This window comes from Bufo gargarizans, chromosome 1 (genome assembly GCF_014858855.1).
Source record: "Bufo gargarizans isolate SCDJY-AF-19 chromosome 1, ASM1485885v1, whole genome shotgun sequence".
Taxonomy (NCBI): Eukaryota; Metazoa; Chordata; class Amphibia; order Anura; family Bufonidae; genus Bufo; species Bufo gargarizans.
Genome location: NC_058080.1, coordinates 632,082,819 through 632,371,176, shown reverse-complemented (window position 1 = coordinate 632,371,176; position 288,358 = coordinate 632,082,819). Strand labels below are relative to the sequence as shown.

Sequence of the window (288,358 nt, the reverse complement as noted above, 5' to 3'; positions counted from 1 at the left end):
GTGCGTGCTGCAGCTGAAACTCCACTATGGCCTGCTGCTGCTCGCACAGTCTGTCCAGCATGTGCAAGGTGGAGTTCCACCTGGTGGGCACGTCGCATATGAGGCGGTGAGCGGGAAGGCCGAAGTTACGCTGTAGCGCAGACAGGCGAGCAGCGGCAGGATGTGAACGCCGGAAGCGCGAACAGACGGCCCGCACTTTATGCAGCAGCTCTGACATGTCGGGGTAGTTGTGAATGAACTTCTGCACCACCAAATTCAGCACATGCGCCAAGCAAGGGATGTGCGTCAAATTGGCTAGTCCCAGAGCTGCAACGAGATTTCGCCCATTATCACACACCACCAGGCCGGGCTTGAGGCTCACCGGCAGCAACCACTCGTCGGTCTGTTGTTCAATACCCCGCCACAACTCCTGTGCGGTGTGGGGCCTGTCCCCCAAACATATGAGTTTCAGAATGGCCTGCTGACGTTTACCCCGGGCTGTGCTGAAGTTGGTGGTGAAGGTGTGTGGCTGACTGGATGAGCAGGTGGAAGAAGAGGAGGAGGAAGCCGAGAAGGAGGAGGTGGCAACAGGAGGCAAAGAATGTTGCCCTGCGATCCTTGGCGGCGGCAGGACGTGCGCCAAACAGCTCTCCGCCTGGGGCCCAGCTGCCACTACATTTACCCAGTGTGCAGTTAGGGAGATATAGCGTCCCTGGCCGTGCTTACTGGTCCACGTATCTGTGGTTAGGTGGACCTTGCTACAGATGGCGTTGCGCAGTGCACACTTGATTTTATCGGATACTTGGTTGTGCAGGGAAGGCACGGCTCTCTTGGAGAAGTAGTGCCGGCTGGGAACAACATACTGTGGGACAGCAAGCGACATGAGCTGTTTGAAGCTGTCTGTGTCCACCAGCCTAAATGACAGCATTTCATAGGCCAGTAGTTTAGAAATGCTGGCATTCAGGGCCAGGGATCGAGGGTGGCTAGGTGGGAATTTACGCTTTCTATCAAATGTTTGTGAGATGGAGAGCTGAACGCTGGCGTGTGACATGGTTGAGACGCTTGGTGACGGAGGTGGTGGTGGTGGTGTTGGTGGTACATCCCCTGTTTGCTGGGCGGCAGGTGCCAACGTTCCTCCAGAGGCGGAGGAAGAGGCCGAGGCGGCAGCAGCAGAATAGGCCGAGGCGGCAGCAGCAGAAGAGGTAGCAGGGGGAGCCTGAGTGACTTCCTTGGTTTTAAGGTGTTTACTCCACTGCAGTTCATGCTTTGCATGCAGGTGCCTGGTCATGCAGGTTGTGCTCAGGTTCAGAACGTTAATGCCTCGCTTCAGGCTCTGATGGCACAGCGTGCAAACCACTCGGGTCTTGTCGTCAGCACATTGTTTGAAGAAGTGCCATGCCAGGGAACTCCTTGAAGCTGCCTTTGGGGTGCTCGGTCCCAGATGGCGGCGGTCAGTAGCAGGCGGAGTCTCTTGGCGGCGGGTGTTCTGCTTTTGCCCACTGCTCCCTCTTTTGCTACGCTGTTGGCTCGGTCTCACCACTGCCTCTTCCTCCGAACTGTGAAAGTCAGTGGCACGACCTTCATTCCATGTGGGGTCTAGGACCTCATCGTCCCCTGCATCGTCTTCCACCCAGTCTTGATCCCTGACCTCCTGTTCAGTCTGCACACTGCAGAAAGACGCAGCAGTTGGCACCTGTGTTTCGTCATCATCAGAGACATGCTGAGGTGGTATTCCCATGTCCTCATCATCAGGAAACATAAGTGGTTGTGCGTCAGTGCATTCTATGTCTTTCACCGCTGGGGAAGGGCTAGGTGGATGCCCTTGGGAAACCCTGCCAGCGGAGTCTTCAAACAGCATAAGAGACTGCTGCATAACTTGAGGCTGAGACAGTTTCCCTGGTATGCATGGGGGTGATGTGACAGACTGATGGGGTTGGTTTTCAGGCGCCATCTGTGCGCTTTCTGCAGAAGACTGGGTGGGAGATAATGTGAACGTGCTGGATCCACTGTCGGCCACCCAATTGACTAATGCCTGTACCTGCTCAGGCCTTACCATCCTTAGAACGGCATTGGGCCCCACCATATATCGCTGTAAATTCTGGCGGCTACTGGGACCTGAGGTAGTTGGTACACTAGGACGTGTGGATGTGGCAGAACGGCCACGTCCTCTCCCAGCACCAGAGGGTCCACTAACACCACCACGACCATGTCCACGTCCGCGTCCCTTACTAGATGTTTTTCTCATTGTTATGGTTCACCACAACAACAAATATATTATTTGGCCCAATGTATTGTATTCAAATTCAGCGGGATATAAATTTGAGGCCTAGTATTTAGGCGCTGGGTGACCGGTATGGATTTAGTGACAGAATTAGACTTGGAAATGCACAGAAGCGTGTGTGTGAAGTTATTCTGAATGACCCAATGTGCACCTTGAATATTATATACCCTTTTTGGGATAGATTTCAAATAGCTCTGATATAGCAGGAACCACTAAATTATGAAATTGCTAAATTGGGAATTGTACTTCAACCCAGAACAAAAAATGTGCTTTGACGGGCACTAAATAACTTTCCCAGCTACAACAGTACAGCGGTAACGAGAGATTTAGAGGGATTTAAATTTGAGGCCTAGTATTTAGGCGCTGGGTGACAGGTATGGGTTTAGTGACAGAATTAGACTTGGAAATACACAGTAGCGGGTGTGTGTGAAGTTATTCTGAATGACCCAATGTGCACCTTCAATATTATATACCCTTTTTGGGATAGATTTCAAATAGCTCTGATATAGCAGGAACCACTAAATTATGAAATTGCTAAATTGGGAATTGTACTTCAACCCAGAACAAAAAATGTGCTTTGACGGACACTAAATATCTTGCCCAGCAACAACAGTACAGCGGTGGGTAACGAGAGATTTAGAGGGATTTAAATTTGAGGCCTAGTATTTAGGCGCTGGGTCACCGGTATGGATTTAGTGACAGAATTAGACTTGGAAATGCACAGAAGCGTGTGTGTGAAGTTATTCTGAATGACCCTATGTGCACCTTCAATATTATATACCCTTTTAGGGATAGATTTCAAATAGCTCTGATATAGCAGAAACCACTAAATTATGAAATTGCTAAATTGGGAATTGTACTTCAACCCAGAACAAAAAATGTGCTTTGACGGACACTAAATATCTTGCCCAGCAACAACAGTACAGCGGTGGGTAACGAGAGATTTAGAGGGATTTAAATTTGAGGCCTAGTATTTAGGCGCTGGGTGACAGGTATGGGTTTAGTGACAGAATTAGACTTGGAAATACACAGTAGCGGGTGTGTGTGAAGTTATTCTGAATGACCCAATGTGCACCTTCAATATTATATACCCTTTTTGGGATAGATTTCAAATAGCTCTGATATAGCAGGAACCACTAAATTATGAAATTGCTAAATTGGGAATTGTACTTCAACCCAGAACAAAAAATGTGCTTTGACGGACACTAAATATCTTGCCCAGCAACAACAGTACAGTGGTGGGTAACGAGAGATTTAGAGGGATTTAAATTTGAGGCCTAGTATTTAGGCGCTGGGTCACCGGTATGGATTTAGTGACAGAATTAGACTTGGAAATGCACAGAAGCGTGTGTGTGAAGTTATTCTGAATGACCCTATGTGCACCTTCAATATTATATACCCTTTTAGGGATAGATTTCAAATAGCTCTGATATAGCAGAAACCACTAAATTATGAAATTGCTAAATTGGGAATTGTACTTCAACCCAGAACAAAAAATGTGCTTTGACGGACACTAAATATCTTGCCCAGCAACAACAGTACAGCGGTGGGTAACGAGAGATTTAGAGGGATTTAAATTTGAGGCCTAGTATTTAGGCGCTGGGTCACCGGTATGGATTTAGTGACAGAATTAGACTTGGAAATGCACAGAAGCGTGTGTGTGAAGTTATTCTGAATGACCCTATGTGCACCTTCAATATTATATACCCTTTTAGGGATAGATTTCAAATAGCTCTGATATAGCAGAAACCACTAAATTATGAAATTGCTAAATTGGGAATTGTACTTCAACCCAGAACAAAAAATGTGCTTTGACGGACACTAAATATCTTGCCCAGCAACAACAGTACAGCGGTGGGTAACGAGAGATTTAGAGGGATTTAAATTTGAGGCCTAGTATTTAGGCGCTGGGTGACAGGTATGGGTTTAGTGACAGAATTAGACTTGGAAATACACAGTAGCGGGTGTGTGTGAAGTTATTCTGAATGACCCAATGTGCACCTTCAATATTATATACCCTTTTGGGATAGATTTCAAATAGCTCTGATATAGCAGGAACCACTAAATTATGAAATTGCTAAATTGGGAATTGTACTTCAACCCAGAACAAAAAATGTGCTTTGACGGACACTAAATATCTTGCCCAGCAACAACAGTACAGCGGTGGGTAACGAGAGATTTAGAGGGATTTAAATTTGAGGCCTAGTATTTAGGCGCTGGGTCACCGGTATGGATTTAGTGACAGAATTAGACTTGGAAATGCACAGAAGCGTGTGTGTGAAGTTATTCTGAATGACCCTATGTGCACCTTCAATATTATATACCCTTTTAGGGATAGATTTCAAATAGCTCTGATATAGCAGAAACCACTAAATTATGAAATTGCTAAATTGGGAATTGTACTTCAACCCAGAACAAAAAATGTGCTTTGACGGACACTAAATATCTTGCCCAGCAACAACAGTACAGCGGTGGGTAACGAGAGATTTAGAGGGATTTAAATTTGAGGCCTAGTATTTAGGCGCTGGGTCACCGGTATGGATTTAGTGACAGAATTAGACTTGGAAATGCACAGAAGCGTGTGTGTGAAGTTATTCTGAATGACCCTATGTGCACCTTCAATATTATATACCCTTTTAGGGATAGATTTCAAATAGCTCTGATATAGCAGAAACCACTAAATTATGAAATTGCTAAATTGGGAATTGTACTTCAACCCAGAACAAAAAATGTGCTTTGACGGACACTAAATATCTTGCCCAGCAACAACAGTACAGTGGTGGGTAACGAGAGATTTAGAGGGATTTAAATTTGAGGCCTAGTATTTAGGCGCTGGGTCACCGGTATGGATTTAGTGACAGAATTAGACTTGGAAATGCACAGAAGCGTGTGTGTGAAGTTATTCTGAATGACCCTATGTGCACCTTCAATATTATATACCCTTTTAGGGATAGATTTCAAATAGCTCTGATATAGCAGAAACCACTAAATTATGAAATTGCTAAATTGGGAATTGTACTTCAACCCAGAACAAAAAATGTGCTTTGACGGACACTAAATATCTTGCCCAGCAACAACAGTACAGCGGTGGGTAACGAGAGATTTAGAGGGATTTAAATTTGAGGCCTAGTATTTAGGCGCTGGGTGACAGGTATGGGTTTAGTGACAGAATTAGACTTGGAAATACACAGTAGCGGGTGTGTGTGAAGTTATTCTGAATGACCCAATGTGCACCTTCAATATTATATACCCTTTTTGGGATAGATTTCAAATAGCTCTGATATAGCAGGAACCACTAAATTATGAAATTGCTAAATTGGGAATTGTATTTCAACCCAGAACAAGAAATGTGCTTGAACGGACACTAAATAACTCGCCCAGCTACAGCACTAGGGACAGATTTAGCTGGATATAAATTTGAGGCCTAGTATTTAGGCGCTGGGTGACCGGTATGGATTTAGTGACAGAATTAGACTGGGATATGGCCAAAAAATGAACAGACTATTGCTGGTTAAATGCACTTGGTGTGACAGCTTCACCCTGATGTAGGCTTTAGCCAAAAAACAACCACACCATTGAGGGTTAAATGCACTTGGTGACAGGCGCAGCTTGCCCCTGATTTTGTATATGGCCAAAAAATGAACAGACTATTGCTGGTTAAATGCACTTGGTGTGACAGCTTCACCCTGATGTAGGCTTTAGCCAAAAAACAACCACACCATTGAGGGTTAAATGCACTTGGTGACAGGCGCAGCTTGCCCCTGATTTTGTATATGGCCAAAAAATGAACAGACTATTGCTGGTTAAATGCACTTGGTGTGACAGCTTCACCCTGATGTAGGCTTTAGCCAAAAAACAACCACACCATTGAGGGTTAAATGCACTTGGTGACAGGCGCAGCTTGCCCCTGATTTTGTATATGGCCAAAAAATGAACAGACTATTGCTGGTTAAATGCACTTGGTGTGACAGCTTCACCCTGATGTAGGCTTTAGCCAAAAAACAACCACACCATTGAGGGTTAAATGCACTTGGTCGCAGCTTGTGCTGGCGCACCACAAGACACAAAATGGCCGCCGATCACCCCAGAAAAATGAGACTGACAAACGGTCTGTGCAGCCTAAAAACAGTGAGCAATTGAGGATCAGCAGCTCAATGATCCACAGCTGCAGATCGATCAGTTAATCAAGTCCTTTGGAGGAGTTAATCTGCCTAATCTCGCCCTACTGTCGCAGCCGCAACCTCTCCCTACGCTAATCAGAGCAGAGTGACGGGCGGCGCTATGTGACTCCAGCTTAAATAGAGGCTGGGTCACATGGTGCTCTGGCCAATCACAGCCATGCCAATAGTAGGCATGGCTGTGATGGCCTCTTGGGGCAAGTAGTATGACGCTTGTTGATTGGCTGCTTTGCAGCCTTTCAAAAAGCGCCAAGAAAGCGTCACAAAAGCGCGAAGAAAGCGACGAACACCGAACCCGAACCCGGACTTTTACGAAAATGTCCGGGTTCGGGTCCGTGTCACGGACACCCCAAAATTCGGTACGAACCCGAACTATACAGTTCGAGTTCGCTCATCCCTACTAGTGAAAACTATTTACTGAAGGTATCATAAGGTATTTGAAGATTCACAAAATTTCCTTCAGTCCAGTGCCCACTGATAAAATAAGATTAGACTTTTATTAGTGCATCTTTAAAATCCAAGCGGCATCCTTCTGCTCATGCATTTCATGCACACAGCTTACTCATAGCATGGCAAGAGAGTGGAGTCAAATTTTTTTTAAAAATCAATTGCCTTCCATAGTATTGTGTTAAAAGGAGCATGTGATCCAATGCATGTGCAAAGGGGTTGTGTCACGAAACATACGTTACATTTTTCAAACCAGCGCTTGGATCTGAATACTTTAGTAATAGCATGTAATTAAAAATGTTGTATAGCCAGTGAGCTATTTAATAAAATGTGCTGGTTCTAGCTTTGTTAGAAAGGTATTGTCATGAACTATATGATGTATGATTTTCATTTTTTCCATCAATCATGGCATAACTCCTCTAATGAGCAATATCCCCGGTTTGTGCAAGAAAATGTAAGCATGGGTTAAAGCAGTAGCAAGAAACTTTGTGCGTGCAACGCATAAAGAGAAGACTGTCGCTTGGATTTTAATGATGCTTTTGGATATAAATGCACTAATTAAAGTCAAGTTTTAATTATTTTTTATCAATGAGTTCTTGACTGACAAGAAATTATGTGGAATATTCCTATATCCTCCATCTTAGGAACAGTTCAAGTTCCCTGACCAAAAGGCCTCATGCACACGGCGTATGTATTTTGCGGTTCGCAAAAAACGAATCCGCAAAAATTATGGATGACGTCCGTGTGCATTCCATATTTTGCAGAACAGCTGGCCCCTAATAGAACAGTACTATCCTTGTCCGTAATGCGGACAATAATAGGACATGTTCTAATTTTTTGCGGAAATAAAATATGGACATACGGAAATGGAATGCACACGAGTACATTCCGTTTTTTTTTTTTCCGGACCCATTGAAATGAATGGCTCCATATACGGTCCACAAAAAACGGAACGGACACGGAAAGAAAATACATTTGTGTGCATGAGCCCTAAGTCACCAGAATTGATTTGCACTATTACTCAAGGGTGAGCTTGATATCTGAGGTTCTGAACAAAAAAAGTTTCACCAAATTGCACCTGTAGGAGCTCTATGGGGCTGCCATAAAAAAAACAAGTGCTCGTACTTGGCTATCTCTGGCTGTCCGAGAGAGTTGAATGACATGCTGGACACTCCTGCTTGTCTGCTTCTCAATTTAAATAGGGAGTACAGCACCCATTCTTGAGACTGGTGAGGCACCATCAGTGGTACCCACAACAATTAGACATTTATTCCCTATGGTGTGGTTAGGGGATACGTTCTCAAAATGGGACAACTGCTTTAAGTGCAAAACTAGCCTAGTTTACTGCAGAGATGTACAATTGCCAAATATAGTACAAAAGCTCTCAAACAAAGAATACAGAAGAGAAGACAATCTAGATCCAAAAGGGTTATAACAATAGCATAGTAAGAAAAATACAGGTAAAGCAAAAGATGAGCAGGATTACAGTAAACTACAGGATATTAACCATTTAAGGACCTATGCCGTATATGTATGGCAGATGTCTGGTCCCTAAACATGGCACCCGCTCGCGGTACATGTATGCGATCAGCCCCTTCAGATGCCGTGGTCAAATGTGACCACGGCATCTGATCAGTCTGGAAGCGGAAGTCGCGCACTTCCGTTCCGATAACAGTGTTCCCCAGCTGAGATTGGGAAACCTGTTACATCGCTGAAATAGCCCGAAGCCTCAAGCAGGCTTCGGAGCCTATTTCAGGAATATATAAATATAGGCCACTAGGTGGCAGCATTGTATTGTCATATTGCAAATTAAGTGTTAAATGATGGCTATATAGCCATCAATAAATACAGTAGGCAATCTAATGATTGCCAGTTATTGTCACCCAAGGTGACTTAAAAAAAGTAAAAAAAAAGTTTTGACAAATATATATATATATATATATACAGACGTGGACAAAATTGTTGGTACCCTTTGGTCAATGAAAGAAAAAGTCACAATGGTCACAGAAATAACTTTAATCTGACAAAAGTAATAATAAATTAAAATTCTATAAATGTTAACCAATGAAAGTCAGACATTGTTTTTCAACCATGCTTCAACAGAATTATGTAAAAAAATAAACTCATGAAACAGGCATGGACAAAAATGATGGTACCCCTAGAAAACACAGAACATAATGTGACCAAAGGGACATGTTAATTCAAGGTGTGTCCACTAATTAGCATCACAGGTGTCTACAACCTTGTAATCAGCCATTGGGCCTATATATATGGCTCCAGGTAATCACTGTGTTGTTTGGTGATATGGTGTGTACCACACTCGACATGGACCAGAGGAAGCAAAGGAAAGAGCTGTCTCAAGAGATCAGAAAGAAAATTATAGACAAGCATGTTAAAGGTAAAGGCTATAAGACCATCTCCAAGCAACTAGATGTTCCTGTGAGTACAGTTGCACATATTATTCATAAGTTTAAGATCCATGGGACTGTAGCCAACCTCCCTGGACGTGGCCGCAGGAGGAAAATTGATGACAAATCTAAGAGACGGATAATCCGAATGGTAACAAAAGAGCCTAGAAAGACTTCTAAAGAGATTCAAGGTGAACTTCATGCTCAAGGAACATCAGTGTCAGATCGCACCATCCGTCGTTGTTTGAGCCAAAGTGGACTACATGGGAGACGACCAAGGAGGACACCATTGTTGAAAACGAATCATAAAAAAGCAAGACTGGAATATGCCAAACTACATGTTGACAAGCCACAAAGCTTCTGGGAGAATGTCCTGTGGACAGATGAGACAAAAATCGAAGTTTTTGCCAAGGCACATCAGCTGTATGTTCACAGACGAAAAAATGAAGCATATCAAGAAAAGAACACTGTCCCTACTGTGAAACATGGAGGAGGCTCTGTTATGTTCTGGGGCTGCTTTGCTGCGTCTGGCACAGGGTGTCTTGAATCTGTGCAGGGTACAATGAAATCTCAAGACTATCAAGGAATTCTAGAGAGAAATGTACTAGCCAGTGTCAGAAAGCTTGGTCTCAGTCGCAGGTCATGGGTCTTGCAACAGGACAATGACCCAAAACACACCGCTAAAAACACCCAAGAATGGCTAAGAGGAAAAAATTGGACTATTCTAAAGTGGCCTTCTATGAGCCCTGACCTCAATCCTATTGAGCATCTTTGGAAGGAGCTGAAACATGCAGTCTGGAAAAGGCACCCTTCAAACCGGACACAACTGGAGCAGTTTGCTCATGAGGAGTGGGCCAAAATACCTGCTGAGAGGTGCAGATGTCTCATTGACAGTTACAGGAAGCGTTTGATTGCAGTGATTGCCTCAAAAGGTTGCGCAACAAAATATTAAGTTAGGGGTACCATCATTTTTGTCCATGCCTGTTTCATGAGTTTATTTTTTTACATAATTCTGTTGAAGCATGGTTGAAAAACAATGTCTGACTTTCATTGGTTAACATTTATAGAATTTTAATTTATTATTACTTTTGTCAGATTAAAGTTATTTCTGTGACCATTGTGACTTTTTCTTTCATTGACCAAAGGGTACCAACAATTTTGTCCACGTCTGTATATAAATACGAAAAATGGCGGCATTGACTGCAGGCAGAGAAGATGGGTGCACGTTCCAGGGGAATCGACCTCTTACCCCAATTAATAGATCCAGAAAAAGGACGGCACTCCGGTCTTGAAAAAGTGAAGTTATTCTTTAATCAACCTTGCGGTACAACGTTTCGGCTCCAATACTGAGCCTTTCTCAAGCACAGGTACAAATCAAGTGACTGCAGTTATATAGGTGAGTTAATTAAATTACAAGTCATGTGATCACGTCCCACCCAAAGGGCGTGTTTAAAACTGACAATTACATAAACATGGTTACATGGAATATAAGTGCAGAAAATAAGGCAAATGTCATCGATTACATATATCTGATAATGGCACAACATAAAACATCAATCAAGTGTGTACATCAGACATTTGCAAACTATAGTGAAAAAAGGAGGGGGGCGGACCCATCGATCACATACTTGAACAAGTACACAGTCGGTGGATGCGTCCAGAGAGTGTGAAACATACCGAGGGAGGAGCTGAGAGACGAACCAGAGGACACATTGAAAAACTAGAAAGTCACAACTATGTAATCGCTGGATCCTGTGCATAACTCACTGTTGTACCGGAGCGGCCTAGCACCAAGAAGGGGGTAGTATCTGCTGTAGGTCGCCGTACGTCATCAAAGGCCGACCTCCGCTTCCACGTCACCACAGCGTCACTGTATCCGGCCTAGGTGTATCACGGCGCATGTCCCGTTCACATCCCATCTCGGGACGCCATCTTGAAATCTGGAAAGATGCCCTTAACCTGTATTTAGACACCCACAGTATGGTACATCAGGGTATAGCAGACCAGACCAGCACGGACAGCCCGGAAACCAGATTGTCCTCATGCCATACCCAGACTGGAGCCCACCAACACCACGATAAACGTTATGTATAGGGGGTTATCCATCACAGGTGTCCGGTCGCTTTCATACCCAAGAGGGTTCTCCAGCTAGTACCCAGGTGTTGCAGGGAGCAAATCTAAACCAGACAGATGATAGAACAACCGTAACACCATAACGGCCCAACTGTGGTGCCCCTGGTGCATACCGGATCCAACAGTGGAAAAATACCCATATAAAAACAAAAAACATCTTTAATAAAAAGAAAAAGAAAAAACGCATAGTTGTTAGAGGTATCATCCTCCTGTATGTGATAATGTGTCAACTTCATCCTCGAGCTCCACCCCTCAATATGATAAGTGCTGGTGATCTGTGAACAAAAAAAGAAAAGAAGAAAGAAGAAAAGAAAAAGAAGAATCAAATTGCTGTTGATCCAACAGTTTTTAAATGAGTACATACTCTGTGTGTACACAAACACACCTAGGCATGATCTACATGCCACAGGGGGCAAGCCACTCATCACAAAACCTCTCCAAAGTTAAATTCTATATTCAATCCATTAGGTCTAAGGCTTTTGAGCCTATGGATCCAGCAGAGTTCCCTATGCTTAAGTAGCTTAGACCTGTCACCGCCACGTCGTGGTGTTGGTGGGCTCCAGTCTGGGTATGGCATGAGGACAATCTGGTTTCCGGGCTGTCCGTGCTGGTCTGGTCTGCTATACCCTGATGTACCATACTGTGGGTGTCTAAATACAGGTTAAGGGCATCTTTCCAGATTTCAAGATGGCGTCCCGAGATGGGATGTGAACGGGACATGCGCCGTGATACACCTAGGCTGGATACAGTGACGCTGTGGTGACGTGGAAGCGGAGGTCGGCCTTTGATGACGTACGGCAACCTACAGCAGATACTACCCCCTTCTTGGTGCTAGGCCGCTCCGGTACAACAGTGAGTTATGCACAGGATCCAGCGATCGCATAGTTGTGACTTTCTAGTTTTTCAATGTGTCCTCTGGTTCGTCTCTCAGCTCCTGCCTCGGTATGTTTCACACTCTCTGGACGCATCCACCGACTGTGTACTTGTTCAAGTATGTGATCGATGGGTCCGCCCCCCTCCTTTTTTCACTATAGTTTGCAAATGTCTGATGTACACACTTGATTGATGTTTTATGTTGTGCCATTATCAGATATATGTAATCGATGACATTTGCCTTATTTTCTGCACTTATATTCCATGTAACCATGTTTATGTAATTGTCAGTTTTAAACACGCCCTTTGGGTGGGACGTGATGTGATCACATGACTTGTAATTTAATTAACTCACCTATATAACTGCAGTCACTTGATTTGTACCTGTGCTTGAGAAAGGCTCAGTATTGGAGCCGAAACGTTGTACCGCAAGGTTGATTAAAGAATAACTTCACTTTTTCAAGACCGGAGTGCCGTCCTTTTTCTGGATCTATATATATATATATATATATATATATATATACACATATATATAAAAAAAATAAAAAGTTCAAATCACCCCTCTTTCCTTAAAATAAAAATATTTAACCAATAAAAAAAAAAAACATCTTGGGCATCGCCATGTGCGAAAATTCCCATACAATTAAAATATAACAATATTAATGGCATACAGCAAATGGCGTAAAGAGAAAAATAAAACAGTCAATTTGGCATTTTTTGTCACTTCAACTACACAATTGTTTTTAAATAAAAAGTGATCAAAAAGTCGCACACACTTCAAACTGGTATCACTGAAAAGAACAGGTCGTCCCGCATAAATGAGCCCTCACACAGCCCCCTACACATCACTACAACAAAAGTTAAAGGGTCCAGAATATGGTTATAAATTTTGTTTTTTTGTATTAAAACGCAAGAAAAATTATGCAAGTGTCGTATTGTTGTAACTTTACTGACCTGGAGAATGAAGATAACAGATACATTTTAACACATACTGTACAGTATAAAAAATATATATATAAAAAAACTTTATCGGAATTGTGTTTTTTCCCTAATTCTACCCCATTTTGAAAGTACAAATTGTCCTGCAAAAAATAAGCCCCCATAAGGCTGTGTGAAAGAAAAAATTAAAAAGGCGGGGAGTGAAAAACAAAAATGCAAAAATTGAAAATCTCAGGGTCCTGAAGGGGTTAAAAGGGTTGTCTTGTGAAAACAACCCATATACGTATGCCCTATTAGGACACATGGATGTCATTGAGGGGCGTTTTCTCTATAACCTAGGTCAGAAATGAGCTCAGAAAAAACAGGTCCTGCTCTAGTAGACATGGCCAATAAAGGCATTACGTGTGTAGTCATTCATCATCATGCAATGTTACATTTTCACTGCAGTGGACACAGCAAGCAAGAGGAAGCTGGGATTTGAGAAGTTGGACCTGTAGTGATCAGCTGCCAGCATCCAGCTAATAAGTGCTTGTCTTCATGAGACAGTCCCTTTAGGCCTCTTTCACACGAGCGTGACGGATTGGCTCCGGATGTGTTCAGTGAAACTCGCACCATTTTGCAAGCAAGTTCAGTCAGTTTTGTCTGCGATTGCGTTCCGTTGTTTAGTCTTTTCCGCGTGGGTGCAATGCGCTTTGATGCGTTTTTCAGAGCGTGATATAAAACTGAAGGTTTACAAACATCTCTTAGCAACCATTAGTGAAAAACACATTGCATCCGCACTTGCTTGCGGATGCAATGCGTTTTTCACTGAAGCGCCATTCACTTCTATGGGGCCAGGACTGCGTGAAAAACGTGGACTATAGAACATGCTGCATTTTTTTTACGCAACGCAGAACTCTTGCATGAAAAAAAAACGCTCACGTACACAGACCCGTTGAAATGAATGGGTCCGGATTCAGTGCGGGAGATATGCGTTCACATCACGCATTGCACCCGCACGGAAAACTCACTCGTGTGAAAGGGTGATGTGAAAAATTGTTGTTTTGGGGGCTGCGTTAAAAAATGCATTGCATCTGCAAGCAAGTGCGGGTGTGATGCGTTTTTCACTGATGGTTGCTAAGAGATGTTGTTTGTAAACTTTCCGTTTTTTATCAGGCGCGTTAAAAACACATCAAAATGCATTGCACCCGCGCGGAGAAAACGTAACAACTGAATGCAATCGCAGACAAATCTGACTGAACTTGCTTGCAAAATAGTGTGAGTTTCACTGAACGCACCCTGAACGCATCCGGACCTAATCCGTCACGCTCGTGTGAAAGGGGCCTTAAAGGGGTTGTGCCATAAACTACTTTCACACGAGCGCGTCCGGATAAGGTCCGGATGCGTTGCAGCAAACCCGCGCGAGAAGGTACCCAATTGCAGTCAGTTTTGACTGCGATTGCGTTCCGTTGTTCAGTTTTTATCGCGCATGTGCAATGTGTTTTGCATGCGCGTGATAAAAAACTGAATGTGGTACCCAGACCCAAACTTCTTCACAGAAGTTCAGGTTTGGGTTCAAGGTTGTGTAGATTGTATTATTTTCCATTATAACATGGTTATAAGGAAAAATAATAGCATTCTGAATACAGATGCATAGTACAATAGGGCTGGAGGGGTTAAAAAAAACCTTAATCCACTTGTTCGCGCAGCCGGCATCTCTTCTGTCTTCTTCTTTGAGGAATGAGACCTTTGATGATGGCACTGCGCTCATCACATGGTCCATCACATGATCTTTTACCATGATGATGGATCATGTGACAGACCATGTGATGAGCGTAGTGACATCATCAAAGGTCCTATTCCTCAAAGAAGAAGACAGAAGAGAGGGCCTAAGGCCCCTTTCACATGAGCGAGTTTTCCGCGTGGGTGCAATGCGTGACGTGAACGCATTGCACCCGCACAGAATCCAGACCCATTCATTTCTATGGGGCTGTGCACATAAGCAGTGATTTTCACGCATCACTTGTGCGTTGTGTGAAAATCACAGCATGTTCAATATTCAGCGTTTTTCATCCAACGCAGGCCCCATAGAATTGAATGGGGCTGCGTGAAAATCGTAAGCATCCGCAAGCAGGTGCGGATGCGGTGCAATTTTCACGCACGGTTGCTAGTAGACTATCGGGATGGGGACCCGATCTTTATTATAGAATGCATAGTACAATAGGGCTGGAGGGGTTAAAAAAAAATATATAATATAACTCACCTTAATCCACTTGAACACACCGCTCGGCTTCTCTTCAGTCTTCTTATTTGCTGTGCAAAGGAAAAGGACCTTTGATGACCTCACTGCGCTCATCATATGGTCCGTCACACGAACCATCACCATGGTAAAAGATCATGTGATGGACCATGTGATGAGCGCAGTGACGTCATCAAAGGTCCTATTCCTCAAAGAAGAAGACAGAAGAGATGCCGGCTGCACGAACAAGTAGATTAAGGTGAGTTAATTTTTTTTTTAACTACATTTTAACCCCTCCAGCCCTATTGTACTATGCATTCTGTCTTCAGAATGATATTATTTTCCCCTATAACCATGTTATAAGGGGATATAATACAATCTACACAACCTTGAACCCAAACCTGAACTTCTGTGAAGAAGTTGGGGTCTGGGTACTGTGACGCTTTGCGATACTAGGAAATCGCAAATGCGCCATATCAACATAGAAATATAGAAACATAGAATGTGTCGGCAGATAAGAACCATTTGGCCCATCTAGTCTGCCCAATATACTGAATACTATGGATAGCCCCTGTCCCTATCTTATTTCACAATCACAAAGACAAAAGAGCCTTCACTAAGAATCTTCTCTTTTCACTAAAGGAGTAATTCACAGAGCAGAGGTGACAAACCTTTCCTGCCCATGCCAAGTTGAGTACCCATCCATCTAGTTCTCTTATGACAGAACCTCATAAACCTGGTCTTTCTGCAGCCATAGTGTCTCCAATACCAGCAGGGGTCTCACACCTTTAGCCTGGGCAGCGAGCTTCAGAAGAAAAGGACAGATCCTTATCACACAGCTGGTTGGTACAGGAAGGAAGATGACCTGAAAGTCCCCTTCAATCCATAAGCTTCATATTTTTCCCATATTTTCCTAATATTTCATGGGTTATGGAAATGTGAAAGGAACCATCTTTTCAGAGATGGTTTTGGTTCTCCTAACCCACCTTCTAGGAAACCCGCGGACAAATCAGAGATTCCCGCTCTGAGATATAAAGGTTCTCGGGCACCCTGTATTATCTTCTAGTCGTATTTGTTATCAGATGATGCGTAAAATTGTACTGATTATCAATATCAACTATATTTCTTGATTGGACTTACGAGATATGGAGAAATTGGCAAAGCAAAGATTCTGCCAGGTTTTCTCCCTTTGGGGCAAAGAACTGCCCCTGTTCCAATTACCCAAGGCTGGACCTGAACGTGTCATAACCACTCCCCGCTTCAGAGTAGGTAAAAACAGTGACACACTCAGGTCCTGCGTCCTTCACCTACCATCTGACGTTGTCTAACATCTCGACCGCCCGCAGGGACACGGGCACCCCACCATCTTGGATTATTATTTCAAAGACTTTGCCTATTACTGGACACTACCACGGTAATTCTGAACTTACAGACATTCTATTCCCTTCCACCTCTTACCTATTTCTATCCAAACTAATCTGTTCAACTGGCCGGTATATTTATCTGTCAGCTTTAATGTATATATTTTTGTGTGTAGTTTTAGAATAAAAACTAACGATTTCATCGTTCCAGTTTTGCCCTTGTTACTTGATGACCTGATCTATGCTAAGAACTCTGTCCTCAGAAGACAGACTACCAAATTGTTTTATTTTTATAAATGTTAATGTACTAGCTAGGTTGCAAATAACCGTTTCGTCCCTTTAGGATTAGCTAGCCGCTGTCTCTTCGCCCCGATTCAATACGAAGAGTGGTGGCAGCAAATTAATTTGATTTCCAGCGTGAAATCAGTAATTTTATTTTTACCGATTGTACATACAATCGTGATTGTATCCTGTCTGGGCCCACCAACCAATCTTAAACGTCTTCTGTGCTCACAGTGGATTCGCCTCCAGAAGTCTCTAGTGGAGACCTGTATTGCAACTGTGGCTTAGTACGACGGGATTGGCGGGTGGTCGTCACAGGTACCACATTCAGTTTTTTATCACGCTCGTGCAAAACGCAGTGCACCCGCGCGATTAAAACTGAACGGAACGCAATCGCAGTCAAAACTGACTGCAATTGCTTACCTACTCGCGCGGGTTTGCCGCAACGCATCAGGACCTTATCCAGACATGCTCGTCTGCAAGGGGCCTAAGGCTACTTTCACACCTGTGTTCAGTGCGGACCCGTCTTGTATATGCACAGACGCATCGATAATGCACAGACGCATCGAGATCCGCACCGATAATGCAAACGCTTGTATCCGTTCAGAACGGATCCGTTTGCATTATTCTTTAAAAATAAAGTCCGAATCCATCCTGACAATAGGGGGAAGGATCAGTTTTCAATTGCACCATATTGTGTCAGCGAAAACGGATCGGTTCCCATTGACTTATATTATAAGTCAGGACGGATCCGTTTGGCTCCGCATCGTCAGGCGGACACCAAAATTCCGCCTCCAGAGCCAAACTGATGCATCCTTATCCATTCAGAATGCATTGGGGCTGGACTGATCCGTTTTGGGCCGCTTGTAAGAGCCCTGAAACGGATCTTACAAGCGGACCCAGAAACGCCAGTGTGAAAATAGCCTAAGGCCTCTTTCACACTACCGTTAACTTTTTCCGTTTTGCTGGCCGTTTTTTGCGTTCCCTATACGGTCCGTATACGGAACCATTCATTTCAATGGCTCCGCAAAAAAACTGAATGTACTCCGTATGTATTCCTTTTACGTGTTTCCGTATCTCCGTTTTGTGCAAAGATAGAACATGTCCTATATTTGGCCGCAAATCACGTTCTGTGGCTCCATTAAAGTTAATGGGTCCGCAAAAAAAAGGAATGCATATGGAAATGCATCCGTATGTCTTCCGTATCCGTTCCATTTTTTGCGGAACCATCTATTGAAAATGTTATGCCCAGCCCAATTTGTTCTATGTAATTACTGTATATGCCATATGGAAAAATAGAACGGAAAAACGGAATGGAAAAACGGAACCGAAACAGAAACACAGTGACTGGAGCGGTGCTCATGCTTGCGCGTTGTGCGCTCCATTCATTTCTATAGGATTACAGAAATTATTCGAGCACGCTCTGTCGGCTATTTTCAGAACTCCCATAGAAGTGACTGGAGAGAACACCGCGCATGCTCTCTCAGAGGTGTGACATGCACGTATCTGATCCTAGCGATATGCCAAGAATGTGTGAGGTGACACAACTCCACTAATGGGCTAAATAAAATAAGAGACCATTTCTTTGCTTGCTTAGTAATTATAATATCCAGATGAACAGAAATACTTCAGGAACAGGATCTCGCCATACACTGTATAACGTGGGTTTGTGTGTACAAATCTGGTTAGACATTAGGGTAAGTAGTTTTGTTTTTTATCAGTATAGACATAAAAAAAAAGCTGCAAGTTGAATTTACACTGCAGGATCAGTTTATAGAAAGAGGAACAAATCAGGCAATTACATGGAAGTGCTTACTGAGGCGTTAGCATTGATTCTTAGGTTAAATCATGCCTCACATAAACATTCCGTTTCAATTTACTACTACTCTGGGATCTAGATTTATCAGTGGATGCTAGAGGTTAGCAATCCTTATCGCCTCTGTGCACATTAGGGACAAAATACATTTTAAAGCAGTAGATTTGCTTCCCGTTTTAATAAGTTGCATTAAGGTTTAATTTAGCACTGAAAGGGGTAAAGTGTCACTGATTTATTTACTGGACAGCGTTCAGAGACAGTGTTATCCGGAGAATCATGAGTAAATGATTCCCTCAGCAACGATTTTGAACTTGCTAGGGGTGACTAACCCAACATCTATTCCTTCACTTTATTTTCAAATAGTATAGATGCTCTCTGAACCCTGAGTAGTGATACAATGGCATCTTTAGATGTCCTCACTGTGGTCTCCTCTCATGCCTTTTGCCTACTTTGTCTGTTAAGGAAATAACTACAAATAAAATAAATCCCGGTCAAATTTAAGGAAATAAATATAAAAAGGGGGGAATTGGGTGTGTGGATACTCCCAATCTCACTCCGAGGTGACCCTGGAAAAGCGCCAATCAATAGGGTGGGAGGGCTGCTGAGACAAAAATAGAAAAAAAGGGGTGTGGGGTGTGGGGGGGTTTAGGGGGGTAGGGCTAAGGAACCATATGCGAGACAATGTGTGGATAATAAAAGGCAATGAAAAAACAAAGGTAAGGCTAGGTCTACACGACGACATTTGTTGCGCGACAAAAAGTCGCGCGACAGATAGGGCGCGACAGTTGTCGCGCGACATTTTGTTGCACTAATGTCGCGCAACAATTTTTATAATGGCAGTCTATGGTGTCGCACTGCAACATGCGACATACTGCGACGCGACAGTCGCAGAAAAATCTATCTTGAATGGATTTTCTGCGACTGTCGCGTCGCAGTCGCAGCATGTCGCATGTTGCAGTGCGACACCATAGACTGCCATTATAAAAATTGTCGCGCGACATTGGTGCAACAAAATGTCGCGCGACAAATGTCGTCGTGTAGACCTAGCCTAAGGATTAAAATCAATGGGTGTGCAAGAAAATAGAAGAACAGAAAAAAAAATATATATATAGATATAAAAAATGAGGCAGCACAGTGGGTTCAATCAGTAGAAAGGTGCACGGCCCAAAGGATAAGCAGTCCTTGTATACAAAATATCAAAAAAAGGCAGCACTCCAAGCTACATATTAATTTTTTTTAAGCCGTGTAAGATAGCCCCAAGTTACAAAGGACTCATCAACCCCAACTGTGTGATTCACAATATCAGCACTGAGTGTATAATCAACTCTTATTATTTACATGGTAATCTGATTATGATCCATCATTGCAGCACTTACCACTGAATGCTGCCCCCTTGCTCCTTTGGGCTGTTTATGTCATGCCATTGATGGGCACTGCTATACACTCTAGTAGTAATGATTATGTGTAATAAATTTTAAAAAATTCAGTCTATATACTATCTAAATTTGGGGATACTATTTCCCAAACCATTGTATCACATTTCCATGGTTATAACATCAAATCCATACTGACCATATTGCACGGTGCTGCTACTAAAGAGATAAATGAAACCTAGAGTGTTCTTGACTTGCAGATGTGATCAGTGCCACATTTTATACTAAAGTATATACCTGTAATACTCTACTTTACTTCCATCTGACTCCTAACTATACCTCTTATTGGAATGGTGATGGTTTTAGAGGATATGTTTTCAATCATGTATTGCAGATTTGTTAGAAATACACGTTGGGGGGGGGGGGGGGGGGGCGTGGCTTGCCCGGCAATGTAAGGAGATGTGTACCTCTGAGCTCCTGAGCAGCACCCAGTAACATCCTGTGCCATCCTGCGTCTGGAACCTCCTATTTGGCCAAACAGAAGTGGAGGAGGGTAGACAAGCACCCTGCAAGTGTTTTCAGGCATGACCCGTACAACAAAGAAGGAGAGGGAGGGATGGGAGGGACCGGGACCAACGCCGGCTAAACAAAATAGCGCTGCTGCCTCTTCCAGTTTTGCAATACTCTATGCTTTACACCTCCAAGCTGCGTGTGGTCACTGGCGGTAATGTCCCCTTGTTTGAATTACCTGAAGACGCTACCTGCTGAATAGATCTGCATGAAAACTCCCTTTGTGACCCCAATGGGACAGGCTGATCAAGGGGACTGATTATCTTGCAATGGACTGTCACTGAAGACATCACAGCGACCGTTGAAGTATAATGATGAGTATTCTGCCTCCTCTGTACTTCACTCTGCTTAAAGGGAACCTGTCACCAGTTTTATGGTGTCCTAACTAAGGGCAACATAAATAAGTGACTGATTCTTTTAGCAAAATGCTGGGTCACTTTCTTTAATTGACCCAGTCAATCTGCCAACAGCTGATAATGACGAGTCATAAATATTCATGAGTTCCTGACTCTCCCCGCCCACCTGCTGTTGAATGACAATTTGTTTCCATATGAATCAGCAGCAGGTGGGCAGGGGAGTGACTATAGCTCTGAATTAAATAAACGCTGGACTCAATGACATCACGCCGGACTGCAAACTGCTCATTAGCATGCGGCATCTTTGTGTGTATATTATGAGGTAACCATCTGTCATACCAGTAAGTGAATACATCTAAGGCACTTTTTAGTAGTTAATGATTGTATATTGTTCCTTTCTTCTCTATGATCTACGGTCCATTAGACAGACACAATGAACAGGGGGCTGTACTAAGTTTTTATTTTTTGTTAGGCTAGCCATCTATATATCTTTGCTGTATGAATAAGATGCCGCTTGTTGTATAAGAATTGTTGCTGCTTGGGACTCTGTTTAGAAGGTTCTCTTATGTTCACAATACACTTTCTCTACTGCACCATATTGTTAAGGTTAGGCCACTGGTGCCGTCATATAAGATCACGGAGGTGATTAACCTGGTATCATTTAGGTTGGAGCTGCCCGAGTCATTCCACATTCACAATGTGTTCCATAAATCTGTACTTAAAAAATATTTTGAACCGGTAGTACCATCGAAAGCCTCGCCTTTGCCGGTTCTTGTTAATGATGCTGTCGAGTATGTGGTGTCTAAAATAGTGGATGTCAGGAATGTGCGTAATTCCTTGCAGTACCGGATTCACTGGAAGGGGTATGGACCTGAAGAGAGATCTTGGGTACTTGCCAGGGAGGTTCATGCTCCTAGACTTGTTCGAAAAATTTCATTTAGAATACCCTGAAAGGCCATTGCCTGAAGTCTTGGGTCCGGTGGCCCCTCGTAAAAGGGGGGGTACTGTAACGGGGTGCTAAAGGCGCACTCGGTGTCCCGTCAGCCGCAGACCTGCTGTTTAGCTTTGGGAGCGAGGATCTGTGTTTGACCTCGTTCCCAGGGCGGCTTTGCTAGCTGGGAGGCTCCCTGCTCCTAGGTCTGCCTTGAGCGCCGAGCTGATCACTCGGTGCTCAACTGGTCAGTCTGTCGGTCATGTGACGCTGGCCACATCACATGACCCTCACTCCCCACTATAAATACAGGCAGTCTGCTGGCCACAGGTTGCCTGTTAATGTAGGTTTCTGGCAGTTGTTGGATACCTGTGTACTTACCTGATCCTGTTCCCTGACGATCTTTTGCCTGCTGCTCCTGTACTTCTTTGGTACTTCTCGACTCTCCTGGTATTTATGACCCCGGCTTCTCCTGACCTTTCTTTGCTTATCCCTCTGTACTGCGTGTTCCTCTTGGTTTTGACCCGGTCCGTACACTATCCGTTATTTATCTTGTCTGACCTTCCCGCACATATCCTAAGTTAGGGACTGCTGTCCAGTTGTCCCCTGTCATCAGGACTCGTGAGGCAAGTAGGCAGGGCCAGGGGTGAGGGTGGAGCGCAGTGGTCACTATCCTCCCCCCTGTGTGTGTGTGTGTGTGTGTGTGTGTGTGTACGTGACCATTACAGTAGACCTGCCAGGGGGTGATAGCAGAATGTTTCTGAGCATTCAAAGAATGCTCTTCCAAGCTAGAATATTAATAGCCAAACACTGGATAGAACAAAACCCACCCACTAAACGGGAATTTGTAAACCGACTTAACAATATTCTGAGATATGAAAGAGGAATATATTTGAAAAGAAGATGCACAGCTAAGTTCATGGCTATCTGGCAGGGATGGTTTGAAGCCCCTGGACTGGTGTCCCGAGCTTTAACAAAAGTTTGTTTAGGGGGTCAATTCTCCGCACTAGGGCAAATGATGTGAGCCTGGAGAACTCCTACTACGGCTCTGATATGTGACCATGGTCATACTCTAAATTCTGGACTAGGCAAGTAATTGTATAGACAGCGGTATACTATACCAGCCAAGCACCGTGATGCAGTGCCTTCTTAACATAAGCTAATGTAGTCGCCTCTCCGCAGAGAAGTTAGGGTGGGTTGGGGGGTGTTATTATTAATGTATGCAGTACCTGTTATGGTACTCTGTAAAAATTGAATAGAAATAATGACAAGTTTTACAATATTTGTATTAATGTAATACTTTATTATGCTTTGACTCTGATTTATGGACCAATGTACAAGAAATACTTTTTCTTTCAATAAAAAATAGACTTGATTAAATAAATAAAAATACACGTTAGGGCACCTTCGACCTAGATATTTAAGTAAAGATCTGAGAATATTTGATTATCACTAGAGCCAGCATAGCAGTAAGTCCATTCTTATAAATGGATTTTATCTGGGAAGTGTGGTATTTGAAGATAATTCAGATCTTACTTCTTTATTTCCAATGAGCCGGCATTGCCCATTAATGCAGATAAGCTCTAAATGATCAAGCACAAAAACAAGCAGCTCTCATATGCCGAGCCAGATAGCTGGAACACACACCTAATTGGCTTCAGTCATTTCAACAAAGTGAGCTGTAAAATGGAGGGCAGGCAATGAAATCTAACTACTTGTTAAATGACTTGGGGCAGATAGGGTTGTAAAAATGATTTATTCCGATGATCTTATCATTGTATTTTAGGCCAATTGAAGTTATGTGACATCATTTACTGGAATTTCTATTTCATACTATTTATTGCTGCAGAGTTAACCATACATCCAATTCAGAGCCCGTGTCATGCCACCTGAATGACTCAGGCATTTTGTCTTCAGCTAATTGTTCTAGCAATATTTTAGCAGAGACCTTTAGGTAAGAAAACTGCAGAGAAGTTTTATAGCTGTCTGATATACAGTGCTGCCCATAATTATTCATACCCCAGGCAAATTTTGATTTAAAGTTACTTTTATTCAACCAGCAAGTAATTTTTTGACGGAAAATGATATAGGTGTCTCCCAAAAGATAAGACTATGTACAAGAGGCATTATTGAGGGGAAGAAAACTTTTCTCAGCTTTTATTTACATTTGAGCAAAAAGTGCCCAGTCCCAAATTATTCATACCCTTCTCAATAATCAATAGAAAAGCCTTTATTGGCTATTACAGCAATCAAACGCTTCCTATAATTGCAGACCAACTTTTTGCATGTCTCCACAGGTATTTTTGCCCATTGATCTTTAGCTATGAGTTCCAAATCTTTCAGGTTGGAGGGTTTTCTTGCCAACACCCTGATCTTTAACTCCCTCCACAGATTCTCAATTGGATTCAAGTCTGGGCTCTGACTGGGCCACTCCAAAACATTAATGTTGTTGTCTGCTAACCATTTCTTCACCACTTTTGCTGTGTGTTTTGTGCCATTGTCATGCTGAAATGTCCACTGGTGCCCAAGGCCAAGTTTCTCTGCAGACTGCCTGATGTTGTCGTTGAGCATCCTCATGTTTTGCTCTTTTTTCATTGTGCCGTTTACTGTGATTAGGTTCCCTGGTCCATTCATTGGCTGAAAAACGCTCCCAAAGCATTAGGTTCCCAAAACCATGTTTGACAGTGGGGATGGTGTTCTTTGGGTTGAAGGCTTCTCCTTTTTTACGCCAAATGAAGGAAACATCATTGTGACCAAACAATTCAATTTTTGTTTCATCTGACCATAAAACAGAAGACCAGAAGCCTTCTTCTTTGTCCAGATGAGCTTTTGCAAAGGCCAAGCAAGCTTTTGTGTGCCTTATCTGGAGAAGTGGTGTCCAACTTGGTCTGCATTGTGCAGTGTCCGTTGGATTGTCTGCCTTGAGACATTGCCACCAGCAGAGCCCAGATTCACCAGGATGGCCTTGGTGGTGATCCTTGGATTCTTTTTCACCCCTCTAACTATCCTCCTGGCCAGCACAGGTGTCACTGGCTTCCGACCATGTCCTCTGAGATTTTCCACAGTGCGGAACGTCTTGTATTTTTTGCTCAAATCTAAATAAAAGCTGAGAAATGTTTCCCCCCACAATAATGCCTCTTGTACATCGTCTTATTATCTTTTGGGAGACACCTATGTCATTTCCCGTCAAAAAATTACTTGCTGGTTGAATAAAAGTAACTTTAAGTAAATATTTGCCTGGGGTATGAATAATTATGGGCAGCACTGTATAACATTTTGAATAGCTGTGGAAGAGTAAGGATCCATTCACCCGTCCGCAAAATGGGTCCACATCCGTTCCGCGGAATGGGTGCAGACCTATTTATTTTCAATGGGACCGGAATGTGCTGTTCGCATCCGCATTTGCAGATCAGCACTTCCGCATCCGTGCTTCCCTTTCCGAAAAAAATAAATAGAACATGTCCTATTCTTGCCCGCAATTGCGGACAAGATTAGGCATTTTCTATCATAGTGCCGGTGATGTGCGGTCCGCAAATTGCAGAATGCACATTGACAGACGTGTGAATGGACCCTAAACTAGCTACAATGCATACATATAATTTTACATACTACATAGATTTGTAACTTTACTCATACCTGGACTTGGAGGGGAGACATGCATATGTAGATATTAAGCACTTGGGGGAGATTTATTATCTCCCTTGCACCAGAAAAGTGGCTTTAAGAAGTCGCAAGCTGTGTGTTTGTGACATTTAAAATGCGACTTTTTGAAAAGAAATCACAAGTTTCTCTTTTTATGCAACCCTTGCCACTTTTCCAAAACGAAACATCGTAAGGGCAGGGAAGGGGCATGGTCAACATCTCTGAGGACATGGTCAAAATTTTGACCAAAATCCAATAGAAATGTTGTGGAAGGACCTGAAATGTGCATTTCATAAAAGGCAACCTACCATCATAACAGAGATGAAGCTGTTTTATATGGAGGAATGGGCTACAATTTCTCCCAGGCCTTAACAACAATTACCTGTAATGTTTTGTTGAAGTTATTGCTGCACAAGGGGGAACTGAAAGAAAAAGTTCACATACTTTAGCCACTGACAGACATCGGATATTGGATAATTTTCCTCAAAAATAGATGACGTAGTCTAATATTTTTCACTCCTTTCATTGATTATTTCATTGATATCTGTATCTACTTTTAGGACTTGTGTGAATATCTGATATAGTTTTAGGTGAAATTTATGCAGAAATATAGAAAATTCAGGACTTTTAAGCACCACTATTATTGAATGTGGTCTTATCTTAGCCTAAAGGTCCCATTACATCAGACAACATAGAAGACAATTATCAGGAATGAACTGTTTGTTCTTACACCACCCTTGCCACTTTTCCAAAACGAAGCATGGTAAGGGCAGGGACAGGGCATGGTCAACACCTGAGACAAATTTATCCTAATGTACACCATTTTCATGGTGCACATGAAGCCAGAAATCTATGACAACTCTGAGCGGTTGAAGATTTCTGTTTAGGCAGACTGACTGGCGGAGGATGCGCCTAATTTATGACGAGGCCTGCACCTTGTCATAATATAGGTGCACCCTCCGGCGGTGCAGAGGATATCAAGACTGGCACAGAAAGCACCAATCTTGATACATATCCTCTTTGGTGACTAACCTTCCCACATCTCTGAGTACCTATAAGGCCACTACAACCCCCTACCTGTTTACCTACAGTCACCACTAGGGGGTAGTTACTGAAAATGGCTTTCTTATTGAGTTCATTTAGAGCTATATATGGCCATATGTGGTAAACTTGCCCTAGTGGTGGCTATAGAGAGTTAAAGATCTGTTTAAAAAAAGAGAACTAACCCCTATTAAAGTGGTTGTTCACCTTCAGGGAAGCCTTTGTGCCAGCTTTCCCCCCCCCCCCCCCACTCCTACGTGGCCGGACCTCCGAAGGAAAGTATACTTATGTGCTACCAGCTGTTGGGTTCCTTCTCTTTCGGTTCCTCACTAGCACTGCCTCGCTTGAGTCTCCACTAGTAAACTTCCAGTTTGACACAGGTCATATGGCTGCTGCAATGACATGTGACATACGGGGGGCAAGTTGGCTGCAGTGGCCACATGACCCATGTCAAACAGGATGTGGGCACTCAGAGACCAAGGCGATACAGCGATGGCAAGAGACCAAAGTGGCAGGGACCCAGCAGCAGGGAGCAGGTAACTATGCTTCTCTTCACAAATCTGGAAGAAAGGCATCCTGAAGATGAACAACCCCTTTAAGCTTCATTATGGAATTTTTTTATATATATTTTTTAAGTTATTATATGGGGATTTATTCAGTAAATACCTACATAGCGGGCTATCATTCCATTCCCAGAAAAAACAAAGCTGAATGGCCAAGAAGTATCCCTTGAAGCAGGGTAGATTAAGTCCTCCCCTCTCCAAGGGTTTATACCAATGCTCTAATTTAAGTCTGACACGTTTCCTCCCCCAGAGTAGATCGTTAATAGTTCTCTCTATTAATTTAAAGAACCTATCCCCGATCCAAACTGGAGAGTTCCTAAAGAGATACAATAGCTGGGGGAGAATCACCATCTTAACTAAAGATATTCTATCGGCCTTGTTATTTTAGACCTCCACTTATTTATCAATGGCATTAGATTCAGCAGGATAAAGTCTGCCACACTTAGGAGAGATTGTAATACCTAAATACTAAAAGGACTCACAGATTTTTTTTACATGGGGAGTGCAGATTTATCTAAGGACATATTATCCAATAACATAAGAGTAGTTTTTCCCCAATTTACATCCAGACCTGAGACTTCTCCAAACTGATCATTTGAATAATATATAACAAGTTAACTTGAGTCTGTTGAATATAAAATAGGATATCATCTGCATATAGTGAAATACGATTTTCCGTTCCTAATACCCCAAACCCTAAAATCCTGGGGTCTTGTCTGACCCTAGCAGCCAGGATCTCAATATAGATATCAAATAGAAGAGGAGAGAGTGGACATCCCTGATGAGTGCCTCTAGTCATACAGAAACTTCTTAACTTCTTGTAAGATTGCCATTTATATTCAATCTTGCAGTGGGAGATGTATACAGAAGTTTAATCATATTAATAAATCTGGGGCTAAAGCCCATCTTAAGAAACACTCTCCAAAGGAATCCCCACTCAACCCTATCAAAGACCTTGGAGGCGTCAATAGACAATATGGAGCGAGAAGACCCTCCGGAAGTCTGCAGATTGGCAAAAAACCGAAGGAGATTGTAATGGGTCCCTTTATTAGGAATAAAGCCATTTTGATCTGGGTGTATAATTGATGTCATAACGCTGGATAAGCACTGCGCCAAAATTTTAGCCAGTAGTTTAACATCTGTGTTAAGGAGAGAAATAGGTCTATATGACCCCAAATCATTGGGGTCTTTACCCTTCTTTAATATCACTGTTATCACAGCCTCTATCATAGTTTCTGGGAGAGCTCCCTCCTTTATTGAATCAAACAATCAGTGTTCTCCACAGATGGGGAAGAATAACCTCCCTATATTTATGGTAAAACTCATACGGGAGTCCATCCAGTCCAGGGGAGGAATTACCTGAACAGGAGTCCATAGCTTTCTCTATCTTCTGAAGAGACAAATCCATCTCCAGATGTTCTTTTTGACCATCTGTAAGCGCTGGGAGGGAAATAGAATCCAAGTATGAGTCCATCATTTCCTCTCTCAGAACACTCTCTGATTTATATAATTCACAGAAGTGATCTATAAATATTTCTATTATTCCCTCCTGGTCTTCAATAATTGTCCCATCCGGGGCACGAATACTGTGAATCTCTTTTTTTTGGTTCCTGACAGGCTATTACCCTGGCCAGCATCTTCCCAGGACGTCCTGCCTCAGAAAAATATTTTTGTCCTCTAAAGAATAACCTCTGTTGCGCTTTATCCAGAAGGAAATCAGAGAAGGCCTGACAGGTCTTCTGCATAGTTTCTCTAGCTTCATCTGTTTTTAACCTAAGAAAGCCAGCCATTCCAGCCGAGGCTGCTTCTCCAGTTCTTTCTCCCTCCTTGAAAAACGCTTAGTTAGATCAGCAATTGTACTAATAAAAATTCCTCTCACAACTGCTTTAAACGCGTCCCAAACAAATTGGGATTTAGATGAAAAGATATTATTATCCCAAAAGGAAACTGTCACGGCCTATGGTGTGTTTTGTGACACTTTCCTTCACTTGGTTGCCCGTGGCAAAGTGTGGTGTTGTGTGCATGTGGTGGCAGTGTCTCAGACCTATGGCTGATCCCCAGGACATGGTTGCCACGCATGCCGTTGCCCGTGACAACAGGTGAAGTGTGTGTTTATGTGTATACTTCCCCTTTAAATGGCCATCTTCCCTTGCCTTGTGTTGGAAGGGTTAACTCCCTTCTGTGTGTGTGATCACCTGGTGTGTCTGAGTGTGGGTGTGGCTACTTTGGGCTATAAAGCCTCTGCTGTTTTCAGTTAGCTGAGGGGTTCTTCAGCCATGGTTGCTGGAGACATCCTCCTGTTATACCATCTGCCAGTGGGGGCCACCCTTATGGTCATAAGTTCACTTATGGTGTTTTGAAGATTGTTTGGTCTCCTTATTATTGCAGCATATGGTTTCCTGGGTTCCCGTGTGATGTCTGGTGTGTGCTGTGTCCTTTGTGTTGTTGTGGACAGCAGTACTTGTACATGGGTTCCAGGTTGTGTGTCTGTGGCAGGTAGGTGTGGTACTAGTCTCACTTACCTGTCATTGCATATGTCTGTTTATGTTCCCCTTTCTTTGTAGCTTGGCCAGTGAGACTCCTGTTCCTCCATGTCTAGGAGGAACAGGTCGTCTTCCCTGCTCCTAGTCCAGGGCCACCCTGAGGGCTAGCAGGAATATCAGGTTCCGGAGTATGAGCCCTCCTACCATCAGGGTCGGCTCATACAGGCTAGGAGACAGGGTCAGAATTAGGGATTGTTAGGAGGTGACCTGCTCCCTGATTCCTGTCCTGGCCATGCTCTGACCGTCCATTTTCTGATACCGCACGGCTGAGGGTTTTCCCCATCCTCAGCCGTGACAGAAACATTCTCCTTTTTTATCTGGTTATGATTGTCAATTATTAATATCCAATGGGGATTCAATCTAAAAGGGGGTTTCAATCTAACATTATTCCTGACCATACATAGCTCTATAAAAAAGGGATGATCAGATACAGATCTAGTCTCGCATTTCATCAGTTTAATACAATTCAAGTATCCCTTGTTTATCAAGGCCAGATCAATTCTCGACATAGAATTTCCAGATTTACTAACACAGGAGTAAACTCTTTTCCCCTTGGATAGGTATTCCCAAACATCCACGAGGCCCACCTCTTGGCAAAACCGAGCCAAGGCTGACCCCTGGGACGGGAATAACCATGTTCCCCTCTAGAAACCCTATCCACCTCAGGGTTCATAACACAATTGAAATCCCCATTGACCACTACCATACATTGAGGCCACTGGTCCACAAAAGCCATTAAGGAGGGCATTATTTGCATAGAGAAAGGACGAAGAATATAAACAAAGGCCAAAATACATAGCTTGCCAACTAACCTACCATAGAGAAAGACATATCTCCTCTGTCTATCAAAGGATGATGCCAAGCATATAAAGTTAATCTGTTTATGAATTAAAACAGCAACTCCTCTGGAGTAGCTGGTATATGCAGAATTGTAGAGCTGGGTGGCCCACCATCCCCCTTAGACATAAGATCGTCTCCTGTGTAAAGTGGGTTTCTACTAGGCTAACTATAACTGGCAAGTGTCTCCGTATCAAATTTAGAACCACCTGCCTTTTTTTCTTCTCCCCAAGACCGCAAACATTCCATGTTAATATTCTTGTAGTCATTATTTAATAAAAAAACTTCCAGTTAGTAGGGTCCCTGGCATCACTCCGCTCCCCACCTCAAAAGAAAAAGGACGCACCATAGCCCACCCTCCCCTATCACTCCCCCCTCCCCCTCCCCCCAACCAGAAATCCCAAATCCCCCTTGATCTGTACCAAAAAGTGACAGAACTCTAATCTAGGACCATCCCTCCCCCACACCCCCCTTAGTCAATAAAAAAAAAACATTTTATTTTATTTTTTCTAAACATTTTAGCCAATCAGTGGCCACATCTGGAGTATATAAAAAAAACACAGTATCATTAAACACAATCCTTAATTTGGCTGGATACAAAAAGGAGTATTTAATATCCTTGCCCTGAGGGCGTTTTTTAACATAAAAAAAGTGTGTCTCTTGTTTTGAACCTCTTTGGAGAAATCAGGAAAAAAAAGAGTTTAGAATCCTTATACAAAATCGGAGGAGAATCCTGTGCTCCCCTGAGGATCATATCTCTATCACAGGCGGCTAACACCTTGATAATTACAGTCCTTGGTGGCCTCCCCAAAGTAGGTTTTCCACCAGGAATTCAATGGGCCCTTTCAATTAGAAATAATGGTGAAAAATGTTCCTTCCCAAAATTATCCAAGATTATGGATAGTAACATTCCTACTAAATCTTTATCATCTGAAGATTCTGGTAGGCTGATAATACGGACATTGCATCTTCTTGACCGATCTTCTAAATCCACCATGTTTTTTTTTTTTCAGGTGATTATAATAATTTTTTTCTAATTCTTTGATTTTATTACGGATCTTTATCAAATCATCTTTTATGATGAAAACGTCTGTCTGTACTGACCCCAATTGAACCGCAATGTTTTGTATCCTCTTTCCTTTATTTTTAACGATAGATAGAATCTCTTCTATTGGGGAGGAGTCATCCATAAGCATCTCCCCGTCGCCGATATGGGGGTCTGCCTCAGGTGCCTCCTCCGATCTATGTTCAGGAGTATTTTTTCTTAGATTAATGTCCTGCCTCCCTTTTGGACCCGACCTGGTACTCAAATTTGGTGATCTCAAAAATTTATCAATTCTGGAGGACTCTATTTGTTTCTGTCCGTTGAACGTCTGTTCTGCTTAGGGGACTTTTTTTTTTTACTCTTTGGTTTCTCCCCTCACCGCCCCTCCTTATTTTTTACTTCTCTATTATCTTCCCTGGTCTTTTTTTTTTTCATTCTTTATTTTTCAGTTGTTTTCACCCTTTTATTATTATTATTATTATTATTATTTTAAATTTTTTATTTTTTGCCCCCTTTCTTTTTCTTTTTTTCTTCCCCTGTCCCAGCATACATTTTACTAGCTCCTCTTTTTTTCTCCTTCTGCTTCCTTCCGGCCCTCAGGCTTCAACAGAAGGAGTTAGTATTATAGTTAATTTGAGAAAAAAAAAAAAAAAATGGCATTAAGACTAAAGTCCAGTGGGGTTGGGAGTAGTTTAGTAGGGTTAGGTGAGGCAGCGAGAGACCAGGAGAAACAAGGAAGACAGCAAAAAGAGGGACCCAGACCAGGGGAAAATAACAGGGGTAGATCTCACCAATCCGGGGTCTTCAAGAGTGTCCCATTAGGATTTTCAGCCCACAGATCAAGTCCAAGGCCCACAGAGCAAGTCCAAGGTACAAAGCAGGACAGCTGCACTCCCAGAAGAATGGGGCTACAGCTGGAGCAGTCAGAAGCAGCTATGTAGCCAGGGTCAGATTCGGACAGGTAGAGTAGCAGGAAAGGCCAGGCACAGGAGTTCAGAACACATCCCATTCACTAAGTGGTCACGGCCGGGAGACACAGAAGACACACGAGAGGAGCACTACCGAACACAGAAGCTGGCACTTCCACCCCCCACACAAGCAAGCCGACAGTCTATATTAGTTCCAGTATAATAATTTCCAATACAGTGGAAGCTCCGCAAAAACCGTCAGGAGAGCGAAGACAGTCAGGCAGCTCACACTGCCACGATCAGATGCGGCGTCCACACATGCTGCAGAGGACATCTGGCGTTGGAGTTGGGGGGGAGAGCGCAACGCTACCACCTCACGTCATCGCGTCCTCCAGGACATTATGGAATTAATTACAGTATAGAATACTAGGCCAATTAGGCTTAAGGGAAATAAAATTCACATTTGGATTTGCAATTTAAAGTATTTACCATACACAACAAAGCTGGTTATACATACTTGATGAGACTGTTGGTTCTAAGTGGGTACTGTCCATGAAGAGAGGGGCACCAGCTTCAATTGGTCTCCATTTCTAATGGGTGGTAATAACCTGTGCAAAACTCCCCCAATGTATGGCATGGCTAGCAAATAAGGAGGTGGGGAAAAATCATGCAACATAATTAAAGACTGCGCCCTTCTATCATTGGAGGCAACACAAGTACCATATTTTTAATATTTGCTATAGTACCCCCCTTATTATTGGTCACCTTGTAAGTGAATAATACCACAATATATAGTACAGTATATTGCTACAACATATTTAATTATTGTCTTTCAGCAAGGAGCATGTTAGTTTCATACATGACTGAATTCTGTCTGCAGATTTTGTGAATATAATGTGACAGTGGAGACATTTTAGGATTCATTTCTGTGGTTTCAGTAACATGTATTTGTTCCACTGGTCTGGTTCGCTTCGCTTGACAACGCTATCATGCTTTAATTTGAAGTGTTGGCAAGTTAAATCAACAATCTGATCATTGACACATAGTATTCAGTGCCACTGATGGTTTAGAATTGTAATAGATTTGAAAAACAGTGGAAGAAAAAATGTAGGTTTATTTGTCATGAAACAAGGGAATGCAATAATTGCTTAGAATAATTTAAAAAAATCAGTAATCTCAAATCCCAGAATCTACAGTAATTGCTCAATTGATTGGGTCAAGCAAGTCTGAGGGTTTCTCTTACCTAATCCTAAGTTCCCATGCTGCTAGTGTTAGAACAATAAAGTGCTCAGAGAGAGTCGGGAGATTTATGTTATGAACCAGCCAAGTTAAGAGGCTCTTAAACCACTGCAAATAAAAATGCCATATGGTATAAATAATACTAATGTCCTATTTTGCTGCCAGGATGGTGCAGTGTCTCAAAAAGTGCCACAGTAAGGAAAAATATATATTTACAAGGAAATATTGCCATAATCAAATAATATATAATATTTCAAGATTTAAATAATTCAAAGAGATCATTCAAATTGTACCTTCTTTTCACTGATTCATAAAGACAAAAAAGACAAAATAATTACTATACATTAAAAACATTTTAACATCTGGCATGATAAAGAATAACTTGGCTATAGTTGGACAGCCCAGTTACTAAGCTCCTACAAAAAGGATGCATAAATCTGGAGCATACACTTAGAAGACGGTTACAAGTGTCCTGGCAAACAATACAGTGGTGCCTAAAAGTTTATGAAATCTTTAGAATTTTTCTTTATTTTTTTTTTGTTAGTCAAAATTCTCACCTTAATCTAATTGAAATGTTGTAGAAGGAACTGAAGTGTGCATTTTTATAAAAGGCTAATAACTTCTTAGTTTTCCCTTATGGTGTCAGGATGCAGTGTTTTACTCATAAATCAAACCTACTAATGTCCCATGGACTAAATTACATCTCTTAATCCTGCACCTACTTATTACTAAAACTTAGCTTTTATTTAATCTTTCTAATATATTTCTAAAGAGTGCTTTTGCAGATCCTGCTCTAGTATCCTAGCTAGGAATGTAACATTGTTACCATTACTGGCTGCGCGCTGCCAGTATAGTTTGTAGGTACAATGTATCCTTTACTTGTTTTGGGATTGTCATGCTATTGCTTTGCTAGAGGCTATGCTGAATTAAAACATATGAGCAACGCTGCCCCCCGACATGTTTCGCTGAGTACCGGCGTCTTCAGGGGTTAGGGCAGAGTGTAAGCGCGCTCTCTGTTCGGCTCTGTTTGCATGTTGTCACTGGAGCGCGTTATTGTCTTAACCAATGAGGCTATACTAGTCAGTGAACTTCCAATCTAATTGGTAGCAGTTACTATCCTTGCCCTCCGCTGTCATCATTTGTTCAACCTATCTTTTCTGATTGGTTCCGATCAATACATGTAATCATTGAGCGCCGCACATGTTTCAAAAACGTAGACTCTTATCTCACCGTCCGTGTCACTGCGCATGTCATGGGAGTTCAAGTTCTTCACTTCCATGTCTTTTCCGCGAACCGCGCATGCGTTGATACTTAGTTACTTGTGCTGTCATTCGTGCCAAGACGCATGTCTCTGGACTTAGTCTCCTTTTGCATTTAGTTTCACTTGCTCGTTGGCGCATCCTATACATTCTGCGCCACAACTTAGTAAAATTCTCTATTCTTCATGCTACTGCGCATGTCTCTGGACTTGAATCTGTTGCACAGACTGATATGTCTATGCCTAAAATTACAGCTTAGTTGCCGGCACTACCATTGGTACCACTACGCATGTATTAGAACTTGATATCTCTCACTGACAAGTCACTATCGTACCATTGTGCATGCATTGAGACTTAGTTGTTCGTACTACTACTCTAGTTGAGGCGCATGTCAGGGGATTTAGTCTCCCTCACTATATAATTATAGTAATCTATATTTGAATGTATTCTTTAAGGGCTTTGTATCTCTTGCTGACAGAGTAGGACTTAGGATCGCGCATGTATTATTAAGCTGTCCTATATCATTATTTACTTTAATTGGATTGATTAGGTTATTAATTACTTCTATGCCACCATATTTACATTATTTTTGCCGAACAATTTCACTGTTTACACTTGGTTTTTATATCATTATAATAAATTCCTTCTTTTCAGTTTATTAAATCATTTTTGTTTTCATTTTTTCTCTTAGGAGGGGGTCAAGCTACAGGAAGGATGAATAGGTGAAATCTTCATTCAGGCCTCTTGGGGATAGACTGTTTAAACGGTAAATCCATTTTGTCTCCTCTTGCTGGAGCCTTCTGTCAATGTCTCCTTTACGTGGTCTTGACTTTATTTTAGTCACTCCCCAGAATTTAAAGTTAGTACTATTTCTTTTATGTTTTTTTCTCATATGTCTGGCCAGGCTCGTACAGTCCTGATCAAAAGTTTAAGACCACTTGAAAAATGGCAAAAAATATATTTAGCATGGCTGGATCCTAACAAGGTTCTAAGTAGAGCTTCAACATGCAACAAGAAGAAATGGGAGTGAGACAAAACATTTTTTGAGCATTCAATTTAATGAAAACTGAAACAGGCTGTTTTTCAGCTGATCAAATGTTTAGGACCACACCTCCAAAAAAAAAAAGGAAACCCCACCAAAACAGAAATCCAACTTCCAAACATGAACTCAGTAATGAGTAGCTCCGCCGTTATTGTTTATCACTTCAAAAATTCATTTCGGCATGCTTGATGCAAGTGTTTCCATGAAATGAGTGGGAACATTACTTCAAGTGGTGAAGACGGCCGCATGAAGGCCATCTACTGTCTGGAACTATTGTCCATTTTTGTAAACTTCCCTTGCCATCCATCCCCAAAGGTTCTCAATTGGATTTAGATCAGGGGAACACGCAGGATGGGCAAAAAAGAGTGATGTTATTCTCCTGGAAGAAGTCCCTTGTCCTGCGGGCATTGTGTACTGTAGCGTTGTCCTGTTGAAAAAAACAGTCCTTACCACACAGACGAGGGCCCTCAGTCAAGAGGAATGCTCTCTGCAACATCTGGACATAGCCAGCGGCCGTTTGACACTTCCTAAAGCTCCATTGTTCCACTGAAGGAAAAAGCACCCCAGACCATTATGGCGCCCCCTGCACTGTGGCGCGTAGAAAACATCTCAGGTGGGATCTGCTTGTCATGCCAGTAATGTTGGAAACCATCAGGACCATCAAGGTTAAAAAAAATTCTCATCAGAGAATAAAACTTTCTTCCACCTTTGAATGTCCCATGTTTGGTGCTCTCTTGCAAAGTCCAAACAAGCAGTTCTGTGGCATTCAAGGAGACAAAGTCTTTGAAGTTTTTTGTTTTGTTTTTGAAGCCCTTCAGTCTCAGATGCCGTCTGATGGTTATGGGGCTGCAGTCAGCACCAGTAATGGCCTTAATTTGGGTCGAGGATCGTCTAGTGTCTTGACGGACAGCCAATTAGATCCTCCGGCTCAGTGCTGATGAAATTTTTTTGAGTCTTCCACTTGACTTTTTTGTTCCATAACCCTCAGTCTTACTGCGTCCCAACTCAGCAGCGATGGCGTGCTGTGAGAGACACTGCTTATGCAGTTCAACATCCCGGCCACGTTAAAGTTTTTTTGCCTTTGCCATCACAACGTGGGGCTACTTGACAGAAAATGACAATGAATCCACATCTTTGCACAGATTTGGCTTTTTAAAGGCATGTGGTCCTAAAATTTGGATCAGCTGAAAAACAGCCTATTTCAGTTTAATCATTATTTTCAATGCGGCCGTCTTCACCACTTGAAGAAATGTTCCCACTCATTTCATAGAAACACTTGCATCAAGCATGCCGAAACGAATTTTTTAAATGATAAACAATAACGACGGAGCTACTCATTACTGAGTTCATGTTTGGAAGTTGGATTTCTGTTTTGGGGGGGGGGGTTAGTTTTTTTTTTTTTGGAGGTGTGGTCCTAAACTTTTGATCAGCTGAAAAACTGCCTGTTTCAGTTTATTCGTTGTTTTCATTAAATTAAATGCTAAAAAAATGTTTTGTCTCACTCTCATTTCTTTTTGTTGCATGTTGAAGCTCTACTTGGAACCTTGTTAAAATCCAACAATGTAAAATATGATTTTTTGCCATTTTTCAAGTGGTCTTAAACTTTTGATCAGGACTGTATCTTCTCCTGTATAGGATGCGCCAGCGAGCAAGTGAAACTAAATGGCAAAAGGAGACTAAGTCCAGTGACATGTGCCTTGGCACGAATGACAGCACAAGTAACTACTGTAAGTATCAACGCATGCGCGGTTCGCGGCAAAGACATGGAAGTGAAGAACTTTAACTCCCATGACATGCACAATGACATGGACAGTGAGATAAGAGTCTAAGTTTTTGAAGCATGCGCGGCGCTCAGTGATTACATGTATTGATCGGAACCAATCAGAAAAGATAGATTGAACAAATGATGACAGCGGAGTGCAAGGATAGTAACTGCTACCAATTAGATTGGAAGTTCACTGACGAGCATACCCCCATTGGTTAAGACAATAACGCGCTCCAGTGACAACATGCAAACAGAGATTATAAATTGAGCCGAACAGAGAGCGCGCTTACACTCTACCCTAAACCCTGAAGACGCCAGTACTCGGCGAAACATGTCGGGAGGCAGCGTTGCTCATATGTTTTAATTCAGCATAGTCTTCTAGCAAAGCAATAGCATGACAATCCCAAAACAAGTAAAGGATACATTGTACCTACAAACTATACTGGCAGCGCGCAGCCAATAATGGTAACAGATTAGATTCCTAGCTACAGTAGGATACTATAGCAGGATCTGCAATAACACTTAGAAGTACAGGCTGAGACTAGCTGGCAATTTTAAAAGCACTCTTTAGAAATATATTAGATAGATTAAATAAAAGCTACGTTTTAGTAATAAGTAGGTGCAGGATTAAGAGATGTAATTTAGTCCATAGAACATTAGTAGGTTTGTTTTATAAAAGGCAACCTATCATCATAACAGAGATTAAACTGATTTGTATGGAGGAATGGACTACTATTTCTCCAAGCTAAGGCTACTTACACACTCGCGTTTGGTGCGGATCCATCATGGATGTGCACAGACGGATCTGTTCAGACAATAAAACCATCTGCATCCGTTCAGAACGGATCCATTTGTATTATATTTAACATAGCAAAGACGGATCCGTCTTGAACACCATTGAAAGTCAATGGAGGACAGATCCGTTTTCTATTGTGCCAGATTGTGTCATAGAAAACGTATCCGTCCCTATTGACTTACATTGTGTGTCAGAATGGATCTGTTTGGCTCTGTTTTGTCGAACGGACAGCAAAACGCAGGACGCGCGTCATTCCCCTTGTGCCGCCGGCGTCCTGTTCCTCTCCGGCAGCTGCAGGAGGCGCCCTCCACACAGAGAGGGTAGCCGCTCGGCGTCTCCACTGCTATGGCAACGGAGGGCGGAGCGCGCCCAGCCGCACGCTTCTTCTATGTGCGGCCGGCGTCCTCTGTTGCCAGGATACCTGTGTGGACTGAGCGCCGAGCTGGACACTTGGTACTCAGTCCTGGCTATCAGTCCTGGGACAGGTCATGTGGCACTGGCCACTTCACATGACCTTAGCCCTTCATTATATAAGCAGGCAACCTGCTGGCCTTTATATAGGCTCTTGATACTCTGCTCCACTGCACTTGAATTTGACCGACGGCTAGTTATTTGACCATGCTCCTGCTTCTCCCTTGTACTCTGATGCGACCTCCAGGTTTGACCTCTGGCTTGTTATTGGTATTGTCTTTGCATCTCCCTCGTAGTTTGACGTGACCTCTCGTTGTGACCTTTGCTCCTGTTGCCGCACACCGCCCATTTCCTGTCTTTGCTTTTCTCTGTCCCTCCCGCACTTACTCAAGTTAGGGATCGCTGCCCAGTTGCGCTCCATCACCTAGGACGGGTAAGTGCAAGTAGGCAGGGACAGAGGTGTGGGTGGCAGACTAGTGGGTGCACGCTCTCCCTCTCTCCTTCCGGGGTGGTGTGACAAAATCACAGGCCATTACATTCACTATGGACCCTCTGCAAGGCCTTTACCGACCACGTGCAGAGTCTGGTGCAAATAGTTCAGTAGCTTGGGGAAAGATTACAGGCCCAGGAATCTGCTCGGACCTTCCCACTTGCTGTCCCGACTGCGCCGCAGGTTGAGCCTCATGTGAAATTGCCTGACTGTTTTTCTGGTGATCGCAAGTGTTTTTTGGCCTTTAAAGAGAGCTGCAAGTTGTACTTTTGATTGCGTCCCCACTCATCAGGTTCCGACTCGCAGAGGGTGGGGATAAGCGTTTGACTTGCCCCTGGACTCTCCTTGTATTCGATCCGTCGAGGCATTTTTCCAGGCGCTGGGGGTTCTGTACGACCTACCTGATAGAGCTTCTGTAGCCAAGTCCCATCTCAAGTCCCTCACTCAGGGTGACAGACCAGTTGAGGACTACTGTACCCAGTTCCGTAAGTGGTGCGTACCCTCTGGCTGGAATGAACCGGCGCTCAAACGTCAGTTCAGGTCAGGCCTCACAGAGAATCTCAAGGATATGATTGTGGGTTACCCCTGTCCAGAAACCTTAGAGGAGACCATGACCCTAGCCATTAGATTGGACAGACGTGTCAGGGAGAGACAGCGGGAACATATTTTCTTTCCCCAGGGACCCTCCATATCTGAACCCGCACCTGTGGGACCTAGCCAGGAGTCTCACTTGGGCAAGCCTATGCAGCTGGGTATGACTCGAAGAGAACAACGCCAACTACAGGGTGCTTGTTTCTACTGTGGTGACTCGGAACATTGGGTTCGTCAATGTCCAAAGATCCCTCCCTCAGGAAGACCACCCAAGTTTGAGGGATCCAAAAGCAAGGTACTCCTGGAGGTGGTAAGAAAGAAGTTGTTATTACTAGGGATGAGCGAACTCGAACTGTATAGTTCGGGTTCGTACCGAATTTTGGGGTGTCCGTGACACGGACCCGAACCCGGACATTTTCGTAAAAGTCCGGGTTCGGGTTCGGTGTTCGTCGCTTTCTTCGCGCTTTTGTGACGCTTTCTTGGCGCTTTTTGAAAGGCTGCAAAGCAGCCAATCAACAAGCGTCATACTACTTGCCCCAAGAGGCCATCACAGCCATGCCTACTATTGGCATGGCTGTGATTGGCCAGAGCACCATGTGACCCAGCCTCTATTTAAGCTGGAGTCACATAGCGCCGCCCGTCACTCTGCTCTGATTAGCGTAGGGAGAGGTTGCGGCTGCGACAGTAGGGCGAGATTAGGCAGATTAACTCCTCCAAAGGACTTGATTAACTGATCGATCTGCAGCTGTGGATCATTGAGCTGCTGATCCTCAATTGCTCACTGTTTTTAGGCTGCACAGACCGTTTGTCAGTCACATTTTTCTGGGGTGATCGGCGGCCATTTTGTGTCTTGTGGTGCGCCAGCACAAGCTGCGACCAAGTGCATTTAACCCTCAATGGTGTGGTTGTTTTTTGGCTAAAGCCTACATCAGGGTGAAGCTGTCACACCAAGTGCATTTAACCAGCAATAGTCTGTTCATTTTTTGGCCATATACAAAATCAGGGGCAAGCTGCGCCTGTCACCAAGTGCATTTAACCCTCAATGGTGTGGTTGTTTTTTGGCTAAAGCCTACATCAGGGTGAAGCTGTCACACCAAGTGCATTTAACCAGCAATAGTCTGTTCATTTTTTGGCCATATACAAAATCAGGGGCAAGCTGCGCCTGTCACCAAGTGCATTTAACCCTCAATGGTGTGGTTGTTTTTTGGCTAAAGCCTACATCAGGGTGAAGCTGTCACACCAAGTGCATTTAACCAGCAATAGTCTGTTCATTTTTTGGCCATATACTAAATCAGGGGCAAGCTGCGCCTGTCACCAAGTGCATTTAACCCTCAATGGTGTGGATGTTTTTTGGCTAAAGCCTACATCAGGGTGAAGCTGTCACACCAAGTGCATTTAACCAGCAATAGTCTGTTTATTTTTTGGCCATATCCCAGTCTAATTCTGTCACTAAATCCATACCGGTCACCCAGCGCCTAAATACTAGGCCTCAAATTTATATCCAGCTAAATCTGTCCCTAGTGCTGTAGCTGGGCGAGTTATTTAGTGTCCGTTCAAGCACATTTCTTGTTCTGGGTTGAAATACAATTCCCAATTTAGCAATTTCATAATTTAGTGGTTTCTGCTATATCAGAGCTATTTGAAATCTATCCCTAAAAGGGTATATAATATTCAAGGTGCACATTGGGTCATTCAGAATAACTTCACACACACCCGCTACTGTGTATTTCCAAGTCTAATTCTGTCACTAAACCCATACCTGTCACGCAGCGCCTAAATACTAGGCCTCAAATTTATATCCAGCTAAATCTGTCCCTAGTGCTGTAGCTGGGCGAGTTATTTAGTGTCCGTTCAAGCACATTTCTTGTTCTGGGTTGAAATACAATTCCCAATTTAGCAATTTCATAATTTAGTGGTTTCTGCTATATCAGAGCTATTTGAAATCTATCCCTAAAAGGGTATATAATATTCAAGGTGCACATTGGGTCATTCAGAATAACTTCACACACACCCGCTACTGTGTATTTCCAAGTCTAATTCTGGCACTAAACCCATACCTGTCACCCAGCGCCTAAATACTAGGCCTCAAATTTATATCCCGCTAAATCTGTCCTTAGTGCTGTAGCTGGGCGAGTTATTTAGTGTCCGTTCAAGCACATTTCTTGTTCTGGGTTGAAATACAATTCCCAATTTAGCAATTTCATAATTTAGTGGTTTCTGCTATATCAGAGCTATTTGAAATCTATCCCTAAAAGGGTATATAATATTCAAGGTGCACATTGGGTCATTCAGAATAACTTCACACACACCCGCTACTGTGTATTTCCAAGTCTAATTCTGGCACTAAACCCATACCTGTCACCCAGCGCCTAAATACTAGGCCTCAAATTTATATCCCGCTAAATCTGTCCTTAGTGCTGTAGCTGGGCGAGTTATTTAGTGTCCGTTCAAGCACATTTCTTGTTCTGGGTTGAAATACAATTCCCAATTTAGCAATTTCATAATTTAGTGGTTTCTGCTATATCAGAGCTATTTGAAATCTATCCCTAAAAGGGTATATAATATTCAAGGTGCACATTGGGTCATTCAGAATAACTTCACACACACCCGCTACTGTGTATTTCCAAGTCTAATTCTGGCACTAAACCCATACCTGTCACCCAGCGCCTAAATACTAGGCCTCAAATTTATATCCCGCTAAATCTGTCCTTAGTGCTGTAGCTGGGCGAGTTATTTAGTGTCCGTTCAAGCACATTTCTTGTTCTGGGTTGAAATACAATTCCCAATTTAGCAATTTCATAATTTAGTGGTTTCTGCTATATCAGAGCTATTTGAAATCTATCCCTAAAAGGGTATATAATATTCAAGGTGCACATTGGGTCATTCAGAATAACTTCACACACACCCGCTACTGTGTATTTCCAAGTCTAATTCTGGCACTAAACCCATACCTGTCACCCAGCGCCTAAATACTAGGCCTCAAATTTATATCCCGCTAAATCTGTCCTTAGTGCTGTAGCTGGGCGAGTTATTTAGTGTCCGTTCAAGCACATTTCTTGTTCTGGGTTGAAATACAATTCCCAATTTAGCAATTTCATAATTTAGTGGTTTCTGCTATATCAGAGCTATTTGAAATCTATCCCTAAAAGGGTATATAATATTCAAGGTGCACATTGGGTCATTCAGAATAACTTCACACACACCCGCTACTGTGTATTTCTAAGTCTAATTCTGTCACTAAACCCATACCTGTCACCCAGCGCCTAAATACTAGGCCTCAAATTTATATCCTGCTAAATCTCTCGTTAACGCTGTCCTGTTGTGGCTGGGAAAGTTATTTAGTGTCCGTCAAAGCACATTTTTTGTTCTGGGTTTAAATACAATTCCCAATTTAACAATTTCATAATTTAGTGGTTTCTGCTATATCAGAGCTATTTGAAATCTATCCCTAAAAGGGTATATAATATTCAAGGTGCACATTGGGTCATTCAGAATAACTTCACACACACCCGCTACTGTGTATTTCCAAGTCTAATTCTGTCACTAAACCCATACCTGTCACCCAGCGCCTAAATACTAGGCCTCAAATTTATATCCTGCTAAATCTCTCGTTAACGCTGTCCTGTTGTGGCTGGGAAAGTTATTTAGTGTCCGTCAAAGCACATTTTTTGTTCTGGGTTGAAATACAATTCCCAATTTAGCAATTTCATAATTTAGTGGTTTCTGCTATATCAGAGCTATTTGAAATCTATCCCTAAAAGGGTATATAATATTCAAGGTGCACATTGGGTCATTCAGAATAACTTCACACACACGCTTCTGTGCATTTCCAAGTCTAATTCTGTCACTAAATCCATACCGGTCACCCAGCGCCTAAATACTAGGCCTCAAATTTATATCCCGCTGAATTTGAATACAATACATTGGGCCAAATAATATATTTGTTGTTGTGGTGAACCATAACAATGAGAAAAACATCTAGTAAGGGACGCGGACGTGGACATGGTCGTGGTGGTGTTAGTGGACCCTCTGGTGCTGGGAGAGGACGTGGCCGTTCTGCCACATCCACACGTCCTAGTGTACCAACTACCTCAGGTCCCAGTAGCCGCCAGAATTTACAGCGATATATGGTGGGGCCCAATGCCGTTCTAAGGATGGTAAGGCCTGAGCAGGTACAGGCATTAGTCAATTGGGTGGCCGACAGTGGATCCAGCACGTTCACATTATCTCCCACCCAGTCTTCTGCAGAAAGCGCACAGATGGCGCCTGAAAACCAACCCCATCAGTCTGTCACATCACCCCCATGCATACCAGGGAAACTGTCTCAGCCTCAAGTTATGCAGCAGTCTCTTATGCTGTTTGAAGACTCCGCTGGCAGGGTTTCCCAAGGGCATCCACCTAGCCCTTCCCCAGCGGTGAAAGACATAGAATGCACTGACGCACAACCACTTATGTTTCCTGATGATGAGGACATGGGAATACCACCTCAGCATGTCTCTGATGATGACGAAACACAGGTGCCAACTGCTGCGTCTTTCTGCAGTGTGCAGACTGAACAGGAGGTCAGGGATCAAGACTGGGTGGAAGACGATGCAGGGGACGATGAGGTCCTAGACCCCACATGGAATGAAGGTCGTGCCACTGACTTTCACAGTTTGGAGGAAGAGGCAGTGGTGAGACCGAGCCAACAGCGTAGCAAAAGAGGGAGCAGTGGGCAAAAGCAGAACACCCGCCGCCAAGAGACTCCGCCTGCTACTGACCGCCGCCATCTGGGACCGAGCACCCCAAAGGCAGCTTCAAGGAGTTCCCTGGCATGGCACTTCTTCAAACAATGTGCTGACGACAAGACCCGAGTGGTTTGCACGCTGTGCCATCAGAGCCTGAAGCGAGGCATTAACGTTCTGAACCTGAGCACAACCTGCATGACCAGGCACCTGCATGCAAAGCATGAACTGCAATGGAGTAAACACCTTAAAACCAAGGAAGTAACTCAGGCTCCCCCTGCTACCTCTTCTGCTGCTGCCGCCTCGGCCTCTTCTGCTGCTGCCGCCTCGGCCTCTTCCTCCGCCTCTGGAGGAACGTTGGCACCTGCCGCCCAGCAAACAGGGGATGTACCACCAACACCACCACCACCACCTCCGTCACCAAGCGTCTCAACCATGTCACACGCCAGCGTTCAGCTCTCCATCTCACAAACATTTGATAGAAAGCGTAAATTCCCACCTAGCCACCCTCGATCCCTGGCCCTGAATGCCAGCATTTCTAAACTACTGGCCTATGAAATGCTGTCATTTAGGCTGGTGGACACAGACAGCTTCAAACAGCTCATGTCGCTTGCTGTCCCACAGTATGTTGTTCCCAGCCGGCACTACTTCTCCAAGAGAGCCGTGCCTTCCCTGCACAACCAAGTATCCGATAAAATCAAGTGTGCACTGCGCAACGCCATCTGTGGCAAGGTCCACCTAACCACAGATACGTGGACCAGTAAGCACGGCCAGGGACGCTATATCTCCCTAACTGCACACTGGGTAAATGTAGTGGCAGCTGGGCCCCAGGCGGAGAGCTGTTTGGCGCACGTCCTTCCGCCGCCAAGGATCGCAGGGCAACATTCTTTGCCTCCTGTTGCCACCTCCTCCTTCTCGGCTTCCTCCTCCTCTTCTTCCACCTGCTCATCCAGTCAGCCACACACCTTCACCACCAACTTCAGCACAGCCCGGGGTAAACGTCAGCAGGCCATTCTGAAACTCATATGTTTGGGGGACAGGCCCCACACCGCACAGGAGTTGTGGCGGGGTATAGAACAACAGACCGACGAGTGGTTGCTGCCGGTGAGCCTCAAGCCCGGCCTGGTGGTGTGTGATAATGGGCGAAATCTCGTTGCAGCTCTGGGACTAGCCAATTTGACGCACATCCCTTGCTTGGCGCATGTGCTGAATTTGGTGGTGCAGAAGTTCATTCACAACTACCCCGACATGTCAGAGCTGCTGCATAAAGTGCGGGCCGTCTGTTCGCGCTTCCGGCGTTCACATCCTGCTGCTGCTCGCCTGTCTGCGCTACAGCGTAACTTCGGCCTTCCCGCTCACCGCCTCATATGCGACGTGCCCACCAGGTGGAACTCCACCTTGCACATGCTGGACAGACTGTGCGAGCAGCAGCAGGCCATAGTGGAGTTTCAGCTGCAGCACGCACGGGTCAGTCGCACTACAGAACAGCACCACTTCACCACCAATGACTGGGCCTCCATGCGAGACCTGTGTGCCCTGTTGCGCTGTTTCGAGTACTCCACCAACATGGCCAGTGGCGATGACACCGTTATCAGCGTTACAATACCACTTCTATGTCTCCTTGAGAAAACACTTAGGGCGATGATGGAAGAGGAGGTGGCCCAGGAGGAGGAGGAGGAGGAGGAGGAAGAGGGGTCATTTTTATCACTTTCAGGCCAGTCTCTTCGAAGTGACTCAGAGGGAGGTTTTTGGCAACAGCAGAGGCCAGGTACAAATGTGGCCAGCCAGGGCCCACTACTGGAGGACGAGGAGGACGAGGATGAGGAGGAGGTGGAGGAGGATGAGGATGAAGCATGGTCACAGCGGGGTGGCACCCAACGCAGCTCGGGTCCATCACTGGTGCGTGGCTGGGGGGAAAGGCAGGACGATGACGATACGCCTCCCACAGAGGACAGCTTGTCCTTATCCCTGGGCAGCCTGGCACACATGAGCGACTACATGCTGCAGTGCCTGCGCAACGACAGCAGAGTTGCCCACATTTTAACCTGTGCGGACTACTGGGTTGCCACCCTGCTGGATCCACGCTACAAAGACAATGTGCCCACCTTACTTCCTGCACTGGAGCGTGATAGGAAGATGCGCGAGTACAAGCGCACGTTGGTAGACGCGCTACTGAGAGCATTCCCAAATGTCACAGGGGAACAAGTGGAAGCCCAAGGCCAAGGCAGAGGAGGAGCAAGAGGTCGCCAAGGCAGCTGTGTCACGGCCAGCTCCTCTGAGGGCAGGGTTAGCATGGCAGAGATGTGGAAAACTTTTGTCAACACGCCACAGCTAACTGCACCACCACCTGATACGCAACGTGTTAGCAGGAGGCAACATTTCACTAACATGGTGGAACAGTACGTGTGCACACCCCTCCACGTACTGACTGATGGTTCGGCCCCATTCAACTTCTGGGTCTCTAAATTGTCCACGTGGCCAGAGCTAGCCTTTTATGCCTTGGAGGTGCTGGCCTGCCCGGCAGCCAGCGTTTTGTCTGAACGTGTATTCAGCACGGCAGGGGGCGTCATTACAGACAAACGCAGCCGCCTGTCTACAGCCAATGTGGACAAGCTGACGTTCATAAAAATGAACCAGGCATGGATCCCACAGGACCTGTCCGTCCCTTGTCCAGATTAGACATTAACTACCTCCCCATAACCATATATTATTGGACTCCAGGGCACTTCCTCATTCAATCCTATTTTTATTTTCATTTTACCATTATATTGCGATGCTACCCAAAGTTGAATGAACCTCTCCTCTGCCTGTGTGCTAGGCCTAAATATATGCCAATGGACTGTTGCAGTGGTGGCTGACATGAAGCCTGATTCTCTGCTATGACATGCAGACTAATTCTCTGCTGACATGAAGCCAGATTGTCTGTTACGGGACCTCCCTCCTCTGCCTGGGTGCTGGGCCTAAATTTATGACAATGGACTGTTGCAGTGGTGGCTGACGTGAAGCCTCATTCTCTGCTATGACATGCAGACTGATTCTCTGCTGACATGAAGCCAGATTGTCTGTTACGGGACCTCTCTCCTCTGCCTGTGTGCTAGGCCTAAATATATGCCAATGGACTGTTGCAGTGGTGGCTGACGTGAAGCCTGATTCTCTGCTATGACATGCAGACTGATTCTCTGCTGACATGAAGCCAGATCCTCTGTTACGGGACCTCTCTCCTCTGCCTGTGTGTGTGCTGGGCCTAAATATATGCCAATGGACTGTTGCAGTGGTGGCTGACGTGAAGCCTCATTCTCTGCTATGACATGCAGACTAATTCTCTGCTGACATGAAGACAGATTCTCTGTTACGGGACCTCCCTCCTCTGCCTGGGTGCTGGGCCTAAATATATGCCAATGGACTGTTGCAGTGGTGGGTGACGTGAAGCCTCATTCTCTGCTATGACATGCAGACTAATTCTCTGCTGACATGAAGACAGATTGTCTGTTACGGGACCTCTCTCCTCTGCCTGTGTGTGTGCTGGGCCTAAATATATGCCAATGGACTGTTGCAGTGGTGGCTGACGTGAAGCCTCATTCTCTGCTATGACATGCAGACTAATTCTCTGCTGACATGAAGACAGATTCTCTGTTACGGGACCTCTCTCCTCTGCCTGTGTGTGTGCTGGGCCTAAATATATGCCAATGGACTGTTGCAGTGGTGGCTGACGTGAAGCCTCATTCTCTGCTATGACATGCAGACTAATTCTCTGCTGACATGAAGACAGATTCTCTGTTACGGGACCTCCCTCCTCTGCCTGGGTGCTGGGCCTAAATATATGCCAATGGACTGTTGCAGTGGTGGGTGACGTGAAGCCTGATTCTCTGCTATGACATGCAGACTAATTCTCTGCTGACATGAAGACAGATTCTCTGTTACGGGACCTCTCTCCTCTGCCTGTGTGTGTGCTGGGCCTAAATATATGCCAATGGACTGTTGCAGTGGTGGCTGACGTGAAGCCTCATTCTCTGCTATGACATGCAGACTAATTCTCTGCTGACATGAAGACAGATTCTCTGTTACGGGACCTCCCTCCTCTGCCTGGGTGCTGGGCCTAAATATATGCCAATGGACTGTTGCAGTGGTGGCTGACGTGAAGCCTCATTCTCTGCTATGACATGCAGACTGATTCTCTGCTGACATGAAGCCAGATCGTCTGTTACGGGACCTCTCTGCTCTGCCTGTGTGCTAGGCCTAAATATATGCCAATGGACTGTTGCAGTGGTGGGTGACGTGAAGCCTCATTCTCTGCTATGACATGCAGACTGATTCTCTGCTGTCATGAAGCCAGATTGTCTGTTACGGGACCTCTCTGCTCTGCCTGTGTGCTAGGCCTAAATATATGCCAATGGACTGTTGCAGTGGTGGGTGACGTGAAGCCTCATTCTCTGCTATGACATGCAGACTAATTCTCTGCTGACATGAAGACAGATTCTCTGTTACGGGACCTCCCTCCTCTGCCTGGGTGCTGGGCCTAAATATATGCCAATGGACTGTTGCAGTGGTGGGTGACGTGAAGCCTCATTCTCTGCTATGACATGCAGACTAATTCTCTGCTGACATGAAGCCAGATTGTCTGTTACGGGACCTCTCTCCTCTGCCTGTGTGTGTGCTGGGCCTAAATATATGCCAATGGACTGTTGCAGTGGTGGCTGACGTGAAGCCTCATTCTCTGCTATGAAATGCAGACTAATTCTCTGCTGACATGAAGACAGATTCTCTGTTACGGGACCTCCCTCCTCTGCCTGGGTGCTGGGCCTAAATATATGCCAATGGACTGTTGCAGTGGTGGGTGACGTGAAGCCTGATTCTCTGCTATGACATGCAGACTAATTCTCTGCTGACATGAAGACAGATTCTCTGTTACGGGACCTCTCTCCTCTGCCTGTGTGTGTGCTGGGCCTAAATATATGCCAATGGACTGTTGCAGTGGTGGCTGACGTGAAGCCTCATTCTCTGCTATGATATGCAGACTAATTCTCTGCTGACATGAAGCCAGATTGTCTGTTACGGGACCTCTCTCCTCTGCCTGGGTGCTGGGCCTAAATTTATGACAATGGACTGTTGCAGTGGTGGCTGACGTGAAGCCTGATTCTCTGCTATGACATGCAGACTGATTCTCTGCTGACATGAAGCCAGATCCTCTGTTACGGGACCTCTCTCCTCTGCCTGTGTGTGTGCTGGGCCTAAATATATGCCAATGGACTGTTGCAGTGGTGGCTGACGTGAAGCCTCATTCTCTGCTATGACATGCAGACTGATTCTCTGCTGACATGAAGCCAGATTCTCTGTTACGGGACCTCTCTCCTCTGCCTGTGTGTGTGCTGGGCCTAAATATATGCCAATGGACTGTTGCAGTGGTGGCTGACGTGAAGCCTCATTCTCTGCTATGACATGCAGACTAATTCTCTGCTGACATGAAGACAGATTCTCTGTTACGGGACCTCCCTCCTCTGCCTGGGTGCTGGGCCTAAATATATGCCAATGGACTGTTGCAGTGGTGGCTGACGTGAAGCCTCATTCTCTGCTATGACATGCAGACTAATTCTCTGCTGACATGAAGACAGATTCTCTGTTACGGGACCTCTCTCCTCTGCCTGGGTGCCGGGGCCTAAATATCTGAGAATGGACTGTTCCAGTGGTGGGTGACGGGAAGCCAGATTCTCTGCTATGGAACCTCTCTCCAATTGATTTTGGTTAATTTTTATTTATTTAATTTTTAATTTAATTCATTTCCCTATCCACATTTGTTTGCAGGGGATTTACCTACATGTTGCTGCCTTTTGCAGCCCTCTAGCTCTTTCCTGGGCTGTTTTACAGCCTTTTTAGTGCCGAAAAGTTCGGGTCCCCATTGACTTCAATGGGGTTCGGGTTCGGGACGAAGTTCGGATCGGGTTCGGATCCCGAACCCGAACATTTCCGGGATGTTCGGCCGAACTTCTCGAACCCGAACATCCAGGTGTTCGCTCAACTCTAGTTATTACCTATTTCTGTTTTAGGTAGAGATTTTATTGATTCCGGTTCTGCCTTTAGTTTTATTGATCTCAGGTTCGCGGGTCAGGTGGGAATTCCAGTCTTGAATTTGCCCACTCCCATCAATATTGTGGCCATTGACTTCACTCCCTTGTTCGGAGGAACCGTCAAATTGTGCACTCCCAAATTAACCTTGTCTGTCGGGGTATGTCATTCAGAAAGGTGTTCGTTCTTTGGTCTTGAGAATTTGCCTGTGGAGATGGTGTTAGGGATGCCCTGGTTGAAGCTCCACAACCCGGTCATTAACTGGACCACGGGAGACTTAAAAAGGTGGGGTCCCAATTGTAGCTCCTGTCTAACCCTTGTCCAGGCAGGGGTTTCTTCTGATGTAATGTCAATTCCTCCTTATTTGGAAGAGGTCCGAGATAGACCCTATGACTGCACCATTTAATTAGAGGCTGGGTCTAAGTTCCCCAAGGGGCGTATTAACAACCTTTCTGGCCCCGAACGCAACGCCATGAAGGAATATTTAAAGGAGAGTTTAAAAAAAGGACATATTAGGCCTTCCACCTCCCCCCATGGGTGCAGGGTTCTTTTTTGTCAAAAAGAAAGATGGCGGTCTCAGGCCCTGTATCGATTACAGAAAATTGAACAAGATCACCATTAGGAATCTGTATTCTATCCCGTTGATACCTGACTTGTTCAACCAGGTTTTGGGGGATTCCTGGTTTTCCAAGCTTGACTTGAAATGGGCTTATAATCTTATACGCATTAAAGAGGGAGATAAATGGAAAACTGCCTTCAACACCCCAGTGGGGCACTTTGAGTATTTAGTCATGCCTTTCGGCCTTAGCAACGCCCTGGCAGTTTTCCAAAACTTCATGAATAATATTTTCAGGGAGCTTATTGGTAGATTTGCTATTGTTTACCTTAACGATATCTTGATTTTTCTCTCCTGATTGGAGATCCCATGTCTCCCATCTTAAACAAGTGCTTGGTATCCTCAGAGAGAATCAATTGTCGGTCAAACTTGAAAAATGCGTGTTTGGAGCACAGGAAATTTTGTATTTAGGGTATATCCTTACTCCACACTCATTTAAAATGGATCCTAAGAAGGTTCAGGCTATTCAAGACTGGTTGAGACCATCCTTTGTTGACCCTTCTCGACTGCTGTATGCTCCTGTCGCCGCACGCCACCCATTGCCTGTCTTTGCTTTTCTCTGTCCCTCCCGCACTTACTCAAGTTAGGGATTGCCGCCCAGTTGCACTCCGTCGCCTAGGACGGGTAAGTGCAAGTAGGCAGGGACAGGGGCGTGGGTGGCAGCCTAGTGGGTGCCCGCTTTCCCTCTCTCCTTCCGGAGCGGCGTGACAATGAGACTCTCAGGTCTTCTAGGACTCCAATTTTTCTCACTTCTTCTTCTCACTTTTTTTTCAATTTTTCTCTCTCTCTCTCTATACTCTGCCTTTTAATCTCTTTAAAGCAATGCAAGCAATAGAAAATAGTGACACTAACATACATAGCTATAGGTAAATACCAGGGTTGATGGTGTTAGCAAACAGCTTGTTTAAAAACACACTGCGTCATCACATTTGTTATGCTTTTTAATAAGAGAAACATTCCAGAAATTGACTCTTATTGGGGCAGTGTCACGGAAGGTGTACAGGAAACAAGACAATGCAAAATGAATATATGACTCACTGGATCCAAAACTAAGGAACAAAAGGGAGACCCCTGCATCAGACCTGGCTCTCTCCCTGTCTGCTCAGCCTATGCGAAAATCCCAATGGTGGATGATCGCATATCCACGTACCTCGACTATATACCACCTGAACACCCTACAATAGTGAGGGGACACGACCACCGGCCCCCTACACTAGACACGGAGGGAGTCAGGGTCACCTGGGATCCAGCAAACAGAAAATCACAAATAAATGTACAGCACTTATCTTGTAGAAGGCAGGAAAATAGGATCAGCATGCACACACACTCCAGGAAGTTGTATAAGCCGCCCACTAATGCATTATGGGGAGGAATTTAAAGGGATGCAATCAGTCCAACTACATGACAGCTGAGAGAGGCTAACGAGATGAGGAACTGAAATTCAAAACAAAGAAAACTCAAGGAGGAGGTTCTGAAAGGCTTCTGTCAGAGCTTCTCAGCTGTCTGGTAGTGACAGGCAGATGGTTTTTAAACACACACAGTTATATTGGATACCTTAATGAGGGGAGAATGCCTGCCCATATTTATATGCATACAAGTGTTAATTGTCAGAAGAAACAATGGCATGTTCTGCACAAGCCTGAAAAATCACCCATTTTATTTGGGAGCAGCAGCATTACAGAGTGGATTTGGAAAGTGTAAGGTCTAAGTTGTGTAGGGTAATAGCAGCAGGAGTAGCAGCACAGCATGGAACAGACAAGAGAGTAGGGTGTGTGGGTGACTGTGTTGGGGTAGTATAGTAGTAGTAGAGGTGGTTGGGTAGGGGTAATGGTAGTGGCAATAGGTAGAGTAGCAGGTACAGTGGTAAAGGCAGCAGCAGCCATAAAGAAACAGAACATGATGGTAGGCAGGCAGATAGTTGCATGATGAAATAGCCACCATCAGCAATGGCAATGCAGCGCTTTACACATATGATACGAGGGAGGGGAAGTGGATGCAAAGATCTGCCTTTCCAGCTGGGAGATGCTTGCATAGAGCATCCAAGATTGGCTTAGGTCTGGAAAATTTTGAATTAGAAAATAAACCAGCATCTAAGAATCCATAAATCTGTGATTTTATCAAGAAAAATCATACATAGTAACATAGTTTATAAGGCTGAAAAAAGACATCTGTCCATCTAGTTCAGCCTGTTATTCTTTCTACATAAAGTTTGCTTTTAGATGTATTATTTTAATTATATTACTGACATGAAGCTTATCCTATACTATTATAGACTGATACAGGTGAATTACATATGCAGGAGTGTATTTTAAGACTTGAAACACTGTACCAAAAGTCATGAGTAAGGACATGGAAGATGCCCAAAACGCATAGGCATTGTTTGGATTTTTTTTGCAACTTAAGTATAGATTTTCTAGAATAAAGCCATGATTTATGGATTCTGAGATCCACTGGACTATTTTCTACTTTAGTTTTCCACATCCAGAAGCAGAGTCTATGCAACACAGATCTTGGGAGCACAAGGAAGAGTGAGCTGGTTACAAACTTTTTTTTATCCCTGATATATTTTGAGCCAGCACCTACAGTATCAGTGGCATCACCAGTTTATGAGCTGAACAAAATAAAAGTAGATCTAGCCCTGGCAGTTTTTGGAGGTTTTTGCCACATGCTTTTCCTCTTATTTCGTCTTTTATTAGTCTCAGAGGCCACCACCCTCCTTTTCTGATGTCACCTCCTTCTCAGCACCCTGATCCATCTCCTAGGCCTTGTCCAAGACACATTCATCATCATAGTCCTCACCCTCCCCTCCACTTTTATCAGACTGTATGTAGTTATGGGCTCCTTGACCCCCCTCCTGATTTCCTACTCTGTATTTGCCCCAAGGACCACTGTCGCCAGGGCTACCACTGCCCCTACCACCACCACCGTAACTATAAGTGCCACTACCACCAAGACAGCTATGCATGGGCCCTCCACCTTCCCATGAAACTCCTCCTCATGTCAGTCCAAATACTGTTTTCACACAAGTCTTCAAAAGAAATACTCTGTGTCTTCCATAGCATGTGGGGTTTTGTTCCAAGAGGAAAAAAAGAAGCCATCCCACTAGGAAGGGGCAGTGAAGACAGAAATTATGTTAGTGAAAGGCTTTTCTGGGACAGCAAGGAGGAGGAACAGGAGGAATGCTTTGACCCCTGGTTCCAAGGCACAGTATCAGACTGAAGTGGCATCAACATTATCCTGCTGTGACTGAGAGGTGGAGTGAGCCATCCAGACCACAATGTCATTGTCACAGCCTATGGTGTGCATTGTGACACTTTTCTTCACTTGCGCTTGCCCGTGGCAACGTGTGGTGTTGTGTACATGTGGTGGCAGTGTCTCAGCCTTCTGGCTGACATGGTTGCCACGCATGTCGTTGCCGGCGGTAACAGGTGCAGTGTGATGTTGTTTGTACACTTCCCCTTTAAGTGGCTTTCTTCCCTTGCCTGGTGTTGGAAGGGTTAACTTCCTTCCTAGTGTGTGAACACTGGGTGTGTCTGTGTGTGGTTGTGGCTACTTGGGCTATTTAGCTTCCGCTAGATGCCTGTATCTGAGGGGTACTCAAGCCATGTGTTATGCTGGAGTCATCCTTCTGGTCATATACCATCTATCCAGTGAGGGCCACCCTTGTGGTCATAAGTTTATGTATGATGCTATGAAGATGTTTCTATGGTCTCTTTGTGTTTATTGCAGCTATGGTTTCCTAGGTTCCTGTGTGATGTACGGTATGTGCTGTGTCCGTTTGTGTTGTTGTGGACAGCAGCACTTGTACTTGGGTTCCAGGCTGTGTGTCTGTGGCAGGTAGGTGTGGTACTTGTTTCACTTACCTGCCATTGCCATATGCTGTACATGTTCCCCTTTCCTTGCAGCTTGGCCATTGAGACTCCTGTTCGTCCGTGTCTAGGAGGAACAGGTTGTCTTACCCTGCTCCTAGTCTAGGGCTAGTACGGACCCTAGGTTCATCCTCATCTTCATCCTGCCATCTGTTTTCCCTGTCAAATTTCACAGTAAAATGGCTCTGCCACAGTTTTTTATGTTATTCGTCCAAATCTTTGGATTCTTTTAGCAATAGAATTTATGTTAAATTCATTTTGTTAAATGAATCTGATTTGCTTAGAATAGATTTGCTCATCTCTAGATACGAATTAATTGATACAACTATGCTGATCTTTAATTTTGCAGTTATTAAAATGTCTAGGCCCGGAAAGCACTTAGATGGAGATTAATCATCTCCCTGCGCCTCTTTTTTGGAGTAGAAAAATCAGCAAACCTTGTGTTTGAAACTTTTTAAGTGCTACTTTCGACAAATTTTGTTGCAAGTGCCACTTTTACGCCGCCCTCGACACTTACTAAAAAGGGGTATGGTGAGGATGGGGAGCAGGCAGGCACAGTAGGTCAGCCACATTTATCTTCATTTGTGCCTGTTTTTATACACAAATGATGACAGAAATCTATGGCAGCTCCGAGCCTTTGTCTCTTGCTTAATGATATTGTATGTATTAAATATTTAGGCACCGTATGCATCACTTATCTTACTGCTGTCTGCACTTTCTATCATGTCCCCATGTAACACTTATTTTTCACTATATACTGCATGCATTTCTTTATTTTATTTCAGAGCTGTATGACACGATTTATCTGGGCATTCTTCGCACGGCTTGTCTGGAAATTGCATGATGTTATCAATCTACGCATTGTATGCACTTTCTATTCAATATATAAAATAATTTATGCGCTACCGTTGCGATTACATCAAGCTTCTGGTATACTAGTTTTTTTTACACCTACAGTTTAACAATATCCAAATACAGTGATAGCCAGGATGCCCACAAACAGAAGTACATTAGTTAACACTGAAGAGAAACTGAAAACTAAACTTAAAGGTGTATTCCAGTTTCATGATTTTACTGAACCATCCTCAGGAGTCATCAATATCAAAACATTGGGTGGGCCCCCTGCCAATCAGCTGTTTCAAGGGCAGGCGCAGCTACCAGCAGCTCCTGAACAGTCATAACTGGGCCTCTGCCCTTGCTCCGCTAATCAGAGCAGCGGAGCAGGAAGGAAACTGTTTGGCCCTGTCAATCTAGCAGCAGGTGGGTGCTTCTTTACCTGTGGGGACAGTCCCTCATGGGTGAAGAAGTCCTGCTGACAAGACGAATTGATTTGTTAGAATCAATTTGCTCATATCTAATTATATAAATCTATCTATAGTACACTTAGTATACTTGTTCAATAACTGTATCTCCAAACTTTCACAATTCAGTAATTCAATTGATATATCACAAAAGTAAACCGGTTTGCAAGATGCACGATTTATGACCAACAGATAATAGAATTCTTACGATTTCCAAACCGGTTCATTAATTCCGTTTCTACCAAGAGATACGGAACTTGGTGATCTGTTACTCTAGATAGAGCAAATTTACAGCTGTAGCTTTCACTCAGGCATTGTCTAGTTTTTTATTCCTGCAATAAATGGAAGAATATAAACACGTCTCTGGGAATCGTGAGTAAGTCTGGCCATTTTGATTTAACCTGAATGTTATGTAGGCTTCAATTGTCTATTTTCTACTGTTTAACTCTGCTTTTTCTGCTTTATTACATATGACCTACAGATTTGTCAAAGGAAATCAGCGTTTTACAAGCTGTGACATATTCGCTTCCCCCCTGATAATTCAATAAATGCACACAGAAACTGATTGTATTTCTATATAAAAAGAATAATGTGGCCAATACATCTTGTGGCATGGTACTGGCAGTATATTGTATATGTCACTTTAAGATTTGTATCAGTGTAATGGTAATTCATAGAACAAAAAAATCCGGTCTAATAAAACCCACAAGGCAAGATATTTTCAGTAGATACAACATATAAGGCGCCAAAATGTTCTTCACTGTTTTGAAAGAGCATTTGCACTATGACATAATTATGCATTATTGTAATCCTCATTCGTATAGAATTGTAACCTAAAAGGGTTATCTGGTTTAAAAAAAAAATATTCAAATATCATATTAGGAATTCAGAATTAAAGAGGCTGTCTGACATTTCAAAACCTCACCAAAGCTCCTAAATGTGGTAAGATAATAAAAGATTGCATACTCACTGCTTAATCCCCCCATCTCCGCTCCTGTCCTCACCTCCAGTCTGTGTTTACCGACTGTGGCAGTGATACAGTTGTATACAGCATATGACGGCTGCAGCCAATCACTGGTCTCATTGGTATATAGCCCACGACTGCTGAAACCAATTGTTGGCTGCAGTGGTCACATGCCGTATACGGCTATGTCATCAGTGCAGCCTGTAATGACCGTCCGAAGGTGAGGACTGTAAAAGTAGTGCTGGAAACTGTGAAAGATAAAATGGAGAGTGTACAGATTCTTTGATATATTAACATATTTGGGGTCTTTGGGAGCTTTTGGGAAAAAAAAATAAAAATAAATCAGACAATGCTGTTAACAGATGGTGATCCATATTACAGGACACTTATCTATTAGCCAGAGAACAGAAGAGGTTCTGGCATGTCTGTGCATTAATGGGCACTATTCTTGATTTCCGCTGCGATGGCGCTGCTGCCACAGATTGTGGTTGATTACTGTGGTTCCTTCCAGCAGGACATCCTATGATCAGCTTAAGTCATGGGACCCTTTATTCATACCGTATGTACAATCCCTTTTTGTTTCGACACTTGAATGGGGCAGAGGTACAATACTAATGCACACAGGTGGCACGGTTTCTGGAAACACACAAGACCTTTTTTCTAGGCTTAAACAATTCATTTATAAGGGTTGTGCCACTAATATGAATGTATCCCGCCTAAAAGATAACACTGTTGTATCACTTTCCCTAAATATCATTTATCAAAACTGCTTTATTCTAAAGTTATTAGCCTACCATAGTACCCTGTGGCAAAGCAGTTTCAATTAGAGTTGCTGTTGGTTACGTCCTGTAGTGGAACATTGAACTAACAGGACGCACATGCTCAGAGTGCTTCTTTTCCTTCCCCTCAATAACCATTCCTTTATGTGCAGTGTAATTTACAGTACGTCAGTTACAATGTTATGAATGGATGGATAGACAGACAGATAGATAACAGATAGATAGACAGATAATCATATTAATGAATTCTGCTGTAACAAATGGTGGACATTAGCACAAGGTGTGTTATAAATCAAGTTACACATAATAGGAAATTAACTGGTAAGGCAGAGTTCACACTTCAGTTATTTGATCAGTTATTTCCATCAGTTATTGTGAGCCAAAACCGTACTGAAGCGTACTCAGAGTTAAGGTATAATAGAAAGATTTGCACCTGTTCTGTGTTTGTGACCCGCTCCTGGTTTTGGCTCACAATTAGAGATAAGTTAATCGAAGTTCATGAAGTGGAATTCGATACGAATCCAAATTTCCTCTCGCTTCGTGGTAACAAATCAAATTTTTTCCTAAAGTGGCTGCTGCACATTTTATGACATGGAGCAAAGAACTCTGGGCAAGAGGGGTCACCCACAATGCCATGCATGCAGCCAATCAGCAGCCAGCCAGCCCTGTGAGGTCACAGCAGTACAAATACCCTCAGCCATTTTGGATTCTGCTATTTTCCAGTGTACTTGGTGCAGGGAGAGATGTTAGTAGGCGCTGGGGACAGTGCTAAGAAAGACTTCATTGTGCTGAAAAAATGATTTACAGGTTCAGGGAAAGATTATTCAAGGTGTAGGGAAAGCATAGGGGGGCATCATCTACACTATCAAAGGAGAACAGGGTGCAATAGGGGAGTGTACAGCCTGGGTAATAGGAGCAATCCTATTACACCTTGCTGCATTTATTAGGGATCCAAATTGCTATTATACTGCTGCTTTTAGGTTTGCACTAGATACCTCTGTAATTCCAGCAAACCTTGTTTGTTATTGGGGTGCAAGTGCTGTATTTATAGGAAATATACGTACGTCATATTAACCGCTTTGCGCTGCAATTAAATTGTTCTACAGTTTCTTTTGGGGAGTATTAGTGTACAAAAAAGGACGTCTTATTTGCCGTTCTGAGTTGCAGTTACATTGTACTACACACTTTTTTGGGGGTGTTTATTAGTCTAAAAAGTACCTATCATTTGCTGTTCTGTGGTGCAGTTACTTTGTACTGCAGCCTTTTTTGGGGTGTATAAGTGTAAAAAAAATAAAACATATGCTTCATTTGCCCTTCTGCGGTGCTGTTACATTGTACTACACACTTTTTTGGGGGTGTTTTAATAGTATAAAAAGTGCGTATTATTTGCCGCTCTTTCGTCAAGTTACAGTGTTCTACAGCTTTTTTGGGGTGTATTAATTTCCTTTTAAGAGTGACAAGTGACAGGCCCTTCAAAGGGAATGGGCGGTGGCCAAAATGTTTCTGTGGCAGGCAGCAGAAGAAGGGGGGGGGGGGGTGGCAGCAGGAGTCGCAGCAAGAAGCTTGAGCTCCCGGTGTCATCTAGCGGTCGTGTCTTAAAGGGGTTGTCCGGGTTCAGAGCTGGACCCGGACATACCCTTATTTTAACCCCGGCAGCCCCCCTGAGCCTAGCATCGGAGCATCTCATGCTCTGATGCGCTCCAGTGCCCTGCGCTGATCGTGCAGGGCATGGGCTCTTTTGTTTTCAATAACACACTGCCGGGCGGTAACTTCCGCCCAGCGGTGTGTTCGGTGGCGTCACCGGCTCTGAGGGGCGGGCTTTAGCTCTGCCCTAGCCGTTTTACTGGCTAGGGCAGAGCCAAATCCTGCCCATCAGTGCCGGTGACGTCACCGGGGTTCCTGTCAGCCCCATAGAGAGCCCCGGTACGTTACCGGAACTCTGAAAAATGCCTTTGCCCTGTGCAATTTAGCGCAGGGCAAAGGAGAGCATCGGAGCATGAACTGCTCCGATGCTCATGTCAGGGGGGCTGCCTGGGTGAAAATGGAGGGATGTCCAGGTTCAGCTCTGAACCTGGACAACCCCTTTAACCAGCAACCCAGCAGTCCTTGAATGGTTGACTCGGTCTTCTACTTCATCGCAAGTGACATCAGACACCACCAGCCAAGAGTCTGTGGGTTCTTCAGACACAACGCTTAGATGGCATGGCCCCGGAGCATGCCCTTTGTCCTTTTCTGTTCCCTCTGCCATAGAAGTATTATATGCCGTAGGCTCTGCTCAACTTTTCAGTGAGGACAAGCTACTAGAGGACAGTCAGCAGCTACTGCCCAGCCAAGATCTGGAGGAGAGATCCGCCGCTTCCTCCAGTAGGCAGGCAAGTAGTGATGAGGAGACGCGTGGGAGCTGATGTTGCGAGCAGTCAGGCTCCTGGCCCTGAGACCATTGAGTGGGACATCAGTGACATGCAGACAGTAATGGATGATGATGTAGCCGATCGTACTTGGGAGTCGGGTGAAGAAGGGGCTTCATCATCATCAGGAGAAGAGGGTTACAGCTTGCGTGTGAGGCAGCGGCTTAGCTAGCAAGGTGGTAGCGGTGGGAGGTCGGGAGCAAAACATACCCGGGGTAGACCGCCCACTTCGCAGGAGCCTACCTGCCTGGGAAGTAGCAGGGGTTCATGGAGGCAGTTGTAGCAGGCATTCAGTACGGAGTGTTGGGGGGAATATGTCATACTCGGTGGTGTGGCAGTTTTTTGTTAAGCCGCCAGAGGAGGTGAACATGGCCATTTGCCGAATTTGTGGGCAGAAGGTTAAGCATGGGCAGGGTGCCCAATGTTGGCACCACGCCATGCATCAGCACATACAGAGTCACCATAAAGTGGCCTGGGAGAATTGTGGCTCTGATGTGGTGGTCCAGCCTGCCGCGGCAACCTCTGCATCACCCAGTGGCACGCACCCAATTTCATGCAGTCAAGGCTCCACCATCTCAGCTGAAGGGAGCTGTCTGTTCTTCCCATCGTCTGCTGCTCCTGATGCTCCTGCTGCTCTTCCTAGTCAGTCATTCCATCAGCAATCGATCACTGAAGCGATTGCCAAGAGACAACAGTATGCAAGCACTTATCCAACGGCGCAGAAGCTGAATGTGCTCTTGGCCAAGTTGCTTTTCAGAGAACCTTTCAGAGAACTGATTGCTTGTGCTGAGCCGAGGTGGAGAGTCCAAAGCCATAATTTCTTTGCCAACAAGGCAGTACCAGCCCTGCACACATACGTAGAACAAAGGTGGGCAAGTCCCTGAGCCTGTCAGTGTCTGCCAAAGTACATGGCAGCACCGACGTGTGGAGCTGTAACTACGGTCAATGACAATATATGTCCATTACAGCCCACTGGGTAAATGTGGCTCCTGCCCAGCAACTTGGCTAGGTTATGCCGCTTCCGCCTCCACGTTCTCACGCCGTTGGTCCTGCAACAATGTTCGCCTCTGCCTCCTCATCCTCCACCGTGTACTCAGCCTCTACTGCAGGGACAATTCACAGTTCCCCACCAGCATACCACATGTGCAGGGCACGGCGGTGTCACGCTGTTCTGCACCTCGTTTGCCTAGGCGAACGGAGTCACACAGGGGAGGAACTGCTCTGCGTCCTTCATCAACAACTCCTCAACAACTCAAAATCAGAACCATGGTGACTGACAACAGGAAGAACATGGTGTGGGCGCTACATCAAGGAGGGCTGAGCCATGCGCGCTGCATGGCGCACTTGTTCAATCTGGTTGTAAAGTGGTTCCTGAAGTTTTCACCCCATCTCCAAGACATCATGAAAATGGCAAGGAAACTTTGCATGCAATTCAGCCACTTGCACACCGCAAAGCACACCCTCCCTGAGCTGCAGAACGGCCATAAACGGACAGAGGTACTTCCCTGTGTAACTTTGATGTTAGCCAGTGGCAGCTCATGCTCAGTTGGCCGCTGCCTATGTGTGCCATCACCCATCGTCACGCAGGTCTGACCGGGAGCTGCTGAAGTGGGGTGGGGGGGCAGGAGCAGTACCAGTTCCATCAGCAGCAACCTAAGTCTAGAGTCGCTGATTAACAGTTTTCTTCACTTGCCTACTGAAGAAACTACTCACCAGCAGCAGGTAGACATAGAGCAGAACCTGAACCAGCAGGTTGTGGCATACTTGGAGTGCACACTGCCACCCCACATCGAGATGGTTCTCATCCTTGGGAGATACCTTTTTGCATATCTTTTTCCCAAGGAGCATTGCCAATAAGTTTCCATACCATGGAGTACTTCCAGTAAGTTTCCCTACAGGTCTTTTCTCTATAAGGGGATTCAGCGCGGTGCCTAGGTGTTATCTTGAAGTTGAACAAAGAAGAAAGTTGAGGGACACATTTGTATCCTTTAATTTACACTAGTTATGGCAATCTGTAGTGCAATGTCCTTCAACATGTGGCTCTCCAGCCATCGCAAAACTACTGTGAGCCATGAGATTTATTAGCTCAGTCCCTTACAAAAAATCTAATAGTCATTAGGGAGCTTCTAACTGCAGAGGTTGCACATATGGTACCACATGTCAACACCAGTGTAGTTGGAAGCCATTTACAGAGTTCTCAATGTATTGTAAGTATAATAGTTTTCTAATAGTAAAATGTATCACTAAATAGACTTTATATAATTTAACATCAGGGCGTTCTATACATCAGGCAAAAATACTTGGGGGTTCTATACAGCACTCAAACCCCTTTGCACATACATTTTGTCACTAGATCTTAGTCACAAGCTGCAGTCAAACAAATCTCCACCATGTCACTGTCTGCTATATCTATAAATGGTTAATTCTCCATCTCCAAACTCCTTTAGAAAAATATCTGCCAGGTATTTCAGAGGCTGCACTTCCATGACCTGACCTCATTATCACAGTTTACATCACTCTGAATAATGAAAGTAACATACAGTAAAAATGAGCTTTTCATAGTGAATTATCTGATTTGGTTTGAATGATGAGATGGGTCAAAATTACAAGATATTTTAAATGAGCTTCACAAATGTTTGTAAGGATTACAACATAACTTATAAATATTAAATGAGCCACATGCATTTTTCACAATATAAATGCAGTCATTTCCTAGGTAAGCCCTTTATAAATTAAATATCTGGTTGACGGCAGAAGCTGTGATCATTTTGTAGAACATGGTGGTAAAGCACTGAACACATTGAAAGAAAAGGCTGCAGAGAATCCACTACAGGCAGTGGACCGAACAGAACAACAACAAAAAACAATAATTATTAACATGATAGTTTGTGAATTATTTTATCATGATACACCTTATATGCTACAGATGTAGCACAGCTGAGCTTGTAATCGCAGCAACGCTAATTATTTTTATGTGACATTATACTGCACTAAAGTACCTATGCAGTGCTGAGCGAAGAATCTAAAGTGGAATCCGGTCTGAGGTTTTTGCAATTAATCCAAATTCCCTCGTGCTTCATGGTAAGCAGAGATGAGCAAAGTACTCAAAAAAACCTTCTTGCTTAAAGATCTGGCCATCTTGCTTGAAGATCCAGCGCAAAATCTCGCATGGCGCGTGATGACATCATCACATCGGCTAGCGTGGTGATGTCATACATCACAGTGCACGATATTTAGAGCAGAATCTTCAAGCAAGATGGCTGCAGCGGCCTCTTTGCACTCAAATAGATGAGGTAAGTATGATTTTTTTTTACCACCATTTCAGGGGAAATCGATTTGTTACCACGGAGCATAACGAAATCCAGGTTTGTAGCAAATTAAATTTTTCATGAAATTTGGATTGAAGTCCACTTTGTGAACTTCGATTCACTCAGCACATGTTAAAAAGTGAAAGTAAGAAGCCCGGGAACACAAGATCACCCATAATGCTGTGATGTCACAATACTGTCACAATCCCATACTGTCTCACCATTGTCTTGTGAGCCAAGCATAGGGAGAGACATGGCAAGCACTCATGCGCTAGGGACAGTGTTGCTGAAAACGATTAATAGAAGAATATTGGAGAAGGGAAAGTGCAGGGAGAATTATTCTGCATCAGTTTTAATTATTTATTCCTACATTTACTTATTCCTAAATTACATCCGTAAACTAAGATATGTAATTTAATGCCAATAAGATGGAAGCCTTTATTATTCCACTGCCAGCGTGCCAACCAATGCAATTCAGTCTGCACTCCTTAGGGAGGCCAGAACTTAATGATGATCATCCTCATCTTTTGCTGGCTTTACTTCTTCCAAATCATCCTTCAAAGTCTCCATGTCCTAGAAAAGTCAGAGAGAGGAGGAGTTGAATGTTCCTGATGACATATTCTCATCGATATTAGATGATGTGGAAAAGGAGGAAAAGCAGATGGAAGAAGAAGGGCTCCCACCTGTAGGACATAAGAGCGCTGGGGTTGGGGAAGTGGGTATGCCAGAGCTGATTAATATTCTGTGTTTACAAATTGAATTTTTCAAAACTTAGCTCATCTCTATGCCTATGGTCTTGCAATGTGTGAAAAATCCTTTATCAAAAGTCAGATTGGCTTGTCGAAGCACTGGTGTACAAAGATCTCATAGGGCCCCATAGCCAATCTTAGTATGGACCCCATGCATCCCATCCAATTTGCCAGTATACGTTCTTCAAACACTCTCATTTAGGCCTCTTTCACACGACCGTTTTTTTTTTCCGTTTTGCGGGCCGTTTTTTGCGGTCCGTATACGGTCCGTATACGGAACCATTCATTTCAATGGTTCCGCAAAAAAAACTGAATGTACTCCGTGTGCATTCCGTTTCCGTATTTCCGTTTTTCCGTTCCGTTTAAAGATAGAACATGTCCTATATTTGGCCGCAAATCACGTTCCGTGGCTCCATTAAAGTCTATGGGTCCGCAAAAAAACGGAATGCATACGGAAATGCATCCGTATGTCTTCCGTATCCGTTCCGTTTTTTGCGGAACCATCTATTGAAAATGTTATGCCCAGCCCAATTTTTAATATGAAATTACTGTATACTGTATTTGCCATACGGAAAAACGGAACGGAACAACGGAACGGAAACGGAACCACAACGGAAGCAAAAAACGGAACAACGGATCCGTGAAAAACGGACCGCAAAACACTGAAATGGACATACTGTCGTGTGAAAGAGGCCTTAATGTGGAACACAAAGCGAGACCTCCCAGATTTTCGACAAATTGAAAATTGTTTTTAAGTGTACAAATGTTTTTATTGAAAAAGCATAAGAAAAAAGTTGTCCTCCATCTATGTTAGAAAAAAGTGGAACAGGGGCTTCATAAATATAGCGCTTGTTCTGAACATACATGTGGTGTTCTGCTGTTCTAGTCTTTAAGGTCCTCTCTTGACCCCTACAGGTCAAGGTACTTTATTATACCCCTTCTTTCATGGCATTCAGTGCATGTGCAGGGAAATAAAGTACAGTACACTGGCCCGACTTCGCCTGCGCACTGCTCATGTACCAAATGTTGCTAGAGCTGTTGACGTATGACAAATTGTGGGGCGTCAATCAAGCCAGGAGGGGGTATATTAAAGAAGTGGTCCACGTGACTCTTCAGAAGAGCGGCACCTTCCCAATGACTGAAGTTAAGGATATATTTATAGACCTTTTTCCCTACATAATAAGGCCTCATGCACATGACCGTTTTTGTGGTCCACATCCGAGCCACATTTTATGCGGCTCGGGTGCAGACCAATTCACTTCAATAGGGCTTTAAAAGATGTGGACAGCACTCCGTGTGCTGTCCGCATCCGTTGCACCGTTCCGTGGCCCCACAAAAAAAAATATAGCGTGTCATATTCTTGTCCAATTTGCGGACAAGAATAGGCATTTCTGCAATGGGCCGCCCGTTCTATTCCGCAAATTGCGGAAGGCACACGGGCAGCTTTCGTTTTTTGCGAATCCGCGGTTTGCGGACCGCAAAAAATGGCACAGTCGTGTGCATGTAGCCTAAGGCATAGGTGGAGGTTTAGGGGTGGAAAATCTTGTAACTGGTTCCCTTTAATAATATACTTGATACGGTTCCTGATATAATAGAAGCAAGGTGTCACGTGACTGAATATTGGAAACATCATTCCTGATATGATCGTTATTAAAGTTATTTTTTGGTTTAATTAATGATGTCATTAGATCATGTCTATGGATGGTGACTGCTAGGATGCACAACCATAAATCTTGTTTTACAATGTTTAATAGCTTGGACTCGAAAAGCACTTGTCAGAAGGATCAACCCTGTTAAACCAGAAAAAAACTAGTGCCTGGTGCTTGCGAAAACTGAGAAGATTTTTATTATTTATGCAAATGAGGGCTTCAGTACATTGAGCAGTATGGCCAGGGCTGGAAAGCTGAGGTGCACTAAGTTGCTAGGCCCTACCCCTCAGTGCACTAGAGCTCTTATTTGCATAAGGCAACCAATTTTTATAAGAAAGGTATAATTTCAATCAGCAGGATTAACCGTACAAGGCAGTGTGTCTGGTTGAATAGAGTTGATCCTGCTGACAGGTGTTCTTTGATATATAAGCCATTCTAAGGCTTGGTTCACACTGTGCTAGTACCTTGGCTTTTATTTAATACCAAACTGTCAGTAAATCCTCATTTACACGTCAGTGTTCCACGGACATGTGCTGTACGTGTTCTCCACTGACAGCACACGCCCCAATTCATTTTAATGTGTGTATTCACACATCCATGTTCTAGCACAGTCTGTGGGTCAGTGTTTTTAGCACGGATGCCTGCTCTATTTTGTCCGTGTTCATAGAACCATCACACCCATTATGGTGTATGGTTCCGGGAAAACCACGTATGCAACACGGATGCCATCCATGTTTCACGGATCCTTATGAAGAGAGAATTTGAAAATTATTTTTCAGCTGTGCAGGGCCAGTGAAACACGGATGGCACACAGACAGTAAAAAACAGACACACACAGACCCAACACGGATCCGTCAAGGACATTTTCACGGACGCATCACTGACCACCTTCTCACGGATTTAAGCACGGACACGGGTGTGTGAATGAGGCTTAATGCTGAATGCAATTCTGGCTGATCCTGGCAGACCCTGCTGACTTTTCAAGAATATCAATACAATCTGAACTATTTCTCCCATCCAAAATGATGAAAAGGCTGAAAGAAACCACAACGGGCCCCTAAACGCAAGTGTGAACATGCCCTTTAGCAACGCACAATGACACAATCTAAATGAACAGACGGCTTGCACAGGCCTCATTGATTTACTCTCCTAACACATTTTAAGAGGATTTATAATGCCTTACTTTATATAGTTCTACAGTCAATTATTCAGAGCAGTACAAACAGTTACACTTCTATTGTATCACTTAATAAGAAGCGGCACCTTGGGATTTTTTAATGCGCTCATTTCTTAATATGCACAAACAAAACGACTACAGTCTTTATATGCTCTTTATATGCAGGATAATAATGATTTTTCTGAATTAATCAGTTTGCAAAGTTTGTTATTAGGATATAGAGGGTTGTCAGAAGTCCACATGGAGGAAAACATTCAGGCAAAATTTATCACCGCTTTTACACCCAAAAATGTCACAAAGTTGCAAAATTTTGCTAGCAAAATCATTTGTTTTTTAAACGCTGCTCACGTGCCACTTTTATGAGGAAGGGCTTAGAATGGGGCTGACATATGTGCTATAATTTAAACCTGATACTGGTGTAACTTATAGAGCAAATCTAGGCGTGGATCAGGAGTGATGCAGGTGCCGGGGAGCGGGGTAAGTATAATCTATATGGGGGCCCAGGCATTGGGGGCATGTTTTATAGTTTGGATAACCCCTTTAAGAGGCCTGCACTTTTAAATACATTTGGGGCATCCCACTCCAAAGGACTTCATATTAAGACTGGCACAGGAAACGCTAGTTTTAATCATATATACCTTTTTTGATTGATAGACAGATTGCCCCTTGTCACTCAAAACGACTAAACCACACTACACACCCTGCAGTGCAGGATAATCATTGGTATAAGGCCTATTGCACACGACCGTATGGCTTTTTCAGTGTTTTGCGGTCCGTTTTTCATGGATTCGTTGTTCCGTTTTTTGTTTCCGTTGTGTTTCCGTTTCTGGTCCGTTTTTCCGTTCCGTTTTTCCGTATGGCATATACAGTATACAGTAATTATATAGATAAAATTGGGCTGGGCATAACATTTTCAATAGATGGTTCAGGAAAAAACGGAACGGAAACGGAAGACATACGGATGCATTTCCGTATGTGTTCCGTTTTTTTTGCGGATCCATTGACTTGAATGGAGCCACGGACTGTGATTTGCGGGCAATAATAGGACATGTTCTATGTTAAAACGGAACGGAAAAACGGAAATACGGAAACGGAATGCATACGGAGTACATTCCGTTTTTTTTGCGGAACCATTGAAATGAATGGTTCCGTATACGGACCGTATACGGAACGCAAAAAACGGCCAGTAAACGGGAAAAAAAAACGGCCGTGTGCAATAGGCCTAAGGGCAATTATTTTACCAGTAAATCTTCATTTCCAATGATCAAAACTGATTGCTTTTAGCATGACCGTTGTACTGTAACAATTATTGCACTTCCGTATTGTACTTTATTTAGCTGGTAAAATTTTACAGATACAATTTGCATATACTTATAAAAAAATGCAGAAATCAATAAACATTTTTTTAAAATTTGATATTTTTCCCCTTTTTTGAACTCACGTACTTTATATACATAAATACTGTTCAATATTGTTATCAAATGTATTTCCATATCTTTACTTTATTTTGGCTGTACTTTTGAAAAACTTTCATGTGTTTTTTTAAATTTAGGAGACGTACAATTTGAACATTAATTACAAATTTTTGAAGCATAAATTTCTTTCCTGCACCATGCCAAGTATACAGAGGCTTATAGGTACCAGAAGAGTAGAAACCCCCCTAAAAGCGACTAAATTTAGAAACCTTCACCCTTTGAGTTAGGCTACATGCACACGACCGTGGTGTGTTTTGCGGTCTGCAAATTGAGGATCCGCAAAACACGGATGGCGTCCGTGCGCGTTCCGAAATTTGTGGAACGGCACGGACAGCCTTTAATATAACTGCCTATTCTTGTCCGCAAAGCGCGGACAAGAATAGGACATGTTATATTTTTTTTGCAGGGCCACGGAACGGAGCAACGGATGCGGACAGCACACGGAGTGCTGTCCGCATCTTTTGCAGCCCCATTGAAGTGAATGGGTCCGCCTCCGAGCCGCCAAAACTGCGACTCAGATGCGGCCCAAAACAACGGCCGTGTGCATGAGGCCTTATTCATTGGGAGTGTCATCAGTATTTTGATCCCGCGTTGTTGTTTTTTTTTTGCAGGTATTAATGTTAAGCGAAAGTGAGAAGATTCAAATAAAAAAATAATATTTACACAAAAGTTTCAGTTTACCCCTTAAAGGGCTTCTGTCAGCCCACTAAACCGTTTTTTTTTTTTTTTGTTAATAATCGCTATACTGCGAGCTCCCTATACATAAGCTAAATATTAATTTTGGTTCAGTAGAATTTGTTAAAAACCTATTTTTATAATATGTAAATTACCTTTCTACCAGCAAGTAGGGCGGCTACTTGCTGGTAGCAGCCGCATCCTCCGATCCTAATGACACCCCCTCCGCAGTGTGATTGACAGGGCAAGGGAACGGAATCGTTCTCTGCTGGCTCTGTTTGAATTCCAAATCTCGCGCCTGCGCGTACCTGTCTTTAATCGGCGCAGGCGGCCGCTCCATCCTCAATGCGCCTGCGCCGATGACGTCACATCTACACCCGGCGCAGGCGCATTGAGGATGGAGCGGCTGCCTCTCAGTGCACCTGCGCCGATTAAAGACAGGTACGGCGCAGGCGCGAGATTTGGAATTCAAACAGGGCCAGCAGAGAACGATTCCCACCTAGGCTGCAAAAAAGTGTCACACATCTGGTATCGCCGTACTCAGGAGAAGTTGGGGAATGTGTTTTGGGGTGTCATTTTACATATACCCATGCTGGGTGAGAGAAATATCTTGGCAAAAGACAACTTTTCCCATTTTTTTTATACAAAGTTGGCATTTGACCAAGATATTTATCTCACCCAGCATGTAAAATGACACCCCAAAACACATTCCCCAACTTCTCCTTAGTACGGCGATACCACAGGTGTGACACTTTTTTGCAGCCTAGATGCGCAAAGCGGCCCAAATTCCTTTTAGGAGGGCATTTTTAGACATTTGGATCCCAGACTTCTTCTCACGCTTTCGGGCCCCTAAAATGCCAGGGCAGTATAAATACCCCACATGTGACCCCATTTTGGAAAGAAGACACCCCAAGGTATTCAATGAGGGGCATGGCGAGTTCATAGAATGTTTTTTTTTTTTTGGCACAAGTTAGCGGAAATTGATTTTTTTTGTATTTTCTCACAAAGTCTCCCTTTCCGCTAACTTGGGACAAAAATTTCAATCTTTCATGGACTCAATATGCCCCTCACGGAATACCTTGGGGTGTCTTCTTTCTGAAATGGGGTCACATGTGGGGTATTTATACTGCCCTGGCATTTTAGGGGCCCTAAAGCGTGAGAAGTCTGGAATATAAATGTCTAAAAAATTTACGCATTTGGATTCCGTGAGGGGTATGGTGAGTTCATGTGAGATTTTATTTTTTTACACTGGTTAGTGGAATATGAGACTTTGTAAGAAAAAACAAACAAACAAACAAAAAATTTCCGCTAACTTGGGCCCAAAAAATGTCTGAATGGAGCCTTACAGGGGGGTGATCAATGACAGGAGGGTGATCAATGACAGGGGGTGATCAGGGAATCTATATGGGTGATTACCCCCCCTGTCATTGATCACCCCCCAGTAAGGCTCCATTCAGACGTCCGTATGTGTTTTGCGGATCCGATCCATGTATCCGTGGATCCGTAAAAATCATACGGACGTCTGAATGGAGCCTTACAGGGGGGTGATCAATGACAGGGGGGTGATCAGGGAGTCTATATGGGGTGATCATGGGTTCATAAGGGGTTAATAAGTGACACGGGGGGGTGTAGTGTGGTGTAGTGGTGTTTTGTGGTACTTTACACAGCTACCTGTGTCCTCTGGTGGTCGATCCAAACAAAAGGGACCACCAGAGGACCAGGTAGCAGGTATATTAGGCGCTGTTATCAAAACAGCGTCTAATATACCTGTTAGGGGTTAAAAAAATCACATCTCCAGCCTGCCAGCGAACGATCGCCGCTGGCAGGCTGGAGATCCACTCGCTTACCTTCCGATCCTGTGAACGCGTGCGCCTGTGTGCGCGCGTTCACAGGAAATCACGGCTCTCGCGAGATGACGCATATATGCGTGACTCTGCGCAGAGCTGCCACCTCCGGAACGCGAATCTGCGTTAGGCAGTCCAGAGGTGGTTCAGGACTCAGTCCTATTTCACCTTAAGGACTTGACCATTTTTTGCAAATCTGACCAGTGTCACTTTAAGTGCTGATAACTTTAAAACGCTTTTACTTACCCAGGTAGTTCTGAGACAGTTTTTTCGTCACATATTGTACTTAATGACACTGCTAAAATTGGGTCAAAAAAGCTAATTGTTTTCCATAAAAAACTACCAAATTTACCAAAAATGTGGAAAAATTTGCAAATTTCAAACTTTCAATTTCTCTACTTCTATAATACATAGTAATACCTCCAAAAATAGTTATTACTTTACATTCCCCAAATGTCTACTTCATGTTTGGATCAATTTGGGAATGATATTTTATTTTTTGGGGCTGTTTCAAGGCTTAGAAGTTTAGAAGCAAATCTTGGAATTTTTCTGAAATTTTCAAAAATCCAATTTTTAGGGACCAGTTCAGGTCTGAAGTCACTATGCGAGGCTTACATAATAGAAACTACCCAAAAATTACCCCATTCTATAAACTACACCCCTCAAGGAATTCAAAACTGATTTTACAAACTTTGTTAACCCTTTAGGTGTTCCACAAGAATTAATGGAAAATAGAGATACAATTTCAAAATTTCACTTTTTTGGCAGATTTTCCATTTTAATAATTTTTTTTCCAGTTACAAAGCAATGGTTAACAGCCAAAGCAAACTTAATATTTATGGCACTGATTCTGTAATTTACAGAAACACCCCATATGTGGTCGTAAACTACTGTACGGGCACACGGCAGGGCGCAGAAGGAAAGGAATGCCATACGATTTTTGGAAGGCAGATTTTGCTGGACTGTTTTTTTTTTACACCATGTCCCATTTGAAGCCCCCCTGAAGCACCCCTAGAGTAGAAACTCCCCAAAAATTGCTGCATTTTAGAAACTTTGGGATAGGGTGGCAGTATTGTAGGTACTAGTTTAGGGTACATATGATTTTTGGTTGCTCTATATTACACTTTTTGTGAGGCAAGATAACAAGAAATAGCTGTTTTGGCACCGTTTTTATTTTTTGTTATTTACAAAATTCATCTGACAGGTTAGATCATGCGATATTTTTATAGACCAGGTTGTTACGGATGCGGCGATACCTAATATGTATACTTTTTTTTATTTATGTAAGTTTTACACAATAATATCATTTTAGAAACAAAAAATAATAATGTTTTAGTGTCTCCATATTCTGAGAGCCATAGTTTTTTCAGTTTTTTGGCGATTATCTTAAGCAGGTCTCATTTTCACATAACGCAGGCCCCATAGATGACAGTTTGATTGGCAACTTTTGGGGTGCATATGACTTTTTGATCGCTTGTAGAGTTGAGCGAACACCTGGATGTTCGGGTTCGAGAAGTTCGGCCGAACATCCCGGAAATGTTCGGGTTCGGGATCCGAACCCGATCCGAACTTCGTCCCGAACCCGAACCCCATTGAAGTCAATGGGGACCCGAACTTTTCGGCACTAAAACGGCTGTAAAACAGCCCAGGAAAGGGCTAGAGGGCTGCAAAAGGCAGCAACATGTAGGTAAATCCCCTGCAAACAAATGTGGATAGGGAAATTAATTAAAATAAAAATTAAATAAATAAAAATTAACCAAAATCAATTGGAGAGAGGTTCCATAGCAGAGAATCTGGCTTCCCGTCACCCACCACTGGAACAGTCCATTCTCAGATATTTAGGCCCCGGCACCCAGGCAGAGGAAAGAGGTCCCGTAACAGACAATCTGGCTTCATGTCAGCAGAGAATCAGTCTTCATGTCATAGCAGAGAATCAGGCTTCACGTCACCCACCACTGTAAGAGTCCATTTTCATAAATTTAGGCCCAGCACCCAGGCAGAGGAGAGAGGTCCCGTAACAGACAATCTGGCTTCATGTCAGCAGAGAATCAGTCTTCATATCATAGCAGAGAATCAGGCTTCACGTCACCCACCACTGTAACAGGCCATTTTCATAAATTTAGGCCCAGCACCCAGGCAGAGGAGAGAGGTCCCGTAACAGACAATCTGGCTTCATGTCAGGAGAGAATCAGTCTTCATGTCATAGCAGAGAATCAGGCTTCACGTCACCCACCACTGCAACAGTCCATTTTCATAAATTTAGGCCCAGCACCCAGGCAGAGGAGAGAGGTCCCGTAACAGACAATCTGGCTTCATGTCAGCAGAGAATTAGTCTGCATGTCATAGCAGAGAATCAGGCTTCACGTCAGCCACCAATGCAACAGTCCATTGTCAGATATTTAGGCCCAGCACCCAGGCAGAGGAGAGAGGTCCCGTAACAGAGGATCTGGCTTCATGTCACCAGAGAATCAGTCTGCATGTCATAGCAGAGAATCAGGCTTCACGTCACCCACCACTGCAACAGTCCATTTTCATAAATTTAGGCCCAGCACCCAGGCAGAGGAGAGAGGTCCCGTAACAGAGGATCTGGCTTCATGTCACCAGAGAATCAGTCTGCATGTCATAGCAGAGAATCAGGCTTCACGTCAGCCACCACTGCAACAATCCATTGGCATATATTTAGGCCTAGCACACAGGCAGAGGAGAGAGGTCCCGTAACAGACAATCTGGCTTCATGTCAGCAGAGAATCAGTCTTCATATCATAGCAGAGAATCAGGCTTCACGTCAGCCACCAATGCAACAGTCCATTGTCAGATATTTAGGCCCAGCACCCAGGCAGAGGAGAGAGGTCCCGTAACAGAGGATCTGGCTTCATGTCAGCAGAGAATCAGTCTTCATGTCATAGCAGAGAATCAGGCTTCACGTCACCCACCACTGTAAGAGTCCATTTTCATAAATTTAGGCCCAGCACCCAGGCAGAGGAGAGAGGTCCCGTAACAGACAATCTGGCTTCATGTCAGCAGAGAATTAGTCTGCATGTCATAGCAGAGAATCAGGCTTCACGTCAGCCACCACTGCAACAGTCCATTGTCATAAATTCAGGCCCAGCACCCAGGCAGAGGAGAGAGGTCCCGTAACAGACAATCTGGCTTCATGTCAGCAGAGAATCAGTCTGCATGTCATAGCAGAGAATGAGGCTTCACGTCAGCCACCACTGCAACAGTCCATTTTCATAAATTTAGGCCCAGCACCCAGGCAGAGGAGAGAGGTCCCGTAACAGAGGATCTGGCTTCATGTCAGCAGAGAATCAGTCTGCATGTCATAGCAGAGAATCAGGCTTCACGTCAGCCACCACTGCAACAGTCCATTGTCATAAATTTAGGCCCAGCACCCAGGCAGAGGAGAGAGGTCCCGTAACAGACAATCTGGCTTCATGTCAGCAGAGAATTAGTCTGCATGTCATAGCAGAGAATCAGGCTTCACGTCAGCCACCACTGCAACAATCCATTGGCATATATTTAGGCCTAGCACACAGGCAGAGGAGAGAGGTCCCGTAACAGACAATCTGGCTTCATGTCAGCAGAGAATCAGTCTTCATATCATAGCAGAGAATCAGGCTTCACGTCAGCCACCAATGCAACAGTCCATTGTCAGATATTTAGGCCCAGCACCCAGGCAGAGGAGAGAGGTCCCGTAACAGACAATCTGGCTTCATGTCAGCAGAGAATCAGTCTGCATGTCATAGCAGAGAATGAGGCTTCACGTCACCCACCACTGCAACAGTCCATTTTCATAAATTTAGGCCCAGCACCCAGGCAGAGGAGAGAGGTCCCGCAACAGAGGATCTGGCTTCATGTCAGCAGAGAATCAGTCTGCATGTCATAGCAGAGAATCAGGCTTCACGTCAGCCACCACTGCAACAGTCCATTGTCATAAATTCAGGCCCAGCACCCAGGCAGAGGAGAGAGGTCCCGTAACAGACAATCTGGCTTCATGTCACCAGAGAATCAGTCTGCATGTCATAGCAGAGAATGAGGCTTCACGTCAGCCACCACTGCAACAATCCATTGGCATATATTTAGGCCTAGCACACAGGCAGAGGAGAGGTTCATTCAACTTTGGGTAGCCTTGCAATATAATGGTAAAATGAAAATAAAAATAGGATTGAATGAGGAAGTGCCCTGGAGTCCAATAATATATGGTTATGGGGAGGTAGTTAATGTCTAATCTGGACAAGGGACGGACAGGTCCTGTGGGATCCATGCCTGGTTCATTTTTATGAACGTCAGCTTGTCCACATTGGCTGTAGACAGGCGGCTGCGTTTGTCTGTAATGACGCCCCCTGCCGTGCTGAATACACGTTCAGACAAAACGCTGGCTGCCGGGCAGGCCAGCACCTCCAAGGCATAAAAGGCTAGCTCTGGCCACGTGGACAATTTAGAGACCCAGAAGTTGAATGGGGCCGAACCATCAGTCAGTACGTGGAGGGGTGTGCACACGTACTGTTCCACCATGTTAGTGAAATGTTGCCTCCTGCTAACACGTTGCGTATCAGGTGGTGGTGCAGTTAGCTGTGGCGTGTTGACAAAAGTTTTCCACATCTCTGCCATGCTAACCCTGCCCTCAGAGGAGCTGGCCGTGACACAGCTGCCTTGGCGACCTCTTGCTCCTCCTCTGCCTTGGCCTTGGGCTTCCACTTGTTCCCCTGTGACATTTGGGAATGCTCTCAGTAGCGCGTCTACCAACGTGCGCTTGTACTCGCGCATCTTCCTATCACGCTCCAGTGCAGGAAGTAAGGTGGGCACATTGTCTTTGTAGCGTGGATCCAGCAGGGTGGCAACCCAGTAGTCCGCACAGGTTAAAATGTGGGCAACTCTGCTGTCGTTGCGCAGGCACTGCAGCATGTAGTCGCTCATGTGTGCCAGGCTGCCCAGGGGTAAGGACAAGCTGTCCTCTGTGGGAGGCGTATCGTCATCGTCCTGCCTTTCCCCCCAGCCACGCACCAGTGATGGACCCGAGCTGCGTTGGGTGCCACCCCGCTGTGACCATGCTTCATCCTCATCCTCCTCCACCTCCTCCTCATCCTCGTCCTCCTCGTCCTCCAGTAGTGGGCCCTGGCTGGCCACATTTGTACCTGGCCTCTGCTGTTGCCAAAAACCTCCCTCTGAGTCACTTCGAAGAGACTGGCCTGAAAGTGCTAAAAATGACCCCTCTTCCTCCTCCTCCTCCTCCTCCTCCTGGGCCACCTCCTCTTCCATCATCGCCCTAAGTGTTTTCTCAAGGAGACATAGAAGTGGTATTGTAACGCTGATAACGGTGTCATCGCCACTGGCCATGTTGGTGGAGTACTCGAAACAGCGCAACAGGGCACACAGGTCTCGCATGGAGGCCCAGTCATTGGTGGTGAAGTGGTGCTGTTCTGTAGTGCGACTGACCCGTGCGTGCTGCAGCTGAAACTCCACTATGGCCTGCTGCTGCTCGCACAGTCTGTCCAGCATGTGCAAGGTGGAGTTCCACCTGGTGGGCACGTCGCATATGAGGCGGTGAGCGGGAAGGCCGAAGTTACGCTGTAGCGCAGACAGGCGAGCAGCGGCAGGATGTGAACGCCGGAAGCGCGAACAGACGGCCCGCACTTTATGCAGCAGCTCTGACATGTCGGGGTAGTTGTGAATGAACTTCTGCACCACCAAATTCAGCACATGCGCCAAGCAAGGGATGTGCGTCAAATTGGCTAGTCCCAGAGCTGCAACGAGATTTCGCCCATTATCACACACCACCAGGCCGGGCTTGAGGCTCACCGGCAGCAACCACTCGTCGGTCTGTTGTTCAATACCCCGCCACAACTCCTGTGCGGTGTGGGGCCTGTCCCCCAAACATATGAGTTTCAGAATGGCCTGCTGACGTTTACCCCGGGCTGTGCTGAAGTTGGTGGTGAAGGTGTGTGGCTGACTGGATGAGCAGGTGGAAGAAGAGGAGGAGGAAGCCGAGAAGGAGGAGGTGGCAACAGGAGGCAAAGAATGTTGCCCTGCGATCCTTGGCGGCGGAAGGACGTGCGCCAAACAGCTCTCCGCCTGGGGCCCAGCTGCCACTACATTTACCCAGTGTGCAGTTAGGGAGATATAGCGTCCCTGGCCGTGCTTACTGGTCCACGTATCTGTGGTTAGGTGGACCTTGCTACAGATGGCGTTGCGCAGTGCACACTTGATTTTATCGGATACTTGGTTGTGCAGGGAAGGCACGGCTCTCTTGGAGAAGTAGTGCCGGCTGGGAACAACATACTGTGGGACAGCAAGCGACATGAGCTGTTTGAAGCTGTCTGTGTCCACCAGCCTAAATGACAGCATTTCATAGGCCAGTAGTTTAGAAATGCTGGCATTCAGGGCCAGGGATCGAGGGTGGCTAGGTGGGAATTTACGCTTTCTATCAAATGTTTGTGAGATGGAGAGCTGAACGCTGGCGTGTGACATGGTTGAGACGCTTGGTGACGGAGGTGGTGGTGGTGGTGTTGGTGGTACATCCCCTGTTTGCTGGGCGGCAGGTGCCAACGTTCCTCCAGAGGCGGAGGAAGAGGCCGAGGCGGCAGCAGCAGAATAGGCCGAGGCGGCAGCAGCAGAAGAGGTAGCAGGGGGAGCCTGAGTGACTTCCTTGGTTTTAAGGTGTTTACTCCACTGCAGTTCATGCTTTGCATGCAGGTGCCTGGTCATGCAGGTTGTGCTCAGGTTCAGAACGTTAATGCCTCGCTTCAGGCTCTGATGGCACAGCGTGCAAACCACTCGGGTCTTGTCGTCAGCACATTGTTTGAAGAAGTGCCATGCCAGGGAACTCCTTGAAGCTGCCTTTGGGGTGCTCGGTCCCAGATGGCGGCGGTCAGTAGCAGGCGGAGTCTCTTGGCGGCGGGTGTTCTGCTTTTGCCCACTGCTCCCTCTTTTGCTACGCTGTTGGCTCGGTCTCACCACTGCCTCTTCCTCCGAACTGTGAAAGTCAGTGGCACGACCTTCATTCCATGTGGGGTCTAGGACCTCATCGTCCCCTGCATCGTCTTCCACCCAGTCTTGATCCCTGACCTCCTGTTCAGTCTGCACACTGCAGAAAGACGCAGCAGTTGGCACCTGTGTTTCGTCATCATCAGAGACATGCTGAGGTGGTATTCCCATGTCCTCATCATCAGGAAACATAAGTGGTTGTGCGTCAGTGCATTCTATGTCTTTCACCGCTGGGGAAGGGCTAGGTGGATGCCCTTGGGAAACCCTGCCAGCGGAGTCTTCAAACAGCATAAGAGACTGCTGCATAACTTGAGGCTGAGACAGTTTCCCTGGTATGCATGGGGGTGATGTGACAGACTGATGGGGTTGGTTTTCAGGCGCCATCTGTGCGCTTTCTGCAGAAGACTGGGTGGGAGATAATGTGAACGTGCTGGATCCACTGTCGGCCACCCAATTGACTAATGCCTGTACCTGCTCAGGCCTTACCATCCTTAGAACGGCATTGGGCCCCACCATATATCGCTGTAAATTCTGGCGGCTACTGGGACCTGAGGTAGTTGGTACACTAGGACGTGTGGATGTGGCAGAACGGCCACGTCCTCTCCCAGCACCAGAGGGTCCACTAACACCACCACGACCATGTCCACGTCCGCGTCCCTTACTAGATGTTTTTCTCATTGTTATGGTTCACCACAACAACAAATATATTATTTGGCCCAATGTATTGTATTCAAATTCAGCGGGATATAAATTTGAGGCCTAGTATTTAGGCGCTGGGTGACCGGTATGGATTTAGTGACAGAATTAGACTTGGAAATGCACAGAAGCGTGTGTGTGAAGTTATTCTGAATGACCCTATGTGCACCTTGAATATTATATACCCTTTTTGGGATAGATTTCAAATAGCTCTGATATAGCAGGAACCACTAAATTATGAAATTGCTAAATTGGGAATTGTATTTCAACCCAGAACAAAAAATGTGCTTTGACGGACACTAAATATCTTGCCCAGCAACAACAGTACAGCGGTAACGAGAGATTTAGCAGGATATAAATTTGAGGCCTAGTATTTAGGCGCTGGGTGACAGGTATGGGTTTAGTGACAGAATTAGACTTGGAAATACACAGTAGCGGGTGTGTGTGAAGTTATTCTGAATGACCCAATGTGCACCTTGAATATTATATACCCTTTTAGGGATAGATTTCAAATAGCTCTGATATAGCAGAAACCACTAAATTATGAAATTGCTAAATTGGGAATTGTATTTCAACCCAGAACAAAAAATGTGCTTTGACGGACACTAAATATCTTGCCCAGCAACAACAGTACAGCGGTAACGAGAGATTTAGCAGGATATAAATTTGAGGCCTAGTATTTAGGCGCTGGGTGACAGGTATGGGTTTAGTGACAGAATTAGACTTGGAAATACACAGTAGCGGGTGTGTGTGAAGTTATTCTGAATGACCCAATGTGCACCTTGAATATTATATACCCTTTTAGGGATAGATTTCAAATAGCTCTGATATAGCAGAAACCACTAAATTATGAAATTGCTAAATTGGGAATTGTACTTTCAACCCAGAACAAAAAATGTGCTTTGACGGACACTAAATAACTTTCCCAGCTACAACAGGACAGCGGTAACGAGAGATTTAGCAGGATATAAATTTGAGGCCTAGTATTTAGGCGCTGGGTGACAGGTATGGGTTTAGTGACAGAATTAGACTTGGAAATACACAGTAGCGGGTGTGTGTGAAGTTATTCTGAATGACCCTATGTGCACCTTGAATATTATATACCCTTTTAGGGATAGATTTCAAATAGCTCTGATATAGCAGAAACCACTAAATTATGAAATTGCTAAATTGGGAATTGTATTTCAACCCAGAACAAAAAATGTGCTTTGACGGACACTAAATAACTTTCCCAGCTACAACAGGACAGCGGTAACGAGAGATTTAGCAGGATATAAATTTGAGGCCTAGTATTTAGGCGCTGGGTGACAGGTATGGGTTTAGTGACAGAATTAGACTTGAAAATACACAGTAGCGGGTGTGTGTGAAGTTATTCTGAATGACCCAATGTGCACCTTGAATATTATATACCCTTTTAGGGATAGATTTCAAATAGCTCTGATATAGCAGAAACCACTAAATTATGAAATTGCTAAATTGGGAATTGTACTTCAACCCAGAACAAAAAATGTGCTTTGACGGACACTAAATATCTTTCCCAGCAACAACAGTACAGCGGTAACGAGAGATTTAGCAGGATATAAATTTGAGGCCTAGTATTTAGGCGCTGGGTGACAGGTATGGGTTTAGTGACAGAATTAGACTTGGAAATACACAGTAGCGGGTGTGTGTGAAGTTATTCTGAATGACCCAATGTGCACCTTGAATATTATATACCCTTTTAGGGATAGATTTCAAATAGCTCTGATATAGCAGAAACCACTAAATTATGAAATTGCTAAATTGGGAATTGTACTTCAACCCAGAACAAAAAATGTGCTTTGACGGACACTAAATAACTTTCCCAGCTACAACAGGACAGCGGTAACGAGAGATTTAGCGGGATATAAATTTGAGGCCTAGTATTTAGGCGCTGGGTGACAGGTATGGGTTTAGTGACAGAATTAGACTTGGAAATACACAGTAGCGGGTGTGTGTGAAGTTATTCTGAATGACCCTATGTGCACCTTGAATATGATATACCCTTTTAGGGATAGATTTCAAATAGCTCTGATATAGCAGAAACCACTAAATTATGAAATTGCTAAATTGGGAATTGTATTTCAACCCAGAACGAAAAAATGTGCTTTGACGGACACTAAATAACTTTCCCAGCTACAACAGGACAGCGGTAACGAGAGATTTAGCAGGATATAAATTTGAGGCCTAGTATTTAGGCGCTGGGTGACAGGTATGGGTTTAGTGACAGAATTAGACTTGAAAATACACAGTAGCGGGTGTGTGTGAAGTTATTCTGAATGACCCAATGTGCACCTTGAATATTATATACCCTTTTAGGGATAGATTTCAAATAGCTCTGATATAGCAGAAACCACTAAATTATGAAATTGCTAAATTGGGAATTGTACTTCAACCCAGAACAAAAAATGTGCTTTGACGGACACTAAATAACTTTCCCAGCTACAACAGGACAGCGGTAACGAGAGATTTAGCAGGATATAAATTTGAGGCCTAGTATTTAGGCGCTGGGTGACAGGTATGGGTTTAGTGACAGAATTAGACTTGGAAATACACAGTAGCGGGTGTGTGTGAAGTTATTCTGAATGACCCTATGTGCACCTTCAATATGATATACCCTTTTAGGGATAGATTTCAAATAGCTCTGATATAGCAGAAACCACTAAATTATGAAATTGCTAAATTGGGAATTGTATTTCAACCCAGAACAAAAAATGTGCTTTGACGGACACTAAATAACTTTCCCAGCTACAACAGGACAGCGGTAACGAGAGATTTAGCAGGATATAAATTTGAGGCCTAGTATTTAGGCGCTGGGTGACAGGTATGGGTTTAGTGACAGAATTAGACTTGAAATACACAGTAGCGGGTGTGTGTGAAGTTATTCTGAATGACCCAATGTGCACCTTGAATATTATATACCCTTTTAGGGATAGATTTCAAATAGCTCTGATATAGCAGAAACCACTAAATTATGAAATTGCTAAATTGGGAATTGTACTTCAACCCAGAACAAAAAATGTGCTTTGACGGACACTAAATAACTTTCCCAGCTACAACAGGACAGCGGTAACGAGAGATTTAGCAGGATATAAATTTGAGGCCTAGTATTTAGGCGCTGGGTGACAGGTATGGGTTTAGTGACAGAATTAGACTTGAAAATACACAGTAGCGGGTGTGTGTGAAGTTATTCTGAATGACCCAATGTGCACCTTGAATATTATATACCCTTTTAGGGATAGATTTCAAATAGCTCTGATATAGCAGAAACCACTAAATTATGAAATTGCTAAATTGGGAATTGTACTTCAACCCAGAACAAAAAATGTGCTTTGACGGACACTAAATAACTTTCCCAGCTACAACAGGACAGCGGTAACGAGAGATTTAGCAGGATATAAATTTGAGGCCTAGTATTTAGGCGCTGGGTGACAGGTATGGGTTTAGTGACAGAATTAGACTTGAAAATACACAGTAGCGGGTGTGTGTGAAGTTATTCTGAATGACCCAATGTGCACCTTGAATATTATATACCCTTTTAGGGATAGATTTCAAATAGCTCTGATATAGCAGAAACCACTAAATTATGAAATTGCTAAATTGGGAATTGTACTTCAACCCAGAACAAAAAATGTGCTTTGACGGACACTAAATAACTTTCCCAGCTACAACAGGACAGCGGTAACGAGAGATTTAGCGGGATATAAATTTGAGGCCTAGTATTTAGGCGCTGGGTGACCGGTATGGATTTAGTGACAGAATTAGACTGGGATATGGCCAAAAAATAACCACACTATTGCTGGTTAAATGCACTTGGTGACGGGCGCAGCTTGCCCCTGATGTAGTATATGGCCAAAAAATGAACAGACTATTGCTGGTTAAATGCACTTGGTGTCACAGCTTGACCAACCACACTACTGAGGGTTAAATGCACTTGGTGACGGGCGCAGCTTGCCCCTGATGTAGTATATGGCCAAAAAATAAACAGACTATTGCTGGTTAAATGCACTTGGTGTGACAGCTTCACCCTGATGTAGGCTTTAGCCAGAAAACAACCACACCATTGAGGGTTAAATGCACTTGGTGACAGGCGCAGCTTGCCCCTGATTTTGTATATGGCCAAAAAATGAACAGACTATTGCTGGTTAAATGCACTTGGTGTGACAGCTTCACCCTGATGTAGGCTTTAGCCAAAAAACAACCACACCATTGAGGGTTAAATGCACTTGGTGACAGGCGCAGCTTGCCCCTGATTTTGTATATGGCCAAAAAATGAACAGACTATTGCTGGTTAAATGCACTTGGTGTGACAGCTTCACCCTGATGTAGGCTTTAGCCAAAAAACAACCACACCATTGAGGGTTAAATGCACTAGGTGACAGGCGCAGCTTGCCCCTGATTTTGTATATGGCCAAAAAATGAACAGACTATTGCTGGTTAAATGCACTTGGTGTGACAGCTTCACCCTGATGTAGGCTTTAGCCAAAAAACAACCACACCATTGAGGGTTAAATGCACTTGGTGACAGGCGCAGCTTGCCCCTGATTTTGTATATGGCCAAAAAATGAACAGACTATTGCTGGTTAAATGCACTTGGTGTGACAGCTTCACCCTGATGTAGGCTTTAGCCAAAAAACAACCACACCATTGAGGGTTAAATGCACTTGGTCGCAGCTTGTGCTGGCGCACCACAAGACACAAAATGGCCGCCGATCACCCCAGAAAAATGTGACTGACAAACGGTCTGGGCAGCCTAAAAACAGTGAGCAATTGAGGATCAGCAGCTCAATGATCCACAGCTGCAGATCGATCAGTTAATCAAGTCCTTTGGAGGAGTTAATCTGCCTAATCTCGCCCTACTGTCGCAGCCGCAACCTCTCCCTACGCTAATCAGAGCAGAGTGACGGGCGGCGCTATGTGACTCCAGCTTAAATAGAGGCTGGGTCACATGGTGCTCTGGCCAATCACAGCCATGCCAATAGTAGGCATGGCTGTGATGGCCTCTTGGGGCAAGTAGTATGACGCTTGTTGATTGGCTGCTTTGCAGCCTTTCAAAAAGCGCCAAGAAAGCGTCACAAAAGCGCCAAGAAAGCGACGAACACCGAACCCGAACCCGGACTTTTACGAAAATGTCCGGGTTCGGGTCCGTGTCACGGACACCCCAAAATTCGGTACGAACCCGAACTATACAGTTCGAGTTCGCTCATCCCTAATCGCTTGCTATTACACTTTTTGTGATGTAAGGTGACAAAAAATTGTTTATTTAGCACAGTTTTTATTTTTTATTTTTTACGGTGTTCATCTGAGGGGTTAGTTCAGGTGATATTTTTATAGAGCAGGTCGATATGAATGCGGCGATACCAAATATGTATACTTTTTTTTATTTATGTACGTTTTACACAATAACAGCTTTAAAAAAAAAAATATTATGTTTTAGTGTCTCCATATTCTGAGCCATAGTTTTTTTATTTTTTTTGGGCGATTGTCTCAGGTAGGTGCTCATTTTTTGCGGGATGAGGTGATAGTTAGATTGGTACTATTTTGGTGGGCAAACGCTTTTTTGATCGATTGCTGTACTTTTTGTGATGTAAGGTGACAAAAAATGGTTCATTTAGCACAGTTTTTATTTTTTACGGTGTTCATCTGAGGGGTTAGGTCATGTGATATGTTTATCGAGCCGGTCGACAGGCGGCATCCGTGTTTTGCAGATCCGCAATTCGCAGATCGCAAAACACAGCACGAACCCTTAGGCCCCTTTCACACGGGCGAGTATTCTGCACGGATGCGATGCGTGAGTTGAACGCATTGCACCCGCACTGAATCCCGACCCATTCATTTCTATGGGGCTGTTCACATGGGTGGTAATTTTTACGCATCACTTGTGCGTTGCGTGAAAATCGCAGCAGGCTCTATATTCTGCGTTTTTCACATAACGCAGGCCATCATAGAAATGAATGGGGTTGCGTGAAAATTGCAAGCATCCGCAAGCAAGTACAGATGCGGTGCGATTTTCACGCACGGTTGCTAGGAGACGATCGGGATGGAGAACCGATCATTATTATTTTCCCTTATAACATCCATTCTGAATACAGAATGCATAGTACAATAGCGCTGGAGGGGAAAAAAAAAAATAAGCAGGAAGGGGGGAGAGGAGCACTATGGAGGCATTCACTGGGGGCACTATATAGGGGTATTTTATACTGGCACATTATGGGGGACATTAGCTCAACTGGGGGCATAAGGGGGTATTTTTTGCAGTCACATTATAAGGAGAATTATTTCTACTGGGGGGGCATTATGGTGGGTTTTATTACTCCCCCATGGTATGACCCCCTCGTAGCAGCACCAGCCTCTCTCTGCTCTGCTATTCCTCTGCCCCTTCTCCAAATCCTTATTATGAAATCTTTCTCATTAGGATAAAACACAACATCAGCTCCGCCGAGCCCCCGGTCAAGTGTTGAAGTGGCGTCCGAGATCCCCAAGGGCCAAGCCAAGTAATTGTAAGTGTTCATGTGAAATATGTTTATGTTATATATGTACACTCCTGTGAGAGGCGGGGAGGGAGATCTGTGGATGACACTGTTATAGGGAGGGAGATCTGTGGATGACACTGTTATGGAGGGGGAAATGGGGATGACACTGTCATGGGGTGGATCTGTGGATGACACATATAGCATAAGATGCTATATACGGTATGTAGCATCCACAGATTTCCCCCCATAGCAGTGTCATCCACATCCTTATAACCATGTTATAAGGGAAAATAATAATGATCAGGTCTCCATGCCGATCGTCTCCTAGCAACCGTGAGTTGAGTGAAAATTGCACCGCATCCGCACTTGCTTGTGGATGCTTGCGATTTTCACGCAACGCATAAAAATGAATAAGTCGGGATTCAGTGCGGGTGCAATGCGTTCAACTCACGCATCGCATCCGCGCGGAATACTCGCCCGTGTGAAAGGGGCCTAACAGTGAAACATGCTTAACATGCTTAACCCCGCCCATAAGTAGGGGTCCAGGGGAAGTCCGGCTGTTCCCAGGAGTGGGGTTTTGGCTGTCCCGATGTTACCATCCTAAACGTTAAGTATGAATGCATGTTATATTTCACTATTCATTTTCATGTAACATCTCGTTTGTCCACGGCATCTGAAGGGTTAAAAGTCTGCTGGATGCAGGCATTAGTCCCGGATGCCTGCTGGTTAAAACAGCAGGCACCCGGCTATGGCTCTTTGCAATAAATGGCCAACACCATACATGCATGGCACTGGTCAGAAAGAGGTTAAGAAAAGCCCAAATCACTGGACTATCTAACATGCGTTTATACTTGTGTGACCAGGAGCAGACGGATGGTTCTGCATTATATTCTCATTTCCCAATGTGTTTTACCAACGGGAAAGTCTTGACCAGCTGACGGATGTTAGAAAACCAGCATGCACAAAAGCTGAGCAGGGGCATACATAAAAATCATGGGGCCCCATAGCAAAACTCAGAATTGCCCTCCCCCAATAAAAAAGTACAATTATTAAAGCTGATTAGTGAGGGTGCGGGGTGTTGCAGTGATATTGATGAAGAAAATCGGAATAAAGGCTCATGCACATGACTGTATGTATTTTGAGTGTAGCATCTGTGTTTTTTATGGGGGGGGGAACGGGCAACCATTGTAACCATGCCTATTCTTGTCCGCAAAACAGTGCGGGACTATGCAACAGACATCAGACATATGGATGCACAGAGCAGTCAGCATTAAAATAAATGGGTCCGCATTCTATCTGCAAAAAAAAGGAACAGACATGGAAACAAAATACATTCGTGTGCATGAGCCCTAATTGAGAAAAGTTTATTTAGTGGATATTTTAGCTTTTTTATCATTTCTTTATTTCGTTAAAATTGTACGTGTATTATATATTATGTTTGCAATGTTCAAACGGTGTAAATGGTGTAATTGTAACTAGCTTCAGCCCTGACAGTTGAAGCAGTGTGTTATACCAAAAGCTGATGGCACAGGCTCAATTTTTGACCCTTCACCATCACAATGCTGTACATGTACATAGCAGAGCAGGAAAATAAAATATACAGTGCTGCCCATAAGTATTCATACCCCTGGCAAATTTTGACTTAAAGTTACTTTTATTCAACCAGCAAGTAATTTCTTGACGGGAAATGACATAGGTGTCTCCCAAAAGATAATAAGACGACTTGCAAGAGGCATTATTGTGGGGGGAAAAAAACATTTCTCAGCTTTTATTTACATTTGAGCAAAAAGTGTCCAGTCCAAAATTATTCATACCCTTCTCAATAATCAATAGAAAAGCCTTTATTGGCTATTACAGCAATCAAACGCTTCCTATAATTGCAGACCAGCCTTTTGCATGTCTCCACAGGTATTTTTACCCATTCATCTTTAGCAATGAGCTCCAAATCTTTCAGGTTGGAGGGTCTTCTTGCCATTACCCTGATCTTTAGCTCCCGCCACAGATTCTCAATTGGATTCAAGTCTGGACTCTGTCTAGGACACTCCAAAACGTTAATGCTGTTGTCTGCTAACCATTTCTTCACCACTTTTGCTGTGTGTTTTGGGTCATTGTCATGCTAAAATGTCCACTGGTGCCCAAGGCCAAGTTTCTCTGCAGACTGCCTGATGTTGTCGTTGAGAATCCTCATGTATTGTTCTTTTTTCATGGTGCCGTTTACTGTGATTAGGTTCCCTGGTCTATTCATTGGCTGAAAAACACCCCCAAAGCATTAGGTTCCCACCACCATGTTTGACAGTGGGGATGGTGTTCTTTGGGTTGAAGGCTTCTCCTTTTTTACACCAAATGAAGGAAACATCATTGTGACCAAACAATTCAATTTTTGTTTCATCTGACCATAACACAGAAGACCAGAAGTCTTTTTCTTTGTCCAGATGAGCTGTTGCAAAGGCCAAGCGAGCTTTTGTGTGCCTTATCTGGAGAAGTGGAACCCAGCAGTGTGCAGTGTCCGTTGAATTGTCTGCCTTGAGACATTGCCATCAGCAGAGCCCATATTCACCAGGATGGCCTTGGTGGTGATGGATTCTTTTTCACCTCTCTAACTATCCTCCTGGCCAGCACAGGAGTCACTTTTGGCTTCCGACCACGTCCTCTGAGATTTTCCACAGTGCAGAACTTCTTGTATTTTTTGCTCAAATGTAAATAAAGGCTGAGAAATGTTTTTTTTACCCATAATAATGCCTCTTATACATTGTCTTATTATCTTTTGGGAGACACCTATGTCATTTCCCTTTAAAAAATTACTTGCTGGTTGAATAAAAGTAACTTTAGGTCAAAATTTGCCAGGGGTATGCATAATTATGGGCAGCCCTGTATATATATATTGTGGGGTTTCGCTCTGGTAGATAGGGTAAGCGGGTGCAGTACAGAGGCAAAATATAAGTTATTAACTCAAAACGTCAGTGTTTATTCACACTTGAGGCAATTGCACAAAACAGCATGTAACTTTGCAGTCTTGGTGTTAATTCACACACAATGGAAAGTTCACATAACACAAGTCACCTTGCTGGCAGTTCTGCCTCCAGTAGTCCACAGCAGGCTTTAGGGGGCCTATTTCCCCAGGATAGCGGCTCTCAGCCCTCCAGCACGGCACAAAGCCTCAGATCCCAAAAACAGAGACATTTCTGCTGAGCCCAGCTGCCTATTTAAGGACAGCCAGGTGCTGCCAAAACCCGGACCTGCACTAAAACCCTGGTCCGGTATTTGACCCCACCTGGCTGGAAACCAGCCCAGCCGCACGTGCTGGGAGGAAAATACCTGCCTTGCCAGACACAACCCCTCACTGTGTTCAACCCTGAGGGTGTGGACACACGCCAGACAATGCACCCGGGACAGGGCGTTTCCCTGCAACCGGCCTGCTCTGTGTTCTACCGAGAACTTAAAGTTATGCAGAGACAAAAACCATCTGGGGACCCGGGGGGAGTGGTAGGTCACAAGGCAGAACTTTCTCCCCAACAAATAGTAGCGGAGAGACTCGAGTGCCCATTTGATAGCCAGGCACTCTCTCTCCACTGAACTGTACCTGGTTTCAGCTGGGGTGAGCTTGCGACTAGGAAGACAACGGGATGGTCCTCCCTGTTGACTTCCTGAGGCAGTACCGCACCGAGGCCTACTTCGGAGGCATCCGTTTGTACCACAAACTCCCTCTTGAAGTCGGGCGTCACCAAAACCGGTGACCCACACAGGGCCGACTTCAAAGCCTCTTACGCCACTGAGGTCCCCTTATACCAGGGATGTCAAACTCGTGGCCCTCCAGCTGTTGCAAAACTACAACTCCCATCATGCCTGGGCATACTACAGCTATCAGGGAATGATGGGAGTTGTAGTTTTGCAACATCTGGAGGGCCATGAGTTTGACATCCATGCCTTATACCATCCCTCCCTAAGATGTAATAAAGGTTGTGTTTTAATGGAGATCTGTCTATGAAAGTTAAGATTTTTAAACCAGAAAATAAATCTTACTTTAGGCCCTACCCCTTTCTGCTTAGCTCCATCCCCTTGTTGAGGACGAAACCCTACATGCACCAAATTGCAACACTTTTTAGACACAGACACATTAGTAAATCTGGGCCTGTGTAAAACCACCCCAAATCTAGTGAAATGCTGTTTTGGATGCTAATATTGTTTCTTAATACAGAGAAAAAGAAGGCAAGTTCTGGAGCGCTGTCTTCCAAACGGACAATTCTTAAAAATCCATCTGATGAAGGAGGCAAAACACTTCAGAAACGTGTTATACATGCCGATTTTAATAAATTTTTAATAAATCTCAGTTTGGAAGACAGCTCTGTGGACCATGCCTTCTTTTTCTCTGGATTAATCTTCTGGCTTCTGTGTGGTGTGACGGGTGAGGTGGAAGCCCCTGTGACAGGGTGCCTTCACACGCTGCACCTTTTGTGGCAAAATTTTCCGCAACTGAAAATCATTCTATTCATTTGAATGTAGTGGCGAGCACATGGATTTCTGCAGCCTTAGGCCTTATGCACACGACTGTATGTGTTTTGCAGTCCGCAAATTGCGGATTCGCAAAAAAAGCGGATGACGTCCGTATGTCTTCCTTTTTTTTTTGCGGATCCGTTATTTTTGCGGATCCATTGTAATTCCTATTCTTGTCCGTAAACTAGAAAAAAATAGGGCATGCACTATTTTTTTTGCGGGGCTACGGAACAGACATATGGATGCGGACAGCACACGGTGTGCTGTCCGCATTTTTTGCTGACTCTTTGAAATTAATGGGTCTGCATCCTATCCGCAAAAAAAACGGAATGGACAAGAAAACAAAATACGTTCATGTGCATTAAAGGGGTTTTCTCAACACAGCGTTTCATACTTACCTGGTCCCGGCGCGCCGTCCACTTCCTGGTTTCGGCACTCGGCAGGGGGCGGGCTCCATCTTCATTGATGTCTTCTCTCGGCCGGGCCGCGCGCTGTACTGAACGCGCACTCCGAGTCCGCGCATGCGCCCTGGTGACTTCTTCCTGGCCATTATAGTATGCTTGCCAGAAAGAAGTCACCAGGGCGCATGCGCGGACTCGGTGTGCGCGTTCAGTACAGCAAGTGGCCGGCCGGGAGAAGAAAAGTCGTCTGCGCACGTGCGGCCACCGCGATTCATGAGAAGAGCGGTGGCCGTAACCAGGGGAGACGGAAGACAACAGTCAGGTAAGTATATTTTTATTTTTTTCTAAGGGGTGGGGATTTGTTAAAATATATTTAGAAAAATGATCACTGTTAAATCATTAACAGATTTAACAGTGATCATTAACCCCTTAAGGACCAGGCTCATTTTCACCTTAAGGACCAGGCCATTTTTTGCAAATCCGACCAGTGTCACTTTAAGTGCTCATAACTTTAAAATGCTTTGACTTACCCAGGCCGTTCTGAGATTGTTTTTTCGTCACATATTGTACTTCATGACACTGCTAAAATTGGGTCAAAAAAGTTATTTTTTGCATAAAAAAATAAAATTTTTACCAAAAATTTTGAAAAATTAGCTAATTTCAAAGTTTCAGTTTCTCTACTTCTGTAATACATAGTAATACCCCCAAAAATTGTGATGACTTTACATTCCCCATATGTCTACTTCATGTTTGTAGCATTTTGGGAATGATATTTTATTTTTTGGGGATGTTACAAGGCTTAGAAGTTTAGAAGCAAATTTTGAAATTTTTCAGGTTTGAAGTCATATTGTGAGGCTTAGATAATAGAAACCTCCCAAAAATGGGTTTATTAACCCTTTAGGTCTCCCACAAGAGTTAATGGCAGCTGGAGAAACAATTTAGAAATTTCTATTTTTGAGAAAATTTTCCAATATAATCAATTTTTTCCAGGAGTAAAACAAGGGTTAACTGCCAAACAACACTCAAAATAGGTTGCCCTGATTCTGTAGTTTGCAGAAACACCCCATATGTGGTCGTAAACTACTGTTTGGCCGAACGGTAGCACATAGAAGGAGGGGAACACCATATGGGTTTTGGAAGGCAGATTTTGCAGGACTGGTTTTGTTTATACCATGTCCCATTTGAAGCCCCCTGTTGCACCCCTAGAATAGAAATTTCAAAAAAGTGACTCCATCTAAGAAAGTAGACCCCTCAAGGTATTCAAAACTGGGTTTACAAACTTTGTTAACCCTTTAGGTGTTCCACAAGAGTTAATGGCAGATGAAGAAACAATTTTGAAATTTCAATTTTTGGGAAAATTTTCTAATATAATCAATTTTTTCCAGGAGTAAAACAAGGGTTAACTGCCAAACAACACTCAAAATGGGTTGCCCTGATTCTGTAGTTTGCAAAAACACCCCATATGTGGTCGTAAACTACTGTTTGGCCGAACGGTAGCACATAGAAGGAGGGGAACGCCATATGGGTTTTGGAAGGCAGATTTTGCAGGACTGGTTTTGTTTATACCATGTCCCATTTGAAGCCCCCTGTTGCACCCCTAGAATAGAAATTTCAAAAAAGTGACTCCATCTAAGAAAGTACACCCCTCAAGGTATTCAAAACTGGGATTACAAACTTTGTTAACCCTTTAGGTATTTCACAAGAGTTAATGGCAGATGGAGAAACAATTTTGAAATGTCTATTTTTTGGAAATTTTTCCAATATAATCAATTTTTTCCAGGAGTAAAACAAGGGTTAACTGCCAAACAACACTCAAAATGGGTTGCCCTGATTCTGTAGTTTGCAGAAACACCCCATATGTGGTCGTAAACTACTATTTGGCTAAACGGCAGGACGTAGAAGAAGGGGAACGTCATATGGTTTTTGGAAGGCAGATTTTGCTGTACTGGTTTATTTACACCATGTACCCTTTCAAGCCCCCTGATGCACCCCTAGAGTAGAAACTCCATAAAAGTGACCCCATCTAGGAAACTACGGAATAAGGTGGTTGTTGTTTTGGGACTATTTTTGGGGTAAATTTGATTTTTGGTTGCTCTATATAACTCTTTTTTGAGGCAATGTAACAAAAAAATTACATTCTAAAATTGTTTCTACATTCGCTATTTAGTTTTGTGGAACACCTAAAGGGTTAACATAGTTTGTAAAGTAACTTTTGAATACCTTGAGGGGTGTAGTTTCTTAGATGGGGTAACTTTTTTGGAGTTTCTAGTCTAGGCTACATCAGGGGGGGCTTCTAATGGGACATGGTGTAAAAAAACAAAAAATGTCCATCAAAATCTGCCTTCCAGAAACCGTATGGAGTTCCCTTCGTTCTATGCCCTGCCGTGCGGCTATATAGCCATTTACGACCACATATGGGGTGTTTCTGCAAACTACAGAATCGGGGCAATAAATATTTAGTTTTGTTTGGCTGTTAACCCTTGCTTTATTACCGGCAAAATGGATTCAAATTGAAATTTTGCCCAAAAATGGGTTTTTTGGCACAGTTTTTATTTTATATTTTTAACACCGTTCATCCGAGGCGTTTGGTCAAAGGTTATTTTTATAGCGACGACTTTTACGCACGCGACGATGCCCAATATGTATGGCTCTCAGACTTTGGAGACACTAAGCAGGCATCCTAAAACTGCGGCCCTCCAGATGTTGTAAAACTACAATTCCCACTATGCCCTGCTGATGGCTGTAGGTTGTCTGGGCATGCTGGGAGTTATAGTTTTACAACATCTGGAGGGCCGCAGTTTGAGGATGCCTGCACTAAAACTAATATTTTTTGGGGAAAGAAAAATTGTTTCTGTGTCTCCAAAGTCTGAGAGCCATAGTGTTTTATGTTCTCTAGTGAACTGTTGGGGATTATACAAATTTAGTACTCCATGGAAGTGTGATACTCCCTGAAGCAATCGATAATGCAGAGGCCCGGATGATCGGGGCACGTGTTTCCCATTGAGTAGTGGTGTCCTTCCGTATCCCCCTCTTGTGACACACTCTGCACTTTTTTTGGGTTCGTCCCTTCTTTCCGGTATGGGGGACCACACCTGGAAAGTGTTGGCCAGGGACGATCCGGGAGCCTCCAGTTCCCGAGGTACTCCGGCCTGCTCTTTCCCTGTCCGAAAAGATCAGGTCCTTGAGGACTGCCTCATAGAATTGGAGGAATGTCCCTGTGCTGCCAGTGCTTCGGGATAGTACAAAAGAGTTGTACATGGCAACCTGCACCAAGTAGACCGCAATTTTTTTGTACCATGCCCGGGTTTTGCGCATGGCGTTATATGGCGTGAGGACTTGATCAGAGAGATCAACTCCTCCCATATACCGATTGTAGTCGACGATACAATCGGGCTTGAGGACCGTTGCCGTGGTACCTCGCACAGAGACTGGGGTGGTGCGGTTACCGTGGATTGTGGACAGCATAAGGACATCCCTCTTGTCCTTATACCTGACCAGCAACAGGTTTCCACTGGTAAAAGGGCACGGGTCTCACCCCTGGGGATAGGTACCTGGAGGGGGTGGGCAGGGAGGCCGCGTTGATTTTTCCGCACGGTCCCACAAGCGAACGTGGATCTGGCGGCAAGGGACCTGAACAAGGGAATGCTGGTATAAAAGTTATCCACGTACAAGTGGTAACCCTTATCCAGCAGTGGGTACATAAGGTCCCACACGAGTTTCCCGCTAACATCCAGGGTGGGGGGACATTCTGGGGGTTGAATACGGGAATCTCGCCCCTCATACACACAAAATTTGTAAGTGTACCCTGAGGTACTCTCACAAATTTTGTATAGCTTCACGCCATACCTCGCCCGCTTTGTGGGAATATATTGGCGTAAACTGAGTCTCCCCTTGAACGCAACGAGAGACTCATCAACCGCAACCTCCCTTCCAGGTACGTAGGCCTGCTGAAATGTTGCACCAAAGTGATCGATGACCGGCCGTATCTTATACAGCCGGTCATAGGCAGGATCACCTCGGGGTGGACATGCTGCATTACGAGGCCCCAAAATGTCCTCATTTCGGCTGCACTGACCGGCGTCCAGCCACCGGGTCTAGCCAAAACTGAGCCTGGGTTTTGAGCGACGAACTGTTGGGCGTACAGATTCGTCTGCTCCACCATCAAATTCACCAGTGGGTTACTGAAAAAAAAACTAAAATAGTCTATTTCAGTAAATCCCACTGTGGGAATCTGGATTCCAGGATTGCCAGCGAAATCAGGAATCTTAGGCTCAAAGTCCACTGGGGGACACCAGCTAAGTTCATCGGCAGGGGGCTCCGGTGGACTTATTTGGTGGGCCGGGAAACCAGTACGAACCCCAGGGCGGCTCGTACTAGGGTGGGCCACAGGATCCCTAGCATGTGGGGCCCCTGGCTCTGCCTGGCGGCGTCTCCGCCGCCTTGGTGGCTCATCGTCATCCGATGATGATGAGGAGGATGCGGATGATAAAAGGAATGTGGGGTCATCCTCATCCTCACTGGGGCTCTCGGAGTCTGAGGCAATCTGGGCGTATGCCTCCTCGGCCGAGAACATCCGGCGGGCCATGGGTGTGTGTGCGTGTAGGTGTGCGTGTGTGGAAAACTTTATTATATGTGCGTGTGTGTGGGGGCAACGGGTGTTCGCGTGCAAAAAAAGGCAAAAAAAAGGCAAAAAAAAAGGGCAAGTGTTAGGAAAAAAAAAAGTTAAAACTTGCTGATCAGCGGTACAACGCTGATCAGCGGTGGGGCGGGCAATGCGCTAACAGTGGACGGACGCTAAAAAGTGCCGGTCAGTCAGCGCACGCAGAAAAAAAAAAGTGGTGGTGAGGGGGGGGGGGGCAAGTGGCAGGGGGGGGGTCTGGGTTAGTGTTAGATGGATAGATGGAGGTTTGGAATAAAAGTACTTTTTTTTTTTTCCTAACTAACTTTTCCCTTCTTTCCCTGCCTAACGGTGCCTCTCCCTCACTGACCCTAACCTACCTGGGTGGCGATGGGTGCAGGAGGGTGATGGATGCCGATTAGGGGGACACAGGAGCTGGTGCTGGACGATGCTGCACGGTCAGGGTGCTGGACAGGAAGAGGAGGAGAGAGAGGAGCGCAGGAAGTTTGAATCTCGCGCCTTTCTCCCCTGCACCAATCAGCACCCTGGACAGCAGTGTTCAGCACCAGGGCCAGCACCGCCTCCTCAGATCCTCGGACTGCGATTGGTGGTGTATAATTACGCCACCGATCGCAGTCTTTTTCCGGTTCATCGGGTCACAGGACACCCGAATGGACCGGAAACGCAGAAAACCGCAGGTCTGAATTGACCTGCGGTTTTCTGCGATCGCCGATACGGGGGGGTCAAATGACCCTCCCCCTGCGTTGTTACGGGATGCCGGCTGAATGATTTCAGCCGGCGTCCCGTTCCGATTAACCCCCGCGGCGCCGGAATGCCGATTTTAAGTCAGGACGTACCGGTACGTCCTGTGTCCTTAACTCGGGAAATAGGGCGTACCGGTACGTCCTATGTCCTTAAGGGGTTAAGATGATAATGCCCCTTTAAGCCTTATTCAAGTGAATACAACATATTTTCATACACGGAAAATTCTGCAACATGTGAAGGCCCCATACACTCATCATTAGAGATGAGCGAACTTCTGTTTTAAGTTCGGCGTCTAAAGTTCGGGGGCGGGTTAGCGGAGAATCCCGATCTGGAACCGGATATGGATTCCGACTTCCGTTGTGGTCCGTGGTAGCGGAATCAATAATCGGCCATTATTGATTCCGCTACCACGGACCACAACGGAAGTCGGAATCCATATCCGGTTCCAGATCGGGATTCTCCGGTAACCCGCCCCCGAACTTTAGACGCCGAACTTAAAACAGAAGTTCGCTCATCTCTACTCATCATGTCTAATTACTGAGTTGTGCCGACTCTGGTGAGTGTCTTTCTATCCAGCATAGCGGCCTATCTGAATGGTTTACTCTCTGTGTTTTTTATGTTTTAATAAATTTTCTTAGGCGGAGATCATACATTGGGCCTTACAAACTATGTTACTATGAGCTATAATGAGTGTTCAGGAAGTTAAAGATAAGGAGCCGTCAGCTGAGCTGCCTGACGGAACAGTGAAAATTCAGATCCTGCTACTAGAGCGTCTCAGCCCACTAAAGAGAAAAGGGATACAAATTTTTAATCAAGACCAATTGAAAAAAATAGTACAAAAAGAGTACAATGCAATAATAATATAAAATGCCCCCCAAAGGTGTACATAGCTTTAACTGGGAATCTCAGGAACCCAATACCCGCTGTGTACTCCGCCTTGTATTTGCTGGGCCCTACACTAAACCTTTTCACATATGAGATCTGATTATGTATTGCCATAGCACTGTTATACTCCATTATAGCATTATCTTGTCTGCATTCACCCTGCCTATGTTTTATGGTACTAAAAAGTGTAAGCTTTATGAAAGTTCTGAGGTAAAGTAGTGATTATGAGGAAGCCACTTTTTTAATCCCTTCATAAATCCCATAGAAAAAAAAAATGACTACAGCCTCTCCCCAAAACCGAAATGTCTGACTACAGAGAACAGGCTGCAGGCAAACACACAGCGAACTCAACGCAGAACAAATCCAGGCAGCGCAGTGGCGGTATGACGTCATCGCGTACAGCTGTCAGTCGCCTAGCAACCACGCAGCGTGCGCCCCCAGACCAGGAAGTAGCGGTGCAGGAGCACAGAGTCGTGTTCCCGTGTTGGGCCCGCGGCATTGTGTGGTGGTAGTGGCTGTCCTCTCCTCCGGGCGGCGGGGAGGAGCAGGAGCTGGAGGATGAGTGCCGGTAATACAATATGGCCGCCGGGCCGGGTGACATGCGTCCTGTGTGTGCTGTTTACTCTGTGCTATGTGTCCGACGTACAGAGCTCTCCGAGCCCTACATTGGCCCCAACGGGTGTCAGCGGCGCGCAACCTCCTGTAGCCGCAAATGAGAGTAGTTCTAACACTGCCAAGGACGATCTGTCCACTACTGTGGCCGCTCCTGCCGCCCCCAAGCCCCAGACCCAGAGGGCCCTGGCAGTCCTGGTGGTGGTGAGCGCTGCCGTCATCATCTACTTCGTCATCAGGACAATCAGGTGAGTGTGAGACGTCATATATATATATGTGCAGTGACGTCATCACTGTGTATTAGGTCATGTGGGATTTGTGATCATACTAAACTATGACATCACAGCTTTCAGCTTCACTACTTCAAGTTTGGATTGGACAGGATTCACGAAGTGCAGAGAATGGAAGCCTATACAAACTCCTGCCATTGTACTTCTGGGATACAGTTGGTTAACACGTCTGTGGGTGCGCCGGGCGCGGAATAAAAAGATCCCATTTTCAGTTGATGGACTGTCCTCTTACACAGTGGGGCAGATGTACTCCTCCTAAGGCCTCTTGCACACACACGTTTTTTTTTTCCGTTTTTTTGCCTTCCGTATACATATTCTCCGTATGCCTTCCGTTTCCATATTTCATTTTTTTTCTTTTTGTTCCATTCAAAGGTAGAACATGTCCCATTATTGACCACATAACGGACAAAGATAGTACTGTTCTATCAGGGGCCAGCTGTTCCGTTCCTCAAAAAAACTATGAACACGAACATTGTCCATATTTTTTGCGGATCCGTTTTTTTGCGGACCGCAAAATACTGAAAAACCTTACAGTCGTGTGCAAGAGGCCTAAGCCAGGGTTTATGTAGCGCTCCGCTGGCTTTTACATCGACTATTCAAACCACAGCGGGTATATTTACTTAGGGTACTTTCACATTAGCGGCAGGGAGTCCGGCAGGTGAACAGCCTGTCAGATCCGTCCTGCCACTAGTTCACATGTGCCCCCGGACTGCCGCTCTGTCCTCATTGACTATAATGGGGGTGGAGTTCCGGCGGCACGGCACCGCACGGCGAGAGGCAGCCGGACTAAAAATAAGACATGCAGTTTATTCCGGCTGCCTTCTGCCGCCAAGACCCTGCCCCTGCCCCCATTATAGTCAATGGGGACGGAGCGGCAGTCCGGGGGCACACGTGAACTAGCGGCAGTACGGATCCGACAGGCTGTTCACCTGCCGAACTCCCTGCCGCCAGTGTGAAACTAGCCTTACGTGAGGGAAACGGAGTCCGTAGGATTCATCTTTGGACTGTCTTAGACTTGCTTTCCATTCGTTTCTGGACCGAGTATCTTAGTAGAGTATACAGTTCTGTCCACTAAAGCTGAAAAGAAAGCAGGTTAAGCAGACAACAAAGATGAATTCTGGGCACTCTTTTCCTTATTTAAAGGGGTTCTCCATGAAGGATTTGAAATGGTCGCCAACATCCTGTCCTAGAAGTAGCAGGACTGGTTGCCACCAGTTGCATAGCTGCCTAGACGGATGGGGGACGCTGCTCTACTATAGATGGAAATGATGTGATGTGTCCTATGATATGTCATCATGGCTGATCAGCCTGACAGGTACACTCACCAATATGTTATATATCCAAGTGCCAGAGCATAAAGGGGGAGATTTATCAAGCTGGTGTATAGTAGAAGTGGCTTAGTTGCCCATATCAACCAATCAGATTCCACCTTTCATTTTTCACTACTCCCTTTGGGAAATGAAAGGTAGGATCTGATTGGTTGCTATGGGCAACTAAGTCACTTCTACTTTACATCAGTTTGATAAATCTCCCCCAAAGGGTAGTGAGGCTCGGTCCCCTCACTCCCCCAGGCAGATCTGCACTTGGAGGCAACAAGTCACCCCTTACATTCTAGGACAGGTTGCTGTGACATACATTGGAATGCCCAACGGTAAGCCCAGCAGGGGGCTAAACACAGTGTGAGCGCAGCCTTAAAGGGGTATTCCCATCATATACAATGAGGCATATCGCTAGCTTATGCTCCCATTGTCTGATGGGTGCTGGTCCCACCTCTGGGACCTGCACCTACAAGGAGAACGGAGCAGGAAGTGCTGTGACTGGAGGACCCCGTGTTTCCCTGGGTCCGTCCACCACCAAGCGCTGCTCCCATACAAGTGAATGGGAGTGCACTGCGCACATGCAACCCCTGCTCCCATTCTTTTCTATGAGGCAAACGGAAATGGCTGAGCCAGCGCTTGGCTATTTTTGGCTGCCCCATTGAAATGAATGGTTAGTGGCTGCGCATTGGCAGTGTGCTTTCCATTTGTTTCCCTGATCTGTTCTTGTTGTAGGTGCAGGTTCCAGAGGTGGGGCCCGCACCTATCAGACAACGGGGACATATCTAGCGATATGCCCCCATTGTATGTTATAGTAAAACCCCTTTAAAGGAGTTGTCAAGTGTATTGATGATAGCCTATCCTCAGGCGGTCAATATAAGATTGCCAGAGATCTGACACCCCACATTCCCAGCAATCAGCTGTTTGGGAGTAGCCCTGGCACTACACAGCTCAGCCCATTGGGTATTGACGCAGTTGTTTACGCTGATCAGGTGAATGGGAGCGTCCCTACAGTAACCAGCAGTGTCCATCACACAATGGACACCAGTCTGACCTATTTTGAGGGGAGTTTACACCCTCAGGCGTATAAACCCCAGTTTTTATTTATTTATTTATTTTTCTGTTATGGCGTTTACCGCATAGATTTTTTTTATATATTTTAATATTATATATATATATATATATTTTTTTTTTTATAACTATTTCCCTCTCCTTAGGGGCTAGAACCTGGGATCTTTAATCCCCTGTCCTATTCACCCTAATAGAGCTGATCGCAGCTCCCTGTCATAGAGGCCAGGTGCCAGCTATGTGATTCTGCACCGGGACCTGCCTCCTGTGTCTGTATTAAAGGGGTTGTCCGGGATCACAGTCTTTTTACCTAACATTAGTATTCACTGTTAAATGTATGTGTAAGGTCCCCCTGAAGGTTCCCAGTTTTTTTTTCACTCCTCCGGATCCCGAAGCTGCGCTCGGTATTGTTTACATTGCAGCGCTCCCTCTATGTCATTTCCTGCCGCACTGGGTTATAGGTCCCGCAAGGCAGTGCTACTCTGTAGATTGATGTCTCAATCCCAACCATGGGCGGCGTGCCTACAGGACATGGGCGGCGTGCCTACAGGACATGGGCGGCGTGCCTACAGGACATGGGCGGCGTGCCTACAGGACATGGGCGGCGTGCCTACAGGACATGGGCGGCGTGCCTACAGGACATGGGCGGCGTGCCTACAGGACATGGGCGGCGTGCCTACAGGACATGGGCGGCGTGCCTACAGGACATGGGCGGCGTGCCTACAGGACATGGGAGGCGTGCCTACAGGACATGGGAGGCGTGCCTACAGGACATGGGAGGCGTGCCTACAGGACATGGGGGGCGTGCCTACAGCAGTTGAATATGCAGAATCCATGCGGCCCCATTGAGTGTACATTCAGATGAGAGGCGTGCACTATGCTAAACATCAGCTTTCCCTGCCTCCTAATCGACCTCCTTCAGCCCAGAATAACGCCCCTCTGTGCCCGGTGATGTAACCGGCACAGAGGGGTGTTCTCTAGCGATGCCAGTTCCCTCCTACAAAACGGCCTCCTTGAGCCCTCCGGAACGCCAATCTGTGCTGGTGACGTCACCGGGCTCTTTGCTAAGCGGAAGACTAGGCTTGGCACACCAGTAAGGAGCCCGGTACGTCACCAGCTGAACAAAAAATAACACTTCCGGTCCGCAAATCCAGTCTAAGGAATGCAGGCATCAGAATAAAGAAATAAGGTAGAACCCACATATATATGTAGGCTGTTAGTGAAGAGCAGCCTATTTACTAATAATCACCGAACCCGGACAACCTCTTTAAACGTTAATTATCATTGGTGGCACAGTCCCTCCCCTCCTCCACCCCTCTCTCTCCTCATTGGCAGCGGCGGCACAGGGGGGAGAGAGAGAGAGTGACCTCTTCTCCATTCTGCTGCTGAGCGCAGCATGCTCCATTTTCTCTGATACTAGGCTGCGAATCGGTATCGATAATTCGATACACGGTGCAACCCTAGGTCCAACCACTAGAGCCCCTGCCACTCACCAGTATGGGGGCCTGTGTGAGTGGTGTGTTGGTCGTGTATCCGTGCTCCTGCTCCATTCACTGCTGTGGGTCTACTGGAGGTAGCCGAGCACTTGTATTTGGCTGTCTCTGGCAGTCCCATAGAGTTGCATGGGTGTCTGCTGCTTCATTTAAGCAGGTCATCATGGACTCTCATTGTTGTGACCTGCGGGCTACCCAGTTGTCTTATCCATGCCGATCAAACACTTATCCCCTATCCTGGGGTTCAGCAACCTCTTGCACTGCAGCTTTTGTGAAACTACAACTCTTAGCATGCTCCATGCACTTCTATGGGTGTTCCAAGAAAAGCTAAGCAAGTGTGCCTGTTGGGAGTCGTAGTTGCACCAGAGGTTGCTGATCCCAGCCCTATCTGTTGGATAGGGGATACGCTGTAGCATATTCGCCCTTTCTGATGCCTATTAAAACCTTTGACCCAGATAAACTAATGAGTCTGCACCAAAAATGTGGTGAAATTTGGCACATCTAGGGTATCAGTACTTTTTTCTGGCATGCTCGGCAAGGGTTGGGGCTTAACGCAAAGTAGGCAGAGCTTTGTGTTAAAGGGGCAGGGTCTAAGATGCGCCAACATTTCTATGCAATTCTCACTTACAGTCTCAAAGTAAGCCAACCAATAGTTGGTATAGAGTTGGAGAAAAGTGTCATCCAGCCTGAGCCCCGGTGATAAATCTGGGGCAGGTCCAGACAGTCTGTCTAAGCTCACGCCATCTATAGGATTAGTAAATACACTACAAAAATCCCCTCAAACTTCTATGTCTTGCTACTGGGCTGCTCCTGAGAAAGATGAAGGGTTGAGGCCTCTAGATTGTGATGACCCCTTTTGCTCCCCATATAATCAAGCCTTGCATAGACGAGAACTGCAGCCAGATACATCCATGTGTGATCACCACAGAAGACGGGGACCTTCGGGAAGCTTTCTAACTTCAGGAGAAATTCACGTGGCAGAATGCGATCTAATTCCACTATTATGTATAGACAGGTTTTTGCAATAAATTTTTTATAGAAGTATAAAGTTATACGGCCGCTCTTTCCCTGCCTTGAGTTATCACATTGCAAGGTTGTGGATTCGGGCTCGTCAAGAAATGCATCCTAGAATTGAAGAAGAAGAAGTAGTAATAGTGATGTGCAGCTTGTGTTCAGAGCCTCGTGTGATTGCCGGGCAGATCAGTCTTCTCGTGTTGTCAGCGTGGGGGTTAATGCTGACTGCAATAATAGAGCCCGATCCCGGCAGAAGCATCTACAGTGTCATAATTATGCATAATCTGTATATTACAATGGACAATCTGCCACCTTCTATTACCATACAATTGCTTTCCAGCATATGCATTATGCTCCATGAAATCCAATGAATAATTTGGAATGACCTCATGTCCCTTGTAGCCAGGCGCTCGCATCAAACGCGGTTTACCGTTCTCATCATCGCCGTCTGCCTATTAATGAAATATTTAGTAATCAGCAGGAGCGGGGAGTGAGCTCAGAAGAAAATTCTGTAGTGTCTGTGCCTAGGGAAGGCGACAACAACCTCCAGCATTCCAGCTGTTATGAAACTACAGCTCCCAACATGCTCTGTTCAAAAACAGCTGAGCAAGTGTGCATGCTGGAAACAGCTGGAGGTTGCTGACCCCGGACCTAGGAAACAGTGCGCCTTATCTATCAAAGCGGCGTGACATGAGCTCCGCTTAATGGTGGTTGTTAGGCCAGTTTTTCAGTCATAGAAAAGTAGATTTTAGGCTTCATGCACACGACCGTATCCGTTTTTGCGCTCCGCAAGTCGCGGATACTGGCCTTGTGCATCTGGCATTTTTCCTTCCGCAGATTCCGTAGTAGGTTACAAAAGCCTATTCTTGTCCGCAAAACGGACACAAATAGGACGTGTTCTATCTTTTTTGCAGGGCTGCGGAACGGACATATGACTTTTGCCGCCCTATTGAAATGAATGAGTTGGCATCCGATCCACAATGCAGATTGGATGCAGACCAAAACTACGGTGGTGTGCATGGAGCCTTAGGCCAAGTTCACACCGCTTTCAGCCCCCGCAGGGCTTTTCACTTGGTGTGTACAGTGCGTTTGAATGCAAGTATCAAACAGAGTCTAAAGAGAGCGAAGCGCAGTGTGACCACTGAAATGAAAGCGCTCTGGTTGCCTGTGGTTCTGTTAGGCCGTTGTGATAAATAGGGCCCATTACTCCCTATCTATGGACACCAGTATCGCCTCGTAGTTTATTCATTGCTGTAAATACTTGTCTGTGCTTCCGTCAATAAGGCTCTGTTCACACATCTGTTAGATGTTTAATCACATTGCATGCAGTGCTATTCTGACTCAAAATGAAAGACAGTGGCAGAACCTGCCAGACCCCTTTATAAGTCATTGGGGTCCACGTCCACCAGGAACCATCGGTGGCTGTCGTGTTACTGATCCAGCACTCCATTTTTGTCATCCTTTTACTCCTTTGATGAAACGGCAATTATAAAGAGCTTAAATGAAAAATAGAGGAAAAAGCGGCACTCACCGAATCTTCACAAAACGTAGCTTTATTGTAGTCATGAGTAAGCTAAATTGTTTTCTGCCCGAAACGCGTAGACTTTGCATTCTGTACTTGGATGTTTTTACATTGAATACTGAATAGCGTGCTTTGGGATTACCTTTAAGACGGGCTATACAAACCTCTTTTCTTCACAGTAGCTCTATTGTAGGTTAAAACGCAGCAGATGCGGGTCACAAATGCAGCAAATTCAGGCACCCAAACTGTCACAGAATTTTCCTCAGGACAACCGACATCTCAACTGATCAGCTGATTGAGACAGCCGGCCGGTGAGCGTGGCAGTGCTTGGTATCGCAGCTTAGTCCCATTCACTTGGAATAGGACTGAGCTTCACCTAGGCCACGTGACTGATGAACGTGACCTCACTGCCCTAGGAAGCGGCCGCAGTCTCTTCAAACAGCTGTCATAACGACATATCAAATAGTTTAATAGGTGGGGGTCATCCGCTCCGATCCCCACCGATTGCTAGAATGAGATGGGAGAAGGGATCACCATGACTGTCTCCTCACTGTAGAAGGCTGAAATGAGACGGGTCATAGACTTTGTATTGAGCCCATCTCCTGCAGCTCTATGTGAGCACTGCTCTCTCCTTGTTCTAGCGATTAGTAGAGGTCTCAACACCCAGATTTCCGCTGAACGTATCCTTTGATATGTCGCCATGAGTTCAGTGAGATAAAGGCAAATCCAGCCAGCGTTGCTGCGGGGAGGAGTGGAGCTCCGCGCGAACAAAAGTGAAAGTAAATCCCGGCAACTGCTTGAATATGCTGAATCTTCTTTGTTTTATTTTATATAGACCAAAAGGTAACAACGCGTTTCGGCACACTGCCTTTTTCAAAGGCAGTGTGCCGAAACGCGTTATCTGTTTATATATAAAATAAAAAGAAGATTCGGCATATTCAAGCAGTTGCCGGGATTTACTTTCGCTATGAGTTCAGTGACACTTTAACAGAACATGTGATGGAGCCTAAAGCATTTCCACCAGTTTGGACTTTGAATGTTATTAAAGGAAACCTGTCACCTCCAAAAATCATCCCAAGCCGCCAGCAGTACCTGACAGTAGCCAGCAGCGTGTTTCCGACAATAATTATCGCAGTTATCTTGACTCGAAGCAAGAACACCGCTGCCCCCTTGACTTCAACCATGACTAGAGAAGCGCGCCGGGCAGGGGATAAAATAACTTTTTCTGAGCTTTAGCCGCATCGGCCTTTAGGAAGAAAATTATCGTCGGAAACACGCTGCTGGCGGCTTGGGATGGTTTTTGGAGGTGACAGTTTCCCTTTTAAAATATTATTTGCACCCTTTGGAGTATCGGGATTAGGACATGAAAAATAGTATTCCCGTCCTTCAGTGTACGTTTTCCCATTGACAACTGGATTTGCGGATGCTCATTTTCTCAGTGATCTGACTAATGGTCACGGTGAACACAGCAGTTGTTCTCGCAGAAAGATCAGTAAGGATTGCTTGACAATTTAGTAGTTTTGAGCATATTAAGAGAGTGATCATATTTCCAGGGGTCAGGTATTAATCGAAGATTTATTGTTCAGAACATTAGGAAGGAGCAGGTATGGTTATGACGCAGGAGGCAAGATCAGTGAACTGTTTTACGTAAATGAAACATAATTGCGATATAAAGAGATCAGAAGCAATTATGGGTCTGACTTGAAATATCATTCATGACCCTTTACGTGTTTAATGAATAGTTCTGTACTGGTGGAAATTAGATGAATAATTTCTGTGTAAGAAGACAGGAAATGATGTACTAACGAAATGCAAATGATAAATGTGGGATACTATTGTGGTAAATAGCAGGGCTTTATTGTCGTGTATTCAGGGGGGTTAGCACAGCTTATGTCCCACCCAGCAAAATAAAAGTAGGAAGAGAGAGAACCAGGGAAAAAGGGGAGGGGGATTGGCAACTTTTGATCATTCTGATCAGAAACCTGCTATTTCACCCCTGCATGCCAGTGAGATTTCTGAGGACCTCGGAAGAAGACTTTTTGATGCTTTTCAGGCTGGAAAAGGTTTCAAAACCATCTCTAAAGAGTTAGGACACCAACCCACAGAGTATGTCCCCGATGTCTGATAGGTGTTGGTCACACCTCTGGGACCCGCACCTACACTGAGTATGAAGCCTGGAAAGTTATGGAGGGGCGCATGCGCAGACGCCCTCCGTTCATTTCTATGGGGCTGTCACGAATAGGCGAGCCAGCACCATAGAAATGAATGGCCGTGCAGGCGCGAGGAGAGCGCTTGTTGTTGGCTGGACCCCGGAAAACCCATGGTCCTCCAGCCACCACCTTCTCCGCTCTGTTCTCGGTGTAGTGGCGAGTCCCAGATTCGGGACCTGCACCTATCAGACAATGGGGGCATATCCTAGCCATATGCCCCTATTGTCTCAGATGGGAATACCCCTTTAAAGGTACATTTACGACTTTTGGTAAATTTTTCACTATTGCACAGTACAGCGATATATCGTTTTTACTAGATGGCCAATACTGATTTCATTTTTGTACATTTAGTTCTTCTGAATGTAACATTTGTTATGTATATCATCTATTTATACTATAAACCATTACAGGACACGAAGAAAAAATAAGAAAACTAGAAAATATGGAGTATTGGATACAAATATAGGCAATATGGAGCTAACTCCCTTAGAACAAGAGGAAGAAGATGACGACACTTTGTTTGATGCCAATCAGTCTCGAAGGTGAGCATTTGTAATTTGTAGGGCGAAGATGCCATTTCTTCTGTTATGTCCAGTTCAGATTCATTGGCCATGATATTTCTCCGCTTACTCCCCCCTGGTACCTGTAAAAGTGTTTACTGTTCTTTTATTACAAGTAATGGTGGCCACCATCCTCTTCACCTCCAGTTAGCTAATACTTGTGTATTATACTTGAGGTGGATGCATATGAATAAGAAGATAAACTTATTTCATTCACTGCCTAACAGATGGTTGTAATAAACATTTGATATCATGTATGCACCTTCTTGTAAAGAATAATTAGCTATGGCTTTCTGCACATTGCCTTCGTCGCTTCCGATGTGCGACTTATCCAGCTGTATGCCATGCAATATTATACAATCAAGGCATCCATCAAAGCCATAGATTTTGATTTATTTCCCTGCAGAAGTAATATGAATAGAGCATAAGAAGGGATGCACACCAAAATCTGCATGCGTTTCTGCTGATTTTGACATGGAATTGCTCCTGATCTCTGCAAAGGGTGAAATCCGCACAACCAATTGACATGCTGTAGAAGATGTTAAAATCCGCGCTGCAGGTCAATTTTCATGCAGAAAATGTCAGCACCATGTAGACGAGATTTTGAAAATCTCATCTAGTTAGCTGGTACTATACTACACTGTAGATTTTCCACATGTAAATCTATGTGTAATGTGCACCGTTTGCATGTGACCTTAGGCTATTTTCACACTGGCGTTTTGGTTTCCGTTTGTGAGATCCGTTCAGGGCTCTCACAAGCGGTCCAAAACGGATCAGTTTTGCTCTAATGCATTCTGAATGGAAAAGGATCCATTCAGAATGCATCAGTTTGCCTCCGTTCCGCCTCCATTCCGCTCTGGAGGCAGACACCAAAACGCTGCTTGCAGCATTTTGGTGTCCGCCTGATGAAACTGAGACAAACGGACCCGTCCTGACACACAATGTAAGTCAATGGGGACGGATCCGTTTTCACTGACACAATATGGCACAATAGAAAACGGATCCGTCCCCCATTGACTTTCAATGGTGTTTAAGACAGATCCGTTTTGACCATGTTACAGATAATGCAAACGGATCTGTTCTGAACAGAAGCATGCGGTTGTATTATCTGAACGGAAGCGTTTGTGCAGATCCATGACGGATCCGCACCAAACGTGAGTGTGAAAGTAGCCTAAGGGTCGCCTGCAGAGATCCACATTAAATGAAGGGGACCGGCACTCTGCAAATTCTGAAGGAATTTTTCTTCATTGCCAAGCTACAATACTAGTAGTGACTAACAGGGATCAGTCCACTTACGCATTTCAGACTCCTTTTGGTCTTTATTCATAGCTGGAGTGAGGAAAGTAAGTACATCTACCAGAGAAGTCACAGCTGGTACTCCACACACCTACAAAGAATACCAACTGGCAGGATAAGAGGCTGAACTGGATGTCAGCCTTATACACTGTTACTATGTTACCATTAATTATTAACATGAAGAGACGTTTAAAGGGCACCTTTTAGCAGATTTATACCTGTAAATGAAGTTTTAATATATGCAAATGAGCATCTAGGAGCAACTTGGGCGTTGCCATTACACCTAGAGGCTCTGCTCTCTCTGCAACTGCTAAACCCTCTAGGTGTAACAGCAACTCCTTTGTTGCTCCTTGAGGCTCATTTGCATATATTATAACTTTATTTTTCTCAGCAATACAGGCACATATGAACATGGGACCAACACAGATGCCTTCTGCTGCCAAGCGCACATGTAACTGGGTACAAATCTGCTGACATCCCCCCCCCCCCCCCCTTTTAAGACCAGACACTTTCATCTTTTTTATAGTACCTTAGGCTACTTTCATACTTGCGGCAGTGTGATCCGGCGGGCAGTTTTGTTGTCGGAACTGCCTGCCGGATCCGCCAATCTGGATGTGACTGAAAGCATTTGTGAGACGCATCCGGATGCGGATCCGTCTCACAAATGCTTTGCAAGAACGGATCCGTCTCTCCGCTTGTCATGCGGACTGATGGATCTGTCTTGTATCTTTTTTCAAATTTTTACAAGTCTGCGCATGCATTAGTATTGTGGGTATTAGTGCCTTCAAAATACCGGAAGGACGGATCCGGCACTAATACATTCCTATGTGGAAAAATACCAGATCCGGCATTCAGGTAAGTCTTCAGTTTTTTTCGCCGGAGATAAAACCGTAGCATGCTACGGTTTTCTCTTTTGCCTGATCAGTCAAAAAGACTGAACTGAAGACATCCTGATGCATCCTGAACGGATTTCTCTCCATTCAGAATGCATGGGGATATGCCTGATCAGTTCTTTTCCGATATAGAGCCCCTAGGACGGAACTCGGTGCTGGAAAAGAAAAACGTACCCTTAGGCCTCTTTCACACTTGTGTTGTCCGGATCCGGCGTACACTCCACTTGCCGTAATTACACGCCGAATCTGGAAAAACGCAAGTGAACTGAAAGCATTTGAAGACTGATCCGTCTTCAAAATGCTTTCAGTGTTACTATGGCAGCCAGGACGCTATTAAAGTCCTGGGTGCCATAGTAGGAGCGGGGGAGCGGTATACTTACAGTCCGTGCGGCTCCCGGGGCGCTCCAGAATGACGTCAGAGCACCCCATTCGCATGGATGACGTGCCATGCGATCACGTCATCCATGCGCGTGGGGCGCCCTGACGTCACTCTGGAGCGCCCCGGGAGCCACACGGACGGTAAGTATGCTGTTCCCCCGCTCCCCACTACACTTTACCATGGCTGCCAGGACTTTAGCGTCCCGGCAGCCATGGTAACCATTCAGAAAAAGCTAAACGTCGGATCCGGCAATGCGCCGAAACGACGTTTAGCTTAAGGCCGGATCCGGATTAATGCCTTTCAATGGGCATTAATTCCGTATCCGGCCTTGCGGCAAGTGTTCAGGATTTTGGGCCGGAGCAAAAAGCGCAGCATGCTGCGGTATTTTCTCCGGCCAAAAAACGTTCCGTTCCGGAACTGAAGACATCCTGATGCATCCTGAACGGATTTCACTCCATTCAGAATGCATTAGGATAAAACTGATCAGGATTCTTCCGGCATAGAGTCCCGACGACGGAACTCTATGCCGGAAGAAAAGAACGCAAGTGTGAAAGAGCCCTTAGCCAGTAAAAACTGTGATGTTGAATACTTTTGTGTTAATAAATACAAAGTGATATTGTACCTTTTTATTGGCTAAACAGCAAAAATCATATTGCACATTTTCAGAGCACAGAACCTCCTTCAGGCAAAAGAAGACTGAGCAATAAGCAGTGGTTTTGTTATAAGTGAACAAGGTCAGTGGAGAGGACGAGTATGTAGATTAGGGATTGGGGGCCAGACGGAGGGAGGTGAGATTTTTGTCCATGTAGTGGTGCAAAAATCCAGAGGTTACATTTAGTTCTTGGCTCAATGATAAGAATGTAGTCTTCAGTTTAAATTCCGTATCATTCTTAATGTTCCCTTGGAGAACCTTTAAATTGTCCATGGGAAACTTTGTTTCGTTCAGGACACTGCATGGAAGCTATAGGAGGAACATGTTCTGGGGTGGGAGCTGCCTGTGGTCTGTATTTATTAATAATTTAGAGATTTTTTTTTTACTGTCTCTCACATCTGTGATCGGGATACATTTATGGGCATTACCTATTTGCACCAAAGTTTTTGGATTTGTCTTTGTTGAGCAGTATCTTCTCTGTATATGTAATGTTACCGTGTAATTGAGGGTACTTTCACACTTGCGTTAAAGTTTTCCGGTATTGAGTTCCATCACAGGGGCTCAATACTGGAAAAAAACGCTTCAGTTTTATCCTAATGCATTATAAATGGAGAGCAATTCGTTCAGTATGCATCCGTTCAGTTCAGTCACTCTTACAGTGTTTGGCCGGGGAAAATACCGGTAATGCAGTATTTTCTTCGGCCACAGTTCTGGAACACTTGCCAGAATGCCGGATCCGGCATTCATTTCCATTTAAAATGTATTAATTCTGGATCCGGTACCAAGTGTCCCGGAAAACCGAATCCGGTTTCCTGGTCTGCGCATGGGAAGAACTTAAAAAATGTGAAAAAAATTAATAAAATACTGGATCTGTTTTTTCCGGATGACACCAGAGAGACGGATCCGGTGTTTCAATGATTTTGTCAGACGGATCCGGATCCAGAAACAAATGCTATCCGTTTGCATACGGATTTCCGGATCCAACAACGCAAGTATGAAAGTACCCCTACTGACTACACAGGTTTCTTTTTTTGTAAGTGACTGCCACAATTTTAAATGTATTTGTGGTGTGTATTTTTGATAGTTGGTTACATTGTGTGGTTTTGCACACCACTATGCTTACCACTAGCCCAGTCTTTGTAGCTTGTTTCACACTTGCATCACACTGATCCGGCAGGCTGTTTCCTCACCAGAGACGGCCTTTCGGATCCTTCCTTGCCGTGAATGGGGCCGGACTGAATGCTGGGAAGGACGGATCCGACGGGCTGCTCCCGGCCAGAACAGCCTGCTGGATCTGTTTCACGCAAGTGTGAGACAAGCCTAAGTTAAGTTTATTGATTGGATAGGTCTGAATATTTTATAAAGGCACCTTCATTTCCGAATGCAGAAATAAGAGTTGTCTTGTCTTAGTGACGATTAGTAATCCCGTTCCACCGTTTGTTGCAGCACTCTTTGTTTTTCAGAAATCTAATCTGTAAAGTGCTGTGAAAAGAAGGCAGCTTTCTAGATCTAATGGAGCCTGTTTTTTATCGTGCCATAGGGCATGTTGTGTACTCCGTGGACTAACAGATGGTTTATGCAGATAATGTAAATCTTGGAATACAGTTTGATTTGTGTTGTAGAGTAATTTACAATATAGTGCGTTTAAATGGCCTTAAAATGCATGTAAATTAGAAGAACTTTCTCAAATCTATCAGGAATGGTGTACACAGGTGTATAAAAATCCATCTGCGTGATAAATGGTGACAACTACCTGAAACTAGTGTCAGTTCTGGATTATGGGTTGTAGAAACACAACATCACAATTATAGCTGTACATATGTTGAACATTTGAGACTGCTAAATGCTCAGAATAATGTCTCTCTCTCTATTTTTTTTATTTTTTTTTTAAAGCCTTGGTTTTCCATATATTATTAGCATGGCTCATGGGTTCTGCTGCTATTCACATAGCTTCTTCAAGTCACAAGGCTCCCGCTAGTTCCCTCGTGGCACCGAACCATGGGAACCGATCAGTGGAGGATGTATATGGTTGTTTTTCCTGATAAAAATTACGCAGCAAATCGCTCTGTTGTCCGTGCCAACCACTGCTCTAAGTGAGAGCCGCTGCTGTCATCCAGTTTAGGAGTTATTCTTTGCTAAATATACCTAATTTGGAAAGGGGTTGCCAAAATCCTTGGAACCATCTTAATTGCACCTCCTAAATAATACAAAAAAAACTGGCTGATATTAAAGGAACCATTTCACGAACAGCATTTATCATCTATCAGCAGGATAGGTGATAAATATCAGATCACTGCTGGTCTGACTGCTGGGACCCCCCAGCAAATCCCAAGGACAAGGGTGACTAAGTGCCCTGTTGTAGCGGTAGTTCGCTTGTTGGTCCAGTACTTCATTCATTTCTTTGGGACTGACAGAGGGCTCCTCTGGGTAGGTGATCAATGATGTTTGTAGGATAAACCCTTTAAATATTGCAGTATGTCTGCCGTATTCTCTAATAAAGCAGACCTCCACCCCACCTTCTTCATTTAGGCTCCTTCCATCACAGATTTCATCAAGACAACCGACTGTAAGTCAATCAAGTTGTGTGTTGCGGCCTCCATTAAAAGCAGAAGTCACGACCTGATGTGAATAGAGCCTTACCACATTATGTGGTTTAGCTCCTTTCTAGTTTCATGGCCGTTGTGCATATGCTGTAATGGAGCTCTGCTCTCCATACAAAGGTTTAACATTCAGTATTGAAGTATAAAGCATGAAGGAAAGACAAAGCCATTTCCTGTGTTTTCTATTGCAAGAAATTAAGGATTTCAGACTCTCATTAGATCATTCTGTTGATTAAAAACCACAAGGGGCTGTAAACGGGCAAATCAAACCTTAGATCTCATTTTTAAAGGGTTTTTTGAGCAGTCAGGCATTTGTGACCTCAACATAGGTCAGCATTATTAGATAGGTAGAGTTTGGTCTTCTGGCACCCCCCTTCATCAGCTGTTTGAAGAGACTACAGTGCTGTGGACTATTCATGGCATACCAAGCAGATTGTACATTGTATAGCGGTTTTACATGGTTTTGCTGCACAATCTCATTCACATGAAAAGGACTGAACTGCACAAAGGTCATGTGACTGATGGATGTGTGGTCACTGGCCAAGGAAGAGGCCAGAAGTGCTCGCCTGACCACCATAGTCTCTTCCAACAGCTGATCAGCAGGGATTCCAGGAGTCGGACCCCCACAAATTAGATACTGATGTCCTGTGCTGAATGTAAAAGCCCTTTAAATGGGGCTTTAAAAGGGTTAACCGCTTTAAGAAAATGTTAAGGCTAGTTTCACACTAGCATTTGAGAGCTGTGGCAGGCTGTTCCAGCAGGGAACAGCCTGTCGGAGCTGTCTAAATCTGGCGCTGTTGGATGCTGCCTAAATGCCCGCCATCTCTATTAACTATAATGGGGACCAGCGGTAACTTGGCAGACACAGAGGATCGGCCAGACGAATAACAATGTGTGCAGCGGTTTTAGTCTGGCTGGTTCTCTGCATATTTTCAAGATTGCGGCTGGATCTCCGCTGGTCCCCATTATAGTCCCCATTATAGTTAATTGGGCTGGCGGGCATTCAGGTAGTGCCCCCCAATACTGTATCCACAGCCTTCTGGAGCTCTCAAACGCTAAGTTATTACGTTATTTTAATAAACGTACCTCTATATCATTAGCTATCTGTTGCTTTTGTTCTTTGAGAAGCCACGTCATCTTACTATGACAGTGGTATCTTCTGACTACATATTGCGCCCTTCCATAATATGGTCACAGATGGAGGAGCATTTGACCAGACACCTCACTCTGCATCCTCCATTGTGTCCTGGAAGCTGCTGTTTTACAACACCTATTGACTAATGCATGCCCTAAAGCAGGGATGCTCAACCTGCGGCCCTCCCTCCAGCTGTTGTAAAATTACAACTCCTGTAGGCTGTCCAGCCATGCTGGGAGTTGTAGTTCGCTGTAGGCCCGTAGGTTGGGCATCACTGCCCTAAAGAGAGCTTCTGTGAATTTGTGAAAATGGGGCTCGGATTTAGCAGAAGATCAGTGAAGTATATGGCAGGTTTGCTACATTAAGATCAGCCTCCTTGTAAATTGTATGTGAAGCGGGAGGTGCACTTCCATTATTTACTCATTCCTTTCATTATCTCCCTTCGAATGCATAATTTAATGTCACTGTCAGTGTGAGACCAAGGCTTGTGACAAAGGGAGTTATGATTTGTTAGATGTGATTTAATCGCGTGGCAGGATTGATGTCTGACACTTTTTTTCTTCTGTGAAGGCAACGACTCTACAAGAGGAGGAGAGAAGTGATGACATTTCTCATGTGCAGGAGATTGACTAATGTTTCCACTGTTTGCTTTTTGTTCTTTCTTTTGCTCTAGATAAGATGATGCCTTTTTGTACGCTGTTGTTGACGAGGAGAAGCCGATCTGCTTGAAGAAAGAGAACACATTTGCATACTGTTTTTGTGTTGAACAATATCATTGCTTATTTTGTACATAACTTATAGCAATATGCAATACGTCCCATGTTCTTTAAAACACTAGTATTCTTACTGAAGAGCTGGTTGTTATTTGCCTCATTACAGTGGTACATTTTTATTTCTTTTTTTTCTTGTTGTTGTCAAATTTTGTAACACTTTGTTATGTTATTTATATTCCCATGTGGAAGATGTATTATTTTACAGATAATTGGTAAATAATGCATTTTTTTGTAAATAGTGTCAATAAAAAGGTTAAACGCTAGTCAAATGTCATTCTCCTTGTATAAATGAGACTTGCTGACTCGTAAAGTTGGCCAATTTACATGTGCAAGAAGCAATATATAGTGTTTGGACTGTGACCATGACAAGGGGACATCCACTACAACTACAGGAAAGAAGGCTGCTACACAAACATAGAAGAGGATTCTTTACAGTAAGTAAGACTATGGAACTCTCTGCCCGAGGAGGTGGTGATGCTGAATTCACTTAGAGTTCAAGAGGGGCCTGGATGTATTTTGAAGTGTAATAATATTACAGGTTATAGTTACTAGGGAGGGATTGTAGATGCAGGGAGTTAGGCCTCTTGCACACGGCCATTGCCCTGCCGTGGCCATATTGCAGCCTGCATACGGCGGGTCCGCAATACACGGGGCACAAGCTATGTGCATTCCACTTCACTTTTATGGGTCTGCAAATCCGGAAGCGCGGAACGGAACCCCACGGAAGCACTACGGAATGCTTCTTTGGGGTTCCGTTCTGCAAAAAAAAAAAATCTAGTTCTATCTTTTGAGGAACAGACGGATCGCGGACCTCTTTTAAGTGAATGGGTCCGCGATCCGCATGCTTCTGCCCTACGGTCGGTGCCCGTGCATTGCGGAACACATTGCGGTCGTGTGCAAGAGGCCTTATTCTAATTGCCTGATTGGAGTCGGGAAGGAATTTTACCCCCAAAATGAGGAAGATTGGCTTCTACCTCGTGTGTGTGTTTTTTTTTTTTTGTTTTGTTTTTTGCCTTCCTCTGGATCAACTTTGCCCAATAATAGGCTGAAATGGATGGATGGATGTCTTTTTTAAGTCTCATAAACTATGTGGCCCTGATTTATCATACCTTCACTCCAGGATTTTGGTGTTAAAAAAAAAAAAGAAAAGTCGCAAAATAGGGCTTTTTGCATGCACTTGCACAAAATTTTGCAACTTTTTGCATTTTATACCACTCACCAGTTTTGTAATATGGGTGGAAAAGTAGGTGTGGTAAGCTATGTTAATGAGTTTCACTCCAGAATTATCATTTTTTCTTTTATAGTTCCAAAAGTCTCAATCTCACTCCAGAAGGAGGGTGGAGTAGGAAAACTGGAGTAGCTTCTCTAGACAGAAGTGTTAGGCTACTTTCACACTAGCATTTTAGTTTTCCAGTATTGAGATCCGTCATAAGGGGTCAATATCGGGGGGGGGGGGGGGGGGGGGGGGAACACGTCAGTTTTGTCCCAATTCATTGTCAATAGTGACAAAACTGAACTTAACAGAAAGGTCCAAAAATGCATTTTGTTTCGTTTAATTGCGTTCCCATACCAGAGAGCAAACTGCAACATGTAATTTGCTTTACGTCCTGGGATCCGTTTTCTCTGCCACGAATCCGTCCTCCATTGACTTTCAATGCTGCTTTGCTGCAGCATGTAAACAAAGCATGGATAACAGAACTATGCAAAGGTGTAAGTATTTTATTTTTATATTCTTTTCATTACTCGGATAACCCCTTAAGGACTTAGAACGTACCGGTACGCCATGTTTGCCGAGTCTGTAAGGACTCAGGACGTACTGGTACGTCCTAAGTTTAAAAGTACATTGCGGCACGGTGGGGGTACAAAAAGTACAAAAGCAAGCAATCAAAAAGGCATTTTCCCACCAAAATAGTACCTATCTAACCATCACCTCATCCCACAAAAAGGGGCTCAATCTCCCAAAAAATAAAAAAAAACTATGGCTCAGAATATGGAGACACTAAAACATAATTTTTTTTGTTTTCAAAAAGCTGTTATTGTGTAAAACTTACATAAATAAAAAAAAGTATACATATTTGGTATTGCCGCGTTCGTATCGACCGGCTCTATAAAAATATCACATGGCCTAACCCCCTCAGATGAACACCGTAAAAAATGTTAAATAAAAACTGTGCTAAATAAACTATTTTTTGTCACCTTACATCACAAAAAGTGTAATAGCAAGCGATCAAAAAGTCACCCCAAAATAGTGCCAATCAAACCGTCATCTCATCTTGCAAAAAATGAGACCCTACCTAACATAATCGCCCCAAAACTGAAAAAACTATGGCTCTCAGACTATGGAAACACTAAAACATGATTTTTTTTGCTTAAAAAAAGAAATCATTGTGCAAAACTTACATAAATAAAAAAAATGTATACATATTTGGTATCGCCGCATCCGTGACAACCTGGTCTATAAAAATATCACATGATCTAACCTGTCAGATTAATGTTGTAAATAAAAACTGTGCCAATACAGCTATTTCTTGTTATCTTGCCTCACATAAAGTGTAAAATAGAGCAACCAAAAACCATATGTACCCTAAACTAGTACCAACAATACTGCCACCCTATCCTGTAGTTTCTAAAATGGGGCCACTTTTTTGAGTTTCTACTCTAGGGGTGCATCAGGAGGGCTTCGAATGGTGTAAAAGAAAACAGTCCAGCAAAATCTGCCTTCCAAAAACTGTATGGCATTCCTTTCCTTCTGTGCCCTGCTGTGTGCCGGTACAGCTGTTTAGAGTTTGGTTTGGCTGTTAACCCTTGCTTTGGATTAAAATTGAAAATTTGCCCAAATTTTTTTTAATTGTATCTCTATTTTCCATTAATTCTTGTGGCACACCTAAAGGGTTAACAACGTTTGTAAAATCTGTTTTGAATACCTTGAGGGGGTTAGTTTATAGCATGGGGTCATTTTTGGCTGGTTTCTATTATGTAAGCCTCGCATAGTGACTTCAGACCTGAACTGGTCCCTATAAATTTGCTTCTAAACATATCATTCCCAAAATGATCCAAACATGAAGTAGACCTATGGGGAATGTAAAGTAATAACTATTTTTGGAGGTATTACTATGTATTATAGAAGTAGAGAAATTGAAACTTGGAAAATTGAAATTTTTTACAAATTTTTGGTAAATTTGGTATTTTTTTAATATATATATATATATATATATATATATATATATATATATATATTTTTTTTTATATTTATTTTTTTACTTCATTTTAGCAGTGTCATTAAGTACAATATGTGACGAAAAAACTATCTCAGAATGCCCTGGATAAGTTAAAGCGTTTTAAAGTTATCAGCACTTAAAGTGACACTGGTCAGATTTGCAAAAAAATGGCCAAGTCCTTAAGGTGAAATAGGGCCGAGTCCTTAAGGGGTTAAATGTGATGCTGGGTGCTAACATTTTGCCATGTTCTTGGAGTAAAACTAAGGCAATAATAGGTGGTATAAACTTAGATCTGGCCACCTATAGGCTGTCTAGTCTTTGTTACTATATTAGATTAGATTTTTATCTGCAGCAACCTATTGCTGCACACCGCCAGATCCCCATCGACTATAACATCTGATGGGGATCTGGCTGCTTTTCGGCATAAATGCAAGCATTTAGACAAATACCACTGCAGCTGGATGCCCGTTGGATCACATTATAGTCAATGGGGATCTGGCGGTGTGCCTCAGTATCTGACTATGCAGGATACAGTAACTTTGGTAGTCTGTTACTCTACCGGTTGCGCAGATGTGAACTTACCGTTATCTGCTATGTATTTCCTTATTGCTCCAACAATGCCAGATGTGTCCCAGTATGCCTGTCCATGCAACACTAATACATTACTAGTCAGTCAGAGTTAGATACCATCTAAGCAGATATTACATTTTTACATGCAGGAACGTAAGGTAGAATAACTAGAACCTAGTGACATGCATTTCAACTTAGTTGGCTTGTGTATTTCCAGGTTGATGCTATCATGCAAAGTCAATTTATATGCCTGTATAGTCAGCCTGCAAGTAGAGCCTGGGACCTGTAATACACATACACATTGTATCCATTTGCTGTTACAAACAATACTGCAGAATTTGTTAACACCCCATTTCACTATTTCATTAGAACATATAACATCTACAAGGCATGTTTAAAAGGTCAAACATTAACTTATAGGATAGCTACTTTATATCTGGCAGCCTTAGAGGCTCATCTTTCTTTTCCTTTTTGGAAAGAAAGCCACTTAGCATACCTGGCCTACAAGACTCCTTACACATACTAGGTGCTTTTCACAAGGAGCAATAGTACCTCTGAATCCTGATAAAGGAATCTCACCCAATTAAGCCAGATCTGTATGCTCTGCACTGATCACCACAAAACGGCTGTCTGCAGATTAGGTACTGGCTTAGCTGTTATTTTATTTATTTTTTTAGCGCTTTAGACGGCTTCACATTTTAGAAGCCTTTCTTTTTTTTTTTTTTTTTTTTTTTTTAATTATTCCAAAACCCACTTTTTAAAGAACCAATTCATTTAAGAAGTCACTTTGAAGGGTTTAATAACCAGAAACGGGCCAACTGACCCAAGAAAACCCCAACAAAGTGCACATCCACAAATGTAAAAAGATATCATTTTATTAGACCATAAAGACACACAAACAGCTTTAAAAATTGTATATCCAATAGACAAAGTTCTGGTATAAAATAAAACCACACACACAAACGGCTCCCACCGAAGTCCACAGATAAGGACACAATGTAACAAGTCCAGGTTAAACAATAACAATGGTGCCAAAAAACGTAAAGGTCAGATCACAATCTGCAGTACAATAATAATGTGGCATCAAGACACATAATACCTGTATAATGTACAGCAAGTAAACCTGGAACTACATAGGTGGGCCTGTGACAGGCAAGTAGTGCACACGCGTATCGAGGCGGTAGCGTCTGGCTTCCTCTGGGGTAACTGTTTGTGTGTCCCAGGGTGCATTATATATCATTATAATTATTAGATAATAGTTAATCAGTACTTAACGTAAATCACCTACAGAGAGAAAAAAAAAAAACGCGCGCCTGACATGCCTTCGGCATCACAAAGCGCACAGCAAGTGCGCCGACAGTCACTGTAGATATGTGGCGAGTCATGTGATAATCGAGTCACATGATACAAAGGAGAGCCTCCCCTGAAAGTGGAAGGCACTATGCGTGCCACAGGCAGCGCGGTCACATGGGAGACTGGATAGTGCCGCAATATCTGCAAGTCTAAGAAGGAAAAAAAAAACGTTGACACAAAGCACGAACACATTACCATCAAGACATACAACACATGTTGCAATGTTGGCACATATAATTAACCATGTTTACATATAATAGCAACAAGAGGGAGACATATAGATGAATAAATATATAGATAATACATGCGGAGTGTATGTGCATGCAAGACATTTTTTTTGTATATACACAAAGTGCAACGTCCAACACTACAATAAATAAAAAATAAATATAACTATACATAATTATATTGGATCACACAACCATGATTAACAATCTTGTTGGTCTGGAACCAAGATGTTGCATGTTTACTGTTGTGTTTGGGGTCGTTGTCTTGTTGGAACACCCATTTCAAGGGCATTTCCTCTTCAGCATAAGGCAGCATGACCTCTTCAAGTATTCTGATGTATTCAAACTGATCCATGATCCCTGGTATGCGATAAATAGGCCCAACACCGTAGTATGAGAAATATCCCCATATCATGATGTTTGCGCCACCATGCTTCACTGTCTTCACGGTGTACTGTGGCTTGAAATCGGTGTTTGGGGGTCATCTGACAAACTGTCTCCGGCCACTAGACCCAAAAATAACTATCTTACTTTTATCAGTCCACAAAATGTTGCGCCATTTCTCTTTAGGCCAGTCAATGTGCTCTTTGGCAAATTGTAACCTCTTCAGCACATGTCTTTTTTTCAACAGTAGGACTTTGCGGGGGCTTCTTGGAGATTGCTCGGCTTCACATAGGCATCCTCTAATTGTAACAGTACTCACAGGTAACTTTAGACCTTCTTTGATCTTCCTGAAGCTGATTTGATCTTCCCTGCTTCTTGCTTGTGGGCCAATGAGTCATTGGCCCACAAGCAACTTTTTTTTCTTCAACCTGTACAATTGTTACACTTCAGCATACTCCTCCCTGACAAGTGTCCCCCGTCACCATGGGAACAACTGGGGGTTAGAATATACCATTGGATCTGAGTTTTCACGATCTCACGGAGATTGTGAAAACTCAGATCCTTGCTTATCGAATATAATGCTATATATTCCTTTTTGACCCACGCCAGTATTGATTGCGTAATATTTGAATATTACGCGATCATTACATTGCTGATTTTTCGAGTAAAAACAATGAATATAACGAATATTCAAATTTGCGAATATTCAACAAATATTCTATAAAATATTCGCAATATATACCATTTTAAAGCATTTGCGATCATTTTAGCTGAGCAGCCTATCATTTTCTGCACTTTTTAATATGTTTTCCCATCTCCAATCAACTTTTTAATCAAGGTACGCTGTTCTTCTGAACAATGTCTGAAACAACCTAAATTCCTCAGAGAGAAATGCACTGTAACTAACCAGCATGTACAACATTTGCTGCCTTCCTTCCTTAAAAAAGGGCAATAATTGCCAACGTTTTTTCAAAGAATGAATGACCTCACTAATTGAACTCCACACTGCTATTATTTTGAACATTCCCCTTTCAATTAGTGATTCAATTGCACAGAATCAGCAGCATGCATGCATACTGATGGTCTGTTGGATTTCTATTACTCTACTACACCTGCTAGTAAATTATTTGCCATGTAGAAAGCATTTCTACCAAAAACAGTGATTGATCAGGTTAGTGATGTCTGACTGCTTTTATTTTGAACACAACTGTATAAGGGGATTAAAGGTGTAATCACAGTCTTAAGTGCAGGTTTCAGAACCTCTTTTCAGTGGGTGTAGAACAGTCTATAACCTTGTCTTGTGGGAAGAACTTTGACACTGGGATCTACTACCCTCACTGGTTTACAGATCGTTGTACACAGTTATAATACCTGCTGGTTGGTTGGTTGTTTTACTGCATCAAGTCTTGAGCAAGCACCTTTGCAGTCCACCTCTATGCAACAGTAGTCTGAGCAGAAAGGTCTTTTTCAACATTATGACATCATTTCATAACACATTATGAAACATACAAAAGCCAGATGTTGTTATAGTGACATGCACCCAGGGGCAGATTGGACATAGACCTTACAGTGACTTTTCCCGGTGGGCTGATGCTCAGGGGGCCTCCTGAGCCCTCCTCACAGCCGGCCTGTGGAAGTTTTTGGGGATGTATTATGTGCTGCTGGCAGCAGTATTTTGTGATGGACTGTGGTATTTGGCTCTGTTGGCGTGATACACTGCCTGTCTAAAAAAATAAAAAATAAAATCGCCACCCAAAAAAAAGTCACACACTCTTAATATTTAGTTGGACCGACTTTTGCTTTGATTACGGCACACATTCGCTGTGGCATTGCTTCAATAAGCTTCTGCAATATCACAAGATTTATTTCCATTAAGTGTTGCATTAATTTTTCACCAAGATCTTGCATGGTAGAGGTAGAGGTAGGTCTGACTGCTGCACAAAGCCTTCTCCTTCTCCAGCACATCCCAAAGATTTTCAATGGGGTTAAGGTCTGGACTCTGTGGTGGCCAATCCATGTGTGAAAATGATGTCTCATGTTCCCTGAACCACTCCTTCACAATTTGAGCCCGATGAATCCTAGCATTGTCATCTTGGAATATGCCTGTGCCATCGAGGAAAAAAAAATCCATTGATAGAATAACCTGGTCATTCAGAATGTTCAGGTAGTCAGCTGACCTCATTTATGGAACACATACTGTTGCTGAACCTAGACCTGACCAACTGCAGCAACCCCAGATCATAGCACTGCCCCCACAGGCTTGTACAGTAGACACTAGGCATGATGGGTGCATCACTTCATCTGCCTCTCTTCTTACCCTGATGCGCCCATCACTCTGGAACAGGGTAAATCTGGACTCATCAGACCACATCACCTTCTTCCATTTCTCCAGAGTCCAATCTTTATGCTCCCTAGCAAATTGAAGCCTTTTTTTCTGGTTTGCCTCACTGATTAGTGGTTTTCTTACGGCTAATACTGTTCAGTCCCAATCACTTGAGTTCCCTTCGCATTGTGCATGTGGAAATGCTCTAACTTTCACTATTAAACATATCCCTGAGTTCTACTGTTGTTTTTCTTCGATTTGATTTCACCAAACGTTTAAGTGATCGCCAATCACGATCATTCAGGATTTTTCCCCGCCACATTTCTTCCTTGAATTCGATGGGTCCCCACTATCCTTCCAGTTTTTAATAATGCGTTGCACAGTTCTTAACCCAATTTTAGTAGTCTCTGCAATCTCCTTAGATGTTTTCTCTGTTTGATGCATGCCAATGATTTGACCCTTCTCAAACAGACTAACATCTTTTCCACGACCACAAGATGTGTCTTTCGACATGGTTGTTTTCGAAATGAGAAGCAACTCATTGCACCAGTTGGGGTTAAATAACTTGTTGCCAGCTGAAAGATAATCGCCCATGCATTATCCAATCATTTGGTAAATCCAGGTGGCGACTTTTTTTTTGGATAGGCAGTGTATAATGTGCCACAATATGGTATTGCTGGCTCTGCCTTCCATCAATTTGGACCCAACTACAAAACGGGGCCACTTTTAGAATTTTTTCAAGGGCCACTTTAAGTTCCCAATCGGATCCCTGCATGTACCCCAATAGGGTGTCCAGGTGTACATGCAATAGTGGTATACCTTAGTCAGGAGATGGCTATCCCTGAGAAGACCCTTAAAAATCAGGGGGAAAGCACTGTTACACCCTAACTATCTACACATAGCACCTGCCCCGAAAGGGGCAACCCCATTTGGAACCTGCCCATATACTTGGCCAACATGCTCCTGACGTGACACATTTCTTCCACTCTTTGCCACCGGACTCTTCAGGGGATATAAGTCTTTTAAATGCCACAGCAGACATGATCTGGTTTCTGGTAAGCATCCCCAAGACCTAGGGGTATTTAATTGCACAGTTGGACACCCATTCCCACTGGTGGGTGTACTGTCAGGTGCAGTGCAGACCGCTTCTAACCACTGTGGAACCAGCAACTGTTTCCCAATTGGTCATTTAAATTTTGTGTTAAGCCAGTGAAGTTTGGCTTACAGCCAGCTTCACCAGTCTCTGATTTATATCCCCTGAAGAGTCCGGTGGCAAAGAGTGGACAGAAACGGGTCACGTCGGGAGGGTGTTCTCAGGGACTAAGTTTAGGGATTTGGCCAAGTATAGGAGCCAGTTCCGGACGGGTCACCCCTTTCAGGGCAGGTGCTCTGTGTAGATAGGGTGTAACAGTACTTTCCCTCTGTTTTTAGGGTCTTCTCAGGGATAGCTATCTCCTGACTAAGCTACGCCACTATTAATTTGAGACCTCTGGCCATTAATTAGTTATTAGCATTGGGGTGCATGTCACTATAATAACATCTTGATTTTGTATGTTTCGTAATGTGGTGTTTTGCGTTTTTTTTTTTTTTTTTTTTTTAAATAGACCATTATTAAATGTTAAAGGGAACCTGTCACCGGGATTTTGTGTATAGAGCTGAGGACATAGGCTGCTAGATCACCGCTAGCACATCCGCAATATCCAGTCCCCATAGCTCTGTGTGCTTTTATTGTGTAAAAAAAAAAAAAGATTTGCTATATATGCAAATTAACCTGAGATGAGTCAGGGACAGGACTCATCTCAGGTTAATTTGCATATGTATCAAATCGTTTTTTTACACAATAAAAGCACACAGAGCTATAGGGACTGGATATTGCGGCTGTGCTAGCAGTGATCTAGCAGCCCATGTCCTCAGCTCTATACACAAAATCCTGGTGACAGGTTTCCTTTAAGTTTAAAATTATTAACCCCTCCACCCGATTATTTTGAGGTTTTGTTATATCTTAGTTGGGAATGTAATCAGGTGCCACGATATAGTGGATCACTTGCACTTTTCTTATCAAAACAGAACTGCCCTACACTTTGAGAATGGTACAGTGACAGGCTCATACTAATTGAATAACATCATTAATCCAGTTTTTGAGCCTCTGCATGAACAACACAGGCTTAATTTCATCTTCATGGATGACAATGCGCCAGCTTATTGAGGTCACATTGTTAGGGAACGTCTGCTGGAGACTGGGGTACCTCAAATGGAGTGGCCTGAATCCCATTTAAAACCTATAGGATCAGCTGAGTCATCGTGTAGAGGCAGGTAACTCTGTACCCAAGAACCTCAATGACTTGAGGGCTGCTCTTCAAGAAGAGTGGGATGCTTGGGGGAGAGACGCAACGACGTGACGTCACGCCCTCCTCCTTCCCCTGACCTGCCTCCCATGATTCTGCTACCGCTCACATAGCGTTTCTCTGCTGTATCCTATCTCCAGGTCGTGTATTGTGATTCCCCCTATGGAATGGTGATAGAGAAGGAGAGGACGCTTTTGATCAACGCGCGTCTATCCTGCTCTTTCCTGACTACCTTTTTGCCCCCATAGACACGCTCTCCCCCCCCCCCACCCCTTGCAATCCTGGAAAGAAATTATGGAAAATTCTAAGATCCCCTCCTCTCCATGAAGGCTTCTCCATGTTGGTGAGACTTTTGCTGTTGATTGTTTTTTTGTTAGTTTTTTTCTCCCCTTGTTTGTTGTCCTTCTGCCCTTCCTTGATGTTTTATTTTTGACAAGAACAGGTAAGGAGAGAGAAGGGAGAAAGAACTGAGAGGAGATTAGTAATTTTGAGCGCGAATATTCGAAAAGCAAATTTTTATCGCAAATATCGGCACTTCGAGAATTTGCAAATATTTAGAATATAGTGCTATATATTTGTAATGACGAATATTTAGTTTTTTGTTAGTTTTTTTAACACAGTACACATCAGGTGATCATCCCTCCCTTCTTCTAGCTTGTGGGGCCATGAGAAGGCTTTGTCACAGCTTAGCAACATCTCTAGCAACCAATAGAAAAGTTGCCTACCCCACGCCGGTATTTTGCGCGCGTTACGCAAATAATACATTGCCGATTTTCTCAATCAAGAATATAATCTTGAATTCCCAAATATATGACAAATATTCCACAAAATGTTTGGGAAATATCGTGAATTCGAATATCGCCCCTGCCGCTCATTACTAGAGATTAGGGGAAAGATAAGAGGGGGAAAAAAAGAAATAAAAAGATTAAAGAGGAAAGAAAAAAAAAAGGGAAAAAGAAAAACCAGACAAGACCTGAAGCTGGTTTCTCTTTAAATAAAAAATAACTAACTAAGAACTACTTGAAATTAAACACAACGTTAAGATAAGGAGGAGAGATGGGGAGGTGAGAGAGAGAGAAAGGGAAAAAAAAGGATAAGAAAAGAAAAAGGAAGTGAAGGAAAAGAAAAAGAGGAAAGGAAAAAGAAGGGGAAAAAAAACTGACAAAAATGGTCCCTAAGCAAAATAGGTGGTCAATAGATATTTCTAAAACTACTGAGAGATTCCCCAAAAATTGATCAGTTCCTGAAATCCCCAAATGTAAGCACATGAACAGAACAAAAAGGAAATCAATATGTAACATTAAAAAATAATATTGCTGGACTTACACTGGAGGAGGCGGCCGATGACTATTTTCAGGATGGAGATGGGTAGAGAGTGGAAGAAGGTGACACTTCATTGGTGGGTCCCTCTACTTTAGAAGAGATCCTGCATACGGTCAAAAACAATGGAAAGGGGATACAAGATGTTGCCTGGCAGTTGGGGGTAGTCCAGTCGGACGTGTCCTTAAAGAGGACCTTTCATGCGATTTTATTAAGGGAGATATATACCTGTACTTGTGGGGTACCCACCGTTGATGCTGCCAGCCTGCTTGATTTTTTAAAATATGCCTCCTATGTCCCGCCGGATTTCTCCCGCTCAGTATGCTAATACTGAGCATCTGAGTAATGAGGAGACTGAGTCTTTCTCCGTGGGCGTCTCCTTCTTCCTGGCTGTAGCGCTGTCCATTCGCAGCGCAGAGCGTCACAACCAGGGAGATGGTTAAAAAATTGCTGGCTCCCTCCCCTTTGTTTGAATCCACGGTCACTGCGTCTGTGCCGTGCAATTTACTGTCCCACCCGATATGAGTGCTATTTTCTATAGTTCTCTCTTCTCATCAGTTTAATCCCTGTTACGTCCCCAATCTGGGGTCCATTTATTAAATAGATTTTTCGAACGGGGAGATGGTTAAAAAATTGCTGGCTCCCTCCCCTTTGTTTGAATCCACGCCACGGTCACTGCGTCTGCGCCGTGCAATTTACTGTCCCACCCAATATGAGTGGTATTTCCTGTAGTTCTCTCTTCTCATCAGTTTAATCCCTGTTACGTCCCCAATCTGGGGTCCATTTTTTTAAATAGATTTTTCGAACGGGGAGATGGTTAAAAAATTGCTGGCTCCCTCCCCTTTGTTTGAATCCATGCCACGGTCACTGCGTCTGCGCCGTGCAATTTTCTGTCACACCCGATATGAGTGCTATTTTCTGTAGTACTATTCTCATCAGTTTAATTCCTGTTATGTCCCATATCAGGGTGGGATTGCCTTTTGTGAAAAAAATTTTAGGCCGGGTATCTTCGACTGCCTTCACAGTGACAGACCAAACTCTGATACACCAAACTAAAAACCCAAGAGCAGAATATAAAATCAGTGATACAGTCCTAACCTCAGTATCTGAGGAAAGGGATTTCGGGATCATTATTTCAGAAGACTTAAAGGTAGGCAGACAATGTCATAGAGCAGCAGGAAATTCTAGCAGAATGCTTGGGTGTATAGGGAGAGGCATTACCAGTAGAAAGAGGGAGGTGCTCATGCCGCTCTACAGAGCACTAGTGAGACCTCATTTGGAGTATTGTGCTCAGTACTGGAGACCATATCTCCAGAAGGATATTGATACTTTGGAGAGAGTTCAGAGAAGAGCTACTAAACTGGTACATGGATTGCAGGATAAAACTTACCAGGAAAGATTAAAGGACCTTAACATGTATAGCTTGGAAGAAAGACGAGACAGAGGGGATATGATAGAAACTTTTAAATACATAAAGGGAATCAACAAGGTAAAAGAGGAGAGACTATTTAAAAAAAGAAAAACTGCTACAAGAGGACATAGTTTTAAATTAGAGGGGCAAATGTTTAAAAGTAATATCAGGAAGTATTACTTTACTGAGAGAGTAGTGGATGTATGGAATAGCCTTCCTGCAGAAGTGGTAGCTGCAAATACAGTGGAGGAGTTTAAGCATGCATGGGATAGACATAAGGCCATCCTTCATATAAGATAGGACCAGGGGCTATCCATAGTATTCAGTATATTGGGCAGACTAGATGGGCCAAATGGTTCTTATCTGCTGACACATTCTATGTTTCTACGTTAAAAAAAAAGATAAATAAAAAAAATTTCTATGAAAAAACATCCAGCCGTCCCGATCGCTTTTGGTCTGATCATAATGAAGCAACAGCCTTATCATCTGGGGTGTGGCAACATTGCCAACACACTCATAAATGTGATGATCGCTTCATTGTGATACGCAAGCCCCTTCACCACAACAAGGTAACGATCACGAAAGGGGAATTGACACTATGTGCCTTTTTTTTGTTTTGTTTTGTTTTTGCAGCCACAGTGCAGCACCAGAGGCCAGAAAAATTAGGCATGTACACATGCCTAAAAAACAATGTTATTGTTGCAGCCGCTGTTGTAGCAGCAGATGGAAAAATTTATATTTTCAAGGCAGAAAGGTGACTAAAACATTGCGGCTTGAACCCTTGTTGGTGGCGGATAGCAAACTGGGATAGCTCAGGCCACAGGTCAAGCCTGCACACCCAGTAGTCAAGGGGTTCATCGCTCCTCAGAGTGTCGATATCTGCAGTTAAGGCGAGGTAGTCTGCTACCTGTCGGTCGAGTCGTTCTCTAAGGCTGGATCCCGAAGGGCTGTGGCGATGTGTAGGACTGAAAAAGCTCTGCATGTCCGCCATCAACAACACATCTGTAAAGCGTCCTGTCCTTGCCGTCGTGGTATGAGGAGGATTACTTTCACCTCTTCCCCAGTTAGATTCCCGTTGTGCTGTGACATCCCCCTTATAAGCTGTGTAAAGCATATTTTTTAGTTTGGTTTTGAACTGCGGCATCCTTTCTGACTTTCGGTAATTTGGTAACATTTCCGCCACTTTCTGCTTATACCCGGGGTCTAGTAGCGTGGCCACCCTGTACAGGTTGTTCTCCTTCATCCTTTTTATACGAGGGTCCCTCAACAGACATGACAGCATGAAATACCCCATTTGCACACGGTTGGATGCCGAGCTACTCATTTCCCGTTCCTTCTCCTCACTGATGTCATTGACGGTCTGTTCTTCCCCCCAGCCACGTACAAGACCACGGGTCCCAGATAGGTGACAGGTTATTTATTTATTTTTTTCCTAACTAACGTTTCCCTTCTTTCCCTGCCTAACGGTGCATCTCCCTCACTGACCCTAACCTACCTGGATGGCTATGGGTGCAGGAGGGTGATGGATGCCGATTTTAGGGGGACGCAGGAGCTGGTGCTGGACAGGAAGAGGAGGGGAGAGAGGAGCGCAGGAAGCTTGAATCTCACGCCTCTCTCCCCTGCACCAATCAGCACCCTGGACAGCAGTGTTCAGCACCAGGGCCAGCACCGCCTCTCCAAATCTTCGTACTGCGATTGGTGGTGTGTAATCACGCCACCGATCGCAGTCTTTTTCCGGTTCATTGGGTCACAGGACAACTAAATGGACCAGAAACGCAGAAAACCGCAGGTCTGAATTGACCTGTGGTTTTCTGCGATCGCCGATACGGGGGGGTCAAATGACCCCCCCCCCCCTGCGTTGTTACGGGATGCCGACTGAATGATCTCAGCCGGTATCCCGTTCCGATTAACCCCTGCGGCGCCGGAATACCGATTTAAGGACTCGGGAAATAGGGCGTACCAGTACGCCCTGCGTCCTTAAGGGGTTAAAGCTTACTGGGATACAATTCAGAATTTTATCACTCAAAAATTGAGGGTATTCATTCCGTTTGCACCTGAATGCTGGATATTGAATGACTTAACCAGGGTAAATTGCCATAAGGATAAAAAATTATGCTTCTAGCCAGACTGTTGATTGTTCGAGTTTGGATCTCACAAAATATTCCTATGTTCAATGAATGGTTGTACCTGGTCAATAAAGTTAAAAGATATCAGAAGGTTCTATATAAACAAAGAAACTCTGAGGATAAATGGTCCAAGATATGGGGAGGTTGCAACTGGTAGCTCTCTTTATTACGCCCCCACACACTTTTTATGTAAAAAGAGACACATCTCAAGAGAGGGGAGGGTAGGTGGGTTGATCGGGATGGGAAAGGAAAGGGATAAGAAAGAAAAGGAAAATGAGGAATAAGAATTATGATGTTATTGATTAAATATGTATTTGTTTTTGTTTTGGTGTTTCCTAAATAAAAATGCCTCAGCAGACAATAAATTGACTTGTGAACAGCATGAGACGTTGCCGTCAAGCTGTAATTGATGCTCAAGGCCACGTGACAAGTTATTGAGACATTGACCTTTTTTCTGGGGGTATACCCACAACTTTTGTTTGCTTTTGTTATTTTTTGTGAGTAGTATATTTCTAACATCTTCATATTAGTGCTAGCCACACATCTATTGGCACACACTAGGTACAATTCTTATTCATCATTAGAGATGTCGCAAACATAACATTTTCAGTTCACGAACAACGTGGTTTAAAACATCTAGTGTGTGTATACAATCAGGTATGATGTTGTATCGATCAGGTAGTGTAAGGGTTACAAAAAAACACAAAAATCTCTGTATAGGAAATTTGTCCCCTTCAAGCGCTGCACACCCTAGGACAATGTGGGAAAAAGTCCGTTGAATGAGGTAATAAGGAAAAAGGATTGCGCTGCAAGAGAAGATTCTTTAGATGTTTCTTTTCTCTTTTCTTTTCTTACAATCGGAAAAATCTTCAGTTAGATGGACCACAATCAATAATAAATTCTCAACGGTTGCATGGAAACCTAAAAGTAGCAACAAAAAAACGCACTATGGTGTAGTATGTACTGAACACCTATCGCCACAGGTGCATGCGATATACTCACAAAACTCGCTCGTGATGCGCATAGAAAAAGACCGGTGCGTCTTCAACCAAGGAGCTCTAGTTGTAAAGCAGGCAGGGAACAGGAGCCGTAGTTTCGTGGTATCACCCGTCTCACACTTCCATAGGACTCAAAGAGGAAGGAAGGTGCAGAAATGATGAAGTACGTACGAGTGGTTGTAGATAAAAATGGTTTATTGTACTTACAAAAATACAAAGATAAAATCGTGTTTAAGAACAGTCTTAGTTGCCCGACCTGGGTTTTGCCATAATGCTTCGTCTGGGGCGTTGATTGCTAATTGGGAACTGCAGGATTTAAAATCACAAGGATACCTCCCTTCTCATCTACGTCATGGTGACCTATGAACCTTTTTTGCACATTTCATAATACTCCATAAAATAAGAGGGGGAAAAAAAGAAACCATATAGTTCCAGCCACACATGTAATTAACTAAATCGGACATTCTCATAAAAACTTTCTAACAGAGATATATAGTGTGTCAGTTACAGAGCCTCTAACTCCTCCTATTTATTCAAATACTAACTCCTACCTTTATACCTAGACTATGCAGGCATTGACATCACATTCTATGTTTAACCCCTGAGGTTGAATCGTGTTTAACAAATGCATCCACTCTACCTCCCTCCTATTTAAAATCGCAACAAAATCTCCTCCACGTACGGGGGTATGGACTATCTCGATCCCAGTAAAACGCAAGCCCCTAGGATTTTTGGGGTGATGGATTTTGAAATGTAAAGAGACGCTATGCGTCTCGAGTCCCTTTTTTATATTGCAAATATGCTCCTGAACTCGGGTTTTAAGGCTGCGTGTGGTCCTACCCACATATTGGAGGCCACAAGGGCACTCCAATAGATAGATAACACCCACATTGTTGCAGGAAATGTTGCCTCTTATTTTAAAAGTTTCTCAATTTCTTTTATTGGATTGGATGGTGTCCACAAACATAGCTCGATCCTTTTGTATGCGGTTTCTGCAGTGTATGCAGAAACTGCACCATGTGAATTTTTATTAGTGACTATACGTTTTTTATTAGTCGCAAAGCTGGCACTGTGGACTAATCTATTAGTCAAATTGCTTGCTTTTTTAAAGACTACAGGGGGTTTGTCTGGAATCTCCTTACTAAGGACAGGATCATTCTTTAATATATGCCAATTTTTATTAATAATATTTTTAATATGGCCCACTTTGGAATTGTACTGGGTCAAAAAGCTAAACCTAAAATAATTTTTTTCCTGATCTGTCTTTTTCTTTACCGTGAGCTTGTTACCATCACGTTGATCTTCTATCTCTTTTCTGCAATGGTCCAAAAGTTCTTCCTCATACCCTTTTTCTAAAAATCTCAGGGATAGACGACGTATCCTTAATATTGTTAGGCAAACAAAGCAGGAAAGGGAGGTGGATGTTATTATCCATCTTGGGACAAATGATCTGGCTTGCAATGAGGTTTCAAAGGTGAAGGAAGCTTTTCACACACTTGGTAATGATATACGGGAGGTTTCATCAACTGTTTCATTCTCTGCAGTTTTGCCTGTGCATAACATTCAGCATGACAGCAAGATGTGCATTGAGGAATTCAATGTATGGCTTGGTGAATGGTGTCTGAACCAAGGGTTTGGCTTTGTGTCTCATGTTAGCTCTCGTTGGAATGGAAAAGAACTGTATAAGAAAGATGATTTGCATCTTTCTCTCAAGGGAACGGATGTCCTCAGTGAACAGTTCAAAGTATTTGCTAAGGAGCATTTAAACTAGGAAAGGGTGGCAAAAGAGTGATAATCCAGCAGTCTGACTGCCCCCGGAACAATGCCAGAAGATGCCAGTAGCACATAGGTTAAGAAATGACAAGCTCAGAGTCTTGTCTACAAATGCTCGCAGTTTAGGGAATAAGATCAATGACATGGCATCTGAGAATATAGATTTAGTGGCTGTTACTGAGACATGGATCAAAGGGAGTAATAACTGGGATATAACAATACCAGGGTTCTCTCTATATAGAAAAGACAGAAAAGGCAAGAAAGGGGGAGGGGTGGCCCTGTATGTGAAAGATAGCATAAAATCTAATTTAATACAATTTAGCGAGACCAATTTAGAGTCAGTTTGGGTTACCTTGCAGCTTGATAATCATAAGGTAACTCGTGTAGGTGTGATATATTGTTGTGCTTTTTCCATAAGTGTAAACAGTTATATCTACTTATTTTAGTTATAATGGGTATTCATTGCCTTTAGGAGCAATGTTGATTTATATTTACTGTTTTGTATGAAGTTTCATGTAGGCCAAAGTAAGTCCATGAGAAGATTACTGTGCTGTTCAAAAGCTAGTGTTATTGTAACAATATATTATACATTTAGAAAGTTAGACGATACACCGCACCTGCAGATTCTGAGGCTTCATTGTTTTTCCTATCTGAACATGAATTCCACAGTGTGAGAATTGTCTAGATGTTCCTCAAAGTATACATTCATGTATCAAAGTTTGTCCCTCGGCCCTGGGACAAGGCCTCCGGATGTCAGAGGTGTGAAGTACTGAAAATATCAGGCATGTATGAGTTAACCCTTAATGGTATGATGCTTATTGCTTATACAACAGTGCCACCTAGATATAAGCAGTTAATACTAAATCAGTAGCAAAAGTGCATTCTGGGTAGTATTATGACATAATGCTCCTTATCAATGCACACACCCATCTAACAATGATTGGAAAGTTCCAAACTAGGAGGATGTTGTTTGATAAGTTTTGGGTTAAGAAACCAGATACCAGAAAAAAAAAAAAAAGGAAGAAAAGGAAAGAAGGAGAGAGAAAAAAAAAAAATACATTTGAATTATAGATCTCTGGAGAATCTTTTGGATTATCGGGAAAAAATCTTGAGAGCTGGCTGCCCCAAGTCTCTGCACATCACTTGACCCTTGGGTAATGTATATTTTGTTTTATGTAGTAAAATTAATTGGCTTGATACTTAGCCAGATACCCGCTCATTTGCGGACGTGTAACGTTAGTAGCTACATCAGTATTTTCTCTGATTTCAGTTACGATGCATATAACTGAATAAAGGGGAGAATATTGGAGAAACTCTCTGTTGGGAATCTTTGTGTTCCCTAGTTTGATATCAAGCCAATCATTTATAAGTTTTGTTGCAATACTACCATTATCTGATAGATTGGTCATCATTTTTGGGCGGAGCAAGGGCTCGTATCTGTCATCTTGATTGAGTTTTCCGCATAATCCATTGATTGTATATCTCTCACAAATTTGTATTGCATAATATTCTTCTGTTGGTTGAGTAGTGTTTTGTTGGTATCATATAGTGGTGAATTCTGGGTACTGCATATCATTGTATATTATTGAAATTTATGTTGATTCATTTTGTATTTTAAACTATTGTATAATAAATCATTTATATTTTTGCATAGACGCTTGTACCCTGTTTTACTGATTGCACAAAATAATCAGGTTCTCGATTGAACTCTTTTTGAGATGTTTATGTACATCTCTCGGGTCAATATCGTTTGCAAAATTTTTCTTTTGATCCGTTCATTTTTTTATTTATATAAAGCATTTGCTATATATGCCCGACAATATAGACCACCTAGCCAAGTCAAAGAATTAGATGATCTACTAGTTGAGGAAATAGCTAAAATGACATTGAAAGGGGAAGTTATCATTATGGGAGACTTTAATCTTCCTGATGTAAACTGGAAAACCAAAATAGCTAGTTCTGCCAGGAGTACAGATATTCTAAATTCCCTACTGGGATTATCTCTACAGCAAGTAGTTGAGGAGCCAACCTGGAAGGAGGCCATTTTAGATTTAGTATTCACTAAAGGGAATTTGGTATCTGATATTACTGTGGGGGAAAGCTTGGGATCCAGTAATCACCATTCAGTGTGGTTTACTATATAAGTACAGTGAGTCATACCACACAAAAACAACAGTTTGAGATTTTAGAAAAACTGACTTTTCTAAAATTAGATTAGTGGTATACTAGTCCCTATCAGATTGCAACAGTTTCAATGGAGTCCAGGAGAAATGGGACTACTTAAAAGTGGCACTATTGAAGGCAACAGATAATTGCATTAGGTTTGTCAGTAAAAGCAAAAAAAGGAAGAGACCACTGTCGTACTCAGCAGAAGTGGCCAAAATCATTAAAAACTAAAAAATTGCATTTAGTAATTATAAAAAGGATGACAGGCAAATTTATAAGATTAGGCAGAGAGAGGCCAAACAAGTTATAAGAGCTTCTAAAGCACAGGCAGAAGAGAAATTAGCTCAGTCAGTGAAAAAGGCCATAAGACATTCTTCAGATACATAAATGAAAAAAAGAAACTAAAACAAGGAATTACCAAATTAAAAACAAAAGAAGGAAGGTATATGGAAGAAGATAAAGAACTAGCTGACTGCCTCGATGAATACTTCTGTTTAGTTTTTACAAAGGAAAATGAAGAAAAAGGACCTCAGTTAGGAAGGAAGACTAATAAATCTTTTGGTGCATGTGTCTTTACAGAGGAAGAGGTTCTAAGTCAGCTGTCAGCTGACAGATTTATTTAAATCACTGGTAACAGGAGTTGTCCCAGAAGATTGGAAATTAGTAAATGTTGTGCCCATTCACAAGAAAGGTAGTAATGAGGAATCGGGCAACTATAGGCCAGTAAGCCTGACATCAATAGTGGGGAAATTAATGGAACCATACTTAAGGAGAGGATTGTGGAACATATAAAATCCCATGGATTGAAAAATGAAAAACAGCATGGGTTTACTTCATGGAGATCATGTCAAACTAATCTTATAGATTTTTTTGATTGGGTGACTAAAATAATAGATGGCGGAGGTGCAGTAGACATCGCTTATCTAGACTTTTGTAAGGCTTTTGATACTGTCACACAGAAGGCTTATCAATAAATTGCAGTCTTTGTGCTTGGACTCCCATGTTGTTGAATGGATTAGGCAGTTGCTGAGGGACAGACAACAGAGGGTTGTATTCAATGGAGTATATTCAGACCATGGTCTTGTTACCAGTGGGGTACCTCAGGGATATGTTCTGGGACCCATATTGTTTAATATCTTTATCAGCGAAATTGCAGAAGGCCTTGATGGTAAGTTGTGTCTTTTTGCTGATGACACACAGATTTGTAACAGGGTTGATATTCCTGGAGGGATACACCAAATGGAAAAGGATTTATGAAAACTAGAGGAATGGTCAAAAATCTGGCAACTAAAATGTAATGTTGATAAGTGCAAGATAATGCACCTGGCACATAAAAACCCAAGAGCAGAATATAAAATCAGTGATACAGTCCTAACCTCAGTATCTGAGGAAAGGGACTTAGAGGTCATTATTTCAGAAGACTTAAAGGTAGGCAGACAATGTCATTTAGAGCAGCAGGAAATGCTAGCAGAATGCTTGGGTGTATAGGGAGAGGAATTACCAGTAGAAAGAGGGAGGTGCTTATGACGCTCTACAGAGCACTAGCGAGACCTAATTTGGAGTATTGTGCACAGTACTGGAGACCATATCTCCAGAAGGATATTGATACTTTGGAGAGAGTACAGAAAAGAGCTACTAAACTGGTACATGGATTGCAGGATAAAACTTACCAGGAAAGATTAAAGGACCTTAACATGTATAGCTTGGAAGAAAGACGGCGGACCAACTTGCCCCCTTGAGACTGGTAAAGAAATCAGGGAAAAAAGCACCGTGGTATACGAGAGAACTAAAAATAGTGAAAATAGAATGCAACAGACTAGAGAGGGCATGGAGGAAAAATCCGATAGAAGAATCACAGCTAAAATATAAGACCCAACTGACGATTTACCACAAAGCAATCTTTAAGGCCAAACAAGATCATTTTGCTAGTGAGATCGAAAACACTGCTCAAAAGCCTAAAAAGATCTTTCAGATCATTTTCGATCTGGCTAACCCCGATGGCCTCAAAACCACCATCCCCGAATCCCAAGACCTCTGCAACGACATCTCAAAATTTTTTAAACAAAAAGTCGACGATATCCAAAACGACATCCTGCTAGCTCAACAGGCAACTGTCCCCCCCATAGAGAACAACGTGACAAACCCTACTCACACCTTCACCCTATGCCCATTAAAACTTAAAGACCTAACAAAAAGCATGAAAAACACGTCCAAAGCAACTTATCCCCTCTCCAATATCCAAACTAAATCTCTTATTGAATGCACGACCACCATTGCCCCGTTAATTCTAACAATTATAAATGACTTCTTTCTCAGTGGCAACGTCCCTGAGACTCTCAAGTTAGGAATCATAACTCCCCTCCTCAAGAAACCAGGAGCAGACATAAATATAATGGCCAACTTCAGACCGATTACCAACATCCACCTAATAGCTAAAATCATGGAGACAGCAGTGGCAAGCCAACTCCAGCTGCACGTAGAAAAGCATCGACTTCTAGATGAACACCAGTCGGGCTTTAGGCCAACACACAGCACGGAATCAGCCCTGGTCAGCATATGGGATGAAGCCCTAGGGGTCGCAGACGAGGGAGGGGGGACCTGGTTGGTCCTCATAGACATGTCGGCAGCTTTTGACACTATCAGTCATCCCATCCTCCTAAATAGATTAAAAGCTGACATCGGAGTAGATAGCCACGGACTTACCTGGTTTGACTCCTTTCTGAAAAACAGAACTCAGAGAGTCAAACTGGGCTCATTCTTTTCCCCAGTCGAGAAGGTGGAGTGGGGAGTCCCTCAGGGATCTCCCCTCTCGCCATTACTCTTTAACATATATGTCCGACCTCTGCTCGCTATTCTGAAGGAGTATAACATCAGCTATGAGTCTTATGCGGACGATACACAGATCCTTTTGAGAGTATCGAAATCCGCTGATGACTACAAGCTCACGCAAGAAGGACTAAATAAGGCCAGGAACTGGCTAGCACATAACCACCTCAAGCTCAACCCGACCAAGATTGAGCTTATTGCACTACATAAAACACCTGAGGCTGCCGTCCCGTCTATCTTTGGGGAAAACGTTGCCATCGCCACACAAGGAAAGAGTCTGGGGATAATCTTGGATCAAGAAATGAGCCTCCGTCCCCAGATTAAAGAAGTAATACGGAAAGCAAACTTCGCCCTATTCCTTCTAAAAAAAGCCCTACCGTTTCTCTCCAACACATGCAGACAGGTCATGGTGGGAGCTCTAGTCAACTCCCACCTGGACTATGGTAATAAAATGTATGCGGGGCTGCCAGAGAAAGATCTGGGAGCTCTGCAACACTGTCAAAACAGAGCCATCCGGCTCATCAAGATACTAGACTGGACAGATTCTGTCACAAAAGCATGCAGGGAACTCCACTGGCTCCCAGTGAAAGAGAGAGTGCAGTTTAAGCTGTGCTGCTTAACACACAAAGCTCTCTACAAAACAGATCTCATCTACCTGCAAAAAAAGATAACACGTCACCATCCTCCTAGAGAACTGAGATCCACCTCAGCCTCCCTTCTGTCGGTGCCAAGAACCCGCCTCAAGACAAGGGGGGACAGACGTTTCTCAGTATTGGCCCCCAAGATCTGGAACTCCCTCCCAGAACACATTAGAACAACATCAAATTACCTGGAATTTAGGAAGTTGGTTAAGACCTGGCTTTTTGTGTAGGATGACGTAGGGGCCCACCAATATAGCCGTCAACAAGCGCTTCGATCGGATTGAGTTCCTCTAGAGCGCTTAGTAACATAACATAACATAACATAACAAAGACGAGACAGAGGGGATATGATGGAAACTTTTAAATAGTGTTGATCACGAATATTCGAATTGCAAATTTTAATCGTGAATATCGGCACTTCGAGAATTCGCGAATATTTCGAATATCGCAAAATATATTCGTAATTGCGAATATTCGATTTTTGGGAAAATACCAGTCCATGCGAATTTTTATGCGAAAATTTAAATGCGAATTTTCGCAATCAAGAAAATAATGCCTGGAGATCATGAATTCGCAAATTTTCGAATATATGGCGAATATTCGCGAAATATTGCGAATTTGAATATTGCCCCTGCCGCTCATCACTATTTTTAAATACATAAAGGGAATCAATAAGGTAAAAGAGGAGAGAATATTTAAAAGAAGAAAAACTGCTACAAGAGGGCATAGTTTTAAATTAGAGGGGTAAAGGTTTAACCACCTCAGGACCGCCGTACGCAGGATTGCGTCCTGCCGGCGGTCCTGCTCTTCTGGGTGGACGCATATACGCGTCCTCCCGCGAGAGCCGAGATTTCCTGTGAACGCGCGCGCGCTCACAGGAACGGAAGGTAAGCGAGTGGATCTCCAGCCTGCCAGCGGCGATCGCTCGCTGGCAGGCTGGAGATCCGAATTTTTTAACCCCTAACAGGTATATTAGACGCTGTTTTCATAACAGCGTCTAATATACCTCCTACCTGGTCCTCTGGTGGTCCCTTTTGTTAGGATCGACCACCAGAGGACTCAGGTAGGTCAGTACAGTAGCACCAAACACCACACTACACTACACCCCCCCCCCCCGTCACTTATTAACCCCTTATAAACCCCTGATCACCCATGATCACCCCATATAAACTCCCTGATCACCCCCCTGTCATTGATCACCGCCCTGTCATTGATCACCCCCCTGTCAGGCTCCGTTCAGACGTCCGTATGATTTTTACGGATCCACGGATACATGGATCGGATCCGCAAAAAGCATACGGACGTCTGAATGGAGCCTTACAGGGGGGTGATCAATGACAGGCGGGTGATCACCCATATACACTCCCTGATCACCCCCTGTCATTGATCACCCCCCTGTCATTGATCACCCCCCTGTAAGGCTCCATTCAGACGTCCGCATGATTTTTACGGATCCATGGATACATGGATCGGATCCACAAAACACATGCGGACGTCTGAATGGAGCCTTACAGGGGGGGTGATCAGTGACAGGGGGGTGATCACCCTGATCACCCCCTGTCATTGATAACCCCCCTGTAAGGCTCCATTCAGACGTCCGCATGCGTTTTGTGGATCCGATCCATGTATCCATGGATCCGTAAAAAATCATGCGGATGTCTGAATGGAGCCTTACAGGGGGGGTGATCAGTGACAGGGGGGTGATCACCCTGATCACCCCCTGTCATTGATAACCCCCCTGTAAGGCTCCATTCAGACGTCCGCATGCGTTTTGTGGATCCGATCCATGTATCCATGGATCCGTAAAAAATCATGCGGATGTCTGAATGGAGCCTTACAGGAGGGGTGATCATTGACAGGGGGGTGATCACCCTGATCACCCCCTGTCATTGATAACCCCCCTGTAAGGCTCCATTCAGACGTCCGCATGCGTTTTGTGGATCCGATCCATGTATCCATGGATCCGTAAAAAATCATGCAGATGTCTGAATGGAGCCTTACAGGAGGGGTGATCATTGACAGGGGGGTGATCACCCTGATCAGCCTGATCACCCCCTGTCATTGATAACCCCCCTGTAAGGCTCCATTCAGACGTCCGCATGCGTTTTGTGGATCCGATCCATGTATCCATGGATCCGTAAAAATCATGCGGATGTCTGAATGGAGCCTTACAGGGGGGGTGATCAGTGACAGGGGGGTGATCAGGGAGTCTATATGGGTGATAACCCCCCTGTCATTGATCACCCCCCTGTCATTGATCACCCCCCCCTGGTAAGGCTCCATTCAGACATTTTTTTTGGCACAAGTTAGCGGAAATTTTTTGTTTGTTTTTGTTTTTTCTTACAAAGTCTCATATTCTACTAACTTGTGTCAAAAAATAAAATCTCACATGGACGCACCATACCCCTCACGGAATCCAAATGTGTAAACATTTTTAGACATTTATATTCCAGACTTCTTCTCACGGTTTAGGGCCCCTAAAAAGCCAGGGCAGTATAAATACCCCACATGTGACCCCATTTCGGAAAGAAGACACCCCAAGGTATTCCGTGAGGGGCATATTGAGTCCATGAAAGATTGAAATTTTTGTCCTAAGTTAGCGGAAAGTGAGACTTTGTGAGAAAAAAACAAAAAAAAAATCAATATCCGCTAACTTATGCAAAAAAAAAAAAATTCTAGGAACTCGCCATGCCCCTCATTGAATACCTTGGGGTGTCTTCTTTCCAAAGTGGGGTCACATGTGGGGTATTTATACTGCCCTGGCTTTTTAGGGGCCCGAAAGTGTGAGAAGAAGTCTGGGATCCAAATGTCTAAAAATGCCCTCCTAAAAGGAATTTGGGCCCCTTTGCGCATCTAGGCTGCAAAAAAGTGTCACACATCTGGTATCGCCGTACTCAGGAGAAGTTGGGGAATGTGTTTTGGGGTGTCATTTTACATATACCCATGCTGGGTGAGAAAAATATCTTGGTCAAATGCCAACTTTGTTTAAAAAAATGGGAAAAGTTGTCTTTTGCCAAGATATTTCTCTCACCCAGCATGGGTATATGTAAAATGACCCCCCAAAACACATTGCCCAACTTCTCCTGAGTACGGCGATACCACATGTGTGACACTTTTTTGCAGCCAAGGTGGGCAAAGGGGCACCTTTCGGATTTCGCAGGCCATTTTTTACACATTTTGATTGCAAGGTACTTCTTACACATTTGGGCCCCTAAATTGCCAGGGCAGTATAACTACGCCACAAGTGACCCCATTTTGGAAAGAAGACACCCCAAGGTATTCCGTGAGGGGCACGGCGAGTTCCTAGAATTTTTTATTTTTTGTCACAAGTTAGTGGAAAATGATGATTTTTTTTTTCTCTTTTTTCCTTACAAAGTCTCAGATTCCACTAACTTGCGACAAAAAATAAAAAATTCTAGGAACTCGCCATGCCCCTCACAGAATACCTTGGGGTGTCTTCTTTCCAAAATGGGGTCACTTGTGGGGTAGTTATACTGCCCTGGCAATTTAGGGGCCCAAATGTGTGAGAAGAACTTTGCAATCAAAATGTGTAAAAAATGCCCTGCAAAATCCGAAAGGTGCACTTTGGAATATGTGCCCCTTTGCCCACCTTGGCAGCAAAAAAGTGTGACACATCTGGTATCGCCGTACTCAGGAGAAGTTGGGCAATGTGTTTTGGGGTGTCATTTTACATATACCCATGCTGGGTGAGAAAAATATCTTGGTCAAATGCCAACTTTGTATAAAAAAATGGGAAAAGTTGTCTTTTGCCAAGATATTTCTCTCACCCAGCATGGGTATATGTAAAATGACACCCCAAAACACATTCCCCAACTTCTCCTGAGTACGGAGATACCAGATGTGTGACACTTTTTTGATGCCAAGGTGGGCAAAGGGGCACATATTCCAAAGTGCACCTTTCGGATTTCACCGGTCATTTTTTACAGATTTTGATTGCAAAGTACTTCTCACACATTTGGGCCCCTAAATTGCCAGGGCAGTATAACTACGCCACAAGTGACCCCATTTTGGAAAGAAGACACCCCAAGGTATTCCGTGAGGGGCATGGCGAGTTCCTAGAATTTTTTATTTTTTGTCGCAAGTTAGTGGAATATGAGACTTTGTAAGGAAAAAAGAGAAAAAAAACAAATCATCATTTTCCGCTAACTTGTGACAAAAAATAAAAAATTCTAGGAACTCGCCATGCCCCTCACGGAATACCTTGGGGTGTCTTCTTTCCAAAATCGGGTCACTTGTGGGGTAGTTATACTGCCCTGGCAATTTAGGGGCCCAAATGTGTGAGAAGTACCTTGCAATCAAAATGTGTAAAAAATGGCCTGCAAAATCTGAAAGGTGCACTTTGGAATATGTGCCCCTTTGCCCACCTTGGCAGCAAAAAAGTGTGACACATCTAGTATCGCCGTACTCAGGAGAAGTTGGGGAATGTGTTTTGGGGTGTCATTTTACATATACCCATGCTGGATGAGAGAAATATCTTGGCAAAAGACAACTTTTCCCATTTTTTTATACAAAGTTGGCATTTGACCAAGATATTTTTCTCACCCAGCATGGGTATATGTAAAATGACACCACAAAACACATTCCCCAACTTCTCCTGAGTACGGCGATACCAGATGTGTCACACTTTTTTGCTGCCAAGGTGGGCAAAGGGGCACATATTCCAAAGTGCACCTTTTGGATTTCACCGGTCATTTTTTACACATTTTGATTGCAAAGTTCTTCTCACACATTTGGGCCCCTAAATTGCCAGGGCAGTATAACTACCCCACAAGTGACCCCATTTTGGAAAGAAGACACCCCAAGGTATTCTGTGAGGGGCATGGTGAGTTCCTAGAATTTTTTATTTTTTGTCGCAAGTTAGTGGAATATGAGACTTTGTAAGAAAAAATAAAAAAAATAAAATCATCATCATTTTCCGCTAACTTGTGACAAAAAATAAAAAGTTCTATGAACTCACTATGCCCATCAGCGAATACCTTAGGGTGTCTACTTTCCGAAATGGGGTCATTTGTGGGGGTTTTCTACTGTTTGGGCATTGTAGAACCTCAGGAATCATGACAGGTGCTCAGAATGTCAGAGCTGTTTCAAAAAGCGGAAATTCACATTTTTGTACCATAGTTTGTAAATGCTATAACTTTTACCCAAACCATTTTTTTTTTGCCCAAACATTTTTTTTTTATCAAAGACATGTAGAACAATAAATTTGGTGAAAAATTTATATATGGATGTCGTTTTTTTTTGCAAAATTTTACAGCTGAAAGTGAAAAATGTCATTTTTTTGCAAAACAATCATTACATTTTGATTAATAACAAAAAAAGTAAAAATGTCAGCAGCAATAAAATACCACCAAATGAAAGCTCCATTAGTGAGAAGAAAAGGAGGTAAAATTCATTTGGGTGGTAAGTTGCATGACCGAGCGATAAACGGTGAAAGGAGTGTAGTGCCGAAGTGTAAAAAGTGCTCTGGTCATGAAGGGGGTTTCACCTAGCGGGGCTGAAGTGGTTAAAAGTAATATCAGGAAGTATTACTTTACTGAGAGAGTAGTGGATGCATGGAATAGCCTTCCTGCAGAAGTGGTAGCGGCAAATACAGTGAAGGAGTTTAAGCATGCATGGGATAGGCATAAGGCCATCCTTCATATAAGATAGGGCCAGGGGCTATCCATAGTATTTAGTATATTGGGCAGACTAGATGGGCCAAATGGTTCTTATCTGCCGACACATTCTATGTTTCTATGTTACTGGAGGTGACCAGTGTTAACCTGACAGGGCAGTTCATATGATATTTTTATAGAGCCTGTCGTTATGAATGGTCAACCAATATTAACCGGACAGAATAAATATCAAATAATTCAAAAAAACAGACCCGCAAGGAGTCATAATAATCACCAAAAAATGAAACTGACTTTCGTATATATGAAAATCCAAAAGACTTTATTATAAATATATATGAACAATACATACATGCATAATAAAAGAAGGCTGCACAAGGCAGGACACACAGATGAGGAGCAGGACCCAAGGAGAGGCCGGGAGATCAGTGCACGAAAATAACAACAGGGAAAAAAGAATGCTAGCTAAAAAAGCATACCTCAAACCCTTTTCTCCAGTAAAGAAGCCAGGTTTACTGCAAAACGGCGTTGGGTCAGGAGTCGGCCGAGAGATCTTTGCACCACTCAGGGTATGTTTAACCTTGTCCATGTACTCTAACCTCAATTTCTACAGTTGCTTCCTTTGTACTTTGTTTGGGGTGTTGCTGTCATGAGGTTTTGAAGTATGCTTTTTTAGCTATCATTCTTTTTTCCCTGTTGTTATTTTCGTGCACTGATCTTCCGGCCTCTCCTTGGGTCCTGCTCCTCATCTGTGTGTCCTGCCTTGTGCTGCCTTCTTTTATCATGCATGTATGTATTGTTCATATATATTTATAATAAAGTATTTTGGATTTTCATATATACGAAAGTCAGTTTAATTTTTTTGTGATTATTTTCTGTCGTTATGAATGCAGCAATATCTAATATGCCTATTTTTTTTTTTCCCACTATGGGACTTCAACTTTTGATGGTATGATTCTTTTTACAATGTGTTACAATATGTAGTGTATTGTAATGCATTGGAACTTTCAGTATTACATTGAAGGTTGCCTGTGAGACCCAGCCTGGGGGCTGGTCCTCATAAGTCTTGGTTGCCGAGGAACCTATAGGGTCAGAGAGGGATTCTCTTCTTTGGGCAAACCCCTTATATGCAGCTGTGGCATCTAAGAGGTTAATACACTGGCATCAGAGTTTTCACCAATGCCAGCTGATACAGCAGTTGCCCAGCTATTAGAAACACCAGGGTCCCTGCCGCTGATCGAGCAAGCACAGCCCCTCTGCCCGCCTGATCAGCTCGCCATACTAATATGGCACGTGTCAGGCACTCACTTCCCGATGTGCCATACATGTACAGCACATGTAGGAAGAGTGATAAAAGGGGAAACGTTGACTTATAGGATAAGCAACCTTATATCTGGTGCTATTAGAGAATCCGCTTTCTCTTCTTTTTGGCAACAGATCTAATTTTCTTACAGCTTTCCTTCTTGAAGAGATACATTGCACTAGTAAAAAGCTCTCAAGAAGCCTTTCTGGGACATGGACTTGTATGAATAATAGATTCTTGTAAATGCTGAGAAATACTGAGAAATATGCTTATGCTCAGTACGTAGTAGCTAACTAATAACAGGAATCTGTGCAGTATGTAATGTCATTATGTGGTACCTCTTACTGTCAATGTAATGGAACACATCTCACTATAAGGGCTCATTCAGATGTTTTTTTGCGGTCTGTAAAAATGCAGATTTTTTTGCGGACAGTTCATGGTTCCGTATGTCTTCCATTTTTTACGGATCCGCATAAAAACGGAAGGTGACTATTATATTTTTTGAATAAAGATTTTATAAGTGATATGATTTAAAAAAAGTTATAAATTTGGGTCACATGATCACATAGATGCCATTTTCTCTGGCTTTGAGAAAGCTGGTAGCTTTGTGAGAGACTTGTGCTTGGTTGGCATCTGTTTCGCACATTTTTTCTTTGCATTTATCATGTCTAATATGAGCAAGGTTCTCTTGTGCTATCTCCTTTTCGAACGGCTGTCAGCTATGCTGTCTGAAGAACCGGGGAAGCGGCAGAGGCATTGGGTTCATCCCATAGACTCCCGGAGACTCAGGAAGGGCCATGCTTTATACACTGACTTGCATCAGAGCCCAGACAAATTTCAGGGTTACTGCCATATGTCAGTGTCCAAATTTTATAAATAGCTTCAGTCTCTACGTTCGGGCTTTACTTTCCAGGACACGAACATGAGATGCAGCATATCTCCTGAAGAAAGGCTGCTGGTCACGTTGAGGTACCGTATTTTTTGCTTTAAAATACACACTTTTCCCCCCCTAAAGTGTGAGGGGGGGGGAAGTCAGTGAGTCTTATAAAGCGAACCTGCCCAGAAACATGGCTGCAGTACAGGCAGGCTGAGTGAATACGGGTGCAGCGCAAGGAGTAAGAAGCAAGCGCAGGCACTGCACCACACATATAAAGAGGCTGCACCGCTCAAATTTGGCAGCAACGCTCACCACCAGTGCTGACTTTTCTGAGGGCAAGTTAACATTCATGACCGATCATCTCGCCACTATGCTTCTTGCTACATGTTGTGAGTAGCTCAGCTCTGCTCTTCAGTGGCAGGCAGGCTGACGGCACATTGCTGGCTGATAACCAGGAGCGCACCACCAGCAAGTGAGGCAGCGCTCTCTCGGAGAAGTGTGGGGCAGGCGGCAGCCATTAAAGCTGAATGCCGCCAGCCTGAATGTCTTGTCCTCTGCAGCCAGGATCACGCTCCAAGGCAGAGGAGGAGCGATTCTCCCTCTCCTCTCTAGTGCCACCCTGCATGTTAAGCTGATGTTGGTAAGCGCCGGCTAACTGCTGCTCGGCTGCTACAACCAATCGGCTTCAACCAATCAGTCTCCCGCCCGGCCACTCGCTGCTGACATAGGATAAGAGGAAGAAGGAGGGAGGGAGTGTTACTGACCCTCTGATCCCCAAACAGCAGTGCTATCTCTTGGGACTCCTGGACTGTCTACACCTGAAGTTCCTCAGTAAGTGACAGCCAGGATATGAAGCTCAGGAGCCTAAATATGAATGAAATAAGACTATTAAGCATCTCATTCATAGGAATACACCCATGTACTGCACTATATGGGTGCATTCCTATGGATGAGAGAGGTTATAGTCACATTAAATATGAACACTGTCCAGGGATTATACTGTAATTGGCCTAAGTGTTTATATTAAATGTGACCATAACCCCCTTCATCCATAGGAATACATCCATCAGTTTTACCCTAATGCATTCTGAATGGAAAAGGATCCGCTCAGAATGCACCAGTTTGCCTCCGTTCAGTCTCCATTCCGCTCTTGAGGCAGGCGGTTTTGGTGTCCGCCTGACGATATGGCGGATCCATCCTGACACACAATTGAAGTCAATGGGGACGGATCCGTCTGTAATGGCTCTGTCTGAGGCAGATCCGTTTCAATTTGTTTTGATCAACTAAGCATGCTCTATAAATGTCCCCTCCCCCAGCAGTCATATCGGCCATCTTGGATGAACTTCACAATAAAATGTATAGAAAGTTCTTTCTTTCTTACTTTCTTTCTTTCTTTCATCTATCTTTACTGGCTGGTATGGGGGAAGATTATGGCACTGGGGGAGCTTAGGCAGATGGCACAAAGGTGGGGCTGATGGCATGGGCGGGGGGGGGGAGAGGCACTGTTGGGGGGTCATGGAATAGGGGGCAGATTATTGCACTGGGGGTGGATATGGCACTGAATGGGGCCAGATGGCAGAGAGGTGTGGCTGATGGCAGGGGGGGGGGGGGAAAGAGGCACTGTTGGGGGGGTCATGGAATAGGGGGCAGATTATTGCACTGGGGGGAGATGGCACTGAATGGGGCAAATGGCAGAGAGGTCTGGCTGATGGCAGGGTTGGGAAAGAGGCACTGTTGGGGGTCATGGAATAAGAATAGGGGGTAGATTATTGCACTGGGGGGGGAGATGGCACTGAATGAGGGCAGATGGCAGAGAGGTGTGGCTAATGGCAGGGTGGGGAAAGAGGCACTGTTGGGGGGTCATGGAATAGGGGGCAGATTATTGCACAGAATGGGGGCAGATGGCAGAGAGGTGTGGCTGATGGCAGGGGGGTGAAAGAGGCATGTGGGCATATTATGGCACGGGGGGTTGAGTTGATGGTACTGGTGGGGGCAGATGGCACTGAGGTGGGCATATGGCACTGGGGGGCTGTTGGCATGTGGGCAAATTATGGTATGGGGGGAGTTTATAGCACTGGGAGGGGGCAGATCGTACTGGTGGGGGTAGATCACAATGTGGGGTGGCCGATGGCACTGAGTGGGGCATTAAAAAGAAAATCATGAGAACTATTTTTTTAAATTTTTTTTGCATCTTCACAAAAAAAAAAATTATAAAAGAATTTCTGTGGTGGCCAAGCCCAAAGCTATTCTAATCAAAAGTAAGTTCTTCAGACAAATGCGATATCTCTGTCAATGTTGGTGTAAACATGTTCATACAGTATAGCGTGGTAAATCTAGATTTGCTTTTGGATTATGTCTCATACAGATGTCTGATGGCTCAGAATCAAATACAAGAAGGCCACCCAGAAGGCGCTGTAGAATTCAACAAGCGTTAAGTACAAGCGACAATTGGATTTTGTAATACAATTAGATTCATTGCAATAATCAGTATGTGTTTTTTTTTATCTAGTCTTCATCATCAACCTGCTCACCTGCTGCAGCACCCTCACCTGCTGGGGATGGCTCACCTTGGGCCTCGGCGTTACCAAGGGGAGGTGGACAAAGCACGGACCAGGGCCAGCAGGTAAGTGTATTTCTATATATTCTGTTTAAAAAAATATAATTATGTTTTAATTTTTTTTTTAAATGGTTTTAGGAACCTTTACCTAGAGCCGCCAGGCAGGATACCCCAGTCTCCTCCAGAGTTCGTGGGAGAGCCCGTGGCGGTCGGGGACGTGTAAGTATCGAATATGTAGTTTTAATTTGCATTTGTTTTTGGTACTTTCTATAATTTATCTTTTTCTGCCAGGGTTCCAGAGTCTCCACCGGGGAAGATATTGAGTTTGTTGTCCCTCACATCGATGACGAACTCCTTATCCAACTGGTGGAGGCGCGTCCCGCTTTATGAGACCACACTGACCGCCACCATGCCAACCATCATCACACTGAGTGGCTCTGGAGGGAGATCAGTGAGTCCTTATTCACTGACTGGAGGGGTTTCTCACTGCAGCGACTCAGAAACAATGTGGTAAGTACAGCAATATATATTTTTACCCTATGTATAATGTTAACCTAACAGTATGCTAATATTATTTTAATATCATTTATTTATTTTTGTTCACAAGGTTATCAATCCGGGACCGCTTAAAGGAGGTTCAGGATCCAGAGCAACCTCAAGGCCACCATATATGTATAGTGCGGCCTTGGGGTTCCTACAACGGACACTTGCACTAAGAAGGTATTTTTATTTAGTTTTTTTCCTGAAAATAAATATAAAACACTTTTGATTTCCTCTCCCTCTGAGTGCAAGGGTCTGTCTGAGACAGAGGAGAGTTTGGCGCCTCTGTTTCTGGCAGCCCCCTACGGTCGGAGGGACAACTATTCTCTCCCTCTGACTACAAGGAGGTGTCTGAGACAGAGGGACGTTTGGCCCCTCTGTTTCTGGCTGCCCCCTAGAGTAGGAGATAGGCATAACTTAGAACCATGATGCAGTAATTCAAGGACTTTTTTTTTTTTTCTCCACAGAACTGCCAGCAGCACTCGGGCGCCTGGCCCAGCTCTTGAAGCGGACCCGGAACCTGCCGCCACCCCCAGCCCTCCTGTCTATCATGCCCCTGTTCAGGACAATCCTGGTCCCCTACTGGGTCCCGCCTTTCAACATACGCTCTCTAATTGGAGACAAAGTGTGAGAGCGATGTTGACTAGTAGGTGATCCGGTAGGAGCCATCATGAGGATTATGGGAACCTTGTAGAGATAGTTTCTGATGCTCTAGAAAGTTTTGCCGATTAAATGAGGCGAAGGTTAGATGACTTGGCACATTGCATCAACTCAGCCCTCACCATCATTGTATGCTAACCTTAATCCCCAGGATGGACCAAATGACACCCAAGCAGGTGCATGATTTAAAAAATTTGGTGGAGAACTGGTCGTGGGAAATCCCCCCCCCCCCCCGTCCCACACCTACCCCACATCCCACTCCACATCCCACTCCTTTCAGCCATCCCTTTTCCAGAAACCATCCCATTCCCGCCATCCATCTCTTTCCCAACCACCATCCCATTCCCACCCTCCCGAACATGTGTTTAATCTTCCTTTTTTCTTCTTCCATGCCTTCTCCTCCTCACTATGTCACTCCCACTTCTTTCCAAACTCTCTCTTCGACACATGCTCAGAAACATTCCAGTTCCGACCCGTCCTCTCTCCACACCTCTCAAATCCCACCTGCATCTTTTCCTGCGGCCCGTAGTTTTTATCCCGCCATCGAAGACAGGGGGGCTAGCGCTGCCAGCCAAAGAGTATCCACCCTGCGACGGTCCACTGCCCCTCCACGTTTTGAAAATGTATCATTTATTTATTTATTTTGTTAATATTTATTTTCCATTAAAAAAAATGTTTGTGATAATATTTTAAAATAAATATGTTTACTGTACTTCAGTGTGTGTGTGCTTTTTATTTTCTGGTACAGGCTATCCTCCACTTTGGCCACTCCAGCTGTTGGGAAACTAGAACTCCCAGCAACACACAACTTTGCGTCTATTATAACGCTCATAGAATTAATTATAGGTTTCTAGGAGTTTTATTTTCTGACCGCCTTTAGTGCCAAAGGTGGCTGAACCGTTGATGTTGCACGATCAATAACGGGCTTTCTTATAGCTACTTATTGATCATATTCCTGCTGATTGGCACATGAACAAGCAAATGCTTGTTTATCAGTCAATCTTGTGCAAATTCGCATGAGCCCTTGTGGGAGTCACGGTACATGTGAATCAGCCTCATCAACAATTAATTTACTAGACAGTGCCAAATTTTAATTTCACTCTTTAGTACAGATGAAGCTGTCACATAAACTAGCGTCACTACCACAAGGTACATGACAAGGGACATGATGCTGTTAAAGGTATTGTCCGGGTTCAGAGCTGAAGCCGGACCTGCACCCAGCCAACCACACGGATGTTAACAACGGAGCAGTTCAAGCTCCAATGCTCTCCCTTGCCATGTGCAGAACAAGGCTAAGTGGAAGATTCTGCCAAACAGTGTGTTTGTTGACGTCACTATCTCTAATGGGCAAGCTTTAGCGATGTCCTAGCCGTTTTACAGGCTATGGCCCAATAGTGCTGGTGATGCCACGGGACTCACTAATGGGCGCAATCCTCCACCTGGCAGCGCTATGGAGACCCCAGTACGTCAACGAATCTCCATAAAATGTCTATGTCCTGCAAGATTCAGTGGGGTAGTTGGGTTCAAAATATGGCTATGTCCGGGTTCAGCTCTGAATCCGGATAACCCCTTTAACAAGCATTATTTCTCATAACAAGGCAGATTGTGTGATGTAGTCAAATAAAATATATCAGCAGTGTAGCAGAACCATTCTTGGGGCCAAGTAAAAAAGAAAGAGAAAAGGTGTATAAAAAAAAAATACAATTTTTATTTAATATAAGAGAAAACAGTTGAAACAATTAAACAACATTATCCTGCCAACTCACTATGCCCACTTCAGAAACAAAGAAATCAGCAAAATTGTCCCTCATTCGGGCGACGGCAAGGGTTGATCGATATGACAAATGTTGCAGCCTGGTGAGTTTGCAATCAACCTCTTGCGGGTCCAGGCGCAGTGGTTCCTCTGATAAAATATAGTTATGTAGAACTGCACAAGACTTGACTATATCATCTATGGTTTCCACTTTCAGATTAATGGCTTTGGTGAGAATACGCCATTTGGCAACTAAAATGCCAAAGGCACACTGCACCAGTCGTCTAGCTCGTGTCAGTCTGTAGTTAAACATGCGCTTTGTAGTGTTCAAGTCACGGCTAGAGTAGAACTTGATTAGGTTCTCGCACATTTGGAACGCCTCGTCCCCTACTACCACAAATGGTATTGGAGGTCCATCAGTACCTGGCAAAGGTCTCGGAGGTGGCAATCCAAATTCCTTTGAATACAGGAGGCGTCCCATAGCTGAGTTTTTGAAAGCCATTGAGTCATTTGTCTGTCCATAAGCTGCAATGTCAACGGCGGCAAATCGATAATCAGCATCTGCAATGGCCATTAAGATAATTGAGAAATATTTTTTGCAGTTAAAAAATTCTGAGCCACTTCCGGAAGGTTTTACAATCCGTATATGTTTGCCATCCACAGATCCGACACAATTAGGGAATTGGCAGGTTTCCACTGTTCTGTAGTTGGATGTGGGATGTAATCCTCGTACAATACCTCCCACAAGGCACGACAAGTATCGCAGACTATCGTCGAAATTCCCATCCGATATTGATAATGCAGCGATGACAGACTTTCTCCCGTAGCAAGAAACCTGTGAAAAAAAAGAATAAAATATAAGTAAAAAAAACAAAACAGATCCGCTAAACGGAAGCCAAAACGTAACAAACGGACCTGCTTTACAGATGGATCCGTTTGGACAGATCCGTTAAAAGTGGTCTGTTTGCATCCGTTTTCCAATTCTGAGACGGATCCGTTTTAAACGAATCCGTGAAACGCGAGTGTGAAAGTAGCCTTAGCAGCAAAGAGATGCAGCGCCCTGTGAGAGTGCTTCGTTTTATCTATCAGTAGGGGTGTATGTATGAGTCCCCGAACCCCACTAATCAAAACATTTCATGTCATTATTGCAGCACGCCAGACCTGCAGGGTATTGCGATTGTGAGGTCACGGTTTATGGGCAAGCAAGGGTTACTCACAGTTCTGTAGGGAAACTCTGGGCAGGCGTACAGCAGTGAAGGAGAGGCTGGCACAGGAGACCTCTGGGGCACTCTCTGTATTTAGGGACCAGACCTGATGGTGGATGAGGTGCCCTGGATGTTGCAGGTGTTTAATGTGCCTTAAGGTTCGTGACGCCAGTGCCTGCGACGATGGCACACCGGTTTATAGTTGCAATAAGTGAGGAACACAAGTTGAGGTGAACCAAACTTTTCTTTTACTAGCAACAGTTCAACTTTGTACAGTTGGTGGTCAATACAGTTCCATATAGCAGGTTCACTTCACAAGCAGGCTCTCACAATAATGGCAGGTATACTGATTCTCAGAGGATAAAACAATAACACACTCAGATCAGGCTGTACCTTCTCCTCAGAAAAAATGTACACTGTTCCTTAGAACTCCTGTCTGGTTTTATCCCAAGGCCCGGATGCCCTAATGCTGGCTTTATCCTTGGTAGAAATCTTCCTCCCGTATTTATCCTTGCTTTACATTAATGATTCTTCTGCCCTTCAGCTTACTTGTTTTAGCTGGGAACACTGGCTCTGCTTGGCTTGTGGGAACTGCAAGTTTCTCCCAGGAGGCACACTCTTCTCATGGGGTGACTCTTCTGAGCTAACTTTGGCTTTTTATCCTCAGGCAGGCTAGGATCCTTCCACTAGCCTCCTGGTAGCAACTAGAAGCCTGGACTGTCTAGCTGCATGTCAAGAGGAGGCCCTCAGCATATCTCTGGCTGGTGCCTTCTCACTTCTGTCTCCACAGACTCCTGACTACAGACTAACTCCTCCCTGTCTGGGCCTGAACATTTATACTAGGGGCTCTCTATCTCCCTCTAGTGTCTAGGATGCTACACTACACCCTAATAGGCCTGCTGCACACATCACAGGGGGAACAATACACATAAATACATATAGAAAATACTTTAAAATGGACAGTTAAATATACTGCCACTGTCCCTTAGGAGTAGGAGGACAACGTGGCCCAATTGACCCTTGTGTAGTGCCCACCTTTACCTAGTGGGACACTACACTATGACATATCCAAATTTTTATTTTTTTTCAAAGTAAATGTATACTTTTACTCTGATGGGGAAAGAAAATAGTATTTTTTTTTCCCCTTTAAAGGGAATGTGTCATCAGAAAATCACCTATTGTCTAAATCAAGTGTAAAGGGTATGTCTAACTTCAGTAAGTGGCATTTATCATGTAGAGAAAGTTAATAGAAGGCTGTTACTAATGTATTGTTATTAGCCATATTGCTTCCTTTGCTGGATTTATTTTTTTATCACATTATACACTGCTCGTTTCCATGGTTACAGACCACCCTGCAATCCATCAAAAAAGCACCAGCCTATGTGCGCTCCTATGGTTTCTGCCACCAGAGAGACTGACATTTTTCCCTATAGTGTGCAAGCACGGCCGATGATGGATTGCAGAGTGGTCTGTAACCATGGAAACAAGCAGTGTATAATGTAATGGAAAAATGAATCCAGACAGCAATGGAAGCAATATGGATAATAATAATATATTAGTAAGTGCCTTGTATTAGCGTTCTCTGTATGATAAATGCTAAAGTGAGACAACTCCTTTAATGTTAAAGGCAACCTGTCACATTTATACACAATCATAGAGGGAAGGCTGTCAATCACTGATAGGACCGCCTCCTTGACTTCAAGGCCTGGAATGAGCAGATATTTAATACGGGCCATTTCTTGCATTCCGTATACGGTACGTATAAGGAACCATTAATTTCAATGGACCTAAAAAAAAACGGAATGTACTCCGTATGCATTCCGTTTCCATATTTCTGTTTTTACGTTCCGTTGAAAGATAGAACATGTTCTATTATTGCCTGCAAATCACGTTCCGTGGCTTTATTCAAGTCAAAGGGTCCGGAAAATGTGGTGGTGAAACCCTCTGATAAAGGGGGCAACATTGTCTTAATGAAACAGGAATATTACATCGACATGGTAAATAGATTATTAAGGGATGGGAAAACATATAAAAAATTTGAACTAAATCCCACAGAGAAATTTAAAAAAGAACTTGAGACCCTTCTGAAAAATGCCAAAAAAGAGAACCTGATTTCGAAAGAAGAATTTAAAATGTTGTTCAATCCATACCCTACAATAGCAACCTTTTATGCCTTACCTAAGGTACACAAGAAAAGAGACCCTTTACCTGGCAGACCGATAGTCTCCGGAAACGACAATCTGTGTGAAGGCATCAGTACATACGTGGACATAATGATCAGACCATTCGTTGCAAGCCTCCCATCCTACATTAAAGATACATTAGATATGGTCAGAAAATTGAAAGATATCGAAGTAAGCCCCAACACCTTAATAGCGAGCCTCGATGTCGAGGCGCTATACACAAGCATAAGTCACGAGTTAGGAATAGAAGCAGTCTGAAAATATCTATACACTAAGGGGACTCACTTTCACAATCACAATGAGCTTGTAATAGAAATGTTACAATTTCTTCTCACTCAAAATTATTTTATTTTTGACGGCACTTATTATTTACAGACACACGGGACTGCAATGGGCACGGTTTGTGCACCAAGTTTTGCAAATTTATTTTTAGGGTGGTGGGAAGACCAGCACGTTTTCACAGAAGCCAATACCAAATACACGGATTCAATATTATTTTGGGGGAGATTTATAGATGATATTTTAATTTTCTGGGAGGGGACAAAAACAGAATTTATTCAATTCACGGAGGAACTAAATACCAACAGTCTAGGCCTAAAATTTACCATGGAGATCCAGGAGCACAGCATTGTTTTTTTAGATTTAAAAATTATGATGGATGAGAGAGGCAAGATACAAACAGAGATATATAGGAAATCTACATCAACTAACAGCTTCCTACATTGGCAGAGCTTCCATCCAGAACCATTAAAGAAGGGAATCCCCATAGGACAATATCTTAGGGCAAGACTGAACTGTACTGACATTGAGGCCTTCACTAGAGAAAGTGAAATTCTATATTCTAGATTCAGAACAAGAGGCTACCCGAAGAAAGTGTTGCACCAGGCATACAATAGAGCAAAAAGTACAGATAGAGATGACCTTCTGAAGGAAAAAAGGAGAAATACTGATAAGATGATCAGATGCATAGGAACATTTGATGTTCAGAATAGACAGGTGTACAATATCCTGAAAAAACATTGGCATGTCTTAAAATCAGACAGGGACTTGGTACAGATACTTCCAAAAAATCCAAGTATCACATACAGACGTGGAACAAATCTGAAGGAAATGTTGGTGAAAAGCCACTTTCAAAAAACTATCAGTAAAAAAGAAACTTGGCTGAGAACGAAAGGCTCATACCCGTGCGGAGCATGTAGCTTCTGCAAATATATGGTACCCAAGAAGGAATTTGTAAATCCTGTGGATGGTAAGGTTTACCAGATTAGGGAATACATAAATTGCAGAAGCACGGGTATTGTATATGGAATACAATGTGAGTGCAATAAGCTATATGTAGGAAAAACCATCCAAGAATTCAGAAGAAGGATTTCAAAACATTTTAGTGTCCTAAATACAACGGAAGAAACACCTTTATCCAGACATTTGCAGAGATTCCATAAGGGCCAAACCATAGGCCTAAAGATATGGGGGATACAGAAAATAAAGGCAAACCCTAGACAAGGGAGCATAGATAAAAAACTCCAACAAGAGGAGACTAGGTGGATATACCGCCTCCATGCATTAGCACCGAATGGCCTAAATGAAGGATTCACCTTTTCCCCTTTTCTATAATTTTGGAGATAACGGCAAGACGATACTCAACAAACAAAAGTGAAAAAAGATGAATAAGAAAAGAAAAAAGAAAAAAATCAAACAAGGAACTCTAATGGAGATTATTGTGTGAGGCCCCCAAAAGCTAAAACAATAAATACAATATAAAGAACTATAAATGGCAAAAATCATATTTAGTCATTGGAAACAGAATCAATAATAAAGTGGACAGAGAAATGTCATCTATCCAATCGGGCAGTAAAAACAACAATAACAAATGAGGTACTGACCTACAATACTTGATCTAGGTGGAGATTCCAGAGAGGAAGATATCCGGGGAAATGAGGAGAAGGAACCTATAGGAGAAATAACAGTGAAATAATTATAAGCAGACATTACAGTATGAATGAGAGGAAACAACAAGAATGAAACTGGGAAAAGGGGGGATAAAAAGAAAAGAAAAAAAGAGAGAAAGAGAAAAAAAGAGATAAAATAATAAAATATTAAATAATAAATAATGAAAATACAAAGATATAAAATAATAAAACAATTAAAAACTTATTAAAAACACAAAAAACAATAATAATAAAAATAATATATAAAAAAAACAGAGAGAAAAAGATAAAAGATAAAAAATATGAAAAAGAATAAAAGAAAAGAAAACATTAAAAATAACAAAAAATAAAAATAGGATCAAGATGTTTGATAATCCAATAGGGATGAAATAATAAAGGAAATACAATATGAAAATATTTATAGGACATATGAAGAATATAATTTTCTCTTTTTAAATAACAACAAGGAGTGATACAAATATGTCATATATGTATCAAAAAATAAGTTAAGTTCTCCTCCCTCTTCCTAAGAATTAACATAGGAAAGAAATTAATTTGAAAATAATAAATCAATAAACAATGAATAATATGGATGAAAGGAATAAAGCCTCCCTAAAAGTACAAAAGAATAAATGAGATACTCCCCCTGAAGTGGGAAAAATGTAGGTAATGTCAAAATTAGTTCCTCCTCATGTTCTCCTTCCCTCCCCCCCCCCCCCATCACCCACCTTCTCCCATATAAAATGATAAAGTCCGGGCGCAGGCGCAAGTAAGGTAGTCGGGGATAGAAACCGATCGAGACGTTGAAAATTTCCAAGTCCTAGCGCATGCGCGAAGTAAGAATGTAACGCGAACCGCAAGAGTAAGTATACGTCATTACAGGAGGACCCGGGACGCAGAGCAGAGACGTCACGGGTAGGCGACGCTGAGTCATCAAAGGTGGACTGATGACGTCAACGTAGGATACCGGCAATAAACAACGATTGGCCGCAAGGGGTGTCAATCAAGTTGAATCTCGCAGCGATTGGCCGGATGACACTCGCCCACACAATGAGAAGGCATAAAGCCTCGGAATAGCCTCCCACATGTACGGCATACATATTAGGACATCGTCAGACATCATCCACAATTCCATCCTCCGTCAGGCAAAACTCCATCAGCCCTCAGACATCAGACAAAACTCCGTCCTCCGTCAGGCAAAACTCCATCAGACATCAGACAAAACTCCGTCCTCCGTCAGAGAAAACTCCATCAGCCCTCAGACATCAGACAAAACTCCGTTCTCCGTCACCCAAAACTCCATCAGACCTCAGACATCAGACAAAACTCCGTCCTCCATCAGGCAAAACTCCATCAGACCTCAGACATCAGACAAAACTCCGTCCTCCGTCACCCAAAACTCCATCAGACCTCAGACATCAGACAAAACTCCGTCCTCCGTCACCCAAAACTCCATCAGACCTCAGACATCAGACAAAACTCCGTCCTCCATCAGGCAAAACTCCATCAGACCTCAGACATCAGACAAAACTCCGTCCTCCGTCACCCAAAACTCCATCAGACCTCAGACATCAGACAAAACTCCGTCCTCCGTCACCCAAAACTCCATCAGACCTCAGACATCAGACAAAACTCCTGTCCTCCATCAGGCAAAACTCCATGAGACCTCAGACATCAGACAAAACTCCGTCCTCCGTCACCCAAAACTCCATCAGACCTCAGACATCAGACAAAACTCCGTCCTCCGTCACCCAAAACTCCATCAGACCTCAGACATCAGACAAAACTCCGTCCTCCGTCAGGCAAAACTCCATCAGACCTCAGACATCAGCTAAAACTCTGTCCTCCCTCAGACATCAGCCAAAACTCCGTCCTCCCTAACTCAAAATACGCCCTACTACACACACTCTTCACCTGACAGAGCTGCTAGCTGCTGGAGAAGCAAAGGACCTGTGATGACGTCATGACCATGTGACGAGTCACGTGTGTGGGAGGGGTCAGATGTGCACAGCAGCTGGTAGAGTGTACAGAACAGTAGCCATCAAATAGAGCTCTGTACTAGAGATGTGTGTGTAACCTGCATGTAGCAGTGCTGTGTACTGTGTTACAGAGATGTATGTGTAACCTGCATGTAGCAGAGCTGTGTACTGTGTTACAGAGATGTATGTGTAACCTGCAGGTAGCAGATCTGTATGTGTAACCTGCAGGTAGCAGAGCTGTGTACTGTGTAGCAGATCTGTATGTGTAACCTGCAGGTAGCAGAGCTGTGTACTGTGTTACAGAGATGTACGTGTAACCTGCAGGTAGCAGAGCTGTGTACTGTGTAGCAGATCTGTATGTGTAACCTGCATGTAGCAGAGCTGTGTACTGTGTAGCAGAGCTGTATGTGTAACCTGCATGTAGCAGAGCTGTGAACTGTGTAGCAGAGCTGTATGTGTAACCTGCATGTAGCAGAGCTGTGAACTGTGTAGCAAAGCTGTATGTGTAACCTGCATGTAGCAGAGCTGTGTACTGTGTTACAGGAATGTATGTGCAACCTGCAGGTAGCAGTGCTGTGTACTGTGTAGCAGAGCTGTCCGTGTAACCTGCATGTAGCAGTGCTGTGTACTGTGTAGCAGAGCTGTATGTGTAACCTGCATGTAGCAGAGCTGTGTACTGTGTTACAGGGATGTATGTGCAACCTGCAGGTAGCAGTGCTGTGTACTGTGTAGCAGAGATGTGTACTGTGTTACAGAGATGTGTGTGTAACCTGCATGTAGCAGAGCTGTGTACTGTGTATATAGAGCAGTGTGTGTAACAGCATGTAGCAGAGCTGTGTACTGTGTTACAGAGATGTGTGTGTAACCTGCATGTAGAAGTGCTGTGTACTGTGTAGCAGAGCTGTATGTGTAACCTGCATGTAGCAGAGCTGTGTACTGTGTTACAGGGATGTATGTGCAACCTGCAGGTAGCAGAGCTGTGTACTGTGTTACAGAGATGTGTGTGTAACCTGGGAACTATAAAAAAGTGTAAAAAAACCCCATAAATATTCAGATCACCCCCCTTTTCCCAAAATTAAAATAAAAGACACATCATGGGTTTCGCAATGTGTAAAAACGCCCATTGTATAAAAATATATTCCCCATACGGCAAACAGCAAAACAGAAAAAAAAAAAGAGTCCAAATGTCCGATTCGCCGTTTTTGGTCACTTCATTTGCTACAAAAATGTAAATAAAAAGTGATCAAAAAGTCTTAAACACCCCAGAATGGTATCAGTAAAAAGTTTAGATTGCCCCGCAAAAAATGAGCCCCGACCCAGCTCCGTACACATAATTACAAAAAAGTTATGGGGCTCAAAATATGGCGACAAAAAAAATCTGATATTTTAAATTTTTTATCACTATTAAAACGCAAGAAAAACTATACATATAAGGTATTGCCGGATTCGATCTGACCTGTAGAATAAAAGTACGGTAACCAGTCAATTTTATCGCACATCGAATGTCGTAAATAAAAATCACGTAAAACTGTGGTGGAATTGCTTTTTTTTTTTCAACAGGAAGAATGGGCAGTTTTACCATCTGAGAAAATAAAGAGCCTCATTCACAACTACCACAAAAGACTTCAAGCTGTTATTGATGTTAAAGGGGGCAATACATGGTATTAATAACTGGGGTGTGTAAACTTCTGACCAGGGTCATTTGGGGAGTTTGTGTTGTGATTATGATTTATAAAGAGTAAACACCATAAATGGCTTCAGCCGACCACTAACCATGAGCGAGAGAAAAGTGTCCGTGTTATCATTCATATTCTCTGAACAATGGTTAAAGGGGTATCCTCATCTTAATGATCACTGTTAAATCTGTTAATGATTTGACAGTGATAATTTTTCTAAATACATTTTATTACCCAATTCCCATCCTTTTTTAGAAAATAAGTCCCCTCTTACCTGATGTTGTCTTTGGTGTCCCCTGGTCACGGCCACCTCTCCTGTCGAATCCAGCCAGGCCACGCTTGCGCAGAAGACGGAAAATTCTCTCCCGGCTGGGCCGCGCAATGTCTTGAACGCGCATGCAGCCGCGCATGCGCCATGATGACCTCTTCCTGGCCAGTATAGTACAGAGCCGCGAATGCGCACGCCGACTCTGTACTATACAGGCCAGGAATAAGTCACCATGGCACATGCGCGGCGCTGTGCGCGTTCAGGACATTGCGCGGCCCAGCTGGGAGAGAATTTTCCGTCTTCTGCGCAAGCGTGGCCTGGCTGGATTCGACAGGAGAGGTAGACCGTGACCAGGGGAGACCAAAGACAACATCAGGGAGAAGAATACAGGAAGTGAACGTCACGCTCAAGGAAGGCAAGTATGAAAAAGGGAAGATGAAAATACCCCTTTAAGAAATCATAAATTCTGCAAGGGTATGTAAACTTATCAGCACAACTGTAAGTAGCTCTGTGATATAAATCTGTGGAATATGGGAAGCACAAGAGGATGTGCACCTTAAATCCCATCTTTGTAAGGCCTCTTGCACATGGCCGCTGTGTGACTGTGGTCGTATTGTGGACCACATACTGCGGTTCCGCAATACACAGGGCACCAGCCGTGTGCATCCCGCATCCGTGATGTCGACCCATTCACTTGAACGGAACAGAAACACGGATCGGATCCCCACAGAAGCATTACAGAGTGCTTCCGTGGTGTTTCTGGCCATCCCTCCGCACAGCAAAAAAGTAGAACATATTCACGGACCCATTCAAGTTGAATGGGTCTGGATCTGTCCCGGCCGCTGCACGCACGTTGCCCGTGCATTGGGGATTGCAAATTGCTGTCCCCAATGCACGGAATGGACCAACAACGTTCATGTGCAAGAGGCCTAACACTTGTGATCTGTGTGAAGCGGCATATATGCATTCATGTTGCATGTATTTATTAATTAGGGCTACCAATTCTGAGTAACTCGGAGTGACAGGAGATTTACAGAATCAGATTTTTTTTTTTTTGTCGTCATATTTTGAGCTCTATAACTTTTTGGGAATTATGTGTACAGAGCTGGATGGGGGCTCATTTTTTGCGGGGCAATCTAAACTTTTTACTGATACCATTCTGGGGTGTTTAAGACTTTTTGATCACTTTTTATTTACATTTTTGTAGCAAATGAAGCGACCAAAAACGGTGAATCGGACATTTGGACTCTTTTTTTTCTTCTGTTTTGCCGTTTGCCGTATGGGGAATATATTTTTATACAATGGGTGTTTTTACACATTGCGACACCCATGATGTGTATTTTTTTTGTTCTTTTATTTTCATTTTGGGAAAAGGGGGGTGATCTGAATTTTTATGTTTTATTTTACACTTTTTTATAGTTCCCAGGTTACACACACATCTCTGTTACACAGTAAAAAGCTCTGCTACATGCGGTTACACACACATCTCTGTAACACAGTACACAGCACTGCTACATGCAGGTTGCACATACATCCCTGTAACACAGTACACAGCCTGCTACATGCAGGTTACACATACATCTCCGCTACACAGCACACAGCTCTGATACATGCAGATTACACATACAGCTCTGCTACACAGTACACAGCTCTGCTACATTCAGGTTACAAATACAGCTCTGCTACACAGTACACAGCACTGCTACATGCAGGTTACACATACAGCTCTGCTACACAGTACACAGCTCTGCTACATGCAGGTTACACATACAGCTCTGCTACACAGTACACAGCTCTGCTACATGCAGGTTACACATACAGCACTGCTACACAGTACACAGCTCTGCTACGTGCAGGTTACACATACAGCTCTGCTACACAGTACACAGCTCTGCTACATGCAGGTTACACATACAGCTCTGCTACACAGTACACAGCTCTGCTACCTGCAGGTTACACATACATCTCTGTAACACAGTACACAGCTCTGCTACATGCAGGTTACACATACAGCTCTGCTACACAGTACACAGCACTGCTACATGCAGGTTACACATACAGCTCTGCGACACAGTACTCAGCTCTGCTACATGCAGGTTACACATACAGATCTGCTACACAGTACACAGCTCTGCTACATGCAGGTTACACATACAGCTCTGCTACACAGTACACAGCTCTGCTACATGCAGGTTACACATACAGCTCTGCTACATGCAGGTTACACATACAGCACTGCTACACAGTACACAGCTCTGCTACATACAGGTTACACATACAGCTCTGCTACACAGTACACAGCTCTGCTACATACAGGTTACACATACAGATCTGCTACACAGTACACAGCTCTGCTACCTGCAGGTTACACATACATCTCTGTAACACAGTACACAGCTCTGCTACATGCAGGTTACACATACAGCTCTGCTACACAGTACACAGCACTGCTACATGCAGGTTACACATACAGCTCTGCTACACAGTACACAGCACTGCTACATGCAGGTTACACATACAGCACTGCTACACAGTACACAGCTCTGCTACATGCAGGTTATACATACAGCTCTGCTACACAGTACACAGCTCTGCTACATGCAGGTTACACATACAGCTCTGCTACACAGTACACAGCACTGCTACCTGCAGGTTACACATACAGATCTGCTACACAGTACACAGCTCTGCTACCTGCAGGTTATACATACATCTCTGTAACACAGTACACAGCTCTGCTACATGCAGGTTTCACATACAGATCTACTACACAGTACACAGCTCTGCTACCTGCAGGTTACACATACAGATCTGCTACACAGTACACAGCTCTGCTACCTGCAGGTTACACATACAGATCTGCTACCTGCAGGTTACACATACATCTCTGTAACACAGTACACAGCTCTGCTACATGCAGGTTACACATACAGATCTGCAACACAGTACACAGCTCTGCTACCTGCAGGTTACACATACAGATCTGCTACACAGTACACAGCTCTGCTACCTGCAGGTTACACATACAGATCTGCTACCTGCAGGTTACACATACATCTCTGTAACACAGTACACAGCTCTGCTACATGCAGGTTACACATACATCTCTGTAACACAGTACAAAGCTCTGCTACATGCAGGTTACACATACATCTCTGTAACACAGTACACAGCTCTGCTACCTGCAGGTTACACATACAGATCTGCTACACAGTACACAGCTCTGCTACCTGCAGGTTACACATACAGATCTGCTACCTGCAGGTTACACATACATCTCTGTAACACAGTACACAGCTCTGCTACATTCAGGTTACACATACATCTCTGTAACACAGTACACAGCTCTGCTACATGCAGGTTACACACACATCTCTAGTACAGAGCTCTATTTGATGGCTACTGTTCTGTACACTCTACCAGCTGCTGTGCACATCTGACCCCTCCCACACACGTGACTCGTCACATGGTCATGACGTCATCACAGGTCCTTTGCCTCTCCAGCAGCTAGCAGCTTCGTCAGGTGAAGAGTGTGTGTAGTAGGGCGTATTTTGAGTTAGGGAGGACGGAGTTTTGGCTCATGTCTGAGGGAGGACAGAGTTTTGTCTGATGTCTGAGGTCTGATGGAGTTTCGGGTGACGGAGGACGGAGTTTTGTCTGATGTCTGAGGTCTGATGGAGTTCTGCCTGACGGAGGACAGAGTTTTGTCTGATGTCTGAGGTCTGATGGAGTTTTGGGTGACGGAGGACAGAGTTTTAGCTGATGTCTGAGGTCTGATGGAGTTTTGCCTGATGGAGGACGGAGTTTTGTCTGATGTCTGAGGTCTGATGGAGTTTTGCCTGACGGAGGACGGAGTTTTGTCTGATGTCTGAGGTCTGATGGAGTTTTGCCTGATGGAGGACGGAGTTTTGTCTGATGTCTGAGGTCTGATGGAGTTTTGCCTGATGGAGGACAGAGTTTTGTCTGATGTCTGAGGTCTGATGGAGTTTTGCCTGATGGTGGACGGAGTTTTGTGTGATGTCTGAGGTCTGATGGAGTTTTGGGTGACGGAGGACGGAGTTTTGTCTGATGTCTGATGGAGTTTTGCCTGACGGAGGACGGAGTTTTGTCTGATGTCTGAGGGCTGATTGAGTTTTGCCTGACGGAGGATGGAGTTTTGTCTGATGTCTGAGGTCTGATGGAGTTTTGCCTGATGGAGGACGGAGTTTTGTCTGATGTCTGAGGTCTGATGGAGTTTTGCCTGATGGAGGACAGAGTTTTGTCTGATGTCTGAGGTCTGATGGAGTTTTGCCTGATGGTGGACGGAGTTTTGTGTGATGTCTGAGGTCTGATGGAGTTTTGGGTGACGGAGGACGGAGTTTTGTCTGATGTCTGATGGAGTTTTGCCTGACGGAGGACGGAGTTTTGTCTGATGTCTGAGGGCTGATTGAGTTTTGCCTGACGGAGGATGGAGTTGTGGATGATGTCTGACGATGTCCTAATATGTATGCCGTACACATGTTGTTGCCTGCACGCCATCCCCTGAAGAAGCCGTTTGTACGGCGAAACATGTAGGGATGCAGGAGTAACATAGATTTTAGTTCAGAATTGGAGAGAAGGGAACCCCAACAGGGGAGATAGTACATACAGCAAAATAACAGCTGGGATACAAAATAGTCTGACAGAAAGGAGTAGGACACATGAAAAGAAGGGGGACAGCCCTGAGAAGATATCAGGCACCCCAATAGGGAATAAGTCCATATGTCAGTATTATACACAATTCCCATCTCTCCAACTCTTGAGGAATTTTAAATTTAGAGTGGAAACAAATATTTTAAAATTAACTATTAAAATGTATGTTTTATGAAAATAATTAGTCAGTGAGGTGATAAAAAGCCACACTTCGGTCCCAGTGACCACTGAATTGCATATATAAAGAAATATAGTGTGACCACCTCCTGAAGGACCCAAAAGTCTGTTGAATAAATGATTGAATAGGGCTAAAACGCCCAATGCCTACTGGGTTCTGAGTAAATGCCGTAGAAATCAATAAAGAAATAACAATCCAGGGAATCCTAATCTGAAAGAACCCCAAGACAGTCTGGTATCCAAGACCCTGATATCTGTTAATGAGGTATGGCAGGCTTCCTCTCTAATCATCCAAACAGTCAGCAATTTCTATCAGAGGCCAATATAGTTTTTTCCAGTGATAATCTCCCCCTGAATAGCCTAGACATCTCCCAAGCATTTAAAGAAATAAATAAAACCTATAAGAGATATATTAGATCCTTATGGGAGATAACAAGTCTAGAAACGTATCTCCAACAAAAAATTGTATATAGAGGGATGCGCATTCGCATTGTTCCGAATGCGCATCAGGAAGACACGGAATTCATTAAGGGGTGGGAAGACTTGATAACAGAGAACTCGTTACGCATGCAAGCCTATATATGCGAATACGAGAAGAAATTACTCACTAAATTGGCATTACAACTTGAAAAGGAGATAGCTGACATTCAGATATTCCGAAACCAAATTGAGTTTGGGAATTTAGAAAATCAACTACAGAAAAATATAGAGAATTTACAAACAGAGATTAAAGAGAGGAAACATAAAAAATACCTAAGAGATAAAAGGGATTTTGACACCGGTCATATATATAACAGCAATAAAAACAATAGTACTCCCTTTTTTCCCAGAAGTACAGATCAAAGAGATTATACAGATATATCTGAGACTGACAACTCCGAATCTGAAGGAGGTGGAAAATACCCAAGAACAGGAGTTAAAAAAAGGAACAAACATTATAAAGGCTCGTACCAACAGAGAAATTATTCACAATATTCTGCAGGGAATAAAGGGCCGAATCAGAGTCGACCATGGCAGGGTCATCCACAGGTCAATCCAACATCTACTACACAAGGAACAAATGTACAATCTATTTCACCTTCTACATCTACTATCTCTGTGCCGTCATTAACACAAGGAATACAGGGGGCGACCCCGCAAAATGTGACACAGGGGGGAACCAGTACAACACCTTCTTTTTTAGTGCCAGGTGTGCAATTGAGAGATCGAGACAAGTGGGGGTACAGCCAGCAACAGAGAATATAGAAGGAATCACAAGTATGCAAATTATCAACTTAGCAGAGATTGATCTAGAACCCCACCACATATCCTTACTGAATAAGGGTCTCTCATTCACACCTACACCAGGTTTTGATTGTTTTACCTGGGTCAAAGATATCAATTTATTTGCCAGAAAACTGGCACTACACAAAGAATTTAAAGAAAAAGAAAAACAAGACCCAGGTAAAAAAGAAAGGGAAGCCCTTGTAGTTCTGGAAGAACTATTCAGAGAAAGTAGTGGAGAAAGCCTAATAGGTCAAGCACCATTCACAGATCTACATCCGAAATCAAGATATACACCCCCCTTCTCAGGGTATGCAAGTGTTGAGACATTTGTCAACCTTGTAACGAAAGATCTCAAGACAATAAAAACGAAAAAAAGTGAGGTAAGGAACAACCTTAGCTCAGAAGAGAAGGTAGCTTTAACCGATCTGATAGAAAGAGAAAATGTGGTGGTGAAACCCTCTGATAAAGGGGGCAACATTGTCTTAATGAAACAGGAATATTACATCGACATGGTAAATAGATTATTAAGGGATGGGAAAACATATAAAAAATTAGAACTAAATCCCACAGAGAAATTTAAAAAAGAACTTGAGACCCTTCTGAAAAATGCCAAAAAAGAGAACCTGATTTCGAAAGAAGAATTTAAAATGTTGTTCAATCCATACCCTACAATAGCAACCTTTTATGCCTTACCTAAGGTACACAAGAAAAGAGACCCTTTACCTGGCAGACCGATAGTCTCCGGAAACGACAATCTGTGTGAAGGCATCAGTACATACGTGGACATAATGATCAGACCATTCGTTGCAAGCCTCCCATCCTACATTAAAGATACATTAGATATGGTCAGAAAATTGAAAGATATCGAAGTAAGCCCCAACACCTTAATAGCGAGCCTCGATGTCGAGGCGCTATACACAAGCATAAGTCACGAGTTAGGAATAGAAGCAGTCCGAAAATATCTATACACTAAGGGGACTCACTTTCACAATCACAATGAGCTTGTAATAGAAATGTTACAATTTCTTCTCACTCACAATTATTTTATTTTTGACGGCACTTATTATTTACAGACACACGGGACTGCAATGGGCACGGTTTGTGCACCAAGTTTTGCAAATTTATTTTTAGGGTGGTGGGAAGACCAGCACGTTTTCACAGAAGCCAATACCAAATACACGGATTCAATATTATTTTGGGGGAGATTTATAGATGATATTTTAATTTTCTGGGAGGGGACAAAAACAGAATTTATTCAATTCACGGAGGAACTAAATACCAACAGTCTAGGCCTAAAATTTACCATGGAGATCCAGGAGCACAGCATTGGTTTTTTAGATTTAAAAATTATGATGGATGAGAGAGGCAAGATACAAACAGAGATATATAGGAAATCTACATCAACGAACAGCTTCCTACATTGGCAGAGCTTCCATCCAGAACCATTAAAGAAGGGAATCCCCATAGGACAATATCTTAGGGCAAGACTGAACTGTACTGACATTGAGGCCTTCACTAGAGAAAGTGAAATTCTATATTCTAGATTTAGAACAAGAGGCTACCCGAAGAAAGTGTTGCACCAGGCATACAATAGAGCAAAAAGTACAGATAGAGATGACCTTCTGAAGGAAAAAAGGAGAAATACTGATAAGATGATCAGATGCATAGGAACATTTGATGTTCAGAATAGACAGGTGTACAATATCCTGAAAAAACATTGGCATGTCTTAAAATCAGACAGGGACTTGGTACAGATACTTCCAAAAAATCCAAGTATCACATACAGACGTGGAACAAATCTGAAGGAAATGTTGGTGAAAAGCCACTTTCAAAAAACTATCAGTAAAAAAGAAACTTGGCTGAGAACGAAAGGCTCATACCCGTGCGGAGCATGTAGCTTCTGCAAATATATGGTACCCAAGAAGGAATTTGTAAATCCTGTGGATGGTAAGGTTTACCAGATTAGGGAATACATAAATTGCAGAAGCACGGGTATTGTATATGGAATACAATGTGAGTGCAATAAGCTATATGTAGGAAAAACCATCCAAGAATTCAGAAGAAGGATTTCAAAACATTTTAGTGTCCTAAATACAACGGAAGAAACACCTTTATCCAGACATTTGCAGAGATTCCATAAGGGCCAAACCATAGGCCTAAAGATATGGGGGATACAGAAAATAAAGGCAAACCCTAGACAAGGGAGCATAGATAAAAAACTCCAGCAAGAGGAGACTAGGTGGATATACCGCCTCCATGCATTAGCACCGAATGGCCTAAATGAAGGATTCACCTTTTCCCCTTTTCTATAATTTTGGAGATAACGGCAAGACGATACTCAACAAACAAAAGTGAAAAAAGATGAATAAGAAAAGAAAAAAGAAAAAAATCAAACAAGGAACTCTAAGGCCTAGTTCACACGACCGTATGGCTTTTGATGTTTTTTGCGGTCCGTTTTTCACGGATCCGTTGTTCCGTTTTTAAGTTCCGTTGTGTTTCCGTTTCCTTTCCGTTTTTCCGTTCCGTTTTTCCGTATGGCATATACAGTATACAGTAATTACATAGAAAAAATTGGGCTGGGCATAACATTTTCAATAGATGATTCAGAAAAAACGGAACGGAAACGGAAGACATACGGATGCATTTCCGTATGTGTTCCGTTTTTTTTGCGGACCCATTGACTTGAATGGAGCCACGACCTGTGATTTACGGCCAAATATAGGACAAGCTCTATCTTTCAACGGAACGGAAAAACGGAAATACGGAAACGGAATGCATACGGAACACATTCAGTTTTTTTTGCGGAACCATTGAAATGAATGGTTCCGTATACGGACCGTATACGGAACACAAAAAAACGGCCCGTACACCCGCAAAAAAAACGTTCGTGTGAACTAGGCCTAACGTTTTTTTTGCGGGTGTACGGGCCGTTTTTTTGTGGTCCGTATACGGTCCGTATACGGAACCATTCATTTCAATGGTTCCGCAAAAAAAACGGAATGTGTTCCGTATGCCTTCCGTTTCCGTTTTTCCGTTTTTCCGTTCCGTTGAAAGATAGAGCTTGTCCTATATTTGGCCGTAAATCACGGGTCGTGGCTCCATTCAAGTCAATGGATCCGCAAAAAAAACGGAACACATACGGAAATGCATCCGTATGTCTTCCGTTTCCGTTCCGTTTTTTCTGAACCATCTATTGAAAATGTTATGGCCAGCCCAATTTTTCCTATGTAATTACTGTAAACTGTACATGGCTTACGGAAAAACGGAACGGAACAACGGAACGGAAACGGAAACACAACGGAACTCAAAAACGGAACAACGGATCTGTGAAAAACGGACCGCAAAAAACTATAAAAGCCATGCGTTCGTGTGAACTAGGCCTAATGGAGATTATTGTGTGAGGCCCCCAAAAGCTAAAACAATAAATACAATATAAAGAACTATAAATGGCAAAAATCATATTTAGTCATTGGAAACAGAATCAATAATAAAGTGGACAGAGAAATGTCATCTATCCAATCGGGCGGTAAAAACAACAATAACAAATGAGGTACTGACCTACAATCCTTGATCTAGGTGGAGATTCCAGAGAGGAAGATATCCGGGGAAATGAGGAGAAGGAACCTATAGGAGAAATAACAGTGAAATAATTATAAGCAGACATTACAGTATGAATGAGAGGAAACAACAAGAATGAAACTGGGAAAAGGGGGGATAAAAAGAAAAGAAAAAAAGAGAAAAAAAGAGAGAAAGAGAAAAAAAGAGATAAAATAATAAAATATTAAATAATAAATAATGAAAATACAAAGATATAAAATAATAAAACAATTAAAAACTTATTAAAAACACAAAAAACAACAATAATAATAAAAATAATATATAAAAAAAACAGAGAGAAAAAGATAAAAAATATGAAAAAGAATAAAAGAAAAGAAAACATTAAAAATAACAAAAATAAAAAAATAAAAAATATAAAAAAATAAAAATAGGATCAAGATGTTTGATAATCCAATAGGGATGAAATAATAAAGGAAATACAATATGAAAATATTTATAGGACATATAAAGAATATAATTTTCTCTATTTAAATAACAACAAGGAGTGATACAAATATGTCATATATGTATCAAAAAATAAGTTAAGTTCTCCTCCCTCTTCCTAAGAATTAACATAGGAAAGAAATTAATTTGAAAATAATAAATCAATAAACAATGAATAATATGGATGAAAGGAATAAAGCCTCCCTAAAAGTACAAAAGAATAAATGAGATACTCCCCCTGAAGTGGGAAAAATGTAGGTAATGTCAAAATTAGTTCCTCCTCATGTTCTCCTTCCCTTCACCCCCCCCCATCACCCACCTTCTCCCATATAAAATGATAAAGTCCGGGCGCAGGCGCAAGTAAGGTAGTCGGGGATAGAAACCGATCGAGACGTTGAAAATTTCCAAGTCCTAGCGCATGCGCGAAGTAAGAATGTAACGCGAACCGCAAGAGTAAGTATACGTCATTACAGGAGGACCCGGGACGCAGAGCAGAGACGTCACGGGTAGGCGACGCTGAGTCATCAAAGGTGGACTGATGACGTCAACGTAGGATACCGGCAATAAACAACGATTGGCCGCAAGGGGTGTCAATCAAGTTGAATCTCGCAGCGATTGGCCGGATGACACTCGCCCACACAATGAGAAGGCATAAAGCCTCGGAATAGCCTCCCACATGTTGTTGCCTGCACGCCATCCCCTGAAGAAGCCGTTTGTACGGCGAAACATGTAGGGATGCAGGAGTAACATAGATTTTAGTTCAGAATTGGAGAGAAGGGAACCCCAACAGGGGAGATAGTACATACAGCAAAATAACAGCTGGGATGCAAAATAGTCTGACAGAAAGGAGTAGGACACATGAAAAGAAGGGGGACAGCCCTGAGAAGATATCAGGCACCCCAATAGGGAATAAGTCCATATGTCAGTATTATACACAATTCCCATCTCTCCAACTCTTGAGGAATTTTAAATTTAGAGTGGAAACAAATATTTTAAAATTAACTATTAAAATGTATGTTTTATGAAAATAATTAGTCAGTGAGGTGATAAAAAGCCACACTTCGGTCCCAGTGACCACTGAATTGCATATATAAAGAAATATAGTGTGACCACCTCCTGAAGGACCCAAAAGTCTGTTGAACAAAAAAAACACGGAACACATATATAAATGCATCCGTATGTCTTCCGTATCTGTTCCGTTTTTTGCGGATCCATCTATTAAAAATTTTATGCCCAGCACAATTTTTTCTATGTAATTATTGTATACTGTTCAGAAGAAAAGCAACACAGTCGGCACTGCACCGTGCGGTTCCTTATAGCTTCTGACCGGATTCACACTTGCCATGGCTGCACACTTGATATAATGGTGGTGCTTTGCTATTGAAAGTATTGATTTCAATCATAAAAATAAGATGATGAAGAAAGCGGCACTCACCATTTGTTGTATTATTAGTAGCAAACTACTACTACGTGTGAAAGAGGCCTTATACTGAATCTTTTCCCACAAACTAAATATCAGTCTGCTCAGCTTCTCCTGCTCTATAACCTGCTGTTGGCAGATTACTCTGCATTTTCATGGTGACAGGTTCCATTTGACGTGATTTTTTTTTTTTTCATGTCCCTATCTAAACAAATCCTAACATCATGCAGTTTTCACACTGACCACTAGGCTTAAAATATATCAAGACTTCCTGTTCTAGCAGCCATTTGGGCCATAGATGCAATACATAGGCGCTGACCTTATTGACTCCTATAAGGCCTCTTTCACACGAGCGTGACAGATTAGGTCCGGGTGCGTTCAGGGTGCGTTCAGTGAAACTCACACCATTTTGCAAGTAAGTTCAGTCAGTTTTGTCTGCGATTGCGTTCAGTTGTTCAGTTTTTTCTGCGCTGGTGCAATGCGTTTTGATGCGTTTTTTACGCGTGTGATAAAAAACTGAAGGTTTACAAACAACATCTCTTAGCAACCATCAGTGAAAAACGCATCGCACCCGCACTTGCTTGCGGATGCAATGTGTTTTTCATGCAGCCCCATTCACTTCTATGGGGCCAGAATATAGAACATGCTGCAATTTTCACGCAACGCAGAACTGATGCGTGAAAAACAACGCTCATGTACACAGACCCATTGAAATGAATGGGTCAGGATTCAGTGCGGGTGCTATGCGTTCACGTCACGCATTGCACCTGCACGGAAAACTTTCTCGTGTGAAAGGGGCCTAACAGATTTTTCTAGGCATGCTCTGTGAGAGGTCAGGAGGGAGAAGATAAGCTGTGATATTTATTTTTGAATGGTGGATGGTACAAAGGTGATATCTGTCAATGTAATTTGGTCATGATAATGTCATAGCTACTGGAAAGTTACCTGTACAGAACAAGAAGTCTCAACACATTATTAGGCCACTGTGAAAACTTTATGAGTTTAGATTTTTTTAAAATATAATGACATGAAAAATTAAAATAAAAATAAAAAAACTAACATAAAAACATCTGACACATCACCTTTAAAGCCCACAAGACATCCTCACAATATGCTCAGCCTAGTAGGCATATAGTTATAGCGGACTGTCACCACCAGACATCTGAGAAGCTCTGACAGACGTCATTCAGAACCTCCTCCTTGAGCTTCCTTTTGTTTTGCTTTCATTTTCTCATCTCGTTAGCCTCTCTCAGCTGTCATGTAGTTGCACTGATTGCATCCCTTTAAATCCCTTCCCATACTGCATCACTTTGCGGTTTATATTCCTTCCTGGAGTGTGTGCATGCTGATCCTACTACTGAGTCTTCTACAGATAAGTTTTGTTCGTTCATTTGTGTTTTCCTGTTTGCTGGATCCCAGGTGACCCTGACTCCCTTCGTATCTAGTGTAGGGAGCCGGTGGTCGTGTCCCCTCACTATTATTGGGTGTTCAGGGGTTATACAGTCGAGGTACGAGGATATGCGATCATCTACCATTGGGATTTTCGCATAGGCTGAGCAGTTAGGGAGAGAGCCAGGTCTGATGCAGGGCTCTCCCTTTTGTTCCTTAGTTTTGGATCCAGTCAGTCGGATCTTCATTTTGTGTCTTCTAGTTTTCTGTACACCTTCCGTGACATTATAAACCGCCAAAAGCGATTTAAGCAGGAATCCGGTTTCAACCTTGATTGACCGCATGCAGGGTCTTTCACTGGAGGTAGAAGATCTCCGGAAAACTGTCTCTCAGTTTGAGGTGACCATTTCTGCTTGCGTTCATGGAATTTGTTCTGAGCCTAAAATCTCGCTTCCGGATACGTTTTCGGGGGGTAGTGAGAATTTTGTTCGTTTTAGAGAGGCTTGCAAACTCCATTTTCGCCTACTTCCCCATTCCTCTGGTGATGAGGAGCGGAGGGTGGGGATCATCATATCGCTGCTCAGGGATAACGCTCAGTCCTGGGCCTTTATGCTGCCGGTGGGGGCACGGCCCCTCTGCTCAGTGGATGAATTTTTTTTAGCCCTGGGTCAGATATATGATGAGCCGGATCGTATTGCTTTGGCTGAGTCTAGACTACGTCTTTTATGCCAGGGTAAACAGTCCGCAGAGATATACTGTTCAGAATTTCGGAGATGGGCAGCTGATACTGGTTGGAATGATGCTGCACTCCGAAGTCAATTTTGCCATAGTCTTTCAGAGGGATTGAAAGATGCATTTGCCTTTCATGAGAGACCTACCTCCTTGGACTCTGCCATGTCTCAGGCCGTTTGTATTGACAGGCGTCTTAGAGAGAGAGGAGAGATCACTCCTTCCTGTCATACTCAGTCAAAGGACAGTGCGGCGGTCTCATTCAGTGCACAGGGGTCTCAGTCGCTCTCAATCCCTTCTGAGCAAGAGCCCATGCAGCTGGGTTTGATTGCCTCTGACAATAGAAGATTCAGCCCTCATGGGAAGGATTGTTTCTGTTGTGGGGGTATAAATCATTTGGCAAATGTTTGTCCCTCTAGGAGATTCAGGCAGTTTTTTGAGAGTAATAAAGTAACAAAAAGAAAAAAATCCTCTAAAAACGTTACATCTGTTACTATTTGCAAGGTTGATGCGGAAATTGAAGGTTTTCTGTATGCTTGTAGTTCCCGTTTTGTCCTACCTGCCAGGGTGGCGCTAGAGAGCAAGAACATTTTTTGTGAGATTTTTGTAGATAGTGGAGCAGCTGTCAATCTCATTGATAGTCAATTTGCTATATCTCATGGTTTCCAGGTATGCACTTTGGAAAAGGTTATACCTGTTTTTGCTATTGATTTCGTTCCACTTTCTCAGAAATCGTTAAAGGGCATAGTTCACAATATCCATTTGATTGTGAGTGATACTCATGTTGAGGATGTTTCATGTTTCGTCCTAAGCGGGTTGCCTACTCCTCTAGTGTTGGGGCTACCCTGGCTCACTAAACATAACCCCACCATTGATTGGCAAGCGAGGCAAATAAATGGTTGGAGTGACTTTTGCAGAGAGAATTGCCTCACAACATCTGTTTCTGAGGTTTCTACCAAGACTGTACCATCTTTTCTCTCTGAATTTTCGGATGTGTTTTCGGAGAGTGGTGTTCAGGACTTGCCCCCTCACAGGGAGTACGATTGCCCTATTAATCTCACCCCAGGCGCCATGCTGCCTAAATCTCGTTTATACAATCTCTCCCAACCTGAAAGGGTCACTATGCGTGCTTATATCTCTGAGAGTCTGAGAAAGGGACACATTCGACCCTCGAAGTCACCTGTTGCTGCTGGCTTTTTCTTTGTTAAGAAAAAAGATGGTTCTTTAAGACCATGTCTGGATTTCAGGGAGCTGAACAGTATCACAATTCGTGACCCTTATCCGCTTCCTCTGATCCCGGTCCTATTTAACCAGATTGTTGGGGCTAAAGTTTTTTCCAAGTTGGATCTAAGAGGGGCATACAACCTGGTAAGGGTCAGAGAAGGAGACGAATGGAAGACGGCCTTCAATACCCCTGAGGGCCATTTTGAGAATTTGGTTATGCCTTTTGGTTTGATGAATGCTCCAGCCGTCTTTCAGCATTTTGTGAACAGCATTTTTTATCATTTAATGGGGAAATTTGTATGAGTGTATCTAGATGACATTTTGATTTTTTCTCCTGATTTCAAAACTCATAAGGAACACTTACGTCAGGTCTTGCTCATCCTGCGGGAGAATAAATTGTACGCTAAACTGGAAAAATGTATGTTTGCGGTTCCAGAAATTCAATTTCTGGGGTTTCTTCTCTCCGCTTCTGGTTTTCGCATGGACCCCGAGAAGGTCCGCGCTGTGCTTGAGTGGGAGCTTCCTGAGAATCAGAAGGCGCTGATGCGTTTTTTGGGTTTTGCCGATTATTACAGGAAGTTTATTTTGAATTATTCCTCTGTTGTTAAACCACTCACTGATATGACTAGAAAGGGGGTAGATTTTTCCTCCTGGTCGGTAGAGGCGCGTAAGGCCTTTTCTAATATCAAGGAGAGTTTTGCTTCCGCTCCCATCTTGGTACAACCTGATATTTCTCTACCCTTCATAGTTGAGGTTGATGCTTCTGAGGTGGGTGTGGGTGCGGTCTTGTCTCAGGGTCCCTCTCCTGCCAAATGGCGACCGTGTGTCTTTTTCTCGAAGAAACTCTCCTCCGCAGAGAAAAATTACGATGTGGGAGATAGGGAGTTGTTGGCCATCAAGTTGGCTTTTGAGGAGTGGCGCCATTGGCTAGAGGGAGCCAGACACCCTATTACCGTGTTTACCGACCATAAAAATCTGGCCTACTTGGAGTCAGCCAAGCGTCTGAACCCGAGACAGGCCAGATGGTCTTTGTTCTTTTCAAGGTTTAATTTTGTTGTCACGTTCCACCCTGGGGTTAAGAATGTGAAGGCGGATGCCCTGTCACGTTGTTTTCCGGGGGGTGGGAATTTTGAAGACCCGGGTCCCATTTTGGCTGAAGGTGTGGTGGTCTCTGCTCTTTATCCTGAATTGGAGGCAGAGGTTCAGGTAGCCCAGTCAGAGGCTCCTGATCTTTGTCCTCCTGGGAGGTTGTTTGTGCCTCTCGCTTTAAGACACAAGATTTTTAAGGAACACCACGATACTGTCCTTGCTGGGCACCCGGGGGCAAGAGCCACAGTGGATCTCATTGCTCAGAGATTCTGGTGGCCGGCGCTTCGTAAGTCGGTTGAGGGTTTTGTGGCAGCCTGCGAGACCTGCGCTCGTGCCAAAGTTCCTCATTCACGGCCATCAGGTCCTCTCCTTCCATTACCCATTCCTTCCCGTCCTTGGACACATCTGACCTGCCTCGTTCCTCGGGGAAGACTGTCATTCTGGTGGTGGTGGACCGTTTTAGCAAAATGGTGCATTTCATTCCTTTTCCTGGCTTGCCCAATGCTAAGACGCTGGCGCAGGCATTTATTGATCACATTGTCAAATTGAATGGTATCCCTTCAGACATAGTCTCTGATAGGGGCACACAGTTTGTTTCCAGATTCTGGAAGGCTTTCTGTTCTCGCTTGGGGGTTCGGTTCTCATTCTCTTCTGCTTTCCACCCGCAGTTGAATGGTCAGACAGAGCGCGTCAATCAGAATCTGGAGACATATCTGCGCTGTTTTGTGGCGGAGAATCAGGAGGATTGGTGTTCTTTTTTGTCCCTTGCGAGTTTGCTTTAAATAACCGTCGTCAGGAGTCCTCTGATAAGTCACCATTTTTTGGTGCATATGGGTTTCATCCGCAGTTTGGGACATTCTCTGGAGAGGGGTCTTCTGGTTTACCTGATGAGGACAGATTCTTCTCGTCTTTGTCATCTATTTGGCAAAAGATTCAGGATAATCTAAAGAGCATGAGTGAGAGATATATGCGTGTGGCGGATAAGAGACGTGTGCCTGGTCCTGACCTGGATGTTGGTGATCTGGTGTGGTTGTCTACTAAGAATATCAAATTGAAGGTTCCCTCCTGGAAGTTGGGTCCTAAGTTTATTGGGCCTTACAAAATCTTGTCTGTCATCAATCCTGTCGCCTACCGTCTTGATCTTCCTCAGACTTGGAAGATCCATAATGTTTTTCATAAGTCCTTATTAAAACCTTATGTCCAACCCATTGTACCCTCGTCTTTGCCTCCTCCTCCGATTGTGGTTGATGGTAATCTTGAATTTCAGGTCTCTAGGATTGTGGATTCTCGTGTTGTCCGCGGTTCTCTCCAGTACCTCGTTCATTGGGAGGGTTATGGTCCTGAGGAGAGGATGTGGGTCCCAGTGATGGACATTAAGGCCACTCATGTCATCAGGGCTTTCCATAGGTCCCATCCTGAGAAGGTGGGCTCTGAGTGTCCGGAGTCCACTCATAGAAGGAGGGGTACTGTCACCACCAGACATCTGAGAAGCTCTGACAGATGTCCTTCAGAACCTCCTCCTTGAACTTCCTTTTGTTTTGCTTTCATTTTCTCATCTCGTTAGCCTCTCTCAGCTGTCATGTATTTGCACTGATTGCATCCCTTTAAATCCCTTCCCATACTGCATCACTTTGCGGTTTATATTCCTTCCTGGAGTGTGTGCATGCTGATCCTACTACTGAGTCTTCTACAGATAAGTTTTGTTCGTTCATTTGTGTTTTCCTGTTTGCTGTATCCCAGGTGACCCTGACTCCCTCCGTATCTAGTGTAGGGAGCCAGTGGTCGTGTCCCCTCACTATTATAGGGTGTTCAGGGGTTATACAGTCAAGGTACGAGGATATGCGATCATCTACCATTGGGATTTTCGCATAGGCTGAGCAGTTAGGGAGAGAGCCAGGTCTGATGCAGGGCTCTCCCTTTTGTTCCTTAGTTTTGGATCCAGTCAGTTGGATCTTCATTTTGTGTCTTCTAGTTTTCTGTACACCTTCCGTGACACAGACCCAGGGACATTTGTCATCTGCAATTGCATTGTGGGGGCGCGGTTGGGATGACAGAGAAAGCCCCACCTTCTGTCTAACCAACCCAGATGCTACAGTCTCTATTGACTGCCACATATTCTGTAAGTACAGTAGTTAAGCAGCTGGTACCGGCGTTATCTCCTATATCTGTCTATATAGACAAAACAGCTTGCAAGTGTGTGTTTCCAATATAGCTGCCCCAGGGACATTGTTAATAATAAAAAATTAAAAGGCTACATTTAAAAACAAACATATTGGCCTACCTTTTCTAAGCCATTTATGCCAAAATTTGGTAGAAAGTGGGCCAAGAAAAACACGCATATGATATTGTACAATTTTTTGCAAAATTTCTGAAGCTTCTCACAATTTACCATATTCAAAAAGCATTTAAAATATTTGGTGTATTTGCTCAAACAATCTTCTTTATTTAGACTGTGGTAAGATTAAAAAACTAAGTGTGGACCATTATTTCATTCCTACAAGCTTACATCTAATTAATGAAACAAAAGACATTGGGGCAGATTTACTAATAGTAGTGCACTTTGCACTGTCTAAGAATCTGCATCTCCGTGCTAATAGCAGACAAATTTACTATTCTGGGGCATAGACCCTTATAAATTTAGATTTTTGTTAATCCTGCACCAGATTTATGCCAGAATTTTGGTTGTGCACCAAAAAATTGTCTGTACACCCAAAAAACTAAGGGGTTCATTTACTAAGACCAGTGTTTTAGACCCCTATATCTGGCGATGGATCCGCCGAAGTTATGAAGAGGCGCCGGCCTCTCCATAACTTTGGCGCATCCAGCCCCAGCTTCCTAGCTGTCTTACATTTAAACTATTTTCTACACCTAAAACAGATGTAGAAAAGGATCAATGAGACGGGTCCACTTCCTCACCCACGCCCCGCCCACTTTTTTTTTATCTGGCGTGAGCGAGGAAAAGTTGCAGATTGCGGCACAACTAACCGCTACGCCTCAATCTACACTAGAAATATGCCTAATATAGGTGTATTTCTGGATCAAAAATAACTACGTTTACACCACCTATAAGTTAGCATTAGTTTTACTCCAAAAATGCGCCAAAATGTTAGCACTTTTTATTGGTGCATGGAAGTACATTTGGATCAGTTGGTAAATGTGCCAAAAAAATTGTTACATTTTTAATAGTAAATCTGCCCCAGTCTGTTTCTACCAAATTATACAGTGTAATACATATGTCTGTGAGATTAGAGCAACTTTTCTGCAAGTCTGCAGAGCACATACCCACTGTAGATTATCTTTAGGTTTCAGGTATCAGAAACTTTTATGCTTGTCAGTACACTAGAAAATGAATTGGCTGACAAGTCCCAGTAACATTTTTTTTGCTGTGGTTTCATGTATTTATTGGCACCCTGTAGGTGATGTGTATGTTACGGTGAACCTGTAAATAACCTAAGATAAATTGCCCACTTGCTCTTATTCCAGTTCTGTAATGCAATAATGAAAGAACAGCTTGCATGTTCTGTAAAGAAGACGAGACTGATTGGATTACTTTGGGCCCAGAAATATCATAAATTTGTATTACTGTCAAGGAAAATTTGTATTTCCGTTTCCATTCTTTCACAAAACATAAAAATATGTATTTCCCATCATAGGGGCTCCCAATATTTGGCGGTTTTCTAATAGGTATTTCACTTTTTTTGGTAATTCATGTTCATGTTATTTCTATTCAAATGAATCACTTTTCCTGTTTGTTATGCATAAGAAAAATATGAATATACCTAAGACTTTGTGAAATAAAACTGCCCTCATCAGATCTGACATTAGCTATATTTATTTTACCAAAGGTCTGTCAGGAATCAAGGAAAAACTACATTTAATCTGAATATTTTGTACTATGTCAGTTTTGGATGAATTTTAATCAGAAATTAATTTGGCATTTTATGGATGTATTTGTGACATGTATTTTCATTTCATTTAGATGACAGAACTGGAGGATGCCGCTTGTTTTCATAAATCTCCATATAAATGTTTAAGCTATTCCACATCAGTGGATTGCATTATACTTCAAGATGTTCTATAGCAGAGATCAGCAACGTGTTGATGGCCAGTAGGTCCCAAAAGGATTTCCAGATCTTTGTCACTTTCAGATCTATTCTCATTTTTAGGGCTTAGATAAAGTTGAAAACTGCAGCAGAGCCAAGAAGCGACATCCCCTCTTGCATTTATCACTGTACTGGTAGTGTCAGCATGCCATCCTGTGCAGCACAACTATGTGCACCTGAATTTTCCCCTGGTTCCATGGTGCACATTCATCCTATGGTCACAGGTTCCAAGATCTGGGACCATACAGACCCTTCAATTGGTGAGAGAGTTCATGTCTGAGAGTTCTGTGAGCATATGACTTTGAAGAAAGTCATAAAGTAGATGTAGTACAGTTGACTGTTCTGAGAGATCTAGAGCTGAGACTTACAGTCAGGTCCATAAATATTGGGACATCGACACAATTCTAACATTTTTGGCTCTTTACACCACCACAATGGATTTGAAATGAAACGAACAAGATGTGCTTTAACTGCAGACTGTCAGCTTTAATTTGAGGGTATTTACATCCAAATCAGGTGAATGGTGTCTGAATTACAACAGTTTGCATATGTGCCTCACACTTGTTAAAGAACCAAAAGTAATGGGACAAGTGGCTTCTCAGCTGTTCCATGGCCAGGTGTGTGATATTCCCTCATTATCCCAATTACAATGAGCAGATAAAAGATCCAGAGTTAATTGAAGGGTGAAATCTGCTCTTTTTTCTGCAACAATAAATGCATGTAATACATGTGTTTTTGTTGCATATTTGTGCATATTTGTGCATATTTTGCTGCAGAAATGCAGCAAAAATGGCTGTGGATTTTTCTGCTGGATCTTCAGTTACTTATAAAGCTAGCCTAAAGGTGTTGTCCAGTTACTTACATTTTAAAAGATGCTCAGATTGGGGTAAAATAATAAAACTCCTATTCTCACGCTTCCTTGGTTCCAATCTCTGGTTACTGGCTGCAGTGGTCACATACAGGAAGTCACAATATGATCACTGCAGGACATAACAGAGACTGTGAGCATCGGAGCAGCAGTGCTGTTGCTTCCTGCAAATGTTTTAAAAGTCTTGGACAACCCCTTTTATTAGGAATCTGTCAGCTCCAAAACACCCCCAAAACTAGAGTAATCGGAGTATAGTGTAAGCAATGCTAAATCTGGTTATGACTAGAGATTAGCAAATCGAAGTTGACGAAAATTTGCACCAAATCCGAGTTTCCTGATGCATCAGACTAGATCATCCATGGTGCCACATCAACACTATGACAAAAGAGACCTACCGTTCAGCTGGTACGGGTATTGCCCCCCACCTCTGTGGTCTCCTCATGCTGCTGCAACCTCAACACTATGTCACTGGGCCACTTTTTGGTCTTCTCATGCTCCTGCTACCTCAACACTATGTTACTGGGATACTCTGTGGTCTCCTCATGCTGCTGCCACTTCACCACCCTGCGGTCTCCTCATGCTGCTGCCACCTCAATACTATGTCACTACGCCACTCTGTGGTCTCCTCATGCTGCTGCCACATCACTACTCTGTGGTCTCCTCATGCTGCTGCCAAATCACTACTCTGTGGTCTCCTCATGCTGCTGCTGCTACCTCAACACTATGTCAATGGGCCACTCTGTAGTCTCCTCATGCTGTTGCCACATCACTAATCTGTGGTCTCCTCATGCTGCTGCCACTTCACCATTCTGTGGTCTCCTCATGCTGCTGCTACCTCAACACTATATCCCTGGGCCACCCTGTGGTCTCCTCATGCTGCTGCCACCTCAACACTATGTCAATGGGCCACTCTGTTGTCTCCTCATGCTGCTGCCACATTACTACTCTGTGGTCTCCTCATGCTCAGAATTGGTTTATGATTTGGTAGCCAAAAGCAGGAGTGGGTAAAAAACACAGAACACATGCAAATATTCCATTCATGTGTCATCTCTGTTTTGAATCCACTCCTGTTTTTTTTGGCTTTAGCAATACTGATGGATTACTGACGAAATGCTGAGTGAAGGCAGATGCTCAACAGAAAGGATCAGTTTTTTGGGGGGTTATTGTTCTGACGGATCAGAGGAAGGGCAAAATAATCAGTGACGTCAACACAAACTTACTGCTAACACCCTCTCCACTCTTTCAGAACAGGTTCTGTAGACTTCTATGTGGAATCAGCTGGCGATGGTCTAAAAGGAGTGCGCTTCTTCTTAAAGCTAATATTGACCTGTAAGGCTCAGTTCACACTTGAGTTATTTGGTCAGTTTTGGCCCCATAACTGCGCAAATAAGTGAAGTGTGCATTGATTCTAAGAGAGACTCCTGTCATCTGCGTGCCATACTGACTCACAGTATTGTTTCACTACCACAGCTGACTCCCTATGCGTGTTACTGCAAGGCACAGTAATCTACACCACTATACAGGCTCTCTGCAGCAAGGAAATAGCAGTTTTTAACGTGATTCGACAAAAATAAATTTGGATCTAATATTTTTGGAAAATTCGGCGAACCAGCCAAATAAAATGTTTGAGAAATTCTCTCATGTCTAGTTATGACATTCCGACACTGATCTGACAAACCAGCACTAAAATGCATTGAGAGGACTCCTCTTTGAGTCCTCTCCTTTATGTGTGTGAGCTTAGGAGTCTTCTCAATGCGTTTTACTGCAGGTTTGTCCGAGCACAGCGTCGGAATGCAAGTGACTTTGTGTCATAACTGGACTGGTCACTTACATTATACACTGCTAGTCTGGAGGGTGTTTTGGAGCTGATAGATTACCTTTCAGTATATGAATATGAGATTACACGCCATGCTATATCTAATAATTGTTATTTTTTTCTTTTACGTTAACTACACAGTTTAGTCAAATTAATATGACCATAGCTAATATCCAGAGTAACCATTATGTGCAGCACTGACAGCACTTAGATAGGCTGGGAGTGACTCAGTATGATCCTGGTAGGTTGTTACAGGTATCTGGAGCCATGCTGACTGCAGTACGTCCCATAGCTGCTGGAGGTTGCTTGGAGGAGGATCCATAGACCGAACATAGCTGTGTCATATGCCGCATTGTCTTGCTGGAAGATCCCATTCATCCTGGGGAAGACAATCGGCATGTATGGGTGTACATGAACTGCAAGGATGGATTCATACCCAAATTGGTTGACAGTACATTCATTATGGATAAATGTGATCAGAGAATGCCATGAAAACATTCCCAGACCATAACACCACCAGGTTGTGTTCTTTCAGAAATGGTTGTGGGGTGATTGTTCTCAGATGCCAACATCCATCGGTTTGATGAAGCAGAAAACATGAGGTCCAATGTCGATACTGCCGCAAAAAACTGAAGCCTTTTTTGCAAATGCAACTTCGTTGCCAGAGGTGCAGTGACCATTTTTCTGCTTCAGAGCCCCATACGTATTTGGGTTCACTGAACTGTTGTTTTGGACACACGTCTGATAGCCCCCTGGTTCATTTTGGCTGTGTGCCTGCACCTGCATAGCCGATAATCGCCTCTCACATCAATGGCACATGGTGCTCCACAATTTCCACATCACTTATTCACAATGGTGCAGGTTGTCTACTTACAATACACTTTTTTAAGAAAATTTCAAATATCAACTTTTTTGAGGACCATTTTTAGTTCTGAAATCACTTTGAGGAGCTAACATAATAGAAACCACCCATAAATTACCCCATTTTAGAAGCTTTTCAAGAGCGATAACTTTGTTATTCTTTTGTTGACTAAGCTGCATGAGGGCTTATTTTGTGCGTAACAAGCTGTAGTTTTTAATGGCACCATTTTGGGGTACATTTGGTCACTTTTTAGCTCAGTTTTTGGGAAGTCAAGTCTCCCAAAAACTATTTTGTGTCATTTTTCAATATTTTTTTACACCATTTACTTGATGGGGTAACTCATGTGATATTTTTATAGATCCAGTCGTTACAAACATAAAAATATCAAATATGTCTATTTTTTTTATTTTTATGTTTTGCACAATAATTACATTTTTAGAAAAAAAAAATCATGATTTTGTGTTGCCATTTTCTTAGAGACATATTTTTTTTTAAACATTTTTCTGAGTATGGTCTTGTGTGTGGGCTTTTTTTTGCAGGATGAGGTGACATTTTTATTTCTACCATTTTGGGGTACATACGACTTTTTGATTGATTGATATTATGTGCTTTGGGAGGTGAGGTGTAATATTTTTTTGTTTTTTTACGATATTCACTTGATGGGGTAGATCATGTGACATTTTTGTAGAGTCAGTTGTCATGGAATTGCGGCAATACCAAATATGTATTTTTTTATGTTTTACACAATAAGAGCATTTTTCAAAAAAAAAATATTTTGTGTTGTAATTTTTTTAGAGCCATATTTTTTAATTTATCAGAAAATGTCTTGTGTGGGGGCTCTATTTTCTGGGATGAGGTGACATTTTTATTGCTGCCATTTTGGGGTACATATGACTTTTTGATCCTATGTACATTTGATTAACATTATGTTTTTTTGGGAGGGGAGGTAAGTAAAAAATCTGTTTTAGCATAATGTTTCTTTATTTTTTTACAGCATTCTCCTAATGGGGTAGATCATGTGATATTTTTATAGAGCCAGTCGTTACGGACACAGCGATACCAAATATGTGTATTTTTTTCTATTTTTAACATTTTTGGATTAGTTTTTTACATCTGAAGCTTTTTTTGATTTTATTTTATACTTTGTGTCCCCCATAAGTCTAAAAAGAAAAAATATAAGACTCAAACTGAAGCGTCACTCCCTATAGTTCTTACAATGTATAGATATGGTTAATTTATAGAGACACCAAGAGTTAGTGAGTTGTTTGGAGATAAAAAAGTGTCTCAATTCACCCTGTGAATTTTCTATATTTCTTAGTCAATGATGAATATATGAGAAGATGAACATGAAGACCCAAATTAGTCTGTGATAAACTTATAGACAAATAGGATGAGAACAGTTCTGTAGGTTTTTATGAAAAAAAATATATAACTTGATTAAAAAATATATACAGTCCTGATCAAAAGTTTAAGACCACTTGAAAAATGGCAAAAAATCATATTTTACATTGTTGGATCTTAACAAGGTTACAAGTGGAGCTTCAACATGCAACAAGAAGAAATGAGAGTGAGACAAAACATTTTTTGAGCATTAAATTAATTGAAAATAACGATTAAACTGAAACAGGCTGTTTTTCAGCTGATCAAAATTTTAGGACCCCATGCCTTTAAAAGGCCATATCTGTGCAAAGATGTTGTCATTCATTGTCATTTTCTGTCAGGTAGTCACACGTTGTGATGGCCAAGGCAATAACACTCTCTATTTTTGAACGTGGTCGGGTTGTTAAACTGCATAAGCAGGGTGTCTCACAGCGCGCCATCGCTGCTGTGGTGGGATGCAGTAAGACAGTAATTTGGAATTTCTTAAATGATCCTGAGGGTTATAGAACAAAAAAGTCAAGTGGAAGACCCCCAAAAATTTCATCAGCACTGAGCTGGAGGATCCAATTGGCTGTCCGTCAAGACACTGGACGATCCTCGACCCAAATTAAGGCCCTTACTGGTGCTGACTGCAGCCCCATAACCATGAGACTGAAGGGCTTCAAAAACAAAAAACTTCTTCAAAGACCTCGTCTCCTTGAACGCCACAGAAATGCTCGTTTGGACTTTGCAAGAGAGCACCAAACATGGGACATTCAAATTTGGAAGAAAGTTTTATTCTCTGATGAGAAAAAATTTAACCTTGATGGTCCTGATGGTTTCCAACGTTACTGGCATGACAAGCAGATCCCACCTGAGATGTTTTCTACGCACCACAGTGGAGGGGGCGCCATAATGGTCTGGAATGCTTTTTCCTTCAGTGAAACAATGGAGCTTCAGGAAGTGCAGGGGCGTCAAACGGCCGCTGGCTATGTCCAGATGTTGCAGAGAGCATTCCTCATGACTGAGGGCTCTCGTCTGTGTCTTAACGACTGGGTTTTTAAACAGGAAAACGCTACAGTACACAATGCCCACAGGACAAGGGACTTCTTCCAGGAGAATAACATCACTCTTTTGGCCCATCCTGCGTGTTCCCCTGATCTAAATCCAATTGAGAACCTTTGGGGATGGATGGCAAGGGAAGTTTACAAAAATGGACAACAATTCCAGACAGTAGATGGTCTTTGTGTGGCCGTCTTCACCACTTGGAGAAATGTTCCCACTCACCTCATGGAAACGCTTGCATCAAGCATGCCGAAACGAGTGTTCATGTTTGGAAGTTGGATTTCTGTTTTGGGGGGGGGGGGGGGTTTAGTTGTTTTTGTGGAGGTGTGGTCCTAAACTTTTGATTAGCTGAAAAAGTTTCAGTTTATTCGTTGTTTTCATTAAATTGAATGCTCAAAAAATGTTTTGTCTCACTCCCATTTCTTCTTTTTGCATGTTGAAGCTCTACTTAGAACCTGGTTAAGATCCAGCCATGCTAAATATGATTTTTTGCCATTTTTCAAGTGGTCTTAAACTTTTTATCAGGACTGTATATAGCAATACGCCTGTCACGGCTGAGGATGGGGGAAACCCTCAGCCGTGTGCTGCCAGATGATGTAGTGGCTACTCGGCCATGAGAACAGGATAGGGAGCAAATCACCTCCTCACGCATCCCTAACCTGACCCTAACTCCTACCTGCATGGGCCGACCTTGATGGTAGTAGGACCCATGCGCAGGAACCTCGGAGCCCTAACTTACCCTCCGCAGGTCCCTGAGCTAGGAGCTGGGTAAGACGACCTACTCTTCCTAGGCACGGAGTAGCAGGAGTCTCAATGGCCAAGCTGTTGGGAAAAGGGGGACATAAACAGCCTTACGGGAATGGCTGGCGAACTAGAAGTTCTACCAACCTGCCACAGCCTTGCTGACTGGATCCCTGAGCAGACAGGAATCCAGAACCGTAAGCTGCACCAGATACAATGGAAGGTCCCAACAGAAAATAACATACTACATCACACAGCAAGACTTAAACATAGAAACAATACTTTATGACCACAGGGGTGGCTCTCACTGGCAAGGAAGATGGAGGTCACAGGAGGCTGCTCCAGCAAGCATGGCTGAAGCAACCCACTGAGCCATGCTAACAGTGAGGCTTTATAGGCCAAGAAGCCACACCCCACAGTCAGACACACCCAGTGACATCACACACACACACTGGGAAGGGAGTTAACCCTTCCAGTACCACAGAAGGGAAAACACACATAAAGGAAAAGTGCCCAAACTGATCACACTGTGGCTGTTACCGCAGGCAACGACATGGGTGGCAGCCGTCCTGGAAGACAGCCCGAAGGCCAGGACACTGCCACCACATGTACAACATACCAACGTTGCCACGGGCAGCCACAGTGAAAGGAAAATGTCCGTGCGCACCAAACAACACAAAGTGCACACCAGACATACAAACACAATGAACACACGCACACAACTCCAAGGGAACCGCACACATAGCGGTTGTCCGCGGCAACCGCACTTGAGGCAAACAACATCATGCCTCAAGCTGCGGTTGAAACAACTACCCAAACCGCGGGCAACTGTATGCGGCTCCCAAGGAGTCACGACCATAACCGTGGCCGTGACAACGCCTTAATGGCATATATTCTGTTTTATATCAATAAAACAATTAAACATAATGTATGTACTCACTTCGCTGGGGGGGTTGTCTGCAGGATAAACTCAATACACCTGCAAGACTTTTAACCCCCCTGGCCAGGATCACATGTAGTTAGATGGAGATTGATGGAAGCAGACTCGCAGGGCTTCTGATCAATCTTCTTGATTGAAAATAATCTGTGGCTCACCGCCTTTCAGGGGTTGGATAATTCCCCCTTTCTTCGGAAGCAACATACATACAAGCAATGGACATTAAAACAAACATGTAAAACTCACATATTTATAGTGGAAATCTCTTTTCAAACAGGCACGTGTGGACGCTGATATTGGAGGTGACATCATCGAAAGTGACGTCTAATAGCTTAAACAAAACATCTCCTCCCATTGCTCCCATTTTGCATAAGCTGAACTCAAAGATCTGAAACATTTTCTACATGCACAAAAGACCCATTACTCTCAAATATTGTTCACAAATCTGTCTAAATCTGTGTTAGTGAGCACTTCTCCTTTGCCGAGATAATCCATCCCACCTCACAGGTGTGGCATATCAAGGTGCTGATTAGACAGCATGAATATTGTACAGGTATGGGCAGACTGCCCACAATAAAAGACTACTCTGAAATGTGCACAGTTTTGCCTTACTGGGGGGAGTAACAAAACCAGTCAGTATCTGGTGTGGCCACCATTTGCAGTGCAACACATCTCCGTCGCATAGAGTTGATCAGGTTGTTGATTGTGGCCTGTGGAATGCCATGCAAGGACTGGGATGTTTTCAGCTTCCAGGAATTGAGTACGAATCCTTGCAATATGGAGCCATGTATTATCATGCTGCAACATGAGGTGATGGTCGTGGATGAATGGCACAACAATGAGCCTCAGGATCTCTTCATGTTATCTCTGTGCATTCAAAATGCTATCAATAAAATGCACCTATGTTTGTTGTCTATAACCTACGCCTGCCTATACCATAACCCCACCGCAACCATGGGCCACTCGATCCACAACATTGACGTCAGCAAACCGCTCACCCACACAATGCCACACACACTATCTGCTATCTGCCCTGAACAGTGAAAACCAGGACTCATCCGTGAACAGAACGCCTCTCCAATGTGCCAAACGCTATCGAATGTGAGCATTTTCCAGTCGGTTACGACGGCGAACTGCAGTCAGGTCCAGACCACGATGAGGACGGCAAGCATGCAGATGAGCTTCTCTGAGATGGTTTATGACAGTTTGTGTAGAAATTCTTTGGTTATGCAAACCAATTGTTGCTGCAGATGTCTGGGTGGCTGGTCTCAGACAATCATGGAGGTGAACATGCTGGATGTGGAGGTCCTGGGCTGGTGTGGTTACACGTGGTCTGCGGTTGTGAGACCGGTTGGATGTACTGCCAAATTCTCTGAAATGCCTTTGGAGACAGCTTATGGTAGAGAAATGAACATTCATTGCATGGGTAACAGCTCTGGTAGACATTCCTGCAGTCAGCATGCCAATTGCACAGTCCCTCAAAAGTTGTGACATCTGTGGCATTATGCTGTGTGATCAAATTGCACATTTCAAAGTAGCCTTTTATTGTGGGAAGTCTAAGGCACACCTGTACAATATTCATGCTGTCTAATCAGCACCTTGATATGCCACACCTGTGAGGTGGAATGGAATATATCGGCAAAGGAGAAGTGCTCACTAACACAGATTTAGACAGATTTGTGAACAATATTTGAGAGTAATGGGTCTTTGTGTATGTAGAAAATGTTTCAGATCTTTGAGTTCAGCTCATGCAAACGGGAGCAAAACCGAAAGTGTTGCATTTATATTTTTGTTCAGTGTAGGTATATATATAGGGGGTTTCTGTGTACATTTCCCAATGCCCTATTTATCTTGGCTGCCAGTATCATCATTCCATCTGCTGTTTTGCTATGTCCCCTGATGAACCAGGACCATCTTCAATGGGGAAACGCTTTGGAACACGTTTTTAGAAAACTGCATTTTAGGGCTTTCCTAGGGCTTTGATCAGGGTTTATCCACCGATAACTGGGGTCGCCCCTTTCGGGGCGGGTGCTCCGCTTTTAGGCAGGGATAGTGACACTTGGGGACGGGCCATCTCCCGACAATACTGTTGGTGACAAAATGCCCTTATCTGATGACTTTAGGATTTGCACGGCAACCACAATTTAACCTAGCAACTAATCTACTTTGCTGGAAACTATCCTATGTGACCTGTACTGTAAGTGTATGGTAACCATGAGTAAATCCGTCAGCCAGCCTTCATTGTTTTCAAAGCATATCTGCCTAGGATATTGCCTGAAATAATTAGTATTGTGTATCTAGCCACACTTTTTGTGGGCATATTTGTTACTTATAGATGAATATCTTGTTCTCTTTTTTTATTGGTTTAGATTAAGTTAAGTTTTAGTGGATTTTTCTTGAAGGCACTAATTTCTCTCCTCTACTAATAACGTTTCAGTTAGCTAGTTTTGATATGTCTGGTAAAGTGTTGAATCACAATACCACCCTTATTTGTCTATATTCACTATTCTCTATGTTCAAGTGTATGGTTTTACCTACATTCTATCTAGCTGCCTTCCCTTCACACACTTTGTGCACCACACATAACTCTACTCTTTTCAAACTACTTTTACTAATTAGCTACCACCACTTTTGGCACCTACGGTTCTTCATCTTTGAAGGGACTTTTATCCCAGAAGACTTGATTAACCTCTTCCTTTTTGTTTCTCTACTGTTTTCATATCATGGATTAGCAAAGGGGGATCCCTCATGCCGGATGGAGGAAAAGAGGCTGACTCAGGGTGGAACTACTTATTAATTGATGCAACACACCTGACAAGTAGAGTTAAGCGTGAAATCCAGCGCTTTCTGCGGACTCGAGATCCAGATAAACTAAAAGCAACACCTAATGGGACCTGGTCAGACATAAGATTAGAACACAATGATGAAAATATAATGAAAATTGATATGAACATCTTGGGACTTATCAAAGACTTTATCCATAAATAAATTGATGTATACTTTCTTTCAATATATCTATCTTTGGGTTTGATACGATGGGGCCTTAGGTCGTCCTTCAAACCATCGTTCCCTGATGATTATACTTTTTCTAAGGAATGGTTGTAAATAAGCGATGAATGTTCTAGAAACCTTATGAGAATTATTATCCTCAGATTTAGTTATTAAACTTAAAATCTACTAATGGGAACCTACCTCCCCTATTGTCAGATAAAAGGAAATACTGAAGAATTTTTGAATATAATGAAGTGAGAGCCAAATGCAATAAACTTCAAAGGGACCTTGTGGATTATAGGGACAACAAAATTAGAGTGTGGGAGCAAAAACATCAAAACCCAAAACCCAATATTCGATTTACCTCACATCCGAGAACCAGAAACACCACAGTTGAAGAAACCTACACGTATACTAGACCATATACCTATTCAGAAATGATTAGCAAACCACAAAGAGGGAAGACAATCTATAATAGCAACATTAATAACAATGATACCAAAAAGTCTTTAGGAACACACAAAACCAAAATCAATACCAACTCACGAGACAATAAACCATCTATCTCCAATAACAGATATTCACTTCATATATCAAAAATAGAACCTAATACATCCAACATTGAGTCTGAGAGAAATAAGAATATAACCCCAGTCACTATTTCTTCACCAAAAATGTCTACTTCATCCAATAAGATCAACTTGATAAATAATCACAATATTTTAATACCTACCACACCTTCATCTATTACACCTCCCTGCCCTCCAGTACAGCATAAGAAGGGAGAGACACTGGAACCCTTGCCTACTACACTTCCACATACCTCAGTGCAACATGGGGGGGGGCTGGATAAGGGTGAGAGTGTAGAATTATACCACACTCCGATTGAGGATTCGGCTCTAACCAATGATTCACTTTCTACACAGGAAAAAATATTGAACCTATTCACCTATTCTGTATATTCATCTAATTCTGGTCATTTTTTAGCCGTTTCATAAAATTTAACAGGGAGTTCTTTTTAGATCAAATCTCCCCTGCACCACGCACGTTAGATTCTACTCCACCGACAAGAATAATTTTGACCAGTATCCTAGCTCTAAGTCCCATGATCCAACCAGTAGACCCTCCACATCTAAGCACTCCATTGACTGGTCATTGAAAATTACTCACTTCTATACCCCAGTTTTAAGTCTAAAAAACAAAACACAAAACACAGATCTAGAGGATGTAGGGGAGGCAGAAATAGATGCACCTTTAAACAAGAAATCCCGACCCACACAATAGATGAATTGTTCAACCCTACAAATAAAGAGAAAAAATAAAAAGAGAATGTAATTTTTAACTTATCTAAACACACACTTAGACAACATGAAGTAGGACTTTTGAAAAAAGGACTTTCATTTTGTCCTACAAGTCAACCTGATCTATTTGAATTATTTATTGATCTTAACTAATTCATACAAAAACTTTTGACATTTCACAATTAAAGATCTTCAAGATACAGATCTGCAAGGACCAAAGAGAAAATGCTTATCCCCCTCCCACTAAGAACTTAAATAATCTGAGCAATCTTTCTGACAGTTCAGTTATGACATATCCTTCTGACTCTTTGCCCAATATTACTCCCATTCCAGATAATTTCAAAATTAAGTCAACTTTCTATCCTTTAGAAAGTAAAGGTTCATATATAGAGAGTTTTACAATATGGTTATGGCTGATCTAAAAGAAACCCTTTCTACATCTCAAATTGCTGAAAATGAAAACAACCTTAATTCTGACCTATCTAAAGCCTTAAAAAAGCTAGCAAAAAACAGGTATAAAAGTGCAGCTAAGGAGGGAGGGGGCATTGTAATCATGGATTCTACTTACTACCTGTCAGAATCTCTTTATGTTCTTTCTGACCATGAATATTATAAACCTCAAAAATTAGATCCGATCAACGATTACAGAAAACAGATCATTGATCTTATAGATTAAGGTTTCAGTACGGGAATGATCGATAAGAAAGAGAGAGCATTACCCAAAGTATTTCATCTATCTTACAGCTAGATTTTATTTTCTACCGAAGATCCATAAGTCTTTGACCAATCCCCCAGGGAGGCCTATTATTCCTGGCATTGGATCACTTCAAACCTTTCGGAATATGTGGAGAAAATTTTACAAAAATATGTTTTGGAACTACCGTCATACCTCAAAGATACCTACCACTTAATAAATACTTTAGAGACATTCCAATGGAAATAAGAATTTCAATGGGCAACATTAGATGTCTCCTTATTATACATTAACATTACGCATAATTTAGGCCTAAATGTGATAGAAGTACTGTTTAAAGATCCCAACATGCTTTAAACAAAAAGGACCTTTATACTGAAATCTATAGAATTTATTCTTACTCATAATTATTTTTCGTTCAATAACACCATCTACCAGCAAGAAAAGGGCACAGCGATTGGGACCAAAGTTGCTCCCTCATATGCTAATTTATATATGGGGTCCTTTGAGGAAAAATTAGGCTTTCTAACACAACCAAACGGATTGTTAACATTCATAAATGATATAAATGAGAATGATTGGAATTTAACACTCACCTTGGAACACCATCCCAAAAAAGCCATATTCTTAGACCTACACCTGAACATTATAAACAACAAGATCTCCACAAAAACACTTACAAAATTTAGATACCAATAGTTATCTTGACTACAAAAGCTGCCATCACCATAGGTGGAAGAAAAAATATCCCCTACAGTCAGATGAGGAGAATTAGAAGAAATTGCTCAGACGACAAAACCATGAAAGAACAGATAGACACACTTAAGAAAAGATTCAAAGATAAGAGCTACCCTACAAGATTGATAAATGAATCTATGAAAAGAATCCTCACAGTAAACCAAAAAGACAATCTAAAAAGTAAATTAACCAAACAGGAGAATCTGAAACCCTCACATCTTAATCTGGTTACCTGTTACAGTATAAAACATATGGGAATAAGCAAAATCCTAACAAAACATTGGACAGTCTTACAAAAAGACACCATTATAGGAAAACATTTAACTTTTAGGAGAGCACAAACACTTAAAAACATGTTGGCATCATCTTGTCCTAAATATAACAAAGATCCTATCAATCAGATGACACTTTAAAAAACAGAAGTTCCTTTAAGTGTGGTGGGAGGAAGTGTAAATGTTGCGACATTATTGCAAATGGCTTAAAAGAAGGGAAGTTACCGACACTAAAGAATTCCATCCCATTACGTTCTAATATGAATTGTGGTACTACTAACGTCATTTATTTACTACAATACCCCTGCAATTTATATTATGTTGGTCGCACGACTCATAGTGTATCCCTTAATTTCAACATCTATCATGAAGGAGACTTCACTTTCTAAAGGTAACCCCTCCAGAATCGGTTCCCTATTCATACCAGACTATTTGTAGAAAGGAAATGTTCTGGATATACCGTATCAACTGAATACTTTGAGGCAATTTGGATTGAATGAATCATTGGTGTATGTGAACTACTAATCAACAATATAAAGACACACTGAATGTTAGAAATAAAAGTACACATTACTTTACATTTTTAATATATATTTATATATGAATTTCAGATGATAGTTATTTTAGTAATCTCACCATCAATTATTTTATTTTTATTTTTTATGGATGCATTAATAATGCATTATTATTAGGGATGAGCGAACTCGAACTGTATAGTTCGGGTTCGTACCGAATTTTGGGGTGTCCGTGACACGGACCCGAACCCGGACATTTTCGTAAAAGTCCGGGTTCGGGTTCGGTGTTCGTCGCTTTCTTCGCGCTTTTGTGACGCTTTCTTGGCGCTTTTTGAAAGGCTGCAAAGCAGCCAATCAACAAGCGTCATACTACTTGCCCCAAGAGGCCATCACAGCCATGCCTACTATTGGCATGGCTGTGATTGGCCAGAGCACCATGTGACCCAGCCTCTATTTAAGCTGGAGTCACATAGCGCCGCCCGTCACTCTGCTCTGATTAGCGTAGGGAGAGGTTGCGGCTGCGACAGTAGGGCGAGATTAGGCAGATTAACTCCTCCAAAGGACTTGATTAACTGATCGATCTGCAGCTGTGGATCATTGAGCTGCTGATCCTCAATTGCTCACTGTTTTTAGGCTGCCCAGACCGTTTGTCAGTCACATTTTTCTGGGGTGATCGGCGGCCATTTTGTGTCTTGTGGTGCGCCAGCACAAGCTGCGACCAAGTGCATTTAACCCTCAATGGTGTGGTTGTTTTTTGGCTAAAGCCTACATCAGGGTGAAGCTGTCACACCAAGTGCATTTAACCAGCAATAGTCTGTTCATTTTTTGGCCATATACAAAATCAGGGGCAAGCTGCGCCTGTCACCAAGTGCATTTAACCCTCAATGGTGTGGTTGTTTTTTGGCTAAAGCCTACATCAGGGTGAAGCTGTCACACCAAGTGCATTTAACCAGCAATAGTCTGTTCATTTTTTGGCCATATACTAAATCAGGGGCAAGCTGCGCCTGTCACCAAGTGCATTTAACCCTCAATGGTGTGGTTGTTTTTTGGCTAAAGCCTACATCAGGGTGAAGCTGTCACACCAAGTGCATTTAACCAGCAATAGTCTGTTTATTTTTTGGCCATATCCCAGTCTAATTCTGTCACTAAATCCATACCGGTCACCCAGCGCCTAAATACTAGGCCTCAAATTTATATCCCGCTAAATCTGTCCTTAGTGCTGTAGCTGGGCGAGTTATTTAGTGTCCGTTCAAGCACATTTCTTGTTCTGGGTTGAAATACAATTCCCAATTTAGCAATTTCATAATTTAGTGGTTTCTGCTATATCAGAGCTATTTGAAATCTATCCCTAAAAGGGTATATAATATTCAAGGTGCACATTGGGTCATTCAGAATAACTTCACACACACCCGCTACTGTGTATTTCCAAGTCTAATTCTGGCACTAAACCCATACCTGTCACCCAGCGCCTAAATACTAGGCCTCAAATTTATATCCAGCTAAATCTGTCCCTAGTGCTGTAGCTGGGCGAGTTATTTAGTGTCCGTTCAAGCACATTTCTTGTTCTGGGTTGAAATACAATTCCCAATTTAGCAATTTCATAATTTAGTGGTTTCTGCTATATCAGAGCTATTTGAAATCTATCCCTAAAAGGGTATATAATATTCAAGGTGCACATTGGGTCATTCAGAATAACTTCACACACACCCGCTACTGTGTATTTCCAAGTCTAATTCTGGCACTAAACCCATACCTGTCACCCAGCGCCTAAATACTAGGCCTCAAATTTATATCCAGCTAAATCTGTCCCTAGTGCTGTAGCTGGGCGAGTTATTTAGTGTCCGTTCAAGCACATTTCTTGTTCTGGGTTGAAATACAATTCCCAATTTAGCAATTTCATAATTTAGTGGTTTCTGCTATATCAGAGCTATTTGAAATCTATCCCTAAAAGGGTATATAATATTCAAGGTGCACATTGGGTCATTCAGAATAACTTCACACACACCCGCTACTGTGTATTTCCAAGTCTAATTCTGGCACTAAACCCATACCTGTCACCCAGCGCCTAAATACTAGGCCTCAAATTTATATCCCGCTAAATCTGTCCTTAGTGCTGTAGCTGGGCGAGTTATTTAGTGTCCGTTCAAGCACATTTCTTGTTCTGGGTTGAAATACAATTCCCAATTTAGCAATTTCATAATTTAGTGGTTTCTGCTATATCAGAGCTATTTGAAATCTATCCCTAAAAGGGTATATAATATTCAAGGTGCACATTGGGTCATTCAGAATAACTTCACACACACCCGCTACTGTGTATTTCCAAGTCTAATTCTGGCACTAAACCCATACCTGTCACCCAGCGCCTAAATACTAGGCCTCAAATTTATATCCCGCTAAATCTGTCCCTAGTGCTGTAGCTGGGCGAGTTATTTAGTGTCCGTTCAAGCACATTTCTTGTTCTGGGTTGAAATACAATTCCCAATTTAGCAATTTCATAATTTAGTGGTTTCTGCTATATCAGAGCTATTTGAAATCTATCCCTAAAAGGGTATATAATATTCAAGGTGCACATTGGGTCATTCAGAATAACTTCACACACACCCGCTACTGTGTATTTCCAAGTCTAATTCTGGCACTAAACCCATACCTGTCACCCAGCGCCTAAATACTAGGCCTCAAATTTATATCCCGCTAAATCTGTCCTTAGTGCTGTAGCTGGGCGAGTTATTTAGTGTCCGTTCAAGCACATTTCTTGTTCTGGGTTGAAATACAATTCCCAATTTAGCAATTTCATAATTTAGTGGTTTCTGCTATATCAGAGCTATTTGAAATCTATCCCTAAAAGGGTATATAATATTCAAGGTGCACATTGGGTCATTCAGAATAACTTCACACACACCCGCTACTGTGTATTTCCAAGTCTAATTCTGGCACTAAACCCATACCTGTCACCCAGCGCCTAAATACTAGGCCTCAAATTTATATCCCGCTAAATCTGTCCCTAGTGCTGTAGCTGGGCGAGTTATTTAGTGTCCGTTCAAGCACATTTCTTGTTCTGGGTTGAAATACAATTCCCAATTTAGCAATTTCATAATTTAGTGGTTTCTGCTATATCAGAGCTATTTGAAATCTATCCCTAAAAGGGTATATAATATTCAAGGTGCACATTGGGTCATTCAGAATAACTTCACACACACCCGCTACTGTGTATTTCCAAGTCTAATTCTGGCACTAAACCCATACCTGTCACCCAGCGCCTAAATACTAGGCCTCAAATTTATATCCAGCTAAATCTGTCCCTAGTGCTGTAGCTGGGCGAGTTATTTAGTGTCCGTTCAAGCACATTTCTTGTTCTGGGTTGAAATACAATTCCCAATTTAGCAATTTCATAATTTAGTGGTTTCTGCTATATCAGAGCTATTTGAAATCTATCCCTAAAAGGGTATATAATATTCAAGGTGCACATTGGGTCATTCAGAATAACTTCACACACACCCGCTACTGTGTATTTCCAAGTCTAATTCTGGCACTAAACCCATACCTGTCACCCAGCGCCTAAATACTAGGCCTCAAATTTATATCCAGCTAAATCTGTCCCTAGTGCTGTAGCTGGGCGAGTTATTTAGTGTCCGTTCAAGCACATTTCTTGTTCTGGGTTGAAATACAATTCCCAATTTAGCAATTTCATAATTTAGTGGTTTCTGCTATATCAGAGCTATTTGAAATCTATCCCTAAAAGGGTATATAATATTCAAGGTGCACATTGGGTCATTCAGAATAACTTCACACACACCCGCTACTGTGTATTTCCAAGTCTAATTCTGGCACTAAACCCATACCTGTCACCCAGCGCCTAAATACTAGGCCTCAAATTTATATCCCGCTAAATCTGTCCTTAGTGCTGTAGCTGGGCGAGTTATTTAGTGTCCGTTCAAGCACATTTCTTGTTCTGGGTTGAAATACAATTCCCAATTTAGCAATTTCATAATTTAGTGGTTTCTGCTATATCAGAGCTATTTGAAATCTATCCCTAAAAGGGTATATAATATTCAAGGTGCACATTGGGTCATTCAGAATAACTTCACACACACCCGCTACTGTGTATTTCCAAGTCTAATTCTGGCACTAAACCCATACCTGTCACCCAGCGCCTAAATACTAGGCCTCAAATTTATATCCCGCTAAATCTGTCCCTAGTGCTGTAGCTGGGCGAGTTATTTAGTGTCCGTTCAAGCACATTTCTTGTTCTGGGTTGAAATACAATTCCCAATTTAGCAATTTCATAATTTAGTGGTTTCTGCTATATCAGAGCTATTTGAAATCTATCCCTAAAAGGGTATATAATATTCAAGGTGCACATTGGGTCATTCAGAATAACTTCACACACACCCGCTACTGTGTATTTCCAAGTCTAATTCTGGCACTAAACCCATACCTGTCACCCAGCGCCTAAATACTAGGCCTCAAATTTATATCCAGCTAAATCTGTCCCTAGTGCTGTAGCTGGGCGAGTTATTTAGTGTCCGTTCAAGCACATTTCTTGTTCTGGGTTGAAATACAATTCCCAATTTAGCAATTTCATAATTTAGTGGTTTCTGCTATATCAGAGCTATTTGAAATCTATCCCTAAAAGGGTATATAATATTCAAGGTGCACATTGGGTCATTCAGAATAACTTCACACACACCCGCTACTGTGTATTTCCAAGTCTAATTCTGGCACTAAACCCATACCTGTCACCCAGCGCCTAAATACTAGGCCTCAAATTTATATCCCGCTAAATCTGTCCTTAGTGCTGTAGCTGGGCGAGTGATTTAGTGTCCGTTCAAGCACATTTCTTGTTCTGGGTTGAAATACAATTCCCAATTTAGCAATTTCATAATTTAGTGGTTTCTGCTATATCAGAGCTATTTGAAATCTATCCCTAAAAGGGTATATAATATTCAAGGTGCACATTGGGTCATTCAGAATAACTTCACACACACCCGCTACTGTGTATTTCCAAGTCTAATTCTGGCACTAAACCCATACCTGTCACCCAGCGCCTAAATACTAGGCCTCAAATTTATATCCTGCTAAATCTGTCCCTAGTGCTGTAGCTGGGCGAGTTATTTAGTGTCCGTTCAAGCACATTTCTTGTTCTGGGTTGAAATACAATTCCCAATTTAGCAATTTCATAATTTAGTGGTTTCTGCTATATCAGAGCTATTTGAAATCTATCCCTAAAAGGGTATATAATATTCAAGGTGCACATAGGGTCATTCAGAATAACTTCACACACCCGCTACTGTGCATTTCCAAATCTAATTCTGTCACTAAACCCATACCTGTCACCCAGCGCCTAAATACTAGGCCTCAAATTTATATCCCGCTAAATCTGTCCTTAGTGCTGTAGCTGGGCGAGTTATTTAGTGTCCGTTCAAGCACATTTCTTGTTCTGGGTTGAAATACAATTCCCAATTTAGCAATTTCATAATTTAGTGGTTTCTGCTATATCAGAGCTATTTGAAATCTATCCCTAAAAGGGTATATAATATTCAAGGTGCACATTGGGTCATTCAGAATAACTTCACACACACCCGCTACTGTGTATTTCCAAGTCTAATTCTGGCACTAAACCCATACCTGTCACCCAGCGCCTAAATACTAGGCCTCAAATTTATATCCCGCTAAATCTGTCCCTAGTGCTGTAGCTGGGCGAGTTATTTAGTGTCCGTTCAAGCACATTTCTTGTTCTGGGTTGAAATACAATTCCCAATTTAGCAATTTCATAATTTAGTGGTTTCTGCTATATCAGAGCTATTTGAAATCTATCCCTAAAAGGGTATATAATATTCAAGGTGCACATAGGGTCATTCAGAATAACTTCACACACACCCGCTACTGTGTATTTCCAAGTCTAATTCTGGCACTAAACCCATACCTGTCACCCAGCGCCTAAATACTAGGCCTCAAATTTATATCCCGCTAAATCTGTCCCTAGTGCTGTAGCTGGGCGAGTTATTTAGTGTCCGTTCAAGCACATTTCTTGTTCTGGGTTGAAATACAATTCCCAATTTAGCAATTTCATAATTTAGTGGTTTCTGCTATATCAGAGCTATTTGAAATCTATCCCTAAAAGGGTATATAATATTCAAGGTGCACATTGGGTCATTCAGAATAACTTCACACACACCCGCTACTGTGTATTTCCAAGTCTAATTCTGGCACTAAACCCATACCTGTCACCCAGCGCCTAAATACTAGGCCTCAAATTTATATCCCGCTAAATCTGTCCCTAGTGCTGTAGCTGGGCGAGTTATTTAGTGTCCGTTCAAGCACATTTCTTGTTCTGGGTTGAAATACAATTCCCAATTTAGCAATTTCATAATTTAGTGGTTTCTGCTATATCAGAGCTATTTGAAATCTATCCCTAAAAGGGTATATAATATTCAAGGTGCACATAGGGTCATTCAGAATAACTTCACACACCCGCTACTGTGCATTTCCAAATCTAATTCTGTCACTAAACCCATACCTGTCACCCAGCGCCTAAATACTAGGCCTCAAATTTATATCCCGCTAAATCTCTCGTTACCGCTGTCCTGTTGTGGCTGGGAAAGTTATTTAGTGTCCGTCAAAGCACATTTTTTGTTCTGGGTTGAAATACAATTCCCAATTTAGCAATTTCATAATTTAGTCGTTTCTGCTATATCAGAGCTATTTGAAATCTATCCCTAAAAGGGTAGATCATATTGAAGGTGCACATAGGGTCATTCAGAATAACTTCACACACACGCTTCTGTGCATTTCCAAGTCTAATTCTGTCACTAAATCCATACCGGTCACCCAGCGCCTAAATACTAGGCCTCAAATTTATATCCCGCTGAATTTGAATACAATACATTGGGCCAAATAATATATTTGTTGTTGTGGTGAACCATAACAATGAGAAAAACATCTAGTAAGGGACGCGGACGTGGACATGGTCGTGGTGGTGTTAGTGGACCCTCTGGTGCTGGGAGAGGACGTGGCCGTTCTGCCACATCCACACGTCCTAGTGTACCAACTACCTCAGGTCCCAGTAGCCGCCAGAATTTACAGCGATATATGGTGGGGCCCAATGCCGTTCTAAGGATGGTAAGGCCTGAGCAGGTACAGGCATTAGTCAATTGGGTGGCCGACAGTGGATCCAGCACGTTCACATTATCTCCCACCCAGTCTTCTGCAGAAAGCGCACAGATGGCGCCTGAAAACCAACCCCATCAGTCTGTCACATCACCCCCATGCATACCAGGGAAACTGTCTCAGCCTCAAGTTATGCAGCAGTCTCTTATGCTGTTTGAAGACTCCGCTGGCAGGGTTTCCCAAGGGCATCCACCTAGCCCTTCCCCAGCGGTGAAAGACATAGAATGCACTGACGCACAACCACTTATGTTTCCTGATGATGAGGACATGGGAATACCACCTCAGCATGTCTCTGATGATGACGAAACACAGGTGCCAACTGCTGCGTCTTTCTGCAGTGTGCAGACTGAACAGGAGGTCAGGGATCAAGACTGGGTGGAAGACGATGCAGGGGACGATGAGGTCCTAGACCCCACATGGAATGAAGGTCGTGCCACTGACTTTCACAGTTCGGAGGAAGAGGCAGTGGTGAGACCGAGCCAACAGCGTAGCAAAAGAGGGAGCAGTGGGCAAAAGCAGAACACCCGCCGCCAAGAGACTCCGCCTGCTACTGACCGCCGCCATCTGGGACCGAGCACCCCAAAGGCAGCTTCAAGGAGTTCCCTGGCATGGCACTTCTTCAAACAATGTGCTGACGACAAGACCCGAGTGGTTTGCACGCTGTGCCATCAGAGCCTGAAGCGAGGCATTAACGTTCTGAACCTGAGCACAACCTGCATGACCAGGCACCTGCATGCAAAGCATGAACTGCAGTGGAGTAAACACCTTAAAACCAAGGAAGTCACTCAGGCTCCCCCTGCTACCTCTTCTGCTGCTGCCGCCTCGGCCTATTCTGCTGCTGCCGCCTCGGCCTCTTCCTCCGCCTCTGGAGGAACGTTGGCACCTGCCGCCCAGCAAACAGGGGATGTACCACCAACACCACCACCACCACCTCCGTCACCAAGCGTCTCAACCATGTCACACGCCAGCGTTCAGCTCTCCATCTCACAAACATTTGATAGAAAGCGTAAATTCCCACCTAGCCACCCTCGATCCCTGGCCCTGAATGCCAGCATTTCTAAACTACTGGCCTATGAAATGCTGTCATTTAGGCTGGTGGACACAGACAGCTTCAAACAGCTCATGTCGCTTGCTGTCCCACAGTATGTTGTTCCCAGCCGGCACTACTTCTCCAAGAGAGCCGTGCCTTCCCTGCACAACCAAGTATCCGATAAAATCAAGTGTGCACTGCGCAACGCCATCTGTGGCAAGGTCCACCTAACCACAGATACGTGGACCAGTAAGCACGGCCAGGGACGCTATATCTCCCTAACTGCACACTGGGTAAATGTAGTGGCAGCTGGGCCCCAGGCGGAGAGCTGTTTGGCGCACGTCCTTCCGCCGCCAAGGATCGCAGGGCAACATTCTTTGCCTCCTGTTGCCACCTCCTCCTTCTCGGCTTCCTCCTCCTCTTCTTCCACCTGCTCATCCAGTCAGCCACACACCTTCACCACCAACTTCAGCACAGCCCGGGGTAAACGTCAGCAGGCCATTCTGAAACTCATATGTTTGGGGGACAGGCCCCACACCGCACAGGAGTTGTGGCGGGGTATAGAACAACAGACCGACGAGTGGTTGCTGCCGGTGAGCCTCAAGCCCGGCCTGGTGGTGTGTGATAATGGGCGAAATCTCGTTGCAGCTCTGGGACTAGCCAATTTGACGCACATCCCTTGCTTGGCGCATGTGCTGAATTTGGTGGTGCAGAAGTTCATTCACAACTACCCCGACATGTCAGAGCTGCTGCATAAAGTGCGGGCCGTCTGTTCGCGCTTCCGGCGTTCACATCCTGCTGCTGCTCGCCTGTCTGCGCTACAGCGTAACTTCGGCCTTCCCGCTCACCGCCTCATATGCGACGTGCCCACCAGGTGGAACTCCACCTTGCACATGCTGGACAGACTGTGCGAGCAGCAGCAGGCCATAGTGGAGTTTCAGCTGCAGCACGCACGGGTCAGTCGCACTACAGAACAGCACCACTTCACCACCAATGACTGGGCCTCCATGCGAGACCTGTGTGCCCTGTTGCGCTGTTTCGAGTACTCCACCAACATGGCCAGTGGCGATGACACCGTTATCAGCGTTACAATACCACTTCTATGTCTCCTTGAGAAAACACTTAGGGCGATGATGGAAGAGGAGGTGGCCCAGGAGGAGGAGGAGGAGGAGGAGGAAGAGGGGTCATTTTTAGCACTTTCAGGCCAGTCTCTTCGAAGTGACTCAGAGGGAGGTTTTTGGCAACAGCAGAGGCCAGGTACAAATGTGGCCAGCCAGGGCCCACTACTGGAGGACGAGGAGGACGAGGATGAGGAGGAGGTGGAGGAGGATGAGGATGAAGCATGGTCACAGCGGGGTGGCACCCAACGCAGCTCGGGTCCATCACTGGTGCGTGGCTGGGGGGAAAGGCAGGACGATGACGATACGCCTCCCACAGAGGACAGCTTGTCCTTACCCCTGGGCAGCCTGGCACACATGAGCGACTACATGCTGCAGTGCCTGCGCAACGACAGCAGAGTTGCCCACATTTTAACCTGTGCGGACTACTGGGTTGCCACCCTGCTGGATCCACGCTACAAAGACAATGTGCCCACCTTACTTCCTGCACTGGAGCGTGATAGGAAGATGCGCGAGTACAAGCGCACGTTGGTAGACGCGCTACTGAGAGCATTCCCAAATGTCACAGGGGAACAAGTGGAAGCCCAAGGCCAAGGCAGAGGAGGAGCAAGAGGTCGCCAAGGCAGCTGTGTCACGGCCAGCTCCTCTGAGGGCAGGGTTAGCATGGCAGAGATGTGGAAAACTTTTGTCAACACGCCACAGCTAACTGCACCACCACCTGATACGCAACGTGTTAGCAGGAGGCAACATTTCACTAACATGGTGGAACAGTACGTGTGCACACCCCTCCACGTACTGACTGATGGTTCGGCCCCATTCAACTTCTGGGTCTCTAAATTGTCCACGTGGCCAGAGCTAGCCTTTTATGCCTTGGAGGTGCTGGCCTGCCCGGCAGCCAGCGTTTTGTCTGAACGTGTATTCAGCACGGCAGGGGGCGTCATTACAGACAAACGCAGCCGCCTGTCTACAGCCAATGTGGACAAGCTGACGTTCATAAAAATGAACCAGGCATGGATCCCACAGGACCTGTCCGTCCCTTGTCCAGATTAGACATTAACTACCTCCCCATAACCATATATTATTGGACTCCAGGGCACTTCCTCATTCAATCCTATTTTTATTTTCATTTTACCATTATATTGCGAGGCTACCCAAAGTTGAATGAACCTCTCCTCTGCCTGTGTGCTAGGCCTAAATATATGCCAATGGACTGTTGCAGTGGTGGCTGACGTGAAGCCTCATTCTCTGCTATGACATGCAGACTGATTCTCTGCTGACATGAAGACAGATTCTCTGTTACGGGACCTCCCTCCTCTGCCTGGGTGCTGGGCCTAAATATATGCCAATGGACTGTTGCAGTGGTGGCTGACATGAAGCCTGATTCTCTGCTATGACATGCAGACTAATTCTCTGCTGACATGAAGCCAGATTGTCTGTTACGGGACCTCTCTCCTCTGCCTGGGTGCTGGGCCTAAATTTATGACAATGGACTGTTGCAGTGGTGGCTGACGTGAAGCCTGATTCTCTGCTATGACATGCAGACTGATTCTCTGCTGACATGAAGCCAGATTGTCTGTTACGGGACCTCTCTGCTCTGCCTGTGTGCTAGGCCTAAATATATGCCAATGGACTGTTGCAGTGGTGGGTGACGTGAAGCCTCATTCTCTGCTATGACATGCAGACTGATTCTCTGCTGACATGAAGACAGATTCTCTGTTACGGGACCTCCCTCCTCTGCCTGGGTGCTGGGCCTAAATATATGCCAATGGACTGTTGCAGTGGTGGCTGACGTGAAGCCTCATTCTCTGCTATGACATGCAGACTGATTCTCTGCTGACATGAAGCCAGATTGTCTGTTACGGGACCTCTCTGCTCTGCCTGTGTGCTAGGCCTAAATATATGCCAATGGACTGTTGCAGTGGTGGCTGACGTGAAGCCTGATTCTCTGCTATGACATGCAGACTGATTCTCTGCTGACATGAAGCCAGATTGTCTGTTACGGGACCTCTCTGCTCTGCCTGTGTGCTAGGCCTAAATATATGCCAATGGACTGTTGCAGTGGTGGGTGACGTGAAGCCTCATTCTCTGCTATGACATGCAGACTGATTCTCTGCTGACATGAAGACAGATTCTCTGTTACGGGACCTCCCTCCTCTGCCTGGGTGCTGGGCCTAAATATATGCCAATGGACTGTTGCAGTGGTGGCTGACATGAAGCCTGATTCTCTGCTATGACATGCAGACTAATTCTCTGCTGACATGAAGCCAGATTGTCTGTTACGGGACCTCTCTCCTCTGCCTGGGTGCTGGGCCTAAATTTATGACAATGGACTGTTGCAGTGGTGGCTGACGTGAAGCCTGATTCTCTGCTATGACATGCAGACTGATTCTCTGCTGACATGAAGCCAGATTGTCTGTTACGGGACCTCTCTGCTCTGCCTGTGTGCTAGGCCTAAATATATGCCAATGGACTGTTGCAGTGGTGGCTGACGTGAAGCCTCATTCTCTGCTATGACATGCAGACTGATTCTCTGCTGACATGAAGCCAGATTGTCTGTTACGGGACCTCTCTGCTCTGCCTGTGTGCTAGGCCTAAATATATGCCAATGGACTGTTGCAGTGGTGGCTGACGTGAAGCCTGATTCTCTGCTATGACATGCAGACTGATTCTCTGCTGACATGAAGCCAGATTGTCTGTTACGGGACCTCTCTGCTCTGCCTGTGTGCTAGGCCTAAATATATGCCAATGGACTGTTGCAGTGGTGGGTGACGTGAAGCCTCATTCTCTGCTATGACATGCAGACTGATTCTCTGCTGACATGAAGACAGATTCTCTGTTACGGGACCTCCCTCCTCTGCCTGGGTGCTGGGCCTAAATATATGCCAATGGACTGTTGCAGTGGTGGCTGACATGAAGCCTGATTCTCTGCTATGACATGCAGACTAATTCTCTGCTGACATGAAGCCAGATTGTCTGTTACGGGACCTCTCTCCTCTGCCTGGGTGCTGGGCCTAAATTTATGACAATGGACTGTTGCAGTGGTGGCTGACGTGAAGCCTGATTCTCTGCTATGACATGCAGACTGATTCTCTGCTGACATGAAGCCAGATTGTCTGTTACGGGACCTCTCTGCTCTGCCTGTGTGCTAGGCCTAAATATATGCCAATGGACTGTTGCAGTGGTGGCTGACGTGAAGCCTCATTCTCTGCTATGACATGCAGACTGATTCTCTGCTGACATGAAGCCAGATTGTCTGTTACGGGACCTCTCTGCTCTGCCTGTGTGCTAGGCCTAAATATATGCCAATGGACTGTTGCAGTGGTGGGTGACGTGAAGCCTCATTCTCTGCTATGACATGCAGACTGATTCTCTGCTGACATGAAGCCAGATTCTCTGTTACGGGACCTCTCTGCTCTGCCTGTGTGCTAGGCCTAAATATATGCCAATGGACTGTTGCAGTGGTGGCTGACGTGAAGCCTCATTCTCTGCTATGACATGCAGACTAATTCTCTGCTGACATGAAGACAGATTCTCTGTTACGGGACCTCTCTCCTCTGCCTGGGTGCCGGGGCCTAAATATCTGAGAATGGACTGTTCCAGTGGTGGGTGACGGGAAGCCAGATTCTCTGCTATGGAACCTCTCTCCAATTGATTTTGGTTAATTTTTATTTATTTAATTTTTATTTTAATTCATTTCCCTATCCACATTTGTTTGCAGGGGATTTACCTACATGTTGCTGCCTTTTGCAGCCCTCTAGCTCTTTCCTGGGCTGTTTTACAGCCTTTTTAGTGCCGAAAAGTTCGGGTCCCCATTGACTTCAATGGGGTTCGGGTTCGGGACGAAGTTCGGATCGGGTTCGGATCCCGAACCCGAACATTTCCGGGATGTTCGGCCGAACTTCTCGAACCCGAACATCCAAGTGTTCGCTCAACTCTAATTATTATATATTATAAATAATTTAGGACAATCATAAATAATATATGTAATATGTATGCAAAAAATAAATAAATAAATATATATATATATATATATATATATATATATCCAGTGGCTAAAAAAATTCTACACACCCCTGTTAAAATGTCAGGTTTCTGTGATGTAAAAAAATGAGACAAAGATAAATCATTTCAGAACTTTTTCCACCTTTAATGTGACCTATAAACTGTACAACTCAATTGAAAAACAAACTGAAATCTTTTAGGTAGGGGGAAGAAAAAATATCAAAACAAAATAATATGGTTGCATAAGTGTGCACACCCTTAAACTAATACTTTGTTGAAACACGTTTTGATTTTATTACAGCACTCAGTCTTTTTGGGTATGAGTCTATCAGCATGGAACATTTTGACTTGGCAAGATTTGCCCACTCTTCTTTGCAAAAACACTCCAAATCTGTCAGATTGCGAGGGCATCTCCTGTGCACAGCCCTCTTCAGATCACCCCACAGATTTTCAATCGGATTCACGTCTGGGTTCTGGCTGGGCCATTCCAAAACTTCTTCTGGTGAAGCCATTCCTTTGTTAATTTGGATGTATGCTTTGGGTCGTTGTCATGCTGAAAGATGAAGTTCCTCTTCATGTTCAGCTTTCTAGCAGAAGCCTGAAGGTTTTGTGCCAATATTGACTGGTATTTGGAACTGTTCATAATACCCTCTAGCTTAACTAAGGCTCCAGTTCCAGCTGTAGAAAAACAACCCCAAAGCATAATGCTGCCATCACTATGCTTCACAGTGGGTATGGTGTTCTTTTAGTGATGTGCAGTGTTGTTTTTGCCCCAAACATATCTTTTGGAATTATGGCCAAAAAGTTCAAAGTTTGTTTCATCAGACCATAGCACCTTTTCCGACATGCTTTTGGGAGACTTCAGATGTGTTTTTGCTAAATGTAGCCCGGGTTAGATATTTTTCTTCGTAAGAAAAGGCTTTAGTCTTGCCACTCTACCCCATAGCCCAGACATATGAAGAATACGGGAGATTGTTGTCACATGTACCACACAGCCAGTACTTGGCAGATATTCCTGCAGCTCCTTTAATGTTGCTGTAGGCCTCTTGGTTGTAACCTTGTCGCACTCTGTTGTAGCTTAGAGTAGGGTTCCCACCCCAATTGAATATAAATACACAAACTCCAGCGTAGTTTGAAAGCTTAATTTGCTTTTTATTGAATAGATATTTGCGGCTTTAACGTTACGCACGTTTCGGCCTACTGGCCTACTTTAGACTGCCATAAACATAAGATATATTATATCAGTATACATCATATATCATAGGGAGAACACGCAAATCATAATTTGATATACAAGAGTATATATGTATCATAGAATTCCATCTATATCTTTCACATATTGGTCAAAATTCAATTCATTTCAAGTAGATCAAGGGAAAATCTCCAAAACAAGAGGGCCCATGTCATGTTCCAGAGTGGTCATCATGGTAAAAAAATTATACATATCGTAGATCAGTCCTTGTACAGAAAATGGTCCTGGTACCGCAATATATTCAACTGGTTATCAATATATCACGTCAATTTAAGGAAAATAATGTGGATACATCATATATGGTGCAGGCAAATTATCACTATCTTATACAGGCAAAGTACCACTATAGTTTGCTATCCTGAGGTCAGTGAGACCTACCGGCGTCCGGAACAGACTTACCTAATGCCGCTGGTGATGGGGATCAATCTGGCGCTCTGTGGGAGTCTATTGCGGAAGTACCGCTGGTGAGAGTGGCGCTGGGTAGAGGAGAGATAGTCTAGTTTTTAAAGCCAGCCTGCGTCTCTGTCCTGTAAGCCTCACTTCCGGTATCGGCCGTGGAACCGGAAGTGAGGTAGTAATGGAACGCAAGGAACTTCCGGTATCGGCCAGCGAGACCGGAAGTGAGCTGGGTGAAGTAGCGTGATCACGTGGCTCATGAAATGCAACCACGTGATCCCTTAGATCTAAATGCAATACCAATGAAATTAATGAAAAACAGTACATATTCTATGCGAATTAGGCTATAATACTAAAGGGGGGCCAGGAAAGGATGTGGAGAGAAGGAAACATGGATATGAAATTAATAGAGACAGAATGTAATATTGGAGGAATAAGGGGACCGGGTATAACTAATAGTAACAAATGCAAGTAAGGGATCATTAACGGGAGAGGAAAAAAGAGAAAGGAAAAAGAGATAGAAGAGGGGAACAAGGAGCAAAAGGGAGGAGAGAGAAGGAAAAAGAGAAAAAAAGAAAGAAAAAGAGAGAGGAGTAATCTGGACCTTTGTCAAAGGATACTATGTGGCATTAGGAGGGGTCCCGGATCGTCAATAAGCCTGTGGAGGGAAAAGAGAAAGGGTTATTGTTACAAATGCGACTTGATGTAACTCTGAATTTTGTATTCTCTGTTCAAACCTTTGGGTTCTAGGCTTTCCAGTCTATGGATCCAAAATGCTTCTCTTAATTTCAGGCGTTTTACTCTGGATGCAGGAACATGTTCAATAACTTGAAATTTTAATTGAGAAATGTTGTGTGTTGCCTGATGGAAATGCCAAGGGACTGGAAGTAAGAGGTTCTGTTTTCTGATGTTTGATTTATGCTGGCAAATTCTGTTTCTAATGGTTTGTGTGGTTTCTCCCACATATACGAGGCCACATGGGCATTTTAGGAGATAAACAACGAAGTCTGAGTCGCAGCTGAAAAAATCATGAATGGGGAGTGATTTGCCTGATTGTGGATGACAGATGTTTGCCCCCTTCAGTACGTGGGAGCATTGGGTGCAATCAAGGCACGGAAAGGTGCCTTTCTTTTGGGTACGGAAGAACAGCTGTCTCGGGATACGTGTTGTGGAACCTATGTCTGCCCTTACCAGTATGTCTTTGAGGTTTCTCGGACGTCTGTTGCACATTAGTATAGGATTGTTAAATTCTTCTATCTTGGGATATGCCTTTTTGAGAAGATGCCAATGGCCTTGTATGATATGTTGTACTTTACGGGCACATGGATGGAATGTGTGGACAAACAGAATTCTTTTAGAGGGAGCAGGTGTAGATCGACTGTCACGAGTGGTGGGTTGGAGAAGTTTCGGTGGGTAACCTCTTTCTAGAAAGCGGTCTCGCATTTCCTCTATCCTTTTTGTCACCAAGGGATTGGTTTGTACTATACTTTGAATCCTGTGAAATTGAGAGGTGGGAAGCGATTTTTTTGTACTAGTGGGATGAAAACTGGTAAAATGTAGAAGATTGTTCCTGTCTGTGGGTTTTCTATACAAATCAGTTAAGATCGTCCCTTCTTCACTTTTCTGCACTATTGTGTCTAGGAAATTAGTGGATGTTGGATCATAGTTGATTGTAAATTGAAGTTCCGCGGTAATTGAATTGATGTAATTATGAAAATCAAGTAGGGTATCTGTCGTGCCCTCCCAAATGCAAAAAATGTCATTGATATACCTTTTCCATAGGCTGACGTGTGAATTGAAACATGTATCTTGGTACAGATGTGTCTCTTCGAAGTCTGCCATATATGCATTAGCATATGGTGGGGCTACATTTGATCCCATGGCCGTTCCTTGTTTTTGCAGGTAAAATTGATCTTGGAAGATGAAAAAGTTGTTATATAGAACAATCTCTAAGAGATCCATGCATAGTGATATTATTTTTGGGTGCTTTTCTGCCTTTATTAGTATTTTTTCTACTGCTGCTTGTCCCTTTCTGTGGTGTATCGACGTATACAAGCTGGTGACGTCCCATGTGACAAAAAGTGCATTGTAGGGGAGAGGATCTAAATTATGGATGATGTCTAGGAAGGACGTGGTGTCCAACAGAAAGGATTTGTTTTTTTTTTATTTCAGGTGTTAGGATTTTCTCTAGGAAGATTGATATGGGTGATAAGATGGAATCAGTGGAGGCGACTATCGGACGTCCCAATGGATTTTGCAGATCTTTGTGTATCTTGGGTAGAATGTAAAAGACAGGGATAATCGGATGATGGTTTGTTAGGAAATTAGCGGTGTTCTCGTCTATCGTTTTTTCTTCCCTATATTGCTGGAGGGTGTTGCGGATTTTATTGGCAATGGATGGAGTGGGATTGTTTGATAATTGTTGGTAGACCTCAGTGTCGCGCAGTTGGCGCATGACTTCAGATATATATTTTGCTTTATCCATCACAACCAACGCTCCCCCTTTGTCAGCTGGTTTAAAAACCAATCCTTTCAGATCCGACATGTTCCTCAGTGTTTGTCTGTCTGTGTTTGTTAGATTGTTGTTGAATTTAAGATTGCCCTGTTCTATATCCTTTCTGAAGTGTTCTACATCTCTCTGATTTAGTTTGATGAATGTTTCTATAGGTGGATGATTCTTCGGTGGCATGTAGGTACTTTTTATTCGTAATTTCAAGTCGTTTAGGGAGATAAGTGACGTTGGAGGTTCTATTGAAGTTTTTTGGGGGATTGGTGTAGTGCCAAAATGTGCCTTTAACCTGATATTTCTAAATAACCGTTGTAAATCTAATTCTAACTGGAAGGTGTTCAAAGTATACGCCGGACAGAATAATAAACATTTTTCAAGCAGGGACATGTGAGTGGGACTTAGTGATTGGGATGATATATTGATAACCAGTGATTGCGTTACCTGAGATCTAGTCGTCATTGGTGCCGTGTTGGGTCCAGAGGAAGGTCCTCCTCTGTTGCCTCTTGGTAGCCTCCCAGACCAGTTTTCTTCTCGTCTTTTCATCAATTTTGGACGGACGTCCAGTTCTTGGTAATGTCACTGTTGTGCCATATTTTCTCCACTTGATGATGACTGTCTTCACTGTGTTCCATGGTATATCTAATGCCTTGGAAATTCTTTTGTACCCTTCTCCTGACTGATAGCTTTTAACAATGAGATCCCTCTGATGCTTTGGAAGCTCTCTGTGGACCATGACTTTTGTTGTGGGACGCGACTCAATAACATTTCAGGAAAGACCAACTAGAGAAACTGCACTTTATTTAGGGTTAATCAGAGGCACTTTAAATGATGGCAGGTGTATTCTGACTCCTATTTAACATGATTTTGAATGTGATTGCTTAATTCTGAACACAGCTACACCCCTACTTATGCAACCACATTATTTTAGTTTTTTTTTCTTCCCTCTACCTAAAAGATTTCAGTTTTTTTCAATTGAGTTGTACAGTTTAAAGGTCACATTAATGGTGGAAAAGTCTAATTTACATCACAGAAACTTGACATTTTAACAGTAATGTGGATTTTTTTTTTTATCCACTGTGTGTCTTTGTGTGTATATATACAGTACAGACCAAAAGTTTGGACACACCTTCTCATTCAAAGAGTTTTATTTATTTTCATGACTATGAAAATTGTAGATTCACACTGAAGGCATCAAAACTATGAATTAACACATGTGGAATTATATACATAACAAAAAAGTGTGAAACAACTGAAAACATGTCATATTCTAGGTTCTTCAAAGTAGCCACCTTTTGCTTTGATTACTGCTTTGCACACTCGCATTCTCTTGATGAGCTTCAAGAGGTAGTCACCTAAAATGGTCTTCCAATAGTCTTGAAGGAGTTCCCAGAGATGCTTAGCACTTGTTGGCCCCTTTGCCTTCACTCTGCGGTCCAGCTCACCCCAAACATCTTGATTGGGTTCAGGTCCGGTGACTGTGGAGGCCAGGTTATCTGGCACAGCACCCCATCACTCTCCTTCATGGTCAAATAGCCCTTACACAGCCTGGAGGTGTGTTTGGGGTCAGTGTCCTGTTGAAAAATAAATGATGGTCCAACTAAACGCAAACCGGATGGAATAGCATGCTGCTGCAAGATGCTGTGGTAGCCATGCTTGTTCAGTATGCCTTCAATTTTGAATAAATCCCCAACAGTGTCACCAGCAAAGCACCCCCACACCATCACACCTCCTCCTCCATGCTTCACGGTGGGAACCAGGCATGTAGAGTTCATCCGTTCACCTTTTCTGCATTGCACAAAGACACGGTGGTTGGAACCAAAGATCTAAGATTTCCACTGGTCTAATGTCCATTCCTTGTGTTCTTTAGCCCAGCGGTCCCCAACTGCTGGGCCGCGGCCCAGCACCGGGCCCTGGAAGATTGTTTTCCGGGCCGCGGCAGTACAGAGGAGCGGAGATGTCCGTGATAGGTTAATAGAGATGTCCGTGATAGGTTAATGCTCTATGACGCACTGGCCGTTGCCAGTGCGTCATAGAGCATACAGACTGGGCGGCCCTAGAGACTGTAGCCCTGGTGGACTGGCTGGTACCAGAGAGCGCGCGGACTTAGGGCTCATGTTCCAGTAAAATTCAAAGAGGCAGAGCTCTGTCCAGTGCCCTCAGCGGGAGTATGAGGTGGCTACGGGCAGCAGGTAACCAGTCAGACTGTGGTGAGTTGGACAGGGGGCAGACGGCGAGGGTGACACATAACAGGTTCCTATCTCCTGTGCATCACTGAGTGTCGTTCCGCGATCTGCTCTGCCAATGTCGCGCCTCACATCTGTGATCCATCCATTACACGGGGGGGGGGGGGGGGGGATGGGGATATGTGCGAGCAGCCGGCATGGTGATAGTGTCGAGTCGACACATGTGGAGGTCTGTCATCTGTGCACTTACCCGGAGCAGACACATTGCGAAGAGACCGAGACTTGATGAATGGGCACTGATTATCTGCCCATAAGGCAGGGCTCGACAAATCCCAGGCGCCAGGTCGCCATGGCGACCAGGAATTTTTTCCTGGCGCCTGGGTATTTGCAACTGCTTGGGCCCAGCACACCAGCAGCCGGGCGCAGCCACTGGAAGGTTAAGTTAGGGTTAGGTTTTTTTTTTTTCTTTTTTATCACTTGCGCCCAGGCTGGGACCAGTCAGCTTTCGGCTCCATCGTGGTTTGCCCACTCTCGCTCGCCGTCTATCGGTCGCAGCGCGTCATCTCCAGGGCAGTTGAAAATGGCGAAGCCTTTACCAGAGCCCGGCAGGTACTTATGTGCTAACTGTCCGGCAGACATCAGAGCACGTGTCCCGGTGAGAGAGCCTCGGCGGGGGGAGAGGAGTTAGTGCAGGGGAGGCAGATCGGGAGCACAGGTAGCGGCGCTGCACTCGCTGACAAGTGGAGGGAGGACAATCAGCCCATCATCCTCCTGCTGTACAAAGCTGGGGACATGATGGGGCTGCGGGCAGCGTAACATCTCGGGGCACCAAGTGCTGCCAGGTCCCTGTACGGCCGGCTCTGCGGCGGTAAATGATGCGCTCTGCAAAGTTTGTAATGTCTGCCTGCTGCAGCCAAGTTGGCCTCGAGAACGGCCATGAACCCAGGGGGGAGCTGCATACCTGCTGCCATCATTAGGCCGGAGCTCCTGCTAGCCTCAACTGGTGGCCATTCCTGCACCATGCTCCATCCCTGCAGTTACCATTCGGCCACTTCTTAGTTCTGTCCCTTTCTAGGAAAGCTGAGTGACAGCCTGTATACTGTCACTCAGAAAGCCGGGTGGTAGCTCCTAGGAGAGCTGTGTGGTATACAGGCTGTCTGTCACCTAGCTTTCCTGGTCTCCTGAGGAGAATATATCTCAGTATAGGAACATTTAGATGCGTTATCATATGATTTACCCATTCAGGAGTCTTGGAAAGCCGGGTTGCAGCTCCTATAAGAACTAAGACTACTGAATGGCCAAATCATCTGATGACTTCTCTATATGTTCCCGTACTGAGATATATTCTCCTCAGTGATGTCACAGCGCAGGGATTATACATACAGTGACATCACAGCGCAGGGATTATACATACAGTGACGACACAGCGCAGGGATTATACATAGTGACGTCACAGCGCAGGGATTATACATACAGTGACGACACAGCGCAGGGATTATACATACAGTGACGACACAGCGCAGGGATTATACATACAGTCACATCACAGCGCAGGGATTATACATACAGTGACGTCACAGCGCAGGGATTATACATACAGTGACGTCACAGCGCAGGGATTATACATACAGTGACATCACAGTGTCATGTGTTATTTTTGTAGCTGAAAATAAGGCTTTATAAAGTTAAAAAAAAATGTCTCCTAACTTTTATAGCTGGCTTCTAGATTCCAAGGAAATTTGTCAAGCCCTGCCATAAGGTCACCTATTATTAATCTGAGGTACATGGTGCTATTACATTAGTACCCCCCATGTACCTCACATTTAAAGTAAGTGGCCCCAAGCACCTCAAAAAATAATGGGCTGACCAGCACCCTAAGCCCCCCTAAGCGCTTGATGGTTTTTGTGACTGCACTTGGGGACACTTTTAAAGTTTTCCCAATTTTTCGGACTGACTGACCTTCATTTCTTAAAGTAATGATGGCCACTCGTTTTTCTTGCCATAATACAAATTCTAACAGTCTATTCAGTAGGACTATCAGCTGTGTATCCACCTGACTTCTCCACAACATAACTGATGGTCCCAACCCCATTTATAAGACAAGAAATCCCACTTATTAAACCTGACATGGCACACCTGTGAAGTGAAAACCATTTCAGGTGAATACCTCTTGAAGCTCATCAAGAGAATGCCAAGATTGTGCAAAGCAGTAATCAAAGCAAAAGGTGGCTACTTTGAAGAACCTAGAATATGACATATTTTCAGTTGTTTCACACTTTTTTGTTTTGTATATAATTCCACATGTGTTAATTCATAGTTTTGATGCCTTCAGTGTGAATCTACAATTTTCATAGTCATGAAAATAAAGAAAACTCTTTGAATGAGAAGGTGTGTCCAAACTTTTGGTCTGTACTGTATATATATATATATATATATATATATATGTATACACAGTGCCTTGCAAAAGTATTCACCCCCTTAACTTTTTTCGTATTTTGTTACATTATAGCCTTAAGTTCAATGTTTTGTGATGGATCAGAACACAATAGTTTAAGTTGGTGAAGTGAAAAATATATAAATAAAACTATTGTTCAGAAATAGAAAACAGAAAATTAGCATGTGCATATGTATTCACCCTCTTTGTTAGAAGCCCATAAAAAGCTCTGGCACAACCAATTGCCTTCAGAAGTCACATAATTAGTAAAATGTCTGCTTCACAATAAAAAATTAATAATCTTCAAAGTTGTGGGCATGTTCTGTAAATTAAATGATGTAAATCCTCAAACAATCCATGTTATTTCCAGGTTGCGAGGCACCAAAATACGAAAAAAGTCAAGGGGGGAGAATACTTTTGCAAGGCACTGTATACAGTGAGGAACAGAAGTATTTGAATACCCTGCGATTTTGCAAGTTCTCCCACTTCATGGAGGGTTCTGAAATTCACATTGTAGGTGCATTTCCACTCTGAGAGACAGAATTTTAAAAACAAATTCAGGAAAAAACATTGTATGATTTTTATAGAATGTATTTGTCTTGCACTGCTGAACATAAGTATTTGAACACCTGAGAAAATCAGTGTTAATATTTGGTACAGAAGCATTTGTTTGAAATTACAGAGGTGTCACGGAAGGTGTACAGGAAACAAGACAACACAAAATGAATATACGACTCACTGGATCCAAAACTAAGGAACAAAAAGGGAGACCCCTGCATCAGACCTGGCACTCTCCCTGACTGCTCAGCCTATGCGAAAATCCCAATGGTAGATGATCGCATATCCTCGTACCTCGACTGTATAACACCTGAACACCCTATAATAGTGAGGGGACACAACCACCGGCTCCCTACACTAGATACAGAGGGAGTCAGGGTCACCTGGGATCCAGCAAACAGAAAAACACAAATGAATGCACAACACTTATCTTGTAGAAGACTGGGAAGTAGGATCAGCATGCACACACACTCCAGGAAGTAATATAAACCGCAAACTGATGCACTATGGGGAGGGATTTAAAGGTATGCAATCAGTACAACTACATGACAGCTGAGAGAGGCTAACGAGATGAGGAACTGAAAGCAAAACAAAGGAAGTTTAAGGAGGAGGTTCTGAAAGGCAGAGCCTCTCAGATGTCTGGTGGTGACAGTACCCCTCCTTCTACGAGTTGACTCCGGACACTCAGAGCCCACCTTCTCAGGATGGGACCTATGGAAAGCCCTGATGAGACGAGTGGCCTTAATGTCCGTCACTGGGACCCACATCCTCTCCTCAGGACCATAACCCTTCCCAATGAACGAGGTACTGGAGAGAACCGCGGGCAACACGAGAATCCACAATCCTAGAGACCTGAAATTCAAGATTACCATCAACCATAATCGGAGGAGGAGGCAAAGACGAGGGTACAATGGGTTGGACATAAGGTTTTAATAAGGACTTATGAAAAACATTATGGATCTTCCAAGTCTGAGGAAGATCAAGACGGTAGGCAACAGGATTGATGACAGACAAGATTTTGTAAGGCCCAATAAACTTAGGACCCAACTTCCAGAAAGGAACCTTCAATTTGATATTCTTAGTAGACAACCACACCAAATCACCAACATTCAGGTCCGGACCAGGCACACGTCTCTTATCCACCACACGCTTATATCTCTCACTCATGCTCTTTAGATTATCCTGAATCTTTTGCCAAATAGATGACAAAGACGAGGAGAATCTGTCCTCATCAGGTAAACCAGAAGACCCCTCTCCCGAGAATGTCCCAAACTGCGGATGAAACCCATATGCACCAAAAAATGGTGATTTATCAGAGGACTCCTGACGACGGTTATTTAAAGCAAACTCAGCAAGGGACAAAAAAGAACACCAATCCTCCTGATTCTCCGCCACAAAACAGCGCAGATATGTCTCCAGATTCTGATTGACGCGCTCTGTCTGACCATTCGACTGCGGGTGGAAAGCAGAAGAGAATGACAACCGAACCCCCAAGCGAGAACAGAAAGCCTTCCAGAATCTGGAAACAAACTGCGTGCCCCTATCAGAGACTATTTCTGAAGGAATACCATGCAATTTGACAATGTGATCAATAAATGCCTGCGCCAGCGTCTTAGCATTGGGCAAGCAATTTTGCTAAAACGGTCCACCACCACCAGAATCACAGTCTTCCCCGAGGAACGAGGCAGGTCCGTAATGAAGTCCATGGACAGATGTGTCCAATGACGGGAAGGAATGGGTAAGGGAAGGAGAGGACCTGATGGCCGTGAATGAGGGACTTTGGCATGAGCGCAGGTCTCGCAGGCTGCCACAAAACCCTCAACCGACTTACGAAGCGCCGGCCACCAGAATCTCTGAGCGATGAGATCTACTGTGGCTCTTGCCCCCAGGTGCCCAGCAAGGACCGTATCGTGGTGTTCCTTAAAAATCTTGTGTCTTAAAGCGAGAGGCACAAACAACCTCCCAGGAGGACAAAGATCAGGAGCCTCTGACTGGGCTACCTGCACCTCTGCCTCCAATTCAGGAAAAAGAGCAGAGACCACCACACCTTCAGCCAAAATGGGACCCGGGTCTTAAAAATTCCCACCTCCCGCGGGGATCAGAAACTGCAGAAATCGCAGCAAACCGCAGGTCTGAATTGACCTGCGGTTTGCCGCGATCGCCGACTTGGGGGGGTCACGGGACCCCCCCCCCGCGCATTTAGCCTAGGTGCCTGCTCAATCATTTGAGCAGGCACCGGGTTCAGATCACTGCCAGCCGCACGGCAGTGATCGGAAATACACAGGGCGTACATGTACGCCCCGTGTCCTTAAGTACCAGGGCACAAGGGCGTACCTGTACGCCCTATGTCCTTAAGAGGTTAAAAGGCCAAATCTGTGCAAAGATGTGGATTCATTGTCATTTTCTGTCAGGTAGTCACACGTTGTGATGGCAAAGGCAAAAAAACTCTCAATTTTTGAACGGGGTCAGGCTGTTGAACTGCATAAGCAGGGTCTCTCACAGCGTGCCATCGCTGCTGAGGTGGGATACAGTAAGTCATTTGGAATTTCTTAAATAATCCTGAAGTTTATGGAACAAAAAAGTCAAGTGGAAGACCCAAAAAAATTTCATCAGCACTGAGTCGGAGGATCCAATTGGCTGTCCGTCAAGACACTGGACGATCCTCGACCCAAATTAAGGCCCTTACTGGTGCTGACTGCAGCCCCATAACCATCAGACGGGGGTCTCCAAGATGAAGGAATTGGAGACCCCCTCAGGCCTAATATCAGGAGGTAGGGGAAAACAACAAAGAAGATAATATTAACTTCCAGAAGTATGCGGACGAGCAGGAACTCAGAGAGAATCAACACCAGGACTTCCACAAACAAGGAGCTATCAACCGCATAGAATGATGGGTGAGGCCAGGCTAAATAAAGGAGAAGGAATGACCACTTAAGCTACACCTTAAGAGGTGTGGTCATCCCCAGCAACAACACAGAAACATATAACCAAAGAGGCTGTCAATCACATGCAGCCAGTCTCCTTGATCTTCTAGTTCCTATCGCCCCCTCCCCCGTGACACCTTCAGACCCTTTCACTGTTTTCATATTTTGTCATGTTGCGGTCTTGTGTTATTAAAAAGAAATTCAAGTATTCAAGTTTCCCCCTATCAATCTGCACTCAATCCCCCTTAATAAAAAAGAAAATGGACACAGAATTTTAGAAATTTTTAAAATGTATTAAAAAGGAAAGACTAACATTTTTGTATTGATATAAGTATTCAGACCCTTTGACTTTAGAAATTTTGCTCTGGGGGCTTACCATCTCTCTTAATCATCTTTGAGATGTTTCTACATTTTGATCGGAGTCCACCTCTGGTAAATTTAGTTGGAAAGACACAGCCCTGTCTATATAAGGCATCACAGTATGCATATTAGCCAAGCAAATTGTAGTAAGACATCACTACTCACTGAGTCATCTCAGTACAGTCATTTGGTGGCGGTGCCCGCAGTGTTGAATCCCGACCTTCCGAACTCCCCAATACCGTAGAGTAAACAAAAACCGTGGCACTCCAAGTCTTCAGGAAAACTTCTTCTTTATTTGCACCAAACAAGCAAGCTTGTTTGGTGCAAATAAAGAAGAAGTTTTCCTGAAGACTTGAAGTGCCGCAGTTTTTGTTTACTCTACATCATGCATATTAGAGCAAAAAGCCATGAGGAGGAAAATAATCTGCATGTGGAGCCCAGATCCATATGTAAACCTTGTGGCATATACCTAAAAAGACTGGTGGCTGTAATTTGCTGTCAAAGGTGCTTCAATACTTATACAAGATTTAAGTTTTTCCTTTTCAATAAATTAGCAAACATTTAAAAAATTCTGTTTTATTTTTTTTATTATTAAGTGAGATTGTGCAGAGGGTGGGAAAACGTGATATTATTATTTTTTTTTAAGCACAAGGCCGCAACATAAAATGTGAAAAATGTGAAAGAGTCTGAGGAATTTCCTAATGCATTGTATTTTTTAGGCTAGCGCTACATGACAACATGTCGCACAACACATACAGTAGGGCACAACTACACTGCAACATGTGTAGCACGACATTGATGTCGCACCAATGTTGCGCAACAATTTTTATAATGATAGTCTATGGTGTCGCACTGCGACATGCGACATGCTGCGACCGCAACGTAACAGTCGCAGAAAAATCCATCTTGGATGGATTTTTTGCTACTGTCGTGTCACAGTCGGAGCATGTCGCAGTGCGATACCATAGACTATCATTGTAAAAATTGTCGCGTGACATTGGTGCGACAAAATGTCGCACGACACATGTCGTCGTGTAGCCCTAGCTTTAACGTTTTGGATTTCTGACTTTCTATACCTACTAGATAACCTAAAAATAATGTTTGGAAGGTTTGTGTCTCTAATAAAGCATTTAAGAAAGTTTCATAAATAAGTGTATGGTAGTTCTTATAATATGATTGTTTTTTTATTTTTTATTACATGGCAACAGAATTCTTTTAGCTAGTAAAGTCTGCCCAGGGGAGTTATAGAAATGCAATGCAGAATGTAGATGGATCACAGATGTGTCAGAGCAGAAGTGACATGGGGCTTAGGCAGGAGACAGGTGGCAACAGAGCGAAGAGAACATGCGTGGCAGTTGATCAAACCAGAAATGGAAGCACAAATGCCAGTAAAATTTCCAAAATTCATTTAAAGATTTAGTCAACTTGTAACACAATTATATGATTTTATAAGGATTAAAATATGCTACTCTGCAACAAAAAACATAATACCAGAAGACTTTCTATAATATCTCAGATACCTAGCTGTTCATTTTAATTTAGTGCTTATAAAGGATACTTGAATCATTATATAATTTATTTAAAATACTGCTCTTATACCACTTCCAAAAACACCCGTCTTTGCAAAATAGAATGGAATAGCTCAAGAATCTGTTTTGTTTAGTTCATATATAGACAGGAGCTTTATTCTTATGGTTCCATGGTGCAAAGAGGTATCTCCCAGGGAAAGAGAGGAAGGGCCAGTACCCTCCTTAAGTATGTTTCCAGTGTACAGTTGGCATACATGTACAGTACAGACCAAAAGTTTGGACACACCTTCTCATTCAAAGAGTTTTCTTTATTTTCATGACTATGAAAATTGTAGATTCACACTGAAGGCATCAAAACTATGAATTAACACGTGGAATTATATATTTAACCAAAAAGTGTGAAACAACTGAAAATATGTCATATTCTAGGTTCTTCAAAGTAGCCACCTTTTGCTTTGATTACTGCTTTGCACACTCTTGGCATTCTCTTGATGAGCTTCAAGAGGTAGTCACCTGAAATGGTTTTCACTTCACAGGTGTGCCCTGTCAGGTTTAATAAGTGGGATTTCTTGCCTACTTTGAAGAACTTAGAATATGGCATGTTTTCAGTTGTTTCACACTTTTTTGTTATGTATATAATTCCACATGTGTTAATTCATTTTGATGCCTTCAGTGTGAATCTACAATTTTCATAGTCATGAAAATAAAGAAAACTCTTTGAATGAGAAGGTGTGTCCAAACTTTTGGTCTGTACTGTATGTGCTGAAAAAAAATCTTGTGATTCTTCCATACAGTATTTTGATTCCAATTGTAAAATAATTTAAATCCAATTGTAAAGAAAAAAGGATGCAGTAATTTTTTTTTATTTTTATGAAATAAGTAGCTTGGAACAGAAAAGTGTAGTGGAGTAAAAAGGTGTGCTGATAGGACTCAAAGGTATCTCGGGTCCATTGAAGGCTATAGGAGTGTTTGGGCACATACTGTATTTTTGTCATGAACACCCGTGCTGCAGTTCACGTACGTGTGAATGTTGTTGGGAAGCGAATATAAAAACTAATCTATCTAAATTATTAATATTCCCCAGTAATTCCTCAACACTGTCACCACAAAGGCTTGTTTTGAGGGCAAATTACAGATCCGCAATACACCCGGCCGGCACCCCCATAGAACTGCCTATTCTTGTCCGCAATTGCGGAGCTGAGGACCGGAAGATCGGGGCCGCGCTCTGGAAATGCGGAGAGCACACTGAGAATGAATGGGTCCGCACCCATTCCGGATATTGCGGAACGGATGCAGACCCATTCCACGGATGTGTGAATGGAGCCTTTCAGGAAGCCTTCAGTTACTCCCTCCTATTTCTATATAATACAGGTTTTTTACCTAAATGCTACAATTTCCTTCAGAACTATTATCTAAACATGTAGCTTTGTGTGCTTCGAGCTTAGCACATGGATTAATTCAAGAACCAAAGACAGGACTCATTAACCCCTTAATGACCAAGTCTGTTTGGGCCTTAATGACCAAGCCAGATTTTGGAAATCTGACATGTGTCACTTTAGCAGAGAATAACTTTGTAAAGGTTTTGCACATCAAAGTAAATCTGACATTGTTTTGTCATCACATATTGTACTATTGTAAAAGTTTACGGATAAAATATGCATATCTTTATTGTATTCCTATTTCAACTGCGATATTTCACATACATACATAAATACTATTCAATATTTTTATCAGAAATATATTTCCACATCTTTATTTTGGCTGGACTTACAAAAAAACTTTAACTTTTTTTTTTATTTAGGAGACTTACCATTTTAACATTAATTAAAAAAAATTTTAAGTACATATTTTTTCCTGCAACAAGCCAAGTTTGCAGAGGCTTATAAGTGTCAGAGTAATATAATCCCCCCAAAAGTGACCCCATTTCGAAAACTAGACCCTTTAACGTATTCATCTATGGGTGTAGTTTTTTGTCCTCCTAGTTTTTAGTAGAAATTAATGCTAAGCATGCAGAGTTTTATTTTTTTCATTTTTTACACAAGTGTCAATTTAAAGTCAGTTTTTTTTTTCCTACAAAGCACATGAAAATGAAGAAGTACACCGCAGAATGTATCACCCCATTTCTCCTTTCTTCAGAAATATCCCTATTGTGGCCCTAATCTTAAGTCTTCACACACGGCAGGGCCCAAACATAAAGGAGCATCCAGTAGCTTTTAGAACACAAAATTTGCCTGAAAATGTTCTAGGCCGCATTGCACACCTGTAATGGCGTTGAGCTGCCAAGACAATAGAAAACCCTCATAAATTACCCCATTTTGAAAACTAGACCCACTAAGGTATTCATCTATAGGTGTAGTGAGCTTTTAGACCACCTCGTTTTTTTGTAGAAATTAAGGCTAAGCAGGCAAAAAAATTAATGTTTTATTTTTTACACAAAGGTGTTAATTAAGGTTACTTTCACACATGCGTTCGGAGCGGATCCGTCTGGTGTCTGCACAGACGGATCCGCTCCTATAATGCAAACGATGGTATCCATTCAGAACGGATCCGTCTGCATTATATTTCAGAATAAAATCTAAGTCTAAAAGTTAGTCAGACGGATCCGTCCTGACTTTGCATTGAAAGTCAATGGGGGACGGATCCGTTTGAAATTGCACCATATTGTGTCAATGTCAAACGGATCCGTCCCCGTTGACTTACATTGTAAGTCTGGACGGATCCGTTTGGCTCCACACGGCCAGGCGGACACCCGAACGCTGCAAGCTGCGTTCGGGTGTCCGCCTGCTGAGCAGAACGGAGGCCAAACGGTGCCAGACTGATGCATTCTGAGCGGATCCGCATCCACTCAGAATGCATTGGGGCTGTACGGATCCGTTCGGGGCCGCTTGTGAGAGCCTTCAAACGGAAATCACAAGCCGAACCCTGAACGCAAGTGTGAAAGTAGCCTTAAAGAGTTTTTTTTCTACAAAGCACATGAAAATGAAGAAGTACACCCCAAAATGTATCACCCCATTTCTACTGTCTTCATAAGTATGTAATGGCGTTAAGCTGTAAAATAATAGAAAACCCTTATAAAAGACCCCATTTTAAAAACTAGATCCCCTAAAGCACGCATCTAGTGGTGTAGTGAGCATGCTGAGTGCAAAATTATTATAGGATGAAACCATGAGTATATATGGTTTTATTCAAATTGTTAATAAACTTTTCACAGGAATCTTTGCACTTATAAGGGAGGCAGATTTCTAAAAAAGGCATTTGCCTGCACATATGACTATGTCTCGTCAACAAAGCAGTTGTCCCGCATTTCTTTCATCCTGATGCTGTTGTGAGCAGCATTCTGGTCTGACATATAATTACTTATTGCAGAAAAAAAAGGTAAACTGTAGTGAAAAGCAACATGCCCTAGAAAACAGAGCAAAATGTCTCAAACTATGTTGCAAATTCCAGTTTGTTCACAAGATACAAGAACACTGATAGGGCTGTAATGACAAGCTGGCATTTAGGGACAGTGACTGGTCGTACAACGTTTCTTTAGCCCCATCAATCCCTATATGAGAGACGAACGTGCTAAGTGGCGAGGTGCACCATAACAGGCCCATGCCCGGCAAGGTAGAAACCGCTATGCACACAATCAACCAGTCACCTACAGAATACATAAAAGGACAGAACCGTCTGTAGGAACAGTAATGGATCACTAATTCCCAAAATGATGCCCTTAGTGTACTTGTGAGTAACAAGTTAACTTAATCATTAGAGATCCTCCAAATAAAAAAATATCATACCAATATCATGATACAGTAATGAGAATGACTTAACAGCTTTGTCTGGCAGGACATAGTAAAAAAATGAAATAATGAAAATTAAGAAAACAAATCAGAAATGGCAAAATTTGTTCCAATGTCTGAAAAAAAAAAAAATTGCTCCACAACCCAACACAAACTAAACAGAAAATGAGAATAAATTGACTTCCTGAGAAGACCCCTACCAACCCTTTTTGGTATTAAATAAAATTAATAATTAGAAACCTTATGGTATGTCTCAAACAAGGGTAATTGCAGAGGCCTGTTGTGATGGGCAACTGGGGAAGTAAAATCGGGTGTCCATCCTCCTTCCATGTTTGCTACACACCAGGCATCATTTCTGAGGATATGTTTTGCTGGCAGTGGCAGAGATGGGGAGAGGGAAGTGGCGTTCTGAAAGCCTTCAAACACCCTCAGATTCAAAGGCTTGCCCAGGTGCAGGGGTCTCAAACGGGAGACTCTCAACCTCCTTTTACTGGAACTCGAGGAAGTTGTGGGTTTCTTGGGCATTTTTTTATAAAACAAATCTATTATAGGTAGCAATCTGAATGAGGAATATTGCTCCTTTTTATACCAGGGTTAAAGTGCCGAAGCGCCGGTCGGAGAGGTCTAAATCGCCTGAAGCACCTGTCCGAGAGGTCTAAACCACCCATAAATTTATTGTAGTCTGTCACACAGACCCGTGTGTATTTGTTAGCAGTAACCCCCCTCTCCCTAACTGCTAATGTGGTGTCTGCGTGCACAGTGGTCAGCATGTAGACATCCTTCCTGTCCTTCCACTTCACTGCAAGACGCTGGTCACTTGCAGGGGCGAAGGATGTTCCTCTCTCCAAACGTTTGGACACCAGTGATTGTGGGTATCCCACTCTATTTTTACGGAATGTCCCACAAGCCCCTGTGTTTGGAGGGATTTAAAAAGGGGTAGGCTGGTATAAAAATTATCAGTGTACACATGTTACCCTTTGTGTAGGAATGGCGCCAATAGATTCCACACAATTTTTCCCGATGTCCCAATATTTTTGGGGCAGCCTGGGGGGTTAAGTTGGGAGTCTCTGCCCCCATATACAGACAGACAGCAGGTGTAGCTGGTTGTGCTCTCGCACACCTTATGTAATTTTACCCAATATCTTGCACGCTTGGAGGGAATAAACTGACGGAAGGAAAGGCAGCCTTTAAAACTAAAAGGGGATTCATCGACAGAAAGATTTTTATCAGGGGTATATAATTTTAAGAATAAATCCTTAAGAAGGGCATACCCTGCATTAGGACTTCACAGCGGTTCCGGGGCATAACTGCTGCAAACACAGGGGTTAAGTGGACAGTACTCGCACCCAAATAGGATCAGACACATGGCTTTTATACAATGCCCATGTCCAGGGTAAGCCCCAAATTTTTTTTATTTCAGGGAAACTTGTGGGGGTCCACCATTTTATATAAATAGATGTGGACTTTTGTACAGCAAATTGTGTGGCATACAGATTAGTCTGCTAAACAATTAATTATAGGACTTTATTGTCCACAAATAAATGAAAAAAATCATAAGGGGTAAAATTGGTGATGTCCACATTAATTTGGGGAGCAGATTTAAATTGGTGCACTTGGGGGGAAAATGATGAAGCAGGAACCCACATAGTAGAAGGAATGGGAACGCTGGGTGGAGAATGAGGTGAGGTGGCGACTTCTACCACCATAGGGCAATGGGGTCTGGGGATGGAAACGGAACTAGAGTCACCGCTATCGGAAAATATTTCCGCCTCTAAAGCGGATTCAGAGTTTACAGAGCATAGAAATCAATTTGCTAGCTCTGCACTATATAATTGAGCCATTTTTATTTTGCTAAAAAATAGAAAGTAAAAAAAAAAATATATATTATATATATCCCACCCTAAAAATTTAAAGTAAATGTTCGCTAGCGTCCACTGACCGACAATTATGGATGGACCCTAACAGATGCCCACTGACCGACTAACAGATGGACAGTGACAGATGGCCTCAGACGTATACAGACACATGGTTCCTAATGAAATTAGGTAACTGATCATCCCTAATAGATGCCAAATAACGAACGTCCACTGACCGACTATAACAGGCGCTTAGTGGCCAACACCCACTACCCGCCATTACGGACGGACAGTTTATAAATTGATTTTCCTTTTTTCCCCACAGTAAATTGCACAGCCAGGACAGAAGTCTAAGCTCTCTCTCTCCTCACAGAACAACTGAACTGAGGAGAGAAAGAAGCACAGCCCATTTCCTGGCTGTGTTAATATATTTAATGTATGTGATCTCCATAATAGGTTTATCATGGAGACCACATGATCAGGGACCAATAGTAATGTCCCTGATGGTTACTGTGCTAAAGGCAGATCTTCAGCACAGTAACCAGTGCACATGTCTGCGCCATTTTTATTTAATTTTTTTAATTCTATGGTGGAGGGGGGCTCCTGCCCTTTACTAAAACGTTTGGTGGCCATATTGTCCCGATCGGGGTGCTGGGGGACCCGATCGGGGCTTTATTTATTACTCTCTCTCCTCTCCTGATGAGAGAGAACAACTGTGAGGGCGGCGGTGATCGGCATATAGTCTGCGCATGCGCTGGGCCGCCGCTGCCATCTTCGTTAAGGTAATGGGGGATGGGGTGAGGATCGGGTCCCAACTTTCCCTTATGGGGAAGCTGGGTGAGCCGATGATATGAAGAGGGGTGTGCACAGCAGATGTCCTCACAATCTGACAGATTTGGAGTGTTTTTGCAAAGAAGAGTGGGCAAATCTTAGCAAGTCAAAATGTGTCATGCTGACTCATACCCAAAAAGTGCGTTTTTGAGGAACCGTGCGTTTCCTATCCAGAAGGTTACGCCTCTTCAATCTCGGAACATCCAATACTTAAGACACAAGCAAGTTATCAGGTCCCACTGTCACCAAACCAGGGCTCCTATGGGATGTCAGAAAATACACAAATAGTGAAGCACTGCAGATCACCAAAAATTCCTTGTGTGATTGTGCTCACAAGTGCAGCTTGATATATAGGCACATCATATACTCCACAATTCTCCTCCTTTTCGTCCTCCTTCATCATCACTAAAACATATAATCGCTCCAATAGTAAAGCCCCGCAAACAAGGTCGGCATATAAAAAGAGTTTAATATACTCACAAGCATGAGATAAAACAAGCAGTCAAAACTGTCTTTACAATTCTGCCCAACCCGGGTTTCACTCCACGCTTCGCCAGGGGCGTCACCATCCTCTTGCTCACACATGTTTTACACCCTCCCCCATAAAATATATCTGATAAAATGTAATAAAATGTAATAAAACACTTTTAACCAGCTAAATGACAATCATCTTAAGTACCTCAAACAACCTTTTAGGCATTCTTTTTCTTACTTTCCACGTTCTTATTCATTTATTCATAATTCTGCTCAGAATCACTCCCCTAATGCACACCCTTTTTCCTGATTGGTAGATGGCCGTTCCTACTCACTCCCACAGTACACACCTTCCTATTCTGATTGGTAAGTTGTGCCTTTCGTCCTTCCCACAGCACACACCTCCCTCTCCTAATTGGCTAGCACTGAGCGGCCACATGCCACTCTTGTATTCGAATTACTCTATTCCACCAAGCACGATTTTAGCTCTAATTCGACATTAAGTCCATGCGGTTGGATGGTATCAAGCTCATATATCCATCTCACCTCCTGCCAGTCTATCTTCTTCATCCCCTCCTCCCCAATACTTTTTAAACATTTCTAATCCGGTAAATGCAAGTCCCTTCGGATTTTTCTGATGAACCTTTTTGAAGTGCATAGATACCCCATGGGTCTCAAGCCCCTTCTTAATATTATTAGTGTTCCTGTAACCAAACTCTTAAGTTTCTTGTTCTACCTCCCACATATTGGAGGCCACATGGGCACTCCAGCATGTATACAACTCCTACACTATCACATGTAATTTGTCCTTTAATTTCACAATCCTTATTTCTTTTAACTGAGTGGATCACCGTAGTCCTCATTTGATTTTTGTCATTACTTCTGTTCCTACATGGGAGACAGAAAACACACCACAAGAAGACATTTTTTTCTTTTAGTTCCTCTTTATTAACAATCGCGCTGTGCACCAGACGATTTTTAATTCGGTGCCTTTCTAAAAATAAAATCAGGATGACTGGATATTTCTTTACTAGAGTTGAGCGGACACCTGGATGTTCGGGTTTGAGAAGTTCGGCCGAACTTCCCGGAAATGTGCATTCTATGTCTTCCACCGCTGGGGAAGGGCTGGGTGGATGCCCTTGGGAAACCCTGCCAGCGGAGTCTTCAAACAGCATAAGAGACTGCTACATAACTTGAGGCTCAGACAGTTTCCCTGGTATGCATGGGGGTGATGTGACAGACTGATGGGCTTGGTTTTCAGGCGCCATCTGTGCGCTTTCTTCAGAAGACTGGGTGGGAGATAATGTGAACGTGCTGGATCCACTGTCGGCCACCCAATTGACTAATGCCTGTACCTGCTCAGGCCTTACCATCCTTAGAACGGCATTGGGCCCCACCAAATATCGCTGTAAATTATGGCGGCTACTGGGACCTGAGGTAGTTGGTACACTAGGACGTGTGGCTGTGGCAGAACGGCCACGTCCTCTCCCAGCACCAGAGGGTCCACTAACACCACCACGACCATGTCCGCGTCCTTTACTAGATGTTTTCCTCATTGTTATCATTCACCACAACAACAAAAATATTATTTGGCCCAATGTATTGAATTCAAATTCAGGCCTTTTTTTACAGACACCTAACACTATCTGGCTATCTATTTAGGTACCGTATTACACTAATACAGGCACAGCAGTAGCCACAGATTTAGCTGAATATAAATTTGAGGCCTAGTATTTAGGCGCTGGGTGACAGGTATAGGTTTACTGACAGAATTAGACTTGGAAATGCACAGTAGCGTGTGTGTGAAGGTATTCAGAATGACCCTATGTGCACCTTGAATATTATATACCCTTTTAGGGATAGATTTCAAATAGCTCTGATACAGCAGAAACCACTAAATTAAAAAATTGCTAAATTGGGAATTGTATTTCAACCCAGAACAAAAAATGTGTTTTGACGGACACTAAATAACTTGACCAGCCACAACAGTACAGCAGTAACGACAGATTTAGCTGGATATAAATTTGAGGCCTAGTATTTAGGCGCTGGGTGACAGGTATAGGTTTACTGACAGAATTAGACTTGGAAATGCACAGTAGCGTGTGTGTGAAGTTATTCAGAATGACTCTATGTGCACCTTGAATCTGATATACCCTTTTAGGGATAGATTTCAAATAGCTCTGATACAGCAGAAACCACTAAATTAGGAAATTGCTAAATTGGGAATTGTATTTCAACCCAGAACAAAAAATGTGCTTTGACGGACACTAAATAACTTGCCCAGCCACAACAGTACAGCAGTAACGACAGATTTAGCTGAATATAAATTTGAGGCCTAGTATTTAGGCGCTGGGTGACAGGTATAGATTTACTGACAGAATTAGACTTGGAAATGCACAGTAGCGTGTGTGTGAAGTTCTTCTGAATGACCCTATGTGCACCTTGAATATTATATACCCTTTTAGGGATAGATTTCAAATAGCTCTGATACAGCAGAAACCACTAAATTAGGAAATTGCTAAATTGGGAATTGTATTTCAACCCAGAACAAAAAATGTGCTTTGACGGACACTAAATAATTTGACCAGCCACAACAGTACAGCAGTAACGACAGATTTAGCTGGATATAAATTTGAGGCCTAGTATTTAGGCGCTGGGTGACAGGTATAGGTTTACTGACAGAATTAGACTTGGAAATGCACAGTAGCGTGTGTGTGAAGTTATTCAGAATGACCCTATGTGCACCTTGAATATTATATACCCTTTTAGGGATAGATTTCAAATAGCTCTGATACAGCAGAAACCACTAAATTAGGAAATTGCTAAATTGGGAATTGTATTTCATCCCAGAACAAAAAATGTGCTTTGACGGACACTAAATAACTTGACCAGCCACAACAGTACAGCAGTAACGACAGATTTAGCTGGATATAAATTTGAGGCCTAGTATTTAGGCGCTGGGTGACAGGTATAGGTTTACTGACAGAATTAGACTTGGAAATGCACAGTAGCGTGTGTGTGAAGTTATTCAGAATGACCCTATGTGCACCTTGAATATTATATACCCTTTTAGGGATAGATTTCAAATAGCTCTGATACAGCAGAAACCACTAAATTAGGAAATTGCTAAATTGGGAATTGTATTTCAACCCAGAACAAAAAATGTGCTTTGACGGACACTAAATAACTTGACCAGCCACAACAGTACAGCAGTAACGACAGATTCAGCTGGATATAAATTCTAGGCCTAGTATTTAGGCGCTGGGTGACAGGTATAGGTTTACTGACAGAATTAGACTTGGAAATGCACAGTAGCGTGTGTGTGAAGTTATTCAGAATGACCCTATGTGCACCTTGAATCTGATATACCCTTTTAGGGATAGATTTAAAATTGCTCTGATACAGCAGAAACCACTAAATTAGGAAATTGCTAAATTGGGAATTGTATTTCAACCCAGAACAAAAAATGTGCTTTGACGGACACTAAATAACTTGACCAGCCACACCAGTAACGACAGATTTAGCTGGATATAAACTTGAGGCCTAGTATTTAGGCGCTGGGTGACAGGTATACGTTTACTGACAGAATTAGACTGGGATATGGCCAAAAAATAACCACACTATTGATGGTTAAATGCACTTGGTGTGACAGCTTGATCAACCACACTACTGAGGGTTAAATGCACTTGGTGACAGGCGCAGCTTGCCCCTGATGTAGTATATGGCCAAAAAATAAACAGACTATTGCTGGTTAAATGCACTTGGTGTGACAGCTTGACCAACCACACTACTGAGGGTTAAATGCACTTGGTGACAGGCGCAGCTTGCCCCTGATGTAGTATATGGCCAATAAATAAACAGACTATTGCTGGTTAAATGCACTTGGTGTGACAGCTTCACCCTGATGTAGGATTTAGCCAATAAACAACCACACCATTGAGGGTTAAATGCACTTGGTGACAGGCGCAGCTTGCCCCTGATGTAGTATATGGCCAAAAAATAAACAGACTATTGCTGGTTAAATGCACTTGGTGTGACAGCTTGACCCTGATGTAGGCTTTAGCCAAAAAACAACCACACCATTGAGGGTTAAATGCACTTGGTGGCAGCTTGTGCTGGCACAACACAAGACACAAAATGGCTGCTGATCAACCCAGAAAAAAGTGACTGAAAAACGCTCTGGGCAGCCTAAAAACAGTGAGCAATTCAATAACAGCAGTTCAATCATCCACAGCTGCAGATCGATCTCTGAATGAAGTCTTTTGGAGGAGTTAATCAGCCGAATCTCGCCCTAACGTCGCGGCTGCAACCTCTCCCTACGCTAATCAGAGCAGAGTGACGGGCGTCGCTATGTGACGCCAGCTTAAATAGAGGCTGGGTCACATGGTGCTCTGGCCAATCACAGCCATGCCAATAGTAGGCATGGCTGTGACGGCCTCTTGGGGCAAGTAGTATGACGCTTGTTGATTGGCTGCTTTGCAGCCTTTCAAAAAGCGCCAAGAAAGCGACGAACATCGAACCCGAACCCGGACTTTTACGAAAATGTCCGGGTTCGGGTCCGTGTCATGGACACCCCAAAATTCGGTACGAACCCGAACTTTACAGTTCGGGTTCGCTCATCCCTATTCTTTACCTATAACCGGGTCGTTTTTTAATACACTCCAATTTTTTCTGATGGCATTTTTAATGAGACCTGCTTGTACTATATATTTGGTGAGAAAAGCGAATCTGAAGTCTTTCTTTTTCTTTTGCTCACTTTCCAACCCTTTCTTTTCCCTACTTTCCTCAACTTCACACCTACATCTCACTAATTCATCTTTTTTATATCCCTTTTCCAAAAATCGATCTTGGTTTAGGGAACTTTGTTCTTGAAACATTGCACCATCAGTGCCGTTACGGTTAACCCTCCCGACCTGGCCCCCTGGAATGTTTTTCAACCACGGGCCATAGTGACAGCTAGTCAGATCAATGTAACCATTGACATGTTTTTTTTTTTAAAAGGTCTTAGTCTTAGGCCGCCCATCTTCCACGAATATTTTAAAATCGAGAAAGTTCCCTTCCTTGTCACTGATGCTGATAGTAAACTATATTCCAATTATTAATATTCAGTTGTGCAATTAGTTCTTCTAAGTCTCTTTTTTCTCCTTCCCATATAAGGAAACAGTCATCTATGAATCTTCACCATACATTAAGCTTACCAAGCTCAGTCTTTTTTCCTAAAAGGGGGGGTAATTCTCTCTTTTTCCAATGCCGACATAAACAAGTTAGTGTTCGCCCCCATCGCCGTCCCAAGCTTCTGGAGGTAGTAGTTCTCCTTGAACCAAAAATGTGTGTTAAACAGAAATCTACACATTCCACAATGAACTCTCCTTGTTTTTGTACCATATCCTAATCTGCTGTTAATTCTTCCTGAATAGCCCTGATCCCCAAATCCTTTGGTATAATAGTATACAGGGAGTGCAGAATTATTAGGCAAGTTGTATTTTTGAGGATTAATTTTATTATTGAACAACAACCATGTTCTCAATGAACCCAAAAAACTCATTAATATCAAAGCTGAATATTTTTGGAAGTAGTTTTTAGTTTGTTTTTAGTTTTAGCTATTTTAGGGGGATATCTGTGTGTGCAGGTGACTATTACTGTGCATAATTATTAGGCAACTTAACAAAAAACAAATATATACCCATTTCAATTATTTATTTTTACCAGTGAAACCAATATAACATCTCAACATTCACAAATATACATTTCTGACATTCAAAAACAAAACAAAAACAAATCAGTGACCAATATAGCCACCTTTCTTTGCAAGGACACTCAAAAGCCTGCCATCCATGGATTCTGTCAGTGTTGCGTGCAGCAGCAACCACAGCCTCCCAGACACTGTTCAGAGAGGTGTACTGTTTTCCCTCGTAAATCTCACATTTGATGATGGACCACAGGTTCTCAATGGGGTTCAGATCAGGTGAACAAGGAGGCCATGTCATTAGTTTTTCTTCTTTTATACCCTTTCTTGCCAGCCACGCTGTGGAGTACTTGGACGCGTGTGATGGAGCATTGTCCTGCATGAAAATCATGTTTTTCTTGAAGGATGCAGACTTCTTCCTGTACCACTGCTTGAAGAAGGTGTCTTCCAGAAACTGGCAGTAGGACTGGGAGTTGAGCTTGACTCCATCCTCAACCCGAAAAGGCCCCACAAGCTCATCTTTGATGATACCAGCCCAAACCAGTACTCCACCTCCACCTTGCTGGCGTCTGAGTCGGACTGGAGCTCTCTGCCCTTTACCAATCCAGCCACGGGCCCATCCATCTGGCCCATCAAGACTCACTCTCATTTCATCAGTCCATAAAACCTTAGAAAAATCAGTCTTGAGATATTTCTTGGCCCAGTCTTGACATTTCAGCTTGTGTGTCTTGTTCAGTGGTGGTCGTCTTTCAGCCTTTCTTACCTTGGCCATGTCTCTGAGTATTGCACACCTTGTGCTTTTGGGCACTCCAGTGATGTTGCAGCTCTGAAATATGGCCAAACTGGTAGCAAGTGGCATCTTGGCAACTGCACGCTTGACTTTTCTCAGTTCATGGGCAGTTATTTTGCGCCTTGGTTATTCCACACGCTTCTTGCGACCCTGTTGACTATTTTGAATGAAACGCTTGATTGTTCGATGATCACGCTTCAGAAGCTTTGCAATTTTAAGAGTGCTGCATCCCTCTGCAAGATATCTCACTATTTTTGACTTTTCTGAGCCTGTCAAGTCCTTCTTTTGACCCATTTTGCCAAAGGAAAGGAAGTTGCCTAATAATTATGCACACCTGATATAGGGTGTTGATGTCATTAGACCACACCCCTTCTCATTACAGAGATGCACATCACCTAATATGCTTAATTGGTAGTAGGCTTTCAAGCCTATACAGCTTGGAGTAAGACAACATGCATAAAGAGGATGATGTGGTCAAAATACTCATTTGCCTAATAATTCTGCACCCCTTGTACAGTGAGGTTCCGTCCACTGTTCCTAGCCATAAATCTTTTTCACAAGTACCTATATTTTTAATAGGTCCAATACACTACCCGTGTCCTTCATATATGACGGAGTCCTTATAGCATACTTCTGCAAAAATTGATCTATATACTCCGTGAGTCGGCTAGTCAATGAATATATCCCGAACACAATGGGCCTTCCCGGGGGATTGGTCATATTTTTATGAATTTTGGGGAGTTGGTATATCACAGGGATCACAGGTGATTTTATCATCATATAATCATACTCTTTTTTATTTAAAATTCCCTCCTTAAATCCTTTTTGTAACAAGGAAATAAGTTATTTTTTACATTCCAAAGTATTTTTCTGCAATAGTTCATATGTATTCTTATCCGCTAACTGCCTTTCCAGCTCTGCTTCATATTTTTGAGTATCCACAATAACTACCCCCCCCCCCCCCCCCTTGTCGGCCAGTTTAATCACTATACTCTTATTATTTTCTATATCTCTCAATGCAGATTTTTCTTCCCTAGTCAGATTCTGCATATTCGATTTAGTTTTGATTTTTTCAAATTCATTTAATACCCCCCTTTTAAAAGCTTCAATACATTCATTGTTTCTGTTCTTAGAGAAAAAGACTGTAATAAAATGAAAAGGTGCTTCAACAAAGTATTAGTTTAAGGGTGTGCACACTTATGCAACCATATTTTATTTTTATATTTTTTCTTCCCTCCACCTAAAAGATTCAGTTTTTTTTTTTTATTGAGTTGTACCGTTTATAGGTCACATTAAAGGTGGAAAAAGTTCTGAAATAATTTATCTTTGTCTCATTTTTTTTACATCACAGAAACCTGACATTTTAACAGGGGTGTGTAGACTTTTTATTTTCACTGTATGTATAGTTTTTCTTGCATTTTGATACTGAAAAAAAGTGAACTTTTGTTTTTTTGCTCTTATTTTCTGACCCCCTTTAACTTTTTTGTAGTTATGTGTGGATAGGTCATCAGTATCTGATCGTGGGGTCCAACACACAGGACCCCTGCCAATCAGCTGTTTGAGAAAGCACCAGCGCTCCTGTGAGCGCCACGGTTTTCTCTCTGCTTTTCCTAAGCTGATTGAGGACACATTCATGTGTCATATGGCCTAAGAGCAGCTCAGTCCCATAGAAGTGAATGGGCTGAGAGCAATACCAAGAACAAGTAATATATAATGTACGGTGCTGTGCTTGGTAAGCTGCCTTCTCAAACAGCTGTTAAGCGGGACCCCCAACCCATCAAATACTGATAACCTATCCTGAGGACAAATCATCAGTATGAAAATCTTGGAAAACCCTTTTTAACTTTAATAATAATACTAGGGCTAGGTTTACAGCTAAGGTTAATATTTGACCTCTAACAACCAACAGCGCTTTCAGATCAGTTCTATTTATTTCTATTCTTCTGCTTTGTTATAGGAGCAGAAGAATTAAAATAACGGAAGTGCCGGATTCAGCACATAACTGACAGGAACAGAGCCTAAGGCCTCGTTCACACTTCAGTGTTTGGTCAGTGATTTCCATCAGTGATTTGTGAGCCAAAACCAGAAGTGGAGCCTTGACAGACATGAGGTAGAAGGGAAAGATCTGCTCCTGTTCTGTGTTTAGAGTTGCACCTCGTTTTGGCTCACAAATCACTGATGGAAATCACTGACCAAACACTGAAGTGTGAACGAGGCCTAACAGTTCCCATTGGGATTCATTATGTTTCCATTCAGGAGAATGCTTTTTTTAGCTGAGAAAAAAGTCCTACATGCATGACTTTTCTTTCCATCATTTTTGAGGAACTCAGCGACAGAGGACTCAAATGGAACCTCTGATGCAGATATGATTGTAGCTGAACTTTGGACATTCTATTCAGTACCTTAGTTTCACACAATGCCAGTTTCTGCAGTTCAGTCTTTTTACACTTTTCCTAAAACAAATTTGGGAATAAATGTGTAAAAATGTATTTACTTTATCCATTGCCTTCAAGGTTTTGGAATTCTATACAATACCTAGGCCCACACTCCGGGAAGATATAGATGAAGGATATGAACATGTAGAGTCCCTGTGTATAGAAATACATGGAGGCAAAAACAATAATAAAATACTAATAGGAGTTTATTATAAACCACCTAATATACCAGAATCCACAGAAAATCTACTATTAAACAAAATAGACGAGGCAGCAAATCATATTGAGGTCATTATTATGGGGGACTTCAACTACCCAGATATAGACTGGGAAACTGAAACCTGTGCATCTCATAAAGGAAACAGGTTCTTGGCAATAACCAAAGACAATTACCTTTCCCAAATTGTTCAGGACCTGAATAGAGAGACAGCCACACTGGACTTAGTATTAACCAATAGACCTGATATAACAGATGTGCAGGTTGGGGACACCTGGGAAATAGTGACCATAAAGTAATAACTAGAGTTGAGCGGACACCTGGATGTTCGGGTTCAACGGGTTCGGCCGAACTTCGAAAAAAAAGTTTGAGTTCGGGACCCGAACTTGACCCGAACTTGACCCCGAACCCCATTGAAGTCAATGGGGACACGAACTTTTGAGCATTAAAATGGCCGTAAAATGTAATGGAAAGGGCTAGAGGGCTGCAAATGGCGTCAAAATGTGGTTAAGAGCATGGCAAGTGCTCTGCAAGCAAATGTGGATAGGGAAATGACTTTAAATAACATAATATACGTAAAAATAAAAAATAATAATCTTGATCTAGGAGGACCAGGTCCATATGGAGTAGGAGGTTGAGGAGGCGGCAATACACCGGCTGCAGGGCAGGCCAGCACCTCCAAGGTGTAAAGGGCAAGCTCAGGCCATGTGCCCAATTTGGAGACCCAGAAGTAGAAGGGGGCAGACCCGCCATTCAGTATGTGTAGGCGTGTGCACAAATACTGCTCCACCATGTTGGTTAAATGCTGCCTCCTGCTAAGACGTATCAGCTGGTGGTGCTGGTTGTTGTGGCGTGCTGACAAAGCTTTTCCACATTTCGGCCATGCTAACCCTGCCTTCAGAGTTGCTTGCGGTGCCCCAAATGCATTGGTGACCTCTTCCTCGTCCTCTGCCTTCGCCTTGTGCTTCCACTGTGCCCCGCGCTGTCAGGTGGGAATGCCACCAGCAGCGCGTCTACCAGCTTGCGCTTGTACTTGCACATCTTATGATCACGCTCCAGTTATGGAATTAAGGACAGTACATTGTACTTGTAACAGGGATCCAGCAGCGTGGCCACCCAGTAATCAGCACAAGATAGAATGTGGGCAACTCGGCGGTCGTTGTGGAGACACTGCAGCATGTAATTGCTCATGTGTGCCAGGCTGCCCAGAAGCAAGGAAAAGCTGTCCTCTGTGGGAGGTGTATCGTCTGTGTCCTCTGCATCCCCCCATCCACGCACCAGTGATGGCCATGAGCTGGTCTGGGTGCCACCCTGCTGTGAAAATGGTTCCTCCTCCTCCTCCATCTCCTTATCCTCCACCTAGTCATCCTCCAGAACTGTGCCCTGGCTGGACAATTGTGTACCTTGGGTTTGTGGGTGCACGCTGTGGGTCCTCCTCCTCCTCCTCCTGTGCCTCATCCATCATCGCCAGGAGCATTTTTTCAAGGAGGCATAGAAGTGGGATAGTAACGCTGAGAACGGCATTATCGGCACTGGCCATGTTGGTGGAGTACTCAAAACAGCGCAACACGGAACACAGGTCTAGCATGGAGGCCCAGTCATTGGTGGTGAAGTCGTGCTGTTCCGCCGAGCGACTAACCCGTGCGTGCTGCAGCTGAAACTCCACTATTGCCTGCTGCTGCTCGCATAGTCTGGCCAGCATGTGCAAGGTGGAGTTCCACCTTGTGGGCATGTCGCATATGAGGCGGTGAGCGGGAAGGCCGAAGTTGCGCTGCAGCGCTGACAGGCGAGCAGCAGCAGGGTGAGAACTCCGAAAGTGCGCACAGACGGCCGGCACTTTATGCAGCAGCTCTGACATGTTGGGGTAATTTTTAAGGAATCTCTGCACCACCAAATTCAGCACATGCGCCAGGCAAGGGATGTGCGCCAAACCGGCTAGTCCCAGAACTGCTACGAGATTTCGCCCATTATCGCACACCACCAGGCCGGGCTTGAGGCTGACTGGCACAAACCACTCATCGGTCTGTTGGTCAAGGCCCGTCCACAGCTCCTGCGAGGTTTGGGGTTTGTCCCCCAAACAGATACGTTTTAAAACTGCCTGCTGTCATTTACTCCTGGCTGTGCTGAAGTTGGTGGTGAAGGTGTTACGCTGACCAGATGAGGAGCTGGTAGAGGATGAGGAAGCAGAGTAGGAGGAAGAAGCAACAGGAGGCAAACTGAAGCGCCCTGCAATCCTTGGTGGTCAAAGGACATGTGCCAAACTGCTATCCGCCTCAGGCCCAGCCTCCACTGCATTTACCCAGTGTGCTGTTATGGAGATATAACGGCCCTGACCGTGCTTACTGGTCCACGTATCCGTAGTCAGGTGCACCTTGAAACAGATGGCCTTGCGCAGTGCACACCTGATTTTGTCCCCTACTTGGTTGTGCAGGGAAGGGATGGCTTGCCTTGAAAAGTAGTGACGGCTGGGCACGACGTACTGTGGGACAGCCACCGCCATAAGGCCTTTAAAATTATCCGTCTCCCCAGACGGAATGACAGCATTTCAAAGGCCAGTAATTTGGAAATGCTGGCATTCAGGGCTAGGAAATGCGGGTAGGTAGGGGGGTACTTCCTCTTCCTCTCCAGCGTTTGGGCTATAGAGCTGAACGCTTCCATGGGACATTGTGGAAAAGCTTGGTGACCCAGGTGTTGATGTTGCTGGCAGATCCTCTGTTTGCGGGGTGCCAGGTGGCACTGTCATTTCAGAGGTGGAAAAAGAGGCAGCGACTGCAGCAGAAGAGGAAGCAGGAGGAGCCAGAGACCTTTCTTGGTTTTTGAGGTGTCTACTGAACTGCAGCTCGTGCTTTGCACTTAAATGCCTGGTCATGCAGGTTGTGCTCAGGTTGAGAACGTTTATGCCTCGCTTCAGGCTCTGATTGCACAGCGTGCAAACCACTCGTGTCTTGTCGTCAGCACATTGTCTGAAGAACTTCCATGCCAGGGAACTCCTTAGACCTGGCTTTGGTGTGCTCGGTCCCTTGCTGTGGTGGGCAGTAGGAGGCGTACTGACTAGAGGACGGCCGCTCTGCTTTTGCACCCTGCTCCCTCTAATGCTGTGCTGGTGGCTCTGTGCTACCACCGCCTCTTTCTCCGAACTACATCGGTCACTCGCATGACCTTGATTCCATGTTGGGTCGAGGACCTCATCGTCCTCCACATCATCTTCCACCCAGTCTTCACCCCTGCCCTCCTTGTCTGTCTGCACACTTTTGAAAGCCCTAGTAGTTGGCACCTGTGTTTCGTCATCATCCGAGACGTGCTACGATGGTCCTCCCATTTACTCATCTTGAAAGATAAGTGGTTGGGCATCGGTGCTAGGTGGATGGCCCTTGCAAACTCTGCTAACAGAGTCATCAAAAAGCAGAAGAAACTGCTGCATGACTTGGGGCTCAGACTGCTTGGCTGATTTGCAAGGGGGTGAGGTGAAAGACTGATGTACATCGGCTGCAGGTGCCAACTGTGGTCTTTCAGCAGGAGATTGGGTGGGAGACAATGTGAAGGAACTGGATCCACTGTCAGCAACCCAATCTACTATCGCCTGTACTTGTTCAGGCCTCACCATTCGTAGAGCAGCATTAGGGCCGACCAACGCTAATGCTGCAGGTTTTGTCGCCTACTCGCACCTGAGGAAGGTGTTTCACTTGTGCGTGTAGCTGGCACAGATCGAACATGTCCTCTCCCTGCAACAGAAGCTCCACCAGCAGCACCACGACCTGGGCCATGTCCCTTATTTGACACTCTCTTCATATTTTTCGAATTTAGGATCTTGCCCTAAATGGGTGTTTGATTAATAGTAGAATAGAACGACAGTATGTAAAGGGAGTATCTCACAGGGCCTGAACCAGTGTAGGCCTGAAGTAAATATATCTTTGCACAAAATGGCTGTATTTCAAATGGCTGTATTTCAAATGCCTGATTCAAACCCCTGTAAGTAGAAGGGGTATCTCACAGGGCCTGAACGACTGTAGGCCTGAAGTAAATATATCTTTGCCCAAAATGGCTGTATTTCAAATGGCTGTATTTCAAATGCCTGATTCAAACCCCTGTATGTAGAGGGGGTATCTCACACGGTCTGAACCACTGTAGCCTGAAGTAAATATATCTTTGCACAAAATGGCTGTATTTAAAATGCCTGATTCAAACCCCTGTATGTAGAGGGGGTATCTCACAGGGCATGAACCACTGTAGGCCTGAAGTAAATATATCTTTGCCCAAAATGGCTGTATTTCAAATGGCTATATTTCAAATGCCTGATTCAAACCCCTGTATGTAGAGGGGGTATCTCACACGGTCTGCGATATATCGAATCTATAAGATGAGCCATTCAGCAGTTGGTATTAAATGTTGATTACCTATAATAGTGATCATCTCGCTATCAGAAAAGAGAAAGTAAAAGGAAAAATTAATAAATAAAATTTGTATATAGTGTAGCTTTATGTACTCAGGTGATTACTATTGGTAATAGGTACAGACGTGGACAAAATTGTTGGTACCCTTTGGTCAATGAAAGAAAAAGTCACAATGGTCACAGAAATAACTTTAATCTGACAAAAGTAATAATAAATTAAAATTCTATAAATGTTAACCAATGAAAGTCAGACATTGTTTTTCAACCATGCTTCAACAGAATTATGTAAAAAAATAAACTCATGAAACAGGCATGGACAAAAATGATGGTACCCCTAGAAAACACAGAACATAATGTGACCAAAGGGACATGTTAATTCAAGGTGTGTCCACTAATTAGCATCACAGGTGTCTACAACCTTGTAATCAGCCATTGGGCCTATATATATGGCTCCAGGTAATCACTGTGTTGTTTGGTGATATGGTGTGTACCACACTCGACATGGACCAGAGGAAGCAAAGGAAAGAGCTGTCTCAAGAGATCAGAAAGAAAATTATAGACAAGCATGTTAAAGGTAAAGGCTATAAGACCATCTCCAAGCAACTAGATGTTCCTGTGAGTACAGTTGCACATATTATTCATAAGTTTAAGATCCATGGGACTGTAGCCAACCTCCCTGGACGTGGCCGCAGGAGGAAAATTGATGACAAATCTAAGAGACGGATAATCCGAATGGTAACAAAAGAGCCTAGAAAGACTTCTAAAGAGATTCAAGGTGAACTTCATGCTCAAGGAACATCAGTGTCAGATCGCACCATCCGTCGTTGTTTGAGCCAAAGTGGACTACATGGGAGACGACCAAGGAGGACACCATTGTTGAAAACGAATCATAAAAAAGCAAGACTGGAATATGCCAAACTACATGTTGACAAGCCACAAAGCTTCTGGGAGAATGTCCTGTGGACAGATGAGACAAAAATCGAAGTTTTTGCCAAGGCACATCAGCTGTATGTTCACAGACGAAAAAATGAAGCATATCAAGAAAAGAACACTGTCCCTACTGTGAAACATGGAGGAGGCTCTGTTATGTTCTGGGGCTGCTTTGCTGCGTCTGGCACAGGGTGTCTTGAATCTGTGCAGGGTACAATGAAATCTCAAGACTATCAAGGAATTCTAGAGAGAAATGTACTAGCCAGTGTCAGAAAGCTTGGTCTCAGTCGCAGGTCATGGGTCTTGCAACAGGACAATGACCCAAAACACACCGCTAAAAACACCCAAGAATGGCTAAGAGGAAAAAATTGGACTATTCTAAAGTGGCCTTCTATGAGCCCTGACCTCAATCCTATTGAGCATCTTTGGAAGGAGCTGAAACATGCAGTCTGGAAAAGGCACCCTTCAAACCGGACACAACTGGAGCAGTTTGCTCATGAGGAGTGGGCCAAAATACCTGCTGAGAGGTGCAGATGTCTCATTGACAGTTACAGGAAGCGTTTGATTGCAGTGATTGCCTCAAAAGGTTGCGCAACAAAATATTAAGTTAGGGGTACCATCATTTTTGTCCATGCCTGTTTCATGAGTTTATTTTTTTACATAATTCTGTTGAAGCATGGTTGAAAAACAATGTCTGACTTTCATTGGTTAACATTTATAGAATTTTAATTTATTATTACTTTTGTCAGATTAAAGTTATTTCTGTGACCATTGTGACTTTTTCTTTCATTGACCAAAGGGTACCAACAATTTTGTCCACGTCTGTATTTCTTAGTCAGATATGTCCCCTGATGAGTCTGACACCAACCAGGTGAAACGCGTAGGGACGATATAGGACACCTCTAATAACCTTCTAATTTTATGTTTCTATATTGTGTGTGTTCAATCTCACCAAATACTTAGGGTGGTTTCTGTCACTACATCTGGGTATGTGTTTATGTTTATTATTTTTTGTATTTATAATAGTCCACATTGTTGGAATCCTTCCCATGCTAGGGTCTTACTAGGAGGCATGATACACGGGATCGCCCCGGGGCGGCTATTCCGTATACAGGCATGGTGACAGAATCAGGGCCAGCACTAGGGACATTGCCCCCAAATTAAGGCCCAATGAATATCTGCCTACTATCCTATAAGCACCGGGCAAAGGAATAGCAACTTGACCTTAGGTTTTGTTTTTCTTTTTGGATTATTATGTTATTTTCTTTTTGTTTCATCATCTATGATTCTAAGTGTGCATTGGCTCTTAACATTAAAGTATTAAAGGTTATGTTTTAGAACAGTGGTACTTCTGTGAATCCTATTCAAATGACCATACTCTACTATAAATCCCCTGAACAGGACTGTGTTCAATCTGTGAATGGACACTAAACTGTGTAAAGTTGTCACGGAAAGGTGTACAGGAAACAAGACAATGCAAAATGAATATATGACTCACTGGATCCAAAACTAAGGAACAAAAGGGAGACCCCTGCATAAGACCTGGCACTCTCCCTGACTGCTCAGCCTATGCGAACACCCCAATGGTGGATGATCGCATATCCTCGTACCTCGACTATCTAACACCTGGAAACCCTACAATAGTGAGGGTACACGACCACCGGCTCCCTACACTAGACACGGAGGGAGTCAGGGTCACCTGGGATCCAGCAAACAGAAAATCACAAATGAATATACAGCACTTATGTTGTAGAAGACTGGGAAATAGGATCAGCATGCGCACACATTCCAGGAATTTGTATAAACCGCACACTAATGCATTATGGGAAGGAATTTAAAGGGATGCAATCAGTCCAACTACAAGACAGCTGAGAGAGGCTAACAAGATGAGGAACTGAAAACCAAAACAAAGAAAGCTCAAGAAGGAGATTCTGAAAGGAATCTGTCAGAGCTTCTCAGATGTCTGGTTGTGACAGTACCCCTCCCTCTACGAGTGGACTCCGGACACTCAGAGCCCACCTTCTCAGGATTGGACCTATGGAAAGCCCTGATGAGACGAGTGGCCTTAATGTCCGTCACTGGGACCCACATCCTCTCCTCAGGACCATAACCCTCCCAATGAACGAGGTACTGGAGAGAACCGCGGACAACACGAGAATCCACAATCCTAGAGACCTGAAATTCAAGATTCCCATCAACCATAATCGGAGGAGGAGGCAAAGGCGAGGGTACAATGGGTTGAACATAAGGTTTTAATAAGGACTTATTTAAAACATTATGGATCTTCCAAGTCTGAGGAAGATCAAGACGGTAGGCAACAGGATTGACGACAGACAGGATTTTGTAAGGCCCAATAAACTTAGGACCCAACTTCCAGGAGGGAACCTTCAATTTGATATTCTTGGTCGACAACCACACCAGATCACCAACATTCAGGTCCGGACCAGGCACACGTCTCTTATCTGCCACACGCTTATATCTCTCACTCATGCTCTTTAGATTATCCTGAATCTTTTGCCAAATAGATGACAAAGACGAGGAGAATCTGTCCTCATCAGGTAAACCAGAAGACCCCTCTCCCGAGAAAGTCCCAAACTGCGGATGAAACCCATATGCACCAAAAAATGGTGACTTATCAGAGGACTCCTGACGACGGTTATTTAAAGCAAACTCAGCAAGGGACAAAAAAGAACACCAATCCTCCTGATTCTCCGCCACAAAACAGCGCAGATATGTCTTCAGATTCTGATTGACGCGCTCTGTCTGGCCATACGACTGTGGGTGGAAAGCAGAAGAGAATGACAACCGAACCCCCAAAGGAGAACAGAAAGCCTTCCAGAATCTGGAAACAAACTGCGTGCCCCTATCAGAGACTATGTCTGAAGGAATACCATGCAATTTGACAATGTGATCAAAAAATGCCTGCGCCAGCGTCTTAGCATTGGGCAAACCAGGAAAAGGGATGAAATGCACCATTTTGCTAAAACGGTCCACCACCACCAGAATCACAGTCTTCTCCGAGGAACGAGGCAGGTCCGTTATGAAGTCCATGGACAGATGTGTCCAAGGACGGGAAGGAATGGGTAAGGGAAGGAGAGGACCTGATGGCCGTGAATGAGGGACTTTGGCACGAGCGCAAGTCTCGCAGGCTGCCACAAAACCCTCAACCGACTTAGGATGCGCAGGCCACCAGAATCTACGAGCGATGAGATCCACTGTGGCTCTTGCCCCCGGGTGCCCAGCAAGGACCGTATCGTGGTGTTCCTTAAAAATCTTGTGTCTTGAAGCGAGAGGCACAAACAATCTCCCAGGAGGACAAAGATCAGCAGCCTCTGACTGGGCTGCCTGCACCTCTGCCTCCAAATCAGGAAAAGGAGCAGAGACCACCACACCTTCGGCCAAAATGGGACCCGGGTCTTCAAAATTCCCACCTCCCGGAAAACAACGTGACAGGGCATCTGCCTTCACATTCTTAACCCCAGGGCGGAACGTGACAACAAAATTAAACCTTGAAAAGAACAAAGACCATCTGGCCTGTCTCGGGTTCAGACGCTTGGCTGACTCCAAGTAGGCCAGATTTTTATGGTCAGTAAACACGGTAATAGGGTGTCTGGCTCCCTCTAGCCAATGGCGCCATTCCTCAAAAGCCAACTTGATGGCCAACAACTCCCTATCTCCCACATCGTAATTTCTCTCTGCGGAGGAGAGTTTCTTCAAGAAAAAGGCACACGGACGCCATTTGGCAGGAGAGGAACCCCGAGACAAGACCGCACCCACACCCACCTCAGAAGCATCAACCTCAACTATGAAGGGTAGAGAAATATCAGGTTGTACCAAGATGGGAGCGGAAGCAAAACTCTCCTTGATATTAGAAAAGGCCTTACGCGCCTCTACCGACAAGGAAGAAAAATCTACCCCCTTTTTGGTCATATCAGTGAGTGGTTTAACAATAGAGGAATAATTCAAAATAAACTTCCTGTAATAATTAGCAAAGCCCAAAAAACGCATCAGCGCCTTCTGATTCTCAGGAAGCTCCCACTCAAGCACAGAGCGGACCTTCTCGGGGTCCATGCGAAAACCAGAAGCGGAGAGAAGAAACCCCAGAAATTGAATTTCTGGAACCGCAAACACACATTTTTTCAGTTTCGCATATGATTTATTCTCCCGCAGGATGAGCAAGACCTGACGTAAGTGTTCCTTACGAGTTTTGAAATCAGGAGAAAAAATCAAAATGTCATCCAAATACACTAATACAAATTTTCCCATCAAATGATAAAAAATGCTGTTCACGAAATGCTGAAAAACGTCTGGGGCATTCATCAAACCAAAAGGCATAACCAAATTCTCAAAATGGCCCTCAGGGGTATTGAAGGCCGTCTTCCATTCGTCTCCTTCTCTGACCCTGACCAGGTTGTATGCCCCTCTTAGATCTAATTTGGAAAAGACTTTAGCCCCAACAATCTGGTTAAAGAGGTCCGGGATCAGAGGAAGTGGATAAGGGTCACGAATAGTGATACTGTTCAGCTCCCTAAAATCCAGACAAGGTCTTAAAGAACCATCTTTTTTCTTAATAAAGAAAAAACCAGCGGCAACAGGTGACTTCGAGGGTCGTATGTGTCCTTTTCTTAGACTCTCAGAGATATAAGCACGCATAGCGACCCTTTCAGGTTGGGAAAGATTGTATAAACGAGATTTATGCAGCTTGGCACCTGGGATGAGATTAAAGGGGTTGTCCGGGTTCAGAGCTGAACCCGGATATACCCTTATTTTCACCCCGGCAGCCCTCCTGAGCCTGGCATCGGAGCATCTCATGCTCCGATGCGCTCCCGTGCCCTGCGCTGGATCGCGCAGGGCACAGGCTCTTGTGTTTACAATAACATACTGCTGGGCGGTAACTTCCGCCCAGCAGTGTGTTCGGTGACGTCACCGGCTCTGAGGGGCGGGCTTTAGCTCTGCCCTAGCCGTTTTACTGGCTAGGGCAGAGCCAAATCCCGCCCATCAGTGCCGGTGACGTCACCGGGGTTCCTGTCAGCCCCATAGAGAGCCCCGGTACGTCACCGGAACTCAGAAAAATGCCTTTGCCCTGCGCGATTTAGCGCAGGGCAAAGGAGAGCATCGGAGCATGAACTGCTCCGATGCTCATGTCAGGGGGGCTGCTGGGGTGAAAATGGAGGGCTGTCCAGGTTCAGCTCTGAACCTGGACAACCCCTTTAATGGGGCAATCGTACTCCCTGTGCGGGGCAAATCCTGAACTCCACTCTCAGAGAAGACATCCGAAAATTCAGAGAGAAAAGGTGGTACAGTCTTAGTAGAAACCTCAAAAACAGATGTCGTGAGGCAATTCTCTCTGCAAAAGTCACTCCAACCATTTATTTGCCTCGCTTGCCAATCAATGGTGGGGTTATGTTTAGTGAGCCTGGGTAGCCCCAACACAAGAGGAGTAGGTAAACCGCTAAGGACGAAACATGACACATCCTCAACATGAGCATCACTCACAATTAAACGGATATTGTGAACTATGCCCTTTAATGATTTCTGAGAAAGTGAAGCGGAATCAATAGCAAAAACAGGAATATCCTTTCCCAAAGTGCATACCTGGAAACCATCAGTTATCGCAAAATAATTATCAATGAGATTGACAGCTGCTCCACTATCTACAAAAATCTCACAAAAAATGTTCTTGCTCTCTAGCGCCACCCTGGCAGGCAGGACAAAACGGGAACTACAAGCAAACGGAAAACCTTCAATTTCCGCCTCAACCCTGCCAATAGTAACAGATGGAACATTTTTAAAAGATTTTTTCCTTTTTGTTTCTTTATTACTCCCAGAAAACTGCCTGAATCTCCTAGAGGGACAAACATTTGCCAAATGATTTATACCTCCACAACAAAAACAAACCTTCCCATGCGGGCTGAATCTTCTATTGTCAGAGGCAATCAACCCCAGCTGCATGGGCTCCTGCTCAGAAGGGGCTGACAGCGACTGAGACCCCTGCGCACAGAATGAGACCGCTGCACTGTCCTGGGACTGAGTATGACAGGAAGGAGAGATCTCTCCTCTCTCTCTAAGACGCCTGTCGATACGAACGGCCTGAGACATAGCAGAGTCTAAGGAGATAGGCCTCTCATAAAAAGCAAATGCATCTTTCAATCCCTCAGAAAGACCATGGCAAAATTGACTTCGGAGTGCAGCATCATTCCAACCAATATCAGCTGCCCATCTCCGAAATTCTGAGCAGTATATCTCTGCGGATTGTTTACCTTGGCATAACAGACGAAGTCTAGACTCAGCCAAAGCAACACGATCCGGATCATCATATATCTGACCCAGGGCTAAAAATAATTCATCCACTGAATGGAGGGGCCGTGCCCCCACCGGCAGCGGAAAGGCCCACGACTGAGCGTTACCCCTGAGCAGCGATTTAATGATCCCCACCCTCCGTTCCTCATCACCAGAGGAATGGGGAAGAAGGCAAAAATGGAGTTTGCAAGCCTCTCTGAAACGCACAAAATTCTCACTACCCCCGGAGAACGTATCCGGGAGCGAGATCTTAGGCTCAGAACAAACTCCATGAACGCAAGCTGAACCGGTCACTAGAAACTGAGGAAGAGTCTTACGGAGATCAGCTACCTCCAATGAAAGACCCTGAAAGCGTTCAGTCAAAAGTGAAACCGGATCCATGCTTGAGACAGTTTTGGCGGTTTATAATGTCACGGAACGGTGTACAGGAAACAAGACAATGCAAAATGAATATATGACTCACTGGATCCAAAACTCAGGAACAAAAGGGAGACCCCTGCATAAGACCTGGCACTCTCCCTGACTGCTCAGCCTATGCGAACACCCCAATGGTGGATGATCGCATATCCTCGTCCCTCGACTATCTAACACCTGAACACCCTACAATAGTGAGGGGACACGACCACCGGCTGCCTACACTAGACACAGAGGGAGTCAGGGTCACCTGGGATCCAGAAAACAGAAAATCACAAATGAATATACAGCACTTATGTTGTAGAAGACTGGGAAATAGGATCAGCATGCGCACACACTCCAGGAAGATGTATAAACTGCACACTAATGCATTATGGGGAGGAATTTAAAGGGATGCAATCAGTCCAACTAAAAGACAGCTGAGAGAGGCTAACGAGATGAGGAACTGAAAACCAAAACAAAGAAAGCTCAAGGAGGAGGTTCTGAAAGGCATCTGTCAGAGCTTCTCAGATGTCTGGTTGTGACAAAAGTATTTAACACGGAAGAGGACAGTATACGGCTACAGATGGATCTGGATAGATTGGAGGCTTGGGCAGAAAAGTGGCAGATGAGGTTTAACACTGACAAATGTAAGGTTATGCAAATGATAAGGAATAATGCAAGTCACCAGTACATTATGCATGGTAAAACAGTGGGTAACACTGACATGGAAAAGGACCTAGGAATTTTAGTGAACAGCAAACTAAGCTGTAGAAATTAGTGTCAGGAAGCTGCTGCCAATGCCAAAAAGGGGCATGGTTTTGCCACTTTACAAATCACTAGTCAGACCACACATGGAGTACTGTGTACAGAGCTGATCTCCTGTGAACAAGGCAGACATAGCAGAGCTGGAGAGGGTTCAGAGGAGAGCAACTAAAGTAATAACTGGAATGGGTAGACTACAGTATCCAGAAAGATTATCAAAATTGGGGTTATTCACTTTAGAAAACGATGACTAAGGCGAGATCTAATAACTATATGTAAATATTTCAGGGGTCAGTACAGATATCTCTCCCATCATCTATTTATCCCTAGGACTGTGACTGTGACAAGGGGACATCCTCTGCGTCTGGAGGAAAGAAAGTTTGTACACAAACACAGAAGAGGATTCTTTACGGTAAGAGCAGTGAGACTATGGAATTCTCTGCCTGAGGAAGTGGTGATGGTGAGCTCACTAAAAGAGTTCAAGAGGGGACTGGATATATTTCTGGGGTGTGATAATATTACAGGTTATAGTTACTAGAGATGGGTCATTGATCCAGGGAGTTATTCTGATTGCCTGATTGGAGTTGGGAAGGAATTTTTTTCCCCTAAAGTCGGGAAAATTGGCTTGTACCTCACAGGGGGATTTTTTGCCTTCCTCTGGATCTACTTGCAGGATAACAGGCCGAACTGGATGAACATATGTCTTTTTTCAGCCTTATAAACTATGTCGCTATGTTATACAATATCTTCAATACACTTCTTGCGACGTCCGAGCCACAGGGGTGTATTGAGAGTGTTACGGTGGTGGTGTGCCGAATGGATGCAGTAGTTGTACTCACTTTTCTGTAGCTCCCTAAGCCAGCGTACAGTGGCGGGTAAGACAGCACTTAATCCTCCGAGGTACTCTCTGTTGCAGGGAACACCAGCAAGATGGAAGTTGAGGTGCCCTTGATGGTAATGGATATTCTAAGGGTGCTTTGGTGGCTGGGACCGTGTGCTAGTGACGCCAGCACCGTAAGGTGCAATTAGGAGATGGAGTAGAATAATGAGAGAGGCAGTAGTTGAACCAAACAGGAACTTTACTTGTAAATTGTAGTCTTGCAATAATTATAGCAGCACTTTGTCATAAATTCAGATGGTAAAGCCGTAAATCCCGATTAGCAGCCTCAGTGAGGTAGTGTATGTAGGTTCCAGCTCAACTATATTGGAATGATGATCTTGTACTTGGTTCCTGATCTTGCTCTGGTTACTCAGCCTTTCAATAAAAGTTTGGATCCTCTGTAAGTTATATTCTGCACTTAGCAATTTAAATCTTGCATTTTCCTGCAATACATGCAATGCATACAACAGTATCAACAGAGCATAGCTCTGATATCTTACAGTATTGGTGTTCTGAGTTTGAATCCAACCAGAGACACATCTGTATGGGGCTTCTGTGTTCTCGTATTTCTTCCACATACTCCATTAGCACAAACTAAAAAATACACTGAGAGGTTAGCTGGCGTCCTATGACCTTGGCTCTAGTGTGTTTGAGATGTGGGGACAAGAACTTATATGAGTAATCTCTGTACAGTGCTGTGGAATATGTTGGTGCTATATATGTAAGAAACCGTAAGTTAAAAGAAGTTACTGCAAAGTCTTAGTTATAGTGTCCCTTGCTGTATGAACCAGAGAGTTGTCTATTAGTGATGAGCGGCAGGGGCAATATTTAAATTCGCGATATTTCACAAATATTTGGTAGAATATTCGCCATATCTTTGCGAATTCGAGATTATTTTCTTGATAGCGAAAAATCGACAATGTAATATTCACGTAATGTGGGGAAATACAGGCGTATATCACTATAGCTGCATTTTTCAAGCTGCTAGAAGTTTCCTGAGACTGGAGAAAATGGTTGGCACGGAAGAACATTACAATAGCTTTATATGCAGAAAGATTGCTTCAATATATTCGCATCGGCACTAATGATGCGAATATATTGGCGCAATGCGTGCAACTTCACATTTTAACAGGTTTGACTACTTATTAGTGATCTGTGCACTAAGTATTGTTGTGAACTTGTGACATCACAGCATTATGTATGTAGCATGTATGTATGGACAGCAGAACCTATCAGCTACACTATATCACTATCTAACCAACACTGACTATCTCCCACTAACTATCTGTATAATATATATAAGCTAACTAACTAACTAACTATCTAAGGATATTTTCACACTCGCATTTGGTGTGGATCCGTCTTGGATCTGCACAGACGGATCCCCACCGATAATACAACCGCATGCATCCGTTCAGAAAAGATCCATTTGTACAGTCGTGGTCAAAAATTTTGAGAATTACATAAATATTGGAAATTGAAAAAGTTGCTGCTTAAGTTTTTATAATAGCAATTTGCATAAACTCCAGAATGTTATGAAGAGTGATCAGATGAATTGCATAGTCCTTCTTTGCCACGAAAATTAACTTAATCCCCCAAAAAACTTTCCACTGCATTTCATTGCTGTCATTAAAGGACCTGCTGAGATCATTTCAGTAATCGTCTTGTTAACTCAGGTGAGAATGTTGACGAGCACAAGGCGGGAGATCATTATGTCAGGCTGATTGGGTTAAAATGGCAGACTTGACCTGTTAAAAGGAGGGTGATGCTTGAAATCCCTGTTCTTCCATTGTTAACCATGGTGACCTGCAAAGAAATGCGTGCAGCCATCATTGTGTTGCATAAAAATGGCTTCACAGGCAAGGATATTGTGGCTACTAAGATTGCACCTCAATCAACAATTTATAGGATCATCAAGAACTTCAAGGAAAGAGGTTCAATTCTTGTTAAGAAGGCTTCAGGGCATCCAAGAAAGTCCAGCAAGCACAAGGATCATCTCCTAAAGAGGATTCAGCTGCGGGATCGGAGTGCAACCAGTGCAGAGCTTGCTCAGGAATGGCAGTAGGCAGGTGTGAGCGCATCTGCACGCACAGTGAAGCGAAGACTTTTGGAAGATGGCCTGGTGTCAAGAAGGGCAGCAAAGAAGCCACTACTCTCCCAAAAAAACATCAGGGACAGATTGATCTTCTGCAGAAAATATGGTGAATGAACTGATGAGGACTGGGACAAAGTCATATTCTCCGATGAAGCCTCTTTCCGATTGTTTGGGGCATCAGGAAAAGGGCTTGTCCAGAGAAGAAAAGGTGAGCACTACTGTAACATCCCAAAGTATGTTACTAAACTCTCTTTCCCTGCTACAACATGTTAAGTGCAATTTTACTGTCCGTCTATATAATTATATTGTCAATATTGTCATTTTATGTATTTCTAGGCCTGTTTTATACTTTTGCTGTTATTTCCATGTACACCAGCAGATGGCAGCAATGTGTTCAGCAGATCCATAGCCAGTTTAGTATTGCTAGACTGGAATAGTTCATTCCAGTTTTAGCCCCCTCCTCTGTGAGCAGAAGTGGGCTGGTCCCATGTCCTGTCTCATGGGGAGGAGAAGGAAGTTAAGTTAGTGTACTAGCTACCCCCACTTGGGGTAGGCTGTGTTAGTAGGAGCTCCCAGAAACATGGATCCCCAGACAGGATCTTGCCTCGGCTGAGGCCAAAGATCACTCTTCCCAGTCCCTGCAGCCTCGACTGTGGACAAGAAAAGCAGCCACCTCCAGCCTCCAGGAAGAAGCATCCTCTGTGAGCCAAGCTGTGAGTACATATCCAGAGTCCAGGAGAAGCCGAATTCCTCCTCAGTTAGTCAGGCCCATTACAAGCAGAAGACAGACAGAGCAGAAGATAAATACCTGCCAGATTCTCCAGGCACATAGTATAGAAGCAGAAGAGATATTGATCCCTGCCATACATTGCCTATACCTGCTGGGACCTAAAGACTATTGCTGTAATGTGTATGGATTACTGCTGCTAGTAAGTAAAGACAAGTTGGATCATATCTTCAGTCTGGATCTCATTTACTGCTACCAAGTTCCTCAGTTACTCCTATTAACAACACTTAATTCATTGCAAGTGAGCCAGGATCCAGGAGTCCAGCCGTACCCAGGTATGAGACACCGTTGACACTACACAGAGACATTATCCCCCTCTGACATTCCTCACCTGATACATGAGTTATAACATCTTAAAGGGCCCTGCTACAGTACCTGCGCAAGATGCAATTGGCTTCACGAACAAACTATAAACTCATATCCTGACCCACTGCATCATTGGCCATTGTACCACGGTCCTGCTCTATTGCACTACCATCAGTCCTGTGTCATGCCAACAGTAAAGAATCCTGAGACCATTCATGTGTGGGGTTGCTTCTCATCCAAGGGAGTGGGCTCACTCACAATTTTGCCCAAAAACACAGCCATGAATAAAAAATGGTACCAAAACACCCTCCAACAGCAACTTCTTCCAACAATCCAACAACAGTTTGGTGAAGAACAATGCATTTGCCAGCACGATGGAGCACCGTGCCATAAGGCAAAAGTGATAACCAAGTGGCTCGGGGTCCAAAACGTGTACATTTTGGGTCTATGGCCTGGAAACTCCCCAGATCTTAATCCCATTGAGAACTTGTGGTCAATCCTCAAGAGGCGGGTGGACAAACAAAAACCCACTAATTCTGATTATGAAAGAATGGGTTGCTATCAGTCAGGAATTGGCCCAGACATTGATTGAGAGCATGCCCAGTCGAATTGCAGAGGTCCTGAAAAAGAAGGGCCAACACTGCAAATACTGACTCTTTGCATAAATGTCATGTAATTGTCGATAAAAGCCTTTGAAACATATGAAGTGCGTGTAATTATATTTCACTACATCACAGAAACAACTGAAACAAAGATCTAAAAGCAGTTTAGCAGCAAACTTTGTGAAAACTAATATTTGTGTAACTCTCAAAACTTTTGGCCACGACTGTATTATCTTTAACATTGCAAAAATGGATCCATCTTGAACACCATTGAAAGTCAATGGGGAGGCGGATCCGTTTTGCATTGTGTCAGTGAAAACTGATCCGTTCCCATTGACTTACATTGTGTATCAGGACGGATCCGTTTGCCTCCGCATCGTCAGGCGGACACTAAAATGCTGCAAGCAGCATTTTGGTGTCCGCCTCCAGAGCGGAATGGAGGCAAACTGATGAATTCTGAATGGATCCTTATCCATTCAGTATGCATTAGGGCAAAACTGATCTGTTTTGGGCTACTTGTGAGATCCCTGAACGGATCTCACAAAAGGAAACCAAAAAGCCAGTGTGAAAGTAGCCTAATGTAATGACACAGGAAAGCAGAGAGCACAGCAGTGACACTGCTGCTCTCTCAGATCTGAAAAGTACTGTATACAAGGGCTGCTGGGGAGGTTCTTATATACTAAGGGGTAGACAACTTTCCTATTAGTTGCTAGGGATGTTGCTAAGCTCAGACAAAGACATTGCAGCCTTTTGATTGGCCAACAAGTAAGAAGGGAGGTTACTGCAGATTTTTTTTTTTGAATATTCAAAATTACGAATATATATCACTATATTCTAAATATTCGCAAATTCTCTAAGTTCCAATATTTGCTATTAATATTCGCTATTTGAATATTTGCGCCCAACACTATTGTCTATAACCCATATGAAAGGAGGTTTTAGTGTACCATAACCATATGTATCTCGTAGGCCAGTTCTATTCATAAAGTCATAAAAATAGTTCAGTAAAATCCATAGGCATTTTTAGGAGTTCTGGTGATGAACCGGGATCTCCATGGGGCTGCCAGGAAGCCCGGTGACATCACCGGAACTGATGGACAGGCTTTAGCGCTGCCCTAGCTATTAAAATGGCTAGTGCAGCGCTAAAGCCTGCCCATCAAAGCCAAACACCAAACACACTGCCGGGTGGAAGTTTCCGCCCGGGCAGTGTGTTATGATAAACATAAGAGCCCTTGCAAAGGAGCGCATAAGAGCATGAGATGCTCCGATGCTAGCCTCAGAGGGACTGCCTGGGTGAAAATAAGAGTATGTCCGGGTTTAACTGTGAACCCGGACAACCCCTTTAACTACGTACATGTCTGTAATTTGTGTGCCAGTCCTCCACATCTGGTCATGAGCCATGTGCATTGATACCCTAAGCCCTCATGCATACGACCGTATGTATTCTGCAGTCTGCAAAATACAGATGATGTCTGTGTTACATCCATTTTTTTGCGGGCCCATTGACTTCAGTAGATCCATGGTCTGCACTCTGCAAGTATAGGATGTATTGCTTTGCTATTGCTTTGTAGCATGGACGCAGATACAGAAAGCAAAATACATACGGTTGTTTGCATGAGGACTAACTCGGATAAAATATTCTGCAAGTACAGTTTGTACCCTGCAATTCAGTTCAAAACACTACATAAAAAGATTCTTAGATGTTTCATCCTACTGCACTTGGTATCTTTGAGCTGTTATTTTGCAGACCTGATCCTGCATATAATACGAGGTCTTATTATTTTATTCATTTATATGATTTCATAACATGAGGCTGAGTCAGAAATGAACAATTCAAATGTTAATTTCTGTTCTTACACATGAGGATGCATAAATCTATTTCAGACATATATTGGCTGACCTACCTAAAATGTGCATGTATGCACACAAGTAACGATTATTATCTACTTGCACAGCATTGACAGAAATGATGTGCGCCTGTACCAAACAGAAACTCATGCTGAGTAAACACCTATTTGATGGCTGGTTTGTGAAGGAGAGTCAAACATTTGTGTAATAATAAAGCTAATTTAATTTCATGCCGCGGCCTTATCTTTCTTTACATGTTGGTTTTTAGCTGTTTCTCAAGTCAATAAAATACAGAGGTGTTTAATCTTCTTCATGACTTGATATTAAGTGATCCTTTATCAGAGTAATTAGTGTTTTTAGCAAATCGAAGCATCCAAAGTGGAAGTTTAGGAAAAATTTGATTTACCAAGAATCCGAATTTCCTTGTGCTTCGTGGTAACGAATCAGATTTTTTTTTTTCTTTATGTCTGATTCACATGTTACAAAGTTAAAGTAAGAAGCCCAGGAATGCAAGAACACACATAATGCTGTGCAGCCAGCCAATCAGCAGATAGCCATCCATGTGATGTCACAACCCTATAAAAAGTTTCCTCTATTTCACTGTGAGCTGAGCTAAGGGACAGACATGACAAGCAGTTATGCACTAGGGACAGTGTTTCAGAAAGCTTTTATTTGTAGAATATTGGATAGGGAGAGTGCAGGGACAGTGCAGGGAGATGGTATGGAGAGTTTTTGAACAATGTAGGGAGAGAATAGGGAGACTTCAGGAACAAGACAGGTTTAGTGCAATAGCTGTGGGCATCTTGTTTACCTGCTGCCATAATCCCAGTTAATCTTTCAATTTATATATAGAAATACTGTGCCTCAGTATTAAAATGCGGTGTAATATGTCACTGTCTGCATCCTGTTGAACTGCTGGCACATTCATAGTTAATCTGTTACATGATACTGATGTTACTGATTTAGTTACTGTACACTATGGCCATCAGACAGTTGCCTGGGCCCTCCAAAGAATGGGCAGTGGCAAAAATGTTGCTGTAGCCAGTACAAGTAGCAGCAGAAGAAGGGTTAGTGGTAGAAGTAGCTGCAGCAACAAGACATAGCTGCCACTGTCATCCAGAGGTGGTGTTTTGAACAACAATCCAGCTGTACTGGAATGGTTGACTCGCTCTTCAACATCATCTCAGGTGACAAAAGATACACTCAACCAGGAATCGGTGGGTTCCTCTGAAACAACTCTTAGTTGGCATGGCCTGCCTCTATGCCCTCACCAGTCCTGAACCTGCCTCTTGCTTTTGCTGCTCCTTCTGCTAACCAACAAATGTATGCCATCAGCTCTGCTCCACTTTTCAGCGAGGATGAGCTTTTCGAGGACAGTCAGCAGTTACAGGCCAGCACAGACTTGGAGGAGAGATCCGCTGTGGACTCCTCCAGACGTGCAACTACCGATGATGACATTTGGATGGGAGCACATGTTGTGGGAGGTTAGGGATGTGCACAAGAGACATTAGTGAGGAACAAACTGATGTAGATGACGATGTAGCCGATCAAATGTGGGAGCTGGGTGATCATCATAAATGTTGAGCGAATCGGGTTCGGATTGCTCTATCTGAACCCGATTTGTTTCAAAACTTAATTTACAATATGCGCTCCGTACTGCAGTAAAATGTAGGAGCTTTACTAGCCACAAATAACGTGAGACTTGCTTAGTCGCGTGCCTGTGATGTTATAGTTCTGGGCATACATCACTGTTTCAAAATTGAAAGCCGAACTTGGGTTTGCATCTCATTAACGAAGCCGAGTTCATTGTAACATAGTTTAAACAGTTGAAATATGACATAAGTCCATCGAGTCCAACCAAGATATAGGCGGGAATGTGAATCCCAGAAGGAAGTAAGACTCAGATTTCTACACATTTTCATAAGAATTAATGCTGTTTACTTTTACATCTAAACCCTATTTAAAACTGTCCACTGTCCACTGTTCCTGCTGTGACCACGTTCTGAGGAAGTCTATTCCACAGATTCACAGTTCCTACAGTAAAGAAGCTTTAATGCTTCCAGAGACTGAACTTTTTCTTCTCCAGTCAGAGGCAGTGCCCCTTGTTTTTTGAGGGCATTTTACATGGAACAGTTTTTCACCGTATTTTTTGTATGGCCTATTTATATATTTGTATAGGTTAATCATGTCCCCCTATAGACCTCTCTTCTCAAGACTAAATAAATTCAATTATTTTAATTTTTCTTCAGAACTAAGACTCTCCATGCCCCTTATCAGTTGAGTCGCTCTCCTCTGTACTTTTTCCAGCTGCAGTGCGTCCTTTCCGTTGCGTCCTTTCCTTTCTATGGACTGGTGCCCAGAACTTAACTGCATATTACAGATGAGGCCGCACTAATGCTTTGTAAAGTGGTAATATTACATCCCTGCCCCGCGAGTCCATGCCTTGTCAATAATGCATGACAATATCTTGGTGGCCTTAGAAGCATCTGATTGACATTATATGCTGTAATTTAATCTACCGTCTACAAGGACACCCAAATCCTTCTCTATAAGTGACTCTCCCAATGTTACATCACTTAGGGCATATGAAGCATGGATATTATTACTACCAAGATGCATACATTTATCCACATGGAACCTCATTTGCCAAGTTGATGCCCAATCACTCAGAGTGTTCAAGTCAGCTTGTAGTATATGGACATCTTCCATAGGCTGTACAGTACTACATAGTGTCATCTGCAAATATAGAAATTGTGCTATTAATCCCGTCCTTTATATCATTAATAAATAAATTAAATAATAGAGGGCCCAGGACTGAATCTTGGGGTACACCACTTATAACACGGGACTATTCAGAATAGGAATCATTGACCACATCTCTGGACACAGTCCTTCAGCCAGTTTTCAATCCAATTACAAACTATACTTTCCAAGCCTTCAGACCTTACTTTACCTATTAAATGTCTATGAGGGACAGTATCAAAAGCCTTTGCAAAATCCAGAAGCACTACATCAACAGCAGCCCCTCTGTCCAGGCTACTACTCACCTCCTCAAAAACAAATCAGGTTAGTCTGACAACTTATGTCCTTTGTAAACCCATGTTGATTATCACTTATAATATTATTTACAGTCACATACTCCTGTATATAGTCCCTTAAGAGTCCTTCAAACATTTTTCCTACAACAGAAGTTAAACTAACTGTTCTATAATTACCTGTGGAGGACTTAGACCCTTTTTTGAATATGCACACCACATTTGCCTTGTGCCAATCGCTTGGCACTGTACCAGTACCTAGAGAATCTTTAAACAGGGGCACAGCAATGACTGAACTGAGCTCTTTAAGCACTCTTGGGTGTAATCCATCTGGACCCGGAGCAATAACATTTACCTTATTTAACTTATCTTTGACCATATCTACAGTTAGCCAATTGAGTATATCACTGAATGTACTAACAGACCCTGCACCACAGATATCAGCTCCTTTTTCTTCTTTTGTATATACAGAGCTAAAAAAAACATTTTGTAACTGTAGCTTTTCCTTATCTTCAGTGACTACACCCCCCCCCCCCCCTTTATTATTCGGCTCAGAAACGGTAATGTAAGTTACGTTTCAAATTAAATATTAATCACAGTTGGTGGAAACGTTGTGGAGAAGTTAAAACCTCAAAATGTATTAGTTATACGTTAAAATAAAGGGGGAGGGTGTGCGAGCCCTACCTCAATGTAAAAAAACTAACAAACAAAAAATCAGAACTGTACGGACAAGCCAACATATACCCCCACAGGGTCCCTTGCGTAGCAGCAACAGGATTATTGGCTGCCTAGAGGAATATACCCCAGAGTGTGCGCCACTGGTTCACGCACTACACTCAATAATATATAGGAACCGGTAACAACTTAAAGAGGATGCTGTATAATGTTACAAGTCACTGCTTCAGACTAGCAGAATGCCAGACTGCTATAGACTGCAAGGCCAGGATCTGCTGCAGGCGGGTGACCAGATATTGGCCTCCCCACTAATGCTATACAGTCCCCTCAGTGCCTCTGACGTTGAACAGTATAATTGTCTGGCATAGTTAGCAAGGCGGCTAAACTACCCTATGTCCCCAAAAAGGGGTAGCGCTGAACCTATACCCTCTAACCTGTTCTACATTTCGCCCTGTAGGCTCATCAGGAGCTTGGTAATTAGGGTTCAGGACAGACAAACACATAGAACGCCGTATGCCTCGTGTGGTGAGGCTACGGCATCAGCGCTAGGGTGGCCGTAATTACGTACGCAGCTTGTCAAATAGGGGGAGCCCCTGCCCCAAAGGGGCGGATACATCACTCAACAGCGAATCAGGAGAGCGGTGGACGTGTCAGAGACACTGACCGTCTCCGCTCTCCTCCCTGCCCTCCAAAGCAACGCGATCCTCATTCGAGTATGAAAACACTCCCATTTATTTACAGGGACCAATCGTCGGTTAGAATCAGTCACAGCAGGCAACAGCAGCATCAGAGGTACTAAGGAAGCTGATAGATAACCCTGAGGTATATCACACGACTATTAATACTAATCACAGGAGTGCACTAAAATCTCAGGAGTGCACAGGAACGCCCCCTGCATGTAGAAGCGCAGTGTTTCGACAAAACGCCCCCTGCATGTAAAACCGCAGTGTGGGAATAACAGTGCGCATCCTTGGTGATGTACAGGGTGGGCCATTATATGGATACACCGTAATAAAATGGGAATGGTTGGTGATATCAACTTCCTGTTTGTGGCACATTTGTATATGTGAGGGGGGAAACTTTTCAAGATGGTTGGTGACCATGGTGGCCATTTTGAAGTCGGCCATTTTGAATCCAACTTTTGTTTTTTCAATAGGAAGAGGGTCATGTGACACATCAAACTTATTGGGAATTTTACAAGAAAATCAATGGTGTGCTTGGTTTTAACGTAACTTTATTCTTTCATGAGTTATTTACAAGTTTCTGACCACTTATAAAATGTGTTCAATGTGCTGCCCATTGTGTTGGATTGTCAATGCAACCCAATGCATATGCTGTGAAGATTCGAGATGTGCAGCACCTGAAACTACGGATACTGGAAGCCTGAGCTAGCATTTCTCCTGCGATGTTGCTATTAGTGTGTGAAGAGTGGGAGAAGAGGGTTGCATTTACAATCCAACACAATGGGCAGCACATTGAACACATTTTATAAGTGGTCAGAAACTTGTAAATAACTCATGAAAGAATAAAGTTACGTTAAAACCAAGCACACCTTTGTTTTTCTTGTGCAATTCCCAATAAGTTTGATGTGTCACATGACCCTCTTCCTATTGAAAAAACAAAAGTTGGATTCAAAATGTCCGACTTCAAAATGGCCACCATGTTCACCACCCATCTTGAAAAGTTTCCCCCCCCCGCACATATACTAATGTGCCACAAACAGGAAGTTAATATCACCAAAAATTCCCATTTTATTAAGGTGTATCCATATAAATGGCCCACCCTGTACAAAGGTAACTGGTAATGGGATACCCAGAGTGGTCCAGTAGGCCAGGATGTAACCTTCATAAGAAGCATGTATACAAAATGTATTTATTCAGACCTCCTGGACGTACGGTTCGTAATCTAAATGTCCATTCTGCCTCCTTCTGTAGTAGTTTTGTATCAAAATCACCCCCCCTGGGCGTGCTTCTGATTACTTTAATCCCTTGAAATCTGATCGCCTCAATGTTTCCAGAGTGGCAAATGGAGATATGACGCGCGATATGGGTATCCGCCTCCTTACGGATATCGTTGAGGTGTTCCCCTATCCTCCGTCTAAACTCCCGTATAGTTTTGCCTACGTACTGGAGGCCACACATACACGTTGCGAGGTAGATGACGCAGGTAGATGACGCAGAAACTGTTCTAGGATGGTGGACTACTGGGTGGCGGCTAGGGACCTTCAAAATAGGTTTACTGACAGGGGATACCCACGTAAGTTCGTGACGAAGGCATACCAGCATTCACTTACAGTAAATAGCAGTCTGGCATTCTGCTAGTCTGAACTGATAGTGACTGGTAACATTATACAGCATCCTCTTTAAGTTGTTACCGGTTCCTATATATTATTAAGTGTAGTGCGTGAACCAGTGGCGCACACTCTGGGGTATATTCCTCTAGGCAGCCAATAATCCCATTGCTGCTACGCAAGGGACCCTGTGGGGTTATATGTTGGCTTGTCCGTACAGTTCTGATTTTTTTGTTTGTTTTTTTACATTGAGGTAGGGCTCGCACACCCTCCCCCTTTATTTGAATGTATACCTAATCCATTTCAAGGTTTTAACTTCTCCACAACGTTTCCACCAACTGTGATTACTACCCCCCTTTACCATTATTTAGTGGACCTACCTGCTCAGACCGTGGTTTTTTAGCATTTATATATTTAAACAATATTTTGGGATTTGTTTTGCTCTCTTTTGCGACCTGCTGTTCATTTTGTATTTTTGAAAATTTTATCTCCTTTTTATAGATTTTATTAACGCTACAGCTGACCCCTCAGATTAGTATTTTTTTAAATGCCCTTTTTTGTCTTGTATTGCCCTTTTTACAGTAGCTATAAGCCATAGGGGAGGGGGTTCATTTTAGCCATTTATACTTGTTACCTAAAGGAATACATTTTTTTGTGCAATTACTCAATGTGGATTTAAAGCTCTCCCATTTATCCTCTGTATTATGACAGTAGCTGCTCCCAGTCTATGCCCTAAAATGCTGCCCTCAACCCAGGGAAATTAGCCTTTTTAAGATTCAGTGTCTTTGCTCTGCCTGACAGAGTTTGCTTCTTATAGTTTAGGGGAAATATAATTATATTGTGGTCACTATTACCTAGAGTTTCTCGAACAGTAACATTTCCAACAAGCTCTGCATCATTACAGATTACCAGATCCAACAGAGCACTTCCCCTAGTGGGAGCTTCTACAAACTGGCCCATAAAGATGTCCTGCAGCAAGTTAAGGAAGTTAAAATCTCCCATAATGACCACTGTACCAGCCTGTGTCGCCCGTTCTATTTGGTTATACAGTTGTGTTTCTATCTCTTCTGTGATGTTAGGGTATTATTTTTTCTGTGTTTATATCCCTTTGAACTTCCACCCATAAAGTTTTCACATCCTCACCATCCTCACCCACAATTCCCTTTTTCACACTTGTCTTCAGATCACTCCTCACATACAGGCACACACCACCACCTTTTCTATTGACCCGGTTTTTCCTAAATAGTGTAAAACCTCAATATTAACAGCCCAGTCATGCGAAGAGTTCAACCATGTCTCAGCCACACCAACTACATCTATGTGTTCTTCCTTCCTACACCAGCTTCTGAGCCACTTATTTAACTCCCTAAGCTCCCGTTGTCTCTCTGGTAACGCTCGTGGCACTGGTAGAATTTCTGAAAACACTACCTTGGAGGCCCTGGACTTGAGCTTCTCTCCTAGTTCCCTATGATCATTTTTAAGGACCTGCCATCTACCCCTGACTTTCTAATTGGTGCCAATGTGTACAATGACCATCAGGTCTTCCCCAGCTGCACCCAGCAATCTGTTAATCCGATCCGCAATATGCCGAACCTTAGCACCCAGAAGACAACACACTGTTTGGCATTCACGGTCTCAGCAACAGATGACCATGTTTGTCCTCCTAATAATAGAGTCCCCTACCACCAGCATCTGTATGACCTTTGCTGCACTCCTTTTCCCATCCTTCCTACAGCGGTCATCCTGCTGGTTGCTAGGAGAAACTCCCTGCTGCAGTGTTGCTGGCCCTGGGAGAAGAATGACACGCCCGGGAGAACTTTTGAAGGCCCACCCAGTTGAGCCGAATGGCTCATTAGCATACAAGGCAGCAAATATTCCAGGGGGCAGCGCGGACAAACGGGGGCACTGATTGTAAAATTAATGACTAAATAAGCAATACCGGGGGCATGTAAGTAAGGCTGTATCTTTAGTTTAACTTTCATTTTCAGGTGAAAGGTCCTCTTTAACCCCTTAGGGACTCAGCCCTATTTCACCTTAAGACAAATCTGTCACTTTAAGTGCTGATAACTTTAAAATGCTTTTACTTACCCAGGCCGTTTACCAAAAATTAGGAGAAATTTGCAAATTTCAAAGTTTCAGTTTCTCTACTTCTGTAATACATAGTAATACCCCCCAAAATGGTGATGACTTTACATTCCTCATATGTCTACTTCATGTTTGTAATATTTTGGGAATGATATTTTATTTTTTGGGGATGTTACATAGCTTAGAAGTTTAAAAGCAAATTTAGAAATTTTTCAGAAATTTTCCAAATCCCACTTTTTATGGACCAGTTCAGGTCTGAAGTCACTTTGTGAGGCTTACGTAATAGAAACCACCCAAAAACCACCCCATTTTAGAAACTACACCCCTCAAGGTATTCAAATCTGGTTTTACAAACTTTGTTAACCCTTTAGGTGTTCCACAAAACTTCATGGCAAATGGACATAAAATTTAAGAATTTCGATTTTTGGGAACATTTTCCAATATAATCCATTTTTTCAGGAACAAAGCAAGAGTTAACTGCCAAACAAAACTCAATATGGGTTGCCCTGATTCTGTAGTTTGCAGAAACACTGCATATGTGGTCGTAAACCACTGTTTGGCCAAACGGGAGGACATAGAAGGAGGGGAACGCCATATGGTTTTTGCAAGGCAGATTTTGCAGGACTGATTTTGTTTATTCCATGTCCCATTTCAAGCCCCCGTTGCACCCCTAGAATAGAAATTTCAAAAAAAGTTACTCCATCTAAGAAATTACACCCCTCAAGGTATTCAAAACTGGGTTTACAAATTTTGTTTACCCTTTAGGTGTTCAACAAGAGTTAATGGCAGATAGAGAAACTATTTTTAAATTTCAATTTTTTGGAAAATGTTCCATTTTAACAATTTTTTTCCAGTAATAAAGTAAAGGTTAACTGCCAAACAAAACTTATTATGGGTTGCCCTGATTCTGTAGTTTGCAAAAACACTGCATATGTGGTCCTAACCTACTGTTTGGCCAAACGGGAAGACATAGAAGGAGGGGAACGCCATATGGGTTTTGGAAGGCAGATTTTGCAGGACTGGTTTTGTTTATACCATGTCCCATTTCAAGCCCCCCGTTGCACCCCTAGAATAGAAATTTAAAAAAGGGACTCCATCTAAGAGAGTACACCCCTCAAGGTATTCAAAACTGGGTTTACAAACTTTGTTAACCCTTTAGGTGTTCCACAAGAGTTAATGGCAGATGGAGAAACAATTTAGAAATCTAAACTTTTGGGAAAAGTTTCAATTTTAACCCATTTTTTTCCAATAATAAAGTAAGGGTTAACAGCCAAACAAAACTCAATATGGGTTGCCCTGATTCTGTAGTTTGCAAAAAAACACCCCATATGTGGTCCTAACCTACTGTTTGGCCAAACGGGAAGACATAGAAGGAGGGGAACGCCATATGGGTTTTGGAAGGCAGATTTTGCAGGACTGGTTTTGTTTATACCATGTCCCATTTCAAGCCCCCCGTTGCACCCCTAGAATAGAAATTCCAAAAAAGTGACTTAATCTAAGAAAGTACACCTCTCAAGGTATTCAAAACTGGGTTTACAAACTTTGTTAACCCTTTAGGTGTTCCACAAGAGTTAATGGCAGATGGAGAAACAATTTTGGAATTTCTATTTTTTGGAGAATTTTCCATTTTAACCTTTACTTTATTGCTGGAAAAAATGGGTTAACAGCCAAACAAACTCAATATGGGTTGCCCTGATTCTGTAGTTTGCAGAAATACCCCATATGTGGTCGTAGACTACTATTTGGCTAAACGGCAGGACATAGAAGAAGGGGAACGCCATATGGTTTTTGAAAGGCAGATTTTGCTGGACTGGTTTATTTACACCATGTACCCTTTCAAGCCCCCTGATGCCCCTCTAGAGTAGAAACTCCATAAAAGTGACCTCATCTAGGAAACTACGGGATAAGGTGGTTGTTGTTTGGGGACTATTTTAGGGTAAATATGATTTTTGGTTGCTCTATATTACACTTTTTTGAGGCAAGGTTACAAAAAATTTTAATTCTAAAATTGTTTCTACATTCGCTATTTAGTTTTGTGGAGCACCTAAAGGGTTACCAAAGTTTGTAAAGTAACTTTTGAATACCTTGAGGGGTGTAGTTTCTTAGATAGGGTAACTTTTTTGGAGTTTCTAGTCTAGGCTACATCAGGGGGGGGCTTCTAATGGGACATGGTGTAAATAAACCAGTCCATCAAAATCTGCCTTCCAGAAACTATATGGAGTTCCCTTCGTTCTATGCCCTGCCGTGTGGCTATATAGCCATTTACGACCACATATAGGGGGTTTCTGCAAACTACAGAATCAGGGCAATAAATATTAAGTTTTTTTTGGCTGTTACCCCTTGCTTTATTACCGGAAAAAAAAGACTCAAATATAAATGTTGCCAAAATATTGGTGTTTTGGCACCATTTTTATTTTATATTTTTAACGCTGTTCATCCGAGGGGTTTGGTCAAATGTTATTTTTATAGGGCCGATTGTTATGGAAACGGCAGGGGGTCTAGGGTCTCAAAGCTGAAAAAAAAAAAGTTTAGATGAAAGTGATTATTTTTTATTTTTTCCTAACTAACTTTTCCCTTCTATCCCTGCCTAACGGTGCCTCTCCCTCACTGTCCCTAACCTACCTGGAGGGTGATGGGTGCAGGAGGGTGATAGGTGCCGATGTTGGATCGCAAGAGCCTGGTGAGGACGGTGATGCAGGGTGCAGGTGCTGAACAGGAAGAGGAGGGGAGAGAGGAGCGCTGGAAGTTTGAATCTCGCGCCTCTCTCCCTGCACCAAACAGCACCCTGGACAGCAGGCATTAGCACCACGGCCAGAACCGCCCTCCCCAAATGCACGGACTGTGATTGGTGGTGTGTAATCACACCACCGATCACAGTCTTTTTCCGGTTCATCGGGTCACCGGAGACCCGAATGGACCTGAAATGCAGAATTCAGTGGCCCAATTCACCCCAATATGAGAATCAGGGCCTAATGTAATTGCTTATCTATGAAATCAGGTGGACCCCACTGTAACAGTTATATTACAAAGGTTTTTTGCCCCAAAATGAGAATCAAGGCCCAGTGGAATTGCTTATCTATGGAATCAGGTTGACACCACTATACCAGTTATATTATACTGGTTATTCACGCCAATTTTAGAACAAAGGCATAATAGAATTGCTTGTCTATTAAACAAAGTGGGCACGCCAATAACAGTTATAATACACAGCCTATTTATCCTAATATGAGAATAAAGGTGTGATAGAATTGCTATCTATTAAATAAAGTGGGCACCACATTAACGGTTATATTACACAGCTTATTCACCCCAATTTGAGAACCAAGGCGTAATAGAACTGCTTATCTGTTAAACAAGGTGGGAACTACAATAAAGGTTATATTGCACAGCTTATTCACCCCATTTTGAGAATAAAGGTGCAATAGAATTGCTTATCTATTAAAAAAAAAGGTGGGCACCATTCAGTTAGATAGCTCTGTGCCCTACACAGGGGATTATTGAAAATTTCACTGTTTCTTAAGGATCCCTTCAGTTTACAGAGCCTGCACTGTGTTGCAGTCTCCCTATACTCTCCCTATACCTACCCTACAGTGTCTGAAAACTCTCCCTACCATCTCCCTACACTGTCCCTGCACTGCCCCTATCCCAGATTATACTATTAAAAGTTTTGTAAAACGCTTTCCCTAGCACTTGTCACATATGTCCCTATGCTCAGTTCACTGTAAAATGGCAGAGAACGGGCAGTATGATGCTTTTTATAGGGCTGGCTACCTGCTGACTGGCTGGCTGCACAGTATTTTGATGATCCCTCATTCCCAGGCTTCTTACTTTCACTTTGTAACATGTGTAGCGGCCATTTTAGATTCATGATTCATGATTTAAATTCAGATTCATGGCCAATCAAATTTTTCCTGAAATTCGGATGGAATTCCACTTTGTTAACTTCTCTCAGCACTAATTATCATTATTAATTATAAAAGGGGTATTCCAGTTACATCAAGTTAACCTGCATTCACACCACTGATCACAAGATGTGGGATAGGGGATAACTTGGTGTAAACTGGAATAAAAAAAAAAAAATAGCCCTTATGCATACAAGTGTTCCTAGAAAAAGTCAGCATTTCCCCTAGCAACCAGTTAGGTCACATCTTTAGTTTTACAAAAAATAAATCTTGGAAGCTGACGGCTGGAAATTGATTGGTCGCCATGGGCAACACTCATTTTTGAAGGACAGGTATTGTACATGGATTATAACACGTTTAACATAAGACCAATATTTCAATGTTCCAATTTTTAGGTCTTATGTATGCCTAGTATAATAACATTTCTATTAAAATAAATATTATTTGTGCAGTAACAGGTAGTAGTTTGAAATGATGACAGATTAACTCAGCATAAGAGCAAAATGATATGAGCAGTGATGAGCCGAGAATGTAATTCAATTATCACTGTACTCTGTTTTTTTAAAGGTTGACCTTAATTAACGTAGCTATTACAACACTATTAAAACTGTTCTTCTAGCACCCAGCTAAATTGAACTAATGACATATCTAATGGGTTATTACTAAGTGATTGATGCTTATTCTACAGCAGGAGTCATTTTCACTTTTTATGTCAGGTTTCTTTATAAACATTATTGTCTCTAATATCATTTTTCCCCATCTCTTTATCACCCTCTTGTCTCTGCTTTATCACTGTTCTTTTTGTCATTATGCTTTGTGGTTCCTACTGAGAACATTAGTAAATATAATTATCATCCAGTAAGAGTTGGTAGATGGAATTGACAATTTGAAAAGTAGGGCATCCAGATCTTTTCTTTTAAGTGGTGGAAAAGTCGGCAGGAAAACAGCCCAATGAAATATAAAAAGTGGGAAACAAATGAAAAAGCCTAAATTACCTAACTGCTAATTCTCATTACTTTCTTTGTTGTTGAGAGTAGTGAGATCAGAAAGGAGCTGCACTAAATGATCTGCCCAGTTTGTAAAAATGATTCACACAAATGATGTGAGTGGCAATTTGCTTTTATTATAATACAATTTTCCCTATTCTACTTGAATGTGGGAAATTTTGCAATTCTTTAATACAAAATACTTCAAGCTTTGTTCAGTTTATATAGATACTGGAATCCAAACAAATGTGATAATACATTTAATAAAAACCTAATTGACAAACTGATTTCAGGAAGAGCTGAAAAGTTGGCACTCTATTTTAAATACATAATATAATATATGCTGAATTCATGCTCTTGATAAATGAAGATAAAACTTTTGCTTATATAGCTGTTTATCACTAACCTAAGACTTCTGTAACAAACAACCCACCCAACCATCTGGAGAATAAACCATGCATCAGCGAAGGTTACTTGTCTCACAGAACTGGTGTCAAATGTTGGTCAGGTGTGGGTCCTATCTCTGGGAAATCCAAATTTGTTCTGAACTAGGGGGCCCTTCCCTTGACCTGGTCCTCAACTCAGTCCTGCCTTGTTGTGTAATGTGTATATTTTTCTACAACAAGAATATAGAAATATTAGCTATCATTCATAAAGATGATCGAATCTAATCGAAATGACTCAAATTCATTACGAATTTCTAAAAAAAAATTGGATCTTGAACTTTTTTGATTTGTGATTTTGTGCACAAAATGCCAATTACCATTTTTTTTGTAAACAAATTTTTATTTAGTTTTTTTTGTCATATAAAAGTATACAATTATACAAAGCAATTTTTCCATGCAATGTAACATTTCAAAACATAACCATCTAAATCCCTCCCTCCACCCACCTCATCACTCCTTCATCTTAGATGTTGTGGAATTACAATGAGAAACAAATGTAAGAGGTGTAAAGATGTATAGGAAGTCCAAGTGTATTCTCATGGAATCTATCTGTCAACCTATCTGGTTTGAGCCAGTAGGTTAGAAGGCACCTTTTAGCTACCAGAATAGCTACATGAAATGCTGCAGCAAGCTTAGTTTGACCTCTTCCCTATGGAACAGCAGAATCTCTGGGTCCATTGGGAGTTTTATGTGACATTTTGTTTCCATCAGGAATAGGAAGGACTGCCAGAAGGTTTGCACCCTCGGGCAGGACCAAAGCGCATGAGTGAAATCTGTGTTAGATATCTGGCATTTGTGGCAGTGTGTTATTCTATCCTCAGCTATCTTATTAGGATCCCGTGGAGCATGGAAGCCATATATAGCCCTATGTATTATTTTAAAATAGGTCTCCCTCCAAACTTCACTGCTCACCATTTATCTGAATTAGAACCCTTCCCTCCAATAGTTGGTATAGTTGATATATGCTGTGTTCATGTCTGGTGGTATTGGGTGGCCCTGTATATTTGGTTGTATAAGGATGTAAGGACTGGAGAGATTTTTTGGGCTAGCATTTTATAGAACTCATTCATGTAGCCATCTGGCCTGGGACCTTTTCCATTTCCAGATTGGCGGATTACCCTCTGCATTTCTTCCTCCGTGATAGGTTGATTCAGGGATGTCAGATCTTCAGGGGAAACTTGGGGCATTGAGAGACTTTCTAGCAATGTTTTCACAGTTTTAAAGCCTTTTTTCGGTATTGTATAAATGTTTTTATAATAATTTCTTAGTATCTCAATTATCTCTTTCGGGTGATGGCAGAGTATACCTTGTGTGTTTTTCAATGGAGGGATTAATAAAGGGGGCTTCACCCCCTTTGCTAAAGATGCCATGAGTTAACCTGATTTGTTCCCAAATTTGAATAGGTGAGCTTCCCTTCGTGTCCCATCTAATTCCTCTTTTTGTCTGCACCAACTATCATATTCTGCTTTAGCAGCGGTCAAGTCCTGGGAAAAAAAGTGTGGGAACTCACCCAAGATCCACTGCAAACCCCGCCCCCCCAAAAAAATATATATATTTCGCTGAAAATTCAGTGCAACATTTATTGTAAAGTTACAGTTTACACAAACAACTGCAAAATTAACATGAAATAAACAAATATTTATAGGGACCCGCACCTATCAGACAATGGGGGCATATCCTAGCGATATACCCCCATTGTCTGAGATGGGAAAACCCCTTTAAAATACAATACATGTGAATGGGCTTTTGAAAGCTACGTGTAGCGGAAAAAAAAAAAAGCACAGAAAATCTAGCATGCTGTAATTTGTGTCGCTGCGGACTGAGCCAAATGTACACATTGTGATCAAAACAAAACAAAAACTCCCCTTATATATAATTTACTTACAGTTCTGAAGACTCAGGGGTGCTGACAGGCTTGGCCAAGCAGAAGGAGTGTGGGACTGTGAGGCCTTTTTTCTCCAAGCTGCTCCGGATCAGTGCTCTGGGCAGCTGGGCTCTGGGCTGGAAGTGTGCACAATAAGAAAAATATATATTTTTCATTACACCCCAGGTCAGACCACCAATCAGACCCCTAATGTTAATCAGACCTCAGCTAACAGCCCCAATAAGATCCCCAATGTTAATAAGACCTCAGATCACACCTCAGCTCAGACCCCAATATGAATGACCCCCAATCAGACCTCAGATAAGAGCCCCAGTGCCTCTCATCAGCCAGTAATAACAGCCCCCCCAATCATGTGCCAGTAATAACAGCCCCCCAATCATGTGCCAATAATACCAGACCCCCCCAATCATGTGCCAATAATACCAAACCCCCCAATCATGTGCCAGTAATACTAGACCCCCCCAATCATGTGCCAGTAATACCAGACCCCCCCAATCATGTGCCAGTAATACCAAACCCCCTCAATCATGTGCCAGTAATACCAGACCCCCCAATCATGTGCCAGTAATACCAGACCCCCCAATCATGTGCCAGTAATACCAGACTCCCCCAGTCATGTGTTAGTAATACCAGACCCCCCCAATCATGTGCCAGTAATATCAGACCCCCCCAATCATGTGCCAGTAATACCAGACCCCCCAATCATGTGCCAGTAATACCAGACCCCTCCAAATTCCCCAATCATGTGCCAGTATAATACCAGACCCCCAATCACGTGCCAGTATAATACCAGACCCCCCCAATCATGTGCCAGTAATACCAGACCCCCCAATCATGTGCCAGTAATACCAGACCCCCCCAAATTCCCCAATCATGTGCCAGTATAATACCAGACCCCCCAATCATGTGCCAGTAATACCAGACCCCCCAATCATGTGCCAGTAATACCAGACCCCCCCAATCATGTGCCAGTAATACCAGACCCCCCAATCATGTGCCAGGAATACCAGACCCCCAATCATGTGCCAGTAATACCAGAACCCCCAAATTCCCCAATTATGTGCCAGTATAATACCAGACCCCCCAATCATGTGCCAGTAATACCAGACAGACCCCCCAATCATGTGGCAGTAATACCAGACCTCACCCCCAATCTGTGCTAGTAATTCCAGGGCCCCCCCAAATTCCCCAATCATGTGCCAGCCCAGTATAATACCAGGGCCCCCCCAAATTCCCCAATCATGTGCCAGTATAATATAGTTAAAAAAATAAAAAAATGAACACTTATACTTACCTCTTTGGAGCGATGCGATGCAGGCCTCTTCCAGCCTGTGTCCTGACTCCAGCGCTGTATGGCTCAGGCCGGCCTCTAATAGGCTGCCGGCCTAGTAGTGCCAGCAGCCTATCAGAGGAACAGAAAAGGGACACACCTCCCTGCCCTGCTCCTCCGCAGCCTTCTGTTTGTATCGCTGTCCTGAGGACAGCGATATAAACAGAAATAGATCACCATGGAGATGAGCACTTCGCTTCCACAATGGAAGCGCTCATCTCAGTGCCTGCCCTGCCACACACTGCATGCCGCTGCCGCACACTGCCTGCCCCGCCGCACACAGACCATGATGAAAGGGAAAAGCGTTCCTGCCATGAAAAAAGTGCAGGAATGCCGTTCCCACGCGTTCCCCCTCGACTCGACCTGTGTGCTTTAGTCTTGCTCCATTTTTGTTTAGATTGTGCAGTTGTGAGCAATTCAAATTCTGTATAGAAACCCCCAAAGGTGTTAGTTAGTTCTTTTAGTTTCTTAAGTGTTATTTTTCTCAAACCCCTTGTGTAGGCCAGGATCTTCCCCTGTATCACTGCCTTACCCGCTCTCCAGGCCAATTGTGGCTCGCAAGAGGGTGAATTGGTGTCCCAGTATTCCTCCCAACAATGCTTCAGCATTTCTGAGAAATTGTTATTTGAGGCTAAATCTGATGGAAATCACCAAATGAAGTCTGTCCCTCTTGGGATACTATCTGTAATTTCCATAGTTATTGGGGAGTGATCAGAGATGATGACTAGATCGCCTATGCATATAGAGAGCATTTTTTGGAAAATGCTCTGTTACCAAGAAATAGTCTATGCGTGACCAGGAATCATGTGCTGTTGAGAAATGGGCGAATTCCCTCCCCTGCTGCCATGCGAAACTGCTGCCATGCGTCATGTAAACCTGTTTCAGAGGTCAGTTTTATCAAAGCTCTATCTCTATGTCTGACTATTATTTGTCGACCTAAGGAGCTACGGCGATCCTCCTCATGGATCATCACCGTATTCATATCACTAGCAACTATTTGGTGAGGTACTGGGTCTTTAAGTATCCTGTTTCTCAGTTCCTCGAAAAATTCTGAATTGGTGTAATTTGGGCCGTATATATTATAAATACTTAGGGTTTCGGATGGGGAGAAAAGATGTACATGTAGTAGTCTTCCCTCCTGATTCTCCGAAGAAGATGTCACTTTGTGGGTTAGATTTTTATGGAGCAGGAGTAGCACTCCCCCTTTGAAGCCCCTAGAGGGCGATCCCAGCACACGACCAACCCATGGTCACTGCATGCGGAAAAAGTCTGCCCTGGTCAAGTGAGTTTCCTGAAGTAGTGCTATATATGCTTTTAAGCGTTTAAAGTGTCTTAACCCCATTAGGCGTTTGTGGGGAGTCCGTAGACCCTTAACATTGCATATAATAATTTTTGTCATAGTTAGGGGCTGAAAGAGGTAATTTGCCACCCACGAGCTTAGTAGTGTACAACAAAGTTTCTGAGATGTAAATAAGTACCCCGCATACCCATCCCAATTAAACCATGAAACAAAGCATACAAATAACAACAGGAAGTCACTTAAGTGACAAATATGTCTGACCTCGCTTCTTCCCAGCATGATCTCAGATCACCCTTTGGGGACACGCTTAACGAAAGAAAGGAAGCTAAGCGCTTGCGTTGAAATGATACATGTGGTACATGTGGTCCGCTGCTGGCATCCTCCATTGTATGCATTTTTGCTGGGGATTGCCATTTGCAGTGGATCACATGAGGAGGATCTGCTCCACCGGTTATAAATACGCTACAGTATTTGGGGTTTGAGCATTTCCTCCCAGTAAGGCCACTCTATTCTGTGATTTTTCTTGATATGTATTAAATATGTTGGCGCTTAAGTTCGTAGCATTCTAGTGCACCTGGTAGCCTGTGTCACATGGCCTGCTATAGGTGTGGCTCGCAGCCTCCTCTCTCCTCCCATAGTATTAGTGATCTTACTTTGGAGGTATGTGGGAGTTTGGCTGTGAGTCGGACCTTGGCACCTATCGGACAGTGTTCACACACTACAGGTAGGTTAGCAGTAGGTCCCGCGCTACACTGAGATACCTTGTCAGGGTGCACGAGCTCCGATATGTTTCTGACTGGAATATATTGGCTAAAATCTCATTTTTAACATCAGAGTAAGGGTTTAGCCTTGTATTGTCAGTTGTATATTATTGTGGTGCACCATTTGCAGTGATCTGACGAATTTAATCAAACCCAAATTAAATCTGGCGACTAATTCATGTGATTCATGCAAATCTAATTTCTAGAAAACTGCTCATCAAAAAATAAAAATAAATTTTAAACCACTTACATTTCACACTAAATATACCTTGTTAACTCCTTCAGGACATTTTTTAAAACTTTTTTCTTTTTTTAAAACTTTTATTAAGTCTTGCAATCTTCAGATTGCTTCTCCTATAGACTGCAATGAATCAGTATGTTCCTGTGGAATATGAAAGTATTGCTGATAATGCACCATTATTGCTGATCACAACATTAGCTTCAGGTGTCTGCTGTGTAAAACAGCAGGCACCTAGCGGTTATGGCACTCTCTCAGCTTCTGTGTGGGTGCCATGTTTGAATACTCGACCAAAAGTGGTTAAATAAGGGGTTAAATAAATTCTTCAGGTTATTACAGTGGTGTGGATACATATTAAGTGTAGTTTTTCCACTACTTTAAACCATCAGTGATGGTGACCCTAATTCCTCCACTACCTTAGATAGCCATGAATGGTAACACTAACTTCTCCACTACCTTACACAATAGGGAATGGTGACATTAATGCTTTAGCTGCCCTAAGCAACAATAGAAGTTTGGAATAAATAAATAAATTGCTGTGTTTATACTGTAGCATGTTCAATATTCTGAAAGCTATGGTACTTGTCTGGAGAAATGTGTGACATGCAAATAACAGCTACTTGATACATAATTTAAAAAACATAAAGTCAAAGAGATTAATGGAACACCAAGACCTAAGAACAATGTAAAGATAAGGAACACTCCTCAGCATTGACATTGCAAAAGCAAGAAGGAAAAGTCCTGTAAATGATAAGAAGTGGAACAAAAGATTCAAAATGTCTCAATTTATTTAGTATGGAGTATGAGTGCCAGCGTCAGCACAGTAGGCAGGAAACACACAGTCCAGACTGAAACCCAACCCGTTTCCCTGCCTACTTGCAGTGCAAGCCCTAAGCAGCAAGTCTACTAGTCGAAATTCCCTGTGCTGCTAAGTGCAAGACAGACAGAGACAGAGACACACAAAGAAGGGACATAGGGAAATAGGTCAAAATCCGGAGGATGGAGTAAAGCCAAAATCCGAAACAGACAGGTATTATGTTACAAAATCACAAAACACAGGAAGGGCAAAGGCAAGCCAAGGTCAATATACTAAACAATCCAAAACATTCACAAACAGAACCAGGAGCACAGCAAGGGAGTAAATCTTTAACTGGCAAGGGTGAATTGCCAGCAAGGGACTCCCCTGCATAACGGAAAGCGTGAATGAATTTCATAACCTGAAATTCGCTCATCTCTAGCTGCAGGCATAGCGGCAGCAGTGTGCTGGCAGAAGCACACATCGTTGCTCCTGCATTTCCCCACTCAGCGCAGCTGAAGCCTGGCATAGCACATTGGGGCAGGGTGTCCTGCATCAATGTGCTATGCAGAGCTTTTATTGGAGCAGGCACAGGAAGGAGCAGCAATGTGCTATGCAGAGCTTTTAGTGGAGCAGGCACAGGAAGGAGCAGCAATGTGCTATGCAGAGCTTTTAGTGGAGCAGGCACAGAAAGGAGCAGCAATGTGCTATGCAGAGCTTGTATTGGAGCAGGCGCAGGAAGAAGCAGCAATGTGCTATGCAGAGCTTTTAGTGGAGCAGGCACAGGATGGAGCAGCAATGTGCTATGCAGAGCTCCTTCCTGTGCCTGCTCAGCAGTGAATGGTGTGCTGTCACGGCTGAGGATGGGGAAAACCCTCAGCCATGCGATGCCAGGTGTTGTAGTGGCTACTCGGCCATGAGCACAGGATAGGGAGCAGGTCACCTCCTCAAAGCATCCCTAACCTGACCCTAACTCCTAACCAGCATGGGCCGACCTTTAAGGTAGGAGGACCCATGCGCAGGAACCTCGGAGCCCTATCTTACCCTCCGCAGATCCCTGCGCTAGGAGCTGGGTAGACGACCTACTCCTCCTTGGCACGGAGGAGCAGGAGTCTCAATGGCCAAGCTGTTGGGAAAAGGGGAACACTAACAGACTAATGGAAATGGCAGGCGAACTAGGTAGTTCTACCAACCTGCCACAGCCTTGCTGACTGGATCCCTCAAGAGACAGGAATCCAGAACCATTAGCTGCACCAAAACATAGAAGGCTCCCAACAGAAGAACATACAACCTCACCAACATAAAGACATCAACAAGAACAATAATTTTATGACCACAGGGGTAGCTCTCACAGGCAGGTCAAATACACAGGAGGCTGCTCCAGCTAGCAGGGCTGAAGCAACCTACTGAACCATGCAAAACACTCAGGCTTTATAGGCCAAGAAGCCACACCCACAGTCAGACACACCCAGTGACATCACTCACACACTGGGAAGGGAGTTAACCCTTCCAGCACCACAGAAGGGAAAGTCACAGACAGGGGAAGTGTCCAACAGATTACACTGTGGCTGTTGCCGCTGGCAACGACATGGGTGGCAGCCGTCCAGAAAGACAGCCCGAAGGCCAGGACACTGCCACCACATGTACAACATACCAGACGCTGCCACGGGCAGCCACAGTGAAAGGAAGATGTACGTGCGCACCAATCAACAACAAGTGCACACCAGACATACAGACAAAGTGCATCCACACACGCACACAACTCCCCGGGAACCGCACACAAAGCTGTTGTCCGCGGCAACCGCACTGAGGCCAACTACATTATGCCTCAGCTGCGGTTGACACAACAACCACAACCGCGGGCAACTGTATGCGGCTCCCAAGGAGTCACGACCATAACCGTGGCCGTGACATGTGCTGGCAGAAGCATACATAGCTGCTCCTGCATGTCCACACTCTACTCAGCTGAAGGCTGACATGGCACATCTGTGCAGGGTGTCCTACATCAATGTGCTACTCATAGCTTTTAGTAGAGAGGGCAAAGGAAGGAGCAGTTCCACTCTGCTAAATGCTCTGTATAATAAATTGGTAAAGTCATGAAAAATAAACAGTACATCCTTTTTGAATTCTATTGTTTTACTTATCAAGAGATAATTAAAAAAACACATAGTCCTTAGAAAATATTAAAATTAAGTAAATCCAAACTCAGATGACAAGTTACACTGTGTCATTATTTATTTTTATAAAAAAATTAGGCCAAAATGCAGATGCTGAATGTTAAACATCGAGTACACCCTTACTGTTTCCTTAGGAATTAAGAGGAGGGTAAGTAGTAGCCAAATGATGCCAATCAAATGCCCTTGATTAATTGATCATCAGCCAAGCCAAAGTTTTAGCAGTTTGCTGGTCTGAAGCATTGAGGTTTGTGTTAACAAAATGCCAAGGAGGAAAACATCAGCAATGATCTCAAAGAAACAAGTGTTGCTGTTCATCAATTTCTGAAGAGTTATAAAGTCATTTTCAATTTTAAATCAATATTTTTCTACAGTGTGAAAGATTATTTACAAGTGGAAAAGTCAATACAGCTGACAATCTTTCCAGAACTTGACTTCCCAATATATTTATCCCAAGGTTAGACCATGAAACATCTATGTGGGTAATGTTTTATTGCATGTCTTCTATGTTTTGGATCCACACCTGCTTTTGGCTTCCAAATCATGATCAAATCCTGATGGAAAATACTGACTGTGTGATAGAGGTTTTAGAGATGCTCCTAAGACAGGATCAGTTGTGTTTTTCATTTTTTGGTTCTTCTAACAGATCAGGAGAGCGGTAAAAAAAAACTGTGATGTCAACAAGGCCAAACAGAAACACTAGTGTTCCCAGAACAGACTGGTGAGGGTGCCAACAGCATGAGGAGTCAACACAGTGGCCCATACAAAGTGGTGAGTGTGGCAACAGCATGAGGAGTCAACATAGTGGCCCAGTCACAGAGTAGCAAGGTGTGGGGCAACATCAGTGGCAGTAACAGCACAAGATGATGGTAGTAGGAGAAGATGGCAGCAGAGGCAGCAGGTGTGTGGGATCGGGCAGATGGCAGCATCAGAATAGTGGCTGAAGAATGTGGCCAGAAGTAATAGGCCATTTTTCAAAATGTTCTGGTGTGGCAGCATACCGCAGTCAGAACATTACGGCCAGAATGATTTAGTCTGATGCATCAGGCACCGGTGTGCAAACTTGGTCAGTTGGGCCACAAATCAAGTCTGGTTGCCCAGTAGTCCGGGGGATCTTGGATCTGGGGTGGCAGGGTACAGTCCATGTATGCCACCACCTGCTGGTTCAGGTTCTGTTCCATGTCCTGCTGCAGCTGGGTGGTTTCTTCAGTAGGTGAGTGAAGAAAGTGCTCATCAGTGACTGGAGACTCAAGTTACTGCTGACTGAGCTGGTGCTACTCAGAGCCTGCTGATACCCCATAACCCAGCGGCCCTACGATATACCCGGACGCGTGGTAGTTTTCATATACCCGTCCAGCATACTCACCGGCTTGTGGAGTTAGCCTCACTAGCGACGACGAGCCGCCATCTTGAGCACACAGTTGAATAAAGCACCAGAGGTTTGTGAGGAGCGGAGGGGCTGAGCCGGCAGGTACAGTGAGTTTTATTTTCTCCTTCCTTTCTTCAGGAAAGGACCTGAGACCCTCTGAGACCTGACACATATATCAGAATACACACCTTGCCTTCATAAGAATACGCTAAAGGGCTACATGGAAGTCCACCATTGTGCGCCCCCAAGTGTTTTTATTATCTTTGCCTTTTCAATATCTGTATGACTCTCTGAACAGGAGGGTGAAGTGGTTCTCTTTATAGTCACTACAAGCTTACCCATCAATATGTGGTGAAATCCTAGATCTGATGGAGGAGTGATCAAAGCGGTAGCAGAGAGTTTAGACCATATGCACATATGGTGAAAGTCGGTAGATACAGGGGAGGTAACCAATACTCCTTTAAGCATCCTAGAGCCTCATCCTTGTCATATCTGATCTGGATAAATACATGATTAAAAAAGTACAAGATAATAAGGGGACCCCTACCTCCGCCCCAAGGGCAACACGCATCGTCAGGCACAGCATGACAGAGAGAGCGACGATGAAGATTCAGCTGATGTTTCGTCAGACCTACCTATCGCAAGATCATTCATCTCTCCAGCGTTGTCTAAAGCTCTGAATCCAGTGCTAGAGGAATTGTCTGAAATCAAAAAGGAGATGAGACAGATTGGACATAGAGTTGAAGTCCTAGAATCTACACAAGCAGCGTTAACGTATTATACTAAAAAGAACACGGACTATCTACCGACGACACATTAATCACCTTTACAATTATATTGAGGACCAGGACAATTGAGGCAGGCATAATAATTATAGGCATTAGAGGGGTTCCAGAAACAGAGAAAGTGAGAAAATTGAATATGAAGGTTCTCATATCCTCTTGTTCCAAGATCTGGCCCCTGCTACTCTAAACAAAAGACATGCTCTTAAACCATTGACTGACTACCTGAGACACAAACGTATAACCTTCAGATGGCTGTTCCCTTTCGGGATGATGGTCACTTGGAAAGAAAAGAAAATACATAATCTGATCTCCAAGAGACCTGTCTGATATACTAGCTGCCTTAGAGATACATGACGTGGACATTCCGGATTGGTCAGCCAAAAACAATATTTACATCCCATCAGACATAGCGCCGCCAAGCCCTTCGGAGACTTCAGGTCGGGGTAAATCCCAAAGAACCAAGAAGCAACAAGGAAGGCTGACGCCTCGACATATCCTCACAGAAGAAGACTAACTGGTTCTCAAGCCTTAACATATCTTAGCAGACATGTCTCTCATTAGGCTCTTGACCCTACTGGGTCTTAACTTGTTGAGCACTTATGGCTTTCCCAAGGGCCTTTATATATTGTTACATCTAAAGATCACTTTTTGATCTTAGCCTTGGGGTCTGAGTGCTCTCCAAATTGGTTGGTGGATCTCTCCACACCCTTATACTTAATTACAAGTAGTAATGTTAGTGATAAGTCACGTTATTCATATTGATTGCTTGGCTTATCTTGTTCACTTCTTTGCCATCATGCACTGACGGATGTTTACACTACCAGCTTTAGCTAGAAGTTCAGACCTTAAAAGGTCTTTCATAGGATTGATATTATACCCTACGGTTTCTTACATTAGGAGGATTGTTGTTTATTGTTGTTCGTTGATGTTTATTCTTCTGTTTTATAGCCCTGCCCCTACCCCCCTTCTCCAACTCCACCACTTACTTCTTGATTCTGAGACACCGACAATTAACTTTTTTGGCTCTTCAAGTGTCTTTGATCCAGACAATCATAGACATGTAAGTAACGCTTTTACCTTTCTTACACCTCACTATGGCAGACCTTCGTATAATTACATATAATGTGGGAGGACTGAGAAACCCTGCTAAGAGGAGCTAGATCTTACACCACTTTCATAAAGAAAAAACGCAGGAAATCTTTGTGCAAGAAACTAATTTTAAACATAATAAAATACAGAATTTGTTGAGATCTTATTATTGCTTATGATTTCACAGTTCCTCAGCACATTCTAATAAACTAGGTGTGAGTATAGGTTTTCACAAACATATAGATTTTTCTCTGATTGATGTGAGATTAGATCCTGAAGGTAGATTTTTATTTGCGAAAGGGATAATAAACTCTAAAAAATATACTTTTGTTAATTTTTATGCCCCCGAGTTGATGCTTCAACAGGGAGATCTGTGGTGCCCACAAAGACACTTAACGGCATAAAAAAATTAATACATGGGAGTTGCCTTATCGACGCTTGGCATGCTCCCAATCCTAAGGAGAGAGACTACTCTTACTTTTCTTCCCCCCACAACTCGTATCACAGATTAGATTATATACTCTTACCTTCCTCTCAGATCCACCTTTGTTCAGAGGTGCAGATAGGTACAATGATACACTTGGATCATTCTCCAGTATACTTATCATGTACAATGCCAGATACCCCCCCTAAAAGGTTTACATGGTGTCTAAATGAGACATTATTGGATAAATTGGATATAAATGAGAAGATATAGGGTAAACTAAAATAATTTTTCTCCCTAAATGTGTCCGATGATATTTCCCCCCATATGGTGTGGGAAGCTCACAAATCGGTAATACGAGGGGAATTTATATCCCTTGCCCCCCATCTGAATAAAGAAAGGCGCGCAAAAATAGAACTACTTTATGACAAGATATATACTCTTGAATCTACACACAAACGTACCCGCAATAAACAACAGTTAATAGAGTTGTCATCAGCTAGAGATAAATTAAAAGAAATCCTAAATAGGCAGTCCGCAAAGCTATATTTATCTCTGAAACAGATTTTTGATACGAATGATACGACAACGTAGAATCTTGGCCATAGTGCAAGAAAATAAGTCTCTATCGAGAGATGATTAGGACATAGCAGCAGCTTTTCAAAGTTTCTATTCTGCACTATATAATATTGATGTGGCGGACTCAAAAGATCTTAAAGACAATAAATTGGAACTCACAAAAGATTTCCTTGGGAAATTACAGCTTCTGTCTTTAACCCTTGAACAGGCTATGGGCTTGCTTGTGCCTATCAGTGTTTCCGAAATTTCGTATGCCTTAAAAAAAATGGCCAAAGGAAAGTCTCCAGGACTTGATGGTCTCCCACTTCTATATTATTCTTCCTTTAAGGACACTCTTCTGCCCCATTTATTAAAAGTTTTTAATGCAGCACTATCTGGTATCCCCTCCCCCCCCCCCCCCCCAGTTAACGCACATATTACCCTTATACATAAACCATAAAAGGACCTAACCTTGTGCTATAGCTACAGACCAATCTCTTTGTTGAATCTGGATCTAAAAATATTCACTAGAATACTGTCCTCAAGAATAAAACCTCTCTTAATAGACCTCATACACCCTGACCAGACAGGATTCATCCCTGGACAGGAAGGTAAAGATAATACATAAAAAAACCTAAGACTCAATCGCTCTGGCTAGGAAAAAGAGGATACCTCTGGTGGTTCTGGGTACCGATGCAGAAAAGGCCTTTGATAGGGCAGCTTGGCTTTTTGTAAAAAGTGCCCTTTCTAAGTTAGGTTTCCCTGACCATTTTGTAAAAGCTATTTTTTACTATGTATGAGACTCCCAGGGCAAATATTAAAGTTAATGACACACTCTCTCAGCCAGTAAGTATAAATAACGGGACTAGACAGGGCTGCCCTCTTTCCCCCATTCTCTTCATACTTACAATACTTACAATTGAGACCCTTCTTCAATATATTAGACAAACCCAGGAGATTAAAGGACTGAAGTGTGGAGATCTGGAGATTAAACAAGCCGCATATGCTGATGATCTGTTACTTTTAATCACAAATCCAACGCAAGCCTTTCCAGCCATAGTACAGATCTTTAACACCTTTGGATATATTTCTAACTTCAAAATAAACCTATCAAAATCCCAAGCCATGGGCATTTGACTATCGCACAAAAAGTTAAGTGAACTACAGGCAGATTCCCCCTTTGAGTGGACATCTACCTCTATAAAATTCCTGGGGGTCAATATCTCCCCAGATCCAATAAGATTATATGAACTACCCCATTACTAAAAACTATACCAGATATATTAAGCTCCTGGTCCCCAACTTTTATTTCATGGTTAGGACGTTTAAACATTTTTAACTCATTAATTGTCCCTAAACTTACTTATTTACTGTAGGTGTTGCCAGTAAAGCTACCATGTAGCTTCTTCGATTCCTTTAGAAAAATATGCTCTTTACATATGTATGGGACAAAAAATAATAATATATAGGATTTCTAATAAGATTCTACTACTTCCCTTTGTTAAAGGAGGAATAAGGTTTCATTCCATTAAAAGATACCATAGGGCAATCCATCTCAATATAATACTTGACTGGGTCAGAAAGCCTGCCCACAAGTATTGGATTATACTAGAGGAAGAGCTAGCTATATCTCCACTTAGACCCTTGATCTTCTCTAATCCTTCAGAGGCCCCTTAGACACCGAAGGTAGAGCACTTGTGTCAGCTACTTTAGAGACTTGGAAAATTTCGGAGATAAGAGAGTTATGCTCAGAATTTCCTTCTCTCCTTCTAAAAATCGGAGATTGTTTTGGGTCTCATAATGTTGGCTATCAAACCCTACCCATTAAAATACGCAAATCTAGGGATTACATTGAAGAATTACTGGACAATGATGGAGCATTTTTGGGAATACAAGCCTTAAAAACCATTTTTGGGAATACAAGCCTTATTGAATTTCGATTTTAACTTAGCACTGCTATATTCCATATTCGTTAATTCTAGCCTAATATAGAATATAGCAGTGCTAAGTTAAAATCGAAATTTGATTTTAATAACTTGAATTATTTGCATAGCTATTTCAATAGGAGAGTAGCCTTTAAGTTAAAATCAAAATTCGATTATTATAACTTGAAATATTCAAATTGCGATTTCAATGTAATTCTCAAATCCAACAGTACATTCTAGTATATGGAGTCGTTCCCATGGTGATGGGGACGCTCCATGAGCATGGAATATAGCATTACTAAGTTAAAATCGCCATGCGATTACTTCGAGTTATATTAATCGCATGGCGATTTCAACTTGGACCTGGTTTACTATATGGTAGGCTTCAATGGCTTGGTAGAATTAGCGAATATGACGAATATATTCGTTATATTCCACAAAACGAAGATAACGAAGTATTCTGCATCTTCGTTTTAACTACCTATTCGTCAACTTCGCTAATTCTAGCAATCATATAGGAAAGTTGACTGTAGAGACAGCTAAGTTTAATTCGCTATGCGATTATATTACTTTGCTTTTTTTTTAAATAAATAGAATAATTATAATACCTGATAATTATTATAATTATACTATTTATAAAAAAAAAAGCAGTCATATATTCGCATAGCGAATTCAACTTAGCTGTCTCTATAGTAAACTTTCCTATATGATTGCTAGAATTAGCGAAGTTGACGAATAGGTAGCTAAAACGAAGATGCAGAATACATTCGTTATCTTCGTTTTGTGGAACATGACAAATACATTCGTTATATTCGTTTTGTGGAATATAACGAATATATTCGTCATATTCGCTAATTCTACCAAGCCAACCATAGTAAACCAGGTCCAAGTTGAAATCGCAATTCGATTAATTCAAGTTATAATAATCGAATTTCGATTTTAACTTAGCACTGCTATAGTCCATATTAGGCTAGAATTAACGAATATGGAATATAGCAGTGCTAAGTTAAAATCGAAATTCGATTTTTATAACTTGAATTAATCGCATTGCTATTTCAATAGGAGAGTAGCCTTTAAGTTAAAATCGAAATTCGATTATTATAACTTGAAATAATCGAATTGCGATTTCAACGTAATTCTCAAATCCGACAGTACATTCTAGTATATGGAGACGTTCCCATGGTGATGGGGACGCTCCATGAGCATGGAAGTCGGCAGAAGCGGCAACGGGCACTGACTGGAGCAGCTAGAAGGCCAGGAATCCAAAGGACAGGTAAAAACAACTTTAGGGAAGTGGGAAAGAAAAAAATATAACAATAAAAAAAAAAAAAAAAAAAGAATATTCGAAATATCGAATTTATAACACTAAATTTGAAATATTCGCGAATTAGCGAAGTGCCGATATTTGCGAAAAAAATTCGATATTCGAATATTCGCGCTCAACACTAGCTATTATACTTCATCTGAAGCGAGCCGGATTTTTCTCTTCTTTTCTACTTTAGATTTTACCGCACCCAGGGGCGGCATCCGTGCACCTCAGGTGATTCTACCACTGCAGATGAGAGCTGCCTTACAATCTTCTATGTGTCTTATAGGACTGTATTTTATAAATGATCACACACTGGGTCATAATATTCAAGAATTTGCATGTTTTGTCCATATTTTGTATTTTTTTTGTCCCTTTGGGATATAATGTTTGTATCATTATGCATGACAATGTTTTTCTGTTTTCTTACCTGCTGTTCAATTGGAAAACAATAAAAAATATTTTGAAAAGAAAAGAATATTATCTTGAATGCATGAATTCACGAATATATGACGAATATTCTACAAAATATTTGTTAGATATGGCAAATTTGAATATTGCCCCTGCCGCTCATCACTAGTGAAGGAGTGGAATGAC

The 288,358-nt window shown here is 43.3% G+C and overlaps 1 protein-coding gene across 1 annotated transcript; it reads left to right on the top strand.

Annotated features, from left to right (window-relative positions):
• The first annotated feature begins 97,675 nt into the window (after positions 1–97,675).
• FAM174A (family with sequence similarity 174 member A) lies at positions 97,676–115,322 on the top strand. The gene is made up of 3 exons (XM_044291277.1): positions 97,676–98,106; positions 107,182–107,313; positions 114,960–115,322. The coding sequence occupies exons 1-3, from the start codon at positions 97,805–97,807 to the stop codon at positions 114,961–114,963; spliced, it is 438 nt and encodes a 145-aa protein (XP_044147212.1). The 5' UTR covers positions 97,676–97,804; the 3' UTR covers positions 114,964–115,322.
• The last annotated feature ends 173,036 nt before the right edge of the window (positions 115,323–288,358 follow it).

Coding starts and splice junctions, on each gene's coding strand:
- FAM174A (XM_044291277.1), top strand. CDS start 97,805: ATGAGTGCCGGTAATACAATATGGCCGCCGGGCCGGGTGACATGCGTC. Junction 98,107..107,181: donor TTCGTCATCAGGACAATCAG/GTGAGTGTGAGA, acceptor AAACCATTACAG/GACACGAAGAAAAAATAAGA.